The 243,793-nt window shown below is 40.5% G+C and overlaps 1 protein-coding gene across 2 annotated transcripts; it reads right to left on the bottom strand.

The window, feature by feature from the left end:
- Positions 1–10,590: 10,590 nt before the first annotated feature.
- Positions 10,591–237,301, bottom strand: SAMD12 (sterile alpha motif domain containing 12). Of its 2 annotated transcripts, none has more exons than XM_060775815.2 (5): positions 236,907–237,301; positions 209,089–209,267; positions 170,754–170,853; positions 146,933–147,073; positions 10,591–15,882 (listed from the first exon to the last, which is right to left on the bottom strand). In XM_060775815.2, exons 1-5 carry the CDS (start codon positions 236,917–236,919, stop codon positions 15,860–15,862), a joined length of 456 nt encoding a protein of 151 aa, XP_060631798.2. In that variant the 5' UTR covers positions 236,920–237,301; the 3' UTR covers positions 10,591–15,859. The 2 variants fall into 2 exon arrangements, with proteins under 2 accessions (XP_060631798.2, XP_060631797.2); XM_060775814.2 differs by having other exon boundaries at positions 170,724–170,853; positions 236,907–237,290.
- Positions 237,302–243,793: the final 6,492 nt, after the last annotated feature.

Here is a 243,793-nt window from a genome sequence, read left to right as displayed (position 1 = left end):
CTGGACAGTCCTATTCTTGACCTGCATGTTCTTCCACAGTGAGGACATTGGTTTCCAGGTGGAAGGCGGTTCCGTTTAGTGTTGGCTTGATGCGCCTTCCTCTTGGCTATGGAAGGGGATGAATTGATGGGAAGGTAGGATTTAACATTTGGACATATCTTTCAAAGTTCAAATTAGAACTCAGAGCCGATTCACTACCATGTTGACACTGGAACCACTTGTAGCTCTTTCTGCCATAGAAACCCTCGTGATAAGTTTTCCTTAGGGTTGTCATAAATTAGATATGGCTTGAAGGCACACAGCAGCAGCAATACAAAACCCACATCTATATATGCACAGAATACATGGTTGGCAGTGGGATTGTAGACAGTGAGACAGTGAGATCAGAGAGAAATCAAATAAATGTATTGACAACTGCATTGGCCTCAGTCCAGTTGTTAGTCCTGAATAGGAGTCAATAGAACTTATATAAGCGTTGATTTATCAAAATACAATTGATTCAGTTCAGCGATTCTACTTGGGGTTAACAACTACATTTAGGGTATTTTTTTAACATGGAGCATTCATGCAACTGTTCCTGATATCACAAGCAAGCTGCCAGTAGGTAAGTCAGTAAACACACAGAGTGTGGAAAGAAAACACTGTCTGTTTTCAGATCTCTGGGGATAGACTGAAATTTCCCAAATGTGTATCCATAGAGATCATTTATGATTCTGGATAATCTCAGTTTAGAGGAAGAAGCTGAACAGTGTTGTGCCTCCCTGTGAGATAGCAATGCAAGACTGTTTGGCACACCTGTGGCTCGGTTGGTGTCACTTCAACCATTCTCACTGAATATACAGCCTGCCTACCTAACAGGAAACATCATTTAGCCATGGTAAGCAATGTCTATCACCCACTGTGCAGAAAATACACCCAAACCAACTCAGAGACTCTATCCTGCTTTCGTGAACTTTGGAAAAGGACTCTGTCTTTGTTCTCCCAAAGTCTGGTGCTTTGACTTTTTGGCCTCTGGACTGTTAATTTTACAAGTTGCCTTTCTCCTCCTCCAATGAAGGCTGACAAAATGTTGGCTTTTGGATACAGAGGGTATGGAGCTTAGTGGTGCAAAAACTTCAGACATGTTTTTTGTTGTATTATCGAAGGCTTTCATGGCTGGAATCACTCAGTTCTTGTGGGTTTTTTCGGGCTATATGGCCATGTTCTAGAGGCATTTCTCCTGACGTTTCGCCTGCATCTATGGCAAGCATCCTCAGAGGTGAGGTCACCTCTGAGGATGCTTGCCATAGATGCAGGCGAAACGTCAGGAGAAATGCCTGTAGAACATGGCCATATAGCCCGAAAAAACCCACAAGAACTGAATGGTTTTTGTTGTTTATTAATTTGGTTGTTTCCGACTCTTAGTGACTTCATGGACCAGCCCACTCCAGATCTCTCTGTCGGCTGTGGATACCTCCAGCTCCTTCAAGGTCAAGCCAATCACTTTAAGAATAACATCCATTCACCTTGCCCCTGGTCGGCCCCTCTTCCTTTTTCCTTCCATTTTCCCCCAGCATCATTGTCTTCTCCAAGCTTTCCTGTCTTCTCAGTACTTCACCTTTGCCTCTACTATCCTTCCCTTCAGTGAGCAGTTGGGCATTATTTCCTGGAGTATGGACTGGCTTGATCTGTTTTACTATTTTAAAAAAATAAGACTGCGACTTAACAAAGGTGAACCAAATCATACTAAAATGCAGTCTCCTAATAAACATAGCAGGACACCAGGCACACATTATTCCAGCAGTTAAACAGGGGAGATCAATATTATTTGCTAGACAGTGGTCAAAGCTTTATTGCTCATATGCTGCTTTGCTCCAGTATTGATCCCTTTCCCTTTTCCATTCCTAAAAATAAATAAATAAATCGGGCCAGTGATTTAATTTGGTTGGTCATGACGATACACAGCTAACTTGATTGTCAGGTGCTTAATAGAAATAATGTGATTAGGAGGTGGCGTTCAGAGCACCGAGGGGATTTTGCCATAATAGGTACTTAAGAGATAACATTGGCTACATACTATTGACTACAAAAAAGAGGCAGTCCCCACTTCCTCTCAATCCAGATGAATTACAATAATATTTCGAGATGGCATCATTAGAGAAATTTAGGATTGCAAAAGCCAGTGGTGAAACATTATTTGTGCAAAAAAGGGTTTTGAAATAGCACTGAACTGGCTGGATTTGGTTCCTGCTTTAGCAGAAATATGAACTGATTTTGTCGTCCCTCTCCCCACTAGTTCCCTCCTCCCTTCCTGTGCCATCCTGTGGCTTCCTCAGCAGGCTTTCCTGCAGAGATTAAATCTCATCTATACTCATTTCCTAAGGATTTAATGTTGGATTGCAATAGGAACATGAGGAGGGGGAGAGATTTCTCAGTTTCTGCCTGCAATTCAGTCAAGCATTCAGCAGGAACCTACTCACATTGCCCATTTTTGTGTGTCTATAAAACTTCCATCACTCTTATAAAAACTCTGTACTAATGAACTTCTCAATATTCTGCATTTATATTGTTGAAAGCTTTCATAGAAGGAATCACTGGGTTGCTGTGATTTTTCCAGGCTGTATGGCCATGTTCCAGAAGTATTCTTTCCTGATGTTTCACCTGCATCTATATGGAGCCCCCGGTGGCACAGTGTGCCGGCAGGACTGAAGGCTGACAGGTTGCAGGTTCGAATCCAGGGAGAGTGCAGATGAGCTCCCTCTATCAACTCCAGCTCCTCATGCGGGGACATGAGAGCAGCCTCTCACAAGGATGGTAAAAACATCAAAACATCCGGGTGTCCCATGGGCAACGTCCTTGCAGATGGCCAATTCTCTCACACCAGAAATAACTTGCAGTTTCTCAAGTTGCTCCTGACACGACAAAAAAAAAATCAATCAAACAAAAAAAAAAAAACACCCCTGCATCTATGTCAGGCATCCTCACAGGTTGTGAGGTCTGTTGGAAACTAGGCAAGTGGGGTTTACATATCTGTGGAATGTCCAAGGTGGAAGAAAGAACTCTTGTCTGTTAGAGGCAGGTGTGAATGTTGCAACTGGCCAGTTTGAGTAGCAATGAATAGCCATGCAGCTTCAAGGTCTAACTGCTTACTGCCTGGGGGAAATCCTTTGTTGGGAAGTGATTAGCTGGCCGTGATTGTTTCTTGTCTGGAATTCCCCTGTTTTTGAGTGTTGTTCTTTATTTACTGTTTTGATTTTAGAGTGTTTTTTTTTTAAAAAAATACTGGTTACTAGATTTTATACATTTTCATGGTTCCCTCCTTTCTGTTGAAATTGCCCACGTGCTTGTGGATTTCAGTGGCTTCTCTGTGTAGTCTGATATGGTGGTTGTTAGAGTGGTCCAGCATTTCTGTGTTCTCAAATAATATGCTGTGTCCATGTTGGTTAATCAGATGGTTCATTCTGTGTTTGTTTTCTGAGCTAGATGGAGATTGTTTTGACGATGCTGTAGGCACCCAAAGAAGAGGGGGAAAGGGAGGGGAAAGGAAAGGAAAGGAAGAAAAAAAATTAAAGAGTAAGCAGAAGACGTAAGGATGGAGAGCAACCTTCTTCCCTGTAGATGTTGTAAGCTTCAACTACTAGATTCAAAGTCCTAGGCAGCACAGACAATAGCCAAGGAGAATGGGAATGCTACATGAGGGGATTCACATTCTTGTTCTAAAATCTTCCAACTTTTTGGATTCATTATGCTTTCCAGAAGCAAAGCTCGTACAAGATGTTCCAGTGTTTAAGAAAAAATGTAAGATGGTGCCCTCTTCCAAAGCAGGTATTCAACTCAGTGGCACTTGAATCCATGGATGCAGTATCCCTGGACATGGAAGGGCAACTGGCAAGGTGAGTGAGTGTGAATCAAAATAAAAATGCAAACCATTTTAATATGGTGATGAGGTATAATGATCTTAATGACAATCTTAATAAAGTAGAAGGGAAGTTTTCATACAAACCAAGATAAGCAGCAAGACATGCCTATATGTTTCATGCACCCCTCCCAGGAACTATTGTTGGCCATAGTCTGCTCAATCTCATTTGGCCACAGTCTGCTTAATGGTAGGACTAACCTTACACTAGAGCAGTGGTTCTTAACCTGTGCGTCCCCAGGTGTTTTGGCCTACAACTCCCTGAAATCTCAGCCAGTTTACCAGCTGTTAGGATTTCTGGGAGTTGAAGGTCAAAACCTCTGTGGACCCAGAGGTTGAGAACCACTGCACTAGAGCCTTCTCAACAGGGGATACTCATAGGTTTGGTCTTAGACTAGCAACTGTGTAAACAGACATTTTGAAGGGTTTATTGTAGTTGATTCTTTCTGAGAGATAGTACTTGGGGGGGCTAAGGCCAGCTCCAGTTCCCCCCCCCCAAACTTTTATCTTCCCATCAGTTGCTCCTTCCTTCTCCAGCCCTCTCTCAAATTAGAGCATGCAGGCTTGCTTTAGAAGGAGGTGAGACCTTCTGCTCATGATCAAAAGCAAATATAAGTTGGCAAAATGTATGTGGAACCAATTATGGATCTCACTTACATTTCCACTGACATGTCATCTCTTTAACCTCTTTTCCAGAGAAATTTCAATGACAGCCTGGCACCTTGAAGAGCATCAGATGAATAGTGGAGACCATAAAGTGCAGAGACAAAGTGGTAAAAATCCAGTTTTTCTTGGAGGAGAAAAATTGACTCAAAACATCATAGTAATATTAGAAAAAAAGATGAGATATAAATGTGACAAGAATCTGCTCCCTGAATCACATTAAGACATTGGCTTAAACTTACAATTTTGATTATTGCTTGAAAAGGAGCAGGTTTTGATTATAATTACCCATTTGTGTGCTAGCTTTTTATTCAGTAGTAAAAGAGGTGAACATAATAGATAAATGTTGTGATTCAGAACCCAATGGTTGTCAACAAATTTCTTTCTGCTTGTTTTTTTTAAAAAAATTCATTGTAACAAAATAAGACCATTGTTTTTAATATCCTAACTATATATATCTTGATACATTTGGTTTCCCCAAATAAACATAATCAACTAGATGTAAACATTTTAGGAGATGGCACCAATCACAATGGGCAATGGGGTCTATTGGCCTGTTATCGGAATCCCATGCCTTTAGCCAACTTAAAAATATTATTTCCAGGATTAGCCCTTCTACTACACCAGCGTTTCTCAACCTGGGGGTTGGGACCCCTGGGGGGATTTTGAGGGGTGGTGTCAGAGGGGTCACCAAAGACCATCAGAAAACACAATGTTTTCTGTTGCTTATGTGAGGTTCTGTTTGGGAAGTTTGGCCCAATTCTATCATTGGTGGGGTTCAGAATGCGCTTTGATTTGCAACTCCCAAATGCCAAGGTCTATTTCCCCCAGACTCCAACAGTGTTCACATTTGGGCATATTGAGTATTCATGCCAGGTTTGATCCAGATCCATCATTGTTTGAGTCCACATCTCTGGATGTAGGTGAACTACAACTCCAAAACTCAAGGTCAATGCCCACCAAACTCTTCCAGTATTTGCTGTTGGTAATGGGAGCTCTGTGTGCCAAGTTTGGTTCAATTCCATCGTTGGTGGAGTTCAGAATGCTCTCTGATTGTAGGTGAACTATAAATTCCAGCAACTACAACTCCCAAATGACAAAATCACCACCCCCACCCCCACCCCCCGACCCGACCTGTATTTAAATTTGGGCGTATCTGGTATTTGTGCCAAATTTAGTACAGTGAATGAAAACACATTCTGCCTGCATATCAGATATTTACATTATGATTCATAACAGTAGCAACATTACAGTTTTGAAGTAGCAATGAAAATAATTTTATGTTTGGGGGTCATCACAACATGAAGAACTGTATCAAGGGGTCACAGCACGCAGAAGGTTAAGAACCACAGTACCAGACAGAGTGTGGCAGTTGCCGCAGGCATCACACGCTGGGAGATGGCAGGAAGATATTATGGGATTATGGGAATCAGGTTGCTGTAAAAGTGTTTCTATACTGATACTACAATACAGGTTGGAACGGGTTTGAGAAGAACCGTTTTCATGTGGGGTGATGAGATTGCCAGGCTTGGAACCGACTTGAAGCCAGGAAAGGGATTCAATTTACCAAATAATTTGGCTTTAGACTCCTTTGCAGGGTTTTTCTCCATTTCCAGGACAGATGTGCACCAGAACACCACAGGCTTATAATGTAGAATAAAAAAAGGGAAAGTGACAGTTAAGAGCAGAGGTAATCAATTACAACTCTCAGGGGATCAATTAGACCTATGTTGCCCAGCCATGCTTTTGGGGTGTTTTTTGGTAGCCACTGCTTATGATCCTGTAATCATCATAGGCTATCACTCGTGGCTGAGTATGATTGCCTTCCAAGTGTAGGGTCTTGGCGGTGGGTTTGTATGTAACTGTAGAGATTTATACTTGATCCACATGTTCTTTTGGGATCCTGTACTGCACTTCAGGAGAGGCGGGGGTCCATGATGTGTTTTGTGAAGCTGATTTTGCCCTGAATGGAGGATATATAGTACTAGCATTTACGGCAGCACATTTCTTGACAGAATTCAGAATTCCCTGGGATTTTTTAAATGCGTGGTGTACCTTTAGAAGCATGCTGCAATGCACATTTTCCGTGTGCATTTTGTGGCCACTGTGGCCTTGAATTGGCTTCAAACTGCATTATAAGATCAGTGTAGAAGCATCCCAAGTTTTATGAGATATACTTTATATACTCGGCTTATACTCAAGTCAAAATCATTTATTATTTTACTCTGGTATTATTATTATTATTACATTTATTATTTTACTCTATTATTATTATTACATTTATTATTTTACTCTATTATTACTGTTATTATTACATTTCTATTATTTTACTCTATTATTATTATTATTACATTTATGATTTTACTCCCTTTATGATTATTGTAAGGATACATAAGCACATTTGCATTGAAGAAGGTTAGAATAATGGTTTAATCAGAGTTGGACAGTCTTATCTTAAACTGCAGTTTTATGTAAAGATTCAAAAACATTTAACCTACGGATGCCTCAATTAATGTAATTGTATTGGTATCTATTTTTATTTTGAAATTTACCAGTAGTTGTTGAATTTCCCACTCTCAGCTTATACTTGAGTCAATGCGTTTTCCCAGTTTTTTGTGTTAAAATTCGGTGCTTCGGCTTATATTCGGGTCGGCTTATACTCAAGCATATACGGTAACTTAAGGAGCTGAGTATGTTTAGCTTGTAGAAGAGAAGAAGGAGACATTATATCCATAGAAGATGGAGTGAGCTTGTTTTCTGTTGCTCCGGAGACTGGAACGTGAATGAAAGAGTTTCCACTGAAATATTAAGAGAAATGTATTTAGTGTAAGTTCTGATCAACAAATGAATAGACTGCCATGGAAAGTAGTAAAAATATTGTCATTCAAGGTATTTAAACCATTTGGATGGGCAGTAATGCATTCCCGCATTGTAGAGGATAAGGCTCTTTGACCCTTGTGCTTCATTCCATGTTTAAGATTCTTTGATTCTACAATGCATGCCTTATGTCCTGTAAGTAGGATGAGGAAATGAACTGCCATTTTAATTTCATAATGTGAGGTAGAACCAGGAATGCATTTGGTCACCGTAGAAGATCAAACCAGTAACTGCTGGGTAAGTCTACCAGTCTCACTGTTTTGGGAAGGGAGCTACTGATGGATCTTTTCCTGTGAATGCTCAAACCTTGAATAATCCCCTGGGCACCTCTATCAAGTCTGTTTTTGAAGACATTATCCTCTGCCCATCTCCATGCATGTTCTATGTAGCTCCTGGGCAGATTTTCTTTTCACCAAAAAGAAACCCATCTGTTTGTGTATTGTATACATATTTTGAATTGACATGAATCTGTATTCTCATTGAATAGAGAATGTGCACATTTTATAAATGTGGAAAGATTGCCCATTTTTCAAATGTGAATGTATCAAAATGTGGAGGGCATCCCAACACACCTCCCTGTAGTTCACTATAAGGGTTGTGCATTCTGACTTTGAGGCAGATTCTTGTCCATATTATTTTTTCCTTCAGGGCTCTACATTTCTCAGACTTTTCAAAGTTGAAAGAGAAAAGAAAAAGGATACAAACCTTTCTATGGCAAAATGCTGGTAATTCGACATCTAAGAATCTGGCGCACACCTTTTACACAATACAAACCTTTCTTATCATTTTACAAGTTTAGTCAGCAGGCTCTTTAAGTCTGCTTGTCATAGAAGCCTAGAATAATAGAGTTGGGAGAGACCACATGGGTCATCTATTCCAATCCCCTGCCATGCAGGAAAAGCACAATCAAAGCCCAACATGACTCTGTGGACAAGAGAGAAACGAAATTGCAAAGAAGGGAGCTGCTAGTTCATTTGGACTGTTTAAAGAAAAAGGCATAGGCAAAACTAGAGCTAAAAGAGGTATTTTCTAAGCTTCATTCCTATATGCCTTTATCTCCCTCAACAAAATCAATTACATGACAGCTTTATACAAAAAGAGTATTAAAAAACCTGCTAGAAACAAAACAAAAAATCCATAGAAAACTAAGTAATACCTTCTTTGTTACGGCATGTTTCCTAACCTGTGCCTTGAGTCTTTCACATTCAGATCTTTCAGATTTTAGATAAGGCAGGAACTTTTCAGTTAATAAATAGATGGACAGATGCCGAGGTTACAAGCTGCCACATCTTGGCCGTTATTGCAGGTTCTGTCCTGTCCTCTCTAACTACTCACTAAAGCCTCTCAGCTTTGCTTGAGCTGCTGTGGTATCACATAATGTTTACAAGCATTCAACATTGCTTATGAGAAATGTACACTTCACATGAAAGGCCACAGCCAAGAATGGCTGTACAAACCACAGAATTTTGAAGCAGAATGGGACTGTACCTTAGTGGGGCTGCAATTATTTGAATGCTGAAAAACCTAGGTTCATTTCTTGGATTCTCCAATTAAGGAGCTCAGATAGCAAATTAGAACAGACAATACAGAAATAGTAAATGTTACAAAGTAGCTTTCGAAATATTGGGGTGTGTATTAGATATCTGGAAATATACTTAAAGCCGTGGTGTGAGAGAGCGAGGAAATAGCTTGATGAGGCATTAGCCCACTTGGATTTGCATAAGGCTTAAGGAAAGGAGGGCCCCCTGGTGGCACAGTGGGTTAAACTGCTGAGCTGCTGAACTTGCTGACCGAAAGGTTGGCGGTTCGAATCCGGAGAGTGAGGTGAGTTCCTGCTGTTAGACCCAGCTTCTGCCAACGTAGCAGTTTGAAAACATGCAAATGTGAGTAGATCAATAGGTACCGCCTTGATGGGAAGGTAACGGTGCTCCATGCAGTCATGCCGGCCACATGACCTTGGAGGCATCTACGGAAAACACCAGCTCTTTGGCTTAGGAATGGAGATGAACACCACTCCCCAGAGTCGGACACGACTAGATCTAATGTCAGGGAAAACCTTTACCTTTATCTTTAGGAAAAGGAAGGAGCTATATGGACAGATACAGAAGGTAAGGAACTGTCACGTGTCACAAATATCAACAGAACCTTTCTTAACTTCATCCATGCATTTGCTGTTGTTGCTGCAGCGGTGATTCCTACTATTTTTGTTGTGTTTTTTTTATATAGCACGTCTAGAGTATAGAGCATTCCACACTTGTTTACAGTTGTAAATATTAGTTTTCTGACATCAACCTTACAATTTAAAAGGACAAGATGTATAAAGAAGAAGGGGATGGTAGTGAGCCAGGGAATCAAGTCCAGCAGATGATGGTTGCTCTTCTCTCTTCTTGAGGTTACAGCAGTGATAGTTGGGATGGAGGGAAGGCTTTTCCATCAGCTGCCAGGCCTAGGTATGATGGAACTGTGTTAGCCCATTCTCTTTTTGGAGGCCACAATAGTAGCAGTTGGGATGGACATATGGATGGACTTTGATCAGCTTCATGGGCCTAGGCATGGTGGACCTATGCTTGCCCATTCTTCTCTCCTTCTGAAATGAGGGCAGAGGCAGTTGGTTTCAGGCACAATGGAATTAATCTGTCTCTTCTCTCCCTTTAGAGGCCACACTGGTGGCAATTCTACATTGATTCTCACCTATCTCTGCCAGTCAATTGTAGTTCAACACCGCTGGAGGCTGGCGGTTGTGTGTGGATGTTATATTTATGCCAAGTTGGGTTTAGTTTGGGTTACTACAAGTAATTATAACAAGTGTTCTACTCCTGAGGTCACAATACTGGCTGGTGAGAGGGGACTGGAAACAACATTATTCTTCCATCCCAACTGCCAGAATCATAGAATCATTGAACTGGAAGAGAACACATGGGCCATCCAATCCAAATCCCTGCCATGCAGAAAACTGATCTAGTCCACCTGATGTGGTGCCTGTCTATTACGATGGGTGGAAAGTTGCTGGCTGTTGAAGTGGGATTAGTGAGCACAGAACAATTACTGACACAGAACTCTATGTTACAATGATGCTACAAGTAATCTTCTCAAGTTGCCTTCAGATGCTTTGCTCACCGCAAGAAAAAGCAAGCAATTAACACAAGTCATACACATTTATACACAGTAGCTAATCAGACCTTTATTTTAATTTCATGGTAATATTGTAAATGAAGACATTTTTACCCCAGACCATATTTCCGAAGATATGAGCTCACAGAGAAGTCATGAGAAAAAGATTTACACTTCCCAATGGCCATTTTAGAATACCAGAAACATGAACAGCTGATTTAAAAACAAAGTTGTTCCAGTTGAAATTCCATAATTAAGAGTTATACACATCTGTAATTCTCTCCTGTTGAGTTCTGGACGTCCTTAATTTAGGTTGAATTCTGCTCCAGATGACACCATATTGACAATCATGATAACTGAGGAATGGAAGGATGGATGGTAAAGATTTGTAGTTGTTTTTAAGAGTCAGATAGCCTGAAAATCCAAGCAAACCGGTGGCTAATGTATTGATGACCCACTGTTTAACTTAGCTTTGGGGAAAGGTAATACCTGAGAACACCTTTAGATTCTAGCCACATATACCAATACACAATAGTTTCTATGCATTTTTCAAGAATATACAAAATTACCACAAAACAGAAAATGCCCAAAAGAGAGATGTAACTTCAAACTGTGCTGTGGAAAATCTTGAGGCTCCATAAGAAGTTAATGGCCCAATTTAATGACTCGTATGCTTTCTTGAAAAATTGCTTTGCCATTATTGGGACTTTCTTATTGGGGTGCACTCTCAGCTTATGTAGGGTTTTGATGAAGTTCAACAAACCCTGCCATATCCCCAGGCTTCAATATAGACCTTGGAAGCTACAACATACAATATAATTCAGTGGGAAAAATGCTACCATCTTTGGCAGTCGAGGCAATGTGCAAAAAGATTCTCAAGTTACTAAGTACCATGTTTGAGATGATGTATAGAAAGATTTTGTTCAGCTATGGGCACTACAGATGTTGAGACATTGAGAAGGATATGTGCAAAACTATGATGCCAAAAATGGAGATTCCTATGAAGAAAAGCAGAAGGAAGAGTCACCGGAAAGAGAAGTGGAAAACAGTCACTGTGTTCAGGTACTGGTTCAGGTACCCATAAACAAGGAGGAAAACTTATATACACTACAGCTTTATTTTGTTGAGTAACAGGGCAGAAACATCACAGCAGGATTGTGGGGTAAACCCCCAGTTTTTGCACAGTTATGCTTCCATGCATGCTATATAAACACAGGAAGCTGGTTTATGTCAAGTCAGAGCATTGATCCTATATCTATTTCTAATAACTAGCAGCACACCTCCAAGGCCTCAAGAAGAGGGTCTTCTCCTGTCCTCCTACCTGAGATTCTTTGAACTTAAGTTGCTGGTGATTGAATAATAGGGTCTTCTGCATGTGCTGTACCAGTAAGCTGTGCAAAGCCCCTCACTTATGACACTGAGATTTATTTTTGATGCAAGCTTCAGACACCAATTCAACTGAAATTGTGAATAAAGGCCAGGTTTGTTAAATATCTAAATTCCAGATTCTGAGGGCAAATGTGCCACCCCATTATAAAGTCCATTTTGTTTGTCTATGGAATTGCAGAAGAAACTGATTGACCACTGCTGGAAAGAGAACATTGGGCTTAATAGATCTTTTGGGTCTGATCTATCAGGGACCTTCTCATTTTCCTATGTGAAGAGTTCCTTAGGGTTGTACATATGGACTACAGAGATAACCTGATGATTCCAGGAGACAGATATATACAAGAAACAGCTGCTGGTGGAAGAGAAAAGTGCTGAGAGAGTGTGTCCATCAGGCACACAGAAGTAGGTTTGTCACTACAGTTGATAATAATCAGAGGCACTGGTTATAGACAATGGTCCCTTCAACATATTAATATCAATGGTTGTATCATATAAAATGAATGGCAATTGGTTATTTTTATACTATGCCTATAATCATAGGATTCTTTCCCCTGCCGGCCTCCTCACACATTTGATTTTACTATGAAATGTAAACCTATATAATGCTCTTCCCACTTCTGATCTGGTAGTCTGGTCAACCATAATGAAGCAGGTCGCTGCCATTCTGACCTGCCTGGCAACATCAGTACTCTAGGTCTGGGTATGAACTGCTTGCCAGACTGTAAGGAATTGTAAACTATTCCTTTACATAATGATGCAAAAATCTGTAAAATACTGAGACATACTGGTAGGACTCTTTCCCGCTTGTAATATAGCTTTCCTCAACCCAATGGTCTCCAGATAGGTTAGCCAATTGTGAGGGGGCAATGAAGCTAAAGTTCAAAACACATGGTAGACACCAAGTCTGCACCCACACTGGAGTATTGTAGAAGTTTGATACCACATTAACTGCCATGGCCCAATGCCATGGAATTCTGGGATCTGTAGTTCAGACAGCTCTGATACCACAACAAACAACAAACCCCAAGATTTGATAGAGCGAGTTATGGCAGTTAAAGTGGTGTCAAACGACTGCAGTTCCATAGTGCTGGTGGTCTCCAAGTTATGAAAATCTGATTTAACAGACTCAAATCTTCTAGAACTAAGTGTACTTAATCATTGTTATGACAAATACAAATGAAAACGGTCTAAAAACAAAAAGATAGCCAAACTCCACAGCCTCTGCCACCAGATTAAGAAGTTGTTATCAATTCATTATGACAATTTTGATCAGAGGTCAAAATGAAATGAGATGGATTTTGAGATGCACACATATTGCAATTTGCCCCCCAGAACAGATCAAACAGACCTATCCCATGCTCCCTTGCCAAGAAGTACTGATCATACGGAGTTTTGATTTAATAATCATGTCGATTTCTTGGGTTCTTTTGTGCTCATTCCCCAGGTTTTGACTGGCAGAACGAGCAAAAGAACAATTCACAATGGCATGCAAGAAGAAAAAGAGAAGAGTGGTTTCAGATCCATGTGTAAACACAAATGAACTTGTTTTTCAAAAGAGACTTAAGATAAAAACTGTAGCATTATTAAATCTCAAGGTACAAATAATATTTACTAGGTACAAATCATATTCAACAATGTAACAGTCTACGGAGTGGGAGATATTGTTTAAGAGCAGATCTCCCATCAGTGGATTTAGGGATTACTATGTTCAGCCACTTGCTTGTCCTATGGATGCTACTATTAATATCTGAAACAAATAATTTTGTTTTGAATGAGAAACAAAGAACAAAACAAAATAACCTGGGGTGGATATGAAGATCAAGACACAGCCTGCTGTGTTTTGGCAACATAAAAAAATGAATGACAAAGAGGAAAGCTCTTTGGGATGCAACAGTCTTGTGCCAGCTACCGTTTTGTTGATAATGAACAGTTCTCCTTGACCATATTTTATTGTAAGAAAGCATTTTGTGGGGGGAAAATGATTGGAAAAATGACAGTTAAGACAGATTTATAATTCATTTGCTCCATGGGACCAAATGGAAGGTCCTTGAACACTCTGTTGAAGATCCCAAAGTATGCTTGGCTTCTGAAATGTTGACTTGATGAGCCAAGTTGTGACCTACCAATGGCAAGTTGTCAAGCTAACAAAAAAAAAAAGGACTTTGGTGACAATGTAGCATGAATGATTGATGTAAATGGTGAATCCCAGGTCTAAATTGGGTGTCCAAGGAAGAAAATGTCATTAGATTGAACAGTTTATTAACAAACTTGGGGGAAGCAACATATGGATTTCCTGAAGGCTCCAGTCCTCCAGAAACTAGGGAGGTCTTGACAGCTACTCACCTTTACTACCCTACAAACAACTGCAGGCGTCATTCCTAAAGTTGCAAAGTCATCATCCATAAAATTTCTCCATATACATAAAGACAAAAAAGGGAAGGTAGTATATTTTTTTCAAGTATTTGTAATCTTGACCATAGACACAAATTGCTTCTAATGGTGAAGATAGACATAACATTTCAACAGTAGTAACAAACTGATCCATACCTAGAGTATACATATCACTAGTGTGTAAGTAACAGCAAATCAAACACTGGATCACCAATCCAACCTGTTTCAAGAGAGGTATGCACCTTCTTAGAAAAATACGTATTTTATTTAAAGTAGCTTATATAGATGTAGCATCGTTATTATATGTGGATCCTTCACCTTCCCACCCATTAAAAACTAGTAAGCATTGGAAAACAGTTGGAAAAAAAGTATTCCAGGAAAGCAAAGGACATGGTTTCAGCGATGGCACTTATACTAGCCAATTTGTGCTCATTACAGCTGGCTTTGGCTGTAAATGTGTAAAAGGGGCTTTCAGAGCTCACTTAGGAAAAATATATTTGTATTCAATGTCCGTAAGGACATACTCAGACTGCCCTCTCTGCTCCCCTAAATGTTATGTCTGTCTCCATCAAGGGCAAGGGATTATTGTAACAAGAGAACAATGTTTTTATCTATCATTTTCCTTTCCTCTATTATTGAACATGCATTGAAACAACAGACATACAGTTCCACTTGTAATTTTGGGAAGGTTAGTGCAGCAAAGACACTTACGTGCTCTCATTCTACTGCCTCTACAAGTCAAGTGTCAAAACAGCCAATACAACATCCAGACAAAGTACCAAACCAATCTTGCATGAATTGGTGAAGCGATGCATACCATGGACTACACTTAAGGTAGCATCCCACTGTGGTTACCTGAAACATTTAAACGGATGTGATCTCAGAAACTTTCCCTTAACACAATCGAATCAGCTAGAATGTTTGTAAGGAGCCTGAGTGGGGGATGCTGATATTATAAAATGGCATATCATTCAGCTGCATTACTAATACAAACAGAATATGTCGATATCCACATCAAGTGACAGAGAGTAAGGATATTGGCAAACATTTCCACTGATTGTGCATATCTGGGACATCCCACCCACCCCACTCCCCTAAAAACATCATGCCATCTGCATACATAATATTATCCAGTATTTGACATGCTCAGAAAACATCAACAACAGAAAATAAAAACCCATCCCAGAATTTTTAGTGAAGGTCACAGAGAGCTCCCTGATAGGAACACAAAGTTTATGCACAGTGATGAAAACTGGGAGACATTTTCCAGTGTAATGGGTCTGTGGATAATTAGTTGGAGAAAGTTAGCACTTTTTCATCATAGACCCTTCTTTTCATTCCATAAGCACAGCATGATCTCTTAGGACTTATCCCATGGAGAAGATGGATGGGATTTTGGTAAGTTCTTGAATTGTTGGTGCTCGTCTTCTCTGTGGCAGTGCTGTCGATTGTGTTTTATTTTTGTCTTCCATGAAGGAAAAGTTCAAGTTCTGTATCATCTGGCAGGGCAGCAGCTTTAGAGGCTGGTAACATTTACGGAGAACTTTCTATCGAGGCTGTTAAAGATAAATAAAAACAGAAAGTAAATATGAGCTTACCTCAAAGCGGAGGCAATTACAACCTACTGCAGATGAAACAAAAAGGTCAGGGCTCTGCTATACAAATTATATATCCTCCAAAGATAAGCATTCCCAGACATATTTTCCATTTTGCCTCTACATTTCCCTTCCCACACTTTACATAATGCTAACCACAGAATTATTTAGATCAAACTAGGGATATTGCGAAGGATTATTCAAAGTCATATCAGCAAGATACACACATTGAAGCAGAATCTGGGATTTCACTGCTTTTCTGATCCTTGACATCAAGACCATTTGTTTAAACACCAATAGGATTCAAAGCCCACAATCACCCAACCAGAAGAATCACTATGGGTGCATCTACACTAGAGAATTAATATAGTTTTGACACCACTTCAATAGCCATGGCTCAATGCTATGGAACTATAAGAACTGTAGTCTGGGGAGGCACCAGCACACTTTGGTAGAAAAACCTAAAGAACTTAGAAAACTATAACTTCCATTTGTATTCTCCAATTCTATGTCTGCTCCCAAGATGCCAATATTCTGAGAACGGTCATTTCACATATCTAGGAATTTCATCCTCCAATTTGACTCTGTAGTAATATCTCGCAGAAGATAATCATTTCAATCAGGTTCTCTATTATCCACTGTTTCCCATTTCCACTGTAAATTCAGGAACGTATACTCTGTGGAAATGAGTTTGTATTATATTTCCCATGTTCTGTACTCCTGCTTGATTTTAAAAAGCTTAGCAAAGAGAACATGTTATTCATTGTTAGAGCATTTTGGATGTTGGCTAAAGCAAGGGCAGCTGCCAATTCACTGCAGTGAGTTTGAAGACTAACACAACACTTTACTTCTGTAAACACTCCTCCCCATTCCCTGCCAGAAAAATCTGTAAGGGGACACCTTGCATATAGGTGTCCTACATGTTCTCAGCTCCTGATAAAAGATCACTTATAAATAAAATATATGCCTAGGGAAGAGTTGTGGAGCCCAGCCAGCAAACAGATGCTCCGCAAAAACACCATTCAAAGAGTTTACTGTTGCAAGCTAATATGGATTGTTGCCAAAGGCTATAGAAGAGATAGGGTAAGAACAAGGATGGATCTGGGTTCCAGTAATTTCCCCTGAGTCACATTAAAGTTAAGGTTCTACTCAATTCTGTTTCTTTACATCAGAGAGGAATGTCAGGGGGAGGATACTGCTCTAAGCTTCCTGTACTCAGGTCACACAGCTAGCAAAGAGAATTTCTTAACTCCATCTCCTTTCCTCCCTACAAATCCAGATGTTGCTCCATGTATTTCTTATTACAAAGCATTCTGACAAACCTGGCTGGATGTTCTTCATGTTCTAATCTGTGCAAGATCCTGTAATTTACAGATATCAGCTCCAATCTGCTTTGTTTCCAACCTATGATCAGCTTATATTAATACATATACCCAGCCTGTGATAGTACTTCCTAATTTCGCCCTCTTTTTCCCCTTTGAATTCTGCCATTAAAAGTTAATTGGTTGTTTTTTAGTACTGCAGTTGCGGATTTGTAAGCAACCAGGAGTTATAGAAATGTAATTGCTCTGTATTGAGGAAGAGTACCCAGTGTTATTGTAAATACTCCCTTGTCCATCTTAACAGCCAGCAGCCATATTGGGATAGAAGATATTATTTCATTATGCATAGGAAACTAGGTTAGCCAGGGCAGAACATCAGTGATTATAATATAATGTAATAATATAATATAATATATTTCAAAAGCTTGACAACTTGATGGAGATACAGCATAAAAATGGCACATTACTCCATAGTTCACATTAGTCCAGCTCAAGGACAAGCACTATGATAATCAGAGGTGTGTACATTTTGTGTAACACTCACACACAGGAATATACAAAGACATACATATGGCAAAGTTTTTATCAGAGTAATCTTAAGTTCTATTTCAAAATCATTAGCATCCTTGATGGCAAGCATTTCTGCTTTGTCTGGATTCAGTGTCAATGTGTTTTCCCTCTTCTAGATCATTACCTCCTCCAGACATTTTTCAGAGGAGACATACTATCCTTAGCTGAGGCTGTTTTTGCAGGCATGGAGAAATCTATTTGGGTGTCATCAGCATGCTGATAGCACCCTGCCCCATGTCTATGGATGATTTCTCCCAGGAGTTTTATGTAAATATTAAAAAGCATTGGGGATAGAATGGCACCTTGTGAGAGGCCATATAACAGTTCTTTTTTTGATGAGCAGCTATGAAAATATATGCTTGAACATGTATAGAACTTCCCAAATATATATTTTCAACCACAACAACAACAACAACAACAATAATAATAATCCCAAAATGAAGACTGTGCAAGGAATCTGATAAAACCATGGATCATATCCTCAGCTGCTGCAAGAAACTCGCACAAACAGATTACCAACAGAGGCACAACTCTGTGGCCCACATGATTCACTGGAACTTATGTCACAAGTACCACCTGCCAGTAGTAAAAAACTGGTGGGATCACAAACCTGCAAAGGTAGTGGAAAATGAACACACAAAAATACTGTGGGGCTTTCGAATCCAGACTAACAAAGTTTTGGAACACAATACACCAGACAACACGATTGTGGAAAAGAAAAAAGTTTGGATTATTGATGTTGCCATACCGGGTGACAGTCGCATTGAGGAAAAACAATAGGAAAAACTTAGCCGTATCAGACCTCAAAATCGAACTGCAAATGCTCAGGCATAAACCAGTACCTGGTGGTTCCAGTGGTAATCGGCACACTGGGTGCTGTGCCAAAAGAACTCAGCCAGCATTTGGAAACAATAAACATCGACAAAATCACGATCTGTCAACTGCAAAAGGCCACCTTACTTGGATCTGTACGCATCATTCGAAAATACATCACACAGTCAAAGACGCTTGGGAAGTGTTCGACTTGTGATTCTGTGATACGAAATCCAGCATATAGATCTCGTTTGCTGTGACATACTGTGGTTTTGTGTCAGTAAAATAATAAACCTTTATATGTATACCACTCTACCTTCCCGAGGGGACTTAGGGCGGTTTCTAGCATGGTAAGCATTGTGCTTATCGGCATAAGAACATACAAAAAAAATATGAAAATATTTATTTATTTATTTATCGTATTTATATACCACCTTTCTCAGCCCGGAGGTGACTCAAGGCAGTTTACATTTGGCACAATTCAATGCCCCCAAACATATAAAATACAATTAAAAACATTAGCATATAAAATATAACTTCATAAAAAGTCAATAAAAACATAAATCCTCAGCGTCTCCTTACTGAAATCACTATTCAATCGCATCGTCAGTCGTTTTGTGGTCTATCATTGCCTGTTATACTGCATTTGCAAATGCCTGCTCAAAAAGCCAGATTTTAAACTTGTTGTGAAATGTTAAGAGGGAGGGGGGGCGATCTAATATCCTTAGGAAGGGCATTCCACAGCTGAGGGGCCACCACTGAGAAGGCTTTGTCTCTCATTCTTGCCAAACACATCTGAGAGACGGAGGTGGGACCGAGAGCAGGGCCTCCCCAGGCGATCTTACAGTCCCAGATGGTTCATAAGGGGATATTTGTTCAGACAGGTAAGCTGGGCGGTAACTGTTTAGGGCTTTATAGGTTAAAGCCAGCACTTTGAATTGTGCCCGGTAGCAGACTGGCAGCCAGTGGAGCTGGCGCAACAGAGGAGTTGTGTGCTCCCTGAGTGCTGCTCCTGTTAGCAACCTGACTGCCGCCCATTGGACCACTTGGAGCTTCCGAACAGTCTTCAAAGGCAACCCTATATATAAACATAATACTATATAACAATCACACATATTTAAATTAAAACCAATCCAATACTCATTACATTAGGCAGCTCAGCTTCCAATGGCTAAGATTCTAAACTGGGCCTCAACATCTATTGATGGAGTAAACTAGGGCCAGGGAGTGGGTAAAGTGCAAGCATGGCTTACCTGATGATCAGGGTGGGGCATGGAGATATTATTTTCAAGGTGTGCTGCATAACCACAGGAGGCCTGGGCCAATGGGAAAACATAGGCCCAGGGAAGTGGATAAAGTGCATGACAAGGCCATAACGAATGGCCAAGGTGGTGCCTGGGGCTCTTCATTTCCAGGGCCTATTGAATAGGTATGAAAGGGCTAGACCAGGGCTAAATAGCAAAGGGCCAGGGATGTGTATAGAGTACAGAGCAGGGACCTAACTAATAGCCTGGTTAATCATTTCCAAAAGCCTGTTGGAACCACAAGGTTTTCAGGTTCTTGCGGAAGTAGGCAAGTAACGGGGCTTGTCTTATCTCTCTGGAGAGGGTGTTCCAGAGGCAGGGGGCCACCATCGAGAAGGCCATCTCCCTCCAATAGCTAAACATTTTCTCAAACTTTTGGTCATCTTTGAGATTTCAATTGGTGCTGACCACAGATTTTCAAAAACATATCCTACATACAGAGTGCCAGAAACATAAACAAAAAATAGAACAATAGAGAATGTTGGAAGCTTGGAGTTGCCCTTTTTTCCTGCTAGAAGACCCATCCACTATTGTTCATGGAAAACAGCAGATTGTGAGCCACTATCTGGAAGGAAGTTCTTACCCAGATGCCTTGTTTTTATCAAGGAATACTGATTAAAAGAAGTTACACCTGTCCCCTGAGCACCAGGGATAGCTCCAGGTATTTTGCTGCCTGAGGCAATGACATTCCCTGCCCCAAAACTCAGACAAATCAAAAGCACAGTGCCAAAACCCAACCAATTTATTCTGGCTGACGGCCCTACAAACATCCTTCCTCATCTTTGGCAGTAAAAATCTAAAAATAATCCTAACAATTTGATGATTTTTTGTACCATCCAAAATCTTTTGCCTGAAGCATCTGTCTCACTAAGCTTCATGGTAGGGCCAAGTCTTCTAAGACCTGAACTGTCTGCCCTGTTCCATTCCCTACAGCTGTCCTGATTTGGCAGGGAGTCATAACTAATTCTCTGTTGTCCATCTTTTTCAGCTGCTTTAAAAATGTCTGAGTTTTCCTCACTTTCTTCTTCATCTTGAGTTAACTTCAGTAGTTACTGCAAACTGAATTCAAAGTACAGAAATAGTTTGCTCTCAATTAACTCAGCAGTGGGGAGAGAAGAGGGCTGAACCTTCCCCTTCCCTGGGGACATAGACTAAAGCAACATACTACAGCCTTTCCTAGCTTACATTCATAACTTGGTCATCTTGACTGTACCTGAGTAATACCTGGTGACACATGTCCTGGTTTCCATCTGTGAAGTGATAGAGGGCATGCCATTCAGGGTGGGGTCAGGAGAGGTTGCCTGCTTTCAAACCAAACTGATCACCCTCAGGTTTTTTTTTGTAGTTGATCTTATTGATTCATTGATTGTGGGTTGGAAAATGAAGTCTCCATCACCGAGAGCCTAGTTTGTGAGGCTAGATGATCAAAACATGCAGTGTGCCATTCTGAGCAGAAGCATTTCAGGGAGAATGAAAAGCCTGGCAGATGCTCTCAGCAGGTAGCCTTTTGTAAAGCCAATTAGTCAGAGGTTATTGCAGCTGCTCTATGAGGCAGGCTGGCTCGCACAAGAAGCCATCGAAAAGGCACTAATCCCAAATATATGCTGGTAGTGTACAACTAGATGTAACATCCTCCAGTAATTAGCAGCAAAAGACTCCTGGCTCTCATTGCCCTTACTTGTGAAAAACACTCTTTTGTTAGTTGTCACAAAAAGAGAAACCTTTGTAAGATAAGGCAGATGAGATGAGATGTTTGTGTGTGTATGTGCAGGCATGTATGTGTGCCTGCATGAGAGAGACAGAACACCTCAATCTTTTCTGAGATTACTGTTTGTTTACCAATCTGTGCTCCTTTTGCAAACACCTGGTATAAGGACTTGAAATGTAGGTACCACACATCAAATTGTACTGTATGTATTTTGGATGCAGTGGATTCTTACCATTCACTGACATGCAATGGTATGGCATACGCTGATCTAACTCACACGTTAGAAGACTTTTTCATCAGCTACCCCAAGACTGTGGAACACTGGAAGAGAATCAACAGCTAGCTCAGTTGTTGGAATTTAATACACAATTGAAAACTCGTCCCTTCTGGGAGGCCTACCAGATCAATTTTAAATTGTGAATTTTAGTTTGCATTTCATTGGTGGATTTTAACTTCCATTTTAACTCTGTATATCTTGTATCTTTTTAAAATACTGTTTTATCTCTGTTTTAATTATTGTTGCACCCCAGTCAGATTTCACCTTGCACTCCGCATCAACCAGGAATCCAAAAGCAGTAGTAAAATTGTTTATTGGAAAAGTACATATAAAAAGGAAAAATCACCTTATGGAATAAGAAAGGTAAAATCCAATAGGTAATGGAGAAAAGCAATCAAATAGCAATAAGCCAATCCAAACTGGCAATGGGAAAAACATACCAAAGGCAATAACTCAAACAGTCCAAATGTGTTCCATGAAACAAGGTATAGGAAAAGCCAGAATTAAAACATTAGCATAAATTCAGAAAACAAAAATCAAAACATGAACATGAATCCAAAACAAAGACTATAAGTACTTCTTAAAAACATGAATCCAAACTCCCAAATTGTTAGACTAAAACATGAACTTGAAACAATTATTGAGATCGTCACTGTAATGCAGCGTTGCCTGATCTGAATTCTAAAGAAAAAAAATTATCTGATTTAAGGACCACAAGCCATGAAATCATGTCTGTGACCCTGGCTCCCTTGCCTGTGAGATTTCTCGCACTGTTGTTTCTCACGGAACCTCTGTGACCTACTTAGTGTGTTTTCAGGTGCACTTTTTAACCCACCCAATTCTTTATCTGAGGTTGCTATGAGATGAGTAGGTGAAAGGTCTTCGCCAGCCCTTGCATCTCTCTGTCTGATGGACTCCGCAGAAGTTTCACTTTCAAGCCCATTCTCACCGACAGGATCTAAACTGCACTCATTTCCCTCATTGGAAAACCCATCCACTGTCCCAGGCTCTGGCATAACAATCCCCTCATCTTTTTCTGCTAGTTGAACCACAACAATTATGTTGTAACCCATTTCAAGCAACAGCAAGAAGTGGGTTAATACATTCATTTGTTGTTGTTGTTGTTGTCGTCGTCGTCGTCATCATCATAATCATCATCATCATCATCACCATGCATGACAGAATTAACGCAGAGGGGCTTTAGAACATGTTTGGCTCAACACTGGCTTCTTCGCTTGTGATACGATGAATCTTGTGACCCCTAATTAACGACCAACAGATTTTATTTATGAAACTTTAGGCCCAATAAAACCTGTTTGTCTTTAAGAGTTCAAAAAAGATCTGTTGTTTTATGATAATGCATTAATATGTTCCTTATGATGTCACCTTATGATGTCACCCCAAATTAGATTTCATTGTGTCATTTCCAAAAATCAACAAATCTATGGTGATATGTACAGTGTTCAATGTCTTTGAGTCTATAGATTCATGCTTACAGAAACTCATATCTAAGCAGTAGATTTAGACAGTGAATTTCTATGCCTATCCACTTAAACTCTGGAGATGAGCTTTATTTGAATGCTGGTGCAGCAGAAAACTAGACTGGCATATTTATACCGGATTGTCCGTGTATGAGAGCACACAAATAATAACAGCTGTCATGGAAATACACCATCAACTTGCCCAGCAAGTCACTGGAGTATCCATGTCAGCAAGAAGTTTGACACAACATGACTAGGTCACAGAAAAATTGGCAAATGTAGTCCTTGACAGGTTTAGACCCTAGAAGAACTTTCACAAAGGAAAGCTGGAGTTTGAAAGTATCTAGAGAGCTACAGTTGCTCATTCCCATCTGCTATTAAGAGCTTTAGGAATACTCCCAGTCATATGTGCATAAGACTGCAAGCACTGGAGGCACAAATACATCATAACCAGAATTCTGTTGATATTTGATATATAGGCAGTTCTCAAGAACAAGATAGGCTCTGTAGGTTTGTTTTTAAGATGAATTTGTATGTAAGTCAGAACAGATACATGTTTAAAGTGTGACTCAAGTCATAAATATATGGAATGTATGAGGGATGGGTGCTTGTTTTGCTCTCTGTGCCCCTGTTAAGATTTCACCTCATTTTCTGTCCTTGAAAAAAAATGGCTTGTTGGTGAAGCTTTGGTGAAGACACCTTTTCCCCATGATAAGTCTTTCAGGAGTTAATTTCCCTTCCTATGAGTAGATTTCTCTCACTTCCTGTTGTCATACCCCTGTTTTTAATTGTGAGTTGTTTGTAAGTCAGATGTTTCAAACTCGGGGATTGCCTCTACATGTAAATTCTCCTACAGCATATTCAGTTTACGATTGAAGAAACAGAATTGTGCATCTAGGGCCATTTCACAGTAACATGTATTGCACATGGAGGCAAATTGTGCATAGATTTTCATGTGCATTGGCTGTGCATTTGGCTGCACATTTGGGTCAGAATTTTGTTAGGGAGTTGTAGGGTTAATATTCCTTCCTCCTTTAGCAGCATCCAAATCCACCACCACTACTGATTTACTGTAGAGCACTTAAATCCACCTGCAAGGCCATTCTATCTTTGCAGCAAGCAGGCAGGCTTAGAGAAGCAACTGGCTTGTATATCCTTGTAGAAAGATGGTTTGATGATCTGGCCTGCTTGTTATGAAGCACAGAATGGCGGTGTGGGATACCTTCAGGGTATATCAGGAGAATGGTGGTGGTAAATGGCCCAGTGTAGCATATGTCCACATGTGAGTATTTATGCTATGCTGAAAGGATGTTGGGTTGAGGTCTTGGTGCTTTGGTCCAGTTGCAGCATGTTGCCATCCAACCCAAGTGTTGTGCAGCACTATTAACACAGAGGGATTTACACTGCCAAACTTCAAGGTAGAATCTCAGCCACTGATATTTTATTGTGTGAGTCCAAGGGCTATTTACAGATGGAATATGGCTTTTTTAGACATATCTCTCAGATGTTTCTAGTCAAAATTTTAAAAGTAATGCAAGGATGCAGCACACACATATATCATGCAGTGACATACTGAGAACCAATTTTCCTATGCTCCACAGCATTTATAGGTGTGCCTCAGCATAACCGACAAAATAAACCCCTTATGCACAACCCAGTTGGAAAGCAGGGCAGTGAATGGGGAAAGTCTCGGCTTGTTGGGAGGTCTATTTAGGCATCTAAGCAACATAAGATCAAAGAACACAATTTCATGTAAACTGTACATTTGAATATGTGTTGTGGCAGGTCATGAACTTTGCGGAAATCAAAGTTTACAGTAGAGACTTGGTTCAGGTCAGTTTTGTACAAGAGGATGCATTTGGGCATATCATCTATGGCAGTGGCTCTTAATCTATGGGTCCTCAGATGTTTTGACCTTCAACTCCCAGAAATTCGAACAGCTGGCAAACTGGCTGGGATTTCTGGAAGTTGTAGGCTAAAACACCTCTGGGTACCCACCGGTTGAGAACCACTGACCTATGGTCTGTGGAAAACTACAGATCTCAGAATCCCCACGGCCCATGGCCATCTCAAAATAGTAATTTTTCCCAAGCTTTGTGCAGAGCAACTCTGGGAAATTGCAGTGCACACAAAGATACTGAAAGAGGTGTTGGCATTTTTAAAAGGCGCAACTTTGAGCAACAGCTTTCCTTTAACTGAGATTTTAATATGATTCAATTTAGGGAAACAAAATTTATCTCTCAGATCCATTTGCCTTTGGGTGATTACAAGCCATCAGAAAAGTTGGAAATAGCTTTGCCTCAATGGCTTATATTTATGGAGATGGTGGGGTCTTTTGCATGAGGTGTTTAATTCCATTGCAGCCTTTGGGAAAAATTGCTGACTCTGCTATAGCACGCTTAAACGCCTTTTTGCTCAACAAATACATTGCAGCAAACAGCATTTTCTGGCACAGAGAATGGGTTGTGCAATCTTTAAGGGAGAGCATTACTTTATTGCACATGTTAAGGCTTTCACTCCGTTTTAACTTTTATGGGCATGACAAAGAATGAAGAACTGGAGTTTAAATGGTTGCTCTCTGCTACCTTTCCCTTTATTCTCAGTCAATTTCACACCACTTGCAAAATGCCACCGAGATATTTACTTTCAAAGTGCCCAATGCCTCTAGTTTGTTCTGTGTCACTCCCACCATCCCAAAGAGTTCCTTTTCTGCAGAAGACAAAGAAGATTTACACACAGCTAAGTCCTCCTTCAGCAGTTCATCTTATGATCAAGAAAAAGAAGAATGAGACCTCCAAGCCCTCATGAGAAATGAACTAGGCATTTAGCACAGCCCCCCAGAAGGAGTGAAGCACTATAAGATGTGCTCTCAAAATACTAACAGACTTGTGGGCATAAGCATGATTTGAGCTGAACGTTGTTAAAAGCAGGCTAATGTCTCCCTATCTAGCTACTGAAAGCAAATTTCAGTTCCCTTCTTGACTACAAGACCCTGTCATTGTACGTCTTGGATTTATGACTCATAGACTAATCATTCACTTCTCTATTTAAATTTATTAGAAACTTTTTGTGCTTTGGCTTTTGAACTTCTTTAAGTACGGGACATTCTGAGACTTTTACATTAAAAATCATACTGCTAAACCAGTGGTTCCCAACCTTTATTTTTTTTACCAGGGACCATTTGACCAGGGATCACTTTCACCAGGGAACACTCTTCAACATTAGTATGAAAAGGGTTATGAATCAATTTTTGGTCAACTTTAGATTTGGTTCGATTATTTGGGGTGCTGCTTCAGAAAATTGCATTTGATAGACCACACCAACTCTAGTTTCTGATATGGAGCATATGTCATCCAGTAATTGCCATCTGCTCACCCACAGAAAACCAAATTTAATAATCTAGAACTGATGTGGTCTATCCAATGCAATTTTTTGAATCAGCACCCCAAATAACTGCACGAATAGGCCCCAAAACGAAGACACCAAGGCGCCCCTGCTTCCAGGTGCCACATGGAATGGCTCCACTCGGGGGGAGGGAGGGAGGGAGGGAGGAGGAGAAGCAGCAGTCAGGAGACTTGTCGTTGTGCCTTTCATGGGCAGTCAGCTTATCCCCTCCCAACATTCCCATTTCTTCAGCACTTTAAGAGGGTTTTGTGAGACCAGTCGCTCTTGTAGTAATCATGAGGCTGTGGGCCATATTTTACTTCTTGGGGACCACTGGTCATCCATGGACCACAAGTTGGGAACCACTGCCCTAAACAAACACACAAAGAAATCTGTAAAAGGTAAATATTACCTCTCTCCTATCTATACTACCTCCCTCCTGTCCTTTAGAAAGAAACTCAAAACCTGGTTATGGAACCAAGCGTTTGAACAACAGAGGCAGCAATCAAGAATAAGACTCAAGTGATATGAATTAAAATGGACTGACCTGGACTTGGCTTTTAAACCTGTGTGATTTTAAACAAATGCCTTATTAATGTAATGTTTTAATGAATTGTTTTAAATGTATTTTTATGAATGTGGATGGCACTGAACGAGTGCCTGTTGTGAAGTCGACCTGAGTCCCCCCTTGGGGGTGAGAAGGATGGGATACAAATGTACGAAATAAATAATAAATAAATATTACTTGCATTGCTTAACACATGATTGCCAGGTCCAGTCTATCCCTGGACCTGAAATTTCAGGGCTAAAGTTTTCACAGTATCAACCCAGGCCCCGAGATTGCCAAGCTAACAGGCAAGACTAAGTATTGATGTTACAAAACTCAATCCCTGGTTCAGACTCCTCTCCACTGCATGAATAACTTCTCAGAGTTTTGAGCCCAGGGCAACAGACACCAACACTAATTGGCCACTGTAAAGTTCTGAAAGACCCAAGACACCTTGCCCAGCCCTTTGTTGACTTACCCTTACGGTCCCTCTCTCGTTATCTGAATTGCAGACAGTAGATGAACCCGCATCTGCTTGGTGCATTGCCTATGATTCTATGAGAGCACAGAAAAGAACAGCACATTTCCCCCATGCCTTGACTCTATCCCTGATGTGTGATCGTGTACACAAAGCTTATGCCTTAAGGCTTTTATATTCAGCATGCCAGAATCTTAAGCTATTTCAGCACTTCACATTTTGATTAATGTCAATAGGGATTCTTTGCTAGTTTTCAGGACAAGAATGAAATTGACAAATACTGATGTTTACCAAAGAAACTCAAATCCTGACAGGTCTATATATATTTATAGCAAAACCAGAAACTCAGTCTATATCCAGAGAAAAATGGACTCTGGTATTAAACACTGGCTGAAATATCTTGGTGCACAACATTGGAATAATGGTACCCTAGAAGGCAATGGTAGCAGAAGGGGAAAATAGCACTGGTGTAGTGGTTTGAAGGAAAAATAGGGTTATTAAGGTGGAAGCATTGGGTCCTAGAGCCTATTATCAATCTCAGCCTGAACAAACCTACTGAATTTATGGTATTTATCAATACATTGACTTACAATTCATCAATTGATTCATTGGTTCCTCTCAATAAAAGCATATGGCCCTGGACACATTGGCTTCAATGCGACATCCACTCAATGTAGTCCAAATATGTGGTCGATGTTATGCTATGCTGAGCCATATACACCCTCTTCCCAATTTACTGAAACCTCCCTGAAGCTGCCGTGCGAGTCGTGTTTTGTGGTAGCTAGACAGGGTATCAGAAGTATGTTGTTATGTCCCGAAAGCCAAAAATGAAATGATGACATAAGTGCAAAGATCCTGCCTGATTACTCTGAAGCCTGAAATGGCTGTGCAGAGTAGCTTTAGGGGCTTTTCAGTAAGCTGGAGTAAGGGGCCACTGGGTGCTGTGCAGGGCAGAAGCAAATACCAATCCCTGCAGTGCTCCTGTGATTCTAGGTAGCATCAATTGGAGCACAGCATTCACGTCGAGGGAAGTAAAAGTATCACTCTATTTTGCTTTGGTCAGACCTCACTTGGAATACTGTGTCCAATTCTGGGCACCACAATTCAAGAGCATATTAACAAAAGATCTAGAAACCATGCCCTATGAGGAACAACTTAAGGAGATAGGTTTAGCTTGAAAAAAAGAAGGTTGAGAAGCGACATGAGAACCACATTTAAACATATGAAAGGATGCCATTTTGAAGATGGGGCTCTGAAGCAAAGGATTCAAATTGCAGGAAAAGAGATTCAACCTAAGCATCAGGAAGAACTTCATGATGGCTAGAGCTGTTCAATTGAGTGATGTGCTGCCTTAATCTGCTTTGAAGTCTTTAAACCAAGACTGGATGACCATTTGCCAGTACTTTAACTGTGTATTTTTGAGGGTTGCACTGGATAGCCATTGTGGTTTCTTCCAACTTTATGATCATTCTGATTGCATTCACATTTTTTCCAGTTGTACTATGTCTTTTTCATGTTATAGTGACCAGAGGTGTACGTAGTACTCAAGGTGCAGTGATGCCATAGTATCGTTTTAACAATGTTAATTTCATGGTAAACTGCCTGGATATACTCTACATGACAGAAGATATTTTAAAACAACAAGCAAGCAAAGGAACAAATATGAAGTGTTGACCAGCAGTATACACAATGGTTGGAAGTATGTTATTGTCTTAAGCTTGCATTAAGTTCTCCTATGAAAGCTGTCAAACCTTTTTGTCCCTGTCCAGCCATGTTCGGTTCAGAATCACTGGGGCATTTTAAACATGGACAAGTGCATACAGTACCATTAGAAAAGGATGACTTCCAGTTCTTTAATAATGCTTTTCACCAGCTCATCAACAACAAACACTAAGATAAACCAGTCTGTAATTTTCTGAATCCTTAAAAATAAACAAATGCAGAAATCAAAGATACAACATTGCCCTTGCACTTCTTGTTCCTTCCCTACTGTGTTGTATCCAAAATAGAATTTTTGCATCTTGTCTACCTGGAAGATGTGCCAGTTAGTAGCCTGCATGTTATGCAAGTGGGTTAGGTGCAAATTATTCTGGATGCGTGACACAGGCATAAATGCAGGGAGAGCACGAAGCACTGGCAATTCCTATTCTCTGTGCTTTCACACGACAACCAAATTGACCCTTTGTTTTCAGTGAGCCAGTCTCAGCAAAATAAGAGAAGAAACGTTCCCTGAAAATGATTTTGCAGGCCCAAGAACTTGAGAAGAGCAAGAACATTATTGTCGCACCAGGATGGGCTCCTGAACAGGGACCCTCTGATCCTACCCCCTCAGGCTGCATTTTTTTGTGTGTGTGTCAGGAGTGACTTGAGAAACTGCAAGTTGCTTCTGATGTGAGAGAATTGGCCGTCTGCAAGGACATTGCCCAGGGGACACCCAGATGTTTTATCATCCTTGTGGGAAGCTTCTATCATGTCCCCACATGGGGAGCCGGAGCTGACAGAGGGAGCTCATCTGCGCTCTTCCCAGATTTGAACCTCCAACCTGTTGGTCCTCAGTCCTGCTGGCAGAAGGGTTTAGGCTGCATGAGAAGCAGCTTAGGGCAGTGATTCTCAGCCTGTGGGTCCCCAGGTGTTTTGGCCTACAACTCCCAGAAATCCCAGCCAGTTTACCCGTTGTTAGGATTTCTGGGACTTGAAGGCCAAAACATCTGGGGACCCACAGGTTGAGAAACACTGGCTTAGGGAGTTGGCTGTGTTTGGCTTAGAGAATAGATGGTTGAGAGACAACACGATAGTCATGTTTCAATATTGGAAAGGAGGTAACATTGAGGAGGGAGCAAGCTTGTTTTCTGCTATTCTAAAGACTAGGACATGGAAGAATGCAGTCTAATTGCAAGAAAATATATTCCACTAAGCATTAGAAAGAACTTCCTGATGGTAACAAAGCTTGACAGTGGAATTTGTTGCCTCAAATGTAGTGGAGTCTCCTTCTCTGGGTGTTTTAAGTAGAGGCTGGATAGACATCTCTTAGGAGTGCTTAAAATGATTTTCCTATATGGCAGAGTGTTGCAAGGGATGGCCCTTGTGGTCTTTTCCAACTCTATGATTCCATGATATCTCCTACCCAAGTTGAAAACTGGGTACCGTACTTCTCCTGTTCCATAATTGGTTGTATAGAAGAGGGAATTTCAGCCAGTGTCATCTCTCACAAACAAAGTAACAAGGAACATATACTTGTTCTACACAACCATGAATACTCTCTCTCTTCCACATAAATACTAAAGCTATGGGACCTCTCTCCAGTTTTCACTCTGACAACCTCATCTCCAGAGAACAGCAAAATGTCCTCTATTCCCTCTTGTTCCATTTATGAAATGTATGGAGTGGTGGGAAAGGGTTTTCTTATGCATTCATGCATGTTCACCCTCAAATTGGGTGAGGAAATGGGGGCTTTAGGGTACTAGCAGGGACACTTGGAAGATGCATGCTCCTAATGTTATACTATTCTCTGGTCCTGTTTTGATATCATAGTTGCTGTTTCCCAGGGTCCAAATGGCAGTGTGAGAAGTAACCATAGCACTTGTTTCTTCTAAAGCCTTCTTGTACATGTTATGTGACCTTCTCAACTTAACAGACTTGATGTTATGCAAGTTGAGGATACTGGTGATTATAGTTAGGCACATCTGGAAGATACCAGGCGACAGAAGTTGGGTGTAATGCAATGCAACTATCAGGTTGCACAAGCAAGACCTGTTGAAATCCCCTCTTTTTTTACATCCATTAACAGAAACATCTATTCCTTATTTCATCTGGTAACCTTAGCTTAATCCCAGTAAATGTAATGTATTAGAATTTTTAAAAAGCTATGCTGTTTTTCATAAAACCATATTGCAGAGGAACAGATGTATCATACTTTGGTTCGTCCATAGGTTGGACCCACTGGAGGGAAGGAACATTTGCGTTATCAGTTTATTCAGGAAATGTAAGTAGCATACAGCAGCCCCAATAACTAACCCAAGTAACTAACCATACTGCTAACTTGCTCTATGCCAGAATTCTCCACAGAGTAAGAAAATCCTCCCCAACTCATTCAGTATAAGTGAGCTGCACAGGAGGGTTAATGTTGAGCATGTAGGAACTAACTAGGGAAACAGCTGTGTGCTTCTGTGTGTCTAATGCTTTCAATTATGTTTTAATTTCCAGCATTTTAATTTCCCATCTCCCATCCGAGTAAGTCAATTTTGGGTCCAAAAATTTCAGTCCTGCTTTATTCTTTTGAAATGGAAGGCACAGACGTATCGTTTGAAGCGATGCTAATGGAAGACGAATGAGGAAATCTTTCCAAAACACTACTGAATAATTATTTTCCGGGAAAGGAATTATGGTTGTGGACAGCTCATACAGTAGAACCTGGCTAATTTATACTAATGACTGGAATGCTCGTTATCAATTATTGAACTCTGAATGAGTAACAGTAAACAAGGCAAGGCTAATGCATCACAAAAGAGGGCTTGATTGTATATTTTGACAGCTGCAATCTGAATTACAATGTGAGATCCACCAGTAAGTATCTTCTCTTCTACACTACAGTAACAGCAATTAAGAGACTGGAGCAAACATGCCAATGGGACTCCATGTTTACTTAGAGGGAGGCAAGTCAAAGTCACTATTGTGTGAACAAGAGAGGCTTATCCAGATCAGGACCTAAATTAGTTCAATCCACTGCTAATGAGTTAATTAGTTGTGCTAATGAGTAGGTTAATAGTTTTGATGTTTCTTATTTTGTGTTTGGCCGTTTGGAATGCTATATATGACCGCCAGCATAATATAGTGGTTTCAGCATTGGACGAAGACTCCAGAGTGCAAAATTCAAATCCCCGCATGGCCACCCATGGAAACCCATGGGATGACCTTGCACAAACATTACTAATTCATATGACTGGTATGGAGCACCCGGTGGCACAGAGGGTTAAACCCCTGTGCCGGCAGGACTGAAGACCGACAGGTCGCAGGTTCCAATCCGGGGAGAGGTGGATGAGCTCCCTCTATCAGCTCCAGCTCCTCATGCGGGGGCATGAGAGAAGCCTCCCACAAGGATGATAAAAACATCAAATCATCCAGGCGTCCCCTGGGCACGTCCTTGCAGACGGCCAATTCTCCCACACCAGAAGCAACTTGCAATGCCTCAAGTCGCTCCTGACACGACCAATATATATTATATATATGACTGGTTTTTCATAACAGTGGAGGTGTTTCCTCAAATGTATTCAGAACTAGTACCGACATCACAACCTCCTGACCAATGGACTTACTATATTAGCAGTGGGTTGAGTTCTTTTCATTCCATACTTGCTACAGAATAAAATGTCTTTGCAGAGCTAACAAGAACTTGTTGTATTATAACATTATATTTGATGTACATATTCTATATTTTTGTTATGAACGTTATATGTTCATGTAACTATGTAGAACTACATTCACTCACTAGGATCCACTTTTCAAAAGCACTGTTAATAGATCACTTGCCTTTTTTTGATAAGTTGTGTGTGTGTGTATTTACAAGCTTGATGTTTCCATCTGACAAACTGTATGTGTGTATTAATAACATGTATTGTTTATAGACCCAACTACCCGATGAAGACTCCTGAGAGTCAAAACCAGTTGAGAATGTTGGAGTCTACTCTTGTGTAATAAAGAATATAGGACATTTACTGGGCAAGGATTTGGAGTCTACTCATCTGTAGTAAAGACACAAGAACTATTTCCTACACATGTGAAAAGGAATTTTCTCACTTTTGGAGAAAAGAACAAAAGAATGTTACAATCCTGTTTTACTGACATTTGTATTTACATGTATACATTGAATTTCTATGTGTTTAGATAGTTTTGCATCACTGCAATTAGAGGATACTGATATTTCTAGTTCCAAGGGACCCCATTTTCCTTTTCAGTGACCTTGGACAAGTCACACTATCTCAACCTCAGAGGGAAGCAAGCCAAACCCCTCTAAATGGAATGCTCCTGAGAAAGCACAAGAGCTGGATGTAGGCTGAACAGTGTGGCCTCAAACTGCCAGGTGGTTGGATGGTGGCTGCACGGCCGAGTGGCATTGCTGGCCCAGCTTGATCTGCCATTTGAAGTGTCTACCATGCACAAAACTGGTTCTATTCATTGCTCGGTGCCCAGTAACAAGATCCAGAGCAATAAAGTGATGCAAAATAGGGGAGGGAAGAGAGAGAAATCACTCTATCCTTCCCCTACTTCTTTCTCTGATCACTTCATTGCTTTGGATATCATCAATTTAGGTGATGAGTGATGAGCAGTGCCAGTTACATGCCTTGTTTCACCACAAATGACAGATCAAAGGATCAAGATAGGTGTCCTCCCCTGTCCATAGGTCGACCAGGTACATAGAAAGCAGGTTAACCAACTGCAGTCATCGCCTGTATAGAGAACAACAAAGTTGATCACATATGGTTGAAGGTGCTGGTCACTCTGGAGTTCGGGTTCAAGCCCTCATCAAGCTACTAGTCAGCTTCCATGGGTTGTGCAAACACCACAGAGCGAATTCTCTCTCCCTTCCTTTCAGGGTAAAGTCCCAGCAAAGAAGCAACCTGAGAAGGCCAAGAATCTATTCCTCTACTCTTCATGCTGAATCAATTGAGTGCAAACTGGGTTTTTTTGCACAATTAATTCAGTGTGTATCAATGGAAGTAAACAATGAGAAAATATGAAACATGGGATGAGGAGATCAACTGGGACATTTTAAAATAGCTGAAAAAGTGGGATGACAAACTAATCTCAATTCTATGAGTTTGAAGATTGAGGAGAAATGACTTTCTTGGATTTGAACACATAAGGGGGTGTTGTTTTTCAAAGTACTGTATATTAATAGTTAGGAAAAGACCTTCAGGGCCTCCTTCTTTGTCCAAACAGCACTAAGAATACTCATTGGGCACAGAATGATGTTTGACTGACCTAGATTGTATTAAATCACTTATATTAAAACATATGGCCACTTATCACCCTGAATCCTATTCACTAGTCTTCATTACAGTTAACCATTTGAATCAGTTGTTAAATTCTGAATCAACACATTGAAAATCACATCCATCCAATGGCCTATTCTATTTAGGACTAATAACAGGAGTCAGGTTATCATATTTGGTACTCAATCCATGTCACACTTTTAATATTTACTCATTTCATCCCCTATTCTAGCCATGTTTATTATCAGAGGTTTAAATTTGCTCATTGATTGTGAAACTTGTATTGGGGGCTACACAATCTCAGCAATAATGTGCTGTCAATAGTTAGCACAACCAGTTGAAATACTGTGCAGGACAAGAGCAAAACACGGGCAAGGTGTTTTCTTTTCTCTCTTCCTTTCATCATGTTGTTTTTCCTTCTTGTTTAATCCCTTCCTTCTTCTGTTTCAACATCTGTTATGTGTTGCTAAATGCCTATCCAGATAGCTACCTCATATAGAGGCACAATTAAGGTAAATGAAATCTCAACTTTATTCCTCAACTAAATAAAAGCAATTTAAAAAGGAGATGAAAGAATGGTGAGATGAGCAGAGAGATTATGCTTAACAAAGGGATGAGGATTGGGTCCTTTGGACCATAAGGAGAACCAACAATCTCTTCTTCCTGTCAGAGTCAGCCTGATTTTTAAGACAATTGGAGAGGAACTTTCTCTCTGGGTTCATCTACACTGTAGAATAATAAATGCAGAATGACCGCAATTTAACAGTCATGGCCTAATACTATGGGATCATGGGAGTTATAGTTTATTGAAGGTTCTAGCCTTCTCTGTCAAAGAGTGCTGGTGCCTAACCAAACTACAAATCCCAGAATTCTATTATAATGAGCTATGACATTTATTACTATTTATTTCATACATTTTTATATAAACCATCAAATATAAAACCATCCAATTAAAAATTACAAAGTTTATAGTGGAGTTTATTATTTATCATGTCAGAAGCAAATTGGGTACAGTTATAATGTATTTAAAAACACAAACAAAGTTAAAAACCTGGCATTATGTTAAATGCCCTTTGACCAGAAGCTCGCCACTTGGAATGCATCTGGTGTCACTGTGAGAAGGTCCTCCATTGTGCATGTGTCAGGGCTCAGATTGAATTGTAGTAGGTGGTCTGTGGTTTGCTCTTCTCCGCACTCTAATGTTGTGGACTCCACTTTGAAGCTCCATTTCTTAAGGTTGACTCTGCATCTCGTGGTGCCAGAGTGTAGCATGTTCAGTACCTTCCAGGTCACCCAATCTTCTGTGTGCCCAGGAGGGAGTTTCTCATCTGGTATCAGCCATGGATTGAGGTTCTGGGTTTTCAACTGCCACCTTTGGACTTTTGCTTGCTGTGATGTCACTGCGAGTATCTCTGTAGATCTTAGGAAGCTGTTTCTTGATTTAAGGCATTGGCTTGCCGGCTGATATCCTTTAATTACAGGCTGCTACCTTCCGGTGGATGTCAGGAGTGCAATACCAGCTAAATTAGGTGTTCTCAATCTGCGGGTCCACAGATGTTTTGGCCTTCATCTCCCATTAATCTTAACAGCTAATAAACTGGCTGGGATTTCTGGGAGTTGTAGGCCAAAACACCTGGGGACCCACAGGTTGAGAACCAATGGGCTAAACAGTATAATTTCTCCAGCAGTGTTGGGCGTAGACATCCTGTGATAATGCGGCATGTGTCATTAAGAGCCACATCCACTGTTTTAGCATGGTGACATGTATTCCACACTGGGCATGCATACTCAGCAGCAGAGTAGCAAAGCGCAAGGGCAGATATCTTCACTGTGTCTGGTTGTGATCCCCAGGTTGTGCCAGTCAGCTTTCCTACAATATTATTTCTATCGTGGGGTGAAACTGCATTAATTGTCACATGATTCTGTCACATTGAACCATGGCAATAAAGTGGTGCCGAACCACATTAAATTTTACAATGTAGATGCGCCTTGGGTCCCTTGCCAGGAGAAAGGTGAGATGCAAACAATGAGACCAAAACAGCGAGAAATCTGTTTGGAAAAAAAGAAAAGAAATATGTCTCCCTCTCTTTATCTCTACCCAGCATGGTGTTCCTGGAAGGATGCACAAAAGTCTCAATTGAATGCTTTCAGAAGGGTTTTGAAATTATTGTACACTGAGAGGTGTGCATGTCTTTAGGGCAAGTTCTTAGGTCATAATCCTTCAAATTGCTTTGCCCAGGAAAGCCTGGGAGATGCAGAGGCCTTTCCCCTTTCTGAAAAATTGCTTAGAGTTTTTTCTTGGTGTCTTTGCCAAAACTAGGAAGGAAGGCACGCCTTGCCTTCAGGCAGTGTTCCACCTCACTCAGCTTCCCACCTTTGAATCATCCCCACCAGAAGCTTGAACAGATCGGGCTCAATAGACAACGAGGGAGAGAAAAGGGATAAAGGCTGACTGCGGGTGGGAGGGAGGGCAAGGAAACAAAGCAACATTGGGCTAAATCATATCTGGAACACAGTCATTTCTAGAATATTAAAGAAAGAGACATGGGGCGTGGACTGGTGTTACGCCACAGGGAATGGGTGCTCGGTGTTCATTTGTACATGTTCAACAGTTGCCTCTCTTGGGGTGATAAGCACAGCAAACTTGCCAATGCTTGTAATGGCAAAGTACCATTTTTCAACTTTGAAAAAGAAAAGGAACATCCTAGAATTCATGTTCATATTTCTGACAAACTACAATTCATGCACCCTTTCAGATGTATTTTAGGGTTTGAAATCCCGAGGGCTTCATGACATTGAAAACCATTTGAAAAGTGTTCTTTTTAAATAAAAGGTTAAGAATCAATGGTGTAGGAAATGCAATGCAAGTTCCCCAATTCGAAATTATTAGGCCTCATTCCCTGTGAAGGACAGATTGGTGTTTCCACTTCCTTGCCACAAGGGATTCCTGGTGCAAGGAGGAACTGCCAGAGGGGTCCTGTTTCTAATCATTGGATCAGAAATCATTAGAGAGACAGGATCAATCATGACAGGTGGGCTGAGTGTTAAAACATCACTGTCATTTGCAGGGTGCTCAGTAAATCAGAATTGGGAGACTTTCATAATTTTTTGTATTTTCAACACCAGAGTTTCTCAAACTGTGCTCTTCCAGATGTTTTGGACTTCAGCTCCCACAATTCCTAACAGCTGGTGAACTGGCTAGGGTTTCTGGGAGCTGAAGTCCAAAACATCAAGAGGAGCACAGTTTGAGAAACACTGCCCTACACTAAAGATTATGAATATGAATCAGTTATAGATATGTAACTCCAGGTTATGTATTGTGAATTTCAGCCAAATATAACAACAATAACCTGAAGCCAGGGATGATGTGCTACAGCGAGATGCTACTAAATAGGTCAAGCTGGGAGAGTTGAAAGCAAATGACTGAACCAGGGTTTCCTCTTGCTGTGCTGCTCGAATACTAGAGTGGTAAGATTAAAAGGCAAAGAAGCTTGCCGAGAAAGCAGTTTTCCAACCATGGGCCATCAAAACTCTGTGATTTGTTCCCATGGAGAACCATATTTACTGAAAACTTTCTGACTGTGCTTGCCTCAAGTGAGAATTACCTTCCTGTGACTCACTTTCCGTTGATGCCTGATTGGCATAGACTTTGACTTTGTTTCTCCCTGGATGCACTGCAAAGGGTGGCCTTCGACCAGAGTCTGTAAACATTGTGAACTCCTACCTTGGCAATTTCCCAAATGACATTCCATCAGTGGAGTCTGTAAATTTTTGGCAGGAAACTTGTTTCGAGATGCAAAAACTAACTGTAAAGAAGATGAACTGTCATTTCTGAACACAATTCCTAAACAGTAAGTATTGTGTCATACAGGAATAACTACTCTTGGCATAAGAAAAGACATTCCTTAAGTAGTTATGCCATGAGTGGGCAACTTGGGGCCACCCAAACATGTTGATTATAACACCCATCATCATGCTGGCTAAGACTGACGAGATCTGAAATCAAATAACATTCGGAAGGGCACCGATCTCCGTGAATTAAAAACTCCTGAGAGTTGAACAATCCCATAGATAACTAAATAATTTGGAGGAAAAGTGGGATTAAAAATTCAAACAATTACAAAAATGAAATTATTGGAAAGTCCATAAACTATTGGAAATTCCAGTGCACCATAGCACAGGTAAAAATGATGTCACCTCCATTTTTGCAAATGTGAATCTCTATGAACATAGAGACCACCTGAAAACCACTAGTTAAAATAATGGTATGACCTTGTTAAAAGTCAAACCTTAAGACAAGTGATATTCCTAAAACATTAACGTAATAGCTCACAAGTAGCTCAGCTGTTAAACTGAGAAACCATGTCTTTAAACGACTGCTACAAAAGATATAGCTGGTTAGCAGAGGATGTTTGCTTGAAGTAGAATTTGCAGTTATAATTGTTGACCAAAAAATACATACACTCCCTTAAAACCTCTTATTTAAGGCATGCACTCAAGAGACAAATCAATGTAGTCTTCTTTGAGAAATAACATATCTTGTTTACTAACAAACTTGCTGGTTCATATTCACCATACAGGAACATAATCTTTAAATGTCTTTAAGTATATCTGTACTCACTCAAGTCCATGAGCACTCACATCTACCTCCAAAGAAGTTCAAAAGCATACTGAACACAAAATGAAGTCCTGAGTCTGCACATGCTTAGTACAACCACATCTATAACTCCTCCCACATCAGAGAGGTAAGCCAAACTAGCAAATCAGCATACACATAGAAGGCAGGCTATCAATTGTATACATTAACACACCGTTAGTGAAGACCTGGAAGGTTGATGTTTCCAATAAAAAGAAAAAAATGTAAACATGTATTTGATTTAAGAGTGAAATGAGCCTCAGTTTATGAGAAGCTGAGAAATACTGTTGATTGCAGAAGCCAGTTCCACTGAAATATTTATTTGGGATGACATGGTTTTAATCAACTCTGTGAAGGTATAAAATACCCAGGTAACCCAGCATAGAGACCCAAATAAGTCAGCTAGGTTAACAATCAAGGTCAGACTTGAAGGCATCACATCAACCTGACGTGGCCCCATTTAGAAGTATTGCTCACACCTGGCTCATTCTTAAAAAACAAACAAACAGATACAACGATTGCAGTTAATCCTCCATCTGCCTTTAATTTCTTGTACAGCCTTCTCATTCTACTATCCGGATACAAGCTTGGGATGGGCAACTTCAAGGCTGATGTTCATAGGGTTCTCTGTGTTTTAAAAGTGCATGAATTGGATACCCCTTCTAACTGAGAATGCATCAAATTACAGGGATTGACTCTAATGCAGAATTGCACAATCTATTTATTTTTAGGTTCTTGTAGTTTTTTTCAGGCTATAGGGCCATGTTCTAGAGGCATTTCTCCTGACGTTTCGCCTGCATCTATGGCAAGCATCCTCAGAGGTAGTGAGGTCTGTTGGAAATAGGAAAATGGGTTTATATATCTGTGGAATGACTGGGGTGGGGCAAAGAGCTCTCTGCTGAAGCTAGGTGTGAATGTTTCAGCTGACCACCTTCATTAGCATTTGAAGGCCTGGCTGAGCCTGGGAAAATGTTCTGTTGAGAGGCGTTAAGATGTGCCTGATTGTTTCCTCTCTGCTGTTTTGCTGTTGTAATTTTAGAGTTTTTTAATACTGGTAGCCAGATTTTGTTCATTTTCATGGTCTCCTCCTATCTGTTGAAATTGTCCACATGCTTGTGGATTTCAATGGCTTCTCTGTGTAGTCTGACATGGTGGTTGTTGGAGTGGTCCAGCATTTCTGTGTTCTCAAATAATATCCTGTGTCCAGGCTGGTTCATCAGGTGCTCTGCTATGTCTGATTTCTCTGGTTGAAGTAGTCTGCAGTGCCTTTCATGTTCCTTGATTCGTGTTTGGGTGCTGCGTTTGGTGGTCCTTCTGTAGACTTGTCCACAGCTGCATGGTATACGGTAGACTCCTGCAGAGGTGAGAGGATCCCTCTTGTCCTTTGCTGAACGTAGCATTTGTTGGATTTTCTTGGTGGGTTTGTAGATTGTTTGTATATTGTGTTTCCTCATCAGCTTCCCTATGCGGTCAGTGGTTCCCTTGATGTATGACAGGAACACTTTTCCTCTGGGTGGATCTTCATCTTTACTCTCGTGGCTTGTTCTTGGTCTTGCAGCTCTTCTGATGTCTGAGGTGGAGTATCCATTGGCCTGGAGAGCCCAGTTGAGGTGGTATTTATTTTTAACAGGACACTGAGACTGGACACTTTGCAATAGACCAGTGGTTCTCAACCTGTGAGTCCCCAGGTGTTTTGGCCTACAACTCCCAGAAATCCCTGTCAGTTTACCAGCTATTAGGATTTCTGGGAGTTGAAGGCCAAAACATCTGGGACCACAGGTTGAGAATCACTGCAACAGACAAACACTCATGACCAAAACAAAGGTTATTTGGCTAGTGGTTATAGAATCATAGAGTTGAAAGGGACCACAAGAGCCAACCTCCTGCCATGCAAGAACACCCAATCAAGGCACTCCTGACAGATAGCCAGCCATCTATCCTCTGTTTAAAAACCTCTGGAGAAGGAGACTCCATCACACTACACATTTTGCATATGTACATGTGAGATGAAACAACCAGGTCATGTAGGTTTTATAGAAGTAACTAAAAGCCACTTAGAAGCTTCTACAAAATACATCGTGGGATGGCTTTTTTCTTTCACTAGCCTCCACTTTTCCTATGATTTCCTTTTGCTGACAAGACATTTCCCTAGACTTGTTCATCTTCCATTTCAGATTTCAACAGACATGTATACATCTTAGCAACTACCTTTATACAGCCACCATCTGTACACAATTACACCGTCAATTCTGACTTATGGTTATTCTCGTCTCTAAATCTTTTTATCCTTTTTAAATCTTTCCAATAACTGGAAAGATTTAAAATGATTTTAATGGTTAAGACAACCATTAAAGTTATATCTATTATTAACTATTCTCTTCATTCTATTTCATGTTTCCCTTGACAAATCTGCATACCTCTAATACCTTAACTATTTTTTTAAAAGATCCAGATCAAACATCAAACTTCAGATATCCCAACCGGCCAGTTTCTTTTGCCTCTTGCAGCAATTTGTATTTAACTTGTGCTTTTTTGCCTTGCCATACAACTTAAATATAACCTTTTGCCATTGCTAAAATGATACCTGGACTGACAAAAAATTAAACCCAAAAGTGGAATAAAAATATAATTCTAAGCACGACATTCATTTTTTTGTCATCAAAATTCTTGTAAATAATAACAAATTTAATTTCTTTCATCTTAGCATGTGCTTTTGAAATATGTAACTTGCTTAGTTTTAATTATTAACCAGTCCCTATTACTCAACTTTTCAGCAAGGTTTGGAGTGTGTGGTAGCCTCCCAACTACATGAGCCTGATTATCTGGGTCTATTTCAATCTGACTTCAGCCATGATTATGGGATGGAGAGATAGAGACAACTTTGGTCACTTTGGTGGGTGACCTGCAATTGGAACTAGATATACACTAGAGTGTCGCTTATCCAACCTTCACTCATCCAGTGTTCTGTATTATTTTAAGATATCCCAGAGCAAGTTAATTTTAGAGTTAGTGCTTTGTAATTTTAACTAGAGCATTGCATCACTGGAAGATTTCATTTTTATGGAGTTTTAAGAAAGGCTACTGCTTCATCAGGTCATGATGGTATGCCTTAGTCTTCCTCCTGCCCGGATCCACAGCTGCTTCAATACATTGCGATGTTTTGGTGCTAAATTCGTAAATACAGTAATTACTACATAATGTTACTGTGCATTTAACTGTCAATTTGTTGTAAAACATGATGTTTTGGTGCTTAATTTGTAAAATCATAATGTAATTTGACATTGAATAGGCTTTTCCTTAACCCCTCCTTATTATCCAACATTTTTGCTTATCCAACATTCTGCCAGCCCATTTATGTTGGATAAGCAAGACTCTACTGTATGTATGTGTGTGTGTGTGTCCACATTGGCTCTGCTGGACATCTCAGTGGCATTTGATACTATCAGCCATGCTGTCCTTCTGAGCTGGGATGGGAATTGCAGACCCTTGGACTGTAGGATCCCACAAGGTTCTCTTTAGTTCTCCATGCTATTTAAGATTTACATGAAGCCACTGGGAGACATTATCTCATGTTTTGGGTGATGTTTCACCAGCATGCTGATGACATCCAGCTCTATTATTCCTTTCCACCTAATTCTAGGGAAACTTGTTCTATGCTAAATCAATGTCTGGCAATTGCAACAGACTGAATGGAAGCAAACAAGCTGAAGCTTAATCCAAACAAGACAGAAGTCCTATTAAGGCAGATCAGGGAATAAAAATTCAGTTTTTATTGGATGGGCTTTATACTCCTCCTGATGACACAGATATAGAGCTCAGAGGTACTCTTAGATTCTGCCCTAACCCTGGATGATCAGGTTTCTGCAGTGGTGAGAAGTGCACTTGCACAAAGTTAGTGAAATGATTACACAGATTCCTTTAGATGTCTGCTTCACAGTGATGACAAACATCCTGGATTACTGTAATGCACTCTCCATAGGGCTGCTTTTGAAAGGTGTTTTGAAAGTTCAGTTGGTTCAAAAAGCTGCAGCCAGATTGCCAGTGGGTCCTGGTTACAGGGAGCCCATGGCTCTCCTGTTTAAACAACCCCATTGATGCTGGCCTGTTTTCAAGAAGGATGCAGATAAAGTGATGGATTGATGGACAGAGCTTCTCCATCACAGTAATGGTTAAATGAGGCATGCCTGTGTTTTTTCAGATGTGGAGGAACTTTCCCTTCACATCCCAGCGTAATTGCCATTTGCCACAATCTTATGTCCCAAATGTGACATGCACATAAAATTATACTAAGGCATACCATCATGACCTGATGAAGCAGTAGCCTTTCTTAAAACTCCATAAAAATGAAATCTTCCAGTGATGCAATGCTCTAGTTAAAATTACAAAGCACTAACTCTAAAATTAACTTGCTCTGGGATATCTTAAAATAGTAGATTGCTAGTTTTCGGCTTATGGGTGTTCTTACTTCACTGGCACTGATGAAATATAAAAGTGGTTTATTACATGTATAATTATACATAAAGATTCCTACCCAGTACTTTCATTTCCTAGTTGTAAGATAATAGCCCAAACGGATCGTGGCTGGTATAGGCTAGTTTCAAAGGGCTTTGCGTCATGAAAACTTGTATGAGGCAGCAGATTCCTGGGGCCATTTGAGCCCCTTATTCTTTCCTTTTTCTAAACTTTCACTAATTCCCGACTCTGCTTCATTCTTCTAAGGAAAATGGCTGCCTGATCTCTCTCTAAGCAACTCAAAGTTGAAAGAGAAATGCAGCATTTAGGCCACTACCTGATACATGCAGAAATACCCAAACGACACCAGATCCTATCTGATCTTGGAAACAAACTGGTCGGTTATGATTAGTACTTGGATGGGAGACTGCCAACAAATACAAGGTGCTCTAGGCCAAGGCTTCTTAAAGTTTTTTCACTTACAACCCCTTTCCGCCTGAGAAATTTTTATGTGACCCCACGTATAGGGAATGTATTAAATAGGTATAAAATCAGACATATACTGATGACAAATCAGCATTTGCAAAGTAACAGCAACAACAACAACAACAACACACTTTATTTATATTCATCTTTATGTCCCAGAGGGGACTCAGAGTGAATTACAGTATACACATATATAGAAAAAACATTCAGTGCTTTTTATATAGTGAACGATGACATACAATACGCAAAGACAAATGTTTCACTTTCCATCTCCTGCATGTGGAGGCAATGCTCAACTCTGGCCATGGGGAGGTGCTCTTGTTCTATTTTTCCATGCTGAGGAGGCTGTTATCCTGGTCATATTTGCCAGTATGGCTGTATGGGCGCCTTTTACCTTCCCCCTGAGGTGGTACCTATTGATCTACTTACATTACATGTTTTTGAACTGCTAGGTTGGCAGGAGCTAGGACTAACAATGGGAGCTCATGCTGATCTGTAGCTTCGAACTGCTAACCTTCCGTTCAGCAAGTTTTTCTGCAGCTAGTGGTTTAGCTCGCTGTTGCACCATGGCCCCTTGCTAAACAGGCCAATTTTCCTTTTTGTGGAGTACAGCTAAAGCATCTACTGTAAACACTGCATGGATTCGTGTACATGTCTAAAATAGCCACTAGATAATTTTCAGAAAACTTTTATTCTGTGCCAAATTTTTTGGGACTCCAAAATCGAGTCAAGGGGACCTATTTGGGGTCAGGACCCACAGTTTAAAAAAGCAGTGCTCTAGGCAATATAGTCAACTCTCCATGTTTGCTGAGGTTAGGGTGATAAGACCACCATTAAAATAAAGCTGTGAATTAAAAAAATGCTTTTTTAAAACTTGCAGGAACATCTCTCTAGAAATCTCTAGGTCCTCCGGCATGACTGGAGGAAGCTGACTGTAGAGTCACCCTGGATGACCTAGAGAATATTTTAAAGCAAATCAGTGAATAATCAAATCTGCAGAAGTCAAAATGGCAAATCTGGAGGAAATGTATTTCAGAATAAGGATCTAGCAAAGCCACTTGTGAAGAGTCGTTGCTTAAAAGGTCATATGAAATTCATGGAGTCACCATAAGTCAATAGGTGACCTGAAGGCACAACACACATACATGCATGCACACACACCTGATAGGTACTTTTAAAGGACCACACTATTTATTATCTTGTGTGAGCTTCTGCTGTTAGTCCCAGCTTCTAACAACCTAGCAGTTCGAAAACATGCAAATCTGAGTAGATCAATAGGTTTGTAGATCAATAGGATTGTGGCGCAGCTGGCTGAGTGTCAACTGCATTAAGATCACTCTGACCAAAAGGTCATGAGTTTGAAGCCAGCCCAGGTTGGAGTGGGTTTCCAACCAATTGTGTAGCCTGTTGTCGACCTTTGCAACCCGAAAGACAGTTGCATCTGTCAAGTAGGAAAATAAGGTACCACCTTACAGTGTGGGGAGGCTAAATTAACTAATTTATGAGGCCATAAAGAAGCACTCCAGCAGGGAGGCATGCAAGGAATGAGGAGGTACTTCATCAGCGTCGCAAATGGATGATGAAAGCGACAGCTCCCCTGGCGGCCAGAAAAAGTTAAATAGCCTCTGTGTATGTCTGTATATGTTTGTATGTCAAAATTTGGCATTGAATGTTTGCCATATATGTGTACACTGTAATCCGCCCTGAGTCCCCTGCGGGGTGAGCAGGGCAGAATATAAAAGCTGTAAATAAATAATAAATAAATATTTATTTATTATTTATTTACTTTACTTATATACCGCTGTTCTCAGCCCGGGGGCGACTCACAGCATACAACATAGGAACAGCAAAATTCAAGACACAGTATAAAAACAGTTCACAATCCAGCATTATACAAAAACATCATCATTACTACGAAAACCATTCAGCATCGTCTCATCGTCCAAACCACAATCCAATATCATTTTCCGTTGTTCCGTTCCTATAGTCATTACCAATCATTGCACTTCTTATTCGAATGCCTTCTTGAACAACCAAGTCTTTAATTTCCTGCGGAATATCATCAGGGAAGGTGCCAGTCTAATGTCCACGGGAAGGGTGTTCCACAGCCGAGGAGCCACCACCGAGAAGGCCCTATCTCTCGTCCCCTCCAGCCGTGCTTGTGAAGCAGGCGGGATCGAGAGCAGGGCCTCCCCGGAAGATCTCAAAGTACTGGTGGGCTCATAGTCGGAAAGGTATCTTGGGCCGGAACCGTTTAGGGCTTTATAGGCCAACGCCAGCACCTTGAATTGAGCCCGGTAGCAAATCAGCAGCCAGTGGAGCTGGTACAACAAGGGGAGCTGGTACAACAAATACCGCTCTGGCGGAAGGGTAACAATGCTCCATGCAGTCATGCTGGCCACATGACCTTGGAGGTGTCTATGGACAACGCTGGCTCTTCAGCTTAGAAATTGAGATGAGCACCAACCCCCAGAGTTGGACACAACTGGACTTAATGTCAGGGGAAAACCTTTACCTTTTTTAACTGCATGTGCTAACAGAAGATTTAGTGATTCACTTAGATTAGGGTGAATTTTTGTTCCTCATTTTGTGAAAAATATTTTTGGTCAGAACTGAAAGTCAACTAGTGACTTCCATAACAATAAGGTGGTGAATTCATTCCACAATTTACCCCAGACGTTGAAGCACCTTTCCAAATTTGTACCATGAATCCTTCCCCCAAAATAACTTCAGCACATTGGGCGACGTCTTTAACATTTGGGATAAAACCTGGAATAGAGTGATCATCTCTTCTAACTTGAGAGCTACCAGCTACTGCTGAAATGAGTCCTTTGTATGTGGGGGGGAAATCCTTTAGTATTCTGAAGGGCTTCTCCACTTTCAAGAGTCGAAGAAACTTTCCAGCAAATCCTCACATTTCTAGTTATTAGCTCTTTCAATGTCAACTGTTCTTTTCCGCAACACCAATTAATTTAAGGTCCCTTCTCTTACACTTTTTTGCAATGGCCTCTACATTTTCCAGTGTAATCCTTTATCGCTAAACCAGAAACACACTTAACGCTGTCTAATTCAACTCTTTAAAGTGTCACACTATACATCCTCAGGTGACACGCTTCCTCCAAGCTCTTGCATTCGATCATGTAGTGACACCAGTCCATGGTGCACTGGCATTCAATTTAGCATCCAATTTGATTCTGATAGCTACTTAATATTGTCCTTAAAGAGACTGCAGCAGCTGTACTATTATCCATGCATATTGTGTATCCAGGGAAAGTGCCGAGCTCAGAGTGGTTTCGTGCCTCTCATACATGGATTGCAAGAGGCTTCACACCAATTTTATACATTGTCTAAGGATAGATTGGATTGGAATGCATTTATGCTGCAACTCCACTTTGGTCTTACGCAACTATTAGGCAGAATACCTGTCCTCAGGTAGCGGATATTTTTCCTCCATGTCAGGAGCGACTTGAGAAACTGCAAGTTGCTTCTGGTGTGAGAGAATTGGTCATCTGAAAGGACATTGCCCAGGGGACGGCCATATGTTTTTGATGTTTTACATCCTTGTGGGAGGCTTCTCTCATGTCTCCGCATGGGGAGCCAGAGCTGATAGAGGGAGCTCATCTGAATTCTCTCCGGATTTGAACCTGCAACCTGTTGGTCTTCAGTCCTGTCAGAACAAGGGTTTAACCCATTGCACCACCGGGGGCTCCTAGATAGTGGATGCTAGAGAACATTAGAAGCCAGAGAGCTGTTTCCCCTGAATCCTCTCTTCCTCCCTCTTTACTTTTGGAAATGACTCTCCCTTCACTCCATTACTGTCCATGGAAGTGGAGAAGGACTATATCTCACTACTAACATTGCACTGAGATGCAATTACCAGTCCAGCCAGAGTTTCTAAGTGGAATGGAAGCCACTGTCTTGTCTTTTGTTCCAGACATCCTAATGTCTTGGGCCAGCCCTAATTCTAAGGGAACACATACGCCCTCAACCCAACACTGTAATAAATTTGGAATTTAGCTTTGTTTTCCTTTAATGCAAAGCAAATATCTAGTCTTTACAGCCAGATGAAACCCACAAACTTACAGATGAACTGCATAGTGGAAATATCCAGTTATGGAATTACATTCCCATTGTGCTATACATTAGGCCTGTGGTATCCACTGGGGTTTGAATTCCCCACCCTGAAGATACCAAAATCTATGGATGCTCATGCCCCATTCTATACATCATAGAATCATAGAGTTGGAAGAGACCTCGTGGGCCATCCAGTCGAACCCCCTGCCAAGAAACAGGAAAACTGCATTCAAAGCACCCTTGACAGATGGCCATCCAGCCTCTTTTTAAAAGCCTCCAAAGAAGGAGCCTCCACCACACTCTGGGGCAGAGAGTTCCACTGCTGAACAGTTCTTACAGTTAGGAAGTTCTTCCTAATGTTCAGGTGGAATCTCCTTTATTATATATTGGTAGGATCAAATTCTGCCCTTTATATAAAATGCTAAAATCAAGATTTATTTTTTTATCTAAATATTTTCAAGATGTAGATGACCATACAGCTATTTTTTTTGAATAGCAACAGTTCAAATCAAATGAATGCCTAAATGGGCAACCCAATGCACAAACAAATGGACACAGGTGTATATTATCCAGGCTTGCCTATGCAGGCACAGTGACACCACATGTGCAACTTCAATTTTGCATCTTTGCAACAGAGCTTGGATAAATTTGGACTACTGAAAGCATTTTATTTCCCATTGTGGCAAAATAGAAGCACGAAGATTCCCAACCAATGCCAAAAGCAGGCTACTCTCTCCCTTGTGCTCTTCAAAGGCATCTCCTTCTCATCTTACTGGTGGATGCTTGCTTCCATGTTAGTGGGGCAATGGATGTGCTCTTGGCTTTTAGTCCACATTTCCAACCCTATTGCCTCAAATAAGTTCAGTACTTGGGATTGTTTCTTTAAAAAACAGAGTTTATTTCTCAACCTCACTGACCTGGAAGCTGCCACTGTTTAATCATCAACATGAATGCCATCATCTAACATCCCCAGCTGAAAACAGGGTGTGGGTGCCTGGTATTTCACAAATGGAAACATGAATCCAGTGAGCATGAGGTGGGAAAGATACAGAGGTGGGAAAGATACAGTGAGCATGAGATGGGAAAGATACAAAAAGATACTGCTTTTTGTGGCACCCAGGGCCATTGAGCAAATGTATTAATAGTATAAGCTTGTATAGACCAAGGGAGCCCCTGGTGGTGCAGTGGGTTAAAGCACTGAGCTGCTGAGCTTGTTGATCGAAAGGTCGCAGGTTCGATTCCGGGGAGCGGCATGAGCTTCTGCTGTCAGCCCTAGCTTCTGCCAACCTAGCAGTTTGAAAACATGCAAATGTGAGTAGATCAATAGGTAGCGCTCCAGTGGGAAGGTAACGGTGCTCCATGCAGTCATGCCGGCCACATGACCTTGGAGGTGTCTACGGACAACGCCGGCTTAGAAATGGAGATGAGCACCACACCCCAGAGTCAGACATGACTGGACTTAATGTCAGGGGACTACCTTTACCTTTACCTATAGACCAAAGATGAATCTACACAGTAGAGTTAATGCAGTTTGACAACTCCAGCTATCATGACTCAAAGCTACAGAATCATGGGGAATGCAGTATTACAATATCTTTAGCATTTTCTGCCAGAGTGCTGGTGTCTTACCAAACTACAAATCACAGGATTCCACAGCTTTGAATCATGGAAGTTAAAGTGGTGTCAAATGGCATTCATTCTATAGTGTAGATGCATCCAAAGTCTACTTCCACATAATAAAAGATCCCTCAACACACAGGAAGCAATGTATATAGACTACTACCCCATCACCATGTCCACACTGTAGGGGATGATGGAAGACATAGTTCTAATCATTGTGAGGCTCCCAGGTTGGGAAAGATAACATAAGAACCTGTCATCGCATCTCACCTCTACAATCTTGTTTGTTGTGCCAACCGCTGTAGTACATCATGCTACAGTGATGGATGGTTCTCCATATTTTACGGGAAATAACTGCATCAGCTTTACTTGGAAAGTAAATAGCACTGCCAGACTCCATTAAAGAAAACTGGGCAGTACTTGAGTCAAATGTATTAATGAAAATAGGTGGAAACGGGCTGGTGCAGAATACTGGCATCATGCTTTATTCACAGGCACCTTAGCAACTTAATAAAAAAGATGAGCTGAACAGGTAGTGGATTCAGTCTCGTAATCACACAAATGAACAGATTCAGTCTCGTAATCACATGAATAATAGTAACGGATTCACAGTTTGGATAAGGCTAATCTCTTAGAGAAGACAATGGAAAACTTCACAGTGGAACACATATCTGTGTTAAGGGACATATAGTGCAACCCTTATATCTCCAGGGGATCAGTTCATGAACTTACTGCAAAAACATGAAACCATGGTTAATGGTGAAACCTACTGAACTTTCTGCTGGAAGTTATCATAGAGTTACCTGAATCACTAAGATAATTCCTATAGAGGTTGTTTGTGAGGTTCTTCAAGGCTAGTGGTTCTCAACCTGTGGGTTCCCAGATGTTTTGCCTTCAACTCCCAGAACTCCTAACAGCTGGTAAACAGGCTGGGATTTCTGGGAGTTGTAGGCAAAAACACCTGGGGACTCACAGGTTGAGAACCACTGTTCAAGACAATTCTATGGTAACATCTAGTAAAGAATACCATAGAACAGGCATGAGCAAACTTTCTAGCTTGGGTTTCTTCCCTACTTTCCTCCCCTTTCTCTTCTCTTTCAGAGCAGAAGAAGAAGGAAAGACGAGAAACCTCTGGATCCCAAAATGGTTGGCCTTGGTCAGGATGAGATGGTGGATAGTAGAGAAAATGTGTACCCATTAGAGTCCATATTGCCTTCTCCTGATATAGAACCCTTGAGCTGGAAGAGACCCCGAAGGGCCATCCAGTCCAACCCCCTGCCATGCAGGAAGGCACAATCAAAGCACTCCCAACAGACTGCCTCTACAGAAAAGCCTCCAGAGAAGAAGACTCTACCACACGCCAACATAGCCTAGGCCACTCTCCAACAGTTCTTACTCTCAGGAAGTTCTTCCTAATCTTTTCAGTCAAATCTCTTTCCCTGCCATTTGAACCCATTGCTCCCTTGTGCACTGGTCTCTAGAGCAGCAGAAAGTGAGTTTTCTCCCTCCTCCTCCTCAATGGGACACCCTTTGAAATCTTGAAACATGTTCTCTCTCTACCTTCTCTTCTCCCAGCTAAACATCTCCAAGGAGGAAGGAAGGAGAAAGAGAAGAAAGGAAGGGAATTGAGGGAGTGAGGGAGGAAGGAAAGACAAAAGGGAAGGAAGGAGAAAGAGAGAGAGGGAAGGAGGAAAGAGGGAAGGAAGGAAGGATGAAAGGGTAGAAGGGAAGTAAGGAGAAGGGAGAAAGAGGGAGGGAAGGAAGGAAGGAAAGAGAGAAGAAAGGATAGGGTGGTGAGAGAGAGGAGGGCCCGAGAAAAGAGTCCAAGGGCCGCCTATGGCTCCCAGGCCTGGGTTTGCCCATACCTGCCATGGAGGCACTTGGAGAACCATGAACATTTCTAAAAGAGGACCTATTCTGCATGAAGGTAGGTGAAACTGTGGATACAAGGGTCCTATTATACTGAAATGTTCAAGTGTGTCACTGGCTAATTATATTTAAAATGTTAGTAACAAAGGGAAAAGAAGGAGAGTGAGAAAGTAAGTACGTGAAGGGTAAATAAAATAAACTGCTGGTCATTGAACATCAATATCAAAGAGGATATTAAGAATATTACGGTCTATGGTTACTAAATGTCATTGGACAACTGCCAAGCAGAGCTGAGCAGCATGGGGTTGGGGTGGGGTGGAATAGCAATTTAATAAGACGAATCGAGCACCAAGTCTTCAGCTTCCTGATTTGTGAGATATGGAAACTCCAACCTAACAGAACACAAAGCCTACACGTAATAAATGGGAAATGGGAAAATTTCCTTGGGCTGGCTGAATATTCAGCTGAGTGAATTTTCATTAAGAGTGCAAAAATGGGAGGGGAAAAAAAAAAGAGTCATGCAGTTGTGATATGATCCCCTGGGGAAAATGCACTTCAGTTACAGTAATTCATTTTCTATTTTACAATCTCAGCCCTCAAAATGGTACGGGGGAGAATATCTGCTGTCTTGACAGTATGGGCATTTAATTTGTATAGCTGAGCAGGATTTATTTACGGGTTTCCCTAATGTTTAATTAATATAGTATAATGAATCACTACGGCCCCAAAGAGCCATCCAATATCTCAACTATAAAATGATTTTGTAGGCAATACCAACCCCGCTCTTCCAATAGAGTTTTTGTCAGAGCTTGAAAAGTTACTTTTCAAAACAATCATAGTTATATTTTCAAGCCCCATCAGTTAGCTGCTGTAATAGAGTCTTTAAAAGTAACTCTTTAATGGCTGTTTCTCAAAACCAGCAAAAATAGCTATCCATGCTGCTTAAAAAGAAACACATACCCGAGAGCTAGAAATAGCTGACGTCTGGAAAAAAAAAGGAATATTCTATTTCTACCTTGTCAATCACTTAAAACTCAAAATATGCATCAAGCCAGCATTGGAACCATGTGATATTCAATCACCACTAAAAAGTTATAGTTACACTACAACAGGAATTACAATATCCTCATTCTAAAATGGTATAATTCTGTTTACATTACTGGGGGGAAAGACATTTCTGAATGCAGTTGGTTATTTGGGCATAATATTCTGAATATGATCTCAAAAGAATGCTTGTTCGGGAAGCAATGGAGTGCCTTCTCTGTCGCTGCTCCCAGATTTGGGGATTTTCTTCACATAAAATCTAATAATAATAATTTTATTTCTTACTATTAATATTAGGTATTATTATTATTATTATTATTATTATTATTATTATTATTATTATTATTTAGGAGCCACAGTGGCACAATGGATTAAATCTTTGTGCCCGCTGAATTGCTTACCTGAAGATCAGTGGTTCAAATCCACGAGATGGGGTGAGCGCCCGTATGTCAGCTCTGATTCTTTGTTTTAAATTAAAATCGCTATTTTTCCAAGTTGCTCTTTCCTTGTTTGGATGCATCTAAAAGGTAAAGGTTTTCCCTGACATTAAGTCTAGTTTTGTCCAACTCTGGGGGTGGTGCTCAGGGGACACCTGGATGTTTTACCATTCTGTGGGAGGCTTCTCTCATCTCTTCACATGGGAAGCCAAAGCTGACATACAGGAGCTCACCGAAAAGCCAGTGTTGTCTGTAGACACCTCCAAGGTCATGTGCCTGGCATGACTACATGGAGCATTGTTACCTTCCCACAGAAGTGGTACTTATTGATCTACTCAAACTTGCATGTTTTCGAACTGTTAGATTGGCAGAGGCTGGGCCTAACAGTGGGAGCTCGCCTTGCTCCCTGGATTCAAACCATCAACTTTTCAGTCAGCAAGTTCAGCAGCTCAGCAGTTTAGCCCACTGAGCCACCAAGGGGTATCTACACTGCAGAATTAAAGCAGCTTGACACCACTCTAATTGTTATGGCTTGATGCTATGGAATTGTGGGAACTGTAGTTTTACAAGGTCTTTAGCTAGGTCGGGAGAAATGTGTTATACCAATGTAATAGATAGATAGATAGATAGATAGATAGATAGATAGATAGATAGACAGACAGACAGACAGACAGACACACACTATCTGCCAAAGGATACTGGTACTTCCTGAAACTACAACCCCAGGGTTCCATAGCACTGAGCCATGGCAGATAAAGTGGTATTAAACTGTAGTAATTCTACAGGGTAGACACATCCTTTGTTTCTAAAAATACGTATTTGCTTCAATTGCAGGGAAGTACTATGACCCAAACATGCAAAATGAGGTCTTGGTTTCTTGGAGAATGAAGGTAGAGTGAAGGAGACCTTACTCCAGTCCTTGGATCTAACAGAAGATAAATCACATTTGGGACAAAGATTATTCTCCCCAAAGCAAGTTAATATTATTCATAAATCACTGAATTAAAATAAAAAGACATTTTCTGCATCTGTCACAGATGCGCAGGGTTTCCTGTAGTGATTAAAAAAAACCTCCAGAAGAAACAACAAAGAATCTGGCACCTTAAAGATTAACATATTTATTACGGATGCAACTTTATATTCCAGCTGTACATCCAGACTTTGGACATAAAGTTATACTACATGAACAGCAGAAAGAGCAACAGCAAATGTGTGAGTCTTTAAGGTATTGCTTTTGCTGCAACAGACTGATTCAGCTGCCCACCTGCAAAATAGATCATGCGTAAAGTTTCAAATGATGTTCTACAATGCTTGCAATTAACCTTGCCGCCATAATTATAACTCCAGGGCATTCAAGGGTTTTTTGGTTCTGGATTTAAGCTGGATATAATAAAAAATATTTACAAAGTTTCTTGCTGTTGAGGAAGGAGGTTGGCCTTCCTTATAAGCAAACACAACAAGGTTTTTCACCTTCAGAATGAAAGAAAATCAAAACACAAGGGGTGTATCAACATTGGAGATTTAATACAGTTTCGATACCATTTTAACTGCCATGGCTCAATGCCATGGGATCCTGGGAGTTGTAATTTTGCAAGGTCTTCAACCTCCTATGCAAAGGAGTGCTAGTCCCTCATCAAGCTACAGCTCTTAGGATTCCACAGCATTTAGCCATGGCAGCTAAAGTGGTGGGAAACTGCATCAAATCCACAGAGTAGATGCATCTATGGAGAGCTTTGCTTTTCACAGTTTTAAACATAATTTGCACAAAAGTGTTTCTTGTGCAACCTGCAGTGACGTAATGTGTTAAACCAGTGGTTCTCAATTTGTGGGTCCCTAAATGTTTTGCCTTTCAACTCCCAGAAATCCTAACAGTTGGTAAATTGGCTGGAATTTCTGGGAGTTGTAGTCCAAAACACCTGGGAACCCACAGGTTGAAAACCACTAGGTTTGTACAATTGTCCAATTAAATTAAGATCTGAACTAAGGTAAATACTGTTCCCTGAGGGGGGTTGGGTGGGGGAGGAGGGGTGTAAAACTGTCAAGACACAAGGGTAAGGTGAAGGGGAGACAGATAAGAGCATTAGGAAAACAATATGTGATATGTGATATGTACTCACAATGTAATTTAGCAACTGAATTTCTAACAATGATCGTATGTAATGGTACTATTTTTGTGTCGGAATAATAATAATAATAATTAAAAAACCACTAGGTTAAACTGTTGAACTGTTGAATCTGCTGATCTAAAGGTTGGCAGTTTGGTTGGGGTGATCTCCTGCTGTTAGCCCTAGCTCCTGCCAACCTAGCAGTTTGAAAACATGCAAATGTGAGTAGATCAATAGGTACCACTGGTGGGAAGGAAATAAAGGCACCCATGCAACCATGTCAGCAACATGACAGGGAGGTGTCTTTGGGCAGCAGGGTCCTCGGCATGGAAATGGAACAAGAGTACCTCCCCATGGCCAGAGATGAAAGAGGACGCCTTTAGCTTTGCTCTGTGTATTTGTTTGTAATTGTTATTGCACTTTATTAAAGAGACTGAATGTTTGCCTATCTGTATATGTTGTATATGAGTCCCCTCAGAGAGATAGAGCAGAATATAAATAAAGTGTATTATTATTATTATTATTATTATTATTATTATTATTATTGTGGTGACTTGCGACTCTCGTGTTGCTGGGACTGGCAAATCTCCCCTGTATTGTAGTGAATTGCAAAAGAACTATCCATGGTGCTGAACCCATTTTGAAGATAGAGTACAACATTGGATAGCACCTTTAAAGTTCAGATTAAAACCTGGAGCAGATACACTCTGATTTCAGAGCCACCAGGTGCCACTGAATGTTCATGCACAAAAATTGTTGTATTTTCTCTTTGTGAAGCAAAGCATGGCATCACAAATATTGGGTGGCAGTGGTGGGATATTGTGAGATGGGACCTGATCTGGTCTTGTGAGGAGATTCATTTGGTTGAAGCAAAGCCAAAGAAAGGTCTTGAGTTGACAACTGGTACAGGTTTGCCAAAAGTGGTATACTGTGGTCAAGTACCTAAAGGAAAAGCAACTGTAAAGGTTTAGAGGAAGTGAAATCCCTGAACTAAAAAGGGTGAGATAAAACCAGGCATTATCAAAAGAAAACTATGAGAATTCACATCTTACAAACACCTTGATCTCAGTAAAGTGATTTCTGACTTCAAAGTTTGAGGTAGAGTTGGATATCACCAAAGTAATAAGAAGCCCCAACAAAGTGAGAAGTGGCTTGGATCACACTGGGAGTACTTCCCTGTGGATAAGTTTGTTTGTTTATATATTTACGGTATTCCTACCTCACCTTTCTCCACAACACAGACCCAAGGTGGCTTACAGCATACCAGCATATGAAATCCATTGATGGCAATTGTAAGTTGACAGTACTTGGGCATGAGGAAATGCAGGAGAATATAGACACAACCACAAGTGAACCTTAGACAGTGTGAAAATATGGAAAATCAAGGCAAGACATATGCCAAGCACAAAAGGGTAATTTATAGGGAAAGACTATATCTTTATAGAAATCTGAAGGCCCTTCAACATCTATCAAGGACCTTTCTTTGCTGTTCAGCAAACTTATGGCAATTCTATTAAAGAGAGACCTCTGAAAGCACCAAATATCAACTGCCATATTCAGATTTTTCAAACTAAGGATCACACTTTCTTTTATTGAATAAATAAATCCACCTGTAATGTGATCTTCCTTTTTCTTACTGCCTTTCACTTGACAAGTCATGTATATTGTGATATACCCCAAGTAAGATAGCTTCTGTTTAGTAATTGTGTCTACTGGTGAGTATTTGGGCTTCATTTGCTGCCATTGATTTGCCTTGGGATTCTTCCGACACAACTATCTCTGGCAATACAGCTTGAGTATTTGGAAATCCGACGAACTTCAAAATTGTCCACATGGGAGTCTGAGATAGCGACATCTTTGCTTTTTTCAGTTGCACAGTACACAGATTTGTTTCATGCGCAAAATTATTTAAAAATATTGTGTACAAATTCACCTCTAGGCCAGTTGTTCTCAACCTGTGAGTCCACAGGTGTTCTGGCCTACAACTCCCAGAAATCCCAGCAGGTCTACCAGCTGTTTCTGGGAGTTGAAGGCCAAAACGTCTGGGGACCCAGAAGTTGAGAACCACTGCTTTAGATTATATTATATATGTGGGTTATATGGAACATAAATGACTACTGTGTTTAGATTTGGGTCATATTTCCAAGACATCTCATTTTAGATAAGAAAGTATTCTAAAATCTGGAAACAAAATCTCTAAAACAGAACACTTCTAGTTCCAAGCATTTTGGATAAGATATATCCTTCATTTCTGATACTGCTGGAGGATGAAGTACTTAATTTCATCTCAGCTCTCCAGTGGGTTCCATTATAGGCTAATTTTGATGCTATAATTGCAATATTCAATTTCTGTGATACAGCCTGCAAGTCATGTTCTTTAGCCGGAAACCTTCCCACACCTTCAATTCTAGATACAGAAGCATTTGGGAAAATACTCTGCCTATGCTTACTGACATCTTCCTACCTTCTCTTATTTTATGTCTAAAGCCCATCACCATCACAGAATAATCAAATTCTGGACCAGCCTCCTAAAAGCTAGCCACTTTTAGATATGCTGAATGATATCTCTCATCATGCCTACCCAAAATTGTCATATCCTGGCTGGGGATGATTAGAGCTCTAGTCAAACATATCTGGAGGGCACTGGATTGGAAAAAAAACTGTTACAGAAAGTAATTCAGGGCAAGCCAAAAATGCAGCAAGTTTGATTTTAAGTGAGAAAGGGTTGGTGAGAAGATGTACACTTGTAGGTGAAGGCAGCAAGATGGATTGAACATAATTTTGTTTTACATTTCAAATTTTGGGATAATTTATATGCTATGTAGATGGTTTTTATTAACCTTTCTTACCTGTGCTCAAAGCTTTAGATGAGACTATTTTAAATATCAAATGTTGCATGCTTTCCATTTTTGTGATTTTATTATGCAAATTTCACTCATCTCTTTCGCTTTGAAACATCACATAAGCTGTAGACAGAGAGGACCTTATTTCCGATTTATAAAAAGGTCTTAATGCTACTAGAAAAATGCAAAAATCTACACTGATGGGCATGACTTCTGTCCCAGTGGACCCCAACACATAAATAAGACAAACCAACTTTGTATTTATTTATCTCAGGTTTATTCACCTCTATAATGTACATTTACAGGCACATCTGTCTCTTGAGCTTTGCAGACCACCTTGAATTTTATTTTATTTTCCCTCCCCAGCTGTTTCAATTATCCCAGCACTACCTCAAGCAGAAAACACCAACTGCAGCATTCAAAAGCAATTAATACACACATTATGGCTCTGTTCATGCATTAGTTTCCTGGGAGAAATCCCATCCTGGGAAGACTCTGGGGTGCATACTCAATCCCACTGTACTTACCCTTTGCAAAGCAGGGAATACAGTAAAGGAATGAGTAAAGCAAACACTACTGGGGTTTAAACCTAACCCTTTGGCTCTGTTTATAGCACTCGGAGAAAAGTTGATTTGTAGAGAAGCTCTACAACGGAGCTGTCATGTCTAAACACTTACCATATGAACTGCACCCTAAAAACAGCCCTACAAAAGCACTGCAGGATGATGCTTATGGTCCCACAACTCCAGTGAGTGGCAATGAACAGTTGTGGAGGAGCCTGCTTTTGCTCTTCTCACTATTGCTTTCAGGTAGGAGGAGGCTGGTCATGTCATCTACCAATCCTTCCCCCGCCCACCATTGAACCGCAGTACAGATTTCCATTGCTCTGGATGTCTGATTGGCTTTTAAGATGGGTTTTGGGGTCCTTTCCAGCCATGGCAATATAGCCATGGCTACAAATGAGTGTTGAAAGCAATTGCAGTGCCTTAAGTCTAACTTACAATGTCATAACCAACAGGAAATTGAAAGTTACTGTACCTAGGAAGGCCAAGAACTCTAACACTGTTTCCATCCTAAATATCTCGGTGTCAGGTTAGATCAAACACTAACATTTAGGAAACACTGTATGAACACTAAGCACAAAGTAGCTGCATGCAATAACATCCTGTGGAAACTTACTGGCAGTGCATGGGGTGCAGACCCAAAATTAATAAAAACATCAGCCCTGGCCTTGTCTTACTCAACTGCTGAGTATGCCTGCCCTGTTTGGCACAAGTCTGTCCATACAGGTGAACATAGCACTGAATGAAACATGAAGAATATTCACAGGATGTCTTAAACCTACACCTGTTGATAAACTTTACAAGCTAGCTGGCATTGTCCCCCCCACCCCCCAACCGATGTGCAAGGGGAAGTTGCTGCTAACTGTGAGACAAATGAAGTTGAACACTGTGAAAGCCATCCTCTGCACGGCCTCCTCCCAGTATACTCAAATCAAGGAAAAGCTTCATGAGAACCACTACTTCTCTTAATGTTCCTTCAGTAATGACAGGAATATCCATCTGGGCAGCTAAACCAGGATACCCCAAATGGATGAAGCCTATGAGGGTCCACCTCCAGGGGCAAACCAAGAATGGGTAATTTGGAAATCGCTGAACATACTCAGACGTGGAGTGGGCAGATCAAAAGACAACCTGGCAAAATGGCATTATCTAGAAGAATCCTCCATCTTGTGCAACTGTGGAGCAGAAGAAACAACTCTGCATATTTATGCTTGTTCATAATGCCCTGCCTCATGCCCAGAAGAAGATTTGTTTAAAGCTACAGATAATGTGGTTGCTGTTGCCTGTTTTTGGTCAAAATTATTTAACTGCTTTTGTTCCCTTTATTTTATTTTTATCAGTTTTATACTTATTTATGCAATACTTTTTACATGAAATAAAATAAAACCAATTGGATGCTGGACATGGTCTCTATGAACATAGAGTTTCAGACTTTTAAATTTCCTCTTTTCATCATCTACTGCAAGGAGAGAAATCATGAAACTCAGCATACTGTATGTAATCCTGTGTAAGTCTAGACATTTCTGTCTTAAAAATCAAGTCTTCAAACTTGGGTTGACATATCTACGGGTCAATGTAAGTATGTCATCACGTAGCACAAAAGGAACCATCTCTTTCTCTCATAGAGTGGCAAAAGGCAAGAGCTTACTCCAGTCCAGGAAAACCTAAAGGAATACTGGCCCATTCTATTCTTCCCGCCATGATGCCCCTTCTTACATGTTTGAGTATGAAAATGGCAGTAGTGGTGGCCATGGGTAGCTTCGGTGTTTTCCTCTCTCCACAGAATGACCCATGACTTATCCACGGGTCATATAAAAATAAATAATTTTGGCCCCAAAACCTGCCCTTGACTATGAGGTTGACTTATACATGAATATAGACAATATATTATAGGAATCTGCTAGATTCCCCTCCCCCCAATTGTTTTGGGCAAAATATCCTCAAAATGAAAATGGTTTGCATCCCAATACTTTTTTTATTCCTGCCTCTGAAACAAAGAACAAACACAAACAAGCAATCTGAAAGTATCTTCTAGTCTCCTGAAACTTTGCTTCTGGTTAGTGCCAAGAGCAATGATGCAGTCCATCAAGGGTAAAAGGGGGGCAAATTGACCTTTGGCACATGCTCACCCTTGTATTGTGGCCAACTAGCTGGGTGGGAGATTATAGGCATTATAGTTCCATGCATGTAGAGAACTGGAGAAGGCCAGACAGGGAACATGTAGTCCTCCAAATATGGTTGAACTCTAACTTCCATCCATTCAACACAATATGCTGGGACTGCCATGTGTTTGCTTTTCCTGACCTGCTGTCAAGCTTCAGAACCGACTCTTGTTTCCAGTTCCATATATTTCAGATGTTATTGTAAAGCTCATTCTGACAAAGAAAAGGAGCCCAAATCCTATCAACTTGCGCTTCTGTCATCTCATGCCATAACTTGTCTTTTTATTTAATGAGATCCAGTGTCATCACTGTTATCAGGCAAGATTTTCCTTTGTGAATCTGTATCAACTAGTAGTAAGCACCCGGCTGATGAAAGAACTAGTTTAATGATGAATTCCAAGTGATCCAAGAGTTTCAAAGGGAAATTCTGGCAATTATCAGGCAGAATAAAGTACACAAAGCATACTTATTTGATCTGCACACTTTTTATTATCAATTAAAAAGATTGTGCTGCATAAGCAGTCTCCAAGTTTTAATTATTTTGAAATCTGCATAGAGTTCTAGCTTTTGTTCAGGTTTGCACAATATACCTTTGAACTCTATGAATCATTTAGGATTTTTTTGTTGTAGTGGTGTTGGAAAGACAAAGAAAATCCAATGAAATCCTTTAACTGTTTGTGCTGTCCATTGATTTTTGTTGTTGTGTGCCTTCAGATCATCTTTGGCTCATGGCAAGTCTAAGATGGGTATTTTCATGGGTTTTTCCTTGCCAAGATGTGTACAGAATGATATTGCCTTCTTCTGAGATTGAGATAATGTGATTTGCCCAAGGTCACCCAATGGGTTTCCTTGACCGAACAAAATCTGACCCATGGTCTCCCAAAGTTGTAGTTTAACATTCAAACCATTTCCAAAAAGCAATATGTTTTTATTCTTTAGACTTTTTTACTTTTCCAAAAGACAATATAATTCTGGAGCAGGAAAATGGCTCCAAACACCTGCATAGAAAAACATCTTAGTGGTGCACAGCTTAGCGTGGGTGAGATTAAAAGTAAAAGAGGGGATTTAGCTTTAATTATTTCAGAACTAAGGTGATTAATTAGGAGAAGAAAGAAAACAACACACTGCATTCTGCCAGGGTGATAATATATAAAAGCTGGTGAACGAGTCATTGATTTGGTCTGGTAACTTTGCCCTCCTCCCTTTGTGGGTTGGATCAAGACTCAGCCCTACTTAAAGCACACTCACTAATAAAATCACCATGGTTTCAATTGTCTTAAGTCTCAATAATATCAATAGAAGTTAATTAACTTGAGTCACATTAATTTTAATATTTCTATTCTAGTAGGACTAGATTCTGGATTGTGTCTACAATCCATAGTTGTAGTACTTTGATCCCACTTTAATGACTTTCCTATGTGAAGTGGGATTGTACCTTATTTATTTATTTATTTATTTCCCATATTTGTACTCCGCCTTCCCACCCCAAAGGGGATTCAGGGTGGCCCCACAACTGGCAGCATTTCGATGCCCAACAAACAAATTTCAAAAATAACAACAACAACTAAAACCAACAATAAAACATAAATAATTAAAACAGCAATCAAAATCACACAGGTTCAAAATTGTAGTCCAGAATCAGTCCATTAGTCCATCGCTTTAAGAGTTTTCAATGATTGCACTGCTATAGTTACTGCTTGAATGCTTGGTCCCATAACCATGTCTTAAGTTTTTTCCTGAAAGACAGGATGGAGGGGGCTGTTCTGATTTCATTGAGGAGGGAGTTCCACAACTGAGAAAGCCCTGTCTCTCGTCCCCACCAGTCGAGCTTGTGAGGGTAGTGGGACTGAGAGCAGGGCCTCCCCCGATGATCTTAACCTCTGAGGTGGGTCATAGAGGGAGATACGTTTGGACAGGTAAGCTGGGCCAGAAGCTAGCACTTTGAATTGTGCTCGATAGCAGACTGGCTGCCAGTGGAGCTGATGTAACGGGGGGGGGGGGGGGGGGTGGTATGCTCCCTGAACGCTGCTCTGGTAAGCAATCTAGCTGCCACCTGTTGGACTATTTGAAGCTTTTGTACAATCTTCAAAGGCAATCCAACATAGAGCACATTGCAGTAATCTATGTGGAATGTAACAAGTTTGTGGACCACTGTGGCCAAGTCAGACTTCCCAAGATATGGGCAAAATTGGTGCACAAGTTTTAGTTGTGCAGAAGCTCCCCTAGAATAATAGAATCATAGAGTTGGAAGAGACCTCATGGGCCATCCAGTCCAACCCCCTGCCAAGAAGCAGGAAAATCCACTCAAAGCACCCCTGACAGATGGCCATCCAGCCTCTGTTTAAAAGCCTCCAAAGAAGGAGCCTCCACCACAAATCGTCACAAAACGAAGTCCCAAAATCCAGGGTTGACTTATCCATGGGTTGACATGGATACTGTACCTTAATTCTAATAAAAAAGGAACAACTCACTTGCTGGAGTAGAGCGATGAAATGCAAGAATGTAGAGAGAAATTAAAAGAAGAACCAACCCTTGACTTATCGTTAGGTTCTATCAAAATTCATAATTTGGGCTTCATGACTCATCCTCACTTTATATATAGGTCAACTTGTACATGAGTATATACGGTAAGCAAAATAAGCAAGAAAGAGACTTGATATTCAAAAGAAGCAATCACTGGCTACTGTTCACATTTTTATATTTTAAAAATCTGCTTGGAGTAGCATGCAATTATATGACCCCCATTTACCGCTCTTACAAAGCAGCACTTGTTGACTACTTCAGTAAGATCTCAGCCACAAAGAAGGCCACCAAGACAAAAGATTTCCATGTAAGGCCACTTTCCATTTGGAGAGAAAAAACATTACTTTCTCTGATTTTGACAAAAAGGTTTCATTGTCTGTCAGAGCAGCTTTTAGGAGCTGCTTTGCTATCTTGCCCATCGGGTCCTTGACATTTTATCAAGACTGACAATCCACTCTTTACATCACTGGGAAAGAAGAGGATACATCATCAAGGACATGCAGAACCAAGAAGAGGGGGGAAAATACAGTCACAGACTGAATCCTGGAAACTAGCAAGGAAGAAAGAAACGAGGAAGGTGTCATTGCTGCAGAAAATAAATAAATAATACATGTCAGGCAACCTCTGCTGACTGAATGGCGCTAATGTAAGCATTCAGCAATAGCATTTTCATAAATTTAGTTCTGTTTAGATAGCGGAATGCCCTTTATTCAATCATTGCGTGGCTCCTTTGATCTGACAGACAGGCTTATGCATTTCATGTGCATTAGTGACAATGACAGATAAATGCGATGTTGGGAGAAAGGGATAATGTATTCATTCCAGTCCTATGTAAAGTATTCGATCCTCAGCCTCTGAAAGGCCCCATATCTTTCACTGTTAGGTTCATTCACTCACTCACGCCTTCCTTCATTCATAAAACATTCCTAGGATGCCTCTCAGCTCTAAAATGGCCCCCAAGGTGGTTCATGACCATAAACATCAAAATGGATTTCAAAAGCAATGGAGTCACCATAAAACAATGCTGTTATTTGATTAAGAGCTAATTTGGTGCACTGGTTTGAGTGTTGGACTAGAGGTGCCGCTCCAATGTAGAATTATTGTACTAATGTTATTGAATCATGGGAGTTTTCATTTTACAATGTCTTTAGCCTTCTCTGCCAAAGAGTGCTGCTGGTGCTGCTCTGAACTGCAAATCCCAGGATTCCATAGTACTGCAGTGTCAAACTGCATTAATTCTATAGCATAGAACAGTCATGGGTAAACTTTTTTGTTTTGGGGCCGCATTGCGGGCCCAGCTGAGAGGGCCAGGCCGGGGGGGGGGGGGGGCGCCAGACACATGCTGGGTGAGATGGGTCCAGGAGGGAGAGGGCCTGGGAGAGAGCAGGGCAGGAAGGGGGTGGGACAGGGCAAAGCCCAGGTCATCCTCACTGCTTGCCCCATCCTTGTCAGGAGGAAAACGAGACATATGGCGACTGCCCCGCTTTCTCACCCGATTTTCGGGCTGTCATCTCAGCATTACGCCTGAAGGAGGATGAGACACGCAAAGATTGAGAGCGCTCTGGAGGGATCTTAGCTACTGTGTGCCTTCCTCAGGCTGTCCTGTCCACATAAGGACAAGGCTTCTCAGATCCTCCTTATTCCAAAAGGAGGACGAGACATGTGGTGGCTGAGACCACTCCAGAGGGCTGCGTTCCTTCTTCCCTATTCCTTTCTGCATAAGGATGTAGTGGGCCACCTCGTCCTTATGCCGAGAGGACAGAGAAAGTGAGCGGGGGCTGAGTTTGCACATATATGGCATAGATGCACCCCATGACTGTTGTTAAGAAAAATCTGTAGTGGGTTAGCAAAAGACTTGAAGGTGCAAAACATCTAGATCAGTGGTTCTCAACCTGTGGGTCCCCAGGTGTTTTGGCCTACAACTCCCAGAAATCCCAGCCAGTTTACCAGCTGTTATGATTTCTGGGAGTTGAAGGCCAAAACATCTGGGGACCCACAGGTTGAGAACCACTGATCTAGATTCTAGATCAAACTGACATGTATCAAAAGGTTAGCAGAGTGCTGCCCTGAAGTGGTCAGAAAAAGTTAAATTCAGCTTGTATACTTTTTTTTATTTTATTCATTGATTTAAAAAAAAAGTGCTCTGCCTTTCTCCGCAAGCGGACCCAAGGTGGCTTACAACATGTAAACGCACAATCCACTTAAGTATAGAGTGACCCCTTTTTGTATCCCCTTTGTCCATAAGCAGCCCATTGGTTGAGTTGCTAAGTATGTTCAGGGTTTTCTTTCCAAAGCAAGCACACAGAAGCATAGAGTTGGAAGTGACCCCATGAGCCATTCAACACAATCCCCTGCAATGCAGGAAAATACAATCACAGCACTCCTGCCAGATGGTAATCTAGCCTCTGTTTAAAAACCTTCAGAGAAGGAGACTCCACCAATCAGCATATTCCTCTTCTGAGCAGCTCTTACTAATATTCAGGTGGAATCTCTTTTCTTGCAAAAGAGTCACTGATCTCCACAGTGACTCTACTGAACATCTTTTCTGGGCACATAATTCATAATGTGGTGCAGCTGGGTGCTGTGCTTGGTTGACCCAGTCTCTCATGGCCTTGTGGAAGTACACTGACTGCTTCAAAGAGGTGCCCTTGTTCAGAAGTGCTCACTGTTCCTCTTTTGTTTTGGTTTTACAGAGCAGGGTGGTCAATCAGGAACAAGGATCAGTACAGGTCAACCAGCAGAACTTCAGCCTCACTAGTTGCCAAAAAGGGAATTAGTTCAGAGTCAGAGAGCAACAGGAGCAGTTATTTAGCAACTACTTTCCATTCAGAGCCTATCAATGAAGACTCCAAATGACAGTAGCCTTTGACTGGAGTCACACATTCAAACATGCTGAGGATGATATACCAACTTATGACCCTACTTCGGCAGACATAGCCTTACAGTTATAATTCATTCCTGGAAATGACTTGTTTGGGTGATTGAAATGTAATACAGGTGGAACTGCCTTTGAAACAATTCACAAATTTCCATTAATTCAGAAAAAGGTGGTTAGATTGTTCAATGGAATTGGACATGATCGTATTAAATGCTGATATGTTGTCATCTTCACTGGCTGCCAGTATTCTTTAGTAACCTTCCACTGTGCAGGTTATATTTAAAAGCCCCAAGTGGGTTGGAGACAGATAATCAGAATATGTCTCCTCCTATATCTATTCCTTAAACCTAAAGTCTTCATTGAATGTACCTCTGTAGGAACACTAGGCAACTAGAATACACACATTGACTATAATGGTGAGTGTACCTTTTCAATCTGTAACCTGTAGATTCTCCTCTCCCAAAAGGCTCCCTTGGCACTTGCAACTATAGCTTTTCCCTAGGCATTTTCTGAAAGGTTTTGAATCCTTTTAAATTGCATGATGAAAGGACTATGTGTTTTGCTGATGTTTTAACTTGGGTTTCATTTGTGATATTCGTTTTATTTTTGTTGTTTGGTTTATCTCGGTTGCATTATATGTATAATCTTTAATTTTATTTAGTTCCATTTTAATATTCATTTTCACATGGCTTTGAAACATAGCCTAACCCTCCTTCTCAAAGAAAACTATAACTGAGCTAAGGCTCACATTTTCTCTATATTATGATTCACCTTCTTGCTTTTCCTCTCCTGTCCTCTCCTCCTGGCAGGGTAAGGACACCTTTAATTGGTAAGAATTCTTGGATGATGAACAAAGGCAGGCGAATAGCCCTCCATACCATGTAAATACACTTAAACATTTCTAAGTTGAGTCACTAACATAGTACTGTTGAAGAGTTGTACTCTGAAAAAAACTTCTCCAAGCTCTTTTTCTGAAAATATCTTGTATTCTGTATGCTTCCTGTAGAACCAACAAGACTCTTTCCTTGTGAATTGGAAAATTAATTGGGAAATAATCGTGTGATGCAAGATGGCGTAAGAAGAACGTGGCTTTCACGGGTAACAGAGCTGGAACCTTTTGGAAATCTGTGCCCTAAGAAAGGCAAATGATTTCAGGAGAGAACTGGCAAAGACGATGTAGAAATATGCCAATATAGCTATGTGGCAGCAAAGATCATTATAGCATAATCTTAGAAGGGGGGAAATAGTTACTTATTAAGGATTGGAGAAGAAAAGTAGTAGAGTATATCCAAATGGCCAAGATCTCTAGTGGCATAAGGGGAGGAAACAATGATGAATTTGGTAGAAAGTGGAGAAGACAAAATGGATTTTGAAATAGTGTAAGGATTTTTTTTTGTCATGTCAGGAGCGACTTGAGAAACTGCAAGTTGCTTCTGGTGTGAGAGAATTGGCTGTCTGCAAGGACGTTGCCCAGGGGATGCCTGGCTGATTTGATGTTTTTATCATCCTTGTGGGAGGCTTCTCTCATGTCCCCACATGAGGAGCTGGAGCTGATAGAGGGAGCTCATCCGCCTCTCCCCGGATTCGAACCTGCGACCTGTTGGTCTTCAGTCCTGCCGGCACAGGGGTTTAACCCACTGCGCCACTGGGGGCTCCCGGTGTAAGGATAAGGACAGATTTTTGTTAGATACTAGTTCCATTTGATGTGGTGTCAAAAGTCATGGGTGGTGGTTCACAGGTTGGAATGGGGAGATGGCAGGACAAGGAAAATAATACTTGTACTTTGAGTGTAGAATTTTGAAGATTGTAAATTGCTATTGTTTTTCTTATATACCACAATAAAAATGATACAAAAAAGAAAGGAAAGGAAAATGACTTTTAGTTTGTTTTTAGGGAAATGAGAAGTACAATATAACCCAGTACACATGGAACTGGTATCCATGTTTTTATCTACCCACATTTGACAAAATTTTCTACATCCTCCAGGCAATTCTGCGGTATACATCTGATGCATGTTACCATGGAATCACATTGTTGGACCTAGCAAATTCCTAGAATTGATACCTAACTAGGAATGTGCTAGGTTTTTCAATGCAACTCTATAGTAACTTCTGGCAGAAGTTATTCATTTAGATTGAGTTTGCTATTAGCCACAGTTTTCTGTTTCATCCAGAACATATCCTCCATGGAGATGGGAGTCATATTGAATCCTCAATTTCTGCCCTAGCAAGTCACACCCAAAGAATTATGCTTGGTTAACTCAAATACTGTTTTTGGGGAGAGAAGAGGCGAAATGTAAGTAGATCAATAGGTACTGCTCTGGCGGGAAGGTAAGGGCACTCCATACAGTCATGCTGGCCCCATGACCCTGGAGGTGTCTACGGACCACATCAGCTCTTCAGCTTAGAAATTTGAGATGAGCACCACCCCCCAAAGTCAGACACAATTAGAATTAATGTCAAGGGGACACTTTACCTTTACTTAGAGGTGAAATGACAGAATGGAAAAAGTCGTAGCCTGAACAGTCTTTGACTCCCAATAAATTACTTTGCTATCACATGCATGACCATATTTACTATCCATGCCTCTAATTTTGGGTTTGGGTTTTAGGCATAATAACTCATGCCATAACTAGCATAACTTTCAGCATAACTTACAGAAATAGTTACAGCTTTTGCATGACCATCCCCTGTAAATTTTAGCTAAGAGCAGTATACTGCAATAAATTCCTAGTGTTCTATTTTTGTGTACTTAGGATTTTATTGGCTTCTTTATTTTTTCTTCTATTTCCCCAACATGGGACTGAATGTCCTTTATAAAATAAGTTACATACATGTGTCTTTTCCTCTACCTTAAAAGCCCAGAACAGGCAGGTGCTGGATAGAAGGAGAATGCAGAATCATATGTGTGAAGTTATACACAGGTGTAAGATTTCTGTTCTAGAGTTCTCAACTTCTCAAATATTTTTTCCAACTTACAAGGAAATAGTCCCATAACTATGTTCCAGGAAACCTTCAGAAGCTATCAGTGATCCTCAAGTAGAAGATGAGTAATGTAAGAAGAGTACCCTGAAGGGTAACATGTCTGCTCATGACTGATCTTTCCCCACAAAATAGAGATATAAGGAAATGCTGGGTCTGATTTATGCCACACACTTGTAATTCCAGTGGAAGAAAGGTGAGGCCCAACAGACCTTGCATGAATTAGGTCTGCTTGCCAAAACATATCCCATAATCCTCTGTAAGGTGAAACATTCTGAGTTACTTCCTTTTGCAGAGAATTAAAGTAAAAAGTTAGAAAGACAGAACTCTTTAGAAAACTTACTACAATACCCATGACTTGTTATCAGTAATTCCCACTTGTTTGGGTTTTTAAATGGATATTGCAAACACAACTAGAAACTTTGCATGGATTTGCATTATTAAAACAGGCAAGAAAAGCAGTATTAGTAAGAACATGCACATTTATAATTACCATATATTCCATGCACAAGACAGGTAACACTGAAAGAACTGATTGTAAAAGGGTACTACAAAGTTGTTGTTTCCAAAGATAAGAAATCAGAACATCATTGCTTCCCAGAACATTGTCTGGTAATGTTTAACACAAAAATAGGCACCAAAGAGCTCTGGGTCATCCCTGAGAGCCTTTGTCTATGTAAGCAAAGACAAGCAAAGAACTTCCTGACTGTGAGAGCCGTTCAGCAGTGGAACTCTCTGCCCCGGAGTGTGGGGGAGGCTCCTTCTTTGGAAGCTTTGAAGCAGAGGCTGGATGGCCATCTGTCAGGGGTGATTTGAATGCAATATTCCTGCTGCTTGGCAGGGGGTTGGACTGGATGGCCCATGAGGTCTCTTCCAACTCTTTGATTCTATGATTCTATGATCTGCATAACTTGGAGAGTGAAAGGGGAAAGAGGGGGGCAATCTCTTTCCCAAGTTGTGCAGGTAGCTTTGCTTAAATTGGTAAAGGTGCCCAGGAATGGCCAAGAGATTTTTTGGAGCTCCACGGCTGTTGTTACGCTGACGATAACACAATTAAGCCTCATTGTGTTTTCTCTGCATGGAATAAGGGCACTGGCTTTTGTGAATATTGGCTCATCTGTTTACACTGCTCCCAAAACAGAGAAGCTTCAGAGCATTCTCCAACTTAACCTAACTTGCGGTGTGAAGTCTTGGCTCTGTCTTTTCCTCTCCTCTGCTTCAGTTCTCCCTGTTCATAGATTTTCCCAGTATTAGTTTTTGAGTGGAGCATAAAAACTCTTAGATGTGAGCGTTAGTTGAGCTATTCCATTTGCCTATATAGAGCTCCTTTGCTGGACTCCTCTTTTTCCTGCAACAGAACTACAGAGAACAGAGGCTTGGGAAATGTCTGGTAATCCTAGGCCGAAGCAATCCAAAAAACAGGCATCTTTAGCACCTGCATTCAGCAGTATTCTTATGCCACCAGTCCAAAGGACAACAGAAAATTATGACCAGCTTAAGCTTCGCAAGAAAGAAGATTGAGACAGTTTATAACCATCGCTTTGCACCAGAGGCAGGAAACTTTCAAAAACTCCAGAGAGATGACTGCAATCAGCAAAGGCTCCTTTTGTAATGTACTGCTTTAAGTTAACTTATAATAGTCCCAGATGGCGTTAACCCTTTATTCATCTTGTTTTCAGTAAACTCATTTTGGTTATCTTTTCACCTTGCCTAAAGTGCCTCTGTGTATTAAGGGTCTCAATCTTAACAGAAGGTATACAGATAGCCCCTGAGTAAAGGCAGACACTATAGTTTTTCCCAAATGCTTGGCTTGCCATCACATGGGGCAGAACTGCATTAAGTGGCTGTGCCCCATGTTGGTGGTAAGATGGCTCAGTATGCCATGTGAATGCCATTGAGCATATTTCGGTTACTTATATTGTATCATGCCTGTGTAGACGTGTCCTTCGGCCTCTCTTGGTGGCTGATAAGACCCATTCCATTCCATATATATGACCTGACTAGACTGGTTGCTGAAGTCATATTTCAACAAGTCTTTCTACACATGTGTGGACAGAAGAACAGCTTAGGAGGTGAAAAAAGCCTATGTGGCACACACAGACCCATCTTTCAAATGAGAAGTGGCATCACAGTGTTTATAAGGAGAAGTTGGGGAAGGGGTTGCCAGTTATTCCTCTAGCATAGCGATTGCCCTAGTCCACCTAATATTAAGCCAGCTCCAATAGTTATCATTATAAGAGAGCCACAGAAGTGTTTAGATGCAACTAGCGGGCACCATTTGGGCACACTAGACTTGTATCTGCAGAAGCTCTAGCTTCCCAATGCAATCAGAAGCTTTTATATACTTATCTGTAGCCAATAAGTTATGAACCCTTGGATTTTCATTCCTCCAATCTCTAAAGACTAATTGATATGTTCAACATGAGGGTTTTTGTGTGTGTCAGAAGCAACTTGAGAAACTGCATGAGGGTGAGGGATTGAAAACTTCAGTTCACTTTAACACATTCTCATTCCAGTCCTCAACACAGTAAGGGCGCTCAGGCACCATAATCCTGCAGGAAATGGGTGTTGTAAAATATTTTAATGAAGATGATGCTGTTTCAGTGCCCATTCTGTGGCAAGATCTGGTATTTAACATGTCAAGGTGAGCCCAGGTTCATTTTCATGAATTAAATAAGCAACCTCAGTCGTATGAGGATGGTTTCTCTAATTGTAGCCAGACAATGCAAATCTATGCTTTCAATAGGCATGTGTCATTTGCTTATGTTAAAAAAGCTGTTGACTCATGAGGACATCTAAATAGGGTACATCCTAGGAGCCAAAAAGTTGTCCATGGCTGACAGCCAAAAATGTCTATTAGGTAGCCAGATTATATTAAAAGTCTGTGCTAGTACCACTAGAGAACTCTTTCCACTAAGCCAGTAAAACCTGCTCTATATCACCTCTTCCATCCACACAGCATGGTGTTGTTCCCTGTTGTTTTTCCTCCAGAAAGCAAAGATATTTTATTCAGAGATATGTTGGGCAGGTAATTGGCTTCTGAGAAAGGATCTTCAAATGGTGGGTGATGGTGGAAGGCAGAGCTTCTGTACTTTTTATTGATGTGCTCTAAAACAGTATTTAATTCAGTTGTTTTCACATTAAAGTTTACAACTGTTGTTGCCTGGAGCTGTTTTCCTGCTTTACAATTATATTGTCTTTTGAAAAAGAAGAAAGTCCAAGGGATGAAAACACATAACCTTTTGGAAATGTCAGAATTGTTAGACTAGGACTCTGATTCTTCTGTGCAGTCATGGAAACCCACTGGGTGGCTTGTGAAAGTCACATTCTCTCAGCCTCATTTGTTATGTGACTTCCTGTTGTTTCTGAATGGTGGCAACCCTGAAGCAAACTTGATCACTGGGATTCTTCACAAGATTTGTTCAGAGGGAGTTTGCCCTTGCCGTCTTCTCAGACTGAGAGAGTATGATTTGCCCAAGGTCACCCAATGGGCTTTGGTGGCTGAGGAGGGATTTGAACCCTCCTATGCAGAGTCATAGTTCAATGCTCAAACCACTACACAACAGTGGCTTATGTTCTGAGGAACTGCTATATAAAAGTAACTTTATTTATTCTTGAAGAACACGCAAGAGAATTGCATCTCTCTGTGTCTTCGTAGATGTCTGCATGCCTTTCGGTTTGCTTCTCGTCAAGCATGGTTGCAAGATGCCCTACATCAGCTAGCTGATTAAGATTTGGGTACGAAGCTCCAGGTGGCTAATTGATAAAATATATATCTCAAAAGACAATTTCTTTAATTACATGCATTTGACATCTTTATATATGTTTTATGAGTCAATAAATACATTTTCACTAGGTATCCACTGAAGCCATATGGCAGCGCACAAGAGAGCTGAACAAATTAGGTATAATGATGCTCATTAAAATAAGCAAGATCTACTATTAAAAGGACTTTGGGAACTTGAAAGATGAAGGTTCAGATGTCTGTGTCATGCAAGATATACCCTACATCTCTCCTTATTTTACAGACTCTATAATGCTCTGCCAGTGATGTTGGTGACCTTGGGAAGGGGAACAAACCAACAAATCTATGGCAAGAACTCAGGCTACTATCAGGAAGCCGGGAGGAGGGAGGTGTTATCTGAGAAAGTAATTGGGTACAGACCTGAACTCTTGTACTGGAACAAGGCATGCTCATTTAAGTAATTAACTGTAGTTAATTCCTTCCAAAATACCCAACAGTACTCAAGGTACTTACTATCATCTTGCAATTTGTTTATCAGCTACTAATGCTTCTTATCCCTTTAAAAGATGCCCACTAGTGAGTAAAGTAGGCAACTGATTTACCAAGTACTCTTGCAGATAGAGTCTAAGGTTGCCCTATTCCAGTTTCACAAATCAGAAAATACAATCTGCATATTTCTTTATTTCTTTTGTGTCAAAATCATTGCCTAAATAAATAAGTATAAAACGGATAAAATAGAGGGAGCACAAGTGGCTAAATAATTTTAGACCAAAAGCAGGCAACAGCGACCGCATTGTCTGTAGCTTTAAACAATTATTCCTCTGGGCATGAGGCAGGGCATTGTGGGCAAGCATACAGATGCTGAGATGTTTGTTCTGCTCTAGAGTTGCACATAGTGGAGGATTCTTCTAGGCAATGCCATTTAGCCAGGTCGTCCTTTGATCTGCCAATTCCACTTCTGAGTCTATTCAGGGACTTCCAAGTTGTCCATTCTTGGTTTGCCCCTGGAGGAAGACCCTCATAAGGGGGCAGCCAGTTGAAATTGCCTGATATTTCTGCCCACAGGGATATTCTTGCTGTTGCTGGGGGAACATTAAGAGGAGTGATGTTCTCATGAAACTTTTCCTTAATTTAAGCCAACTGGAAAGATGCTGATAGCTATACAGCAAGTGGCTTTCACAGTGTTCAATCTGATTTCTCTTGCAATTAATAATCTGCATATTATGAAAAGGTGCATGGTTTTTCCAACTTATGGAGATCTTAAGGCCATTCTATCATAGTGTTTTCTTGGCAACCTTTTTTCAGAGAGAGTTTGCCATTGCTATTCTCTGAGGTTAAGAGAGTGTGATTTGCCCAAGATTACCCAGTGCATTTGCAATGTACAAATATTCATGCCATGCAATTAAGTGCAAAAATCATTGCATTATTTTTCTTCCTGTATATTTCAGTCTAGACACTATATATATGGTAAATACTGATCTTACAGAAGTAGTATTCCGTAATAGTTGGATTACTTATCTTGAAATAAACATGTTCAAATTGAAATACCTGCTTCGTCACAAGTTTTAATTGGTGACCTTGGTCAAGTCACTACTTCATATCCAAAGCTTCGTTACAGAATTTTTATGAGGGTAAATCGACCATATAAAAGCAGTTATTAAATATATTAGTATGGTACAAATTCATTGTGATAATTACAATTTGATATAAAGATGTTTCCAGTGGCATCAGATAAAGGTTTTTGTCATCTTTTTTCTAAATGCTCAGATAGGAGTATCACAGGAAGCTGTGTAAGCAATGCACTGTCATTTCATTTGCAGGAAAAGGTGAGGAGTAAAGTGAGAACAAACAGCAGGACTCCCAGTGGGAAATCCAGGGCATGATTTCCTTTGGAGTTACAGATCACATATGTTATTTTAAGTGCAAAATATTCTAGTTTAACTTTTTTGTCATGTTTAATTTTTCCTTACAATAAATGCAAACATCATCTTATCTGCACTAGGATGTTATTATTATAAATAATAATAAACTTTATTTGTACCCCGCCACCATCTCCCCAATGGGGATTCGGGGCAGCTTTGTTGTTGTTCACTCGTTCAGTCGTCTCCGACTCTTCGTGACCTCATGGACCAGCCCACGCCAGAGCTCCCTGTCGGCCGTTACCATCCCCAGCTCCCTCAAGGTCAGTCCGGTCACTTCAAGAATGCCATCCATCCATCTTGCCCTTGGTCGGCCCCTCTTCCTTTTGCCTTCCACTTTCCCCAGCATAATTGTCTTCTCTAGGCTTTCCTGTCTCCTCATGATGTGGCCAAAGTACTTCAACTTTGTCTCTAGTATCTTTCCCTCCAATGAGCAGTCGGGCTTTATTTCCTGGAGGATGGACTGGTTGGATCTTCTCGCAGTCCAAGGCACTCTCAGCACTTTCCTCCAACACCACAGCTCAAAAGCATCGATCTTCCTTCGTTCGGCCTTCCCTAAGGTCCAGCTCTCACATCCGTAGGTGACTACAGGGAATACCATGGCTTTGACTAGGCGGATCTTTGTTGCCAGTCTGATGTCTCTACTCTTCACTATTTTATCGAGACTGGACATTGCTCTCCTCCCAAGAAGTAAGCGTCTTCTGATTTCCTGGCTACAGTCTGCATCTGCAGTCATCTTTGCACCTAGAAATACAAAGTCTGTCACGGCCTCCACGGTTTCTCCCTCTATTTTCCAGTTGTCAATCATTCTTGTTGCCATAATCTTGGTAATAAGGCTAATCTGCCAACTGAGACAAAATCCCATGCATCTCATGGAGTGGATAGACGGCAGTCCCTAACAGCACTGACCCTATCATTAGGCAGTATGAGGCACAGCTGCCTTAAGCAGGTGGTTGCCAGGATTGGTGAAAAGCACTGCTCTCCCCATTGAGAGAATTCTACTATTGTTGCTTTAACTTATTCACTTCTCTGTCTTCTCCGCCAGACATTTTCACTATGTCTGTTCTGTCACTCATCCATCTCCTGCCTGCTCTTGTTGCTGTTGCTTTACCATCTCCTAGCTGTCCCACTTGCTATTTTTTCCATCACTTGCCATTTACTAACTTGTAGGGCATCAATTGCAGCTGCCATTCCTTGGTACCACACTAGCTTGCTGTGCTGCTACATCCTGCTTTCCTGCATAAAGGGACAGCTGTTACTGTGCCGCTTTGCCACTGTGTCTTTCTGATGACCACCTTTTTAGCTCACACTTGCTCATTTGTGTGGCAGCAGCTTCCTTGCCATCGCTGTGCAAGTGTCTGCAGGACTAGACCTGACTTTTTGAAAAGAAGAGGGAGATAGCAGAGGATGTTGTGGAGAAAGGTGCAAAGATGAGGGCCATGGAGACACTTATCTACCCATCTCAGACACTTATCTACCCATCTCAGAGAGGGCCACTATCTCTGAAGGGTTGTACTTCCTGCTTCCTAGCCTCCAGCGTACAACAGATACTGGGACTATAGGGGAAGAGAAATGAGGTTGTTGACCTTGTGTCTTTGCTGAAGCTGAGATAAGCTGCTTTTTAATTGCCTGCAATCATCTTTTCGTATCTTCTCATGGATACATAATACTGGTGCAGCACCTTCCACCCCAAGACTTGATAGCTGATAGGGAACAGGCACATTGTTGGGCATTCACAGCTTCACACTGGGCATATAGCAATGCAGAGTTGAAAAATCAATGGGATTTTGTGGAAAAGCAGATGATTTTCTGTGTTGGTTACTTGCTGGCTACACAGATATGCTGTTCTTCTTCCAATGAGCTAAGGACTGTGTGGAAGTTGCTCTGAAGAAACTCAAAACCATTTGGGTGCCAGAGTCATGAACAAGGTCACAACATTATCAAAAGGTAGGTTTGTTAAGGCAGAGTTTGCTGTGCACCTTTTCCGTTAACCTTCTATGCTTGGTTTAGCTTCAGCAGAAGGTATAATGCTCCCATGACATCTATTCTATGGAAAACCCTTTTAGGACAGGGGAAAAAAAAATCTACTATATGCTTCTACTATATGAACCAAGGAAGCTGCCCCTAGGTTTATGACCTTCTAAAAATCTTCTCACTGTCCTTCCTTAAGCTCCATACTGCCTCTCAAAAGTTTGCTGCATGAGTTTGTGTGTCTGTATGTCTTCAAATCATTTCCAACTTATGTCAACTTTAAGGTGACCCTATCTTATGCTTTTATTGGCAAGATTTAATTAGAAGAGTTTGCGATTGCCTTCCTCTTAGTCTGAGCTGGTGTGACCTGACCAAGATCACATAGAGGGAGTCCATGGCCAAGTGGGGATTTGAACCTTGATGTTCCAGAATCCAAGCTTGAAATTCTGACTAACACACCGGGCTGGGTCTCAAGCATATTCCCTAAGAAACTACAGTCACTGCCAGGGGATAAAAAAATAAGATCATTAAATTAATGAAACTAAGGGCATTCCAAGTGACATTCCAGAGATGGAGACTTCATCTTGTTCCTTTCACACTTTCAAATGCTCACAGATTTGTTGTTACTCATATTTTAGTCATTCATCTTTACTTCTGATGCTTGTCCCACCTTGACAGCCCTGCCTGAATGCTGGGCAGCTTCACAAATTCAACACAATTTGTGTATACAACACAAATGATCAGCTACTAGAGGACAAAGAGAATGCCATTATGCACATCCTGATTGTTTGAAATGGTGCCCTCTCTATTGATTGGGACGGTTCCAGTTGCTGTGAAACTTATATTAGATAGAGTCTAAAATGCTTGGGACCAGAAGTGTTCTGGATTTCTTCAGATTTGGGAAAACCTGAGTTTGCCTATACATGTATATAGTGAGATATCTTAAAGAGGGGATCTAAGCCTAAACATCAAATTCATTTATGTTTCAGATACACCTTATCCACATATCTGAATTTAGTACACAGCATTTAATTTTTTTTGTGTGCATGAAACAATTTATATGTACATCAAACCATCCGAAAGAAAAGATGTCAGTATCTCAGCTACTCATGTGAACAATTTTAGATTTTTGGAGTTTTTGGGGGGTTTTGGACTTCCTTATAAGGGGTGATTAACCTGTACTATTTGGAGCCTGAGAATGAGAATCTATGTTTGTGCCAGTTTCAGCAGCTGCATGAGGACAACAGTTCATATAATCTAATGCACATGAACAAAAAAAGCATTTTTATTTTTCTTAACTGCAGTATAATCTCATATGGTTTATCAAAATCCTCTTCTTATGAAGGCCACTGGGATCCTTGGGTTGAATGTATGGAGTTGGGAGAGTCTTGAAGTTGTAGCTGGGGAATTCTGATATTTGTAGTTACCCAAAAAGTAACTTTGTCAGGCTCTGAATAGCTGTATATCCAGAATGGAGACAGAAACCATTTCAACAGGTATCCTGCCTTACCATGGATCCTTGCTTTTTTCTTATCTTCTGTCTTCATTAATGGTGCTAAGAGATTTTGAATTCTTGAAGCCATACTATCTGTTTTCATATTCTATAGTGTCTTGGGAAGAGGAAAAGATGCAAAAATATAGAAAGCAACTACAAGAGAAAAGAAAACTGTGATATAATTAAGTTTTGATCTGTTTCTTTTTAGGATAGATACTTGCCAACATTTGGCTTTGTCAAACACTGCAATCCCCTCTTTCTCTGGAGGCTGGCTTTGAATGCCTCTTTGGTCAGGTGCAACTTGACTTTTTCCAGATTATTGTGCCTATTCATCCACTGAACAGCCATGCAATTTTGAACAAAATCTTCACTGCTAGACAAGAGAGAGCTGGATTTGGAAAATAAGAAAAGAAAAATTGCCCAGAACTGAGTGCTGTGTTATATTAGAAGTTGAAGCCGCACGCTCAAGAGATCACATTGCTGTGCTGAGAACAAGGGTGTTTTAGGAGAGCCTCTCTCAACTTCAGAAGTCACTGGAATTGTATGGAAAATACATGCAGATTTTTTAAAACTTACCAAGCACAAGAGATCTGCAAGAACCCAATAGTAAAGCTCCTAAAGGATCCCAGGGCTGATGGAGCAAATGTCTCCACTCACTAAATTGGAGGACCCATAGTTGTCATGGGAATGTTTCCTTTTTTGAATACACGAAAACCCCTTTTTGAAAATATTTTCTAAAAGCAGCCTGGTGGTTCTGAGAGAAAAACCCATCTACAATTCATATTTTAATTTCCTAAGAATGTGGCAAGACTGCAAGACATTTTAGAAGAATTAAGATAAGCACTGTAGTTGTCTTGCCTGCTTTCCTCTGAAGCAACTATGGCCATATTAATGTATTATCATAGGCTTTCATGGCTGGAATCACTGGGTTGTTGTACGTTTTTTGGGCTGTGTGGCCATGTTCTAGGAGCATTCTCTCCTGTCGTTTCCCCTGCATCTATGGCAGGCATCCTCAGATGTTGTGAGACCTCACAATCTTTGAGGATGCATGCCATAGATGCATGTGAAACATCAGGAGAGATTGCTCCTAGAACATGGCCACACAGCCCAAAAAAACTACAACTCTATGGCCATATTGCTTCCTACACTTGCTTCTGTTTGTTATGGTGCTGCTCAACCTTGGTAAGATCATGGTAGAGTCACAAATAAAATGTAGAAAAGGGAAATGGAGAATCCTTGTTATTGTTGTTGTCTTCAAATCACTTTTGACTTAGGGTGATCCTGTAACAAGGTTTTCTTAGTAAGTTTTGGTTTGGTTCCCTTCCTTTTCAGGCTCAGATGTTGCTCAGAAATTGTGTCTGTAGTCCTAATCTCCAGAAGTCCACCCCACCATCAAACCATGACACTACACTGTCTCTCTAAATATGAAGAAAACTCATTAATATTTGCAAACATAATGGAAAAAAGCATATTGTCACTTGAAACAGACAAGGAAGAAGAGACTGCACCGGGACTGGGCGCAGCTGACTGGGAGTCAGCTGCGTTAAGATCACTACTGACCAAAAGCTCACGAGTTCGAAGCCAGCCTGGGTCGGAGTGAGCTTCCAGCCAATTTGTGTTGCTTGGGAGAGGGCCTTCTCGGTGGCGGCTCACTGGCTCTGGAACTCTCTCCCTAAGGACTGGCAACTACCGTGTCACTTTCTGTGTTGTTGTTTATTCGTATAGTCGCTTCCAACTCTTCCTCTTGGACCAGCCCACACCAGAGCTCCCTGTCAGCCATCACCACCCCCAGCTCCTTCAAGGTCAAGCCAGTCACTTCAAGGATACCATCCATCCATCTTGCCCTTGGTTGGCCTCTCTTATTTTTCCTTCCATTTTCCCCAGCATCATTATCTTCCCTAAGCTTTCTTGTCTTCTCATGATGTGGCCAAAGTACTTCATCTTTGCTTCTAATATCCTTCCCTCCAATGAGCAGTCGGGCTTTATTTCCTGAAGTATGGACTGGTTGGATCTTCTTACGGTCCAAGGCACTTTCAGAATTTTCCTCCAACACCACAGTTCAAAAGCATCTATCTTCCTTCGCTCAGCCTTCCTTATGGTCCAGCTCTCATATCCTTAGGTTACTACGGGGAATACCATTGTTTTAACTATCTGTAAAAACCTAAAAACATGGTTGTTCCAATGTGCCTTTGATTAACTGGTTTACTAAATGAATTGGCCTTATTAGCCATAACTTCTAGCCCTTCTAGCCATAATTTCACTCTCGACTCTTGCACTTTTGTCCCTGCCCTGGAATTGTACTGTATTAATCTGACTTGGCCCTTTCAGCTTTACTTATCATCTACCTCTCGCACTTTACCATCAGCCCTTGTCCAGGCAGTTATATTGCACAAGCTTTCCCTTGCTCCTTAACTTAGAAATACCCATTATGCTCAGCTGCTGGTTGTTGTTTGATGAATTATGTTTTAATTATGTTTTATGATGTTGCATATGTATTTTATTGTGTATATTTTACTTTGTTTGACTGGGATTAGTCCCCATGTAAGCTGCCCCAAGTTCCTTCAGGAAACAAAGATAAAGTTGTTGTTGTTGTTGTTGTTGCTGCTTTTATTATTATTGCTGAAGTTATTCATCCTTCATGTAGAAATAAAATAAGTTAAGACATACATCTTATTGTGAAATGCCTCATTACTATAGATAACTTGTATACAACCTTAGGTTTCATAAGGCAAGGCATTATATCCAAAAAGGAAAGTAGTCCTGTTGATGAGAAAAAGTAATACAAAACTCAGTATCCATAGATGGCAGTATCTTTATTAGGAGACCACTTATAAGCTTTTGAACTACCTAGAACTTTTTATTAAGCAAAATGGCAAAAAGTTGGGAAGGCGAAAGGATGGAAAAACCATGGAAATGTAAAGCTAAAAATTTAGCAAAGAGGCCTGTGGTTAAAATCAATCTTTGGAGTCCAGGACTGGTGAGTCACTTATAAAAATATGAGGGCAAATGGTGCCATGGTAGGCATTGGAATAAATTCCATACAACCATGGCAATTAAGTCAGCACATGCATATGTTTTTCCCCTGAGAAATCATAAAGACAGTGCAGTTTTTAAATTCCGATGTGGGCACAAAATGTGCCTCAAAGCTGCTTTAGCATCTAGATCTCTTTGGATTTGATCAGACTGTCCCTTTTCTGGAAAAAAATGGAAGAATGATCTCCCCTGAAAACCTCCAAAATGTGGCACATCCTCAAAGGATCCTATGGGCAGAAAACTGCTTGTCTGGATGGGCCAAAATTTCTGTATTTTCAAGTAACGTCACAGAGTTCTGCAAAATAATTAAGTTACCACCTGCAAATGCCAGCTCACTACTCAGTCTCCTTTCTGGGTAATATTTGAAATGTCAATCTGTCTCCCACCAGATCCCAGCTAAGCAGGTCTAATATATCACAGCAAGTAGCCACCAGTCATCAAAAGCTGACAAAGAAAAGTCCAGTCCATCGTTGTTATATCATACTGAGTCCAGCTCAACGGTTGTTAGTCTGACTGTGTTTTTGCCATCTTGTGCATGAGCCATTGAGTTTAATACGGCTATAACAAAGATGATCAAATGGCCAGGAAACAAAAATGACAAAAGTAATCCTGCTTTAGCCACGGTTAAACTGGATTGATTGAGCATGTTAGAAATCTAGGAATGAGGCCTTAACAAGACATAACAAAAGGAAACAGAGGCCAATTAAAATTAAATGGCAATTAAACAAAGGGAAAATAGTAAAGGGATTTGCATTTATCTTTCCTAAAATATACACATCTTCCTCCATCAAAAAGTGAAAAAAGAAAATCAGTTGTCACACCTTTTCTCTCTTTTTAAAAGCCAGTGACAGCTCTCTTGTGGGGATTTGAATCCATTCCAGGTAAATCTACTCCAGGAGCTCTCCAATGTGTATGGACATACATATGCCTTCAAGTTGCCTGTCAAGGTATGGTGACTCCATCAATTTCACAAGGTTTTCTTAGGCAGGGAATACTCAGAGGTGGTTTTGCCAGTTCCTTCATCTGAAATACAGCAAACAGCACCTGGTATGCTTTGGCTGTTTCCTAGGTTGGAAGTCAATGACTTAGAGCAGTGGTTCTCAACCTGTGGGTGGCTAGGTGTTTTGGCCTACAGCTCTCAGAAATTCCAGCCAGTTTACCAGCTGTTAGCATTTCTGGGATTTGAAGGCCAAAACATTTCAGACCCAAAGGTAGAGAACCACCAAGTTAGAGGGTCCAGGGGACCACAAGAACAGCCCCAGGGCCACATACTGTCTATGGGCTGCACTTTGTCCACCCTTGATTTAAACAATACTGTTCCAATCTGGTTCCTTCCAGATATTTTCGACTATAGTCCCTATTGCCACTACCTGGGTGTTTGTAAATCATGGGAGCTGTACTTCAATATATCTAGCAGTCCTAACATTGCTGATCTAGATCTCATAAAGTGACTATTATTTAGTGTACCCAAGGCCTGGCTCACATTAAATAGTTAAGTCTAGCATTCAATTCATGAGCAGTTCAGAAATATCCCAGATAGAAAACTACTGGTACTGAATGAAACAACTAACACAACAGAATAGTGAGGGAAAGGAGAATATTGTCTTTCCAAGTCTCCTGACCAGGCAGTGGTGGCCCTGCACTTTAGCAAAGTGAGGTAGCTGCCTTCCAAGATGAATGCTAGAGGAGAGTGCTATGTGTTACTCAACTTAGCCTGTTGCCTTTACATATATTGGAGGACAATATTCCATGACTTGCAATAAAAAAAATCAACAGTGGATACCTGGGTCAGCTCTGTGCCTGGATGCCCAGTTTCAGCCATGGTTTGCACAGTGAAATCTGCACTGACTGTTAATGGAGATATCTGAGCTGACCATTGCTACTTATGCTTGGCTGCATCTCCTTTGTTGTAACCTGATCTACTTAGCACTGCCTCTGGAAAGTGTTCAGTTTTCTCTGCTAGTCTAAAATGCTGGGGCCAGATTTACTGGTTACAGGGATCAACCAATGATCTTGCTATCGCAGAATTTGGGCTATCAGTCTGTTTCCAGGCACAATTCACAAGAGGTAACTATAACCTATAAAACCATATATGATAGGCTGCTGAAATACACTCTCAGTTATGGATAGAAATCTTATAGCTTACCTAAGGTTCGGGTTTTTAAATACTTTTGCTGTTTCAAGGTTTTCTAGAGATTCTCTCATTTTTTTTTAAAAAAAGAATTCAACCATATTCAATTTCAAAAATCATAGAATCATAGTATTGGAAGAGACCTCATGGGCCATCCAGTCCAATCCCATTCTGCCAAGAAGCAGGAAAATCGCATTCAAAGCTCCCCCCCCCCCCGCCAGATGGCCTCCCAGTCTCTTGTGGTTGAGGCTCCTTCTTTGGAGGTTGGTGGAGGCTCCTTCTTTGGAGTTTTTTAAACAGAGGCTAAATGGCCATCTGTCAGGGGTGCTTTGAATGCAATATTCCTGCTTCTTGGCAGAGGGTTGGACTGGATGGCCCATGAGGTCTCTTCCAACTCTATGATTCTATGATTATTTTTAAAAGCCTTCAAAGAAGGAGCCTCCACCACACTCCGGGGCAGAGAGTTCCACTACTGAACAGCTCTCACAGTCAGGAAGTTCTTCCTAATGTTCAGGTAGAATCTCCTTTCTGGTAGTTTGAAGCCATTGTTCTGCGTCTGAATCTCCAGGACAGCAGAAAACAATCTTGTTCCCTCCTCCCTATCTATGGAGGCTTCTAGGAAGAGACCTCATGGACCATCCAGTCCAACCCCCTGCTAAGAAGCAGGAATATTGCATTCAAATCACCCCTGACAGATGGCCATCCAGCCTCTGTTTAAAAGCTTCCAAAGAAGGAGCCTCCACCACACTCCTGGGCAGAGAGTTCCATTGCTGAATGGCTCTCACAGTCAGGAAGTTCTTCCTCATGTTCAGATGGAATCTCCTTTCTTGTAGTTTTAAGCCATTGTTTCGTGTCCTAGTCTCCAGGGAAGCAGAAAACAAGCTTGCTCCCTCCTCCCTGTGGCTTCCTCTCACATATTTATACATGGCTATCATATCTCCTCTCAGCCTTCTCTTCTTCAGGCTAAACATGCCCAGCTCCTTAAGCTGCTCCTCATAGGGCTTGTTCTCCAGACCCTTGAACATTTTAGTCACCCTCCTCTGGACACATTCCAGCTTGTCAATATCTCTCTTGAATTGTGGTGCCCAGAATTGGACACAATATTCCAGGTGTGGTCTAACCAAAGCAGAATAGAGGGGTAGCATTACTTCCCTAGATCTAGGGTCAAAAATAGGATGGCGCAATCTGATGCAGGGGTGATAATCAACTTCCATCTGCTCGCTTGTACACTATGCCTCTGCAGCAAAATTAAAAAGTAAGAGAAATTAATGAGGACAAAATGTATTTTAAAACATTATTAAAATATTTCAGTCTTTATTGATAGTTATTTCTGAATTTATGCTGCCCAGCATTGTGACCTTTATTTACTCCAAAGTCCCATGGAATTCAATGGAATTTTAACCTACAAAATTGTACATAGGATTAGAGTTTTGCTGTGGCCAGAACCTTTGAACTTCACAGCCCTTGCCAAACTAACTTTTTACACAGGTAGCAGAAAGTGCCCATAATTATGCATCCATTTTGACTCCTGCTTTGCATATTGTTAGCAAGCTCACATATTGTTTATAAGTATTAATTGCAAAGTTACCATCTTGTCATCAGTAGCTCCAGTTGACGTTAATAGGAAATAATTGCAAGGAACACAACAAAACATCAGATCTGATCTGTTTGGATCTTGCAAACGTGCTCAATTATCCAAGTTTGTAATTTGGGCTTGTTTTGTTTTCCCCAAAAACACAAACAGTTCTGAACAGTTAAGAATAGAACTTTTAATATTTGCCCCAAGAGAGAATGCTCTTATTGTTGACTCTTCCTGCGAAAAGTATTTCTTACCCTCGCCCCACACCTTTATCCTCCTTTCCTGGGAAACAAATTAAAGTATTTCTCTTAAAAACTCCTACTTTTAAAAGCAAGTTGGAATAGTATGGCAGGTAGTGTCATTTGTGAGTTTCATAAAGTGAGCATTTTGAAAAGCTAGGGAGCAAAGAACATATTTTAGTGTCCAAATTCTAAAGCTTACTTACAAGCTTCACGAAGCTAATGCTATGAACGGGATGTTGAATTTGATGGCTCTTATGGACCCTTCCAACGCTAAGATTTTATGATTCCAAGTGTCATTTTTCATGGTAGTCTATGTTAAAAGTCAGCATGACCTACTGGTATGCGTATTGAATTACAACTTTGGAAACCAGTGTTTGAATCCCTGTTTGGCTATGAAAACCCACTGGGTGACCCTGGGCAAGTCATACAACTGGGTGATAGGCTTGGCTTAGGTTAATGATTCCCAACCTTTTTTTTGACTATGGACCACTTTGACTAGGGACCACTCTCCAACATTAGTACCAAAAGGGTTACGAATCAGTCTTTGGTCAATTTTAGATTTGATTTGGGGTACTGATTCAGAAAACTGCATTGGATAGACCACATCAGCTCTAGTTTCTGATACAGAACATATACCATCTCCTCACTCACAGACAACCATATTTAATAATCTAGTAGTAATCTTTTGTATGTAATCACCCTCTGCCTTCCCAATATTCCCGTTGCCTTGGCACTATAAGAGGGTTTCGCGAGACCAGTCTTGTTGCCATATGGTTTCGAGGCAACGCTGCAGTAATGGTGAGGTCACAGACCACATTTTCGTTCTTGTGGACCATTGGTGGTCCACGGATCACAGGTTGGGAACCAGTGGCTTAGGGTCACCACAAATTGGAGAAGACCTGAAGCCACACAACAAAATAAAATATTCCCAACACAGCCAGAATCCATTTTTTTCCACGTACAAGAGTCCTATTTGCAGATGTAGGTCTGGCTGAATCCTCCCTTCATTTTACTAACTTTCTATTTATTTGGGTTTTTTTTGACATTAAAACCACAGAAGTAGAAAGCTAGTATAATGCAAGCAGAAGTGGAAGAGAAAAGAGAGAACAGAAATAGGTGACATGAGATGCAGTGATGGCCATCCATATGGGGGGCTTTAAAAAGTGAGGTTTATCTAAAGCTGCTAGAGGTAGAAGAGAAATTCAAATTAATAAATAATTATATGAATTTATCCAGACTAGTGAAAACCATAAAGAAATGTCACCTGTTACTGAAACAACCAGTGTAAATTTTTCCTCTCCTTAAATAAGGGTGAATCAAATTGCATATACACTGTAGAATTAATGCAGTTTGACACCGCTTTAACTGGCTGGATCAATACTATGGAATTCTGAGAATTGTAGTTTGGTGAGGCACCAATACTCTGGCAAAGAAGGCCTTGTGTGACTACAGCTCCCATGAACCTAAAGCATTGAGCCATGACTGTAGCACAGCACGTTAACCACCAGCTGCATTAAATCTTGCCAATCAAAAGACTGGCCATTCGAAACCCAGGTCAACGGTGAGCATCCAGTCTTCAGCCCAGCTCGCTGCCCACCTAGCAGATTGAAAAGCTGTGTGTAGATAAAATAGGTACCGCTTAGCGGGGAGGTATTTTAATGGCACCATAAGGAAATAGCAGAAAAATGCCAGAGATTCAATCAAATGAGGAAGTCTGTGAAAAGGGCTTTTCGGCATGGTGGATGGAGCAACAGCACACCCCCCCCCCCCCCCGCCGCCCAGTGGCTTGAATTGAGCACAATCTCCAAGGTGCCAAAGATGGGAAAAGCCTATATACCTCTATCTATGTACTGTATCTGTCCTGTCAGTGTATAACAGCATTGAATGTTTGCTGTATATGTGATCTGTAATCCGCTCTGAGTCCCTTTTGGGGTGAGAAGGGTGGAATACAAATATTGTAAATAAATAAATAAATAACAGTTAAAGCAATGTCAAAATAACTTCAGTTAATTCTATAGTGTAGATCAGGGTTCCTCAAACTTTTTAAACAAAGGGCCAGGCCACAGTCCATCAAACTGTTGGAGGGCTGGATTATAATTTGAAAAAAATATATGAATGAATTCCTATGCACACTGCACATATCTTATTTACAGTGCAAATAAACACTTAAAACAATACAATAATTAAAATGAAGAACAATTTTAACAAATATAAACTTATTAGTATTTCAATGGAAAGTGTGGGCCTGCTTTTGGCTGATGAGATAGGATTGTTGTTGTTGTTGTGTGCTTTCAAGTTGTTTCAGACTTAGGTTGACCCTGAGCAAGAGCCAGGTAAATGACGTTGGAGGGCCATATTCGGCCCCGGGTCTTAGTTTGAGGACCCCGGTGTAGATCATGGATGTCAAATTAATTTTAACTGAGGGCCACATCAACCTTATAGTTGCATTAAAAAGGCTGTTTGTAAATAACATGATGGGCTGGATTTGGTTTCCAGATCTTGAGTTTGACACATATGGTGTAGATACACCCTGAGTTGTTCAAGAAAATGCACACAACACAAATGCATGTATTTTTTGGGGGGGGGGGGGTACAAATACATTTTAGCCAATAGAAAAAAAACCCAGAAGTGTTTATATTAAAATGTATTTCCATGCAGGAAGGGGAAAAAGTCTTATAATTTGATATGGAACTCAGCCAGGATGAAAATGTTGATTGGATTCTGACAAATGCAACAAAATCCCAAACAGCCACTTATCACATTCCTACCTACTACTCATGATGGGCACATTGTAGACCAGGGCCAGTATGCCTTTGTATATCAACTGCTGAAGTACATGGATGGAAGGAAATTAACTGTGCTCATGTCTTGCACTGTGGGTATCCTATAAACAACTGGTTGGACACTTAACTACAGAAAACCATGTTGTATCTCTCACTATTCAATCTGATCACGTGGTAATACGAACTCTTTATTCTTGTTCCCATTTTTGACAAAGAATTTGGTCAAGATCTCAAGAGCTCCACTTTTTGCATTCGTTTCTCAGAAATACCCCAAAGTCTCTGAGCAGTGATTACAAACGCATTTGCATACTTTAGCGTAATGCATGTTTTGAGTGCAATGCCTTTGGGGGAAAGTACAGCACACTATTATATGACCTGATGCATCAGTTGTTTCTTGTTTCTGGAGGAAGCAGCTCCTTCCCTCCCACCCAACTGAGTTGCTCTTGTTCTCTAATACAGGCGGGTATAGAAAAGTCCTTGACGTGTTCCCTCATCTTCAATGCTCAGAAACCCTCTGATAAGAAAGAAAGAATAAAGGTTTATGACAGCTGACACTGTGTTTTGAACAGCGGGGGGGGGGGGGGGGGGGGGAGGAGGAGGAGGAAGAGGCATTTTGGAAAAGTGACAAGCAAAACAATGTTTTGGTGGTGACGCTGGCTTTGTTTTCAAATATTCACTCCCGCATGTATTGAGATCAGAATAAAACTATGCACACACTCACAGCAGTTACTTATTATCCAAATATGCTGCATGCCTCATATTCTAGAGGCACTGGTGTTTTATATTAATCCGTTCAGTTTAAAGAGGCTGATGGCACAAGCCATAACTTAATTACTGAACGCAAGTGGCAAAATAAGCATAAATATCCATCTAGTGTGATGGGAGGCCTGTACTAGACACCTGTCTAGTTGAACAAGGATAGTCCCAATTAATCCCCTTGTGTCCCAGTTCTCCAGCTGCTTTTAAAATATCCCAGTTTCTCTCTGATATTTTTGCTTTTTCCTTTGTCTTCAATTTACTTCAGTTATTGCAAACTCAGTCCAACGTGCAAAAGAGCTTTGTGTTCAATAAACTCAGCATTGGTGGGAGCAATTGATGGAGTTTTTTTATCGTGTTGGAAGCGACTTGAGAATTTACTGCAGGTTGCTTTTGGTGAGAGAGAATTGCCTGTCTATGGAGATGTTACTCAGGGTATGTCTGGATGCATTACCATTCTGCTGGGAGGCTTCTCTCATGTCCCCGCAAGCTAGAGCTGACAGATGGGATCTCATCCCATCTCACAGATTTGAACTGTCAACCTCAGGTCAGCAGTTCAGCCGGCACAAGGGTTAAACCTATTGCGCCACAGCGGCTCCCTAATTGACGGAGTGAAATTGTGACTTTCCCAGCAGGCTCGGGCAAAAGAGAGCTCAGGCATCATCTACCTTGTGGGTTCTTCCACATCAGCAACTTTAGCCACCTTGACCATACTCTGATGTTACTTAGAATCCTAGAATCATACAGTTGGAAGAGACCACAAGGGCCATCCAGTCCAATCTCCTGCCATGAAGGAACACACATTCAAAGCACTCCCAACTCTTGGGCCATTTGGCCTCTGCTTTAAAGCCTCCAGAGAAGAGAGTTCACCACTTTCTGAATCAATGTATTCAACTGTTGAACAGCTCTCATAGTCAGGAAGTTCTTCCTAATCTCTTTTCCTGCAGTTTGATTCATTGCTCCAAGTCCTAGTCTACAGAGTAGCAGAAAACTTGCCCTCTTCTCAATGTGACATCATTTCAAATAGTTAAACATGGAAATCCTGCCCCCCTCTCAACCTTTTTTCAACCACTGATCCCTATAATGAACTGATCACAACAACTGTAAACACTACTGAAGTGTGGAATACAGTGTTCCCTTACTTATCGCGGGGGTTCCATTCCAGGACCACCTGAGATAAGTGAAAATCCGTGAAGTAGGGACGCTATATTAATTTTAATATTTATACATTATTTTATATATTTTATATATTATTTTCTTACCCGCGCTTTCTTACCCACCTCCTGGCCCATCCCGAGGGCACCTGCCTGGCTTCTGCAGACCCCTGGATGTAAATGTTTTATATTTTTTATTAATACTTTCAAAAACCTGCAAAACAGTGAGTCTGCGTAAAGAGAACCGCGAAATAGTGATTTGCAGTTTGCACCCTGTTCTGTCCTTGGACTGCATCTCCCACCATTCCTCACCCTCTGGCTAACGTGACTGGAAATGCTAGGTTCTGCACTGCAAGAATTTCTGGAAGGGCGCATGATTCCTGTCCTTGATATGAGCATTCAATGCCAGCAATAAAACATCAGCAGCCATTAAACTTCTTCAACTACAGAAAGCATCAGCGAGTCAATTAAAAGCAATTACAATTAAGAAGAGATTAAAAAATACAGGTCATAAGGCCCCCATTTAAAAGCAGCCAACGAAGGAGCCAGATGCATTCTGCCAAAAAAGGGTGTGCCACAACAACACAGCTTTTTCAAAGCTTCCTTTAAATAATGTGCAAATGAGAGGAGCTCCCAACAAAATGTGCTTTGATCAAGTTGCTCAGGATTTGGAAAAACAACAAAGAGGCTCGTGGCACCTTAAGGACCAACCAATTTATTAAGGTATATGATTTACGTAGCTCCAGTGTGCTAGAATGGTTCAACGCTGGGCTATGGATCTGGAGTCCAGGGTCTAAATATCTGCTCAGCCATGAAGACCCACAGGGCGCCCTGGGGCAAGTTATACTCTCGATCTCAGCCTCAGAGGAAGGCAAAAGAAAACCACTTCTAAAGAAATCTCGCCAAGGAAACCTTGTGATGGGGTCACCATAAGTAAGAAACAACTTGAGGGCACACAGCAACAATTTTTGGGTCAAAGGACGTGTTACTCTCACTTATTAGAGTTTCATCCACAAAGAGACAAGAAGAGATGGAAAAGTTCAGCAAAGATGTCCCAAGACATTATGGTGCCTGACATAGAAGACCTTCTCAGGGATGATAGAAATATAACAATAAACTTAATAATTTACAGTTTCCTTTCCTTGGCTTCTCCTTAAAATAGGCTGCCTTGCCCTCCTTAAAGTGGCAGGAATCGGAAAAACAAGCCAGTGATGAAAACCGACAAAGAAAGTGCTGGCTGTTCCTGGAGAGTGTGAGACAAACTAATTATTTTTGTGTATCAAGGAAACATGATGGAGGTTTTCTGGAATTATGATGTGGAGGGAATTGACAGACCTGTTCTTCCCTTTCTCATAATCAAAAGGGAAGAGCTACTTTTAAAAAAGTAATTCATTATTACAAGACGTTCACAAAGGGAGGAGTATAGACTTCTTTCCCAGAAAAGCTTTTTGGGACTCCCATTCCTCTTGCTATTTCTCCCACCTAGTGAAACCTACCCTTTTCTGGGTTGGTGTGAGTTTTCTGGAATGTATGGCCATGTTCTCAAAGCATTCTCTCCTGATGTTTCACCCACATCTATGGAAAGCACCCTCAGGCATTTGAGGTCTGTTGGAAACTAGGCAAGTGTGGAATGTCCAGAGTGGGAGAAAGAACTCTTGTCTGCTTGAGGCAAGTGTGAATGTTGCAATTGGCAACCTTGATTAGCATTGAATGGTCATGTAGCATCAAAGCCTGGCTGGTTGCTGCATGGGGGATCCTTTGTTGGGAGATGTTAACTGGCCCTGATTGATTCTTGTCTGGAATTCCTCTTGGGCAGCAACCAGCCAGGCTTTGAAGCTACAAGGCCATTAAAAGCTAATGGCTAGGGGAGCATTCACACAATTAAAACTTGTGTGACAGTTGCACCCGTACCTTGGGAAGTCAGACTTGGCCACAGTAGTCCACACTCCTGTAACCCCCTGAATAGATGATTACAACATGCTCTACATGGGGTTGCCTTTGAAAACTTTTCAGAAGCTTCAAGTAATCCAGTAAGTGGCAACCAGGCTTCTTACTGGAACAGTGTACAGGCAGTTGTGTCAGCTCCACTAGTTGCCAGTCTGCTACCGAACACAATTCAAAGTACTGGCTCTAGCCTATAAATCCCTAAACGGTTCAGGTCCAGCTTACCTTATGAGCCAGTTAGAGCACTGCTCTCGGGAGGTACTGCTCTCGGTCCCGTTACCCTTTCAAGTACAATTGGCAGGAATGAAGGACAGGGCCTTCTCCGTGGTGGCCCCTCGGATGTGGAACTCCCTCCCCAGCGAGATTGGATTGGCCCCTTCCCTCCTGGCATTTAGAAAACAACTTAATACTTGGCTATTCAAGAAAGCATTTGGGGAGTGATAGCAATATTGAAGTAGTTAAATGACAACCTCGGGATCGGTGCAATGTTTAAAATGGTATGTCTGTGTCTGATGTGTTTATAGTTTTAATGGTTTTAATTTACAGTCATATGTTATTGATGTAGAGCTGTGGTATACATGTGAGACATTGAATTTTGCCATTTATGATGTTGCACACTGCTTTTAGTTCCCCCAGGGGTGAAAAAAAGCAGTATAGAAATGCAATCAATCAATCAATCAATAAAAAATAAATAAAATCACAGTGTAGGACCTAGAGCTGCTCAGAAAGAATATTTTTTTTATAAAATCAGTGAATAGTGACACCCACAAAAGTAAAAACTGCAAATGAGGAGCACCAACTTTATGCTTATGCTTCTCATCTTTCTAAGATTATAAGTAGTATCAGCGAGCCCCTTCCTAACGTTCCTGTTGATACAGCAGGCAAGGTTTTTGCTTTTCAAGCTCAATTCTGCCGTTTTGGAATGGCTTCTGTTCTGAGCAAGACACAGCACTGTTCTAGTTGTGAAGACATTACTCTGCCTATCCCACTGAGAGAGTGCTGTCGGGCTCATAAAACAACCCCACTGCCTGCTCGTCGTTTGGGCTACAGATCTTCATTTAGAGCAATACCGCTTTTTAAAAACAGCTTGGCTGGGATTTTATGTTTGCCTTCAACTGCATTAAATCCTTTGGTTAAGGAAGGAACACCACTGTCATGGCTGTTTTTCTCTGTTTCAAAAAAAAAAAAAAAACACACACACACACACAAGGAAAAGTAAAGAAAAGAAAGGAGGGATGGCACTGCCCCCCCCCTACAATTGAACTGTTTCATTAGCCAGAAATATCTCCGATAGAGACAGCCATAAAAATAGATTGGTTTTATAGCGACAAACACAGCAGAGAAAATTATGTTACATAGCAAGAGCTCACAAGGGCTGTGTGGCAAATCACAGACTTTTTCATCACAGGAAAGGTGAGATTGCTCTAAGGTAAATGCTAGGTGGGCCGCCACAAGCAGCAGGAATGGTTTGGATTATGCCCCCTTCGCCGTGTGAATCTCATGCCGCTAATCACTAACCCTCTATAAAATAACCACTGGAAAAGATGCAGGGCAGAAGGAGGAAGAACAGTAAAGGGGGGGAAAAACAAGGCAGAAGTAAATCCGCAGACTAATTGTTTCCCAGCAAAGAAATAGCTCTTGAGTGCAGAGGAAAGAATGAGCCCCGGAGATCTTAAGCACATTCATCTTTATATGGAAGGAAAGGCAAAGAAGCCGTTCCAAGCAGATGGACATGAATCACCCAGCAGTCTCCTTCCCCTTGGCTGGTGATGGGACAGGCCCGGTGATGGGAAGGAGTTATGAATAAGTTCCTTCCACAAAACATTGCTAATTCTGAACACATTCCAGTCAATGAGGGGAAAAAATAGGAATAGGTAACTACAAAGGAGAACAGAATAGGTAGAAGTGTGGCCAGACTGACTCCTAGGAAAAACGAGAAGGGCATCTCTGAAGAGGGAAACATTTCCACTTCAGAAGACAAAAAAAAAAAAAGAGCAGAAAAAAGGATTTCTGCTCTCATGTTCTGCCTTTGGTCTCCCTCCCAAATGTAGTTTTGACATGATAAGGTCATCACAAGGTGGTCTGATGATTTCTATGTGCCAACAGTACTGAAGCAAAAACAGACACTAAGAATCAAGACGAAGACATCAAAATGTATGGGGGGGGGGGCGGGGAGGCAAAGGCAAGGTGGTCATTTGCAAAAGTAAGAAAATATTGAGTGGGGGAAGGAAAGAAGTGGCAATTCTCTTGGTTCTCAAAAGTCCACTGAGCACAGAATATGCCTAATAGCAACAGAGAACTGATGGTTAGTTGGAAATAAAGGTGTAAAATGTGAGCCCAGGATTGTTTTTCTTTTTAATTGGATTGTTTTTCAAAGATTCAAACCAGGTTTGGGTCTTGATCTAGAACAGTGGTTCTCAACCTGTGGGTCCCCAGGCGTTTTGGCATACAACTCCCAGAAACTTGGTTGTTGTAGGATGCCTGAGATAGATACAGGCATTCTCTCCTGACGTTTTGCCTGCATCTATTTCAGGCATCCTCTGGCAGGCATCCTCTGAGGACGCCTGCCATAGATGCAGGTGAAACATCAGGAGAGAATGCTTCTAGAACATGGCCATATAGCCCGAAAAACCTACAACAAACCAGTGATTCCAGCCATGAAAGCTTTCGACAATAAACTCCCAGAAATTCCCGCCAGTTTACCTGTTATGAGGAATTCTGGGAGTTGAGGAATTCTTGTAGTTGGAGACCTACAAGTTGAGAACCACTGATATGGAAAGTAAAGAGGGAGGAAGGAACAAATTCTACTACTTATATAGACTTGCTGGAGTTCATGATACCTGATCACAGGGACAGCCAACTTCATTGGGTCCAGAGCAGTGGTTCTCAACCTGTGGGTCCCCAGATGTTTTGGCCTTCAACAGCTGGTTATTTATTTATCGTATCATCAGCAACCAGGCATTTGTATTACATTTTTAACAAGAACAAACAAACAAACAGACAAAACACAGAAGCTGGTAAACTGTCTGGGATTTCTGGGTGTTGTAGGCCAAAACACCTGGAGAACCACAGGTTGGGAACCACTGGTCCAGAGGATCATTTTTGGCTGGTTACATCCTCTTGACAAACTATCAGTTTAAAAACATCAGAATAAAAATGGCCAGTGGCAATCCTAGATGTATCAGGAGAAAGGATACAACTTGTCATCTTCAGGCTCTTTTGCTCCTTCCTTCCTTCCTTCCTTCCTTCCTTCCTTCCTTCCTTCCTTCCTTCCTTCCTTCCTTCCTTCCTTGAAATAGCCACTTGTCACCCCTGCAGAAATGCAGGAACTTCTTTTTAAATAGGAAAAATCAATAACAGAAAAGAGGGGGCCTTCTTTAGTTGTTCCCAGACTGTGGAACTCCCTTCCAAAGGATCTGACCAAGCTTTTTGTTTTTGTTCCTTCATTGGTAGGCAAAAGTAGGCTTTCAGGAGGTGGGTGTTACATATAGAGGTGGGTGAGAAGCAAAGTAGCAAATCAATCAAAGAAACTAACAAATTAAGCACTTACTAAGGGAGGTAAATGGGTACTCTCCCTCTCTGGGAGTCTCCATTCAGAGGCTGAATTGCTCTCAGTAGTGGTTTGATTATAATTTTAATAGAGCTATTCAAGATACTGAATCACATTTCCAAGATAGGTTCCAAGATTGGACAGCTGATGTAAAGTTCAGACTAAATATTGGTGTGGATTTGCTGCCACACTGATGTTGTATCCACCAGCCTCAGGGAGCTCTAGCTGTGTATTTCCTTTATTGGGTAGCAATAATTTGAGTTAAATAGCTTAGGAGCACAACCAACACACCCACACGCTTTAGGATTCTATGATTTTTTTTCAGGGCATAGCCACAATGTTCTCATATCCAATATTAAGTATCTGCGGCATTTCACAGTGCCGCTGATGACATTTAAAGAATGATCTATGAAATTAATAGAGGTGACAGAGAGGGGACGGGAGAGATACTGAAATTCTAGGCACATCCATTTTGCCGTTGTGTTGGAATCAGAATCTGTAAACCAGTTTTTACATCGTAGAATATTTTGTGTGTGTTTCCTTTTTTAAAGAAAATATGTTCATCATTAATTTATTTTGGGAGTCGGTGGGAAATCAGCTTGGGCTCTCATGCCCAGGCTGACAGTCTGAGGTATCATCAGAAAGATTACAATGAATTGTTAGAGAAAGAGAGAAATTATTCCCCCCAGGCTGACTGAGCCAAGAAGCATCTCTTTGTGAGAATTCCTCCAGATTCTATATGAAGCTCTCAGTTGCACATAACCTCCTTGTTTTATGCCCCCCTCAACAGCCATCATATTTATTGCTTTTAAAAACACATTTTAAAGGAGGCATTGCTGTAAACTGATTTTTGAATAAGAATTATAAAAAACAAGTCTGCTCTGGCATCAGTAAATGAAACATAAAAAAGAATTGTCTTGCAATGAGAGGAAAAGACTTTGTTAAGGACCTACTGGGCTAGCAAGCAGTGAGTGCGCCACATGCCCTCAAGCGCCACTGAAAACATTATTACTCAACAAGCCACGAAGGCTGGCTTCTGAGAGGAGACTTTCACAGTATGACATTCATAATTCATTAAGAGACCATTACCAAAAAATAGGGGAAAAAATCTGACTGCCAAATGATGCTTGCATTACTCACACAATAAATTCTAGCAAAGGCTACATTTGTGCGCTCTGATCTAACTAAAGTGAACTGTTCCCCTTTCCAGGGTCTCACGTGCCCCTTTCTTGTTGGATCAGGAACTATGGGCACAAAGGAGGACTGTGGACCTAAATACAAGATGCAATCTTTTTGATGGTAGTAGAAGTGGAGCTTAATGCAGTTCTACTATGGTTAGACTCCCATATGTAATAGAATCATAGACTTGGTGGACCATCCAGTCCAACCCCCTGCCAAGAAGATGGAAAATCATACTCAAAGCACCCCCAACAGATGGCCATCTGTGCGGGCTATGTTCTTGGCTGGACTGCGGTTATCTGAATGCCATTAAATTAGTAGACTGCCAGTCCCAGCACAGCACTGAATTGTGTTGAAGGATTAAGAGATTCCTAGAGATGTATCCTGGCTGGGTCCTCCAACAGAATTCAGGAAACCTTGAGTGAGGGAAGTATACCATAGCATAAATGAAAAGACTTTGATCTTTTCAGAAACCAATGACTCTTCCAAAATGCATCCGGAAATGTAGAGTTTGGTTTCCTTCTACCAAACTCTACTTTTCTTATGATTTCAATTTTAGTGACCAGACTTATAGATCAATCCATCTTTTAATGTGTTGGGAGTACTTGATGAGGACGTTTTATTTCCACTCCAGCTTTTTCCTCTGTTTTGTTGTTCACATATGCTCAATTCTGGAGGAAGCTGCTGTTATATCTTGCCTTTTGCAGTACGACACATATGGCTACAGTAGGATCGGGTGAGTAGCATCCCATTCTTTCCCAGCTTGTTTACTGCAAACAAGTCACCACCAAAATCTGTTTTTTCTTCAGCCCTCTTTCACAATCTTTTCACCTCTTTCACTAATCCTGATGCTCCTAAAGAGCTTCCAGCTAGAGAAAGAATATGGAAGAAAAATAAGATGGGCAGGCATAAGAAGCTTCTTTTTCAGAGGCTTTGTTAATGGGATATGTCTTTTTATACCACCCAAGTTTCCACTGGAAGTGCATTTTTCTCCACTGTTACAGGGCCAATTACTTACTTACTTACTTATTTTTATCTCCTCTTTTTCCAATAGAAGGACTCATGAAGGGTCTAGTTTAGCTAGGACTAGAAATCAGATCTAGACCAATGTATGAGGTAGCCCTTATTTTTGTGATTTTACAGAGCTTCCACAAAGACTGAAGCCTTGAGGTATAAAGAAAAGAGAAATAAAAGATCTATATGGAATGCATACAATATTTACCACAAGGCCCATCAAACACTTTCCACTCAGAAAAGCAGAAATTCACATTCTCAGATGCACAACAAATGCCTTATTTCCCTAGGAATTGGTTTGTAATTACATTAAAATTAACTGTAACCGCTAACTAAAGGAGAAGAAAGCCAAAACCAATTCCTTGGCAATTGAGTTAAGCAGAGCATGCAACAGAAAGAAGGGGAAATAACCAGAAAGGAAGGACAGGCCTTGTTCTTGAAATATATGTCCACATGTGCCAAATCTCATAGTCCAAGGTCAGGCCAAACAATCTTCTGCAGATTTCTGAATAAAGTGAGGCTATTGTCCAATTTTGCCATGGTGGTCCACATCCTAGTTATCTCCAGATTGGATTACTGCAACACACCCTATGTGGGACTGCCCTTGAAGACGGCCCAGAAATTGCAATTGGTGCAAAGATCGGCAACCAAATTATTAACTGAAGCAAGTTACAGAGAGCAGTCAACCCTTCTGTTTAAACAGCTCCACTGGCTGCCAATGAGTTTATGGTCCTAATTCAAGGTGCAGGTAATTACCAACAAAGCCCTTAACAATTCAGGACCTGGCTACCTTCGCGATTGCATCTTCTCCTATGAACCAACATGAGCCCTGGGATCATCCGGGGAGGCCCTTCTCTTGCTTCCACCTCTGTCTCAAGTGCGGTTGGTGGGGATGGGGGAGAGGGCCTTCTCAGTGGTGGCCCCCCGGCTCTGGAACTCTCTTCCTAGGTAGATCAGACTGGCACCTACCCTGTCCACCTTCCACATGGTTCTCCACTCTACAATCCTGACATTTTAATGCCCAAGGACATTATTCTTCCAGCCCTGCCTTATTGAATTTTGCACTTTCCCTTAGCTCTATCTAGGAATTTGAACAAACTCATAGCCCTCTGAACTCAGCACTTTTATCGCTATGCTTGGTACTATTTTTGTGATGTTATGTTTTATTGTGGTATGTTTTTATTTGGTTTGTTTTTGTTTTTATTTTATTGTGTTATGTTTTTAACTCTGTGCTCTCTAGGCTTGTCCCACTGTAAGCTGCCCTGTGTCCCTTCGGGGAGATGGAGGAGAGGTATAAAATTAAAATATTTATTATATTGTACTTTGGGCATAAGATGAGAAGGCAAGGCCCACTGTAAAACATAGTAATGCCTGGTAAAGCAGAAGGCAGTAGAAGAATCATAGAATCTAAGAGTTGGAAGAGACCTCATGGGCCATCCAGTCCAACCCCCTGCCAAGAAGCAGGAACATCGCATTCAAATAACCCCCAACAGATGGCCATCCAGCCTCTGTTTAAAAGCTTCCAAAGAAGGAGCCTCCACCACACTCCGGGGCAGAGAGTTCCACTGCTGAACGGCTCTCACAGTCAGGAAGTTCTTCCTCATGTTCAGATGGAATCTCCTCTCTTGTAGTTTGAAGCCATTGTTCCACGTCCTAGTCTCCAGGGAAGCAGAAAACAAGCTTGCTCCCTTCTCCCTGTGGCTTCCTCTCACATATTTATACATGGCTATCATATCCCCTCTCAGCCTTCTCTTCTTCAGGCTAAACATGCCCAGCTCCTTAAGCTGCTCCTCATAGGGCTTGTTCTCCAGACCTTTTATCATTTTAGTCGCTCTCCTCTGGACACATTCCAGCTTGTCAATATCTCTCTAGAATTGTGGTGCCCAGAATTGGACACAATATTCCAGATGTGGTCTAACCAAAGCAGAATAGAGGGGTAGCATTACTTCCTTAGATCTAGACATTATGCTCCTATTGATGCAGGCCAAAATCCCATTGGCTTTTTTTGCCGCCACATCACATTGTTGGCTCATGTTTAACTTGTTGTCCACAAGGACTCCAAGATCTTTTTCACACGTACTGCTCTCGAGCCAGGCACTGTCCCCCATTCTGTATCTTTGCATTTCGTTTTTCCTGCCAAAGTGGAGTATCTTGCATTTGTCACTGTTGAACTTCATTTTGTTAGTTTTGGCCCATCTCTCTAATCTGTCAAGATTGTTTTGAATCCTGCTCCTGTCCTCTGGAGTATTGGCTATCCCTCCCAATTTGGTGTCGTCTGCAAACTTGATGATCATGCCTTCTAGCCCTTCATCTAAGTCATTAATAGAGATGTTGAACAGGACCGGGCCCAGGACGGAACCCTGCGGCACTCCGCTTGTCACTTCTTTCCAGGATGAAGAGGAAGCATTGGTGAACACCCTCTGGGTTCGTCCATTTAACCAATTACAGATCCACTTCACCGTAGTTTTGCCTAGCCCACATTGGACTAGTTTCCTTGCCAGAAGGTCATGGGGGACCTTGTCGAAGGCCTTACTGAAATCCAGGTAATATCATAGAGAGAAATATCATAACTGGAAAGACACAATCAAGGTAATCACGGCCCTGAATTTGCAAGATCGGAGCAGCAATCTTTCAGGCAGAGATTATTGAAACATATCATTCATTGGGCAGTCATAAGTCCAAACTGACTTGATGCCATGTAAATGTAACAACAGTCCTTCCAAGGGCACATCTATGCTGACCATTGAAAGCAGTTTCAAACCAATGTTGATTACTGTGCAGATGATTATCTGGAAATCCTGGAACCAGTTTGAGGTCCGGATAGTGACTGACTGCACAAATCACAAAACACTGATGCACATTAAGGGCTTTCTTTTGTGTGCTTTCATGGGCATTCATTGTCTAGTTGGTGCAGTTTGAAGCTAGCTTTGAACTGCATTAAATGGTCAATGCAGATGGGGCCCAAAATATTCTGAACTCTGAATAGTGCACTCCTATTCGTCCTACAGAAAGGAGAAGAAAAAAAAACGTATCTCCTGCAGACAGAAATATAATACCCAGTGTCACTGTGGCCACAACATACATCCTGAAACGGCATGCATTTCCTTTGTTTCATAAAGGAAGGATTTATTAAATAAGACAAGGCTCTTGGAATGGGAGACAGGCTATTCCACAGTGGCGCCAGCAATCTCTTCACGTCACAGAGCACCCTTCCAACTTTGGGGCAGCAACAACCTCATGCATGCTGGATCTCATCCATTTCCAGAGCTGTGAGCCAGAAGCAACCGAGAAGTGAGTCCTTTGTTTCTTCTTGCCTAGTCTTGATGTCTTTAAAACATGCACATACATTGGGATTGTGTTTGCTATGCTTTAAAAGTGACATGGCTATAGCAACCTGGACACACAGATGTGTTTGCTAAAATTAGTGTCTTTCAGTGAAGTTGTCCAAGTTGGAGGAAATGGGACTCTAATTTTAGGAAGCTAAACAGATGTTTCCTAAGCTGTGCCACACCCTCTTAAGAACAGAATTAGCAACACATCTTGATTTCAGCAGAAAACATTGTGCCTTCTATATGAAGAAAGTGGTACGGATTTTAGTCTGAACTTTAAAGGAGCAATTGGATAGTGAATCTATTTTGAGCAGTGGTTCTCAGCCTGTGGGTCCCAAGGTGCTTTTGGCCTACAGTACCCAGAAATCCCAGCCAGTTTACCAGCTGTTAGGATTTATGGGAGTTGAGAACCAAAACATCTGGGGACCCACAGGTTGAGAACCACTGGTTTTGAGGGATGGGATTCAGCATCCTGGATAGGTCTTTTAAAGTTTGAACTAAAATACAGTTAAAACCTTAAGGCAGAGCTTCTCAAATGGTGCTCCTCCAGCTGTTTTGGATTTCAACTCCCACAATTCCTAACAGCTAGTAAAATGGCTAGGATTTCCAGGAGTTAAAGTCCAAAACACCTGGAGGAGCACTGTTTGAGAAACACTTCCTTAAAGGAATGCTCTATGGCAAGGGTCCTCAAATTTTTATACAGAGGGCCAGGTCACAGTCCCTCAAACTATTGGAGGGCAGGATTATAATTTGAAAAAAAATGAATGAATTCCTATGCACTCTGCACATATCTTATTTGTAGTGCAAAAAATACTTTAAAACAATACAATAATTAAAATGAAGAACAGCTTTTGGCTGATTAGATAGGTTTGTTGTGTTGTTGTTGTTGTTGTTGTTGTTGTTGTGTGCTTTCAAGTCAATTCAGACTTAGGTTGACCCTCAGCGAGAGCCGGGTAAATTACCTTGGAGGGCTGTATCCGGCCCCCGGGCCTTAGTTTGAGGACCCCTGCTCTATGGCACTGAATATATTTTGGATAAAAAGACCGGTCTTTTAATGTTTGGACCAAGACCCACAGTAGATGCACTGACTCACTAATATGGAAGGCTGTTGTCATTGTGTGCCTTGAAGCTGCTTCAGAGTCATCGCAACCATGTGGTGAACTTATCACAAAGTTTTCTTGGCAAAATTGGTTCAGAGGACGGTTTCCTTTGCTTTCCCCAGAGGCCGAGATAATGCAACCTGCCCAATGGGTTTCTAGGACTCAATGGGGATTACTCTGGTCTCTTACATGGAAGCTACCAATGGTCCAAAAGTACGATGTTAGATGAAGGAATTTTGTTTGTCTGACACAGACTGGCTGCAAGCAATAGCTCTAAGGCTAGAATCCCAACACAAAATAAAGATAACTCATAATATGATTTGCTGGGGGGGGGGGGGGGGAGGAAGGAATGGGAGTGAGCCCATACCTTCAGCTATAAGAATTCAAGAATTTTTAGAGCAATGGATTTTTAAAATACTAACTCAAAGGGGCAGTTTTGCAGCCCTAAGCAGCAGTTATGAATAGGAAGGAGGACAACTTTGACTATGATCAGATGGTTGCTTTTTTCTCCATAGGACTCCTGCTGGAGCTGAGCTATGTCATGATGTGACATCACCCCAGCTGGCCCTATCCTAAAAAAGCCAAAATGTTTTGTACCAAAATAATAAGAAATTAACTTTCAGGATTTTTTTAAAAGGCTCTTATTCTTCTTACATGCTGAAATATACCTCCCTTATTTATCTATTCCACCCCTCCTAAAACTACAGCTCCCAGAATCTTCCATCTAGCTTTCCCAATATTGTCTGGGGGATCCTGAGAGTTTTAATCCAAAAATAAATGTGGAATTGCGCTTCATCTGTAATCAAGATTGTAATACAGCTGTGATTTGCAGTCAATTTGGATGGAAATTAAAGTGGTTTTCATATTCCATTGGGTGAAAGGATGGAAGATCAGCAGGAGAACACCAGGGGAAATTGAAAATAGTTTAGGAGCAAAATAAAAGCCTAGGTTTTTTGCATGTTTCTATTCAGTATGTCTGCCATCTTAGAGGGAGATCAGTGAAGGTGTTAAATCAATAAAACATTCATAAGTTGTTTGTAAATATTGGATGAATTGCATGCTTGGGTTCATAGGGGAAAAGGAGGAGAGAGAGAAAGGGAGAAGGAGAGGGATGGAGGAAGAGAGGAAGAGAGAGAGAGAGAGAGGGAGGGAGGGAGAAACCAGGTGTGGCTGGAGGATGCATTTGGAGAACAAACATCACCATCTAGTGGTATGTTTGGTACCACAAGGGGCAATGTCATTTAAACCTTTCTTCCAGAGCTATCTACTTGGCTGAAATATATATCTGTGGACCCGTTCAATACTTAATATGTACAGTTTTCCAAAAATACAATAAAGTCTACATCACACCTTCTGTTATGCAATACCTCAATACTGCTTCCCTAAAACACATGCTTACATTATTCATTTAAAATAAAGATATTTCAACAATGGGTTGTTGTAGGTTTTTCAGGCTGTATGGCCATGTTCTAGAAGCATTATCTCCTGATGTTTCACCTGCATCTATGGCAGGCATCCTCAGAGGTTGTGAAGTCTGTTGGAAACTAGGAAAATTGGGTTTATTTATCTGTGGAAAGTCCAGGATGGGAGAAAGAACTTTTGTCTGTTGGAGCTAAGTCTCCCACCCTGGACTTTCCAGAGACATATAAACCCAATTTTCCTAGTTTTTTCAGGTTGTATGGCCATGTTCTAGAAGCATTCTCTCCTGACGTTTCACCTGAATCTATGGCAGGCATCCTCAGAGGTTGTGAGGTCTGTTGATTCCGGCCATGAAAGCCTTCAACAATACCAATTTTCCTAGTTTTCAACAGACCTCGCAACCTCTGAGGATGCCTGCCACAGATGCAGGAAAAACATCAGGAGAGAATGCTTCTAGAACATGGCCATCTAGCCTGAAAAACCTACAACAGCCCAGTAATTCCGGCCATGAAAGCCTTCGACCATACATTATTTCAACAATACTTTTCCAGTGCAAATGAATGTTCATTCAGGGCTGGCCCACAGTCATTTCTCACTATTGTTGCTGTGTACATGCCTTTAAGTAATTTTTGATTTATAGTGACCTCAAGGCAGACTTATTACAGATTTTTCTTGCAGAATTGGTTTAGTGGAGTTTGGGATTGCCTTCCTCTGAGTCTGAGAAAGTATTACCTGCTGAAGGTAGGCTTCCATGGCCAAGCTGTGATGCCCTGCCTAAGAATTACACAAAATGGTGCTGGGTGAAGTGGCCAGAAAACTTAGTTGGATGCAGTCTTTTTCTTTTTGCAGTCATTCACTTATTCCTTGCAACCAACATCTGAACTGCAAGCTCTCTGAATCAAAGATCAGAAATAATGCATTCTGCAACCTGGAAAATTTACCTTTGGGATGACAATTCCCAGATACTTCCAACTGGCTTGGCCATTTTAAAATTGGATGTTAGTAAAGCTAATGGTGACTTTACTTGTATTTCTTTTTATTCCATAAGCAGGCTTGAATTTCAGTATGAGGCATAAGGGGATTGTTGAGTAAAATACACTGGGGAATCTAGTCCCTAAAGTATCCTTTCTAGTCTCAGATTCTGTATTGTGGACACTGAATAATGCTGCTAGTGCTCAACATCTTCATTGAAAATCTATGAAGTGTATATGAGTATCTATCAGTTAAACAGGTGAAGAACCAGCAGGGATTTTGAATTTGAGGATTGATGCTTACTTTCAGTGACAATTCATGCAACGTTTCTGCTTTGGTTGTTCAATTTGCAGTTATGGGCTCTGGCTAAAACACTGATTCTGAAATCTTCCACAGCCATTCACCTATAATCCAAATGGCACATTGGAACTGATCCAAGCATACGATCCAGAAGAGGAAATGAAGAGGAAAGCTGGCATGCATAAAGTTTGCATTGGATGAGGTTTATAAGGTTATGACGTTTTGGAGCCACTACACATTAATGGCAGAGTTGGTATATGGTTATCTGCCTCCCTCCAAGGAATGGTAGCAAAGCCTCTTAAGTACCATTCAAATCAATTCCGCCGACGTTAATCATAAGTCTCTTAGATCTCATTGATTTCAAAGGGATTTAAAAGCAATGTGTCTATTCTGGATTTGGGCCTTAAAACCTGTAGCAGACAATACTTCAAGAAGTATCAAGCTTAATCACATTGCCCTGAAGCAAATGCATTTTGCCCGATCCAACCTAACTAGGGCTGGCTCTACCTTTAGGCAGATAGAAGCAGTTGATAACATGGATAACCATATATGCAGATAGATGCTGGAGGAAGGATGAAAGCCCTTCCCTTCCTGAGCTAGTATATGCCAGGTGTGGTGGTGGAAACTGTTGAACTTCCAATCCAGTTACATTCATCATTTAAGACAGTTTTGGGGCATCTTGGCTTTCACACAGGCATCAACATTTCTTAGCCTAATTCTGACCCTTTCCAGCATGAAGAGCAAACTGTGGGAAGCTAGGGGTAAGCTAGTAATGCTGGCAACAGGAGTTGCAATCCAACATCATCTGGAAAGCCACACATTTGCCACTACTGCTTTAGTACACGGCAGACTCTGGATCCAACAGCTTTTATGTTCACAAAAGCTGAAGGAAAATTAAAGTTGTAAACAGCTTGCAATTTGTCTATCAGTATTAATCGCATGAGTAGTCCAATTAAATACCTGGCTTGCGTTCCTGTCTCCATGTTTCTTAGAGTTGTTACATTTGTGTATCAATGTGCTGATGAGCATGTTTGAGTTATTTGTATTGTCAAAGGCTTTCATGGCTGGAATCACTGGGCTGTTGTAAGTTTTTCGGGCTGTATGGCCATGTTCTAGAAGCATTCTTTCCTGATGTTTTGCCCACATCTATGGTAGGCATCCTCAGAGGTTGTGAGGTTGTGCCATAGATGCAGGTGAAACATCAGGAGAGAATGCTTCTAGAACAGCACGAAAAACTTACAACAACCCTTGAGTTATTTGAGAGCACATATGTAACATGACACATGAAATCCAGATTCTTTGCCTCCACCTCTATGACACTTTGGTTTCTTTCACTCTATGATTCCACCTTAACTGCCATGGCTGCATTCTGTGGAAACCTAGGATTTGTAGTTTGATGGGGCACTAGGCTCTCTGGCTCAGAATTCCAGTATGTTACAGAATGAAACCATGGAAGTTAAGTTAGGATCATAATGCTATAGTTTTGCAACATGAAAGGTCCTCTTTTCTATCAGTACTGGTGAAATCAACTGTCAATTGCACCTTTCCTCTCTCTCTGTGCAACTCTTAGGAAAGAGCTGACCACAAAATCTATTCAGCATGCAAACAGTATCACTTCAGTATTCCCGTAACTGGAATCACCAGAAATAAATGAAGCTATTACACAGTTGTGATTTTTGAGAAATGAGATCCTACTTAGCTGTCAAGGTATTTAATATGTAAGCCAAGAAGTTCTTTTTAAAAAATATCATTCTAGATATGAAATAAATCCATTTTGCCTCAAGCTTAAAGAAAACAATTGGTTGCCAAACTGAGAGTCCATATCCCATCAGACTGCCTGAATAATCAAATAGCACAATGAATTTTACAGATTTCATCCTGGAAGGAGGACAGAAGTTGAAAACCAGACAAAGAGACTCAGAGGACTTTTATATGTGGACAGATTGTGCCAACAAAACATTAGAGTGAAATCTGACCTGTGTTCTTCAGAATGCACACAGCACCAAGACTATAAACATTGCCAGATTGTCTATAAAACCTATTTTTCAAGAATATTAATGTCATGTACTCCTGATATCTGGTTCTGGATGTATATGCCTAGAGGACCACACCATTAATCCTGGCTATAATAGCGGGTCTTACTTAAATCTCGAGAAAAGGACAATCGTTGTCATTTTTGGACTTCTAAACACCAAAGAAAACATCACTTTTATGATAATTTAAGGAGTTATTTATGTATCAGCTCGATGCTACTACTTATATGATAATGAATGGCTGTGCTGGTTATATTGTGTTATAAATAAATGCAGGTTTTGCCATTCCTTAGCTGGAAATGGAAAATACTCCAAAATTGAAAAATGCTCACATGGCTGGGTGAGATAGTGACAAGTTTGCTTTCTGATGGTTAAGTGCACACAAACTTTTATTGTTCAAGCATAATGCAGAAAATAGATTGTGCAAGTTTTTGAAGGTTTTGGGGCATCTTCATCAGGTATAGGTGCTAAAAATCACAAAGGAAATGAGTTACAGGCTTATGTTTCATCCCACATTACTTCTCTTGTCCATTAAAATGGTCTAAAGCTGGAATCCCCAACATTGGTCTATCAGATATTTTGAACTTTAATTCCCAGTATTCCAGAGTATTGGCCATACTGGCTGGGGCTTCTCCAATATGAAGTCCCAAACATCAGGAAGACGAAAGTTTGAGAACAATTGGTTTAGAGGGATATCAAAGCAAGCAAAGACCAGTTCCCTTTCTTGGCAATGTCTGGGCCAGGCACAAAGGGCAATAAAAGACAGGTAGCAATGTTTCAATTCTATTGCCAACAAAAAGTAACTTCCCTTGAGATACAAGCTGCCTCTATCTTGTGTAAAGCTCACTGACCATTTCTCTGGCAGACAACACTGAATTTCTCAACAAGTCCCTGTAGCGTCCATTTCTGTCTCTTGTTTTGACCAATCTTTTCCATTTCACCTGAAAAATAACTCAACCGCTTTTTATGCCGTGTCCCTTCCTGAAAACATTGATTCCCCTCCCCAAAACCCTCTTTCTCCTGCCAGTGCTTCTAATGGAGCTTGAAATTAACATGGCTTTTTGTTTAGCTCCTAATTTGTGCACTAACATTATCAATGTTGTCGGGCAGAGAGCTACAAAAAGTGTTTGTTTACTAACCGTTTGAGAAAGACAAAAGAACACATGGGGTTAGATGTTGTATTTCTCCTTTTAGAGAGATAACAGACTCACCTCCAAATCCATCATTTGGTATTTGGTTACTTGCACAAAATGTGTAAACAGTTGTCGTCTCATATATAGATAGATAGATAGATAGATAGATAGATAGATAGATAGAGTCTCTCTCTTTCTCTCTCCCTCTCTCTCTCTGTAATATTTTGTCACTTCTTTGTAACAATTAGAACCAATGAGAAAAATACAGTATAATGCCAAAGCAGTAATAACACATCAAAGCAGCAATAAGATGATAAAGAGTAAACAGGTATGTGCTGAGTAACCCTTATCTGAAATGCTTGGGACCAGTAGTGCTTTGGATGTTGGATTCTGAAATCTCTGTACTAGCATATGCATACATAATGCATTATCTTGGAGATTGGACACAAGTCTAAGCATGAAATTCATTTATATGTCATATACACTGTATATACATAGAATGGCAGCAATTTTATACCCAATATTTTAAATATTTTTGGGCATGGACCACCAGAAAGCAGAAGTGTCACTATGTTATCAAAATGTGAGAACAGATTTGGATTTTGCAGTACTTTGGTTTTCAGAATTCCTAAAAAGGGGTGTTCAACAATATTACAGATAAAATATTAAACAAACCTATTATCTGAGTATTTTTTATACATCTTTGATTCAAAAAACTGAATGGTGTCAGGAGGCCAATTGATGTTGCCTGTTATTTTAACTTGACATGAAGTGGTCATGATCATCATGAGACATCAAAATGTGGTCCTATGGACTGTGTCTATGCAAAGGCAGAGGAGGCTCTTCCCCCCTCTATTATCTGCTTCTCAATCGCTGCCTAAGAAGAACCCACAAAGCCTCGGGATCTCCATAACCCTGGATGTTGTTGTCCTCTGAATGTGGCATGCCATTCACAAATAATTTCTCCATGTGATAATGAAAAGGCCTTCAAGTAAAAGGGGGTTGATACCTCAGCCATGTTAGCCCCAAGTAACCCAGGCCAAGTATGTGTTGTTGGTCTCAGAATTCAATTCTAGATAAGGCTAACCAGCCAGTATTATTTTAAATGGATTCAATTTTAACTTATTGTAATGTTACACTTATATGAAATTATTGTTTTATTATCTTGTATGTGGGGGCATCGAAATGTTGCCGGCTGTAAGCCACCCTGAGTCCCGCTATGGTACAAATGTTTGAAACAAACAAAGAAAGAAAGAAATGTTTGAAACAAACAAACAAACAAATAAATAAATATGTGATATACCAATTATGTTTTCTGAAGACTGACTGACACAGGAGGCAACAGCGCATGGTTTTCTTCCCATGAATCTCACATCGGTAGGCTTATGTTGGTGATGCGCAAATGGCACTAATTGCATGTAACAACGGCATGGAAATTAGCCAGCAGCCTTCTCCTTCATTATGTTTCCTCACTTTAGGCAAGCCGCCTGCCCCAGGTTTGCAATAAGCAAGCGAGTGTTTACTAGGGCAGAGATCATGCAGATGCTGCCTCAAAATAATGGAAGCAGTGACGACGCTGCATTTTGAGCTATTCTGCTCACAGCAATAGTCTTTCTGACTCATGCACTCATATGTTTTCATTTTAATTTTTTGTCAAAGACAAAGGTCCAAATTTTTTTAATACTGCATAATTATATATTCTGTAAATTAAAGCAGCAGGGCATGCTGGCTGGTAACAGCACATTTCACACTTCATTATGTCTGCTGCAACTCAGTTAATATTAAAGTCAGATCCCCCCTCCACACAAATACACACATTACCTTTCATATTTTTCATTAGTTGATGGATGTGCCTTTCCCAGCTGTCTCTTACAAAGGGAGGAATCTGTTGAGAAACCTCCTAACCCTTCCCCAACAGGTGAACAAGACATTATTTCCAATAGACTCAATGAAGACGATGCTTCAAGTAGCAGGCGTGGAAGTCACCCTGCTGACTTAATTTCATAACTAAGCCTTAGTTTCATAAAGATAACCATATTTATGGGAAAAATATTTTTTTGCAGAAAATGCTCTTTCAGATTATCATAACCATGTAAAATTTTGCACAGAATAAGTTCTGAACAGGCTTCCCAAAGTGCATGTTTTGAAGATTTTTTACCAGTAGAAAGTGCTGGAAAAACTAACAATCTTGCATGAACATGGAAATGGTTCTGCTGTCTCTATGTTTTTGTGTTGCCTCACTCTCTTGCTTTGTCAGGTTTTATGGCACCCCCATTTAACCATTTGCATGGTGTTCGGGAAGCTTCTTTCGTTGCAGAGATGGCTCAATTCACGTAGACAGCTCTTTGAAGTCAGAAGGCTGGAAAAGAGGGGCTTCCTTTGTTTGGTGTTGATTTGGTCTTGACCATCCTCCTCTTTCAGCTATATCATTTGTATGCCACATGGTCGCCTGATCTTACCTTAGGCCTCATGCTCAAGCTAGAGAAAACTACCTTTTTGCTCTCCATTTTTGGATTGTACTTTTGATATACTGCAATGAAGTTATTCTGTACCTGTATGATCTTTCACTCAAGATTTCGTGAGTAAACTACTATTACGTCAACCAGTTTGTTGTGGAGTCTTTTGTTTTCTGGTGGTTCTGAATGCATATTCCTTTGCATACGGAATCAGTGCTGTGATCAATCATTAAGTAAGCTTTAACTCTGCCTATATTTCTCCTTTTAAAAGGCAAACTCTCCTATCTTATACCTTGGCCAACCTGCAGTGTTCTTAACTCTGCTAATGGAGTGCTTTAGAAGAAGGTTTAACTTTTTCAAACAAATTAGTCTGCCTCTGGTCAAATGGCCGAGCCCTTCTACGCTCTAAGCATTTACATAATCCCAATTGCTAAAACAACTCAAGCTGTTAGGAAATCTGGGAGTTGAAGTCCAAAACACCTGGAGGGCCCAAGTTTGACCATGCCTGCTCTATAGTAACGGATTCAGCATCCAACTGTACACAACTTAATTTTTTAAAAAAACAAAACAAACAAATTCCAACGAGTAAACTTTGGTTTTGCCATGGTATATAAGGGATATTATTTTGCTTATTTACTTACGTGATCACTCGTAGTCCGAGGATGATGGTCCTCCAAGGTTGGTGTTCTGGCGCTGGGTCCGTAGGTGACTGTGGAGCCCTATTCTTGATCTGCATCTTCTCCCACAGTGAGGGCATCCGTTTCCAGATGGAAGGCGGTCTCGGTCGGGGTCGCCTTGACGCACCTTCCTCTTGGCACGCTTCTCTCTTTCACCTTCCACTCGTGCCTCTTTGAATTCTGTAGCACTGCTAGTCACAGCTGACCTCCAGTTAGAGCACTCAAGGGCCAGGGCTTCCTAGTTCTCAGTATCTATGCCAGAGTTTTTAAGGTTGGCTTTGAGCCTTTCTTTAAATCTCTTTTCCTGTCCTCCAACATTCTGTTTTCCATTCTTGAGTTGGGAGTAGAGCAACTGCTTTGGGAGACGGTGGTCGGGCATCCGGACAATGTGGCCAGTCCACATTGATGGCAGAGGACCATCGCTTCAATGCTGGTGGTCTTTGCTTCTTCCAGCACTCTGACATTTGTCTGCTTGTCTTCCCAAGAGATTTGCAGGATTTTTTGGAGGCAGCGCTGATGGAATCCTTCCAGGAGTTGCATGTGACGTCTGTAGATTGTCCACGTCTTGCAGGCATATAGCAGGGTTGGGAGGACAATAGCTTTATAAACAATCACCTTGGTATCCCTACGGATGTCCCGGTCCTCAAACACTCTCTGCTTCATTCGGAAAAATGCATGCGCTTGCAGAGCTCAGGCGGTGTTGAATTTCAGTGCCAATCTTGACTTTTGTGGAGAGGTGGCTGCCAAGGTAGCGGAAATGGTCAGCATTTTCTAATGTTGCACCATTAAGCTGTATTTCTGGCATTGGAGAAGGATTGGCTGGTGACTGCTGGAAGAGCATTTTGGTTTTCTTAATGTTATTTTACTGCACCGTTGTATATAATTTGATTTCAGCATTTATGAATGCTGGAATCCACAGGGGAGGTACGTCCTGGAACCAAACCACAGTGGAAATCCCAAGGGCCTACTCTACCTTTATGAAATTGGCAACAAATGTGCCCTATGATCGGTACTAATTTATATATTTGGGTTAAACATTCATTCATTCATTCATTCATTTATTTCCAACATTTCTACCCCATCCTTCTCAATCCGCGAAGCGGGACTCAGGGCAGCTTACAATGGCAGCAATTCAATTCTGACAACATACAACACATTACGTACAACATTATACAAAAGATAACACATTAGATTAAAATGCATTTAAAACATTATTATTATCATGTAGCCAAATGCCAAACTATATTGTCAAAGTCTTATCCGTGACATTTCATTTCCCCCTAGCATCATAGTTTACAGATTACTAAAGTCATACATGTGTACTGCCTACTTACATATGCATATACACTCATATACTTCCAATTAATAACTCATGCATCTCAGTCTATATTGAGAATCAAGCAAACCCCCCAGAAATTATTAAACTGCAGCACACAAATGTTGTAGCCTGCATAGCCGGTGATGATGAATGCTGTGAGTTGCATTTCAACAACATCAACAACACCTTTTCCTATGCTTTAAACCAAATTTCTAGTTCGAGCTATAAGAGACCCATTGAATCAAATGCTAGATAAGTCGACATTGTTGTAAATCAAGTGGATTTAGTTAAAATGGCTTTTTTTTGGCAGCCCAAACTTTGGGGAGCCTGAATCTACAAGCCATTTGTTTTACAGCTTTGGGAAGTCTCATTGCAGCAGTCTGAGAATCCTTGTTCTGCCTCACTGCATTTAATCCCCTTCCCCCCTTTAATAGGCAGCATCTATTGTTTCCCAACAGGACAGGATACTCTGGGCAGTAACACAATAGGCAAAGACCTAAAAGAACAAATCAAGACACCGCAAGGATATTGCAAAGGTTCCCAAAGAACTGTGCAATGTATACACCTTTGAATGCTTTATGTGGATAATAAGCTCGATAAAATCCAGGCCAGTATGAATGTAATGTTTAAAACATTACTACTAGCAGCTCTGTGCTGCTCTAATAGCTCTCAGAGCAGTGTGTCTTACAACATTAAGGAACATGAGTCCTCCCCAAAGCCTTGGGACAGTAAGGATCACTTGCCTTTCCAGCAAAGGGGGATTAAGTTGTTTGCCAGATCCATAGCCTCCCAACAATCTGTCAGAGTCATTGCTACAAGGTTACCTACAATATCATTCCTCTTTTTTTCCTTTTTTAAAACCTTCATCTTGTCCTCTCAGAGATGTCTGCTTGTAAGTAATCTATGTCCATCCTCTCACAATGAGAAGACACAAGATGACTGAGCTGGAAAGAAGGCAACCAAAAAGCTCAAAGAACTCAATCGGCTATTAGGACGGTACTGAGTTTGGGACAATACATGATAGAGGAGAATAAGGACAGCAGAAGGACGCAAAATTTCACATGACATGGAATGAGTGAATGGGAGGATATAATATCAGAACTGAGAGGAGTGAGTGGTTGGTGGGATCATCTGGATGATGGAAAAGTCTGGAGAGAGAAATGAAAGCACTAATTTACAAAGTACATAGTTAAAGTGCTGGAATTGGTTGGGTTAATGGCCACCAACTTGAACAAGGGGATTACATGTTCATGGAAGGCAAGACTGATGGCTATATATAACTTACAGTATTAGAAGTAGTATTCTTTTGCATACCAGTTGCCAGGGGACCTGAGTGAGAGGATACTATGACAGTTGTGACTTGCTTTGGAAAGCCCACAAGAAGGTTAGAAGTGTCATCCTGTTGCATATCTCCTGGCAACTGCTATGGAAAAGTATATTTACCTGGCCACTGTAGTAGTAGTAGTAGTAGTAGTAGTAGTAGTAACAACTTTATTTTTCAATCCTTCCACCATTTTCCCGAAAGGACTCAGAGTGGCTTACATGGGGACTAAGCCCGGTCAAACAGAGTTACAATATAACACAATAAAAATACATATACAAACATCATAAAACATAATTAAAACGTAATTCTTCATACAACAACCAGTAACCGAACATAGTGGACATTTCCGAACTAAGGGCGAGGCAAGGGCTTGAGGAATACAACTTCAAGGACCGGGTGGATAGAAAAATGCAAGAGGAAGATGATAAATTAAGGATGGAAGGGCTAAGTCAGATTAGTGCAGTACAACTACAGGGGCAGGGACAATAGTAAAGTGCAAGAGCCGAAAATTAATAAATCAATGGCACATTGTAACAACCACGTTTTTAGGTAGAAACAGAATCCCAAACCAAATTTGCCTATAGCATTAGATCGGGCAGCATTCTGTTGAAGGGCCAATGGATATTATGCAAATATCCATTATACTGCTGTTTACTACTGTGGTGGCTGGTGATTTCCAGGCCAATAGGGTGGTGAAATTGTGTCAGGTTTTAGTCCAATTTTTAAAGGAGCAATACAGGGTGGTGAACTCTAATCCACACTCAGTTAGGTTCAACTTTATGGTTAACTCCTTCCAAGTTCTGAATAAAAAACATTAGAAGGAATCTGTCATCCCACTTACATGGAAGTCCACTGGAGGTAGTGCAGATCTCCCTGTTGTTCCCTCTTCTGACCAGAGATGCACAATGTAGGACCTTCTTAGAGCAACACCAGAGGCACTGAAAGTGCCCAGCTACTGGTCAAAGGTAATTTAATATAATGCCAAGTTTTTAAACTTTGTGGATTTTTAAAATACATTACAACTGTTCCCTTGGTTCGCTCCTGATATGATAAATAAACCAGAGATTAGTGTTGATATCAAAAGTGGCTTTTAACATGTTACCCGGTGGTGTTCCTACACTGAATTCTTACAGTGAGTGATTGCCCTTTCCAAAATCCTTACTGAGCAACTTGGATCCTTTCAGATCTCCTATATCCTGCAACTTTCTCAGTCTGCTAAGGGCAGTCCCGATTAATCCTGTTAGTCCCTCTTTTCAGTAGCATGTTTTTAAAACATGCTACGTTTTCTCCTTTCCCTTGATGCCGTATTGAATTTTTGCCTTGATTGTTTGCCTTGTTCTTGCTTGATTGTTGTAAACCGCTATGAGTCGCCTTAGGGCTGAGAATAGCAGTATACAAATGAAATAAATAAATAAATAAATAAACAAATAAATAAATAAATTTTAGCCTCAGTTTGTTTCAACTGTTGCAAACTGAGTTGAAATTGCAAAAAGAATTTGAACTTGATTCACTCAGCAGGGGTCAGAGGAGAGAAAGCACAGCATTTTGCCCTTCCCAGTAGGCTGGGGCAGAGGCAATCTGCTGCAGCTTCTCCAAGGTCCTGTGTTCTCCCTCATTAATACTTTTTGCCATTGTATTCACACATTGCTGATGCTTGGCCATCAAAATGTGGTTCTGATTTTCATCTATGAAGTAGAAGATAGTATGCTGTCACCACTGGCTATATTTGCTAAGGTTGATGGAAACTGTAGTCCAGAAACACCCGGAGCGTCACAGATTGCCCACTAGGGACTTATGCTTTACATTCAGACCTTGCCGAAGCTCGGAACCTGACAGCTGATGAACAATGACAAAGTAAATAAGTATCTGAACATTTTATTTATGAGAATCCAATTCGTTCACCTGAAACTTTGAGCATTTATACTTTTTAGATTGAATAATTAAACTTTTATTTTTCTCAGTTTTTTCAAACAACCAAAAATGAATCAAAACACCAGAGTGAGCAAGCAAACCTCAGAGTGGTAGGTAATATCCTGTTTATGCGCCGCAAATTCAGCAAAACGTGCACTAACTTGATTGTCTGCTGAAAAATCCTGGTGAACATAGGTCCCGGTACATAAGACCCAGGCATACAAAGTTAAGGAAATGTACAGCTTGTGCCAGCCAAATTACACATTTGCTACAGGACTCCATTATGATGGAACTGTGGAGCTTAATTTGCTTCACGCAGGGAAAGAAAGGTCAAAGTGGTTTTATTTGTCCCCCCAGAAGGAAACAGTTCCATTAATTTAATAATGTATGCCTCGTGCTGACTTTCCTCGCCAGAATCTCACCTTAGGAACAAGTTTCTCCACCTCAAGAAACTCTTTGCTTTAGCAGGGCTTCCAAAGTAGAATTATAGCAAACAACTCTTCTAAGCTAAGGCACTGTATCTAGTTACAAAACTGCTAGGGCAGAGTTGAGTAAGAACAGAGAGGATTGGTATCTAGAGCCCTCCTTCCTTTGGCAGAGCATCTCAATTCCTCATTGTATTTAAACACATTATTTACACCATTTCAGAGATTAAAACCAGCATTTGTGTGGTCAAGTAGCATCAGAGTGTGGTTCAAGAGAAAGTACACGCAAGCTAAGAGACTTTGCAGCAGTTTTCTTTTGCCTGATTCTATGGGGAAGGGTAAGTTTTCTGCTCTCTTTTCCCACCTACTTTGAAATCCATTTGCAAAAACAGAAATAAGCTGAGGGAAAATAGGAGAAAAAAGAAAATGGTGCATTTAAAAATAGTTGAAAAAATTGGGGCAGCAGAGAATTAGTTAGGATAGTTGGAGGGTGTGTATTTACTGTATGTACTCAAATTTTTGGATAACTCAAGGGCAGGGTTTGGGGCCAAATTCTGGATACTAATACGATATGTGGATTGGTCGAATGTTATTCCATGGAGAGAAGAAAGTATCACTGTTGCTTCAAGGAGTCAGCTGCAATTTTCTCATCAAGCCATTCAAAAAGGCCAGAAACAGGGCCGTGGTAGAAAGGACAATGCACCATTTAGGTTCTCCCAGGATGGAATGAGCTTTTACCTTTCATAACTGTACTCAGTGAAGGGAATGCTTCCTTTTTTAAATAAGAGTTAATGTACAGTATTTAAACAGATTCATGGATCAGTTGACCTAGTTTTTTTGGGATTAAGATAGTGACAAAAAAAATCTAGACTTATACATGAGTTATATAGGGTACTTTATATATAGTTATATAAGGTACACCGAGAACTGGGAAGCCCCTGGCCATTGAGAACTCTAACTGGAGGTCAGTAGTGCCCAGCAGTGCTGCAGAATTAAAAGAGGCATGAATGGAGGCCAGAAGGGAGAAATGTGCCAAGAGGAAGGTGCATCAAGCCAACCCTGACCAGGACTGCCTTCCACCTGGAAACTGAAGTCCTCACTGCAGGAGAAAATGCAGATCAAGAATAGGGCTCCACAATCCTCTATGGACCCACTGCCATGACACTACATTATCCTCGGGCTACAAGGGATCAAAGAAGGAGGAGGAGGAGGAGGAGGAGGAGGAGGAGGAGGAGGAGGAGGAGGAGGAGGAGGAGGAGACTTTTATCTTGCACTTGTAAATCTGATTGCAGTTTGACTAAGGGTGAGTCTGCACTGCTTGGTAAATTGGGATTAATTAAAAATATAGAAGGGAAACTTTACAGTTACAATAGAGTTTAAAGATGGAATGGATAGTGCTATAAAAGAGATTTTCAGTTATATTTTGCAAGGATAACTATGATATAATTTTGTTAGCAAGCTGTTATTATTAAACTCGAGAAAACTGAGTGCTACTTATCATGATACGATGTAAAGATTAGATGCCTGACAGGGATATAGAAAGATAATGATTGATATTTTAATGCTAAATATGCCAGCCTTAGTAAAATGGAAAATATCTCTGGTTGCTGAGAAACAATGTAAAGGGGGATAGGGAAGAAGGGAATGGCTGGATTTCTATTCAGAGGCTTGAAATAATTTAAATGTTATATACCAATGAAAGGAACAATGGACATTATCTTTATTTTTTTCTATACTTTTTCTTCTCTTCTCTTTCCCCTTTTCTTTTCTCTTTTGTGTATTTCTATAATTTCAGTAAATATATACCATACATACTAATGCATACATCGATCTCATGTATAAGTTGAGGTCAGCTATTAGAACCAAAAGGATTGGTTTTGATATGACTCATGGATCAGTCGAGAGTCATTTTGTGGAGAGGGAAAAGCATCAATGATATCTCAGGTGCCAGTTGATCCCTTCACCATTTTTCTATCTGGGCATTCAAAAAGACCAGAAGCAATGCCATGGCAGAAAACAGTGAGATCAATGCTTCTTTTAGGTTTCCTGGGCAGGCAAAACCCTTGCCTTTCACCACCAGAGAAAAGGACGACTCATTTTCAAAATATGAATAAAGAATAAAGGTACATTGCATTGACCCATGATATGTCAACCCAGGCTTTTGAGTCTTCTCCGGGAGATAGGGCAGGTTATAAATAAATTATTATTATTATTATTATTATTATTATTATTATTATTATTTCGTGGTTGATTTTTTGACCAACATTTCTAGACTTATATATGACTATAAAGGCTATATTAAAAAAGGCACTGCAGTTGCTTGTGAATCACAAGTTTCCCCTCCTGCAGCAGACAGTTTGTTGAATATACATTTCATTTTATAGAATAAATCCTAGTTATTTGTAACCAATTGCTTTTAAACTCTGAGCCAAGAAATCTATCTATTGCTGTGTTTTCACTAACAGTCATGGCTCTGCTCTTCCTATTGCTCTAATGCAGTGGTTCCTAACCTTTGGTTCTCCAGATGTTTTTGACTTGAAATCCCAGAAATCCTAGCCAGTTTACCAGCTGTTAGGAACTGTGAGAGTGAAGTCCAAAACAGGTGAAGGATCAAAGGTTGGGAAGCATTGCTCCAATGAGAAGGACATGGAGCAATAGATCCATACTTTAGGAGAAGAAAATCTACTTGAATATCAGGAAGGATTTCGTGATGGTAAGAGCTTTTCGGCAATGGAAAACACTGCCTTGGAGTGTGCTGGAATCTCCTTACCCGGGGGTTTCTAAACAGAGACTAGATGGCCATTTGTCAAGAGTACTTTGATCATGTCTTTCTGGATGGCAGGGGGGTTGGATTGGATGGTCTTTGTGATTTCTTCCAACGCTATGTTTCTATGACAGTCTCCATAGTTGTAGCTTCAATTTATCTATCTATTTATTTATCATATCAGGAGCGAACCAGTGTCTTTGAGAAAACAGAAAGTTTTAAAACTTGGCATTCTATTAAATGTCCTTTGCCCAGTAGCTGGCCACTTGGAGTGCCTCTGGTGTTGCCATAAGAAGGTCCATTGTGCATGTGGCAGGGCTCAGGCCGCACTGTAATAGGTGGTTTGTGGTTTGCTCTTTTTCACACTCACATGTCGTGGACTCCACTTTGTAGCCCCATTTCTTAAGGTTGCCTCTGCATCTCATGGTGCCATTGGCAGTCTGTTCAGTGCCTTCCAAGTCGCCCAGTCTTTTGTATGCCCAGGAGGGAATATCTCATTTGGTATCAGCCATGGATTGAGGTGCTGGGTTTTAGCCTGCCACTTTTGGACTCTCACTTGCTGAGGTGTTCCTTTCTAAGATTTCTGTAGATCTTAGAAAACTATTTCTTGATTTAAGGCGTCGGCGTGCTGTCTGATATCCAAACAGGAGATGGGCCAGAGATGTCACTGCTTTGGTCCTTTCATTATTGGCTGCTACTTCCTGACGAATGTCAGGTGATGCAATACCCACTAGACACAGACAGCCTGTGATAATGTGGCATGTCTCATTAAGAGCCACATCCACTATTTAAGTGTTGTGAGAAGTGTTCCACGGCTTCAATAAGTGCCCCCAAATGAAAGCAACTGTGTTCCTCAAACAGCATCTTTTTTAAAAAAAAATATTTTCACCTCTACTCAAATCAGGTATTTAATACCAATGGGTCCAATATACCTAAAGAAGAACAAAACATAACTAAAAACTGGGGAAATTCTTGGGGAACTCCATCCCTTATCAGATGCTGAGAGGTTTGCAGTTACATTTGGAGAGGAGAAGGAATCATGAGGGGGTGGCTGATGAAGTCATTATTCCTGATAATCAAAAAGTCACAGCAGTTTGACCCTGCAAGTCTAGACTCCACTATAACCAGAGAACATGAGATTCAGGACCAGACATGCAGAGTCTGAGGCTGGCTCTGACTGGTTAGGCAGATAGAGCATCTCATCTCTTAAACTCCAAAATGAGAAGGGATGAGGAGGGGAATTGAGATACGAGTTCGGTCCATCAAAACAAATGAGTGCGTTCATGGACAGGTTCGATCGACAATCGGCTGATGGAACATGCTATACAACGAGATGTCTGCTATTAATGTAGCAGGGTTTTCTGGCAGCAGGGAAGCAGGGGGATGCAGCTGCCAAAGACTGATGTGAAATTAAAGAGGGAATGAAATGTGTGATCTTATTTAATCACACCTGGCGATTCAATTTTTCAATAACAGCACCCTGCTAGACTGTGTCAAATCACTTTTACAAAGAGGGAGGAAAATTGATGGCAAAAATGAATTAACTATTTCACTATCCATGCAATAATGCTGAACACATGCAAACGAATGATTTCATACAGGGAACAATCGTTCATGATTTCAGGCCTAAATGTGTCTTAATACATTACGATTTGGATGAAGGATGACCATGGAGTACATTGGACCCATTTATAGCACACAGTTATAGTATTCCTATTCCAGCGCATTACCCTGTAGAATCCTGGGCTCTGAGGGTTTTGGCACATAATTCTAAATGTCTCAATTCCATGTTTCTGTAGGGCACAAGCATGACAGCTAAAGCGGAATCACAACACTATGATTCGAATGGGCACTATATATTTCCAAGTAAGGCAAAAGCAAACTGCGTTGCAGATACTTCTTGCCTAAGAAAACCCTTTGGAATTCATGGAATTGCCTCAAGTTGAGATGAGACTTCAAATCACATAAAAATGAACAACAACATGACACTAAAAATCAAGTGCTTGGCTCGAGAGCAGGACATGTGAAAAAGATCTTGGAATCCTTGTGGATAACAAGTTAAACATGAGCCAACAATGTGATGTGGTGGCAAAAAAGCCAATGGGATTTTGGCCTGCATCAATAGGAGCATAGTGTCTAGATCTAGGGAAGTAATGCTACCCCTCTATTCCCCCTTGGTTAGACCACACCTGGAATATTGTGTCCAATACTGGGCACCACAATTCAAGAGAGATATTGACAAGCTGGAATGTGTCCAGAGGAGGGCAACTGAAATGATCAAGAGTCTGGAGAATAAGCCCTATGAGGAGTGGCTTAAGGAGCTGGGCATGTTTAGCCTGAAGAAGAGAAGGCTGAGAGGAGATATGACAGTCATGTATAAATATGTGAGAGGAAGCCACAGGGAGGAGGGAGCAAGCTTGTTTTTTTGCTTCCTTGGAGACTAGGACGTGGAACAATGGCTTCAAACTATAAGAGAGGAGATTCCATCTGAACATGAGGAAGAACTTCCTGACTGTGAGAGTCGTTCAGCAGTGGAACTCTCTGCCCAAGAGTGCGGTGGAGGCTCCTTCTTTGGAAGCTTTTAAACAGAGGCTGGATGGCCATCTGTCAGAGGTGATTTGAATGCAATATTCCAGCTTCTTGGCAGGGGGTTGGACTGGATGGCCCATGAGGTCTCTTCCAACTCTTTGATTCTATGATTCTAAAGACTTACTCTCATTATGTAAACCATGAAGTAAACATCTCAGGGTCACTGTGTGCTTCCAACTTGTTTCTGATGTATGGTGACCCAAGGACCCGAGTAGATAATACTGGGGGAGACAGATTTCTTAAAAGTAACTAGTTATAAATAATTAGGATTTTCAAATCCATCTGTAATAAGTTATCTGTCAAGTTAGTTTTAAAAATTAAGTTTCCAAATTTTGGAGACAGCAATGTGTAAAATGTAGGGGGATTTGCTAGAAAATTTCTTTGTCCACATTGGAATTGCAGTTAAGGAGGTTATGGTAGTGCTTTTGCCAATGTAGTGTAATGGATTTTTTGTCCTTTAAAAGTTTGGTTCTATCTCATGAAAGTAGATGATGGATACCATGATTTGTTGAACCATAAATGACCTTTGTGGCTCGAAAGAACCTCATGGACATCTGTGAAGTGTTATGGTTTCTTAAGCCTTTTTTAATCCACCAGATGTTCTTTAGTTCTCTGGTCCTTCTTTGGACCTTGGCTTTTGTACTAGAGTAGATCTTTGTCTTAACAGCACACTTGATGTCTCTTTTCCATACTTTGGAAGGCTTTCTTTTTCTTGTCAATTAAATGTTGGATCATTTAATTTACCATTCTCATCAAACCAGTCTTGATATTTCTTTGTTTGGTTTCCAGCAGTTGGTTCACAGGTTGTAATTTCAGAGATCTTCATTTGATTCCAACGTTCCTCAACATTTTCAGGGTGTTCCATGGGTAAATGATTCTTGAGTGTTGTTTGGAGAAGGGCTCTTGAACTGCCTTCTATCTGCAAAAGACTATGCAGATCCAGAATAGGTCTCTATAGTAACTTACAGACCCATAGAAGACAATTGTATTCAGACACGAGAGAGTGGCTATGAAGATGATGAAAATACAGAGCAGGGGGAATGTTTCTTTGAAGTCATATCTATCTTCTCGTTAGCAGAAGTAGCATGTTTTATATCTTAGGTGTTTGGGTGTATAGTAAAATGCTAAATATAATTTGTTTCTCCAGTCGCATCCTGTGCAATTACCCATGTCTCATTGGTTAGTCAGAAGCTGTATCTCAAACAGTATGCTCCTGTGTACTAATAAATCATTTTCTACAACAGACATCAAGGTGCTTTATCTAACAGGGAGAAATGGTAATTGTGGTCAAATGCTTCATTTTTTCAGATCAACTGGGGACAGAATGTATTACTTTCAGCTCCTGAGTGGCATTGTTTAAGAAGCTGCAGGGTAATTAACTTCACATAACCGCCTTTGTATTAAATAAACAGAGAAGAACATCGAACACTGGCAAGGGAAACCATAGCATCAGCTGCTATTAAAAAAATCTGACTGTCAAAATAGCATTACAGTGCAAGAGCAGGAGAACTAATCTTTTAAATTTTAGGGACTTGAATTCTAGAATCAAGAACCTACTTGGCTTGATACAGGGATCTAGACTGGGTGGGGAAGGTATAGCCTTGAAAGGCCAGTTCTGTGCACTGTTCCTTGGAGACGTGTGGGCAATCCCATACATTTTTGTTACTGTTTTTTAAGATTATGGAGAGACTCTTTAAGAAATCAGGAAGCAAATTTAAGTGACTCCCATGCTCCAAGACTCTGGAGACCAGGATTTGAATCTCTGCTTGGTCATGGAAATCAATGGGGTGACCTCAAAAGAAGGCAAACACCACCACCCCAAACAAATCTGGTTTAAAAACCCCTTCTGTTCACCATTAGCTGGTAAAGACTGGAAGGCAGACAACAATGGCAAAGGTATGGCCCACCAAGGTCTAATGTTGAAGCCATCACGGTTCCCTTAACCCTACAAAGCAGTCCACCCCTTGCAAGTAAAAGGGGCTACCTATATTCAGGTATCTGATCCTTCTTAAAACACAAAGGGAATAGGAGTGTGCCTAGCCAATCCATGTAACTGGCAGACACCATACTTATTTCCAGCTGACCCAATGTAGAAGATCTAGAACCATGGACTAGGTAAATATAATTTCAATGCCTGGGGTGGGCAACATTGGGCCATGGGGCCAAATCTGGCATTTTTTATTATATGGTATCTTAAAACCATGTAATAAAGTCCTTAAAAACTCTTCAAAACAGCACTAGCATCCCAACCGTCATCAGATTGTAAAGGCCTGAGAGAAAAGAAATACTTTTACCTACTGTTTGAAGCAAAGCATGAACAAGGCCATCCTCCAAAATGTGGGAGCAGCCACTGAGAAAATGTTATATCTGGTCCATACCAAGTGGTCATGAAATGATGGTGTGCCTAAGAGATGGACCTCTCCAGATGATGTTGGAAGCCTAGTGTGCTTCTAGAGGGAGATATGCGCCTTCAAATAACCCAAGCTGTATAGGACAAATCCAGCATGATGATGATGATGATGAAAAAGAAGAAGAAGAAGAAGAGGAGGAGGAGGAGGAGGAGGAGGAGCAACATCAACATTTTCACCCAATTGCTCAGTCTGTTCAAGTGGTCAAACTAGGAGAACGGCAAAGAAAAATAAGCTCTAGAGACTTCCTATGTCCCCCGGTGTCTAAATATGGCTTTGGCCCTTGGTGATCCAGACTCCCCAAGATCCTGATATTGCTCAACAAAGCAGTATTTACAGATAGCCCACCCTACCCCCATTGCTATTCTTCCAGCTCCTGGAATTTCAAGTTCCCTTAGTTTTGTCTGCTTCAAGTTCTATCGTTTGGGCTGGAGAATGTCTCCTTTTACTCTATAGTCAGACAACAGTGGCTCATAATTCTGGCACATTCACAGTGCACATTAGTCAGTGTCATTTATTTCCACATCATTCTAAATGTATGGTAATTTATGCATTCACTGTCTTCTACAGGCTTCTGTGTTATACAGGCTGGCGTTACTCAGAACAGAAAAATATTATAAGAATTAAATTAAGCCGCTCCAACAATTACAATAGCTTCTTATAGCATTCTACCTCATTTAAATATATGACCATAAGATATGGGATCTCACCATTGCCAAATTATATCAACAATGAAGTCTAGCATTGTTCTTATGACTTGCTTCCTTACTATAATATTTTTCCATAGAATGCCTTGGGAGTTTGCTTCCGAAGCTGCTTAAAAATAAATGAATGAACAAGATAAAAGAAAATTAGAAACTCTGGATGGTTTTTCCATTTTGGGTTCAAGTACTGGCTACTGCTAGTGCTCTGAAGATTAGAGTAGTCATAATCCGATACCTCCAGATGCATTCATAACATTAAAACAGAACATCCAATGGCAATGATAGTGAAGGATGATAGGAATGGCAATCCACCACACCTGAAAAGCTTGAACTGGGGAATGCTATGGAATGTGAAACGCAAGCAGAAGAATAAGTTGAGGGAATTGGGTATGTTCAGTCAAAAGAGGGGTAAAAAAGGAATGAAAAAGCCAGATGAAAGCAAACCAAATTCAAAAACCTGAAAGGTCACCATATGGAAGATGATATGACGTGAAGGTCACATTTGCATGTTGTATTTTACATCAATTCAATAACAGCAGTGAACTCCAGGGGCAACCTGGCACAAATCTGCTCGGTAGAGCCATGCTGAAACTTGAGAATGGCTGGCAGCTCATATGCCTTTCATAGGTCACAAGTGAAATACCCATCAGGACAATATTCTACCAGTATAATGTGTTATAATCATGTTTACTCAGAGCTAAAACTCAGACATTCCCCTCAAAGAGAACAACACTACCTAAAGGTTTAAGGCGTTCGCAGAGAGATACATCTCCTCCTCCCATACACATACTGGATCTGGCCCATTTAAGGTTTTTAATTGAGCCCAGAAGCTAATTGCTTGCCAGTACAATTCTCACCAAGCTGGGGCTGTCGGACCAATTAATGTTCAAAACAAGCTTTCAACTTCCACAGTATTGGTTTTCAGAAGTCAGAATTCAAAGAACAAACGAAAACAAAGAAAATGTTGTTGTACATTGGGACAAACCTTACAAAATGAAATTCTCCTTACAACAAAAGAATGAGAGGGTTTGGTGAGAGGCTACATTAGCTAAGGTAAGCCTAAGAACAAAGATGAGGACACACGAAACCCCAGAGACCAATTTAGAAGCAAACCGATCGAATCCATAAGACCAACCCAAGTGGTTTTGCTGCTTGAGGCAAATAGCCAACATTACCCACCTTCCCCAGTTAAAGAGCACAATACATTAAAGTCTACTCTATTTTTCTGATACTAGAAATTTTCTCAGATTTCTCTCCTCCTCTCTAGAATCAGAATCACAATATCAACCAGCTAAGTAGTAAACTATTTGCTGCCCTTCCATTAGACCAGTGTTTCTCAACCTGGAGGCCAGGACCCCTGGAGGGGCTGCGAGGGGTGTCAGAGGGGTCACCAAAGGCCATCAGAAAACACAGTATTTTCTGTTGGTCATGGGAGTTCTGTGTGAGAAGTTTGGCTCAATTTTATCATTGGTGGGGTTCTGAATGCTGTTTGATTACAGGTGAACTATAAATCCCAGCAAACAAGGTCTATTTTCTCCAAGGTCTATTTTCCCCAAACTCCACCAGTGTTCACATTTGGCCGTATTGAGTATTGTGCCAAGTTTGGTCCAGATCTATCATTGTTTGAGTCCACAGTGCTCTCTGGATGTAGGTGAAGTACAACTCCAAAATCCAAAGTCAATGCCCACCAAATCCCTCCAGTATTTAGTGTTGGTCATGGGAGTTCTGTATGCCAAGTATGGCTTTTTTATTGTTGTTTAACTATAAATCCCAGCAACTACAATTCGCAAATGACAAACTCAATCCTCCCCCCGCCCCCAAAAAATCCCACCAGTTCAAATTTGGGCCTATCGGGTATTTGTACCAAATCTGGTCCAGTGAATGAAAATAATCCTGCATATCTGATATTTACATTACAATTCTTAACAGTAGGAAAATTACGGTTATGAAGTAGCAACGGAAACAATTTTATGGTTGGGAGTCACCACAACATGAGGAACTATATTAAAAGGTCGTAGCATTAGGAAGGTTGAGAACCACTGTATTAGACTAATACTGTGCTGCCCAAGGCAACCAAACAGAAAAGGTAGCCTTAAAAGTAGAGCAAGAATCAGTAGCATTTGATGGCTACAAGCCTACTGGGCAAGAGAATCCATTCCAACTTTTAGTTTGAAATTTAAAGGAGCTATCCAAAGTGCTGAACCAATTTGTGGGGAAAGGATTCACCATTGAGATAGCTTCTTTGAATGTATTACTGGACTGTATTTGCCATCCCACTGACCAGTAAGCCTTTTCCACTACTGTCAACAAAACATTGTTAATAGAAACCTTAAATGTTACACCTAGCTGGAAACTGAAGAGACACACTTATATGGGGTGAGGAAGTAGGATAAGAATGAAATGCAAAACAAACATAAGCCTGAGAATATGTTGGTCAAGGAACTGTTGGCGTTCATTCGATTCTTAATGTTTTACAAATATCCACTTGGAGTGATGTTTTGAGAGATTACAGGGCAGAGGTTGGAAATGTCAGAAATGTCACTTTTTAGACTACAGATTCCAGCTTCCACCAGCAATATTTCAGAACTCAGCAAATGTGGATGGGGTAATATACCTCTTTGTTCTATGTGAAAATTGTTCTATGTGAAAATGGCTGCATTGACCACAGCAGAATGACCCACATGGGACACAGAAGCATTGCTACTTAGATTGCCTTCTCATAGTCCTTTATGGCCTCTATGATCACATGTAGCTATTATTTCAGCAATATTTATTACACAATAAAAATAAAAATAGTAATTTTTGTGCTTAAGCTTTGAAGCAATAGAAAGTCATTGCATATCAGTCTGAAGTTAGAGATACTTAGAAGAGAACAACTGAAATCAATCAGATATTTAAATTGATCATGACTTTGACTTCATAGAATCATAGAATCATTGAGTTGGAAGAGACCTTGTGGGCCATCCAGTCCAACCCCCTGCCAAGAAGAAGGAAAATTGCATTCAAAGCACCCCTGACAGATGACTATCCAGCCTCTGTTTAAAAGCCTCCAAAGAAGGAGACTTGGTTAAGCACAGCAAAGTACAGATTCGATCCTATGTGTCAATGCATTTATAATCAGGCCCCCAAACAATCTGATCAAGGCCCCCAGATTTGGCACCAATGTGTGGGATTCAGGGCCACTCCAAAGCATATTTATACTGGGCTTAATCTGCATCCACACAGCTAAACCTGAATACAATAGCACTAAAATCCCTTGGGCTACACTGATCAGCAACCCACTAACTCATACAGCTGGTGCCATCTCTCCATAGAATATTTCTAGAGAAACTGCAAAGAGAAACATTGTCGTCTTTGTACAAATGTACTATTTCACAGCTTTGTAATTTTAAATAGCCTTCACCAGTTCATGGTCACTAACATTTTATTAGCTGCAATATATAAAGATCTTGTTTGATTCCTACAACTGGAATGCAACCTGGGGTCTATGCACGGAGCCCTGCCTTTCATTTTCCCTCTTGCTGGCATAGCTGGGTCTGAAAGGCCAAGGATACATTTTGGGGGATGGCGGTTTTCCAAAATAAAATCGATTGTCTTTAAATGGTCACATTATTTTTGCACCTGTCTTCCTTTACCTTAAGGTGATGAACAGGTTCATGGTTTTTCAATGAGAGTATACGGGGAAGGCTGAAGAAAAATGATGCTGAAAGGAATTCTGGCATTGGCAGAGACCCAGAGGGAAGGCACATGTTTTGCATGATCAAAGTTCTACAATCCACCCCAGGCATTTTTAGTAGGGCTACAGAAGGATCCATTTTGAGGGGAAAACCCAATGTATACCAGTCTTGTTCAACCTGGAAGCCTCCAGATGTGTTAGAGTATAACTCCCACCATTCCCAGCTAGCATGTTTGGTATGTTTTATTTTCACATACGCTGAGCGCACATGCACTAACCAGGGATACACCCTGAATAGTTGCTCTTATTTCAAATTTAGATCTGTAATTGCCACAGAGGGCACACAATCACAACTCTCTTTCCCTATACAGCAGTGATTCCCATCCTTTTTTTTTTTTGACCAAGGGCTACTTTGACCAGAGACCACTCTCCAACATTAATAATCTTTATTTGTATCCCTCCACCATTTCCACAAAGGGACTCAGGGCGGCTCACATAAGCACTCCAAATGCCACATGCAGACAACAATACATAAGTATAAATAGAGTGGCATAAGTATAATCAACAGCACATAAAAATCTCATTAATAAAATTATAAAAATTTGAAAATTATAAAATTCCTAAAACACAGAGGACCTGTCAGCCGGCTATCTACTTTAGTGCCAAAAGAGTTACAAATCAGTTCTTGGTCAACTTTAGATTTGGTTTGGTTATTTATGGTGCTGATTCAGAAAATTGCAGTGGATAGACCACATCAGCTCTAGTTTCTGATACAGAACATAGTCGCCATCCTGTAGTCACCATCTGCTCACCCAAAGAAAACCATATTTAATAATCTAGAGCTGATGTGGTAGTAGTAATCTTTCATGGGTAGTCAGCCTCTCCCCTTCTGATATCCCACTTGCATCAGAACTAAAAGAGGGTTTCACAAGATCAGTAACTCTCACTGCCACGGAGTTTCAAGGCAACAGTGTAGTAATGGTGAGGCTGCAAACCACATTTTCATTATTGCACACCACTGGTGGTCCATGAACCACAGGTTGGGAACTACTGATATACAGCAATTCTGTTTCCATACACAAATTTAATCCATTCACATTAAAATGCACATTAAAGCGCAGTTTCCTAAAACATCCTATTTATGGAGATGAGCAAACGTTGGCATAAATTATCCTTTGAAATAAAATGTGAGAACATTCCCCAAAAAACCGTGCCCTGTGCCCCTCCTTCCCAGAAAGATCAACTACAGTTAAAAGAATATACATGGAGTATATTTCATTGTATAAGACCATTGGTCCAATTTACACTTACTCTTCCCCAACAGCCCACTGGCAGATTATTTCCACACACACCAATTGCAACTAAATGAGCAATTTGTTCTGAACTGTTGATGATCGTATCATGAAAATAATTAAGCTTGAAAATTTAACCCTTAAGCTACTACTTTAAAAAATCAAATAGACTCAATTAGCATTATATCAGAAACAGCAGAGACCCCTCCCTCCCTCCTTCTTGCACACACATAGCCAGAATTCAGAGATAAGTTCCTGCAACATGTTTGAGCATTTTTGTTGTTCTTCTTGCTGCTGAATCAAAAAACAGAAAGGCTTGTATGAGCATGTGTGTTTTTTTAAAGATAGCACTAGTTTGGAGTTTTACAAACCCACAGAATAGAGGAAAAAGTCCCAAAGTAGCATCTTTAGGCAGCTGGCAAAGGCCCAAAGAAAAGCAATAGGTTTCCAAAAGCATCAGAGAAGTGTTTGGCAAGTAAGAGTGTTGCTTACATGAAAATCAATATTTACATAGCCTCTCTACACAGCTTTTCCTATTCTACATGGGATGGGGGAGAAAAGGAAGTATCATTTTATGTGTTGCTTCGGGCCCGCCAAATGAGGGATCTGACAAACTGAACGTTATCATGTCTATTCACTCCCCAGCAATGGAGATAGTCATGCATCCCAATCTAATCTGAAACACTCCTCTCTTTCAAATCATGGACCAAATGCAAAGAGCATGCACAATGGCAGTCCTTGTAGCACACCCCTTCTCTTGAATTCACAGATCTGAGAAACTGTCCAAGATCAAAGCCAGAGCTTAGAAACATATTTTGGTCTTGGTGTAAAATACCAATTCGGCTGTTTTAGTGTTTCTGTGCCCAACTGTGGGTACCACAATTCAAGAAGGATATTGACAAGATGGACTATGTCCAGAAGGTGAACAAAATGATCAAAGGTTTGGAGGCCAAGACCTATGAGGGATGCTGAAGGAACTGGTATGTTTAGCTTGGAGAAAAGATGTCTGAGAGGGGACATGATAGCCACCTTTAAATATTTTAAAGGAACAATGGATTAAAATTGCAGAAAAAGAAGATTTCACCTAAACATTATGAAGAACTTGCTGATGGTAATTGTTGTCCAGCAGTATATTATGCTTCCTTGGAGTATGATAGAGTCTCCTTCTCTGGGGTTTTAAAGTACAGGCTGGATGGTCATCTGTCGGGGGTGCTTTGATGCATATTCATGCATGGCAGGAGGTTCGACTGAATGACCCTTGTGGTCTTTTCCAATTCCATAATTCTTTGATTCCAAACTCCATTTTGGCAATAGCTGACATCTCCACATGGTATGAATTGTTTTGCTTTGCCCTGTAATTTATGTTTTGCTGGAAATGCTGTAACTGCAATATTTTGTGCCCAAGGCCAATGACCAGACATTATGCTTTATACAGTGCCAGACCCTGAGAATATCCTCATTAATAACCAAAAAACTCCAAATATATTCTGTGCTGATCATATAGATCTCAGATAAGGATTACCACCTATGCATTAGATATTGCTTGTTCTTACTCTGTCTGCTACTTCTGAATTTCTATAAAATACTGACACTTGAAATAAACTCTATCTTGGCCAGTTCTGTGAGCAGCTTGGACTGAAAGTAAGGGTGGGGTTTGGTAGATCAAAGTTATTCGGGCCAAAGTTATTGTCTGCCTTCCTGCTCAGTTTCAGGGCTCATCTGAGCTTTGGGAATGGGAGAAATGAAGTTCATCCTCCTGTATCACAGAGCCCTACAAGAGTTCAGCACCTAGTGCCTACACTACTTCCTGAAGGAAGGAGGAGGGAGGAATCCATGTGATTCTGCTAGTTCGAATGGAGTCAGGAGGACTGGGTGCTGGGAAGAAGTTACAAAGCTAAGACTACATAACAGGCCACTGTAAAGAATGTGAGGCTAAAATCACTAAGATCTGTTCTATCTTGGATGCTATAGGTGACACAGGTACAGTGGATGTAACTTTAGCTTTTGTTGAAATCGACAACTAGCAAATGCTTGACCACTGGTCTCACTGGCTGAGGATTCTGGGAAATTAAGTCCAAAACTTGAGAGGTCTTCCATCTATGACTGGCAATTGAAATTAGGAGAAGCAAAGAAAATGGACAGATTATCTAGGATAATGAAGGGGAGGGAGCTCTCTAGACAAAGTGCAAAAAGAGTGGAAGAAAGTGGAGAAATATCTGAAGGAATATGTCTTATAGTTCTGTGAACAAAAATAAACACTTGGTAATTAAGTTTTCTTTCATCAAATGGAACACAAGAAGATTAAGGAGGAGCTTCTATCTCAAAGTAAAGGAAGGAAGTTTTATTGTTTATTTGGAGTGTGTTGTGATTGTTTGGTTGGGGTGTGTCCTTTTCCTTTGCCCTATTTGTTGATGTATGGTATTTTTGTTGAAACTCTCTCTCTCTCTCTCTCTCTGTATGTGCATGTGTGCGTATAAGCACACACACACACACACACATAACTGGAGAGGTCTTTCTTATCCAACAACATCAGGAAAGTTACCCATCCCCATCCTTGGCTTCTAAATTAAAATATGAAATAAAGAATGCAATCCTGGTTTCACATCTGGGTGTGTGAAATAATTGTTTTCCACTTCATATATTGTATGAAACAAAACTTTAACAGTCAAGTGTAAATGCTGTACTTGCAAAGAGGGTAAGAGAAGGGAATGTACAGAATCATAGTAGCCACTTTGAGTCTTCTTGTGAAGAGAAAAAAATGGGGTTTAATTTTTTTAAATGTCAGAAGCAACTTGACATTGCAAGTTGCTTCTGGTGTGAGAGAATTGGCCGTCTGCAAGGACATTGCCCAGGGGATGTTTTACTATCCTGCGGGAGGTTTCTTTCATGTCAGCAGGAACTGACAGACGGGAGCTCACCCCACACTCCAGATTCAAACCGCCAACCTTTCGGTTAGCAGTCCCACTGGCACAATGGCTTAACAACCCACTGCGCCACTGGGGGCTCCGCGGGGTATTAATAACAACAACAACAACAACAACAACAACAATCTGAGATGAATGGGGTTAGTATATATTCAGGCTGTTTCATGGAACAATAACAAAAAAACACCTTATAAAACAAAAACAAAACCTTTCTCTTATTTTAATGTAGGAGGTGACAGGACCCGTACATCATTTGGGAAAGGCTGCTTCTGACATCGCTGCCATCTGCCAGACTCTGAATCCATATGTGGTTCCTTCTGCCCTTCCCTCGGCTGGCGACAGCCTGGAAGCAAGATTATATTGTACCTTTATGAGGATTTGCATTTTTAAGCTGCTTTGGGATCCCAACTTAGCTGGAAAGTGGGGTGTATAAATGTAATACCTATAATAAATAGCCCGCCAGCATGCATGAATGCATGTGTCTTTCTGTCTGTCCATCCATTTATCCATCATCTATCTCAGTATTCATGTATGTGGGAATTCCCTTCCATCGCTGTCTTCCCTAAGGGAATGTTACACTCCGTAATTTGTACCCACTCCCTATTTTGGGAACTGGAACGAGATTGTCTGCCAGATCTTTCTTCAGTCCCATTAATATGCACACGGATACGAACACACAAAGCTCAGCTTTACAGGTTTTATCTTACGGCCATATAAAATGGACGCATGCCAAGTACGCAGATGAATCCAATTTACGCATCTTGCGCTCTATGTACTATCCCATATGGCTGGGAGACAGCACATAAAGAATTGTCATTTAATCTCTCTTATGCTACAACAGCCAGGCAACACAAGATGAAAATCAACAGCTAGTAAGCTCTTTAACTCTCTCTCTCTCTCTCTCACACACACACACACACACGCACACACACACACACACACTAGTGGGAGGGAGAAGAGGATATTTTTTCCCTCCCACAAATTCAGCGGAAAGGCATATTCTGCAAATTGTTGAAATGGACAATATTAGAACTATTTTCAGAAAACCCTCTGATACATTCAGGGGCATCCTGTTATCCTGCACACTATGCAGCACATATGGGAGGAAAAGAGTATGTTTCTCTATTAATTTCTCCTTACATCTAAGAAATGCTATACAGATTGACATGGTAGATTCTAGTAACACATTCCCAAGTTTACAACTTCAGACAGCATTTGGCAAGAAAATCAGAAGGGCCCACATCGTCTTAAAGAGACAGGGAGATAGACAGTTTTTGCTAGGGTTGCCAGTTGAAAATGGACAGGATTCCTGCAGCTTGATTAATTGTTATCAAAGAGGAAACTTAAGTGGGTATCACTTGTCACAAAAGCCCCACTTACAGGGATTCCCTCTCCCCAAAGCTCTGACACATAGGAGTCCTGCCATATTTTTCACTTGGCAACCTTACTCCTCACATATTAGTGCAAAAGCAGCTGAGAGCGATAGTCTTTGTTAAACTACAACTCCCATGATTCCATAACATTGAATCGCAGCAGTTCAAGTGGTGCATTAATTCTACAATGAAGATGCACTTCTAGTTTCCCAAAACTGAGGTAGCAAAACAGTTATCCTGACTGGGTTGCTGAGTGTTTTCCAGGCTGTATGGCCATGTTCCAGAAGCATTCTCTCCTGACATTTCGCCCACATCTATGGCAGGCATTCTCAGAGGTTGTGAGGTTACTTTTGGAGCACCTGGTGGTGCAATGGGTTAAACCCTTGTGCCAGCAGGACTGCAGACCGAAAGGTCGGTGGTTTGAATCTGGGGAGCAGGGTGAGCACCCATCTGTCAGCTCTAGCTTCTAATGTGGGGACATGAGCCAATTCTCCCACACCAGAGGCGACTTGCAGTTTCTCAAGTTGCCCCTGAAACAGGGGGGCGGGGGGACCCTTAGGTGTTCTGCAATGGATTATGTTTCCAAAACGTAGACAAGCAAGGTGGCAATGCTCGGCTTTGAGAAAGTGCTTTTCCTCTGAGAATGAGGTTTTGAGCAGGACTTTGTGAAAGCTTGTCCATTTTTTTCCTGTAATCCAATGGCCATTAATGAAATAATCAGGCGTTTCTTTCTGCATATTCATTTTTCCCTATTCAAGTATGTTATCACTATTTAGCAATTCTGAGTCATATTCTGAGAAAGCACTCTCCCTCCCTTTTTCTAAAAAGGAAAATAAAAGACTTTATTAATATGTGCCAGGAGGAAAGGAGGAAGAAGGGGGAGAAAAGGACCTTTCTACTCTTGGGAGTTGGTCTTCATATTAAACAAAAAAGGAGGAAAGTGAATGCTAAGGAGCATGGCAGAAATCTTTGTCATAACAAAATTAGCTGTTCATTGCTGGAATACTTGAAAGATGTCAATCCATAAAATTGTGTGTGCCTTTAAGTAGTTTTCAGATTATGGAAACCTTATTGGAAAACATGATGGGTTCTCTTGGCAAAAGATTTGATCCGAGGGGGTTTGTAACTGACTTTCTTTGAGGATGAGAAAGTGTGACTTACCCAAGGACACCCAAGAATGAGTAGAAATTGGAAGTGTTGTCTATCAGAAACATACTGCATAACCCAAACTACTACACTACGATGGCTATTCTAATAGGGAAACAGGATACAAAAACTGCTCCTAAATCCACTAAGAGGAAGCTCTCCATGCTGTCTGTGGTTTGGAGAACATGAAAAGTACAACTCCAGTTGCTTGGTTTTGGTCTGCAAATGAAATTGCAAGACTCCTCTCATCTGACTTCAGAAGGTGAACAGGACTTGGCCAGATTAGTTCTTTGAATGCCATGCTGGACACAGGATCCGTGCCATCCAGGAATACTGCATCAACAAATTAAACCAACCACAATTTAAAATTCCAAATAGAATGGTTTTCCAAGAAAGCGAAATAAATGTGTACTAGAACATATCAAGTCTGAACTCTTTCTAGAAACCAAAATGACCACATTGCCATCTACACTGCCATATAAAATCCACATTATCTTCTGTGAACTAGATTATATGGCACTGTATATCCAGCTAAAGGGGCCCTTTAAGGCCCTTCTACACTGCCATATAATCCAGATTATCAAAGCACATAATCCACATTATCTGCGTTGATCAGGATTATATGAGTACACTGACATATAAAGCAGATCAATGTAGAAGGGGCCTCTGTGGCTGGATATACAGTACCATGTCATACTTTGGACATATTACAATACAACGTATCTTTTTAGAAAAGATTATAATGGTTGGTAAAGTAGTAAATAGCAAGACAAAGAAGAAGACTGCATTCTAGGTGGACGTCATTCAAGGACATCTGGAAGAACTGAGCAGGATTGTTGATGACCAGATGTCTTCAGCTGGATCTACACTGCCTTATATCCGAGGATCTGATCCCAGATTATCTACTGTGAACTGTATTATATGAGTCTGCATTGCCAGATAATTTTCAATCAGATCCTGGGATATAAGGCAGTGTAGATCCAGCCTCGGAGATTTCTCATCTAAAATGTCAACATACTTGGATGGAAAGACTGAAATACCCTAAGGGTACCAGATGCTATTTGTTCTTGGGGCCTCATCACACTCGACTTTGCAGTGGTTCTCAACCTAGGGTCCCCAGATGTTTTTGGCCTCCAACTCCCAGAAATCCTAACAGCTGGTAAACTGGCTAGGATTTCTGGGAGTTGTAGGTCAAAAACATCTGGGGACCCCAGGTTGAGAACCACTGCACTAGAGAATGAATCCACTTTAAATCTGGTTGATAACTCCTGCAGAATTCTGGGGTTTGTAGTTTAGGAAGGAGCCTTTAACAGCTTCACAAAACTGCAAACCCCAGAATTCTGCAGGAGGCAGAAACTGGAATTTAAGTGGATTTATTCTCTAGTGTGATGCAAGCTAAGTATGGTCACCTTTAGTTATACTTGAATGGAAGATCTCCAACATATATCAGATGCTGTAGGCTATATTTCAGAAAAAGGAACGAGCACAACCACCTCTGAGTATCCTTTGCCTAAGAAAACCCTATGGGATTCATGTGTTCTCCAAAAAGCAACAAGTATCTTGAAGGTATATATTCAGACAGTTAATAATTCTAGGGGTTACTGGGCAGAACTAGGAAATCCTGGAGAGCCACGCCTGCTGGTTGATCTCGGTTAGAATGACCAAGACAATGTAAGTTAGCTTCCTATGTTTTTAGGGTCCTTCTTGCCATGCCTGCTATGAATGAAGCCACATCTGTATGCATATTTCACCATTAAGTAGAAAGATTACTTTTGTTCTCATAACCTCTTCTGCCACCCTTTAAAGTGGGTTCATTTTCTTCACAAAAATCCATTGGTCAAATTCTGCATGCTTGTACTGAATTGTGGGATTTAGTTGCCATAAAAACAGTATCTAAAAAGGGTTTGTGTGTGTTTTCATGTTTTCATTCTCCCTTCCCATTCTGTAGAAGCCCCTGGGTAATGTACTTTGAAAAATTAATGTTGCTCTATTCAAATACAAAGGTATTGGTAATGGCTTTCATGCTTCATCTGACATAACACCCTTCATTTGTTCATTTATACACCAGCAGTCAACAGTGTTATGAAACACCTTTTATTGCCAGGATGTGTGAAGATCTGTAGCATCTCAGAGAAGACAAAACAGTTTTGTTGCTCATTTTGAAAAGAATTTGACATGATCATAAAACATGGGCTCAATACGAGCTTTCTTTTTTATAGCTGCAGCAAGAATTAATAATTTCAACAATACTGGTTCCTCCTTCAGATCAATACCAAGGATTTTCCATCCCCTTCACAGTTTGCATTGATATAACTGAAATTGATTTGCTATGAATGAATATACTGGAATGTTTTAACCATGACCTTCAAGGTAATAATATACTTGTGCAGACTTTGAAGTTAAAAACAGTCTTGATTTCTGCTAAAGGGAAATCTCAGTGAAAGGGTTTTTAAAAACTTCTGTGAAGCCAACTGTTTAACAAAGTGCCCGTCAATACCTAGGCTCATATTAAAGAGCAGAAATAGATTTGAAATTTGTGCTCATGGTTTAAAACAGGTGGGAAACACATTGTCCTCCGTAGTACTATCGAACTAAAATTCCCAGCAGCCGTAGCCATGTTGAAAAATACTAGGAATTCTAGTCCACCAAAATCCAGACTGCCCTGACTTAAGACCCTTTCAAATAATTATCAACTTTATAGGTTTATAATTTCCCCCTCCAGTGTATTTGCAATTTGCAGACAATGAGTAGGACTAGGTCAGAAGTAGAGAAACTAAACCCTAATCATCAGTCACCTAGCTGCAAGTAATGGAATATAACCAAAGACATTTGTAGTGTGCCAAATTACATTCCTCTGTTCTAGATCGGGAATTAGGAAAAGTGCAACTCAGGGGTAATTTCTGCATCTAAGCTATAGAATTAATGCAGTTTGATGTCACTGTAACTGCCATGGCTCTCTGCTATGGAAGCATGGCAACTGCAATTTTATAAGCCCTTTAGTCTTCGCTGTGCTGGTGCCCCATCAAACTATAACCCCTAAAATTCTATAGCTCTGAGCCATAGCAATTGTTTGGGGTTCAGCAGCAAGATGCCAGGGATGCTGGGGATTCCTCCTCAGAGGATGAGAGGAATGATGTGTTTTTCACTGAGTCTGTGCGTGATCAGGCAGAAATGCAAAATGAATTGCAGGTCATAGATCAGAGAGAATAACTGGGTTATCTGACTCCACACTCAGATAATGTGGGATTTTCTGCCTTGATATCCTGGGATATAGGGCTGTGTGGAAGGGACCTTGGTCAGGTTTGAGCTTAAATTAAGTGATGTTTTCATGGTGTCTTCAGAGCAGACAATGTTGCCATAAAATCAATTCCTTGTTCCAGCTCTTGTTTCAAGCCTCCTTGTTTCCTATAAGAGTTTTGCTTTGGAAAAGTCCTGTCTTCATGCTTATGGATTTATGCCTATGATCTTGACTTCCTGGATTCCATGTACTTGCTATTTTGGACTACTGAATTTTGCACATATGGACTACTGCTATTTTATAGCCCCTTTTCTTCTGCTTTTTGGGAAATGCCCTTTCCCCCTTTTGTATATGCTTTGGAAATAAACTGTGTAGTTAGAAACTATTGGACTCATGTGTGGTGCTGGGTGAAAAGGCCTTCCTCAAGGCTAGAATCCAACAGCAAATAAAGTGGTGCCCAATTGCATCAATTCTATAGTGTAGCTGCATCCTTGTCCCTGCTAATAAAAAGGTCTCAAGGCTTGGACCCTGTTTTTAGATTAAAGGAGTGTAAAAAATGCTGCTGTATTAAGTTCATTTGATTACTCATCTTCATTGTACCCACAGATATTTTGCTACCTGAGGCAATGGTCAAAGTGGCAGTGTCTGATCAGTTGGGCTGTTTCTCAATTTAATCTTATTTTCATGCTGTTAATAGGACCGCATCTTCTATCATTTCTGGAGTCAGCAGACTAATTAAGAGGGCACAGATCAAAGGGCATACAAAGCTCTGTCCACCAAAAATAGAGGAGAAGAAACTCCAGAGAAAGAGCCACAGTGAAGGTACTGCCCTCTCTGTCTACTATCTGCTGCCTATCTGCTCAATGCTTGGGCAAATCTTAATGATCTCTTTCAGTCTGCCAATGATAGTGGTGGTATTATAACTGTTTCAATGTGTGACCTCCTTTTTTATTAGGAACTGAAGAAATAGCTCTGAACAATTTCATGCACATTAATGAACACCATATTATATCCACTTCCCATTATGGCCAGCCTGATTTGTGTTAGAAGCAGTTCCAATGCATTAACCTGAAAGTGGGGCACATTACTGATTTCCCTTGGAGGCTTTACCTATGGAGGCTGCAGAGGTGATTTCAAGTGGCACTGTACTGTCGTCAAATACTCCATAAATGATCAGAGCAAAATAATAGATACCAAGGCCAGCCCATACAGTGGAAGTAAGTCAGTCAAGACTTTTATTCACGTTATGGGTTGTACCTATAGAAGAAATATTTCCATGGGCTGAACCTATAGAAGAAAGAATAATTTTCACAGGCAAAAGAGACTAGAAATTGGCAAATAAAAGTAAATGCCTAGGTTTAAGCAGTGCAATCAGTCTTAAGACAACAATAAAGTACTGCAGCCTCATTCTAAGAAAAGAGAGGTAGGAACAAACTGCTAGTGCGAGGCTGGAATCTGGGAACTACAGATTCAAAGGTTGGCATTTGGGCTGAGCCACATACAGAGTAGTCCACACAAGGAAATTAAAGCTGGAGACAATAAAGGAGGCATTAAAGTCAGCAAATGACCTTTCTGCTGCAAAAAGGGATCAAAAGAAAATCTGGACTCTTGAGACTTTCAGCAAACTAGATAAATCTATGTAAGAAGCTAGGAGGACTCCCCAGGGTAGAGCTTGCTGGTGGACCCAAGAAAAGGAAAGGAATGACCAGCAGAGCCAGTAATGCTAAAGAAGAGAGAAAGCAACTAGCTGCCTGTTGGCCTCAGCAAAATAATCTGCAACAGCTAGGAAAGGGAGCAGCTGTAGCAGGTTTCAGAGAGAAACAGACAGGGAAGGCACAAAGAACCATCTTGGCTCTGAAGTCACCCTTCCACATTGCAGGTGTAACGTTTGAGCATTTGATTAATTTGTTATCCCTAGGAATCTCTAGGACTTCCACTGTGACAACCTTCTGCTGGAGGCTGACCATATATTCTTACTATAGGACATAGTGATTCATAGAGAGAATATATCTCTAGGGATCTGTAGATCACCCAACATGTTGTGGTGACCTTTCAGAGAAAACTGATCACAGAATCATGAGGATCTAGAGATTCCTGGCAAGTCAATCTCTCAGAGGAAAGAAAAACAGAAAGGTTTTTATTCATGATTTCCCACTTTCATGGGGGTCCTGTGCCCCTTATCCCCATGTCCCGTGACCAGGGTACCAGAAGTAGCTGGAGGAAACTTGGTGGATGGACTAGCCCAAGAAACCTTCTGAGTGTCCATAATAACAGGCTTTAATAGGTAAGGGGAACAGGATCTAAGGGGTGAGGGTTGGTAGAGCCTAGTGCTGTGAATTTAGGGGATGAAAGCTTTTACTGAAGCAACCAATAAATTATCTTGAACCCTAAACCTGGTATAGGCATGTACCACATAAGGCAAGCTATAAGATGGCCTCAGAAAAGTTAGCGTTTTAATATTACAATTCCCAGATTCCCCTGACTGGCATGCAAGTAGGGGGATTCTGGATGATACAATCCAAAAAGTGACTTCTCCAAACTCTGCCTTGAAGTGGGTTCTCTTTGTAAGCACCTAGCTATGTTGATTTTACTTGCAGGAGGGCAACTGCACAGTATTGGGTCACAGGTCTTCCCCACCCTCAGTAAAGGAGTTTGCAAAGAGAATAACTACAGAGACCTTTCAGAGTTTATTATTTGGCAAGGTACAGACTTCTGACAGAGGGAGGTGGCCCAGGGCAAAGTAAATCTACTGGGAAAATTGGCTTTATTTGTGTATCTCTGCCAAAACAAAAACAAAAAAATCCCCAAAAGCAGCTTTTGTTTTTGGCATGAAATGCAGACAAGGAAACATTTGCATATAGTAATTCTTGCTAGAAGCAAAAGAGGTGGGGCTCCTCTGAATCTGCTTTAAATTGCTTGGTTTGAAAAGAGTAAGGTCAGGCTAGGATATCCAAAGCAAGAAAGCAAAAGGTACGTACAGCAGATGCATTATCTTCATTTTAGAGAACTAAGAGTGCATCTACACATCGAATTGATGCACTTTGACACCACATCAACTGACACGGCTCTATCCTGTGGAATGCTGGAAGTTAAAGTATTACAAGGTCTTTTGCTTTTTCTGTCAATGACTGCTGGCACCTCTTTCAAACTACAAAATAGGTAGAAGTAGAGATTCTAATTAATTAATGAGGTGCCTGACTTTCAGTAAGGTATTGCTTGCGTTATTTAGGTACCAAACCTGGTTTCCAGTTGAAGTATTAGTAATTAAGTTCTAACATGTTTTTTTTTCTGTGGTGGGAGGAAGTAATTGACCCAACTCATAAAGTTATGTACTAGAGTAAGCAACACATGGCTTGAGTGCCACGTGTTGGTTTTGTGGCTCCCTTAGTTTCCTCTGAAATATTTGGTGGCATGGAAGAACAAACTTCTTTGCTAAAAGAAATAGAGCAGGGAATGAAGAGAGAAAGGTAGACATAATGAATTGCGGATAAAGATGGGAGCACACACAACTGGCAGCCGATGTTATGCAGTTGATGTGTGTGATTCATAAAGAAGACTCTATAGAGTGGTCTTCTTGGCAAGATGTACTGAGAGGAAAGTTGTCCAAGCTTTTGTCTGAGATGCTATCCCTTGCCCAAGGTCATCCTGTGAGTTTCCATGGTTGAGTAGAAATTTGAATCCTGATATCCTAGTCCAAACTCAAACACTACACCACAATGACTCCCTTTATGGCTTTAGGCTGACTTCATCAAGGGTGCCCTTGAGTAAGTTGGTATCAATGGGCTACCCCTTTCTGTCCTTATTGCTTGCTCTCTCCTTTATTTAAGGTCCATAACATTGCTGGAGGAAGATCGCAAGCCAAGTGAAAGAAGGTATTTTATTTTCTTATTCCCATTACCAATTGCATGCTCAGAGAAGACAAGTAAAGGCCAAAGAGAACCAGGAGGAAGAGTTGCAGGGTCAAGAAAAACATGAAACTAGCAATACATCCTGTGAAGAATTTCTGGGCCTTGGCACCTGCCCAATCTTCCTATCTTAGCAGCTGGCCACCAGTGAAAGTAACAAATTGGTCCCTGTGGTCTCTTCCAAAAAAAAATCAACTGAACTTAAAAATCATGGAAACCCACTGGGTGAATCACACATTCTTTGCCCCACAAAACCCCATGATAGGATCACTTTAGATCATCATGAAGGCACACAACAACCACAAACCTTTGCAGATTAATTCCCATTGTTTTGTTAATATTATTATCACCCAAGCTGGAATGGTGTAGTGGTTTGAGTACTGCACTACAAGTCTGGAAACTAGGGTTTAATTCCTCACTCAGCCATGGAAACCCATTGGGAGACCTCCGGTGAGTTACACATCTTTAATCCAAAAGCCCCAGGACTGCCATAAATCAGAAACAATTCGAAGGCATACAACAAACTTTGGAAGGATTATTCCTATTGGTCTTTTTAATACAAATTACTACTAACCTTTTTGTTGGAGTTGGGTTTGTTTGGGCAATTGCATTACCAAGTGTAAAACTGACCCATCAAATGCCAGCCCCAAAACTACTTGAAATAGAAGGAATATGTGAAAACTATATAACCCAAATATGCTTCTACTCTGAGCAATGGCAGCAGCAGAACCCAGACAAATGTGTTTTGCTTCAACAAAGCACACCAGCCCACACAAGAAGCAGCTAAGGGACACAAGACCAGCTGATCTCGCCCAGAGCTCAGCAAGCAACGAATATCCAAAAATAGTTTCACGCCATCATCAGGCTGCCGGTTGCTGCTTCCGATGAATCAGGATTAGGGAAGAAATGAAGGATGATAATTTCCCTCTCTCCTGCTCTCTCCTCAAGCAGTTCTCCCAGAGAGACAATCCGCAGATATTTTTGTCAAATAAGTTCAGTGACCTGACTGCATTTCTTTCAGACAAGCTCACAGGGGTGAGGAGGTCATGTCTGTGCCCTTCAAGCATGGCAAGGGGAATAGAAGGCAGCGAGGAAAATCAGACTAACTTTTCCTAACTTTTCCCAAAGAAAACTGGCTCAGTTTTCAATGTTTTACACCAGGGCTAGAAAACTGTTTTTGGAGGTCTATGGAGGGGAAATGAGTTCCCTCTGCCCCTTAGATAATTCCAGGATTTGGAGGGAGAACAGCCTTCATGGGAACTTCCACTCCCCTCATTGTCTTCTGTTCAACGATTGTTATTTCCAATGAGAATTCCTGTTTCCTGAAGAGATTCAAGTAATCTGTTTCAATCTAGAAAGGAGATCCAGTGATGAAGATCAGTTTTTCAATTGCTTCTTTTAGATCAGAGGGCACCAAACTAAGGCTCATGGGTTGGATGTACCCTCCAATTTCATTTACCCACCTTCCACCCTAAACTTCAGACTTAGAGTGACCCTAAGTCTGAAACAACTTGAACACAACAACAAAAATCCTAATGAAGTTGAATATCTCATCAGTCAAAAGTAGACCCATACTTCCCATTGAAACTGTTAAGTTTATGTTGGTTAAAATTGTTCTTCATTTTAAATACTGTATTGTTCTATGCAGTGTTTATAGGAAGTAGTTCATGGCCAATTCTTTCACAGCAGAAGCAACTTGCAGTTTCTCAAATTGCTCCTGACATGAAAAAAATTGAACTATAGTCTGGTCCCCCAACAATCTGAGGGACTGAGAACTGGCCCTCTACTTTAAAAGTTTGAGGACTCCCGCTTTAGAGGGAATTGCAACATAACTCTCTTTTTTAGTTACAGTCTCCACCATACTAGTGGACAGATTTCCCCTTTCTCCCTGTGGCTTTTAGGAGTCAACACAGATACAACAAGCAAATACTTGGTTGCATTAGTCCTAGTCATTTGTCTCAGGATGAACAAGTTGCAGCTCGTTCAGGAAAAACGATAAGCACATGCTTCTGTCAACCTTATAGAGCCTGTTCTTCTTGTACAGGGTAGACCAAAAGTCACACAAGGATCTAATATATACTGTATATGATGCTATGGTATTGTAAATTAAAAAAACCATACAAATATTATGGTATTACAATCTCTTGATTCATTTATTTAATATGGGCTTCTCCTATTTCTTTCTGCTGTACCTCTTGTTGTTTCTTCTGTTAATCTATGTAGCTTTTCCATCTTTCTCTTTTTGTAAGTATTCCAGCACTGAGTTCAAGAGATTGTAAAGAATAGAAACCCATGAGAAAGAAGATCGGAAGTTAAAGACTATATCCCTAAATGTCTTTCTTTTCTTTTACTTTCCTTCTTTTCTTTTTTGCTAGCTTTAAAAAAATCCCTCTTATTGTCCACATGGTTTCTTTTCACCTTTGCTTTCATTTCATTTTTTTATATATGCAAAATTTCAATAAAATATTGAAAAAAACATTATTGTAAATTTGCTAATATGAAGATTCATTTCTTTTTACATGTTTATTCTCTGTAATATATAAGGAGTAAGAACTCCCCAAACTTTTGGTATCACAAATAAATGAACATTTCATATCAATTTTCCCCCAAAGGCTATTAGATAGATACCTCTTTGTCACATTAGAAGACCATTCTACCATTTAGCTCCCTGTTAACTAAAAATCCTGTTGGGTGCCCCCCCCCCCCACTACCTTCAATTGCCATCCTGTTGGCCATTGAGAAAAACAAATCAACAAAAATGCCATGATGATTCACGAGTCACGGCGGCAGCAGGGCTGTGATATCTGGAAGCCTTTAGCCACTGACCAGCCCACAAGTATGGATAAGGATTCAGTAATTCTAACCCACTACCAAGACTCTCCCATTGGAAGATAATCATACTCAGCCATGAGTGATTGCTTGTGATGATATTAGAACTACAAATGGACATTTCATCTTACAAATGGGAGGCAAAATAGGCAGACACAGGTTTAAATTCCACATTCTGTTCACTTGACTTTAATTGCTACATAGTATGAATGAATTCCATAAGCTCAGTTTCCCAAATTTCTGCATTTCAAGAGTGAAGAACCTGTAGATTTATATATGTTGTGGGAGCAACTTTTTTTCTGACCAATGGCTTAACTGGCCTGGGTTTGAGGAAGCCAAGGTTCCTCACCACATGACCACCCAACAACTACATTATGTGGTGAGGTCTTTGAGAGAGGACTTTGCAATTAATCCAAAGCGTTGAGATCACTTTCTGTTCTGTTGTGATAAAGATGTGGCTAATCTGGGATCACAAGAGGAAGAAAATGGGGATCAACTCATAGAGGGAATGAAATTTATTTATTATTTCAGGTATTTGTACCCCACCCTTCTCAACCCCTGGGGGGATGGGACTTTTTTCTACCTCCCTGAACAAAACTCAGCACACTTCTCCCCCCCCCCCCCTTCATCTTCTCCCTACCATGCTTGATAGCTCTGAAGGTTTTGAATGGGCCACTAAGGGCTAACAAATAACACCCTATGCCTCAACCAAAAAGAGACATATGCACATGTATGCCACACTTACAAATATAAGATACTAACAGGATTTTGTCCATAATGACCACAAAATCTACAATGTTTATCACATGGGGTATTTCCAGACACATATGAACTGCAGCTTACTTCAAAATTTGGTTAAGCAGAACATTGAATACAGATGTCAGACACAAGTAGCTACAGCTAACTTGAGGGTGTATCGCACTATGCAGTTATCGCAATTTTATACAAAATGTATTGGCTCCATCCCATAGATCTGGGAAGATTCTTGGCATTTTCTAATACACTTCCCTAAACTGGAGCATTAGAGCTTTGTCAAAGAAATGCTAAGTATCTCATTAAACTAAACATTCAAGAATTTCATGAGATAGGGCCATGGTAGTCAAAGTGGTATTAAGCCTGTTACAAGGAGGCAACACCCCTGCTTGCAAAAGTTACATTTTGGGTTTTTTTTGCCATTGCTGTTTCAAATGGTATCTACAACACAGAAGAGGGACGAAAAGGAGTAGTATAATCTCCCCACCTTTTCTGAACCCCAGATTTCAGACACTGGGAGTGGGGTTGGCAGGGTGTTGACCCACTAGATATCTTTTGGATGCAGGAGAATTTAGGATGGGGCTGTCATTTTCACAGGCAGCCCATCTGTGAAAAGTTACACTGAGTTATTTGACCAGGATGAGTAAAACAACAGCATTCCTAGTGTTTGATGTACACAAAGTAATACTGAATTCCTGCTGTTTGTCTTAGGAACACAGATACGTGTGTGTTGGAGAAGCAGTAGATATTTTTTAAAAAATTGTTCTTTTTATAGCAGACAGGCAGTCCCTAATACACATATCGATCCGCGCTTGTTATGTTCCCTTTGATCTCCACTGGGGAAGGCGCTCCTACCCCACAGGGCCTCTTCGTGCAACAGTTCATGCCAGACAACATCAAAGCCATCTTTGTAGTCCCATTGGTGACCTTTCCCCCTCCTCTCCTGTGGTCCCTCATCAGTAGGTCTCCTACCTTGCGTGAGTAACTGAAGGTTTCGGACCTCCTCCCTCACTTTTAGCTGAAGGACCTGCTGCAGAATGTGCTGCCGTAAGCTCTCTTGAGCGATCCCCATCCGCTCAAGCTTTTTGTCTGTCAGCCTGAGCAACGCACGGCCTAGATCCAAAGGAAAGAAGAAGAAAGAGAGAAAAACAATTATCCAAGGATTTCCATTTAATGAATCAAAACTCTACATGCTGTAAATGTCCTTATTCCAGCAGATAAAACCTGCCTGCACCACTAATATCATCCCTGGTGAAACAATTCAAATCACAATGGGATAGAGGGATGGAAAGAAGCCTCAAAGCATACGCTGGCTCAGCTAGTTAATTAGCTTTCGCTCTGGAGATCCAGATTCAGAAGCAAACTAATAATCTTGCCAGGAAGGGTTGGGGTCCAGGGGAAGGGAAACTAGTGTCTGATGCCCACATGGAATGTTCTTGTATGTAGTGTGAAAGGAGAGTTGCAATCATGGTACAAGGTTTGTGGCAGAGCACTGATTTTCAGGCAGAAGAGCTCAAGTTCATTCCCCAATGTTTACAGAAAAAAATGGGTGTGGAAACCTTGATGGATAAAATGAGTACAGTAATCTTTTAGCCTCATTTCAACACAAAGCTCAGAAAATTTTATCAGCATCATCATCATCCCATTTTATTTCCCAAACTCAAGGCAGCTTACAATTTAAAAAGCTAAAAACATACAAAAACGAAATATATAAACTACAGGTTGAATATCCTTATCCAAAATGCTTGCAACAAGAACTATTTGGGTCTTTCGTTTTCTGGATTTTGAAATGCCTATATTTGCATATAAGTACATAATGTAGTGTTTCTCAACCTGGGGATCGGGACCCCTGGGGGGGGGATGCGAGGGAGCATCAGAAGGGTCACCAAAGATAATCAGAAATCACAGTATTTTCTGTTGGTCATGGGGGTCCTGTGTGGGAAGTTTGGCCCAATTCTATTACTGGTGGAGTTCAGAATGCTCTTTGATTGCAGATGAACTATAAATTCCAGTAATTACAACTCCAAAATGTCGAGGTCTATTTTCCCCAAAGTCCACCAATGTTCAATTTTGGGCATATTGAATATTCGTGCCAAGTTTGCTCCAGATCTATCATTGTTTGATTCTACAGTGCTCTCTGGATATAGATGAACTATAACGCTAAAACACAAGGTCAATCCCCACCAAACCTTTCCAGTATTTTCTGTTGGTCATGGAAGTTCTGTGTGCTAAGTTTGGCTCAATTCCATCATCGGTGAAATTCAGAATGCTCTTTGATTGTAGGTGAACAATACATTCCAGCAACTACAACTCCCAAATGACAAAATCAATACCTCCCCCCCCCCCCCACCAGTATTCAAATTTGGGTGTATGGGTATTTGTGCCAAATTTGGTCCAGTTAATGACAAAACATCCTGCATATCAGATATTTACATTACGATTCATTACAATAGCATCATTACAGTTATGAAGTAGCAACAGAAAAAAATGTTATGGTTGGGGGTTACCACAACATGAGGAACTGTATTAAGGGGTTGCAGCATTAGGAAGGTTGAGAGCCCCTGACATAATGGGATATCTTAGAGATGGGACTGAAGTCTAAACTTGGAATTCATTTATGTTTTATATACACCTTATATACACACAACCTGAATGTCATTTTACATTCAATATTTCAAATAATTTTGTGTATGAAATAAAGTTTTTGTACAGTCGGCTTTCCATATCCCCTGATTCTGTCTCCACAGATTAAACCATCATTAGTTTGATATCTTTTCAAAGTGTCAAAAAGCAAATCTTGATTTTGCCATTTTATATGACTATGCCACTCTATGTCTTGGGATTTGAGCATCCACACTGGAGGCTCAAGTCTCATTACATAAAATGGCATAGTCACTGGTCCTGGAACCAAACTCCACAAACAACAAGAGCCCGGTGTGCATAGAACCACCAGAGGGCAATTGTGACAATATCTCAGCCATTTATGTGAACAATTTGGGATTCTGGAATATTTGAAATTTCAGAATTCCGGATAAGGGATTCTTGTACTGTACTTGCAAATGGTTTTTAAAAAGATAGCAAGCAATAAAAAGATAAGAAACAATGAAAAAGAATTCCATTTGAAATAATACAACAATCTCATTCTGATCTTTAAAAACTTTGTATTAAAAATTTGTCAGAGGAAAATCCCTTCATCTGCCAGTGTGATCTATTCTTTCGACAGTCAGGCAATAAATGTGGAAAAAAGATTGGGGTGGGGGGGGGGAGAGAAAGAGCATTATGGAATATGGGAGAGAGAAAAATCCAATGTTTCCATCCAATTATAATCAAGATGGCCAAAGATCTTGATTGTTTTAACTTTCCTGAAATTAGGATAAAAACAAATCAGTGTTTGCCCTCAAGAGTAAATTTCTGATAAATAAGAGAATTACTTCCAATAGGAATATCTATACAAATAATAAAAGTGAACATATGTGTGTATGTGTGTGGCTGGGGTGTCCACTTATACAAATGGGCTCCTGCCTCCACAAACAGCCATAACTCCCATTGCTCAGGAGAAGGCATGTAGCCGGGTTGGGGGGGGGGGGGGGGCTTGGGGGGATTCAACCCCCCCTCGAAATTTTCATGGTGGTCCGTGAGAAGGCCTTACTGGTACATTATTTAAACTGTTATGTTTATTCATATCATGATCTGATCACCATGCTCAATATATCCCATATGCATGGGGGTATTGGGATGACGATACAAAAGGTTTGCTAGGGTAGACCCTCTTTCACTCAGACTCAGCCCCCCCCCCCAATCAAACTCAGCTCCCCCTGAAACAAAATCCTGGCTACGGGCCTGCTCAGGAGACACCAAAAGGCCTCCCTCCAATGACATTGCAAACGTCATGAACATGCCCAAGAGCCCTGCCAATGTCCTCCACAGACACCATACTGCCTACCACCCAAGTGAAGGCTTTCATCCTAGATTTTATGTGTTTCCTCCACCACAGACATCCCAGTGTTTTTGACACTCTCCACTGGTGTGGAATTTGCATGACCCCTTCCACTGCCTCTCCCATAACTCTTTCCTATTCTTTTCTATGGCACACAGCAAACAGAGGAATTGATCAGTAACTGGACACACTAGAGATAAAATAATACAAAGAGCTGAGGTATAACTGTTCCCAGGGGGAGGGGGGACGAAAAAGGAAAAATGGATATGTATAAGTGATAGATAGGTATAGAAATGCAAAGGAAAGGAAAGCAGGAATCAACCAAAATGTATAAGATTGAATATTGGAATGTACAAATGTATCAAAACAAATTGTTATTTTAATTTTTATAATTTATCTGCACAATGAAATAAAAATTTATATAAAAAGTAAGAAAATAGGTGTGGGAGCAGGTGAGGTGGAAGGGATGTGGGCCTTCAAAGTTTGCTAGATGGACAATGTGGCTTGCTAGTCTTCCATGGTTATCCACTTCTTCAGGAGAGTTTCAAATAAAGGGGGGAAGCTTGGCTTGATTCTCCCTTGGCACCCCTTGCAGTTAGGAGCCTCATATATAAATCTGACTCTGGCTATACTTTGAAGAATAACACAGCACGAAACCCAGCCCTGGGGATATAACAAGCTATTAATTTTCAACCTATTACTTTTTTATGGAGGGTGGAGAACAAAATGCTAGCCATCCTGCACTGTCAATAAACTTCTGGATGGAGAAGGGGAAGAGTTAATATGAAATGGTACATCATGATTACTGGAAGTGGCTCAGTGGGTAATTTACTCTTCTGATGGGAACTGTATCGATCTTTTACAAGTCTTGAGCATAAAAGACTGCTAAGACAGTCGTGTTTTGCAGCTGAACATATTCGGGAGGGCCTGATAATTTCAACGGGAGGAAACAATCATAACTTCAATTCCCAACTGAAGTATAAATTCAAGCACAAATCATATTAGTCCAGTTTGAAAATGTACTGTTAAATGTGAGATAGCCCATTTTTAGAGCTCTCAGGAAGAACCAAGTAGACCCACAAAGCAAATTAAGCACAAATCTAAATCTTTAGCAGGCAGACCCATAAATCTACATTTGTTACATGTACACTTACAAATTTATTCCCAGGTTGCACTCACCGCCAAATATCCATACAACAAATGCTATCTAAACAGTGGTGTGATTGCTGGAGAAGTGTAATGATTAGATATTATTCTCTATTATACTGTCCTTCCTTCATAAAGCCCAGCTTTAGCACCAGTCCTCACCCATAGCCCAGTTGGATAGCCCTGCCAGATTTATAAAATACTCATCAAACAAGGTCTTTTCTATTTGAAAAGGCTAGAGTGAATCTGTCAAGACTATATTTGGCATCAGCTGGATACACTGTCTGTGATAATACAATTTTGCACATAAAACTATCCATTAATGCATTACAAAACAAGGAATGAGTGGAAGGTATATTTGGATCTATCAGGAGATCCTTTGGTGATTTGCAGGAGATGACTAATAATTGCCGACTCAAGATTTTTCAACAACCAATTTCACAAGAGCCAGAAACCTTTCATCTCTCACTGCTATCTTTCTGCTCTTTCTTGCTGCTCTTTCTTTTATCCCCTCTACCCCACTCTCTTTCTTTCTTGATGTTTTCCTCTCCATTCATTCTAGTGGCCACCCATTTCATCTGATCACTTGCCTTTGAAGTCTTTTGTCATAGAACCTGCAAAGAAAAGCATTACAGCTCCACTGGCTGCCGACAAGTTTCTGGGCCCAATTCAAAGTTCAGGTTATTACCCTATACGATTCAGGTCCAACCTGTCTTCAAGATCACATCTCCTATGAACTGGTGTGAGCACTAAGATCTGCCGGGGAGACTCTCCTCTTGTCTCAAGCATGGTTGGTAGGAGGAGAAAGGGCCTTCTTGGTGGTGGCTCCCTGGCTTTCAAATGCCTCTCCCCCTACAGAAATAAGGCTGGCCCCACTCTCCAAGTTTTCAGAACAAATCTGAAAAGATGGCTTTTAAAACAAGCCTTTGACCATGTCTAATACCTTAATCATTACATTCAAGGACTTAGTGATGGTTTCACTTTAGCACTTCATGGGACTGATATTGTTTACAGCTTATTTATATCCACGACCTTTGTTTTACTGAATATGTTTTAATCAGTAGGGGTTTTATAGATTGCTATCCAATTTTGTGTTTAATTTTTTATTGTTCTTATTTATACCTTCTTTATTTCACTTGTTGCACTTTTGTTTGCTCTTGTGAGCCACCCTGGGGGATATAAATAAAGATTATTATTTTACTGACACAAAAATACAATAGGACATAACAAACAAGATTTATATGCTGGATTTCGTATCATAAAACCACAATTGAACACTTTCCCAGCGTTTATATATTTTCGAATGATGCGCACAGATCCAAGTAAAGTGGCTTTTTGCAGTTGACAGATTGTGATTTTGCCAATGTTTATCGTTTCTAAATGCTGGCTAAGATCTTTTGGCACGGCACCCAGTGTGCCAGTTACCACTGGGACCATGTGTACTGGTTTATGCTAGAGCCTTTGAAGTTCAATTTTGAGGTCTTGATAACAGCTGAGTTTTCCTGTTATTGTTGTTGTTGTTGTTGTTACTACTACTACTACTACTACTACTACTACACAGAGATGCTTGCAGGCCCCATTGGTTAGTCAGAGTTTCTCAAACTGTGCTCCTCCAGATGCTTTGGACTTCAGCTCCCACAATTCCTAGTAGCTGGTAAGCTGTCTGGGATTTCTGGGTGGTGAAGTCCAAAACACCTGGAGGAGCACAGTTTGAGAAACACTGGATTAAATGAATAAGCCAAGTTTGGTTATTAAGTAAGTCTGCCTCCTGGTGACTGAAATCAGGAAAGCAGGCTAAAGATAGAATTTTAATTCAAGAAAAAATAATTTAGTTTACAAAGAAAACATCCTCAAGTCTCAGGATCTCCTCTGTACATGTGGCAACGTTCAGTTGTTTAGGTTTCATGGTCTTGGAGCTACATCAAGACAGATGAATACACAAACAATTTCTTTTATCCAAAGATTTTCTAACTGACACAATGGAGTTGGTAGCATAAGCTTTCATAGATAAGAGATGCATCTATAGTGTAGAATTAATGTAGATTTTCACCACTTTAATTGCCATGGCTCAATGCTATGGGAACAATGCTATGGAAGCTGTATTTTTACAAGAACTTTAGCCATCTCAGCCAAAGAGTGTTGATGCCTCACCAAACTACAACTGTCACAATTTCATAGCATAGAGTCATGGCAATCAAAATGGTATCAAACTGTGTTCATTATATAGTGTAGAAGCACCCTGGATTTAATTTCTCAGATGCCTGAAGTGCCTAGCAACAGACCTCTATAGGCAGACTGTGTGTGCCAATAACCATGGCAATGCACAACTTGTGGGCATGCTGATTGAGGTGCTATGATCAGGGTTAATTATGTTCAGAAAGACAACAGGGAATACTTTTGCTATGGGCAGGATGAGTAGATAAATACACTGGAATATAGTGTGATGCCAGTTGGAAAACAGAAAGGGGATGTGATAAACTAGGCAAAAAGGTCTTTATGTTGCTGGGGTGTTTACTGCTGTTATAGCATGTATTGTGTGCCAGGAAACAATTATGACTTCTCAACCCACTATCAATGGTTTGAAATTTGTGGATCTATTCTAGTTCTGCTATTTCTCTTTCTATGCACCTGCCCACACATCTATATGAGAAATATCATCACAGGACCTAATCACATCACACATGGAACCAGGAGCAATTTCACTTGCTCATTTTCTATTATATGCCATCCTCTGTCAGCACTCTACATGAGCCAAACAGGCCAGGCTTTGCACCAGAGGATAAATGGGCATAAATCAAGTAATAAAAATGGGAATATACAAAAACCAGTGGCAGAACTCTTCAATCTTACTGGACTTTCAGGACTTAGAAGTGGTGCACAAACTTAAACAAATGCCATATACCTAGTTAAAATATTAGTAATGCAAATAATTAAAAGAAAATTAAACTCCCAATAACATTAATTAAAACAATTCAAAACATCCAATTAAAAACAATTGAAAGCCATTTAAAAACAATGCAATTAAATGCAGAAAGAGGCAGTATGATAGAGTGATCTGCGTAGTAGACTATGCTTCCAAGAGCTGTGTTGTAATTCAAACTCTGTCATGGAAACCCACTGCATGAGTTTGGGCAAGTCACATTCTCTCAGCCTCAGAGGATGGCAATGGAAAGCCCCTTCTGAACAATTCATGCCAAGAAAATCCTTTTATGGGTTTATCTTAGAGTCGCCTTAAGTCTGAAATGACATGAAGGCACAAAAGAACAGCAGCAATTAAAAGCAATATAAGCATCCTGTCAGCCTAACTTCAATTTGAATGACCTGTGAATGAGAGACCTCCAAAACATACTGTTATCAACTCGGGTCTTACAAATTTGTGGCATCCTAGATTGAGTCTATCCATCTGCAATGCAATCTACTTATTTCCTATTGCCCTTCAACTTACCAAGAATCGAAGGAAGTCATACCTGGAATCAGCCACACAGAAAATTGCACATAATGGCACATGCATGCACGTCTAGGATCCATCAACACCCTAGAATTTATGCAGTCTGACATTAATTGCCATGGCTCAAATCATGAGTGTTGTACATATACAACATCTTTAGCCTTCTCTATCAAAGAATGCTGGTGCCTCACTGAACTACACCAAACTACAACTTCCATGATACCATAGCACTGAGTCAAGTGCAGTTGAAGTGGTGTCAAACTGCATTAGTTCTACACTGCATATGCACTCACAGTCAAATGTGTATAAACACAAACATACCCACTTTAGTGCTAGCAGGCATTTCAGTTTGTTCCTGTTTCTCAGGCATTTTCTAATAGCAGTGAACACAGCACTAGAGCAGGATTTCTTGAACTCCTCCTCAAGAATAAATGGGTGAGTACAACTGGCTTTGAGATCTTGGGGCTTTTTGCTCTTTCCTCCCTGCCCCACAGAGTGCAATTGGGGCATGCCCACAGTCCAAGATATTTTGTCAGTAGTGTGCAACCCTGGAATATAGAATATAATCAGAACATATTCATAACGTCCAACTAGAGCACCCAGTGGTGCAATGGGGGGAGCTCCAACTTCTCATGCGGGGACATGAGAGAAGCCTCCCACAAGATGGTGAAACATCTGGATATCCCCTGGGCAACGTCCTTGTAGATGGCCAATTCTCTCACACCAGAAGAAGTTGCTCCACACACACACACACACACACACACACCAGCCTCCAACTATCCTGATCTGGAAAGGGTAACCCCAATTAATAATTTCTAATTCTTTTTTGTTAGATGCCTTTAAAATGTCTCAGCTTCTAATTCCTCCTTCATTTCCAACTCTCAGTACTTTTGTACCGTGAACTCAGTTTGGGGACACTAATTTTTGCAAACTGAGTTCACAGTACCAAAGTGGTCTCCACTGGATTAACACAGGGGAGGCAGGAAAGGAATCTTATCCTTCCCAGTAGATTTGGGGTTCACCTACATTGTGGAATTAATGCAATTTGATGCTACTTTTAACTGCTATGGCCCAATGCTACAGAATCATGAGAGTTGTAGGTCTACAAGATACTGAGTTTTCTCTGCCAAAAAGGTGCTGATGCCTCACCAAACTACAACTACTGTAATTCCATAGCATTGGGCTGTGGCAGTTAAAGTGGTGCCAAACTGCATTATTTTCACAGTGTGGCCTTTGGGTAAAAGCAAACTGCCACGACCTCTCTCAGTTTTGTGTTCCTCCTTTTAATAAAGTTTGCCTCCTAGACCACACTCTGATATTGCTTGGCCTCACATACACCTTAGTTTTCATCTATGAAAGTATTGGAATCTATGTATCTTGCCTCATTAACAGCCTTATCACATTGGCCGCCAGAATAGCCATGGTGAATTTGTCAGTGCCCAGTGGAGGATGTGGGGAAGCCCTCAACCCACACCTTGCATTGCCCGGCTTACCCTAAACCCCATCCCATGGGGGGAAGTGTCCACTACCTGGCTTTCCCTGGTTGATCCCTATGCAACATGGAAAGCCTCCCATGTTGCTGTTGCCTGATGTATACTGATTCCTCTCCATGTGCACCATGAAGCCCTGCCGTAAGTAACTCTATGCTGTGGGATGGGTGCTCTTGTGGGGCAAATGGAACCAGCATATGTCACTGATTTTAAGCCTGTCTGATGAGGTCATAAATTAAAATGAGAAAGAAAATGCTCCCTCAGCCCCACCCCCACTAGTTCTGAACCAATGCAAACGCTTAACATTCAGAACTTCAAAAGGCCATTTTACCATGCCTCCGCGGGTCTTCTGTTTTCTTTTCCTCTTTAATTTACTAAACAGAAATAAGAATACTAAACTGAGGTTGCTTATTAATATTCATGAGATTAAATAATTGATGTTAATCGAAATGGAAAATTAAAAGCAGCGCTACTATAGGTTAAGCAGCACAAAAAGCTGCCTCATAGCCGAAAGCGTTCCCACATGGGATGCACACACAGAGTCACAAATACACACTCTGGTGTTTATCCAATCATTCCTTCTTTTCTGCTTTTCTAAATTCTATGATAAGCTCTCTGTCTCTTGTCAAAGCAATGGCACAACATGATGGAGTCTTTGTCCTTTAGAGTCATGAATATATGTGGTGACTCCAGGACCATGCTGTAAACCTACAAGTTGATGGACAACATCAACAACAAAATTTCCTCCTAGTTTCATAGAAAGTAGTGAACTCAAATATTCACAACTCCTTTGCATAAATATGGAAGACACTGAGCCACAGCTGGCACAGCAGCCTTCAATCAGCCTCTGATTTTATTAAAATATTTAAATGGCTTATTAGGTTTTCACAATTCTAATTACGAAGCCTTCTGAAAATTTTTACCTCTGCATCCACAACAAGCTTCCAAGTTCTATTCTCTGCTCCACGACACAGCATTAATCTATCCTCAGGCAGTGAGGTATTTTGAGCGGTTTTCTGTGATATTCATAATTGCACAATGTTAATCCCATATTATGCATAAACAATTTAAGGCAGTCTGTCAAAGGTAATGAAATTAGAAAAATAATTAAATGTGCTTTTTTAAAAAAAGAACATTGCCAACTGGTTTGTATAATATAAAAGTAAGAACAAAGAGTGGCAAGCCTTGAATATGCAAAAAAAATTGAATATGATTCAGGAGGGTAGTTGAACCCTTCTGTGCCACAAACAACTCTTCCCTAGAAGACGTGGTAAATGAACACTTAAAACACTTCTGCAGCTAATGTGTATGCTGTCCAAACACAATTACCACAAACTGAATAATCTTCATATACAACCCCAGCAAATACAATACTCTACATTATTGATAATAAAATGGTGACTTTAAAAAGAAATACAATAATATAGGTTAAGTATCCCTTACCCGAAAGCTGAAACGCTTCAAAATCCAAATTGTCTCAGCAGTGGCTGATGGGTCAATGTACATAAACTTTGCTTCATGCACCAAATTATTAAAAATACTGTGTTTAAAATTACCTTCAGGCTATTTATGTAAGGTTATATGAAACATAATTTTTTTTTTGGATTTTAGTCCCATCTCAAGAAATCTTATTAAAACCATTTTAATACAAAGTTAAAGTCAAATAAATAATGACTATTTCAGTCATAATGAAGTAATACCACAATCCTTTCTAAGGGCAGCAGCTGAACAGCCGTTAGTAAAACATGTCTAGGATTAGAATAATAGAATCATAGAATCAAAGAGTTGGAAGAGATCTCATGGGCCATCCAGTCCAACCCCCTGCCAAGAAGCAGGAATACTGCATTCAAATCATCCCTGACAGATGGCCATCCAGCAGCTGTTTAAAAGCTTCCAAGAAGGTAGGTATATTGGTCACTTAGTCCTATCTTTTCACCAAGCATATTTCTATTCAAAACTAAAAATTAAAATGTGTGGGGAGAGGGTTGCTGCCCCTCCCCCATTTTTCCAAGGCCCAAATATTTGACTGAAACTTTCACCAGGATCCAGTTTCAGTTGTGGCACTTAAGAAGGAAACCTGTTTTGCACTGGAAACACCAGAACTGGTCTGCTTAAGTGCCCCAATTTGACTCTGAGAATCTCATCAAATGCAGCCCCCAAACCCACCATTTAAAAACAGTTTACAGATTCCCACTGAATCCCTTATACAATATAAAACTACTTCTATTGGTCACCCTGTGGAACTACGTTTGTAAACTGTTTCGGAAGTGTATGGAAATGGAGGATTCTTGAGTTGGAGAGCAATTGTCTTCAGAGCTCCTGATGTGCATGGAAATGGCTAAAGGTGCTTATTTACAGTTGGGATCGGAACAGACAGATTCACTTGTGTTACTTTGAGATATTTACTTTTGGCATTCAGGAATTGCACAATTTTGATATATCACCACTTGGCTTTGGCTGTATTTCCCTTTTCTTTTAAGACCTAGGTTTCTGACTTCCAGAATGGCAAAGTTTCCCTTTTTTTTATAAAAGAAAAAAGAAGAAGCAGTGTGTGATGACTCAGAATGCAGATGATTACAGTAGGAATGGTCAAAACACATCGCATTTGATGGATGTACCCTGAAGTTCAGTTTCCCCCAATGCATAATAACCTGTGCTTTTCAATAAATAGATCATGTTGTCTGTCTGCATTCACCTACTTGGACTTTATGTATTATCTTAATCATGCATTGAGCTTTTATGACGGTTCATCAATAGTTAGAAGACTGCCACTCCTCCCCCCCAAAAAATCCCTGCCACTTCTAACCAAGGGGGCAGCAATCAAAAACTCTTGTGTAATTTATAGATAAAATATAATGACATTTTAACACAATGTTGGAATTATGTGATGTTGGGCTCAAGCTCTTGACAGCCCAAGACAGCATAGCAAATAATGAGGAATGCTAGGGTTGTAGTTAAAACATCTGGAATATCACACAATTTCCATAGCATAGAATCCTGGAATTTGCAGTTTATTTAAAATTCTCAGCCAGAGAGCTTTGGTACACCACTAAATCACTATTCTCAGGATCACACAGGCTTTGCAATGGCATTTATGGTGGTATCAAAGTGGTATAACTGTGTAATGTGAAAGGATTCTGAGATCCAGTGAAATTTTATTAGCTTACATGAAAAAATATTGAAAATGAATCTGCTCTGTGTGTATGTGTGTGTGTATATATATGCCTTCAAGTTGCGCATTGATTTATGGCAAGCCTATCTAATTAGGTGGTATTTGATCTTAAAGGAACTGCTTCAGCCTGCCTAATAGTAGGGTCCATCCTATATGATATGCATAGCACTGAATGGCTGAGTATTGAGAGATGCCTTTTACAATGAGAGCTGAGAAACATTTTTTTACTGGTTTTGCCAAAACCAAGTCCAAATAGGAAAAAGAAGAAAAGAGGAAGAGGAAGAGAGAATGGAGTTAACAAGGATATAAACAAGGGCTAAACATATAGGCTAACAATTATTTCCAAAATATTTGCTTGAAACAGACATCTGTAAAATACACAGTCATGTGTAACTCAAGCAGTAATGTCTTCTGACCTCTAAGAAATGCAGGGTAAATGCTTATCTTTCCAACTTGGTAGCATAAATAAGCCTTTCTGCAACATCCAGGACTTTCAGATAAATTTCATATCACAGAGATGTTATGTAAAAAGACATGGATATTTAGAAATATTGCCCCAATGCTCCAAAGCAGTGGTTCCCAACCCTTTTTTTGGCCAAGCCTCACCTAAGCAACTCTCAAATCCTGATCCTCCACAAGTTACATATAATTCTTATTAAAATCTGAACTCCTGTTCAAATGGAGGAAAGGTTATTAGCCTGGTCTAAATAAGTTTCCAAAGAATATGGCATTCATCATTGATCACTAGCATTAGGAGGAGGATTAGATAATGAGAGATCATTTCTGGACAACAATTCCTGTATTCGGACTCTGTTAGTTCATGTTGGCTCAACATTATCACTGGCCTAACAATCAACCTACATGCCTTTGCAAACTTTGGTTGGCTTTTTGTAAATCAATGCAAATGTTTTACTGCAATGTTTCCCAACCTGGGGGTCAGGACCCCGGGGGGGGGGGGGGTTGTGAGGGGGGGGGTTTCAGGGGGTTGCCAAAGACTGTCAGAAAACCCATACTTCTGATGGTAATGGGAACCATTTTGGCAGAGAAGGTTGAAGATCTCTCCGCCTGTCCATCTCTTCTTTTTTGGTATTGGTGATCTACATTTCCCAGAATTCAAAAACAGTCTCCCAACCCCACTAGTTTTCTATGTTGGTCATGTAGGTAGTATTCCAAGTTTGTTGCTGATCCATTTGCTGGCTGGGTTCAAAGTGCTCTATAACTATAAATCCCAGCAACAACAACTCCCAATTGTCAAGGTCGATTTTCCTCAAACTCCACCAGTGTTCACATTTGGGCATATTATCTGTGCCAGGTTTGGTCCAGATCCATCATTGTTTGAGCCCACAGTGCACTACAACTACAACTCCAAAACTCAAGGTCAATGCCCAGCAAATGCTTCCAGTATTTTCTAATGGTCATGGGACTTCTGTGTGCCAAAATGGGTTCATTTCTGTTGTTGGTGGAGTTCAAAATGCTCTTTGATTGTATGTGAACTATAAATTGCAGCAACTACAACTCCCAAATGACAAAATCAATCCCCTCCCCAACTCCACCAATATTCGTATTTGGGTGTATTGGGTATTTGGGTATTTGTGCCAAATTTGGTCTGGTGAATGAAAATACAGCTTTCATATCAGATATTTACATTACGATTAATAACAGTAGCAAAATTACAGTTATGAAATAGCAGCAAAAATAATTTTATGGTAGGTGGTCACTACAACATGAGGAATTGTATTAAGGAGTTGCAGCATTAGGAAGATTGAGAAACACGGTTTTACTGTTCAGGTTTTATGTCATTATATAAATTGTTTGATTATGTTTTGTCTAATTTATTGATGTTAGGTTCTGGTGTTGTTTTTATATGTGGGTTTATTTTGGATTACTTGTAAACATTGTGTGCCTCAATAAGGCATTGAATGTTTCCCTTTTTGTATGCTGGAATTTGCCCTGAGTCCCCTTGGGAAGAAAGGGTGGAATATAAATACAGTTTTATTATTATAATATGATGATGATTATTATTCATTGGATGGGATTTTACTGCAAAAAGGGAATACCCCTTACTACAAAGAATATACCTTGTATTTTGTTTTGTTTTTAGTCTGCCTTGTGTTTTCTCCTCAGTTTCAATGGCATACATTTGATTCTGTGTACAAACATTCTTCTTTGGTTACAGGAAGACATAGGTAAACCCCATTATACATTGGAATACTTACTGGGGTGAGAAAATACCATACAATTCACAAATTTGCAAGTCCCCTTCCTCAATACTAGCACATGACAGAGAGACACAAATTATGGGCAAAAGGGTGCAGCTTTGAGTCTGCTCTAAATTCAGCAAAAAAGCTTCAAATCAGTAAAGGCGTTCATCAGTGCAAAAACAATTAAAGAAAGAGATTTTTGACCAGCAGAGCACTTTTAAAGGTCAGACCCTGAAAGCTAAAATTGGAATTTTTTTCTTCTGGATATTTAAGTACTATGTCACTCTAATTCTAAGTAAAGTAAAGGTTTTCCCCTGACATTAAGTCCAGTCATGTCTGACTCTGGGAGTTGGTTCTGATCTCCATTTCTAAGCTGAGGAGCCGGCGTTATCCGTAGACACCTCCAAGGTCATGACTGAATGGAGTGCCATTACCTTCCTGCTGGAGTGGTATATATTTATCTACTCACATTTACATGTTTTTGAACTGCTGGGTTGGCAAAAGCTGGGGCTAACAGCAGGAGCTCACCCTGCTCCCCAGATTTGAATCAGCAACCTATTGGTCAGCAAGTTCAGCAGCTCAGCGGTTTAACCCACTGCGCCACCGGGCACCACTCTAATTCCGCTCACCTCCAATAGCTATCCACTTTCCTTCCCTTAACTAAAAGTTTTTTTTAATGTTTATTCACATGCATACAATTAAAACTTAAAGTTACGTCACTGCACAGAACGCAAAGCATCTGTTGTTCATTTTGCCCTGAATCTACAAAACTGCCAATAATGACTTTTTTTTCCAAAAGTGTCACATTGATTTTCAGCATCCACCTTTGGGATCACAGGGGAAACTTGCCTGTAAGAAAGCAGATGATCTCAAAAACACATCACTTAATACCTGACTGAAGCCATGCCCGCTCAAAAAAATCAATAGCCATTTTTGAAAAATACCAGCTCTGAGACACTATCATTGTTGATGTGACAAAGAATGGCATCAATGAAAAGGCAAAGAGAAATGTGCATACCACTCAGTTAAATAGTTGGAAGTACGATCCTGGAAGTCTCTTAGTATTTCAGTCTCACTTCATTAACACCTTTTAGTAACATTTAAGGTTTTAATGAAGTTATTTTTAAGGGGTGTTTGCACACTCCATACCCTGAAGAGCTGACTGTCACCGCATATTTAATCAATTTCATGTGGATATTAGCTTCCGATCTCCAACCAGGGCAAGAAAAGGGATACATAATAAGGGTAAAAGAGTCATAATTTTGTGTTGTCGAAGGCTTTCATGGCTGGAATCACTGGGTTGCTGTACGTTTTTCGGGTTGTATGGCCATGTTCCAGAAGCATTCCCTCCTGATGTTTCACCAGCATCTATGGCAGGCATCCTCAGAGGTTGTGAGGTTTGCTGGAAACTAGGAAAATGGGGTTTATATATCTGTGGAATGTCCAGGGTGGGAGAAATAACTCTTGTCTGTTTGAGGCATGTGTGATTGTCACAACTGGCCACCTTGATTAGCACTGAATAGCCTTGCAGCTTCAAAGCCTGGCTGGTTGCTACCTGGGGGAATACTTTGTTGGGAGGTGTTCCAATTGACCACCTTGATTACCATTAATGACCTAGCAGTTTTCAAGATGTGGCTTCTTACTGCCTGGGGGCATCCTTTGTTGAGAGGTAATTAGCTGACACTGTTTCTTTTCTGGAGTTCCCCGTCTTTGTTTACTGTTATGATTTTAGAGGGTTTTTTTAAAATATTGGTAGCTAGATTTTGTTCATTTTCATTTTTTTCCTTTATGTTGAAATTGTCCACAGGCTTGTGGATTTTAATGGCTTCTCTGTGTAGCCTGACATGGACCACTAGGTTAGAGTGGTCCAGCATTTCTGTGTTCTCAAATAACATGCTTTGTCCAGGTTGGTTCATCAGGTGCTCTGCTATGGCTGACTCCTCTGGCTGAAGTAGCCTGCAGTGCCTTTCATGTTCCTTGATTCTTGTATGGGCAATGCTGTGTTTGGTGGTCCCTATGTAGATTTGTTCACAGCTGCATGGTATACGGTAGATTCCTGCAGAAGTGAGATGATTCCTCTTGTCCATTTTCATAGTTTCCAACAGACCTCACAATCATAGATGCAGGCAAAATGTCAGGAGAGAATGCTTCTGGATCATGGTCATACAACCCAAAAAAAACCTTACAGCAACCCAGTCATAATTTTGCTTTACATGAATTTCCCCCTCCCCCTTTTAATACAGGTTAGGGGCACAGGAGCACCACCTTCCTGTGAAAGTGGAAACTTATGAACAAAAAACTGTTTTTTAAAACTTATTTTCCCACTTATTGATACATCACTCAACATTTAAAGTTACCTTTGTGAATTTGACTATTCATAGATTTGATGTTCTCTCTAGGAATTGCAATGTTATTTTATATTCAGCAGAAGTTAATCACAGAGTCACACTGATATTCCTAAAAGTGTGTTCTCAGAGGTAAAAAAAAAATTAGCAATTCCTTTATTTGTGGTTTTTATTTTTTTGAAGATCTGTGCCCTGAAAACCAGAGAATATAGAGGGCTGACTATACTTCAGTTTGATTGACCTAATCCCTCAGATCAGGTACCTGATGACCCTGAGCTCTGGACAAGCCCCAGCAAGTATCAGTATGACACCAACCTTACCTGTATTTTCCACACCCTGAAAACTAGCACTGGTTGGAGAATGAACAGCTTTAGTGCCTTGAAGAGAGACCTAGTTCAAGTATTTTCAAGTGATGTTATCACATGTATAGCTTCCTGTTCTTGCCTACGTAAGTGCCCTTAACAACAGGTTTGATCAAATAGCTTGTCTCAGTCTGGAAAGTTTTACATAACTCTTTGGAGAATTTCCAAAAAGCATAACATGTCACTAATACATGGGATGGGTGCTGGTTTTCATTTTGTGCAGCAAAAATATAATTTAATTGTAGTTTACTGCATTTTGCCTCCTGCTAGATGGGTGATCACACAATATAATGGCTTACAGTTTCTGCAAGTCAGCAGTAGAAAAACTGTGCAAAGCAATAGAAATTGTTTAGCAAGAATGTTGCATAGAGCATGCATATCTATCTATCTATCATCTATCTCACATTAAATTTTCTGTCCAACTTGGAAAATGAGTAACAAATAAGTTGTAAACTGGAGTCACCTGGATTTTTGAATAACGACTTCTAAGAACACAAGGTCCAAGCATTTTCCTCTCTCTTTAATACAGCTTGCAAGAATAGAGAATTGCTGGCATTTGGCTGGCCTTTAGTGCCACCACAATAGCAAGTCAAATGGTGGGACTGCAACTATTCCCTCAAAGGAGATCAGAGGTGTTTTCACAGTTATCGCACTACTGTTCCATATTAATTGGCATGTCAATATCTATAGAATCCCAGGATATTGTAGTTTAATGAGGACATTATGTTCTTTAGCTTCGAATTTTAAATTTAGCCCACTTTTTTTCTCCCGGACTGAGGTGCATCTTTATTGTAGAATTAATGCAGTCTGACACCACTTTTAGCGGCCATGGTTCAGTGCTAAGGAATTCTGGGTTTGTGGTTTGTTGAGACACCAGTATTCTTTAGCAAAGGTCAAAGTCCTTTAAACTTCAGTTCCCCTGATTCCATAGCATTAAGCCAAGTTAGTTAAAATTGTGTCTAGCTTCATTAATTCTACAGTGTAGTTTCCCTCCTACATGGTAAGAAGGCTTGCTGTCTTATGATAGGTTCAGCTTATGATCACCATATCTCAGAAATGCCTTGAATATACAAGTAAGAGTGCCCACCAGTTATCTTGTTCAATAGGGTGTTCAAACGAGAAAGGTGTAAATCAGTGGTGTCAAATTTGTGGACGTTCAGGTTTTTTGGACTTCAGATCTCTAAGTTCTTACCACTGGACAAGCTGGTTAAGGCTTCTGGGAGTTGGAGTCCTAAACACCTGGAACTCCACAAGTTTGACATCTCCGGTGTAAATGAACTTCTCTGTTACTCTAGCTCAGTGGTTCCCAAACTTCTCAAAATGGATTCAGGCATTTGTGACTTCAGGTCTTATGTTTTTTTCTGCCTTAGGTGACTGTCAATTGGTGACTAGACATTATTTTAATTCTACCGTGTACCTTGAGGATGGGGTTTACTCTGAAAGGAAAGTGAAATCCATTCACTGGGTTGTTGTAGGTTTTTCGGGCTATATGGCCATGTTCTAGAAACATTCTCTCCTGAAATCCATTCAGTTTCAGTGGTGGTTGTTATATGCTCTCAAGGCAACACTTGACATCCGGCAACCACATCACAGGATTTGGCAAGATCTATTCAGAGTAGGATTGTCACTGCTTTCCTCTAAGGCTCAGTTTCCAAGGCCAAGTGGGGACTCAAACTCTGGTTTTCCAGAGTCTTAATCCAGCATTCGAACTACTATATCAAGTTGCCTCCCTTTAGTTGTGTGGCTCAGAGGGCACTTCTAAGCTCAGAACTATTTAATTCTAAATTGATGTCTTTCGGATCAGGCGATGGCACTTGAGTCTCAGGACTCATGCAATGATCAAAACAAATCCTGCAAGTCTAAAGACTGCCCATCCCATCTGACTAAAAAAAAAAGAATAAGATAATAAAATGGATACCCTCTGCATGTCTTCTCCGAGGTCTTGCAGATCTACAGTCAGTAGTAGCTGTGTTCTTGAAGCAGTTTACAATTTGTCAAGCCCAGTCATAAACCACAGTTCCCTCACAGCTCAATTGTCTACAATCATATATCTGTGGCAGCACACGCAGAGCATCAGACAACCAGACTATGATTTTCAAGGAAAATGAAGAGGGAGAAAAAAAATCTGTATGTCAGAATTTGGGGGTTACAAATAAAGGATCTAGAGCTTCAGACTACTTCCCCACAGCAGTCAAACCAAAGTGAAATGTATATTCAGCTGCATTTTTATTGTGTGGACAAATAAATGGGTACTTATTCTTTCCATTTGCATTGAGCTGGGCGACTTCAGTGAGTCAGGTGGCTGGTTTTCTGTCACTTTATGCCTTTGGAGAGTTCTGTGTGCCAAGTTTGGTTCAATTCCATGGTTGAGAATGCTTTTTGGTTCTAGGTTAATTACAAATCCCAGCAACTACAACTCCCAAATGCAAAATCAATCCCCCTCCCAACCCCACCAGTATTCAAATTTGGGTGTATTGTGTATTTGTGCCAAATTTGGTCCAGTGAATGAAAATACATGCTGCATATCAGATATTTACATGATGATTCATAACAGTAGCAAAATGACACTGGCTGGCTGTCTGCTACCGAGCACAATTCAAAGTGCTGGGTTTAGCCTATCAAGTCCCAGTTTATCTGTCCAAATGTATCTCCCTCTATGAACCATCTTGGAGAGTAAGATCGTCTGGCAAGGCCCTGCTCTTGGTCCCATCTCCTTCACAGGCGTGACTGGTGGGGACGAGAGACAGGGCCTTCTCAGTCGTGGCTCCTCGGCTATGAAACTCCCTCCCCAGTGAAATCAGGTCAGCCCTCCCTCCTGACCTTTGGAAAGAAACTGAAGGCATGGCACTGGGACCAAGCCATTGAGAAGAAGTGCAGTACAATAAGAGGGAATATGTGAAATCATGACTGGAATGGCTTTGACTATGATTACGGATTGTATAGTTTTAATAATTGATTTTAATATTTATATTGCTTTATATTTTTAAGATTGGAGGGAAGGATACTAGAGACAAAGTTGAAGTACTTTGGCCACATCATGAGGAGACAGCAAAGCCTGGAGAAGACAATTATGCTGAGGAAAGTGGAAGGTAAAAGGAAGAGGGGCCGACCAAGGGCAAGATGGATAGATGGCATCCTTGAAGTGACTGGACTGACCTTGAAGGAGCTGGGGGTGGTGACAGCTGACAGGGAGCTCTGGCGTGGGCTGGTCCGTGAGGTCACAAAGAGTCGGAGACGACTGAACGAATGAACAACAACAACATATTTTTAAGCTTTAAATGTATATGTTTATTTTCGTTATTTGTTTGTTTGATAAGGCATCAAATTGTTGCCTATTGTATGGCCGCTCTGAATCCCCTTCGAAGTGAAAAGAGCAGAGTACAAATATGGTAAATAAATAAATACTGATGCATTCATTTCGCAAAAACAATGTCAAGTATTCACCCAGTTTTATGTTGACCTCTTTTCTTTTACTTCTATAATAAATATATTTTAGAAATAATGTTAGATATGTAACATTATATCGAAACTTCTGATATGTTTGATGATTTTAAAAGGTCCTCTGAACAGGGCAGTGCAAAATTAGGATTATTATGCAAGGACCTTTTTTGCTTATCTGTGGGAGCAAGTATCAGAAAAAGTATGCATGCCCCCCTTTTTTATTTTTTGCTCATTAGCTATTGTTAGTGTTAGTGTATTTTATGTGTAGCACAGGGAAGCCAAAAGGCTGGATACCCCAATGTATGTGGTGGAATCAAAGGCAAGAAATTGGATTCAACTGCAGGGGTTGGGTGTTTGAAAGACTTCCTTCCAGTGATGCTTTCTTCTCTGTTGTATTTCCACGAGCTGTTTGCAAACAAGCACCTTTCCCAAAAGGGACATGACCTTTTGAGGTAACTGAGAAATTGCCCCCTCTTTTTCTCAGATTCTTCCTTTGTGCAAACACTTTAGAGAAACACTTTATTCCTTTAAAAACAACAGACAGAATATGGTATCTCTATTGTTTTTTAAGCCAAGGGTCTCACATTGCATTTACTGGTGTGCAGCCACATTTTGACAACTCTCCCCTTTCTTTTTCAGGAGGAACAGAAAGGATCTCACTAGAACAGTATTCCCATTTCTGATGCAAAGGCATTCGGGTATGATTTAACTGCACATAAGCATCAAACCAGATGTGACATTAATTGCACAAATGCAACAAACGTGCCAGTTTTACTATTGAAATAGCAGCTGATGTGTGGAGGGGATACTTAACTCTTTCTAACCCTGCGGTTCCAGGAATGTTTTTGTCAGAAATATTGATAATTAACAGTGTATTTTTAATTACAAAAAGTGATGTACAGGCAATGACTAAGTAATGATGCAATGACTAAGTAAAACCAGTAGAGTAATATAAGCAGGTGTGTCTTGTGAGTTACTTGCTCCTCCTGTGTGAAGACGTCCTCCTGTGTGAAAAATGCCTCAGTGTAAGGAGTGCTGTGTTTGACTACTCCAAGAAGAGAGGCACTTCAGTTTGAAGTTTGTGGTATGTTTTTTATCTACATGAGAGGGAAGCTCAGCATGAAAGCAAGAAGCTGAAGCAAAGATATAACAAGAATTTTATGTTATGTTTTTGTAACCATATTATTTTTCTACAAGAGAGGCCTCTGAAGGAAGATAACAATAGTCTGTGCGTGATTATATTTCATCTTATACTGGCTACTGGTTCTGAGTCACACTGCTGCTAAATAAGCTCCTCTGCTGTATACTTTTGTGGTGCGGGTCTTTTGTTACTAAGCCCATTCGCCAACAGTTTTGACCAGAAATCATACATTCAGTTTTTAAACACCGAAGTAGCAAACAATAGTCTTCCGCATAATTTGGATTAATTCCCAAAGTTAGAACCCCTGAAGTGTTATCCTCCATCCACAAAACCTGATACAAAAATTGGGAGCCAGAAAACTAGTAATTTGTGCACAAGCTCCCCCTTCAGGAAAGCAAAGTTACTACATGGTTTGAGAATGGGTGGAGAGAAATATTTATCTCTCATGAGCATTCTCTTGGTAAAAAACTGGGAACATTAAATTATGTCATGATTATTCAGGGACCTGAATGTGTGACTCACTGAAAAGACACACATATATATAGTCGAAGACTTTCATGGCCGGAATCACTGGGTTGTTGTAGGTTTTTCGGGCTGTATGGCCATGTTCTAGAAGCATTCTCTCCTGACATTTCACCTGCATCTATGGCAGGCATCCTCAGAGGTTGCTTGAAAAACCTACAACAACCCAAGTCATCCATATCTACTGTAGGAGCTGAGATGGGATCATCTCCGCAATAGAGTTAATGCAATTTGACACCATTTTAACTGCTGCAGCCTAATGCTGCAGAAAATTACAAATGTAATTTTACATGGCCTTTGGCCTTCCCTGCCAAAGAGTAATGGTGCCACACCAAACTACAACGGAGATTGGAAAAACTATGGACAGACCTCACAACCTCTGAAGATGCCTGCCACAGATGTGGGTGAAAACTCACAGCAATGCACTATATAAGCAAACTTTAAGAGAAAACAAGGGGGCAGATTATTTCTTTATTTACAGTATTTATATTCCACCTTTCTCAGTCCGCAGGGGACTCAGTGTGGATTACAATGCACATATACATGGCAAATATTCAATGCCATTAGACATATAGCATATATAAACAGGCACAGAGGCAATTTAGCATTCCAGCTTTCTGGCTAAATGGGGGTATGCTCAATTCTGGCCACAGGGGGAGCTGCCACTTCACCATCCACTTGTGACACTGAGTCCTTGATGGAGTACTTCCTCATTCTTACACACACTGCTGGAAGGCTTTATGGTGTCGTAAATTAGTTAAATTAACCTCCCCGCATAAAACGGTACCTAAATTTCCTACTTGACAGATGCAACTGTCTTTCGGGCTGCATAGCTCAACAGCAAGCTAGACTATTAATGGTCGGGAACTCACCCCGACCCGGGTTGGCTTCGAACTCATGATCTCTCGGTCAGTAGTGATTTAATGCAGCTGGCTACTAACTAGCTGTACCACAGCTTGGTCCTTAGGGGAAATAAGGAGCAATAGATGACTGGGAAGTGCATAAGCCAATCATTTTATTCCAGCTCCTACTGTAAATCTGAGTGAAAGAAAAAAAAAAGCCTCATTACTACCACCTATCTGGGGACAGCAGTCTCCTGTCCAACCTCCAGAGCAATTTTCTAACAAAGCACATCTTCCTCCCTTGAGCTATGGTTCCACCTATAGAGCGTCATTTCTTGCATTCAAAGACTTTGTTAATCCAAACTTATTCATTACTTCTTTTCCTTGACTTTCTGCCTTAAGCCAGGCTCATAAAGTGAGCACAGATCTCTTCAAAAACACCAATTAAAACCACGAAACCGTTAGCACAGTAAAGCTCCTTCATTGTAGATCTTCTACTAATCATTCCTTTAAATAATGCAGCTGTACACTGTTTATTCCCTCCTGACCTCACACTGTTCAGTGTTCAACATTAGATGAATGATTAATAGGCATTTTATTAAGCAGTTCCCACTTGTAAGACAAGTAGCAAGGGTAAAACGAGACAAGGAGTACAAGAAATGAAACACAGAGTGAGAAATTCCAAAGTGAAATATGTCTGATATTTCATACTTTACCAGTTATGTCATGCTGTTTGAATGACTCACTGTAGATTTGATACTGATTCGGGCAATGTTTCTTCAACCATTTGCACACATCTTGCTGGGTCCATAGTGCCACTGGTTTGGTGAGCTTCACGATATTTGACTGTGAAACAAGAAATAGCAATAAGTTTTTCTTCCCACTAACACTTAGCATCGCTTCAAATGCAGGCTCCTGCAGGAGCGCAAGGACATCAATAATGACTGGATATTATTCTGACATTTTCCCATATGGCTGGGAATTAATAAATCAGCAATTACAAGCATAGATATCAAAGATATTTCAGAGTGTAGTGGCAGGTGGGAAAACAGCATTAAAGATAATCCAGGCAAGCTTTTTGATGATCACTGAACATGTCATACTATCTCAGTCAATGCTCTGCAAGGTATAAATTCCATCTGATGTTTCCACCCAACAGTTGATCCTGAAAATGTAGCCTTTTGGGATTTAATTACAGAAATTTTCATAGACCAAGTCTCTTCCAAGAATTGTGTTGTAGTTGTGCACTTTCTAGACCAGATCTACATAACCGTTGGCCCTCCAGGTATTTAGGAGTCCAACTTCTAGAAGGCCTAGCCAGCTTGTCCAATGGTCAGGAATTTTGGAAGAAGGGGCCATGGGTTGTACAGGCCTTTTCTAAACATTTCCAACTTATGGTGATCCTCAGGTGAACCTTTCATGGGGATTTCTTGGCAAGATTTGTTTGGGGGGTGGGTTGCCTTTGCTCTGCTCTTCAGGCTGAGGGTGTGGCTTGTCCAAAGTCAACCAATGGGTCTCCTTCACTGAATGCAAATTCAAACCCTGGTTCCCAGAGTCATATTTCCAATGCTCATATCACACTGGCTCTCTTCCACTGGATCTCTATTTAGAAAAGTGGGATGTTGTTTTTTGTGTGTTAGAAGTGACTTGAGAAACTGCAAGTCTCTTCTGGTGTGAGAAACTTGGCTGTCTGTAAGGGCACTGCCTTGGGGATGTCCACATGTTTCACCATCCTGTGGGAGGCTTCTCTCATGTCCCCACATGGGAAGCTAGGGCTGACAGATGGGAACTCACCCCATCTTGTAGATTCAAACTGCTGACCTTCAGGTCAGCAGTTCAGCTGGCACAAGGGTTTGACCCATTGTGCGACCATGGCTCATGATGATATAAATATGTGAGAGGAAGCCACAGGGAGGAGGGAGCAAGCTTGTTTTCTGCTTCCTTGGAGACTAGGACGCGGAACAATGGCTTCAAACTACAAGAGAGGAGATTCCATCGGAACACGAGGAAGAACTTCCTGACTGTGAGAGCCGTTCAGCAGTGGTGGAGGCTCCTTTTTTGGAAGCTTTTAAACAGAGGCTGGATGGCCATCTGTCAGGGGTGATTTGAATGCAACATTCCTGCTTCTTTGCAGGGGGTTGGACTGGATGGCCCATGAGGTCTCTTCCAACTCTTTGATTCTATGATTCTATGATCATGATGATGATAATGGTTCTTGGAGAAAAATACTTGGCACCTAATGCGTTTTGAGGTGTATTCTACTCTCCACATACGTTCTGATGATAGGGACAACTTAATGTTCCACAAATGTTCAAACTCTTCAAGAAAAAAATAATCTGCCACTCATCTACTAACAATGAGTGCTGTATGGGTATGAAGCATCTGACATGTTAATAACAGGGTGAGTGATGAAAACAGGAAGACAAGCAGTGGTTCTTTTTCTGCTGGGTGATAAAATAAATCTGATTAAACAGCATGATCCAACTCTTCAAAAATCTGTGTGCTTTCATTCATTCACTAACTATACTTATATCCCATTTTTCAAATAGCTCCATGTTGCCATGTGAATGGCTCCTTCCCATTTTACCTATCACAAGATGAGCAATGTCTGAGGATTTGAACTAGAATTTTCCAAGTCTAAGTCCGTAACACACTGAATTCAAACCCATCTCATTTGAATTTTTAATTATTTTTATTTAGATACTAAATATAAGGTAAAGGTTTTCCCCTGACATTAAGTCCAGTCATGTCCAACTCTTGGGGTTGGTGCTCATCTCCATTTCTAAGCTGAAGAGCCGGCATTGTCCATAGACACCTCCAAGGTCATGTGGCTGGCATGACTGCATTGAGCAGTACCTTCCCATCGGAGCAGTACCTATTGATCAACTCACATTTGCATGTTTTCGAACTGCTGGTTAGCAGATACTGGGGCTAACAGTGGGAGCTCACCCTGCTCCCCAGATTCAAACCTATGACCTTTTGGCAAGCAAGTTCAGCAGCTCATTGGTTTAACCTACTGAGCCACCGGGGGCTCCTACTAAATATAGTTACTAACAAAAATAAACCCTTTCCTCCTTCCTTGCATAAAGAGTTAAATCAGTGCAACCAACTATCACAGACTTATACATTTCCCATATAGATTCCAGACATTGCTCATAGATCTCCTTTCCAGTAATAAATCATTGTGTTGAAAAGTACTATTCCAAAATTCCACTTGATTTATTAGTGGTTCGTGAACTGTAGTCAGATCCATATTTTAGTACTGTGTTTGAGCCTTAGCTTAGTTTAGTTCTAGTTATATATTTATACATGTGTGCTTATCTTTTTTTGTCACAAAATCACAAGTCGAACACTTCCCAAGCGTTTAGGACTGTGCGATGTATTTTCGAATGATGTGCGCAGATCCAAGTAAGGTGGCCTTTTGAGGTTGACAGATTGTGAATTGTTTTCAAATGCCGGCTTAGATCTTTTGGCATGACACCCATTATTGTTGTTGTTGTTATTATTATGGATGAGTTGCCCAAGGGTTTTTTTTTTGGCTGATTTTTTTTCACTAATATAACTAGACGTATACATGAGTATATATATATTATATTGTTACATATTTTAATCCATGTTGATTTATGTCTTATTGATTGATCTTGTTATGGTTTTATATTATACTAGCTGTCCCCTGCCATGCGTTGCTGTGGCCCAGTCTGTTGATCTGGAAAATAAAGGAATGAGAAAGTGTTGGTTTCTAATATATGTAATTTCTTTATGCTTGTGGGTAAACAGTTTCTTGGTGTTTCTTTGTCTGTGTTGATGTGGAGAGTGTCTGGTTTGCCTACTCTGGAATATGCAACATATAGTCCTTCTTTAAGGGTTCCTTTCAAATCTATACTATATCTGTGTGTGTGTGAATCATATCTATCTATCTATCTATCTATCTATCTATCTATCTATCTATCTATCTATATCGATGGCTGGGTGGCTCTTTGTCAGGAGGACTTTGATTATGTTTTCTTGCCCTGATGAAGGGAGTTGGATTGGATGGCCTTACGTATTTTCTGTTGGTCATAGGGGGTTCTGTGTGGGAAGTTTGCCCCGATTCTGTTGTTCATGGGGTTCAGAATGCTCTTTGATTGTATGTGAACTGTGAATCCCAGTGCCTACAACTCCCAAATGTCAAGGTCTATTTCCCACAAATGCCATCTGTGTTCATATTTGGGCGTATTGAGTGCTTCTGCCAAGTCTGGTCCAGATCCATCATTGTTTGAGTCCACAGTGCTCTCTGGATGTAGGTGAACTACAACTCCCAAACTCAAGGTCAGTGCCCACCAAACCCTTCCAGCATATTCTGTTGGTCAAAGGAGTTCTGTGTGCCAGGTTTGGTTCAATTCCATCATTGATGGAGTTCAGAATGCTTTTTGATTGTAGGTGAACTATAAATCCCAGCAACTACAACTCCCAAATAACAAAATCATAATTTTTTGAGTGATGGTCACTCCTTGTGAGATGTATTGTTGCCAATTTTGGTGTGATTTCATTCATTGGTTCTTTTGTTTTTAAGGAACTCATTATGCAAAGAGCATTTTATATATATAGATGTCAATGTTTTTAAATGTTTTTATGGTGTTGTTGGGCATTGAATTGTTGTTACTGTTATTTTTTGATCATGTTGTGACTCTATATGTTTTGATGTTCTTTTTTGGAAACCCTGAGTCTCCCCGGGGAGATAGAGTGGTATATAAATAAAGTTGTTGCTATTATTATTATTATTATTATTATTATCTGTAAACCAGCTTGAGTCGCCTGTGGGCTGAGAAGGGCGGTATACACATATAGTAATTAATTAATTAAATAAATAAATTTTGACCTTTGCACCCCATTTCCAGGTCACCCATCCCACCACTGACTAGATGAAAGGAGAACATGGTGCGAATTGGTTAGGCAGCTGAAACTTTCCAGCATTCTCTGTGCCTGCAGCAGCCAGATGAATTAGGACTTTTTCCTCCCACAATGTCTGCTTTTCACAAGAGCATTGTATAAGTCAAGTCACAGAACCCAGATTCCTCTCCCACTCTCTTTCCCTTGTCAAATGTCTGACAGCAGTGGAGCGAGAGCTCTTTGGGAAAAATCTTAGGGAGTGACGGGTATGCAGCTAGCCCCCTTTCTCCCCTGTCACTTATACATATATTCCAATACAGGCATTCTAAAAAACAAACAACAAAATTCAAATCTGAAAGCCTGTGCTGCCAACATTTTGGATAAGGGAGACTCAATCGGTATTTATTATATATCTCTTCCCTTCTCTATTTTTCATATTATCAATATGACATTTATTGATTGTTTGTATTTATTACATCTTGTGTATTTTTAGCCATTGTTTTGCTACAGAGCTTGCAAGCCAGCCTGAGAGCCTTTTTGTCTAAAGGGCAAGATATAATTGCTTTGAAGAAAAACAAAATAAATATTAATTTGGAAGAATACATTAATGTAAGAAGAATGTGATTTAGTTAGGGGTGATTGGGAGCCAACACGAGGAGTAATTAATGGAAGAAGAACTGATCTGAAACAGGATCTGGATGGAAAATTAATTGGGATAAATTAATAGGGGACCTGGTGATAGGTTGACCCAAGTTATTTTTTAGGTGACCTGAGTAATTTATCTGGGACAAGCTTGGAGGGTAATTAAAAGGGAAGTAAGGTTATTGAAGTGGAGAGGTGGATTTGGAATGGAACTGAATTGCCCCACCTTCCGCAAAATTTAAATTGCAATAATTATGTCTCAAGTTGAACCTCTACATACAAATTAGCATTTGTGTAAATTTTATAATGATAGACATCTTCAATTTTGATGACACATTTCCCCTTTTTGTCCTGGTCATGCCCAAGTCAAGTATGGTTTTAAGCACACACAAAAACTGGAACTGTTCTGCGAAATCGATCAGCAGCCCAAACAGTTGTTTCAAAACTTTTAAGAAAGGCACTGCAGACTAATTCAACCAGAGAAGTCAGCCATAGCAGAGCACCTGATGAACCAACCTGGACACAGCATATTATTTGAGAACACAGAAATGCTGGACCACTCTCACAACCACCATGTCAGACTACACAGAGAAGCCACTGAAATCCACAAGCATGTGGACAATTTCAACAGAAAGGAGAAAAAAACTGAGGCGATGCTATAGCAATAAACCAGGCATTCATGTGTGGAAGTGATCTCATCTTTATTGTTTAGCATACGTATTTATAACCTCTTGTGCTTGGAGCAAGGCTGCATGGTGTTCCTTCAAAAAACCATGAAAACAAACAAAATCTGGCCATCAGAATAAAAAAAAAACTCTCCAAAATCAGGACAGTAAATAAAAAAGCAACACTCAAAAAACACGGAAATTCCAGACAAGAATCAATCAGGGCCAGCTAACACTTCCCAACAAAGGATTATCCCAGGCAGCAAACAGCCAGGCTTTGAAGCTGCAAGGTCATTCAATGCTAATCAAGGTGGCCAATTGCAACATTCAAACTTGCCACAAACAGACAAGAGTTCTTTCTCCCACCGTGAACATAATGTACTTGTATTTGTTATTCTTATTGTATAGGCATTGAACGTTTGCCTTCTGTTGTTGGAATCTGCCCTGAGTTCCCCTGGGCAGACAGAGCGGAATACAAATAAAGCTGTTTTTGCTGTTGTAGTTGTAGCTGGAGGTCAGCTGTGACCAGCAGTGCTGCAGAATTTGAAGAGGCACAAATGGAGGGTGAAAGAGAGAAACATGCCAAGAGGAAGGCACGTCAAGCCAACAGATTTTACAGATTAGAATCATAGATAAATGTCAGGAACCGGTTTCCAGGCCTTGAGTCTTGGCGCAAAAAACCAGAATTCTGACATGGAATGCTGATAAGAATGTGCAGCTGGTGGCCTTGGGGGAAAGCAGTTGGCATTTGGCGGGAAATATTGCGCGGGATTCTCGGCCGGCGGGAAAGGGGAATTCAATTGTGAGGGAGGGTATATAAGGGTTAAACTGCGGCTGCCGGCCAATCCTGGCTTTCTTCGTGTATAAATGTCCAGCAGTAAATGTTCCTGATTGATTACGGATTGGTGTCCTGTGTCGTTATTGGGAGCGGCTGCTGTGAGCTTACAGATAAATGTATCTTCACTGCTTTGTATATATCATGTGAAGCCTGACTTTTCTGATCCTCCAAAAAAAAAAAAATCTGCCATGGGATAATGCATCAGCAGGTAAAGAAACAATGCTTCAACTGAGTGCATGAATGATGCATCAAAGAACTATGATCCTCACAATGCTATTCCAGAAATCATATCTTGACAATCAGCACCATACTTCCCTGGGTAAAACAATAGCATGATTACTATCACACGAAAGGGAAAGAAATGATAAGCATCAACTGATTCTGTCTCTGAGGTTTGCCACAGGATTCACATTTAATCACACAGAAAGTCAATTTTGCTACACTTATTTATTTTATGCGATTATTTTACAAATCCACTTGCTACATTTCCTCTAATGTTTAGCAAGGCATAACAAAAGTGATGCTGGGTATGTCCAAAGAAGCCTCTAAATTCAGTATTCTATGTCTCAACCTGGATAGCAAACGAAGCACAATATAAAAGCAGCTGTCTTCTCTCATCGCTGCTCCTTCTGAATTGATCTTCAATGCTGTTTTGCTCTTCAATATAGCAGACAAAGACTTCACCATTGGTCTAGAAATATTTGCAACAACGCAAGAGACAATTGGAGGCAATTTTACATAGATTTCTTATTCTTATTGCTCTTTATCATTACTTTATCTATTACTGCCTTTTCAAGTGGGAGCAACAACCTATTTTCTAGTAAGATGGGGGGGGGGGGTGTCTGACCAACCACAATGACAACTGATATTCAACAACACATGGAGACTAAATTTGGAGCAGAATTCAAAACAATCTTAAGAGATTACAGAGATGGGCCAAAATTAACAAAATATAGTTCAACAGTGACAAATGCAAGATACTCCACTCAGGCAGAAAAAATTAAATGAAAAGATACAGAATGGGGGATGCTTCGCTCGACAGCAGTACATGTGAAAAAGATCTTGGAGTAAAAAAGCCAATGGGATTTCGGCCTGCATAAGAGTATAGCAGTGGTTCTCAACCTGTGGGTCCCCAGATATTTTGGCCTTCAACTCCCAGAAATCCTAACAGCTGTTAAACTGGCTGGGATTCCTGGGAGCTGTAGGCCAAAACACCTGGAGATCCACAGGTTGAGAACCACTGGAGTATAGTGTCTAGATCCAGGGAAGTCATGCTACCCCTCTATTCTGCCTTGGTCAGACCACACCAATTCTGGGCACCACAATTTAAGGGAGATGTTGACAAGCTGGAACGTGTCCAGAGGAGGGTGACTAAAATGATCAAGGGTCTGGAGAACAAGTCCTATGAGGAGTGACTTCAAGAGCTGGGCATATTTAGCCTGCAGAAAAGGAGGCTGAGGGGAGATATGATAGCCATGTGAGGGGAAGTCATAGGGAGGAGGGAGCAAGCTTGTTTTCTCCTGCCCTGGAAACTAGGATGTGGAACAATGGCTTCAAACTACAGGAAAGGATTCCACCTGAACATTAGGAAGAACTTCCTGACTGTGAGAGCCATTTAGCAGTGGAATTCTCTACCTCGGAGTGTGGTGGAGGCTCCTTCTTTGGAGGCTTTTAAACAGAGGCTGGATGACCATCTGTCGGGGATGCTTTGAATGCGATTTCCCTACTTCTTGGTGGGGGTTGGACTGAATGGTCCACGAAGTCTCTTCTAAGTCTATGATTCTATGACTACAGTTAGCTGTTCAAACAGACACAGAAGAATGGCACTGCTTCATAAAGAGGTCAGTTTAAAAAGGGAGTTATATGGAATCCTTATAAATGCAGAACTCTTTAGATCAAGCATGGTTTTATGTACCCTTAGGTCATTTCTGTACACAGCAGTATTTCATTCTTTAGAAGAGGGAGGCGCGTGCACACAGAGAGACACAATATAAACAAACCCATGAAGCTTTTTTGAGTGTCTCCCACTATTCAGTAAGAAATATGCTGCAAGGCAAAGCTTTGTAAATCTGCTCTCATTTCTGCTACTATCCAGAAGAAACATACGATTTCAAGTCAGCATGTTCCCATTTCCACTTTGCCCATTAAGGACATAGCAGAAAGGTTATTATAAAGAAGTCAAGCCACAAAAAATCTGTATTTTCAAAAACTGATGAAAATATGTCCTAGGTAACTTTCTTTTCTGCCTAACTTTATATCTACTAAAGGTTGGCATTTTCCCCCTGCTTTTAATATCATTAGTTATCCTGACTGGGTCACCACTTAACTAGTTTAAATCTGAGTTGTCTGTCAGATTAAGAGGTGAAGGAAAATGCATTTCAGTAAAGAGGTGTGTGATAATGGACTCTCCCCGGCCAATGCAGAAAAGAGATTTAGTTCCCCTTTCAGGCAAACAAAGAGTTAATGAGATCTTGGGTAAAGTTATATTTATCGGGGTCAGCATCACAGAGGAGTGAGAGACCATGATAGACAACTGCCCGGTGAGGATGACTGAGGGACAGCTGCCCAACAAGATGACGAGTGATGGCCATTGGCTAGGAATGCCTTGATTGCATATTCCTATATGCCACCCTATATGAACCCCACTTGCTTAGTTTCCAACAGACTTCACAACCTCTGAGAATGCCTGCCATAGATGTGGGTGAAACGTCAGGAGAGAATACTTCTGGAACATGGCCATACAGCCTGGAAAACTGACAGCAACCCACTGAATTTAAGATCCTTGGACAGGTCATCTTCCCAACTAAGATATTTGTAGGGCTTAGTTTCTACATTCCCATTAAAGGGGACTCTTAAGAGTGTACTACATAAGGGTCAGCAAAATCCAAGAGCTGGCAAAGTTGTAAGTCCATCGAGAATAGTGATTAGAAGACAGCTATTCTTATCTTGCGCAGCTTGTGTCATCCATCACCACCCTAAGAGGCCCTTTGTCCTTGGTGTAAATCTCGAAGTTGAGTATTATACATACATTAAACCTTTTCCCACTTTAATATGAAGACATCAAATACAAAAGAGTTAAGCACAGCAGCTATTAATGTATTTTTAATATAGAAAAACAGTCCATTAGCAACCTTTTATAGGAGAAGAGAGCTAAGACTTCATGCCGTAAGTGTAAATATGCTCCCAGTGCTAAATTACCACTCAAGTGTCAAGAATACATATTAGAAGCCACTTATGGCCTTTAAAGATACTTTAAGCCCTCATCTCAGGAAAGGTTTATGCAGCTCGGCTCTTCTTCCTCAAGGACTTCTGCCTTTTTTTAAAAAAGCCAACATTGATTCACCTTTTCTTAGGAGAATTTTGTCTGCTAAAGTCAAAAATAAGTGCAATTTTAAAAGCACCTACTTGGATGTTTTTAAGTAGCTGGAAAATAGGGGAAACTGTCAGTTTGGGATCCCAGAAAACAATGCAAACCAGCCCTAAAGTGTATTCTTGCTTTAGACCAGAGGGGGTCGCAAGGGGATGTCAGAGGGGTCACCAAAGACCATCAGAAAGCACAGTATTTTCTATTGGTCATGGGGATTCTGTGTGGGAAGTTTGGCCCAATTCTATTGTTGATGGGGTTTGGAATGCTTTTTGATTGTAGGTGAACTATAAATCTCAGCAACTACAACTCCCAAATGTCAAGGGCTATTTTTCCCAAACTCTACCAGCATTCACATTTGGTCATATTGAGTATTCATGCCAAGTTTGGTCCAGATCATCATTGTTTGAGTCAACAATGACTCAATGAACTATAACTCTAAAACTCAAGGTCAATGCCCACCAAACCCTTCCAGTATTTTCTGTTGGTCATGGGAGTTCTGTGTGCCAAGTTTGGTTCAATTCCACCATTGGTGGTGTTCAGAATGCTCTTTGATTTTATGTTAACTATAAATTCCAGCAACTATAACTCCCAAATGACAAAAATCAATCCTCCCCAACCCCACCAGTATTCAAATTTGGACCAAATTTGGTCCAGTGAATGAAATTATATCCTGCATATCAGATATTTACATTACGATTCATAATGGTAGCAAAATTACAGTTATGAAGTAACAATGAAAATAATGTTATGGTTGGGGGTCACCATAATACGACGAACTGTATTAAGGGCTCACGGCATTAGGAAGGTTGAGAACCATTGTTTAAGACAAATATGAAATCTGTACCTTCTCTGCAATGTTAGCAAATGAGTGCCCACCGAGCTTACAAAAAGGCATCAGAGTTCATATAGCTAGAAAGGTATGTAGGAAACAAAACTGGCTTATCCCAGGATAAATGGGACAACTATCCAAGTTGATTTTGCCACTCTCCCAGTATTATTGGACTTCATGCCCTTCTTCCAGCCCTACAAACTTCATAGACAGGTACACGAGATACAGGCTCTTTAGTGGTTGCTCCAACTCTCAGGGACCTCCTCCATGCAGTTTTCTGATTGGCAGACTAATATTATTTTATTCCAACAGGCTTTTAGAACTGAACTTTTCAAAGAAAGAGCCTTTACAAGGTTCTGTGCTCTTAAGTAGCACTGGTTAAAACTACCATTTATAATTTTTAGTATAAGTTTCATACTGTTGTAGTATTGTGAACAGCTTAATTCGGTTTTCAAGTTGGCCTTTTGCATGTTTTCAACAATTTTGTAATCATTTTAATTTGGAATGAGCATTGTTGTCTTTTCTAGTGAGTCATGCCTTCTCGGGATATGACTGATTGCTTTGAGTTTCTTTTGAGAGAGAACAAGAGGAATATAAATGAATATAATAAGAAGGAAGAGGAGGAGGAGGAGGAGGAGGAGGAGGAGGAGGAGGAGGAGGAGAAGTTACAGAGAATGAACATGTCAAGATACTCTGGGACTTCCGTATTCAGACAGACAGAGTTTTAGAGCGCAATACTCCTGACCTCATGATCATGTTAAAAAACAAAGTATGGATTGTTGATGTTGCAATACCAGGCATCAGCAGGATTAATGAGAAACAACTGGAAAAGCTGACACGATATGAGGATTTAAAGATCGAACTGCAAAGACTCTGGTGCAAACCAGTAAAGGTGGTCCCAGTGATCGGCACCCTGGGTGCAGTGCCTAAAGGCGTTGGCCTGCACTTAAACACAATCGACGCTGACAAGATTGCCATCTGCCAGCTGCAAAAGGCCACCTTACTGGGATCTGCTTGCATTATCCGCCGATACATCACACAGTCCTAGACACTTGGGAACTGTCCGACGTGTAATCCAATACAACAGCCAGCAGAGTGTCTGCTGTGGACTCATCTTGCTGTGTTTCTAATAATAATAATAATAATAATAATAATAATAATAATAACAACAACAACAACAACAACAACAACATCTTGACCTCAAAATTGAACTGCATAAACCAGTACAGGTGGTCCCAATAGTAATCGGCACACTGGGTGCCGTGCCAAAAGATCTCAGCCAGCATTTGGAAACAATAAACATTGACAAAATCACAATTTGTCATCTGCAAAAGGCCACCATACTTGGATCTGTGCACATCATTCAAAAATAAATCACAAAGTCCTAGACACTTGGGAAGTGTTCGACTTGTGATTTTGTGATATGAAATCCAGCATATATATCTCATTTGCTGTGACATACATTTTTTTTGTCAGTAAAGTAACAACTTTATTTTTGTATTCTGCCACCATCTCTCCGAAGCGATTCGGGGCAGCTTACATGGGATCAAGCCCAGTCAAACACAATGAAAACATGGAACAATAAAACAATAAAATACATGTAAAAAATTCATAAAACCATAACCATCATAATCAACAGTCAGTGACCAAGCACAGTGGGCATGTGCGGAACTAAAGGATGAGGCAAGGACTTGTGTGATACAACTACCAAGATGGGGCTGATAGTAAGATGCAAAGGCCAGAGGCCTGATATGTCTAGAGGGGTCAGATCAATTAGTAGAGTACACTACAAGGGGAGATATAGTAATGAAGTGCAAGGGCCCAGTATTAAATTATAGTTTTGGGGGGAGGGGTGTATCATCCAGTGAACTGGATTATTTATTTATTTATTTGCTTTATTTCTATACCATAACAACATGGTATGATTAATCAAAAGCACCTTGGAACATCCAAGTCTTTAGGTCTTTACGGAAAGTGGGCAGGGTAATAATATTCCTGATGAAAATGGTGATGATAGACAATATATGAGATCTTCTATTGAGTTATTTTGACTTCTACGGAGGATTATAATGATTGGCTCTATGACCCATTTATTTGTCTTTCTAGCAGTTGATAGGCATCCCCCAAACTCTTCTCAAATGAGCTATTTTTCGTATCAGGAGTGACTTGAGAAACTGCAAGTCGCTTCCAATGTGAGAAAATTGTCCGTCTGCAAGGACGTTGCCCAGGGGATGCCCAGATGTTTTACCATCCTGTGGGAGGTTTCTCTCATGTCCCTGCATGAGAAGCTGGAGCTGACAGATGGGAGCTCATCCCATTCACCAGATTCAAACCACCTACCTTTCAGTCATCAGTCCTGCCGGCACAAGGGTTTAACGCATTGTGCCACCAGGGGCGAAATGGGTTGATTCCCCCCCCCCTTTCAGCTTTCTTTACCATTCAGCTCTTAAACCCATAGATAATAATGAGGAATAAAAATGACATGGGCAATCTTCAATTCAGTATTCAGTGATATAGTCCTTCAAATGCATTAAATATCTTTATTTGTTGAACAAGTATTGTTTTACAGAACAGTATATCACACTGTGCATTGCTTTAGTACTGATGAAACAATATCGAAACAAGTTGAGTGTAGATGCTTCTGATCATACCACCAGTTTTTTCACTTCAGAATTAAGTTCCATTTTTATGTTAAACTTTCAGGGGAAGGAAGGGGCAAACATATTTTGAACACATCTTGCACACAAAAAAAGTCCCTGTGATAGATTTGCCTTGCGGCTGTCATAGGTCGGAAATGACTTGAAGGCACAGAGCAACAAGAAATTGCATAATTATCATTTTTTTCCCTGCATGAAGTTTGTGAATTGCACCCAACACAGATTTTGTAGGAACTCTCTGCTAGCAATAAAATGACCGCATCAAAAGCAAAGAATGAGATGGGGAGAAAAAAGTTAAATCAGCAGATTTAATATGTGACATTTAATTTCATGCTCTGCTTGCTCTATTGTGCAAAACAAGACAGCACTTATAGCACAGTCTCACAAATAATAATAAAATGGATGTCTTGCATTGTTTGATTGTATATTTCAGAGATGGGGACATTAGCACGCAAGTCCATGCAAGCCCTTAATAACCACAGCAAGTTTAAATAGGGCCTTTACAAGGTATCTCAACAGCTTTACAAGTGCTGCCTACAAAGCTTTCATTTCCAAGGTCAACGTATTCATTGGCATTTCTGCATCTTTATTTACAATCATCTTTACTTAAAATGTCTGTACTTCAAAGAGCTGAAGAATGCAGAAACGGCAAACAGTAATGTGTTTTATATATTGCAAGGCTAGATTCATAAAGAGGTTTGTCAACAGACAAACCTGAGCAACCAACAATGAAAATGTGGAACTAGAATGTGTGCTTCGATTGCAAATGTACAACGCATCAGGTAGCCCATTTTTAAAAAGGCTGAAAGAAGGTATTAAACAGAGAAAGCAGATGATGTCTTATGGGTTTTTACAGCAATCTTGCTGAGAAGGTCCTTGAGAGCAAGTACAACCTCCTCAGATAAATCATTATGTACAGAGCTGCATTATGTCATGCAAAACACATTCCACCAATTTTGCCCTTGTCATAACTCTCCACAAACAGATCCTAATCTATAATACCCTGTTTCTTTGATTCTAAGATGCACTTTCCCCCCATATAAACATATCTAAAAACAGGGCATTAGAATTTCATATGAGTATGAGTGTGTGTATCCATATTCCTCTGGAAGTGCTGAAATCTGCATGTGTCTTATGACTGATGGAATCACAGGATCGAAGAAATATAGTATCTAACACAGTGGTTCTCACCCTTTTTTTGACCAGGGATCACTTGACTAGGGACCACTTTGACCAGGGACCACTCTCTAAGATTAGTACCAAAAGGGTTATGAATCAATTTTTGGTTGGTTTTAGATTTAGTTTGGTTATTTGGGGTCCTGATTCAGAAAGTTGTATTGGTTAGACCACATCAGCTCTAGTTTCTGATACAGTACACACGCCATCCACTAGCTGCCATCTGCTCGCCCACAGAAAACCATTTTTTAATAAGCCTTGGCACTATAAAAGGGTTTTGTGAGACCAGTCGCTCTCGTAGCAATGGTGTAGTAACAGTGAGGCCATGGACCGTATTTTAGTTCTTGAGGACCACTGGTGGTCCACAGATCACAGGTTGGGAACCACTGTTCTAACACATCTAGCATTATATATGGAGGTCAGCCCTCTGTATCTATGGGTTCTGCATCTACGGATTCAACCTTGCTTAAAAATATTGTAAACAAATGCCAAATGCAAATCTTGATTTTGCCATTTTATACAAGGGGCACCATTTTGTTATACCACTGCATGTAATGGGAATTGGGCTTCCACAGATTTTGATATCCTGGAGCTAAATCCCAATGGATACCAAGGGCTCACTATAGTTTTCATGCAACATTTGCTAATCTAGTTGCAAGTTAATGTTAAGCACATATTTTCAGAACAAAGGCCCACTGTACTCTGTGGAATTTGTTTTTAAATAAGCATATTTTAAAACTATTGCTTTTGACCATTTTCAGCCTTTTGGTTAAAAAGCATGTGCCCCCTGAATTTGAAATCCAAAAAAGTGGGGGTTGTACATTAGTGGATAATTAGCCCATTTGCAAGAAGGTGATCTCCAAGATGTTCACTAGAACTCAATAAAGTAAACATACATGCCACTTGGCAGTTAAATGTTACCAATTAGTTTACCCTCTCCTCCCCAAAATGTTGAAAGTGCTTCTATTTCCATAGTTTATTATTCATTAACAAAAAGGAGCTCTGATGACTTTCAGACAATTCAAGCCACAAGACTGCACTTATCTTCTCCTCTTATGTATGCGTTCAGGAAATGACAGGTGTGGATTTGCAAGAAGAAAAGACACACCACTGACATGAAACAGCAGAGGGACACAAGTTGTGAATCTCAAGTTATTTCATAGCTGTGTATGTACAATGCACAGCAGGCTTGCCAATTGGAAGGTACAATCTGTTGCTTCAAGCCAGGTGTTAGAAGTGTTTTCCCTGAGAGTTTAATTAAATGTTTCTGATGAGAATTATATCCATTTTGTTTTAACAGTTTAGAAAAATCCTTTAGGGATCCTGTCCCAAGTTTGGAAAGCAAATGCTCACTACTGTGACAAAACAGGACACTATCCATAAACCATTTTATCAAAATGTCCCTGATGGAATCAAACTTAGATGAAAGGTGTTTGAGAAGGGCTTTTTGGCATGAATATTCATCGTATCACCATCACAACCACCATCATATTCTACCTCTCAAGAACAGTGGTTAATGTTCAAGGCACCTTCTATCAAAAGTTTTAGAATAAATAACCTAAAATGCAAAAACACAAAAATAGAGAAAGAGCCGCTATATAGAGCTTGCCAGAAACCATGGAATATGAAATTGGGCAATGACCAAGCCGAAGAAAATTCTGAAAAAGCACATTAGTCTGCAAACCAGAATGTAATGTCCAAGGTAAATGACACCTGGATCTTAGAGCAATGAGCACCATTGCCAAGGACAAAAGTCTAACTCCTCTTAACTCTACTAGTCTAAGTGAAAGCTGTGCTTTTCAACATCCCTTCCTAAGAACAGCCTAATATAAATCAATGGACAATAAGGAAATATCAAACTGCTTGGGACAGGATTCCAGAAATCAGCAAAAATTTAAACGACACAACAATCTAATATTACTCAATTCATATATATGCCTTCTGTTTATGCACAAAGAAGTCTCAATGTTGATTTTCCCAGTTCATTTGAGACAGCCTCTTTGAAGGCAGTCTCCATTCTAAGGTCCAAACAGTAAATTAAGCATACCGCCAGCCCTCAACAACTATTGGGGTTAGAGCACAGGACCTCTGTGAAAGTGGAAAAACCATAAATAAAGAAAAATCAGGTTTTTTCCTAATAGACAATACACCTCTCTAGAAATGATTAGGTCTTTCAGCAGAATGATGATGATGATGATGATGATACTTCGCTTTATCTCTCTTGAAGGAGACTCAAAGCAGCTCTGGGATTGACTTCTGCTGGAAGCTGCTGTGTTCTCTCTAGAAATCTCTAGGTCCTTCAGCATGACAAGAGGGAACTGAACATAGAGTTACAGTGGAGGACCTAGAGATTGCTAGAAAGAACATTTTAATCAAATGCACAAATAATAAAATCAGCAAACGTGAAAGCTGGAAAACGTGGTGGGACAGATGTATCAAGGGTTCTCAAATCTGTTAAGCAAAGGGCTTAACAATCATCCCTCAGACTGTTGGGGACGATGACTGAAAAAAAAAGAATGAATTCCTATATGCAACGTACATATCCTATTTATAGTATACATATCTTATTTCCTTACCTCCTTATTTATTTATTTAAAACATTTATATTCCACCCTTCTCATCCCAAAGGGAACTCAGGGTGGAGCACAACATACGAACGGCAAACATTCAATGCCGGGCCATAAATAGATTATATGTATACGTAAACTATAAAAACATTTGCCTCAACATTAAAAGCCACTGCTTAAACCATCTGCTTCTCTCCCAGCTCCCTTCTATTTTCCTTTATTTCCCTTCTTTTCCCCTTCCTCTTTCTGAAAAGTCCCTCCTCTCCCCCCCCCCCCCGAAGGCCCAGTAAGAGAGGCTCCTCTGAGGAGGAGACCGTGAGGGTCCTGGTGGCTGCAGTCAGAGGCTGTGTTGTAGGTGTGGGCCAAAAAAATTGCCTTGGAAGGGCTAGACATGGCCACAGGCTGGGGTCTGAGAACTCCTGGTATATAGAGTACAAACTCATATCTATGGGACTGATACCTATGATTTCCCTTAGCCAGGTGTCTCTAGTGTGATTCTATGGTAGGCTTCCCTAAAAGTTGGCCATGAGAGTCTTGCTGGAGGAGCTACACAGTAAATGTGTTGTATTTTCCCAGCATTTTTAGTTCCTCTAACATGATTCTATGATACACTTTTGCTGGAAGTCCCTCATTTCAACAGGGTTTGCTATTATCTGCATTTTTATGTTTGCACAACATCTTCGTTGCTGACAATGTGTGATCCCAATTGGCCAACTCCTGCTCATCTGTGTCTTGAGTCCTTATCAAGGTCCATCTCATGATATATATAGAAGCTGAATTTTTCCAGATAATGGATCTGGCACTCACAGCTAAACTGTCTGCTCTCCCACTAATTTCATGGAATTGCAGTTCACCCACACACAAGCCCCATTTAGAGTTGTTCTCTAAGAGTGATCTCTTGAGTTTGAGATGATGTTTTTGCAGCTACTGATACTGTTCTGTAGGGAAAAGGGGAGAGGGTGAGAATTGACACACTACATTTTGAAGGACACCAAATTTGATTTTCCAGTCTTCCATATTGACAATAAGAAGTAAAGGAAATTAATCAACTTGCTTTGTGCTTGCTTTTGTTGATCACCAGGAGTCCTCCGACTCTCCCTGAGATGAGCAAATATAGATGGCAATGCATGTCATGTAATTCTTTGCTCACTTAATTGGATTACTTCAGACTCAATTCTGCAAATCAATGGCAAAAATAAAGGAGCTACTGGCAGAGCAACAATCACCTGCTATTCCAACTTAAGCTTCGATTTGGCTGCTGCTTTCTTGACACACTTCAAAAATGTATGCAGAAACCCTTGCGCTAAGGATAGTGGCAAGGAAGATTCGAGTGCAGATTAATGTTGAAATGTTAACAAAAAGCTCAAAAATACATGTGCAGAAAGAACAATAAGACCTAAAAACCTCATAGAGGAATACCAATTAAATTAGAGTTAATCTCATTCTTGATTCACAAAGGTCTTTTATTGTGAGGAATATCCACTATTTTGCTATTCAATTGCAGAATTAAGTAGAGTGTCAGGGATCGCTGCATTTTATTCTAATTTCAAACAATGGGCTATTGCTCACTGGAAATTTACTACATACCAACACTACAATACATAGTTTACTTAATTCAAAAGGGAAACAGGTAGGAATGAAAAGCAAACCTTCTAACGATTTAGCAATATAGTGATTGAACAGGAAGCAAAGTATAACTGCTTAACAGGAAGAATCCACATAATGGCAGAGAGGCCATGCCAAGGAATAATGAGTAATGTTTGAAGTAGAGAGGGGAGGAATACAGTATGACTCATACATGCGGATACATGAAATGATGGATAATAGCCAACCCTATTGAACAGAAGTACTTCCTGCTCACAAATACATAGGAAATGCCTAGAGAGGACATTTAGGGAGAAGTAGATGGGCTAGTTTTGCAGATACAGGTAGTCCAGAAGTTATGAAAAACTTGAATTTTTTTGCTCTTGAATTTATATGTAAGTCAGATCAGGTACATTCTTTAAGTGTAACTCTAGTCAAATATATAAGCTTTGGATACCATAGGGAAGGGCTAAAACCCATGTGGTATTTGTTTTTCTGTCTATGACCCTGTTAAGAAGATTTAGTCTCATTTTCTGTCCCTGTGATCACTGGATTTTGAAAAATGTGACTTGTTGTGGAAATAAGGATTGGTGATGAAGCTTCTATTGAGACCCCTTTTCCCCATTATAACTCTTCCAGAAGTGAATTTTCCTTCCTAGGAGTAGATTTTCTCTCACTTCCTGCTCTCTCACCCCCGTTGTAACTATGAGTCATTTGCAAGTCAAATGTCTTTAACTCAGAGACTTCCTGTACTGAGATTTTATTATCCAAAACATGTTTCCCACATCTGTGAAACCGTAAGGAGGAGATTTCTAGACTGGTTTTCTTGTGCAAATTGTGAAGATTTTGGCAAAAAAATCAACTATTTTTTATGCAGTAAGTCGAAAAGAAAAGATATGAAAGAACCCTGTAAAGATTCCTAATGAGAATCTTTACAATGCAGGACTTAATTTGCACAAAGTTCATACACAATATTTTTTTGTACAGAATGTCATTTTCTTTGTTCAAAAGTCTTTTCACAACATAAAATAAATGGTATTTCCTTCACAGAAATCCTATCTTTTCCTGGGAGTCCAAAAAGGACTTTGGGCTGCGCTTCCCTAATTTCTGTTATAGACGTTTCTGTATTTTGAATCTCTATTCCTGTGACTTGGAAGTTTACAAATGTTGACTGTGGCAGAACAATTCATTTCTTCCTACTGTAGCCAAAAAGGCATATACTCTGAAGTTAGAACAGGAAGGTTTCACCCATTATTGTTGAAAAGAGGATCTAAGTAATTAATGTAGGTGTGTCATTTCCAGTAGATTTTAAGGGGCATTTGATCAATTTATATTAATATTAAATATGTAATCTGTGGTTTGCATACTTAGAAATGCAAATCTTCACTCATTCTAACAAAACCAATTTTCCCCTGTGGGCAGAGATAATGAGAGATTGTGTGTATTTCAAAGATTTGACTGCATTTGTGATATTTTTTGCACAAACCGCTTCTGCCTTGTTTCATTTTTTTCATAAGCTGAAACACTAGATAACTTCTTTGTGTTTTTGAATTCAATAACTCTGACTCCCTATGTGTGCCTAATTCATGTGTTTTGCTTAACAACAGGAGAAAGAGACTGCTTTTCTGTAGAGACATCTTATGAAAATTAGGAAGATCTTGACAAAAAAGCAATCATCTTTTTATGTAATGGAAAAAATATTAGAATTTGCATCCTTATGTCTAATAACAATGTTTAAGGAGGAACACAAGCTTTGATCATTCCATGGGATTTCCCTTTTAATCTATTGCTGCAAAAAACATCAAAGAATGTTATGGTACTTCAATGACCAACAAGTTTTATTTGGCATTGCCTTTCAAGTATAGAATATAGTTTCAGTGGGCAGAAAAAAAGTCCTTTGATTAGAGATACCATTGCTGAAATAACAACCATAGGCTGAAGGCAGAGAGCATCAGCACCATGGTCAGCTCCCTGTTTCAACACAAATCTCCAACTTTTACATCTCATTGGGAAGGATTACACCTCGAGATACAGAGCTAATCTTAAGAAATGGGGATACAAAGTGGAGTCCATGGCATGCAAGTGTGGAAAAGAGTAAACCACAGACCACTTACTATAATACAGTCTGAGCCCTGCCACATGCACGATGGAGGACCTTCTTACAGCGACACCAGAGGCACTTGAAGTGGCCAGCATCTGGTCAAAGGAAATTTAGTGTAATGCCAAATTTTTAACTTTGTGGTTTTTCTATACATTCTCAATTTGCCGACATGATAAATACAAATCAGGAAGGCTTCACAAATATTGGACCTTTTTTGAGTTGAATTTGCATGAGGTGTCTTTACATCTCTCACCAAACTCCAAGCTATCCAATTTTGGTGTTAGCCATAAAATCAAGGGTCGTAGCCAACTCAATAGAAGAATAATGCTGCTCTCAAAGCTACATGGTTTAGTCAATTTTAATGCAATTTTGAAGGCATTAATACTAGTCATACGATTTATCCAAAAGTTATTTAAACCTATTACTTTACAAAACCAAGGCCAGCTAGTTGAGACAGTAACACAAAATTCATACAAAATATACAACAAAATTAAAGAAGAATTCAAAATTTGGCCATGTTAATCTGGAACATCAATATGCAAAGTGTTCTTGCAGTACTTTAGAGACTGAAATAACAAACTTGGTAGAAAAATCTTCTAAGAAAGCACGCATTTGAGGAAGTAGACCAAGAGTCCATCCACACTGAAGAATTAATGCATACTTTTAACTGCTTAATGCAGACCTGCATAACTTCTGGTCTTCTGGGTGTTTTGAACTTCAGCTTCCAGCATTCCTGTGCATTGGACAAGCTGCCTTCTGGGAGTTTCAGGAGGAGGGGCATCTGGAACCCAGTCCTACTCCTTTTATAGAGCACAGTTTGATGTATAACCCCAGTTTCTGTGACATCATAAAATCCTAAACTGGCTGCCAAAATCACTATTATCTCAGTTAAAACCAAAAAATTAGTTCCTGACATACTCAAACCTCTGAAGAGCTCTCTATGATAATTAAGATTAAAAAGACCAAGAATATCTGCACCATAGAGTAACAATGTCTACATGCTAGAATTGACTACAATATATGAAATGTTCATACCTAAAACAAATCTATTAAACTCCTCTAAATGATTTTAGAGGACCCAGCCACAACTTGCAAGTTCTGCCTTCGTATTAAATGTTTTGTGTAGTTGCATTCAGTCTAAAAATCTATGAAAACATGAAGCAAGCCCTTCACTGCTACCAACACCCAAACAGTCACAATTGCCAATACTCAGTGAGGGAGTTTTCCCCATTTGTAGTGTAACACTTATACAATGCTAACTACAACAACACCTAAGCATAAAATACAGATAAAATTGAATTTTCATAAATCTACATGAAATAGTGAGAATTAAGATGACAACTCTACAACTCAAAGACAAAGGATACATTTCAAGACAAAAACCTAAAAGGCATCACCTTATACCATTATCTTAAATGTATACTTTGTTCATTGGTACAAATCTCTGTTATATATAAAAATTTCTGAGGTTCTCAAATGGAATATTAATCTTCAGTCCTATTTGCCTCTTAAAGTATCCATTTGTAATCCACATAATCAAAACTGTCAGCCACTCAATTCCTTTGCATAATGAATATCCAGCATAGACATCTAAAACACTGTTTTATTATTTTTTTCATTATTCAAACACAATTGGGGGAAAATTAGCCATCATCCTGTCAAATATAGTGATTTCAACTTCAAACCACAAAGCTCATCTGCCTTTGACAAAGCTTTTTGTCAAGTTTGACACAGATAGATCTTGTATTTTTGTTTTTTAAAATGGTTGTACTGTCACTAAATGCTGCATTAGACACCACGCTGGATCGAGATTGTTAGTTGCATATATTTTGCAATGAAATCATAAAGGCATGCTAAATCACGACTGACTTGTTTCAATAATTTCAGAGAGGCCCAAGTACAGCCAACATTGGCCATGATCACTTTGGGTATTAAAAGGTGCATCTGACTTTAGAATTAATGTACTATAGTTTGATACTACTTTTCATGCTACGGAGTCATTGTTATGTTAGTATGTTAGTGTGCCTTTGTTTTGCCTGTCAACTTATACTGATCCCATGAATTCCATAGGGCTCCCACAAGCTAGGAATACTCAAAGGTAGTTTTGATAATTCCTTCCTTTGAAATGTAGCCTATCATACCTGCTATCCTTTAGCCATCACTTGTCCAAATGTTAAGCATAGCTGATCCTGTTTCCAAGATAAGATAGGATTTGGTACCTTTAGGTTCACTGACAGGATTACAAATATAGCTTCAACCCATTCTGCTTCTTAGCCAGCCCGCTCTCCAGATAAGGCCCCTTGTGATTTTTTTTCTATGGGTTTTTTTGAAATCCTGTGTTTATGTGAACTGTCCAAGGACCCTACAAGATTTGAAGACCAACATCCAGGAAGAAATTGCCAACATAATGCCTGCTATGCTGGCAAGAGTCATGACAAATGCCAGAAATCAGTTTACTCAGTGTATGGAGAATGGGGGACATCACCTACCTAATTTGATCTTCAAAACTACGTAAAACAAAACTTTAGGTATGCGCCTACATTATATATGAAAAATAAAAATTTCTGATTCATACAATGGGTTTTATTAAGTTTTGAAAAAAGGAAGTTATGCTGCCTCACCCTGTACAAGGATTTATCAATTTGCTAGATTTTAGCCAAGCTTTCCACTCTTAAGAAAATGCTAATATAAAGTCCACACATTAAACCACAGCAAGGCAGAAGATTGTAATTGTTGAGAGTCTGGAGACAATTCCAAACAGCATCAGAATGCAGGTTTAAAAAGTGGGTTTAGAAATCTTGTGTTCTGACAGCAAATCCAGATGTTTCAGTCCCGGGAAATGGTTCCCTGCTGTCCTAACACCTCTCTTTGAAGTAGATTTTACAAATCTGCAGGATGGAAGGAGGACGGGGAAGATCCAGCAGAAGTTTTTTTAAAAAAAATCTTCCAGAGTTGCACTGGACCTTATATGTGGCGATCTAAATGTACACACAAGCAGATTCTGTATTCTCTCTCCTCACCCAACTGTAAATTTGGGCTCTGTTTAATATTATAAATATCAGAACAAAGGAATTGTTGTAGAGAGTTCTAATTGCTTTCCAACTGTGCTTAGATTGAGCCACCTGCTTGTCCGTGAATCATTTTTTGACAGCCCAATCAGCGTTTTTTTGCTTTTAAAATGTGCAAGTGAACTACAGCAGTCTACACTGTGGACTCGGAAGGAAGTCACATATTTTCTATGACTGCAGGAATATACAGTCATGTGAAGCTGCACATTATTTGGTTGGAATCGGGTTTTAAGCAGGCACTTTAAATACATGCCTTTCAGCTCTTAACCAGATTCTGAGCAGACTAAAACGTCACACACACACACACCTTTTATCCCAGTTTCTTCTGAGTTTTATGGCATGTATAGAAGGGCCCTAAGAAGCAGGGAGACTATCAAAGCAGGGAAGCCAGGTTCCTTGTAGATATCAAAATAAAAAAAGAAATGAGAAAGAAAAGAAGGTGGAAAGGAAGAAATTTTGATTTGGTAGCAATCTATCGAAACAGAAACAGAAACATTATGACTGAAACCATAATGTCATAGGTCAGGAAATACCACAATCTGGGTGTTGCCTTTGGGAAAACCATTTATCTGTGACACAAATCGAAATAGCTGCAAAATATCCTTTGAAAATTGAATATGATTGTGAGTCCTAGTATTTCAAGGCCACATGTCAAGAATTCAAAGAATAATGCCAACAGACAGAACAAAGAGGAAAAAAAATCATTTTCTCCCATTTTTAAACTTTCATATGAACTATTTCAATCACTAATCTATTTCACACTGAACAGTTCCTGAGTGATAACAGAGAAAATGAATAAATTCATTGTTACAAACATGTACTGGGCAATCTTCATGAAAGCATTAAAACGCTTTACTGAGGCATTAAAACACTTTACCATTTTAAACAAGAGATTGCTTCCCTGATACATTTTACTCTCTCTCTCTCTCTGTATATGTATATATATATATATATATATATATATATATGTATAATTTCTTTTAACCAAGACATTAGACTGTTGCTTGGTCCCCCCCGTCCCCCCCACAAAAACCATTTGTAACTGTTTATGTAACTAAAGCAATTATACCATTAAATACTTGCAGGTTCATCTGCAAAACTACGGATAGTGTTTTGTACAAAAAAGAAATTAACTATTAATTATTTGAATAGCTTTGAAATAATGCATACACTTCAATAGTACTACAACAGTATGAATGCCAAAGCTTTTAGACCATATTCTCCCTACCTGCATTAAGAACCACACATTTCTTTTTCCTTTTTAAGAGAAGAAAGGAAAATCTAAAGAGATTTTAAAAATTGCCTGTATGCAATTAGTCTAATCAAAACATCAATTAAATAAACTCATATACCAAACATAATTGCACAAAAGCAAATCGCATAATAACCTCTGGCTATAGCAATTAACTAAAGTACTGAAAAATAAATCTGTATGAAACTGTATGTTAGTATATAAACAAATCTGAAAGTTTTGACAAAATGGCAACTAACTTGCAAGAAATATATCCATTTTTCCCATAGTTTAATTAGTTGTTCAGCAGTTATATGGAATACCATGAAGTGCCATTTTGTCTCCCAATGCTTTTTAACATCTCCATGAAACCTCTGGCAGAAGTCATCCAGAAGCATGGGGCAGACTGCAATATGTATACCGATGATATCCAAATAGTTTTCTGTGCCCTCAGTAATAGGGTAGTGTGTATCAGCTGAACACTTGGAGGAGGTAATCCTAATTAGTTGAATGAAACTGAATCTAGACAAGAAACAGGTGCTTACTGACAAGGGTCCTAACCTGTGGCTGGAGGTATGCCAATGCCAACCTGTCCTAGACAGGGTTATATTCCTCCTGAAAAATTGTGTTCACATCTTGGGGGCACTTCTGGATCCATGGCTTCAAAAGTCAGCCCAGATAGATGGCAGTGCAAGGATAGCCAGGAGGAATTACAATCAGCTTTGGCTATTAATCAGCAGCATATCTTCCTAAAGCTGGAAAGCCAAAAGATGGTAGTGTACATGCTGGTTGCCTAAAAGCTTTTACAATGTACAATGCACTGGGACAGGGCTGTAGCCAGGGGGGGGGGGGGTGTTAGGGGTTCACCACCCCCCCTCCCAGGTTTTAAAAAACCTGGTTTACTCATGAATTTTAACTGGTTAACCAAACCCCCATGCTGCTAAGACTACGAGAAGCGATAATTAAACAAGCAAATTTTGACAATTTATTCACAGTTATTACTTGCAGCAATAGCTGATATAGTGGAAGCAACCAAGTTGGCCCACCCACAACTGGTAGGCAAAGACTAAGGCATGAGAAGGATTTGAAGCCCCTATGAAGGAGATGAGAAAATGGATTTAATGAAATCTATATAAAATATAGAATGAATCATACTATTCAAATTATTTTGTGTGTGTTATAGAATTACTTCTCATGATTTACTAAAAAAAAAATTTAACCCCCCCCCCATTTTTTTCTGGCTACAGTCCTGCACTGGGATATTTTTGTATCAAGTTTTAAAACTTCCATTAATTCAAAACATGACAACCTAATTGGATACTGGTGCATCTGGGAGAGAACATATTACAGCTATATTAAAATCACACCACTGGCTGCCAATTAGTTTCAGAGAAATGTACAGCTATCAGTGGTTACCTTTAAAGCACTACATGGCTTGGGCCCAGGGTACTTAGGGGATCACCTTCTCCATTCTGTAGATACCGGTTCTTTGGGGGATATTTACTTTACGCAGCTAGAACTGTGTGGACAACTGCCATCAAGAGGATCTTTTCATATGTTGACCCCAAATAGTGGGATGACCCGACAGCTTTCTGATTTCAAAGTAACACCAAAGACTAATCTCTCCTGCTAAATATACTCAGACAATCTTTAAATTATGCATTTTTAAATTATGAATTATTATTTTAATATGTCTGATCCTGTGATGGAAATTATGCTCTTTTAACTGGCCCCTAAAGCCACATGTTGTTACTTCTTACCTGAATTATTTTAAATGGTGTCCTGTGTTTTTAGCGGGTATCAACCTATGGTTGCATTTTAATCTATTGGTCCTTCTCCACAAGTAGAAATGGGTGAGAAATAAGGAAGAGGAGGATTAAAATTTGGGCTAGGGTGGGGGTGTAGGTTTAGGAAGCCTGTTCTTGAAGAAACAACAAAAATGAATACAGTTAATAAACACTATTGTAAAATGAACAAACATCTATCCAAAGGAATATTGATGCAAATACAGGTGAGAAACATTTCACAGAAACTACTGCTAGTATTTGTGGGGAACATTTCCAGAAACATTCTGGCACAAATTAAATGCCTTTCCAGACAGGGCTTTATGTCAGGAGCATCCACGCACACTTTCTGGGGTGGGCGTCCAGATGTTGTACTGGAACACTTAACCCCCTCCCCAGAAGCCCCCCTAAACACAATAAAAAAAGCAAAAGAACTCACCCTGCCTCCATGCGAAGGCTGCTGGAGTTCTCCTGGCGCATACAAATGACATGCCAGGAGAAAGGGGTGTGTGTGATTTTTCTCCTCCCCTTCTCCTGGCGCATCATTTGTATGCGCCAGGAGAACTCCGGCAGCCTTTACATGGAGGCAGGGTGAGTTCTTTTGCTTTTTTATTGTGTTTAGGGGGCTTCTGGGGAGGGGGAGGGAGGGGGTTGGTATTTCCAGAGTTTTCTGGGTTGTGGGAATACTTTCTGTCCAAGAAGGCATGGAATAGACCAGGGGTCCGCAAACTTTTTAAACAGAGGGCCAGGTCACAGTTCCTCAAACTTTTGGAGGTCCGGATTATAATTTGAAAATAACGAATGAATTCTTATGCACGCTGCACATATCTTATTTGTAGTGCAAAAAAAAAACACCACTTTAAAACAATACAATAATTAAAATGAAGAACAATTTTAACCAAAATAAACTTATTAGTATTTCAATGGGAAATGTGGGCCTGCTTTTAGCTGATGAGATAGGATTGTTGTTGTTGTGTGCTTTCAAGTCGTTTCAGACATAGGTTGACCCTGAGCAAGGGCTGGGCAAATTACCTTGGAGGGCTGTATCCAGTCCCCAGGCCTTAGTTTGAGGACCCCTGGAATAGACCCACTATCAAATAAATTCGACAAAAAGCAGGGTTTTTCTGGTTTGTGGTGAATTAATTCCAGGTTGCCCCGAATTTTGTCTGGACAGCCCCTTTTTATTGTGGAAGTTTCTGCAATAAAGGGGCTGTCTAGATCCGTCTTAAAACACATCGTTTTACAACCTTGGGCTCTAGCTATTGTTAGACTACCACCTTCTCTCATTTTTGCCTATGCTGAGTAGGAACAATAGGAAACTCTGTCCAATAGCATCTGAGGACACAAAGTTAGAAACCACAGTAGTATGTGCTTACTATCAAGATTGGAAAACCCAGAAATACAGTTGCCATCCCTAGAGATACGGAACAAGACTTGTATCCAGGCCCGGGGAGGAGGAGGCATACGTCTCTGGACTTTGCAAGAATAAGAGAAACTATAGAGTAAACCTTATTGAAATGAATGACTTTCATCAAGAAATACCACAGAGTCATGCTGGAGGACCCAGAAAATGCGGGATCTGAATCCATAGAAACCATGATCATCTTTTATATCCATAGTTTGTCCTATCTGCTGCTGGGGCATCTGGAAACATCTCAAAATTTCTCTCAACTTCACACTATCAGAGCAGTGAGCAATCCTTTGGCATCTCACAGTTCATCTCCATGAAAAACTTATACAAGGGAATGCACATGGGACCTTGCAGAATACCTGAGAACAGTGAGAGATTCTTAAGAATTCACTGAACTACCTTGTACCAAGAAGGACACAACTCAAGCAGAAATCCCCTAACATAACACACACACACATTACTGAAGAGTCAAGGGCTTTAAAGGATGAGTGCTTTGGCCTGAAGCATAGCTGTCTGCTGCCTTTTGATCAGCTCCCATCTTCCGTGTTGCCTTATGCCAATCTGGCTATTCAGACAAACTTCTCTGTGTCACAGTTCCAGCTGCTGCCTGTGATCTTGACAGTCCTCACTTTGGGATATGCTTGACAGCATGAACATATATTTAGTATTCACTTGCTCCTTCTAAGTTTGTAAATTATTCATTACTGTCTCCTGCCCTTCCTCCAATGAGCTCACACTGACATACTTGGCTCTTCTTTTCTCCACTTTATCCTCAGATCAACCCATGAGAGTAGGTCAGGCTAAGAGATACTGGCCAGAATTCACTTAGGGACATATGCATACATAAGTCACTCTATGCATGGGAGTGGATGCAATCTGCTGATAACAGTGGGAGTAGAGTTGTGCACACAGCTTGTTTCTTTGTGCCTGGTCTTTACAAGCTGCACATTGTGCACTCTGGCTGTATAACTTATAATTTGCATTTTGGAAGAACATCCCTTACTTTGCATTGTGATTACACTTTGCAATTTTGCTTGCTATATTTTCCATTGTGATTACACATCCTATATTTTCCGTTGCGACTATGTACCCCATACTTTGGATTTTGATTGTACATTTATGTTTTGTGCATTGCTTAATGTCTCCTACTCACTGATGTGTGATGCACAATGTAGCTATTTTACATGGTGTCTATGTGGTCTTGCCATGCCTTATGCCTGCTTGTGGATATTTATGCTACATTAAGGAGTCCCTGGGGGCGCAGTGGGTTAAAGCGCTGAACTGCTGAACTTGCTGACCAAAAGGTCGCAGGTTCAAATCCGGGGAGCGGCGTGAGCTCCCATTGTTAGCCCCAGCTTTTGCCAACCTAGCAGTTCAAAAACATGCAAATGTGAGAAGATCAATAGGTATAGTTCCAGCGGGAATGTAATGGCATTCCATGCAGTCATGCTTGCCACATGACCTTGGAGATGTCTACGGACAATGCTGGCTCTTTGGCTTACAAATGGAGATGAGCACCACCCTCCAGAGTCAGACACGACTAGACTTAATGTCAGGGAAAAACCTCTACCCTTTAAGGGGATGTTGGATTGACTCCACTGCTTGGTTAAACACTAGGTTTTGCAGGACAATAGGGATTAGAACCCAAATTTCTCAAAACTCCAACCATTCTACCATACCAACAACATGGGCAAAACCATGATGTGTCAAGCTGCCCTAAAAGCAGGGATAACATATCGCTAGAACGCAATCCACTAAAACTCCACTGATATTCAGCACATTCATGCATCATGCACATTAATTTTCCAGGCACAGCACACCAAGACAGGAGCCAGAGGTCAGCAGCTAAAAATCATTGTCGTGGCACTCCTTTGAGTTAAGACTGCTGCGACTGTTAATCCGAACCACCCTCCTTTTGAAGCGTGCCAGTATCAAACAGTTCTGGCACTGTAATTTGGGCAAATTGAAAGCACAATGAGAAACTGCCATTAAAAGCTGACAATTACATGGAACACATAAAAGGGAAAGTGGAGTGTTACAAATGGGAGCTGCTAATATGAAGAGCTAATTGAGCTGGATTGAAACAAACACACAAACAAAAACAACCCAAAATGAGTCCCCTGAGGAACAAGTTGCCTTGAAACTGACTGATGTTTGGGACAACATCAGAATTCCATGGCATCACAAGACGAAAAGTCAATGGAGCCTTTGAAGGGCTTTGAAGTGGCAGCTGTACATCGAGATTCAGTCCCTATTATTTGTATTCCCTTCCAAGATTTTTGAACAAAGGGAGCTGTTGAAAGGTCTTAACCAGATTTGCAGGTGCTCTGCTTACTTGCAGATCGATTGCCTTAGTGCTACACACATCACATCTAATACTGGAAGCTAAGAATGGCTGGAAATGGTTAGTAGTAAATGGAAGGCTGCCAGCAAATATCAGGTCTGTATGCTATACTACAGAGAAATGAGCCACCTTTGAGTATTCCTTGCTTGAGAAAGCCCTATGAAATCCATGGGATCACCATAAGTCAACAGACAACTTGAAGGCACACAAATACATATATCCAGATCAGCTCAGGTTTGTTTCGTTTTCTTTGTAAAAAAAAACATGAACCAATTTCCAGCTCTCATGCAGTTTTCAAGAGAAGATGTTCATAGTTTTGATTTTAAAAGTGCCATGCTTATGCTTGAAAGTTATTGTTAGTCCCACCTACAAGTGACCCACTGGACCAACTGTTGGATGGTGAGTCAACACATAAGGGGAAAAAATCATTGATTCAAATGATTTATTCTAGTTTTGACAGATTACTGAATTTAGGGCACAGAACCATAAGAGCTGGAAGGGTCTTGTACGCTATCTAATCCAACCATCTGTTGCTTGATGCAAGACATTCAGAACCATAACACCCCCAAGAGCTTGAAAAAGTTATGATTTTGGACTAGAGCTTCCAGAATTTCTCAGCCAACTTGACCTGTGGTCATGTTGGCAAGAGAGAGGGATTTGAAAACTGCATTCCAAAAATCATTTTCTTCCCATACCTAACTAGTTCAATCTGCTCCTAGCAAGAACAACATGTCCTTCAACCTTCAACCAACATTTGTTATGCTGTACTTCAAGTCCATTATTTGATATGTTCTTCTATCAAACAAGCCCTTGTGTATTTGTAGAATGGAGCTATATTGTCTTTGTCTTCTCAAATATACATGGTACTGAAAACCAGTATAGTCTTATCTATTCCTGCCATGAGTATTTTCTAGGTAACATTTGCATGTTCTCTATAACTGTCCTGGCTTGGTAGCAATAATTCCAATTAATGCTGTTATCCCACTTTTCAGCAACTTCTAAAATGTCCCAGATGTTGTTGTTGTTGTTGATGATGATAATGATAACAATGTCTTCTATCCTGCTTTATCTCTCTCTCTCTAAAAAAAAAGAGAATTCTTATCTCTCATCCTTTCAGTTTATCTCTCATCTACTTTCCCCCTTTGTCTTCAGCTGGGGGGGGGGGGAGTGGGTTAAACCACTGAGCTGCTGAACTTGCTGACCAAACGGTTGGCGGTTTGAATCCAGGGAGTGGGGTGAGCTCCTGCTATTAGCCCCAGCTTCTGCCAACATAGAAGTTTGAAAACATGCAAATGTGAGTAGATCAATAGGCGCTGCTCCAGCGGAAAGAAAACTGTGTTCCATGCAGTCATGCTGCCACATGACCTTGGAGGCATCTACAGACAACAGTGGCTCTTTGGCTTAGAAATGGAGATGAGCACCTCCTCCCAGAGTTGGACACGACTGGATTTAATGTTAAACTTTACCTAACTTAGCAGTGGAAGGAAAAAAGAATAAGAGCTGGAAGACTCTTCCCTCCCACAGAAGGCTCAGGCAAAAACAAACTAATGCAGCAGCTCCTAGTTTGTGTGCTCTTCCTCGTTAATACATTGTGCCATATTGCCCACATTCTGATATTGCTTGATTACATGTATCCCAACTGTCATCTTTGAAATGTTGAAGGACATGGTGGGTTTTTTTTAAAAAAGAAGCAACTGTTATTACAGTAGTTTGGTATTGCTGAATGAAAAAATGTGGAACTTTTCTCAAATGTCAATCGTTGGCAGACAGTGGTAAAGTTAATTTTTTAGCACCTGGATTCCCCAGTGTTTCCACCTTACTCATAGCAAAACAGCATTATGGCATCTTTTTTCACAAGTAATGCGGGATCAAGGGTTGCATTTCAACAGCTTAATATGAACCATAAGGATGCTACAAAGAACGAGACAGAAACTGTGCCAGTATTGGCCAATAAACCCAATAAATCCTAAACTGACCTACATATTTATCAATTTTTCAAGAAAATGCAGTGTTATTTCAATGTTAACCTATCCTATACTATTTGCCATTAACAGAACACAGAGGTTCTGAAAACAGAAGATTGGGAAGAGAGGGCCTTCTTGGTGGTTGCTCCCCTACTATAAGAGTCCTTCCTATGAGCTCTGCCATACTGTTTTTCCACTAGTCAGGAAAGACCTTCCTATTAAGACAGGATTTCAGCAATTAACTGATGAGGAAAAGTGTTGCTTTTGGTAGTTTTAAAATCAATTGTATTTTTCATGTAATCATGAGATGCTGTTTTAAAAATATAACTATGTTTCTATTTGTACTGCCAGCTACCTTAGGTTACAGTCTACAAAAACATGAGACAAAAATAAGCCAAAATATTTTTTTACAATCCATAGTACTTGGTTAGTTATCTCAGTAATGAACCTGACTCCAAAATAATTGAGTTACAATTCTGATCCTCTGTCCTAGCTCCTTTAGTCATTTCTTAAAAGTTGTTTGATGTCATATCTTGTAACTAATTATATATGGGAGGAAACATTAAAAAGGATCCCAGACATTAATGAGCCACATTACCCAGAGTTTTCTTTCTTCTCCTAAAAAGTACGTATGCCAACTTCTAAAAGCAGCTTGTCGACAAAGAGGACTTCAGATCACTTCGTATGTTTTTTTAAAACCGACTTCCCCGCCCACCCACCCTTGAGATCCGCTAGTTTGCCTCTGGCTCAGATATAATAATAATGCAATTACTTTTTAAAGGGAAATGTAACTCTAGCTCTAATGGTCAATATGAAAGAAATCCAATTATGCCAAGATTCAGTCTGCAACGAGGACAATGTATCTATGGAATTAAGAAGATGAATCCAACTTCTATGTAGAACTTGCAGTGTATAAATGGTAATAAAGAGTATTCAACCTTTTTCAAAACGTAGGGAATAATTGGATATATAAAGATTCCTGGGTCTGCGACTTTCTTTTATGAATGTATAAATTATTAGGATTAATCCTCACGAACTAGAAACTTGTCACCCAGTACACAATTGCAGAAGAAACCTGGCAGAATCTAAAACTGGATTTCTGGAGACTGTTCTCTCAAAATGTGGAAAATTTTTAAGTATACTTGAGAAATTTAATGTGGGATAAGGAAAAGGTGGTCCACTCAACTAAAATAAATTAGGAAATGTGATTCTACCACTTTGGGAGAAGGTCACAACATCTTTTAAATTCCCCAAATCAAAACTGGAAGTGGATGCCTGACAGGACTGAGATGTCCCTTATTAGAGAACTGGAAAGTTTGTCCCTTACTTACTATAAGTGATGTCACTTATATGAGGTTGGAAGGAGACCCTGGTGGTGCAATGAGTTAAAACCTTATGTCGGCAGGACTGCTGACCATAGGCCAGCAGTTTGAATCCAGGGAGAGTAGATTGAGCTCCCTCTATCAGCTCCAGCTCCCAATGTGGGGACATGAGAGAAGCCACAAGGATGGTAAAACATCAAACATCCAAGCATCCCCTGGGCAACGTCCTTGCAGACTAACCAATTTTCTCTCACCAGAAGCAAGTTTCTCAAGTCGCTCCAGATACGAAAAAAAAATGAGGTTGGAAAACTTTTTATTTTATATAGCTACTTCTCAACTATCAGCCTTGCATGTCATGAACTTTGATGGTTGCTGCCAACAACCAATCAATTCTAGTTTTATTATATTTTATTTCCATACTTACTTTGTGCTAGTTAAGGGTAAGTTCAGCCTACAAAGGAAGAGGGCCCTAGGGCAGAAAGGAGGCTCCTGTGGCAGAAAATGGATTCTGGGATCCTTCAAAGTTACCCATTCCAGCTTTAAAAGTACCTCCACAGTATGTACTGAGGGAATATTGATTAGACATGGAAGAAGAAGTCTTGAATATTTATTAAAAGCTTTTCAGATGGGACAGTTTAATATTTAACAATCAAATCTAGGACACAAAGAATATCCCATAAGATAGGACAACGTGAGTCTAATCACATCTCATGCAAACTATTCCCACAATATATAGTTACAAGATATCTTGATTGTTACCACCACCAGGCATGTAGCTGGGGGGGGGGGGGTGCTTGAGGGACTTCACCCCCCCCCCCCGAAATTCTCATGGTGGTCCACAAGAAGGCCTTGCTGGTACATTATTTAAACTGTTTTGTTTATTAATATCATGATCTGATCACCATGCATGGGGGTATTGGGACAATGTTACAAAAGGTTTGCTAAGGTAGATCCTCACCTCCCCCCCCCCCGAATCAAACTCAGCAACCCCCCCCCCCCCCCGAATCAAAATCCTGGCCACAGTCCTGCCCAACACAAACCTGAAACACCCTTGGGGATGTGGAATGAGTTTTTGTAGTGGAAGCAGTCAAGAACAGATATTTTATCTGAAGGCATTGTTGAAGTCATGGTTTGGAAGGAAATATTTTGTATAAGTAACAGTGATAACAATAATGGTGGTGGTGATTAGTTTCAAGATCTACCAGATATTACAATAGTATCTGAGATCCAGATACTATCCAAGAGTCAAACAAACAATGAGGTATTATTCAATAGATATTCCAGGAAGGATCACTCTTTATAATCGTGCGCCTGAGTTTCCAACAATAGTGAACTCATTCAGATATTTTATCAGTCCATTTGGGATTGCTGCCATAATCCTATCAAAATGAGATTCAGAATCTTTTGCTGGGCAACCAGGGCAAGTTGATGGGAAGCTACTGGGAAGCCAATTACAGCAGAAGAAATGGATAGCAGCACAATGGAGCAACAACAATGGCAAGGAAGAGGAGGAAGGTGGAAGAAGGGGTGGAAGAGTGAAGATGAAGAACAGCAAAATGTCAAGATAGTAGAAGTCTTCAAGGATTATGATTTTTTTTTTGTTTTCCTATTCACTACCCTGTAGCCCTCTCTTCTGCCTGAAATCCTACTTCAAAGGCTGTCACAACATACACTGAAGATACACAGAAGCTGCAGAAGAAGCAGGGATTCTATCTCGAAGTTTCATTGACAAAAGCAACACCAGGAGCAAAGTCTAAAAAAAGATATTTGCAACTTTGAGAGTAAAGGAGAAGCAGTTGAACAAAAAACATATGCCAATATTCTACGACAGGTTTCCAACAAAATCCACACATCTTGCAATGACTCCTTGACCACAAAAGAGGGGAGATCTGCAACAAGTCTAAGCACCATTCCTGTCCAAGGGGAAGATAGTAGGAGGACAATAGCAGAAACCATGTCAATAAATGTGGATGCCATTTGTGAATTTTCTTGACATTGAAATTAACACAGGAATCAATCAAACTGGCATTCTCTAACTGTTAAGGGCTAGCAGGCTCATCATTTATAAGTAAAAAAAACCCTATCTGTCCTCTAAGGAAGGCTAATTACAAATTAGTAATTACAAAAGGAAAGGAAAAAAAATCCATGACAAGCCTTTTAAACAGAGTGACAACATTTTGAGGCTGCTCAGGTACACTGAATTGCAGCAACAAACCTGAAAGGGATTTAATTAGTGAAGAGTACATCCATCATCCATCATATTGTACCACATTTTCTCATCAATGCTTTTAAATAAAGAGACAATCTCCATTTCCCTTGAAGAAAGCAGATTTATCAGATGAGACATCCGAAGTAGAAAGGCATATCACAATCTATTTTCTCAAGCAGATCATGTGAATAAAAAACTACCAATCTGGATACACCCTAATTGTTTTAAAAACACTCACACATTTGAATTGCCCTACTGATTGTGAATTTGTCAGCCAGTTGATGTCATGTGTCTTCTGCAATTGCTTATCTCCCAACAGAATTAATATTACTCTCGATAAAGGTACCCATTCATTTCAAAAGGAATATAAATTTCCTGCATGTCTAAAAGCAAATTTCAGTGTTGCAGATGGGCATGGGGAGAAATAATAATAATAATAATAATAATAATAATAATAATAATACACTTTATTTATATTCCGCTTTATCTCCTTGGAGGGACTGAGAGCGGACTACAGTATGCAGATATAAGGCAAACATTCAATGCCTTTTACACAAAACAACAACAACATACAATACATAGACAAAGATAAAGGCCTTCCTCTTTTCATCTTTGCTTTTAGGAGTTTCAGCTCTTTGACTGGGAAACTGCCTAATATCAACCAGATTACTTGCCTAACTTGTCCAGTATTAGCATAAAATGTCTCAAAGGGATCCAGAGCACCCTTGTGACTCACTGGTTGATTCCATGTGGACTCCACTAAAGTGGACACTTCACCAGAATGGAGACCATGCTAAGTTGTGCTAAAATAAAGCCATCAGCGTAAAAGGTAATACTGGGCACCTTAACGCCGAATGTAGGCATGGCATGGTCCATGGACCATGGACCATAAATGGTTCCTGAACCCCACACTTGTGGTCCCTGATGCTTCCCTCTCCCAGCATCAAAGACCTCATATTGTAAAAAATGTCAAGATTCTGGCAAACCATGAAGTATGCCTTAGACACATGAAAACATGTGAAAACATCCTCATCCCCATGAGCAACCAGAATTCTATATCACCCCCAAGTATCTCTACTTTCCTCTGCAGTCCTTTTGAAATGACATCCCTTCCTATCATCAATTTGTGAGGAGCTGCAGACAAAAATGGGCTTACTTGGAGTAGGGATTTGGCCCACAGTAGGAGATCTCAGGGTGGAAAACCCTTCCACTCTTGCACAAAGATCCATCACAGGCCCTACACTTTCTGTAAAAGCAATTTTTCTGGAGTTTTTTTTTTGAAATGAGGAATTGACTGGAATTTAACCTTATAAAAAAGCAGAAAAAGCACTAATTTTAGATGCAAACTGATTGAAGTCTCCAGGAACACTAATTCTCTATATTTTGGATTTTTTTCCCTTTTCGCTGGAGGAATCTGGAAACTGAATATAGAGTAGGGAATTCCCTACTCCAAGACAGTTTGTGTCCCAATCACAGAGATAAAAGTTAGACACTCATCATCATCATCTTTATTTGACAATATAATGCCCTCTCCCTTTAGCAGGAGTTGCCAGGAGTTGATCTATATGTAAAGCAGAGGTGGTAAAGTGTGGCAAGCCTGCAGCAAGCCTGAGAATCACACATATATTGAGACTATAAAACAATACAATAGCAACTAAATAAAAAGACAGAGATAGCCAGGAATACACTCCTGGTTTTGAGGGGAAAAAATCTGTATTAAAAACTGTAAATTGTGCACGAGGCTGTAGCTATGGGGAGAATAAATGAAATGAGGGCATTGCCACTTCCAATATGATTTTTGCCTCCTCTAATGAAATTGCCCTTCAGTCCCCACATTTCTAGTACTCTGGCAAATTAAATCTACACCTGAGCTTTGAAATAGATAATCCAAGCACCCAAAGACAACAGACAGGCAACTTGACTTGACCAAGCCAATGTGAACACAGAAAATGAAAACAGTTCTAAATGGGCATGCCTTTCAATTTGTCATTCTTTGCAATTTTAGCAGTTTGGGTACTGATGGACGATTTCATGGAGGGGATATCTACAAGCAATGCCTTTAATGTTCCAAATGTCTCCCTATGTAGCTACATTCTATTGTGATCTACTTCAAAGAAAAGTAACTGTTCCTAAAGTGTTCCAGTAAAGCCATCCCAAACTTGTTTTTGGCCAAAAGGTCTGGAAGAGTTGAGAAACCACACCTTTGGTGGTCCACACCTGATCCCAAGGCCACATGTTGCTTGCCCCAGTCCAAAAAGAGTGAGCTCAGACATAGTTCCTCCAACACCACCTTTCAACACTAAGCATTTTGTCCTATATAGGTCTGCTAGCTGAGAACCTTTTGTCTTGAAACTCCAAGAGTTCTGCATGCATTCTTCTGCATACAGGCCTGGGCTTGGACCCTTCTCTGAAAGTCAGTACTATATCTTAGTACTATATCTTGCCAAGCCTACCTTAGATGTTTCCGACTCCCCTTGTTGCCTCTTGGGTGTTCCTTTCGATTCTGGCAGCTTAGAAGAGTTTTCCTTCTTGAGTGAGGATGAGTCGACTCTCTCACATTCCAGTTGCAGGTTGATTCCTTCCGTGCGGACAGACAGATCGATACCATTTGGATTTAGATTGCAATGGATAGCTGGAGGAAAGAAGCATGCGAAGCTTTGAGCATACAGAATTAAGAGAAATGCCAGTCTTGGGCAATATTGTCCATACTCCTGCAGGGCTTTTAAAAGGGAAGCCCAAGACACAGAACTCTAGGTGAAGTGAAATGCTGCCCACATGAACATTCATTTAATTTGCTATTGTATGTAACTGCATTGAACTGTACTAAGTTAAAATCATGTTGATAGAGAGCTGGTTAACTGATGAAAAGACTTGTTGAAGAACCAAAAGGAGACAGTAAGAATAGGCAATTCTCAATGGGAAGATGTAAACAGTGGACTCTCACAAGCATCTTTTGAGGGCTTGTTCATTTGCTCCTTAAAACAAACAAATCCTGGGTGTAGGAGTGAACAGTCAGATAGCTACACTTTCTCACAATCTCACTTTACTTAGGATGGCTATTTATTTATTTGTTTGTTTCATTTATCCCACACCTTTCTCCCAGGATGTCAGGAGTGACTTGAAGAACTGCAAGTTGCTTCTAGTGTGAGAGAATTGGTTGTCTGCAAGGATGTTGTCCAAGGGACGCCCGGATGTTTTGATGTTTTAACATCCTTGTGAGCTGAGCATGCTTAGCCTTCAGAAGAAAAGGCTGAGAGGAGACATGATGGCCGTGTATAAATACGTGAAGGGAAGTCATAGGGAGGAGGGAGCAAGCTTGTTTTCTGCTGCCCTGGAGACTAGGACACAGAACAATGGCTTCAAACTTCAGGAAAGGAGATTCCACCTGAACAGGAGGAAGAACTTCCTAACTGTGAGAGCTATTCAGAAGTGGAACTCTCTGCCCCGGCCTGTGGTGGAGACTCCTTCTTTGGAGGCTTTTAAACAGAAGCCAGATGGCTATCTGATCTGAGCTGATTGGCAATGACTCAAACCAGATAAAGGTTGAGCATGCCCAAATCCAAAAATACTCCAAAATCCAAAACTGTCCACATGGTTGGTTGAGAAAGGGACACTACTGCTTTTTAATAATTCAAAGCACATACATTTTGCTTTAAGAGAAAAATCATGATGTGTATTGTAAAAATTACCTTCAGGCTATGTGTGTAAGGTAGATAAGCTGTAGAATTTAATGTTTAGACTTGGGTCCCATCTCCAAAATATCTCATCCTGTATATAAACATGCAAATACAAGTGTTCGCTCCAGCAAAGAATTGTTGCCTTGTCATGGTTTGAAGCTTGAGTGCCTTGATGATGCCACAAGAGAAATCATGAAGGGACACTCAAGACAGGAATGTAATGGCAGAGAGGTCAGACTAAATAATAATCCCTGGGGAAGCAAACCTCCCTAGTATTCTTGCCATGAAAACTAAATTGATCAGTACAATCAAGGTAGAGGTGTTGGAGGAAAATTCTGAGAGTGCCTTGGACTGCAAGAAGATCCAACCAGTCCATACTTCAGGAAATAAAGCCCGACTTCTCACTGGAAGGAAGGATATTAGAGGGAAAGATGAAGTACTTTGGCCACATAATGAGAAGACAAGAAAGCTTGGTGAATACAATGATGTTGGGGAAAATGGAAGGAAAAAGGAAGAGGGGCCAACCAAGGACAAGATGGATGGATGGCATCCTTGAAGTGACTGGCTCAACCTTGAAGGTGCTGGGGGTGGTGGTCAACAGCTCCCTGAGATCTGGCATTGGCTGGTCCATGAGGTCACAAAGAGTTGGAAACAACTGAACAAATAAACAACAAACACGTGTTCCAAAATCTGGAAGAAAATCTGAAATCCAAAACACTTCTGGTCACAAGCATTTCAGAGCAAGAATACTTAATATGTATTAGATGAGGTATCAAGGCAGCACAATGTAACATGTATTTGGCAAGGTGGAAAGATGGCATACTGAAAATATTAATCTCACACATTACTACTGTAAAAAAAAACACACACACACACACACAAAAACAATTTGAAGTGAAGTATATTTAGAAAGAGAACTGAAATTGCTATTTTTAGAGCTCAGAGCTTAAATGTGTTACTTTGTTGGTCTACTAAATCTCAGAATCTAGCCATGAGGAGAGGGAAGGGTTCTTGGGCTGCAGTCCAAAAGAGAAACTTTTCTAAGATCTGACAGAAATGTATGATGCAGCTTTTGCTTAAACACTCTAAAGAGCTGGAAAATGTCCTGGAAATGGTAATTAAAGTGAACACACAGCTGGAACAGAGCTCCTATGAGGAAAAATAACAATATCTGGGACTCCTTTAGCTTGGAGAAAAAAAGACAAGCAAGGAAAGACATGACTGGAATCTATAATACAATGCATATTGTGGAGAAATAAAAAAGGGAATGCTTTTCTCCTTTTCTCATATTTCTAGAACCCAAGAGCATTCACTGAAATTAAATTTACATGGCTGGGATTCAGTATGGATATGAGATGGATGTCAATATTTTTTCTGTGTTGCTATGAGTTTTCTGGGCTGTATGACCATGTTCCAGAAGCATTCTCTCCTTACATTTCGCCCACATCTATGGCAGGCATCACCAGAGATTGAGGGGTCTGTTGGAAGCTAGGCATGTGAGGTTTATATATCTGTGGAATAATGTCTAGGATGGGAGAAAAAACTCTTGTCTGATTCAGGCAAATGTGAATGTTGCAATTGGCCACCTTGATTAGCATTGAATGGCCTAGCAGTTTCAAAGCCTGGCTGCTCACTGCCTGGGGGAATCCTTTGTTGGGAGGTGTTAGCTGGCCCTGATTGTTTCATGTCCAGAGTGCGAGAAAGAACTCTTGTCTGTTTGAGGCAAGTGTGAATGTTGCAATTGATGACCTTGATTAGCATTGAATAGCCTTGCAGCTTCAAATCCTCAAAGCTTCAAAGACAGGAGTTCTTTCTCCCACCCTGGACATTCCACAGATATATAAACCCCACTTGTTTAGTTTCCAACAGACCTCACAACCTCTGAGGATGCCTGACATAGATGTGAGCAAAATGTAAGGAGAGAATGCTTCTGAAACATGGTCATACAGCCTGGAAAACTCACAGCAAGCCAGTGATTCCGGCCATGAAAGCCTTCGCCATCACAACCTTTCTTTCCATGGTGCATAGCTGAACTCTGGAATTTGCTATCACAAGATGTAGTATGGTCTAAAAGGGCACTGGAAAATGAGATTAAAAAGTTATCACGGGGAATGTGTGTAAAATGTGCAAAATAAAAAAAAATGCCTCCCCCCTCATTTCTACATTTCTAGCATTTCAGTGAATTCTATTATTTTCAGCAAAGTTATCAAAGGAATACAAACACAGCAAACATAATAGCTCTAGACATGCACAGTTTTCAATGTCTCACTCTCTGTGATCCTAGAAATTTGGAAACTGAAGGAAAAATTAATGAGGCCAAAATTTTCACTGGGCAATGCCCTCATTCTGCCCTTTCTCATAACTACAGCTTTCGGTTTATCTATGAGTACTAGTCACTATCAATTGTGATTCCCATGTTAATGGGTCATTAATTCCACTGCAGGTTTCAGTCTTAATTTTAAGGTGCTATTCAAGTTGCTGAACCCTATTCCCTAAATAGCTTTGGCAGCTTGGGTGCATCTACACTGTAGAATTAATGCAATTTGGCACCACTTTTAACTGCAAGTCGCACCACAAGATGCAGAGCTAACCTTAAGAAATGGGGCTACAAAGTGCACTCCATGACATGCGAGTGTGGAGAAGAGTAAACCACTGACCACCTATTACAATGCAGTCTGACCCCTGCCAAATGCACAATTGAGGACCTTCTTGTGGCAACACCAGAGGCACTCCAAGTGGCCAGCTTCTGGTCAAAGGAAATTTAGTATAATGCCAAGCTTTTAACTTTGTTTGAGGTTTTTATATGCATTGTATTCTGTATTCTCAATTTGCTTCTGACGTGTTAAATAAATACCACTTTTAATTGCTATGGTTCAATACTATGGGATTATGAAAGTTATAATTTAGTGTGGCGGCAGCACTCTTTGGCAGAGAGGGCTAAATTCCTTGTAAAACTACAAATCCCATGATTCCATAGCATTGAGCAACAGCAGTTAAAGTGGTGTCAAACTGCATTAATTCTACAATGTAGATGCACCCTAGGTCACTGCTCTCCTATCACCTGTATCCTAAGCAGCCATCATTTGAATGCTTCTTAGCATCGTCTTTTTTTTTCTTTTTTTTAGAAAAGAAGCTCTGCAATACTCTGGTGGCGCAGTGGGTTAAACCCTTGTGCCAGCACAACTGAAAACTGATAGGTTGCAGGTTCGAATCAGAAGACAGCATGGATGAGCTCTCTCTGTTAGCTCCATCTCCCTATGTTGGGACATGAGAAAAGCTTCCCACAAGGATAGTAAAACATCAGAAATATCTGGGCTTCCCTTGGGCAACGTTCTTGCAGACGGCCAATTCTCTGACACCAGAAGCGACTTGCAGTTTCTCAGGTTGCTCCTGACTATATATATATATATATATATATATATATATATATATATATATAATTTTAATATATTATTCTTTTCAAGTCTCGTGCAATGGATGTCCCTAAAGGAGTTCTGATGTCCATCACAGACATCAGAAGAGCTGAAAGACCAAGAACAACCCACGAGAGTCAAGACAAAGATCCACCCAGAGGAATATGTTCTTGCCATACATCAAGGGAACCACTGACCGCATAGGGAAGCTGATGAGGAAACACAACATACAAACTATCTACAGAACCACTAAAATAATCAGCAAAGGACAAGAGGGATCTTCTCGCCTCTTCAGGAGTCTACCAGATACATGCAGCTGTGGACAAGGCTACAGAGGGAATCCCAGACAAGAAACAATCATGGCCAGCTAATCACCTCCCAACAAAGGATTTCCCCAGGCAGTAAGAAGCCAGACCTTGAAACTTCTAGGCCATTAAATGCGAATCAAGGTGGCCAATTCCAACATTCACACTTGCCTCAAACAGACAAGAGTTCTCCCTCCTACCCTGGATATTCCACAGATCTATAAACCCCCTTTTCCTAGTTTCCAACAGACCACACAACCTCTGAAGATGCCTGCCATAGATGCAGGCGAAATGTCAGGAGGGGATGCTTCTGGAACATGGACATACAGCCTAGAAAACTCATAACAACCCAGAGTTTCTTTTCCTTAAACAATGCATAAAGCCGTTCATTGGAAGGACTTCAAGGTGCTTATTTGGACCTCGGAGGACGATCGGCAAAATAGAGATTCGAAACCAAGCAGGGGGCAGATGAAATCATGGTGGCCTCAGGTGACATTAAATTCCTACATTTCCAAAAGTCACTAGCCAAGCAATTCACAATTTCCCCAAGGAGGTGAAGGTTATACAGTAATTTAAATCGAGCCAGGGTGTTTGTCACATCCCTAATAAAAAAAAGAATTGATACAAATGATCCTTCCAGTTATATCCCAGATACCTAATTGAAACTCTGGGAGGTCTGGAGGGGAAGGGAGAGGGAGACTATTCCCTGGAACGCTACGCAGGTCTTAAATCAATGTAAGCCAGATTTAGGACAGCCTGATTCAAAGTGAAGCTGAAATTCTTGCATGTAAGCTGATTAGCCATATTGAAATCAATAGGGCTAAATCTATCCTGGTACAAATAATTCAATTTAAACCTGTTGTGGGACAAACTGTATACTTCCAGTAGTTTGAAGAATCATTCTTTTCCCCAATCTTTGCTAGAGCTAGACAAGATGGGTGCAGCAGAAACCATTTGCTTAAATAATGAATTGTTTTGGCTTTGAAATTCTGTGTTTGTCTAGTTTGCCTCTGTTTGACAGTTTTTTAAATGAGTATTTTTACCTTCTGTAATCTGCTAGAAACTGCACGTATTTAATATCACTCAAGAAAGAAAAAAATCTGCTTACTAAAATTCATTATTATTATTATTATTATTTGAAACACAACAAGATGAGTCCACAGCAGACACGCTGCTGGCTGTTGAATTGGATCACACGTCGGACGCTTCCCAAGTGTCTAGGACTGTGTGATCTATCGGCGTATAATGCGTGCAGATCCCAGTAAGGTGGCCTTTTGCAGCTGGCAGATGGTAATTTTGTCAGCGCTGATTGTGTTTAAGTGCAGGCCAAGGTCTTTAGGCACTGCACTCAGTGTGCAGATCACCACTGGGACCACCTTGACTGGTTTGTGCCAGAGTCTTTGCAGTTCAATTTTTAAATCCTCATATCATGTCAGCTTTTCCAGTTGTTTCTCTGCAATCCTGCTGTCACCTGGGATTGCGACATTAACAATCCATACTTTGTTTTTTGACACGATTGTGAGGTCAGGTGTATTATGCTCCAAAACTCTGTCTGTCTGAATCCGGAAGTCCCAGAGGAGTTTGGAATGTTCATTCTCTGTAACTTTTTCTGGCTTGTGATCCCACCAGTTCTTTGTCGCTGGCAGATGGTATTTGTGGCACAAGTTCCAATGAATCATCTGAGCAATGGTGTTGTGCCTCTGCTTATAGTCTGTCTGCGTGATCTTCTTGCAGCAGCTGAGGATGTGATCTACTGTTTCATCTGCTTCCTTGCAGAGTCTACATTTGGGATCTGTTGTCGACTTTTCAATTCTGGCTTTGATGGCATTGGTTCTAATGGCTTGTTCTTGGGCTGCCAGAATCAGACCCTCCATCTCATTTTTCAGAGTTCCATTTGTGAGCCACAGTCATGTTTTTTCTTTGTCAATTTGGCTCTCAATTTTTCCCAGGAACTGTCTATGGAGAGCCTTCTTTTGCCTTATTATTATTATATTATTATTATTATTATTATTATTATTATTATTATTATGCTGCTGCTGCTGCTACTCCTTTTCTTCTAGAGTAGTGCTTTTCAACCTGGGGTCCCCAGATGTTTTTGGCCTACAACTCCCAGAAATCCCAGCCAGTTTATCAGCTGTTAGGATATCTGGGAGTTGTAGACCAAAAACATCTGGGGACCCCAGGTTGAGAACCACTGTTCTAGAGCGAGACCCAAGGCAGCTTTCAAAACAAGTTAACAGTAAAGATAAAAGTTTTCCCCTTGATATTAAGTCCAGTTGTGTCCAACTCTGGGGTTGATGCTCATCTCCATTTCTAAGCCACAGAACCAGCATTGCCTGTAGACAACTCGAAGGTCATGTGTCCAGCATGACTCCATGGAGTGATGTTACCTTCCCACCGAGGCGAAACCTATTGATCTTCTCACATTCGCATGTTTTCGAACAGCTAGGTTGGCAGAAGCTAGGGCTAACAGTGGGAGCTCACCCCGCTCCCTAGATTCAAGCCAATGACTTTTCGGTCAGCAAGTTCAGCAGCTCAGCAGTTTAACCAGTTGTGCCACCGGGGACTCCAAAATATGTAAAAAAAAATGTAAAAACAATCAAACATATATAATATATTTGAAAATTAATTAAAACACACAACAGTGTGTGTGTGTGTGTGTGTGTGTATATATATATATCTATATATATATATAACTTCTGCCACAATACTGCCATCGTTTTGAGCTTACACAAAATTAATTGAATAGGTTTTTAAATGATCAGCAGGAGGGGTAGTTGCAATGCCTTGATACTAAAAAAAATGGGAGAAAGACAGGGAGAATGGATTTTTAAATCAGCTTTTAAATAAGTGCTGTAACACTTTACTTTAAGTGCTATTGTGTGAATATTTCTGAAGTGTAGATGAAAGAGTAATTTGAGTGTTAATTAAAGGATCAATTAAAGAACTAAAGCCACCTCCTACTGTTCCTTCTGTTTTGCTATAAGCCACCAGTGGGCAACTATGGTCTCATCTACACTGCCATATAATGACATTTGAAACTGTAATATACGGTTAGTATAGGCTCATATAATACAATTTAACTGCATTGAACTGTGTTATATGAGTCTGCATTGGCCATATAATGCAGTTTCAAATTACACTATATGGCAGTGCAGTTGGGGCCTCGGTTGGGGTCAGGGATCAGTCCCATAAGCCGTAATGCAGTGGTTCTCAACCTTTGGGTCCCCAGGTGTTTTGGCTTACAACTCCCAGAAATCTGAGTCAGTTTACCAGCTGTTAAGATTTCTGGGAGTTGAAGGCCAAAACATCTGGGGACCCACAGGTTGAGAACCACTGCCCTAATGCCTTCATTTTTCTCTACAGTCCCTCTCAAAATGGACATGGGAAATGACACACCTCTGATAACAAACTGTAGTCTCATGGAAGGACTCTCCTTCTTACAGAACCCAGTTGGGTATTGCTACATTTTGGAAGTAATTATTATAGAAAAAAATGAGATGCTTCCAACTCTTGTTTTGAAAATAAAATAAAGCATAGTTGGTCCTGTGAAAAGTAAACTGAAAAGTGTGGCTCTTCTCCAGGAAAAAAAATGTGCAGATTAATCAAGTAAGGATTAACAAATGTTCTACATTGTGTTATCTCACAGCGGGAGACAAATCTCACTAAGCAAATCTGCTTTTCCAGATTAGGAATTCATGCTTTTGCCACAACACTTTCATTTCTTGAGTATACTTAAAAGTCAAACCATTAAAAGGCTATCTTTCAACTTCCTAAGTAGCAACACTTATATTAAAAGACGTCATGCTATCCAACTTGGTGAAGAACAACAGGGAGCTTTGTGGCACACGAAAGTGCATCACAGTATACAGCCAAGGGCTGTTTGTTCAGGCACTAGGGCAGATTTGGGCATCAAGTGGCCTACATGACATATTTGGCAATTTTCAGGACTCTGTCCCTTTCCTGGAAGCCATGATCTTGTCTCCTGACAATCTCATTTTGCTTTCAAACTCTGATTTCCAAACAATGACTTGGAAAAAAAACCCCAAAGAAATGGTTAGAAAATGCCATTTAGGTAACCTATGGATACAACAAGGCCCATACAGGATGAAAGGAACAAAAATGGCTCTCTTACTAGGGAGTGAAACCACTTCTTCATTAGGGAAATATACAGAAAAGAAAGTCTGAGATATACCACACTCATTTCAACTCAGGTCATGTGCTACTAAAGTTTATTTATTTATTATTTAGTTACTATATTTATATACTGCTTTTCTCAGCCTTTGGGCAACTCAAAGCGGTTTACAGTAGCAAAAATTCAGTGCTCAAAACATCATAGAACAGTTAAAAACAATTAACACAATAGCATAAAAAATATTACACAATCAATAAAGCATAACTCATTAGCTTCTCTTAGTTAAAATCAAGATCCAATCTCATCATCCAATTGTTCCATATTCCTATGTTCATTACACTGCATTTTCAAATGCCTGCTCAAACAACCAGATCTTCACTTTCCTCCGAAATGCTAATAGGGAAGAGGCTCAACTAATGTTTGTAGGAAGGGCGTTCCATAGCCGAGGAGCCACCACTGAGAAGGCCCTGTCTCTTCTTCCCGCCAAACATATTTGTGACGTAGGCAGGATCTAGAGCAGGGCTTCCCCAGACAATCTTAACGTCCATAGGAGGAGATGCTGGTCCATAGGAGGAGATGCGTTTGGACAGGTAAGTTGGGCCAGAACCGTTTAGGGCTTTCTAGGTTGGAGGACAGGTTTTGTTTTCCATTGCAGTAGTTTCCAGATGCAGGATTCCACGTTTCTTCCATAGAATAAAAAGAGCAGCCATTCATTTTGATGGCATAAAGGGAAAGAGGATCCTAAGGAACATGAATTCAGTGGGGATTAAACATGTTCCCTGATCCTTGGGATCCCAATATCCCCTGTACTAAGGCCAACAATCTGAACAGATCCATGGCTAGTTCCTCTTCCTCTATTACTTACTGTGAGTGGAGTCTCCTCAAAACCATGAATCTTATCATTTTTATCGAAATTCCCAATTTAGGGAGGAAAATAAAACACAGAAGAGACTCGCACCTTCTAGAGGCTTCAAAGAGGAGCAATTCTACCTTGTAAAGTAAAAAATATAAGTGCCAATGCTGCATCTTGCTTGTGGACCACATGTTTCCCATCCCTAGCCTAGACAATGATAAGCAAGATGCCCTTGTTGTTGTTTATTCATTCCTTGGCTTTTGACTCTTTGTGACCTCATGGGCCAGCCCACATCAGAGCTCCTGTTGGCCGTGGCCACCCCCAGTTCCTTCAAAGTCAAGCCAGGCACTTCAAAGATACTATCTATCCATCTTACCCTTGATCTGCCCCTCTTCCTTTTTCCTTCCATTTCCCCCAGCTATATTAAATGAAATCTAGTTATGGATAATATAAAACTGAAAATGAGAGCAAGCTGAAATCTTGTACTATCAAAACTGCTATGATGATGCCACCTCCATGTTTGCAGGGGGATACACATCAAAGAAGTATTAGTTGATGGAGAGTAACCAAGGTTTATCAGATGCATTTGTTTGGTAATAGCAGAATATTAAATGCTGGATTAACTGAACCATTTATCTGGTTTAGGAAGCTTTATCTCATATTTTGCTGAGAAGTGGCTTCAAAAATAATTGTAATCAAGGGATATGCTGTAATAATGACTCATTCAGGTGTTACATAGATATTGATTGTTGTTAACTGCCATCAAGTTGACTGAGTTATAGGAACACTATGAATGAGAGGCCTCCAAGTCACCTTATCATGGATATTTATCTTGTTATAATCCTACAACTCCATAAGCAAGGTCAATATTCCCAGTATCACAGGGACAATCCAGATATTGGATTGTTATAAAATTTTCAGGCTGTATGGCTATGTTTCAGGAGCATTCTCTCCTGATGTTTCACCTGCATCTATGGCAGGCATCCTCAGAGGTTGTGACCTCACAACTTCTGAGGATGCCTACCATAGATGTCATAGATGCAGGCTAAACGTCAGGAGAGAATGCTTCTGGAACATAGCCATACAGTCCAAAAAACTTACAACAACCCAGTGATTCCAGTCATGAAAGCCTTTTACAATACATTGAACATCTCTACAGGGAGAAACTATTCCAAGATACATGAAAATGATCTCACAACCTCTGTGGATGTCTGCCATAGATTCAGGTGAAACGTAGGAGAGAATGCTTCTGGAACATGAACATACAGCCCGAAAAACTTACAACAACCTAGTGATTTTGGTCATGAAAGCCTTTGACAATAAATCCGGATATTGTTCGTTTGTCCTTCCCATCAACCAGCACATCTCAAGTCACCCTGACTCACAAACAAACAAACCAGTATATCCAACAATGAAGGAGGACACCTGTTGCTAACTTCTCGGTGGTTGTGACTACTTATGTGATTATTACTATCATTATGAAGATTTTTATCTTATGTCCCAGCTTTTCCTGCAGATAGAAACTCCATGTATCCCACATAAATTAAAACAAATGAAAATAAAAAAACATAAAAACATAATTCTGTTAATACATAGTTTAAATGCAGTTAACCTACGCATCTAAAGAATTTAAACATTTTTTAAAAAGTGGCAAAAGATTTAGAAAAATTAAAACTAATTAAAACAATAGGCAAAAGGAACACATTCTTAAAGACCATAACATTCAGTTTCTACAAACTTAACACATTGGAAAAGTTTTCATCTGTCAACAAGGGAACCATTCTAGCCTACTTAGAAAGGAAGTTCTAATGGCGAAAAGGAGATTCAGACAAGTACACATATATTCCAAGAATCAGTATAACAAGTACCGTATATACTTGAGTATATGCCGAACCGAATATAAGCCGAGGTACCTAATTTTACCACAAAAACTGGGAAAATGTATTGACTTGAGTATAAGCCGAGGGTGGGAAATGCAGCAGCTACTGTTAAATTTCAAAATAAAAATAGATAGCAATAAAATTACATTAATTGAGGCATCAGCATATTAAATGTTTTAATATTTACATAAAAATGTAATTAAAGATAAGACTGTCCAACTCTGATTAAATCACTGTTCTAACCTTCTTCAATGTAAATGTGTTTACTTATCCTTCCAATAATAATAGAGTAAAATAATAAATGCAATAAAAATAGTAATAGTAGAGTAAAATAATACCTGTAATAATAATAGAGTAAAATAATAAATGTAATAATAGAGTAAAATAACAAATGTAATAAAATAATAATAGTGTAGAGTAATATAAATGTAATAATAATAATAGAGCAAAATAATAAATGTAATAATAATAATAATAATAACCCAGTAAAATAATAAATAACTGACTTGAGTATAAGCCGAGAGAGGACTTTTTCAACCTAAAAAAGGGCTGAAAAGCTCGGTGTATACTCGAATACATACGGTAATTTCAAATTGGGATTTCTCAATATATAGCTTAGATGTTTTCTCTTCAATATTTATACCTGCCGTTTCCCCAAATATAGGACTCAAGGCACCTCAATAGATCTTTTCCCCAAAGGAAAACCTATGCTGCTAAAAACATGCAAAAGTTATGATTAAAATATGTTTGAAAAATGTGACAGCTGACATCAAACTACACCAGGACAACTATATATTTGTATATTAACTAATCGTATAAAACTGAGAACTATGAACAAATTCTCACCCATTCCTTTGTCCCTGGCCAAAAAAAAAATGATTTCAGTGAATAATAGTTGTTATTATTCATAATTCAGGGTCAGCTTCTACCGTGAATGGTTTTTTCTCTTCTTATTCCTGTTTCTTCTCCAGCTACGAATTAAAATTTAGAATCGTCTTCTACAGTGAATTGTTTTTTCTCAACTTAGTCCTGTTTTTCTTCTACCTAATTAAAAATTGCAATGTATTAAGCTTCTTTAAAAAAATAGTCTACATAAGATTTTACATCAAGCTGCTGGTCCTTTCTTTTGAGCCCTGAAGTAGTTCATTTGCTTTTTACACACTGAAAATTCTTTCCAGCAGAATAATTCCTCACCTCCCACATCTTATTCATGCCATTGCTTCCTACTTTCCATGCCATTCTGCTTCATTTTTCCTGAAGGCACATACCACTGGTGGCATATAACTCTCTGGAATGAATGATAGATCACATATACCAAACTGCAATAGGTTTTTTCAAACTTTTAAAACTAATTAGCTAATTAAACTGTGCTTTTTAAATAAACAAAATGTCACTTTTGTTACACTAGAGCTTGCTTTTATTGCAATACATATTTATTGGTTCTTTGTTGACTACCAAGTGACAAGTGATTAGTAACTGTGATTCACCTACAAAATATATACTGAAGAGAACAAGGTGAAAGCAGAACAGAATTTTTAATTTACAGTTATGAAAGTGCAGAATGTACCTGTATCAGGCAATCACAGTGTGAATAAGCAAGCATCAGAGAAGGGATGAAGATGGATCAAATTTGCTGTTGTCAGTGGCAGGATTTTTAGAAAGTAAATGTGTGGCTTTCTTGATAAAGGTGAATTATTTAGGTTCCTACCTTGACTATAAAATCTTCCACAAAGATTTAAAACAAATGTGTGTGCACATGAGAAATCCACAAGCATGTGGACAATTTCAACAGAAAGGAAGAAACCAGGAAAATGAACAAAAAAAGGCTACCGGTATTTAAAAAATCAAAACACTAAAAAATTGGTGAATTATAGAAAAGAAACAATCAGGGCCAGCTAATCACCTCCCAACAAAGGATTCCCCTAGGCAATATGAAGTCAGACCTTGAAACTGCTAGGCCATTACATGCTAATCAAGGTGACCAATTGAAACATTCACACCTACCTCCAACAGACAAGAGTTCTTTCTTCCACCCCGGACAAACTACAGATATATATAAACCCCATTTCCTAGTTTCCAACAAACCTCACAACCTCTGAGGATGCCTGCCACAGATGAAGCTTCTGGAACATGGCCAGAACAACCCTATTATGCCATTGTTTCAATGGATTTTGGCATTGCAATCCAACCCAATTCCTGTTGGATTCACATCTTCAAAATGTTCAATGTAGATCTCTATGTCCTTCAGCATGGCTAGACCACAGAGTCACACTGAAAGACCTAGGGATTCCTAAAGAGGAGATTTTTCATCAAAATCTGTGAATAATCTGCAAAAGTCAAACTTCCCAATTTTTTTTTGTCGTGTCAGGAGCAACTTGAGAAACTGCAAGTCGCTTCTGGTGTGAGAGAATTGGCCGTTTGCAAGGACGTTGCCCAGGGGACGCCCAGATGATTTGATGTTTTTATCATCCTTGTGGGAGGCTTATCTCATGTCCCCGCATGAGGAGCTGGAGCTGATAGAGGGAGTTCATCTGCCTCTCCCCGGATTTGAACCTGCAACCTGTTGGTCTTCAGTCCTGCCGGCACAGGGGTTTTACCCACTGCGCCACCGGGGGCTCCTAACTTGCCAGTGTGGAGGGACAACTGTACTAATTCATGGATCATACACTATATGTGTGTGTGTGTGTGTGTATATATGTATGTATGTGTATACACACACACACACTGTATTTCACCTACTCTAATTATTTGTACTCTAAACTTGTACCAGTTTGTGCAAAAAGATTATCTACATTTCATCTCCCACTACCAATTCCTCCACCACTATAAACACATGGAGGGGGAATAATTGCAAACAATCCAACCAAGATCAAAAGGCTCTTCCGCTATTCACGCTGACCTATTTCTTTCACTTCGACTAGAAGGAAACAAGCAGTTAAAGGAACATTCTAAAAACTCGAAGGTCTAAAAATAGACCTACCTTGGCAGCCATCTCAATGGACTGATACTTAAAATCAGCTGGTATACTTCTCTTTAACCACCTCCCTTATTGTCTATTTTTGCAAATGTAACAAAAAGAAATACAAACACATGCTTTAAAAAGGCAATGTTGAGCCATAACAGAAAACCATGAATGTTATTATGTTGACAATGACTTGAATATCATCTCTGCAACTTACTATGTTCCCATTATGGAGTAGACTTTCAGTTAACCGGCACTTATCGGTAGTTGCCAGATAAATGTAATTTCTGGTTGCTTGAGCGATACTATTAAAATAGGCCTAACTAACCCTATACTCCAGACTGTGGCCAGGAAATCAGAAGACGCTTACTTCTTGGGAGGAGAGCAATGTCCAGTCTCGATAAAATAGTAAAGAGTAGAGACATCAGACTGGCAACAAAGATCCTCCTGGTCAAAGCCATGGTATTCCCTGTAGTAACCTACGGATATGAGAGCTGGACCTTAGGGAAGGCCGAGCAAAGGAAGATCGATGCTTTTGAGCTGTGGTGCTGGAGGAAAGTTCTGAGAGTGCCTTGGACTGCGAGAAGATCCAACCAGTCCATCCTCCAGGAAATAAAGCCCGACTGCTCATTGGAGGGAAGGATACTAGAGACAAAGTTGAAGTCCTTTGGCCACATCATGAGGAGACAGCAAAGCCTAGAGAAGACAATTATGCTGGGGAAAGTGGAAGGCAAAAGGAAGAGGGGCCGACCAAGGGCAAGATGGATGGATGGCATCCTTGAAGTGACTGGACTGACCTTGAAGGAGCTGGGGGTGGTGACGGCCGACAGGGAGCTCTGGCGTGGGCTGGTCCATGAGGTCACGAAGAGTCGGAGACCACTGAACGAATGAACAACAACAACAACAACCCTATACCTATAACAACCCTATATTAGATTACTGCAACGCACTCTACGTGGGGTTGCCTTTGAAGACTGCTCGGAAACTCCAACTAGTCCAGCGAGAGGCAGCCAGATTGCTCACCGGGGCGTCATACAGGGAGCATACCACCCCCCTGTTATGTCAGCTCCACTGGCTGCCAATCCAGTTCCGAGCACAATTCAAAGTGCTGGTTTTGACCTATAAAACCCTATACGGTTCCGGCCCAGTGTATCTGTCCGAACGGATTTCCCTCTACGTCCCACCCCGGAGCCTAAGATCTTCTGGGGAGGCCCTGCTCTCGACCCCGCCTCTATCACAGGTGAGATTGGCGGGGACGAGGAGCAGGGCCTTCTCAGCGGTGGCCCCCCGCCTATGGAACTCTCTCCCCGGGGAAATCAGATCTGCAACTACGCTCCTTTCCTTCAGGAAAAAACTAAAAACATGGATCTGGGACAAGGCATTTGGACAAGCGGGTAAATAAAGAAGAACTCCACTGATGGCTAGGAAATGACTAACGGATTGGTTATATGGAACTCTGGAATCGAAACGCTGATTATAAGAATGACTTTATATGATGTTTATATGATGTTTATACAATGTCTTAGGTACCAGTGCGGATGTTTTATTATGATAATCGTTTTAATTGCATTTGTATATCGTTCTTTTATATTTTTGTATACTCTGTATTATTATGTATAGGCATCGAATTCTGCCTTTTTTGTAAGCCGCCCTGAGTCCCCCCTCGGGGGTTGAGAAGGGCGGGGTAAAAGCACCAGTAATAAATAAATAATAATATACTCCATACTATACCATACACTCTATATTGACTTGATATTAATGTTGAAATACTACAATAAAAAGGAAAATAAAACAAATAATGTCAAATTTAACTTAATGTAACACAATATCACTGTATAATAAAAACTGATTTTACTGTATTATAAAATGATTTATTTTCATTTTTATGTAAAGTATTATTTGCTTGAGAGTTCCAGTTGCTTAAGTTCCACCTGACGGATAATTGATTGTACAATGTAGTACATTTCACACCATCAACAGGAGGACCACAACTGTTTTCAAATAATCAAATGCACATTTTACATTCCTTGCATTCATGTACCCTATAGGTATCCCCTTGTAGGTGCAAATGCTAGATAGCCTATTACAGTACAACCCCCATATCAGTGGGGGATATGTTCCTAATTGGACCATAGTTAAGTGAAACTGCAGATTTAACCAGCCACTATTAAATTCCTTCATTTCCACTCCCAGAGATTACTAGAGTGGTAACATCTCTAGGAATATGGTTAGTCTTTCATCCACCACAACCCTATAGTAACATCTTGGTGTAGTATCCCATTGAATCACCTGCAGGACCCAGAAAATTCTTGGAAAGACCACTTGCTCCAAGGTGTGGATACATGAAATTGCAGGCATAGTTTTCCATAATTATGAGAGTCTTACTGTACTCTAATTCTGTGTCCCTCTGATGCTCCAAATAAGTTGAGGTTCAGAAAGTCTGGAAATCTTCACAGGATGCCTTCTAAAACTGTCTTCTCAAATATTATGTCTCCCCACCCAACATGCACACCTAGTTCTCAACAAGAGAAACCTGTTGTTAAAAAAAGCAAAGAGATTCAGGAAACTATAAATGCTGAACCTCCAAACATTATTAATTCCAAAAGCTAGTGAAACCCATAAGCCAATAGAAAATGGCCTCGAGACCTTTCAAATTTGCATCCCAAATCAGAAGTATCTGGCACTTCAGATCTTCATTGAGTGAACCCCCCCCCCTCCTGACAAAGCCAGAACTGACAAGGATGACAGCTAATGACAGCTGTCATCCTTCAACATCTGGAGGACCACACATTCTTCATTCAATGGAATCCTGACCTGATGCCTATCATTAAATACACATTTCCAAATGTTCTTGTATTCTGCAGTTCAGAAACTACTGCAGCATCTAGCAAATTTCATATTGTGATAATATCTTGATCAGACCAAAAATGGGGGACAGCAACAAAAACTTTAAAGGGCCACATGTCTCTCCATCAGGCAAACACACACACACACACATACACACACACAAAACATGGAGAGAGACGAAAGATGGGTAAATTGTCTTACTAGGGTTAAATAGCATCACCTTGAAATTTCAGCTAACAATGATGAACTCATACACTTTTTCATTCTTACACCAGTATGATTCCACTTCAACTTACCATGACAAAATCCTAGAGTTTGTGGTTTAGCGAAGCACTACAGCAATCAGGCTAAGAGTTAAGTTGCCCCTCCTTGAACTACAAAACCCAGGACTCCATAATACATTACAATGGCAATTACTGTGGAATTACAATGTTCTAATTGAGTAATGTGAAAGTGCCCTAGACCTTATGACCTTGACTTAACTGGAGACATTTCTGTTTCTTCTCCCATCCCCTATCTTTTGCACCACCTAGCCTGGTGGAGACTTCTCAGCAACTCAAAAGCATTCAATATTGTTTTATGACACTTGTAAAGGTAACAGTAAAGGTTATCCCCTGACATTAAGTCCAGTCGTGTCTGACTCTGGGAGTTAGTGCTCATCTCCATTTCTAAGCAAAGAGCCAGAGTTGTCCGTAAACATCTCGAAAGTCATGTGGCCAGCATGACTGCAAGGAGCACCGCTATCCTCCAGCCGGAAGGGAACCTATTGATTTACTCACATTTGCATGTTTTTGAACTGCTATGTTGGCAGAAACTGGGGCTGACAGCGGAAGCTCACACCACTCCCCGGATTTGAATCTGCAACTTTTTGGTCAACAAGCTCAGCAGCTCAGCAGTTTAACCTACTGCACCACCAGGGGCTCCTATGACACCCGAGTTTATCTTTATTAAAGTATTGTCTATGGATTTTATATATTCATTTCAGTCCAAAACATTTTTTCTCTCACAACTGGAAGGACTAGCTGACTGTATGTATATATTATGTCTGTTCAAAACACCTGTTGACCTAGGATGACTTATGAATTTCAATGATTTTCTAAGGCAAGGAATATTCAGAGTCCAGTTCCTTGTTCTGAAATATAGCTTACTTGAATACCATGAGAATTTTCCCTTTGTTCACACAGCCTGAAACATTTCCCCTTGTTCTTTAGAACAGAACGTTATTACTACAATTATTGTAGTAACCAGGATATACAATTAAGGTGTGTATTTTAGATTAATGCCTTCTCAAGCAGAAAGAATGGGGAAGTGGCCATTTCTTGGTCAGAGGAAAAAATGGGAGGAACTTTCATAAGCAAACAAAATACTTTGAAATAATATGCTACTGAATCAACAACAAAGGCATTTTCATCTATAAATATTTATCATCTAAACTGACATTGGCTTCAACTGTTGCATATTTTCCTATGAATCAAATTATAACTGCCAAACGCCATTTTTTATAATAAGTAAACTGTAGTTAACACCTTCAACACTTGTTAGGATTTGAAACTATCTCAAAAATAATGATAAAATATTCTGGCTACTTCTGAAACTAACCCTAGTTTATTTAGATTCCCTGCTTTGTTTATGGCTTATACAAGGGAACAACAAAATAGCTGCCAGCAAATCCAAAAGTATCTCAAGTTATTTAACCAACACACTGAACATTTATGATCCTATAGTTACCAGGGAGTACATTCACTGAATGTATTAGGACATACCTCTAAGGAAATATGCAAGAAATTGCTTTCTGAGTTATTAATAACCATATGAAATGCATGTATGTATACGCTCATGGTTTAATTTACTCCAATGAAACTCATTGCCATGCACAAGTTGGGATTCTTCTTTTTTGCATCCCCTTTGGGTTTATGTACCAATCCCCCTCCATTACCACAAATTATGTTCTAGTTAGCTTTGTGTTTTAGCTGCTCTGTTTCATTATTTTTTAAAAAATTATTACTGCTTTACACTTGCCATTGAAAACTGCACTGGATGTTTCCTGTGAGACCACAGGAGAAAAGTGATTTTAAAATGATTTCTAAAGAAAATCATAAATCCCCCTAGAAAGAATTTAGCATACTGATGGTACAATCCTGTACTCAGTGAGTTTAATTTAATGCTAGGTAAGTAAATACAACATATGGGCCTAAAAATCTCATGCAAGCATTTGGCTGAACATGAAAGCTTAGAAGTGACTACAGACCAATCATCTACAACATACAAATTCCACCTATGATCCAGCACACATTGAATCTTTGTAAGAGAATTTCTAATCACCAGATAGTTTTTACACACATTCCGGGCATGATAAGGGTTATCTTTTGGGAACACAACTACAAGAATGTCCCAGCTTGCATAACCAGTTTCCCCAAAACTGGGGGATTTGGGGAGTTGAACCCCTCCTTCACTATTGTACCAACTTATGCTGAATGCAATTATAAACCTTCTTCAGACCTCCATGCTATCTATACAGCATTTGGAAGAAGAGGTTGTCCATACAAAGGCATCACTGATGGAGTCTTATAACATTCAGAGCCACACTGGATCAGACCAAAGGTCTCTCTAGTCCAGTCTTGTATTCACATAATGGCCGCCCAGTGGTCCATAAGAAACCTAGGAGAAGAACACAATGCACAATGACAACATCTGCCCCAAGGTAATATACAGGTAACCCCCGAGTTACAAACATCCAACTTACAAATGACTCACAGTTAAAGATGAGACAGCAGAAAGTGAGTGAAATCTACCCCTATGAAGTTCACTCCTGAAAGAGTTATTATAGGGAAAAGGTATCTCAACTGAAGCTTTCTCACCAATCTTGTTTCCACAACAAGCCACATTTTTCTAAATCCAATTATCCCAGGAACAGAAAGTGAGGTGAAATCTTCTGAGCAGGAGAACAGGCAGCAAAACAAACTCTAATGGGGTGTTAACACTTCCCCATGCTATACAGAGCATACATACACACTGTTCCAACTTACAAAAAATTCAACTTAAGAACAAACCTACAGAAACTATCGCATTTGTAATTCGAGGACTGCCTTTATAGTGGCAAGCTGGTTCTGATACTGGAGATCATGTACATCCAACCTGTGTAGTAGCCACTAATGGCCTCAACAATTTGTTCTCCTTCTCCCTTCTCAATTTTAGACTTTGGATGTTCAGGAAAGCAGGTAACAGACCTAAATTAGTTTGTGCCTTCCTATTGACTGTGCAAGTGAAGAAAGTTGAGAGGAAGAAATTCAACTCATTGCATAAGGCCATATAGATGTGCTACCTTAACCTGGCTTCAAAAATAAGAACAACAACAACTTTATTTTTGTACCCTGCCTCCATCTCCCCAAAGGTATTTGGGGAGGCTTACATGGGAACAAGCCCGAGACTCAACAAGGTTAAAATACAACAACAAAATGCATAAAATGCATTCCAAACAATATTAAAACAACCACAGAGTACAATACGCAGCAACATCTAGCAATCATCAATAGTCTATGATAATTATAATTATAGTTATTAATTCCCTACTTTATCTCTCCCAAAGGGGACTCAAAGCAGCCTAACATATATTTACCAGAAACAGTGTGAGCACTAGCTATGTTTGCATATTTTCATATAAAATTTGTGGAATACTACCATTTTTATCATATATTTATTCTAGAGGCAATTTTAATTTGTCAATGGTTCTTTTTTACATTCTGGGATCCAAAGATTGTGGCTCAGCTGGCTGAGTGTCAGCTGCATTAAGATCACTCTGACCAAAAGGTCATGAGTTCGAGGCCAGCCCGGGCTGGAGTGGGTGTCCAGCCATTGTGTAGCCCGTTGTCGACCTTTGCAACCCGAAAGACAGTTGCATCTGTCAAGTAGGAAAATAAGGCACCACCTTGTGTGGGAGGCTGAATTTAACTAATTTATGAGGCCATAAAGAAAGAAGACTCTGGGGAATGTGGAATGCGGAAGAACTTCATCGGTGTCGTTGATGGACGATGAAAAGCAGCAGCTCCCCTGGCGGCCAGAAAAAAGTTAAATAGCCTTGGTATATTTGTCTGTATTTGTTGTCTGTCAAACTGGCATTGAATGTTTGCCATATATGTGTTTACTGTAATCCGCCCTGAGTCCCCTGCGGGGTGAGAAGGGCGGAATATAAGAACTGTAAATAAAATAAATAAGTAAATAATAAATATGGATACAGAAAGGATACAGAACATCTATCTGAGGGTCATTGTGACTTCTATTTTCAAGTGGTAGTACCCACAGATACACAATAAGCTGCTTTTGAACCTGAAGGGATTTTCAAAAGCAGATTGCGATGCATCATCAGGGGGTGTTAGGATGGGGAAGATCAAAATGGACAGGGTTAAGCCATGGAGTGTGCTTAAACTATTTCTTCAATATGCACTGCACAATAATACACTATTTAAAAATATGGTTTTGAAAAGATTCAGGGACCTTCCTTTTTTCCTTCATTAAAGAGTGGCACACACTACTATCAAGAAACACTAGAAATTGAATTGAATTTAATGTTAAATAATGTTAGGTATGGGTGGAGAGTTGAGAACAGGAGGCTTGATGGAGAAAAAAAAGCTTGGAAAGAGGAAATTAGGATCTTTCAGCAGCAAAAAGGGTTATCAGAATGAAAACTAGAGTAAATTCATTTGACTTTAATGGTCGAGTAGAAGGAATGTCTGTAGTTGTTACCTGGTTATGTGGCAAGCCACATCTGCTGAATTCCTTCTTCTACACAACTATTAAAGTTACAGAAGCCCTCTCCAGTTGTCAATCTGGTAACTTTGGCAGCAAATGATGATAAGAGGAAGAAGTTCCTTAAATAATAATAGTGAAATAATGTTATTAAGTATTACTTTTGTAATGCAATACCTTGGATTCTATATTGGGAGAAAGACGGGATATAAATTAAATGAATAATTAGTCTGATCTATAGCTTCTGAGAGGCAGCAATGCAATACAGGTTGAGTATGCCTTATAAGAAATGCTTGGTACAGAAGTGTTTTGGATTTTAGGGTTTCTGGGATTTTGGAATATCTTTATTTACATATATACACATCATGAGACATTGTAGAGATTGGGCCCAAATGCATTTATGTTTCATACAGACCTTATACAGAGAGCCTGATGTACACAATATTCTGTATATGGAATGAAGTTTTTGTACATTGAATCACCAGAAAGCAAAGGTGTTACCATCACACCCACCCATGTGGGCAATTCTGGAGTATTTTATATTTCAAAACCAGTCCATACTTCAGGAAATAAAGCTCGACTGCTCATTGGAGGGAAGGATAGTAGAGGCAAAGATGAAGTACTTTGGCCACATCATGAGAAGACAGGGAAGCTTAGAGAAGACAATGATGCTGGGGAAAATGGAAGGAAAAAAAAGAGGGGCTGACCAAGGGCAAGATGGATGGATGGTATCCTTGAAGTGATTGGCTTGACTCTGAAGGACCTGCGGGTGGTGACGGCCGACAGGGAGCTATGGCGTGGGCTGGTCCATGAGGTCACAAAGAGTTGGAAGCGGCTGAACGAATAAACAACAACAGGATCCATAAGTTTGAAAACTACTAAGATCAAAATAGCCAGTGTTGCTATCTTTTCTTGTATCATCATTACCGGAACGGGAGGTGTTGAATTCTACTCAGTGGTCTTTATACTTTATCCCTTTAGGACAGTGGTTCTCAACCTGTGGTCCGTGGACCTCCAGTGGTCCGCAAAAATGAAAATATGGCCCGTGGCCTCACCATTACTACACCATTGCCTTGAAACCACACGGCAACAAGAGCGACGAGTCTCGCGAAACCCTCTTATAGTGTCGAGGCACCAGGGATGTCGGGAGGGGAGAGGATGACTATCCACGAAAGATTACTACTACCACATCAGCTCTAGATTATTAGATAAAGTTTTCTGTGGATGAGCAGATGGTGACTACTGGATGGCATATGTTCTGTATCAGAAACTAGAGCTGATGTGGTCTATCCAATGTAATTTTCTGAATCAGCACCCCAAATAACCAAACTAATTCTAAAGTTGACCATAAAACTGATTCATAACTCTTTTGGTAATAATGTCAGGGAGTGGTCCCTGGTCAAAATGGTCCCTGTTCAAGTGAGCCTTGGTCAAGTGGTCCCTGGTCAAATAAAAGGTTGGGAACTACTGCTTTAGGCTATCCTTGCTGGTTGACCTGCCAGGTTTCAAACCACAATAGATATCAGGTGGAACTGGGCCTCAAATGATTCTGGAGGATACATACCACCTATATTAGGCCTCAGTTTATGCAGATCTGAGGTTTGATGGACCATGGACAATAGCATGAACAGAGACAACAATCAAATGTACACCTCAGATTCCTTCCATCCATTCACATTGGGGAGGGGGGGGGATGTATAAAAAATAAAAGACATGTTCTCTTTTAGATAGTGCCTAATGTGATTGAATTTCTCACTGGATCGGATCATGAAACAAAACAAAAAAAAAAACCCTTCTTGGGTTTCATCAAATAGTCCCCCCCCCCCCCACCTTACTTCAGAAATTTCAGGCTCTTGTCCTATAGAAAACAATTTCTGCATTTAACATTACAGGCCTCTTATCTGAATTGCTTGGGAGCAGAAATGTTTTAGATTTTGGAATACTTGTATTTGTATATATGGAGATGGGACTCAAGTTCATATGCACTGATACACATACCTGATGGTATTTTTATACACACTATTTTTAAAAATAAATTTGTGAATTAAACCAAGTTTTTATATATTGAATCATCAGGAAGAAAAAAGCACACAACCTCAGCCACCAATGTAGACATTTTGGATTTCAGTATTCCAGGTAAGGCTTTTCAACCTGTGGGTCCCCGGATGTTTTAGCCTTCAACTCCCAGAAATCCTAACAGCTGGTAAACTGGCTGGGATTCCTGGAAGTTTTACGCCAAACACCTAGGGACTCATAGACTGAGAACCACTGAGATAAGGAATCAACATCACAAAATCCAGAATAAGGATCTGTATGTTAAGAACAGACTACCTCATAAGGTAGTGCAAAAACATGCCTTAAAATTGGGCCTGGGCATTAAAAAAAAAGATATAACAGAAGTGACAGCATAGACAAGCACTGTAGACATTATACATTAAAGTGACATCTAAGGAATGAAGTTACATTCCTGGCAGTTTGGGAAAGGAGATGTAGGGAAACAATGAAAAATAGGCCATCATGCAATGCACTTAGGGTGATGGAGATGACTGGCAAAGGAATGGATGTGTCTCCATGTTAAAGGAGATAGGATGGAAAAGGCCAGGGAAGGAGGTGAGGTGCAGGTTGAATATTCCTTGGGATTAGGAGTGTTGGAATATTTTGAAATATTTGCATACATGACACAAGATATCTTGGATGTAGGGGTCATGTCTAAACATGAAATTGGTGTATGTTTCATGTGCACCTTTTACACAGAGCATGAAGTTAATTTTATGCACAATTTTGTTAAAATGTTGTGCATGAAACCAAGTGTGAGCACTTGACATTCGGAAAGCAAAGCTGTCGCTATCTCAACCACCCAGATGGGGAATTTTGGACTTTGAAACATTTCGGATTTTCAGAGAAGAAAGTATCTAGTCAACCTATGTTTGTGTGTGCCTTCAAGTTCCCTGTCATTTTAAGGTGGTCCCATGAATTTCACAGGGCCTACAACTCCCAGGATTCCATAGCTCTAACTGTTACAGTTCAAATGGTGTCAAACTGTCTTAATTCTACAGGATAGATGAGGCATGGACAAACTTTGGCCCTCCAGGTGTTTTGGACTCCAACTCCCACAATTCCTAAAAGCCAGTAGTTTGCCCATGCCTGGTATGTCTGTCTTTCTTGCAAAGGCTGTCTGAAAGGAGACCTCAGTCTTCCTGTCAAGCCCTGGGTGGCTCACCTTCTGCCACCTGGAAGGGCCCATTCCTGCATACACCTCTATGCCAAGCCCACTATCATCTTGTGCATTCGGGAAAGGCTGGAAAGCCTGGCTGTTTCTTTATCCTCTACCACTCTCCCTTTCTTTTTTTCTTTTTTTCTTACTACCAAACAGGGGAGGCCTTTGAGACGTCAACTCCCAGAAACCCCAGCTAGATTGGGCAACTGTCATGAATTAAGAAACCAAAAGGATCACTATCTCTGCCACCCAGGTGGGCAATTTTGGTTTTTGGACCATTTTGAATTTCCAGAGAAGAGAGTAGCTTCCAATCTTTGGTCCTCAAAGTATTTGGGACTTCATCTCCCAGAAACCCCTGCCAGATTGACCAATTGTCGGGAATTCTGGGAGCTGAAGTCCAAAACATCTGGAAGACCAAAGATTGGGAACCTGTGGCAGGGATGTTCTACCTGTGACAGTGTATCTTCAAGTTACTGGTCAACATATACCAACCTTACTAATTTTCTTAGACAAGGAATCCTTATAGATGTTTTTGCCAGTCCCTTCTTCTGAAATATACCCTACAACATCTGAAATCAGTGGCATCTCTCATCCAAAAACTAACAGGCCTGATCCTGCTGAGCTTCCAAGACTAGACAAGACCTGGTGTCTTTAGGACAGTGGTTCCTAACCTTTTGTCCATGGACCACCAACAGCCCAAAAGAATGAAAATATGGTCCGCAGCCTCACCATTACTACACTGTTGCTTCAAAACTACATGGCAACTAGAGCGGCTGGTCTCGCGAAACCCTCTTATAGTGCTGAGGCAATGAGGATGAGGGGAGAGGTTGACAACCCACATCAGCTCTAGATGATTAAATATGGATTTCTATGGGTGAGCAGATGGTGACTACTGGATGGCATATGTTCTGTATCAGAAACTAGAGCTGATGTGGTCTATCCAATGCTATTTTCTGAATCAGCACCCTAAATAACCATGTCGAATCTAAAGTTGACCAAAACTGATTCGTAACCCTTTTGGTACAAATGTTGGAGAGTGGTCCCTGGTCAATGTGGCCCCTGGTCAATGTAGTCTCTGTTTAAGTGGTCGCTGGCAAGTGGTCCCTGGTCAAAGCAGTCTCTGTTTAAGTGGTCCCTGCTTAGGCAGTTCCTGTTCAAGTGGTCCCTGCTTAAGCAGTCCCTGTTCAAGAGGTCCATGATCAAAGTGGTTCCTGTTCAAGTGGTCCCTGTTTAAGTGGTTCCTGGTCAAAGTGATCTCTGGCAAGTGGTCTCTGGCCAAAGTGGTCCCTGGTCAACTGATCTCTGTTTAAGTGGTTCCTGGTTAAGTGATCCCTGTTTAAGTGGTCCCTGGTCAAAGTGGTTCCTGTTCAATATGGTCCCTGTTCAAGTGGTCCCTGGTCAAGTGGTTCCTGGTCAAAGTGGTCTCTGGCAAGTGGTCTCTGGCCAAAGTGGTCCCTAGTCAACTGATCTCTGTTTAAGTGATCCCTGTTTAAGTTGTCCCTGGTCAAAGTGGTTCCTGTTCAATATGGTTCCTGTTCAAGTGGTCCCCGGTCAAGTGGTCCCTGGTCAAGGTGGTCTCTGGCAAGTGGTCCCTGGTCAAGTGATCCCTGTTTAAGTAGTCCCTGGTTAAGTGACCCCTGGTCAAAGTGGTCCATAGTCAAAGTGGTCCCTGTTCAATGTTGTTTCTGGTCAAGTGGTCCCTGGTCAAGTGATCCATTTAACTTGTCTCTGGTTAAGTGATCCCTGGTTAAGTGATCCCTTTTAAGTGGTCCCTGCTCAAAGTGGTCCCCAGTCTAAGTGGTCCCTGTTTAGATGGCCTGTACTCAAATTGGTCCCTAGTCTAAGTGGTCCCTGGACAAAAAAAAAAAAAAAAAAAGGCTGGGAACCCCTGCTTTGGGGGATTTAGGCATTGTATGTCTGGATGTAAATACTCTAGGTGGGATGTTTCAAAGCCACAGCCTTCATTCTCGCCAAGGGTCCTCCTGGCAGGCCCTGCGTGGCCCACCTGCTGCCACCTGGAGGGCCCCATTCCTCTGTGCCAAGCCCACCTCCAGCCTGGTGCGTTTTGCAAAGCCAGCAAGAAAGCAAGGCTGCTTCCTTCTCCTTCCCTCCCTCCCTCCGTGGGCAGGCAGGGCCTTGGTGGCTCAGGTGAGTGCCAAGGCGAGGCCGTGGAGGTGGGCGCCGGAGGAGGAGGAGGTGGGCCGGGGGCGAAGGGGAGAGACAGAGAGGCAGCCCTTACCTTCCACAGCCATTCTCTCAGAGCTCGCTTAGCGCATGCATCCTTCGCCTGCCCAGAGATGCTGCTGGTGCTGCTGCTGCGCCTCCTTTTGTCCTCCCCACCCCTTCCTTTTCGCTTTCTTTCTTTCTCTCTTTCCTTCCTTCCTTCTCCCTCCACTGTTTTCTCTTTGGCTCCTCTGCAACCGAGAGCAACCTGCAGGGTTAGTCGCGTTCCCGCGGCAGGCTGGGAAATGTAGTTTTGGCGCTTAGGTCAAGCAGAGCCACAAAGGTGCTGCTCCATCCCTCAGGGATTGGGGCGCCCTCCATGCGCATTTTCCTGCCAGGCAAGTTGAACCCCAGGAGAGAAGGGTGGCCTTCTTCTCTGCCTTGCCTTGGGCAAGCGGAGCCCACAAGGGCCAGGGAACTACAAATCCCGAGGTGCAGCGTTGGCACGGGTTTGGCAGCGACCTGATTGAGGACTGGCTGGGCAAATTGGAAGGCGAGGCAGGTAGAGGCAGGAGAAGGGAATCACAGCTGAGTGAGGGGAGGGGACCTTGGCAACGCTGGAGGACCATCTGCCTCCTGGAGCAGCCTCGCCTGCAGCTGCCTCGCAGAGAGAAAGCATGGCACCCAATCTGGATACAGTGTAATTAGAGTACCGACTAGTCATATTGTTTTGGAATAGAGCCTTGCCCTATATTCCAAGTTGAGTCCCTCTTATCTGAAGTCAGGGCTGGATTAAGATCTTCAAAGGCCCTAAAAGGAGGAATCCCTCCTTCCTTCTCTATTCCTCTTTGTTTGCTGATTATATAGATCAGGCATGGGCAAACTTGGGCCCTCCAGGTGTTTTGGACTTCAACTCCCACAATTCCTAACAGCCTCGGCTCCTTTCATTTTCCCTCTCAACCTCTAGGTGTTTTGGACTTCAACTCCCACAATTCCTAACAGCCTCCGGCCCTTTCCTTTTCCCTCTCAGCCCCCAGGTGTTTTGGACTTCAGCTCCCACAATTCCTAACAGCCTCAGGTCCTTTTCCCCCTCAGCCTCCAGGTGTTTTGGACTTCAACTCCCACAATTCCTAACAGCCTCAGCCCCCCCTCCTTTTCACCCTCAGCCTCAAGATATTTTGGACTTCCACAATTCCTAACAGCCTCTGGCCCTTTCCTTTTCCCCTCAGCCTCCAGGTGTTTTGGACTTCAACTCCCACAATTCCTAACAGCCTCAGGCCCTTTCATTTTCTCTCTCAACCTCTAGGTGTTTTGGACTTCAACTCCCACAATTCCTAACAGCCTCCGGCCCTTTCCTTTTCCCTCCCAGCCCCCAGATATTTTGGACTTCAGCTCCCACAATTCCTAACAGCCTCAGGCCCTTTCCTTTTCCCTCTCAGCCTCCAGGTGTTTTGGACTTCAACTCCCACAATTCTTAATAGCCTCAGGCCCTTTCCTTTTCCCTCTCAGCCTTCAGGTGTCTTGGACTTCAACTCCCACAATTCCTAACAACCTCGGGCCCTTTCCCTTTCAGCCTCCAGGTGTTTTGGACTTCAACTCCCACAATTCCTAACAACCTCTTGCCCTTTCCTTTTCCCTCTTAGCCTCCAGGTGTTTTGGACTTCAACTCCCACAATTCCTAACAGCCTCAGCCCCCCTCCTTTTCACCCTCAGCCTCAAGATATTTTGGACTTCCACAATTCCTAACAGCCTCTGGCCCTTTCCTTTTCCCCTCAGCCTCCAGGTGTTTTGGACTTCAACTCCCACAATTCCTATCACCCATTGGCCCCTTTCTTTTCCTCCTCAGCCGCTTAACACCTGGAAAGCTCAAATTTGCACATGCCTGATATACATACATTGAGAGATTTGACTCTCAGTTAACCAGAACTCGGACAACTGAAACTCTTAAACAACCGGCAACAAAATAAAAAAAAATACAAATCATTTTATAATACCGTAAAATCAATTTTTAGAGCACAGTGAAACTGTGTTTCATTAATTTTGACTTTATTTGTCTAAATTTGCATTTAATTACTGTAGTACAGTATATCAAGTCAATACAGAGTTTTTGGTAGGGTTTGGATATAATAATTCTCAAGCAACGAGAAACTACATTTAGCCAGCATCTACCAATCCCTATGGGTGCTGAGAGTAAACTGTATCAAAATATAAAAAAACAACAATATTTTTTCTGGGTTGTAGGTTTTTTCGGGCTGTATGGCCATGGTCTAGAGGCATTCTCTCTTGATGTTTCACCTGCATCTATGGCAAGCATCCTCAGAGGTAGTGAGGTCTGTTGGAACTAGGCAAAAGGGTTTATATATCTGTGGAATGACCAGGGTGAGACAAAGGACTCTTGTCTGCTGGAGCTAGGTGTGAATATTTTTTTCTTACATCCTGCCTCCATCTCCCCGAAGGGACTTGGGGTGTCTTATGTGGAGATCAAGCCCAGTAAAAACAAAGGTTACAAAGTAACATAATTAAGAATATGTAACAGTAAAAATGTTAAAATAATAAAAACAATAAAATATAACATTTTGTTTTTCAAAATGAAACAAATGTTGCAATAAGATTGATTGTTCTTGCATTTATGTCCTTGCTTTGATGTCCTGTGGACATTTTGTCCCATGTGTAAGCTGTCCTGAGTCCCTTCAGGGAGATGGTGGCGGGGTGTAAAAATAAAGTTATTAATTGTGTACATAATCTGTAGTATTCCCATAGGTTTGTGGCTTAATTGCGATACATGAGGTGAATATTTTTGCCCAAATGAATTAAATTGCATTGGTTTTCAATTACAGAAATATATATTTAAAATTAAATCTTAAATATACACACAAAACTTTTTAAAAGGTCCAGCAGATAATATCCTTAGACAGTATAGTCATTATTTTCAGTCATTTATTAATCACAATTTTATCCCAATAGCACCCTAAATACCTTAACCAGATTCTGTGTGATTTTGGAAGCTAAGCAGAATCAGCCTTGGTTAGCCCTCGGTCACTACTAACAAATACCAGGTGCATGGGCTATATTTTGGTGCAGTGTTTCTCAAATTTGGCTCCTCCGGGTGTTTTGGATTTCAGCTCCCACAATTTCTAACAGCTGGTAAACTAGCTAGGATTTCTGGGAGCTGAAGTCAAAAGCACTGGGAGGAGCAGAATTTGAGAAACACTGCTCTATAGTAACATCATGGAGTTGTCATAAGTCAATAAGTGACTTTAAGGTATTCCCACACAGAGAGAGACATCAAATATTCCGGTTATCAGTGATAGCCACTGTACCTATGATGTATAACTTTACATTTTAATTGGTTTGTCTTATACTTGACATATACAAAAGTAAATTATTTTCACCCGAGGCTGAGAAAATGTAACTTGGCCATACTCACCTGGTGGGTTTCCTTGACCAAGCAAGGGTTTGAACTCGTGTCTCTTGGAATCCTACTCCCAACACATAAATTATTACACATTGACAACTCTCAGAACTCAATTAGATGGTGTGATGTATTCATTTGGATGTTGGACCAGGCGTCTGGAGACCAGGTTCTGTTATGGAAACCTGTGTGGTGACTTTGGGCAAGTCTCACTCTCTCTCTTAGTCTCAGAAAAAGACAAATGCAAAAACCTCTCTGAACAAAGTGTGCCAAGAAAATCTTGTGATAGGTTTGCCTTAGGATTGCCATTAGTCATAATTGACTTGAAGACATTCAATAACAAGAAGTATTGACAAATGAATTAACTACAAGAATCTAACTGGCACTAATATTTCTGTAGCTAGCAAGTTTACAATCTGAGATTTGCCTTTTGGCAGAAAACTGTCTTGCCATTTAAGAGCTATTCCAAAGCTTGTTGTTCTTGACTAAGCTCTGTACACAAAGACCTTAGTATTTTGGATAAAGGCAAAGAGCAACACACACAGTGGAACTTCTTGTTTTTATCTCTCCCCCACCTCTTTCCTCTCCAGATCTCAAAGCAGCCTTTTTACTGAAGTTATCTGCAAAAAGGGTTGTGCAATTTTTTTATTGTTATGGAGATTACAGAACTGGTGGTAAATGTCAACAACAGAGGGACTATGGAAGTAACACAGCATTTGTCTAGTAAAGGTTGGTACATTTCATGTTCCAGATTTTAAAGGAGTGACCTAGTGTTTACATTTTCCTAGTCAGTGAGTAATTTTAATGCCATAACCTAATGCCATAGTGGAAGTTGTTGGGGATATATACTCATTAAAAGAACTTCAAATACAAATTTCAAAAAATAAGATATAAAATGGGGGTTGCAAGACATTATTAAATTCCACATATTAAAAATGGACATACTAACTATTGTTTCACCAAAGAAATTGCAAATACAACTCTCTTTTCTTTCCCCCATCAGCATTACCCTATCTTCTCCTCACAGAGGCCCTATTGCCTCCTTGTTCTTCCTTTTTCTACCGATGTAAGCAAAAAGCCCTTTTATTGTTTTTAATTTCCCTGGCATTCCTGAGCTCATTTTGCACTTTAACCTTGCAAACCTTTTTATTTCAGGAGTTGGTTATTCATTTGAACTCTTCTTTGGTGATTTCTCCCCTTCTCCACCTCTTGTGCATGTCTCTTTTGAGTCTTAACCCAGTTAGAAGTTCTTTGGACATCCATTTTGGCTTCTTTGCACTTGTCTTTTCTCTCTCTCTTTGTTGGCACTGTTTGCAATTGCACATTGAGTATTTCACTCTTGAAAAAAACCCATCAATCCTTAACTACCTTGTCTTTTATTATTGGCATCCAAGGAATGCCACTCAGTATTTTCTTCATTTTTCAGAAGTCAACTTTTCTGAAGTCCAGAATGTATGTTTGACTTGTCTTAGTTTCTCTCCCCTCTCCCCCCACCTTTGTATTGCAACATGCAGGAGCCCATGGTCACTTGCCCCTAAGGATCTGACCACTTTGACTGAGGTGATCAGGTCCTACTCATTTGTTAGGATGAGATCAAGAGTAGCTGATCCCTTGTTGCCTCTTCTGGTGTGATGAATCAAAGCACAGTATTTTCAAATCATAATAATCGTAAGAATAATAAGAATCGTAATACTCAGATGTGATGCGGAGAGTATGCATCCAGTCTCAATACAGGATGCATCCAGTCCTTAATAAATATGGGATGCATACTGATATAAATGGATTATATCACAATGTGGTAAGGTCCTAAGGCTATGGTGAAAATAACTCGTTGAGAAGTAACATAGTTGAGCACATAGGCCAATAAAAGTAGTTGACACAGTCATCTTTGGACTCTGAGAACAATACAATAATCTTGGCTCAGTAATTGTAACATTCCTCGCAGATGGATTTTCTTCCCACCCATTTTTTTAAGGAGCCTTAATTTCTTGACATAATCATGATCCCACCCTGTGTGCAAGAAAAGCATTTCCCATAGATGTTAAACCCATCTATTTTGAGATACAGTCAGCCCTCCAAATTGCAGATTTGACCTCTGCAAATTTGACTCTTCATTGATTTGATTGATATGTTCTCTCTAAGAAATGCTAGGCCCTCCCTGATCAAATTCCTCAGAGGTTAACCATAGACATTCCTAGAAAGAAAACAGCCAGTCCCAAGTTACTAACAAGATAGGGACTGTAGGTTTGTTCTTAAGTTGAATTTGTTTGTAAGTTGGAACAGTAAACATTTTAAAATTGTAAAACCAGTCATATCTATATATCTCTATCTATCTATCTATCTATCTATCTATCTATCTATCTATCTATATCTTTGTATAGCATAGGGAAGGGTGAACACCCCTGTGGTGTTTGTTTTGCTGTATGGGCCCCTTTCCAGAAGATTTCACCTCATTTTTTGTCCCTGTGATCATTGGATTTTGAAAAAAATGGCTTATTGTGGAAACAAGGATTGGTGATAAAGCTTCAGTGGACACCCCTTTTACCATGATAACTCTATCAGGAATGAATTTCCCTCCCAAGGGATAGAATTCTCTCAATCCCTGTTGTCTCACCCCCTCTTCTTATCTATGAGTCATTTGGAAGTCAGATGTTTGTTATTCGATGACTGGCTGTACTTCTCTACAAATTGTTAGATCCTCCAGTATGATTCTATGGTAAGCTTCAGTTGTCCATAGAGTCATGCTGGAAGATCTAGAAATTTCCAGAGAGATGTTAAAAATATCTAATTTTTAATTCACAGTTTTAACTTGCATAGGGGTCCTCCTATCCCAGCAAATGTGTACAGCCAACTGTACTTCCATTTCTCAGGCATGTATTCGGTAATTGTGATTTTGCAGGAGATATGCACCGTAGTATCCAAACCTCAGACCCTATGAAAGTTCTTCTTGACTACAAATCCAAGAATCCTCCCAGCCAGACCAACTAATGGACATGTAAAGGAGGAGGATCCTGAGAACTGTCATTTTGGGGGAAAAAACTTTTCCAAGGCCTGGCAAAATTACTTTTCCCACCTGTTTGCCTGAAATCCTCCAACATCTTACCTCCGTCCTTTGGATAGAGTAGAGGACGAGTGTTTTTAGTTGTATTGTCCTCCCAACTCAGTGCAGAAATATCCATTCTCCCTTCTCCTCTTTGAAGCGACCAGTGGGCAAGAATTCTCTTCCAGTGTTCCAGCATTCAGACTCTTTTCCCAAGGGAGAGACAATTAACCTCTCATCTTCCCGGTCATACAGGCTTCAGATGGAAGGCAGCCTGTAAATATTTGCACAACTGTTTATTGTAATCTGGTTATTCCAAATTGAGCCATCCCTTTTCCCTCTGTCTACATCCCAACTTACCAACAGCACATAAACACACGGCTAAGCAGGAGGGATGACTGGTGTTAGTTTCATATCCCATTCTCTGGATCAGCACCTTGGATAGCTCCTTTAAAGATTTCCTACTAAAACTTGGAGTGAGTTCATCATCCCACTGCCATCAGAGCCACGA

Source organism: Anolis sagrei, chromosome 4 (genome assembly GCF_037176765.1).
Source record: "Anolis sagrei isolate rAnoSag1 chromosome 4, rAnoSag1.mat, whole genome shotgun sequence".
In the NCBI taxonomy this organism is placed as follows: Eukaryota; Metazoa; Chordata; class Lepidosauria; order Squamata; family Dactyloidae; genus Anolis; species Anolis sagrei.
This window is presented reverse-complemented; position numbering and strand designations above follow the sequence as displayed.

Excerpts from the sequence above, each read along its gene's own strand:
- SAMD12 (XM_060775814.2), bottom strand. Across the intron at positions 170,854-209,088 it reads GGGAGTCGGAAACATCTAAG|TCAAATATCGTGAAGCTCAC; the intron begins GTAGGCTTGGCA and ends CTTGTTTCACAG. Across the intron at positions 15,883-146,932 it reads CCTTCAGTTACTCACGCAAG|CCTCGATAGAAAGTTCTCCG; the intron begins GTAGGAGACCTA and ends TATCTTTAACAG.